General features: G+C 37.7%; 2 protein-coding genes and 1 long non-coding RNA gene across 6 annotated transcripts in view; all 3 read left to right on the top strand.

The window, feature by feature from the left end:
* Nucleotides 1-19534, top strand: part of smc3 (structural maintenance of chromosomes 3) — a 106133-nt gene extending 86599 nt beyond the window's left edge. The window contains 8 exon segments of the mRNA XM_028795841.2: nucleotides 1197-1304; nucleotides 1383-1491; nucleotides 8141-8388; nucleotides 10943-11155; nucleotides 11463-11654; nucleotides 13552-13729; nucleotides 16663-16769; nucleotides 18922-19534. Of these exon segments, the coding sequence (XP_028651674.1) occupies nucleotides 1197-1304; nucleotides 1383-1491; nucleotides 8141-8388; nucleotides 10943-11155; nucleotides 11463-11654; nucleotides 13552-13729; nucleotides 16663-16769; nucleotides 18922-18993 (1227 nt within the window). The 3' untranslated portion in view covers nucleotides 18994-19534.
* Nucleotides 19535-30025: 10491 nt separating this feature from the next.
* Nucleotides 30026-31657, top strand: LOC127526536 (uncharacterized). The gene is made up of 2 exons (XR_007934029.1): nucleotides 30026-30202; nucleotides 31151-31657. It is a non-coding gene; the product is annotated as an uncharacterized LOC127526536 (long non-coding RNA).
* A 29152-nt stretch (nucleotides 31658-60809) lies between these two features.
* Nucleotides 60810-259590, top strand: rbm20 (RNA binding motif protein 20). 4 transcript variants are annotated; one of them, XR_007934025.1, is made up of 15 exons: nucleotides 60810-61386; nucleotides 165780-166989; nucleotides 178294-178355; nucleotides 179353-179450; nucleotides 186762-186847; nucleotides 215785-215919; nucleotides 216785-216916; nucleotides 217816-217895; nucleotides 219140-219788; nucleotides 224410-224469; nucleotides 230713-231343; nucleotides 234937-235047; nucleotides 235426-235547; nucleotides 248854-249240; nucleotides 249304-249818. XR_007934025.1 is itself a non-coding variant. In XM_051922162.1 (15 exons), exons 1-14 carry the CDS (start codon nucleotides 61283-61285, stop codon nucleotides 248965-248967), a joined length of 3594 nt encoding a protein of 1197 aa, XP_051778122.1. In that variant the 5' UTR covers nucleotides 60810-61282; the 3' UTR covers nucleotides 248968-249006; nucleotides 259468-259590. The 4 variants fall into 4 exon arrangements, 2 of the variants coding, with proteins under 2 accessions (XP_051778122.1, XP_051778123.1); XM_051922162.1 differs by lacking the exon at nucleotides 249304-249818 and adding an exon at nucleotides 259468-259590 and having other exon boundaries at nucleotides 248854-249006; XM_051922163.1 differs by lacking the exon at nucleotides 249304-249818 and adding an exon at nucleotides 255298-255436 and having other exon boundaries at nucleotides 248854-249006.
* Nucleotides 259591-288358: the final 28768 nt, after the last annotated feature.

The following is a 288358-nucleotide window of genomic DNA, read 5'->3' as shown; positions in this document are numbered from 1 at the left end:
AATAACGTTCCTGTCTCTCTACAACCTCCTGTGTTTCTGCGCAAATCTGTGACCCAAGCATGACAATATAAAAATAACCATATAAACATATGGTTTCTACTTCGCGGATTTTCTTATTTCGCGGGTGGCTCTGGAACGCAACCCCCGCGATGGAGGAGGGATTACTGTACTGAAAAATGTCTCATTCCCAGAGTGTCTTCCAACACTTTCTGAAATGAGCCACTTTTAGGGATTTGGAGGACAAATACCACTTTCATATTAGTTTGTAATAGGAGGGCGACCTATTTGCTTTTCTTCGCATTCAGAATAATCAACATTCATACATTTATTTTAAATGAAGCACACTATAGTAAAGCAGTTGACAAAAACACAGAAACCTGCTGTTTTTAATGGGCATTTCTGTATTGGTCTTTGCCCAGATTTTCTTTCCTTTTATAACTGCAGTATAGTACTGTCCCTTTTCTAGTTTGGCATTCACTCTTACTGTGTTTCTCACAAGGTTTTTACCTCTCCCTGCCAATTAGCCCTTTGCTCGGGTTACCACCTGATTTTAAGTTTAGTTTCTCCTGCCAAAAAACAATCGTTAAACCCCATTGCAGGGTTATTTATTGTATAGACCTAGCCCAAAATCACTTCTGGGAACAGGAATGTCTTTCTATATCAAGAAGGCCACTAGTCTAAAGCAATCTAATGTAGTCCTTACACCATAAATGTCCAAGCTGGTTTCTTGGATATCTACTTTTGATTTGGGATGGAAAAGCCCCATCTGGCCCACATGTCATGGTTTGTTGCCACCTGCAGACTTGGAGAAGTTGTGGCTATTCCTCAGTGGTGTCACTTTCTTTTTGGGGCCTCGGGAAGTTTTTCTTCCAGTGCGACACAGTAGCAGAGCATTTTGTACCCTAGTCTGAATGTCCACACTGAGAATGAGAACTCATTTCATATTGCAAAATGCAGTTTGATCTTTTAGTAATCTTCTTCCTCTTAAATCTTTATTTTCTTAGTCAAAATTATCCATCAATTTTCCTAACCCACTTATGTAGGGCAAGGTCATGGTAAAGGAGACCATCCCAGCAAGCACAGTGCACAAGTCAGGAACAATTCTTGGTACAGGTTCCTGTAAACAAAATACTGTTAATGTTTATTGGTTCATTATTTAGTGTCAAACATGATTTTATATCTTTTTCTTGGTATAGGACAATCGGCAGTTATTAAATGAGAGAATTAAATTGGAAGGTATAATGACCAGAGTGGAAACGTACCTGAATGAAAATCTACGAAAGCGTCTGGACCAAGTTGAACAGGTAAGACTGTAAACAATGATAATGATTAGATTTATTTATTTTTGGAATTACTGACAAGTTTTTGTCTTTCCTTGATAGGAACTGAATGAATTAAGAGAAACTGAAGGAGGCACAGTCCTCACTGCTACTACTTCAGAACTGGAGGCTATAAACAAACGTGTGAAGGAGACTATGGCACGATCAGATGGTCAGATAATTAAATACAATTTTAAAAAATGCTATAACTTAAAATATAAGCTTATGTTATGTTGCATATCAAGAACTGAATATAAAATTTATTATTCATTTCACTCACCTTCCTTGTATTGGTAGTACTGTCAACTACCAGAGAGGACTAGACTAGACCATTCTATCCTTAGAAACAGATTATAGCTCCTCCTATGGAATTCTGGGCATTCTGAAAGCAGGAAGAATTTTTCATCACCTCAGGGTGTCCTGGGTTTTTGGTACAGTTCCTGTCATTCTGCTGAGGAGACAGCTTAAATATAGTACCTATCCATCCATTCTGTATTGACACCTCCCGATCAAACGAAGCAGTGTTTATACTTTGAGTCTCTTCCCCCCCCCCCCCCCCCCTTTCGCCCCCACATTTTCCTTAGCTACTGACACTTTAGTGAGTTTCAGCAAGTTTATATAGCAACATATATAAACCTTATTTTGGCTCTTTGAACTTGCATTTCCCCCCCCCCCCACTTTTTTTTTTTATTATGGTCACTAGAGTTCATGACCGTAAGTAGGGATGTCACAGCACCAGAATTTGAATTAAAGTGAGGAATATTGTGCCTTTCATACAGTGGCATGTCATCATATTTTTCTGTGTGACAGATTTGTACTCATATTTTTCCAATCAGTATTTTTAATATGAACTCTTATGCTGTAACAACACATTTCCAAATTGAACCATTTTCTGTGTCAAAATTTCATTTTCTGTAGATATTTAAACGAAGAAGAAATGAAAAAAACTGAAGAAAAATTCAAACATTATTATATATGTTCTATTCAATTACTGAATTCCAATACAATTCTAGATATTTCCATTTAAACCAGATGTTTAAAGCTGTTTTGTCACAATGTATTTTTAAAGTCTGGTTTGTCAGTGAATCAATCGTTTAAGTTTGTAATATTTATATCTATATGTATCTATATATTAGCTTGTGACAAACATTACTAAAGAGTAATATTTAACAGATTAGTCAAATTAATTCAGATTTCAAATGTCAGGAAATCATTGTATTTTAATTTTACAAATCTGTCCTTCATTTTGCACAACTTTAAAGCTTCCTGTGTGAAATCAAGCTTGTCAGTTTTACATTAATCCATTATTTCAGAACTCCTGTTTAATGACCTTTCTTTTGTTATTTTTCAAGGTTTCTTGCATAAGTTATCTTTGTTATTTCTTATGCCTGTGTACAAATCTAGAATTTGAAAATTACTTGGGCTGTCATTTCCTGTACACGTATCTTCTTCAGTGTACTATTCAAATACAGTACATAACATGTGCTCTCATTTAATGAGTTATTCTAATGAACAGTACTTTGTCTTCAAAAACCAAACAAATGGCATAAATGTATTGTTTGCAGATTGTTTTAGCAATGAATTATACTATTTTATTTGTCCTGCAATTACACATCTCTGTTAACTCAGTACATGTCATATTACAACAACAACATTTATTTATATAGCACATTTTCATACAAATAATGTAGCTCAAAGTGCTTTACATGATGAAGAAAGAGAAAAAAGACAAAAAAGAATTAAAATAAGAGAACACTAATTAGCATAAAATAAAAGTCAGGTCCGATGGCCAGGGAGGACAAAAAAAACTCCAGATGGCTGGAGAAAAAATAAAATCTGCAGGGGTTCCAGGCCATGAGACCGCCCAGCCCCCTCTAGGCATTCTACCTGACATAAATGACCTCAATCAGTCCTCATTTTATTCAGGGTTCTCATGGAAGGACTTGATGATGACGGTCACGTGGACTTCTGGTCTTTAATCCATCAATGTAGGGACATCACGGTGCTTTGATTAGGTGGTAGTGGCGCAGATCGCCACCACAGAAAACCGGAGAAAGAACAGAAGAGAGAGTAGGGGTTAGTACGGATTTTGGAGCCACCATGAATAATAATGATAATTAATTGAATATACAGAGCATCAGGAATTAACCAAGATGAAGCTATGAGAAAGCCGTGTTAAAGTAATGTGTTTTCAGCAGTGTTTTAAAGTGCTTCTCTGTATTAGCCTGGCGAATTCCTATTGGCAAGCTATTCCAGATTTTAGGCACATAACAGCAGAAGGCCACCTCACCACTTCTTTTAAGTTTAGCTCTTGGAATTCTAAGCAGACACTCATTTGAAGATCTAAGGTTACGATTTGGAGTGTAAGGTGTCAGACATTCCGAAATATAAGATGGAGCGAGATTATTTAAGGCTTTATAAACCATAAGCAGTATTTTAAAGTCAATTCTGAATGACACAGGTAACCAATGTAGTGACATCAAAACTGGAGAAATGTGCTCGGATTTTCTTTTCCTAGTTAAGATTCTAGCAGCTGCATTCTGCACTAGTTGCAATTGATTTATGTCTTTTTTGGGTAGTCCTGAAAGGAGTGAGTTACAGTAATCTAGTCGACTGAAAACAAACGCGTGAACTAATTTCTCAGCATCTTTCAATGATATAAGAGGTCTAACTTTTGCTATATTTCTTAAGTTAAAAAATGCTGTCCTAGTGATCTGATTAATATGTGATGTCAACAGTTACTCCTAAATTCTTTTCCGCCTTCTTGACTTTTAATCCAAATGCATCAAGTTTATTTCTAATAACCTCATTATATCCATTATTGCTAATCACTAAAATTTCAGTTTTCTCTTTATTTAGTTTGAGAAAATTACTACTCATCCATTCAGAAACACAATTAAGACATTGTGTCAGTGAATCAAGAGTGTTGGGGTCATCAGACGCTATTAATAAATACAGCTGTGTGTCATCAGCATAGCTGTGGTAGCTCACGTTATGCCTTGAGATAATCTGACCTAATGGAGGCATGTAAATCAAAAAGAGCAGCGGACCCAGGATAGAGCCTTGTGGAACACCATATAGAATATCATGTGTCATAGAAGTATAATTACCACAACTAACAAAGAATTTTCTACCTGCCAGGTAGGATTCAAACCAATTTAAGACACTGCCAGAGAGGCCCACCCACTGACTAAGGCAATTTCTAAGAATATTGTGATCAATGGTATCAAATGCGGCACTCAGATCTTAAGAGGATGAGAACAGATAAACGGCCTCTGTCTGCATTTACCTGCAAGTCATTTACTACTTTAATGAGTGCAGTTTCTGTACTGTGATTTGTTCTAAAACCCGACTGAAACTTATCAAGAATAGCATGTTTATTGAAGTGGTCATTAAGCTGCATAATGACTGTCTTCTCTAGAATTTTACTTAAAACTAGGGGGCTTCGCCCAAGCTCGCTTCGCTCGCCAACCCCCGTATTTGGTTTTCCAGATACACACTTTTAAGATTTTTTTTCTTTGAATTGTTGCTATTTCATTAGTTTAACTTTTATTTCAGAACTTCTGTAAAAACAATATTTGTAATCGTGCGAGTCCCAATATGCTGAATCTTTTTAATGAGGTCAGGATAGGTTTCTCTATTTGGAATTTCTGCATAGACAAAACAATCTACATCATCAGCAGTTAATAATTTTTTGTTTACAAAGTAAAAAAGTAAGTAGAGTTCTGCATTGGACTCCTGTCTGTAAAGTCGTGCTATTTTCCTCTCACAGTTCCTAAAGTACATGGGGTTACCAAGGTGAAACCCCAGCTTTTGTCTAGGTTTTTGTACAAGGGCTAGACAGAACGTTTTTGACTCCTGGGGTAAATTTAGCTTTTTAAATAAGCAGACAGATATATATATATACGTTAACAAAGTAACCAATAAATTACTCCGTTTTTGAAATTCTCAAGATTCTTTATTTGTCACATGCATAGTTATACAGGACAACACGCAGTGAAATGCATCCTGGTTCGCTTATCAAAAACTGTGCAAAGTTAGAAGAATATCAGTTAGATTAACCAAAAGTCATAGATTGAAAAAGAACAGTATAGTAGAACATAATAAATAAGTAAAATTATGTGAATAAAGTAGAATTAAATGTTAAGGTGCAATAGTGTAGTATTTATTATGCAAAACCAAAGTTAGACTGGTGCATAGTTAAATGAGGCAGTTTGTTTGTTTGCACTACTGCGATCTTTACTTTTTTATATTTTCTAATTTTCCTGCTTTCATATCCTTTAACTTTCTCCACATGTGTATAGCGCCAAGGTTTTGTTTTTTTTTTTTGGAGCCTTTCTAATTTCCCTGGTTTCATGGTCTCTAACCTGCTTTGTATGTGGTTAGTGCCAACGTTTGTAAACGTCTTTATGAAGTTCTGCTTTGTCTTTTACTGACTGTCATTTAATTCTGAGCCGGATTGGACGTGCTTTTTTTTTTTTTTCAATTCCACTTGTTCCGGGCTGATAATTTCTTTCCTTATTTTCTGAATTTGCACCTCGATTATTCTTTTTTGCTCTTTTTTTCTGTCCAACGTATTTGAGTCTCTTTTCTCTGCGCTGCTTTCTTCTTCACTTATATGTCGACATTTAATTTATAACGAACTGTCCTTATACGCTTTATATGCGCTGAGAGCCCTGGATCTGTGTGTGCTCAAATCCTTCACAAGACTGAATGTTTTGCTGCCTATTGTCCTATTTGATAGATTGTAAGTAGACGTACTGTTCTTATACGCTTTACTGTATATGCGCTGAGAGCCCTGGATCTGTGTGTGCTCAAATCCTTCACAAGACTGAATGTTTTGCTGCCTATTGTCCTATTTGATAGATTGTAAGTAGGGTGTGTCTTTGGTCTCGCGAGTCTTTAAAATGTCTCCAGAGAAGATCACGTATCGTAGACTTGCTTTTTGCTTTCCAGGACAGGATTTCTTTTTATAATAGATAGAAAGGCAAGTTAGAGAGAGGTCTAAAATTTTCAAAAGCAGAGGAGTCAAGATTATTTTTCTTGAGTAGGGGTTTAACTACAGCAGTCTTAAGACAGTCTGGGAAGAGTGCCATATCTAATGACAAGTTTACTATGTCAAGAATACTGTCAATTAGCACGCCGGATACTTCTTTGAAAAAACTTGTTGGTATTGGGTCAAGGACGCAGGTGGAGGGTCTCAGCTGAGAAATTATTTTATATAAATCAGGTAAATCTATCATGGTGAAAGAATTTAATTTGTTTATAATGGAGTACTGGGGCTTAAGAGGATCAGTTTTGGGGAGATGTACTATATTGTTTCTAATATCATTCATTTTTTGATTAAAAAATACAGCAATAACCTCACAAGTTTCACTGGAAGTACAGTATTTTGGAGGCATTCCATTGAGTGACCTGGGTTTAGCAGATGATAAATCGTACAGAATAAGATTACTAGCATTGTTATTTATAATTCTAGAGAAATAGCAGCGCCTCTCAAGACGGACTATGTTGTTGTATTCTGTTATTTTAACCTTCAATATCTCATAGTGGATAGTTAGTTTAGTTTTTCTTAATTTACGCTCAGCTCTCCAGCATGTTCTCTTTAAATCAGACACTCTTTGGGTCTTCCATGGTATAACAATGCTAGAAGATTTTTTAACTGTCTTTTCAGGTACGACTATGTTAGCAGCAGCTCTCACCTTGGTATTAAAATTTTCCACCTTACTGTACTATTTACATTATCCTCGCTTTTTGTAGTTAGCACTACAAACAGACTGGTTGCTTAGAATGTTTGTAAATTTTGAAGCTGCTGATGAATCAAAGAAGCGTTTTTTAAGCGTATTACTAGGGAGATGTGCCTTGTCCTTTGAAGCATTGAAGCACTAAATAAATTTTATTTTGGTATTAACACGTGGAGCAGCTCATGTCATTGTGGTGCAGACTGGCCAAATAGCCATATCGTTTGAGTCTTGTTTCTTGGCTACAATTGTTGTTAGCACTGGTAGCCTCCACATCCCACATTCCTATACACATAACTGTGGATACATGCAAGTCGCATTCCAGCACCGAACTGTATACACTGGTTAGAAAATGGACAGATGCTTGATCTGATAAGACATCTGTATATGGGCCCATTACAGTCAGAGAATTAATGGATATCCTTTGTTCGTTAATTTGGGCTGTATAGGAGACTATTTAAAAGCAGTTAATGTTGTTTTTCATCTCCTTTTACAAATGCGGGACAGTACAAGTTAAATGATTGCACTTCATTTGATCAGTGATGTTATTCCACTTTCAAAGCTCACATAAATCTGTTTCTCAATTAATTCCAAAAGTGGAAAAACTCGACCTTTATATGTCTTTTTTTATATATTTTTTTAAAATAATAAACTGTGATTCCCGTTCTCACACGTTGAAATTTTCATGCACAAACTTAAAAGCATACCTCTATATTTTCAAATTATGTTGATGCTGTGCTGTATCATTACCACAGGGAGACATTTTTATATGTAGTTGCTAGCCTAATTTGCAGATATTAGGTATAATTTTGGAGAAATGTCTATACAAACATTGTTGAAAAAGAACAAACTCCAAACAGAGAGTACCTTGCTCCGAGATTTGAACTAAAATCTCTGGAAGATGGCACAACTAACCGCAGATCAAAATCGTGAGTAAAATTATGCAGCCCCAAATGAATTAAAGTTCTAACAGGGTTATAAAATATGAGGTGTTTTGGATTATAGTGCTTTTGGAAATTTTTGCAAAAAAATTATTTTTTATGAAAAATGTATTTTAATAGTTATATGTATTTTTTTCAGATCTTGATGGACTGATTGACAAGACAGAAATTGAGATTAAAGAACTTCAGAAGAGTGTGGAACGGTGGAAAACTATAGAGAAAGAACAGAATGACGCTATTAATCATGATACTAAAGAGCTGGAGAAAATGACAAACCGACAAGGAATGCTGTTGAAGAAAAAAGAAGAGTGCATGAAGAAAATAAGAGAACTTGGTTCCCTTCCTCAGGAGGCCTTCGAAAAATACCAGACTCTTACATTGAAACAAGTATGTTTAAAGATGTTAAGTCTTCTTACTGCTTTAAGCGCAGTTCATTTGTGAACAAACTTGTGCAGTGTTACATACATTTTTCAATTAACAGTTAACCTCTACAAAGCAGAGCAGGTCAAATGGTGCTTTCTCTTAATATATCTACCTTCATATCATTTTTTTAAAGAACATTTGCAAGCTTAGGGTATATACTGGACAGCATCATCAGTTTGTTCCCAACTCTGGTTTATATTACATTTCTCTAATCCAGCCAGTCTTAGATTTATTCATTTATCTTCTTTGATATTAGGACTTAACTAGTAGGTGGAAGCCTCTTTTCTGCACATCCATAATCACAACTTGAAGATCGTTTCTAAGTACACCAGAGTTTGCCAAGCAGTATAGATTTTTTTATTATTATTATTGTGGTTGTTGTTATAAGCCATAAAGCAAATATTTAAAAAAACAAGCAATGGAAATGATACATCTTACCCACCTCAAGTTATTGCCATCTTTAGTGTTTGGCAAGATTTAAAAAATTATTATTTCTTCCTTTGAAGTATGATGTCAAAGCGCTGTGAACTGTTTTATAAATATTGTCTTGTTTTGCATACTCGATGCAGTGAATGGAGTCCTACTTCTGCATATGGGCAGACTAAATATGGAATGAACCATAGAATATTAGAAGAATGCAAATATTTTATCCACTCCTTATTAAGTTTTATGCGTTTAGGAATTAATGGAAAAACTGACCACAAAGCAATAAAGCTAAATGCCTTCCCCAGAAAAAAAAATGTGTGTGGTAAAATTACTAGGATGTTGAATTTTAAACTACAAGGTTACTAATTGAATTCTGTCTTCTGATTTACTCTCTTAATCCGAGCAGCTTGTTTCATAAATGCCTACTGCTAAAACATCTTAATGTACAGCTTTGTATATTGCCATTGCTGGAGGCAATAATTCTTAAAAGTGCGAGTGTTTATTTATTTATCTACTTATTTATTTATTATCTCATAGTGTTTGTGCATTGCCCTGCCCACAACACATAGTTGATTGGAAATCCTTTATTTTTTGTAAAAAAAATTGTCTAGTTAGTGCAGCTTTTAAATTATGTATTGGCTTGTGCACACCTGAAAAAAGACAATCCCATTTAAAGAAACAGTCAGTACACAAGATTCACAATTTCATGTGTTTTTATGCTTTGAAAAATTTTGAAGTGCAAGAGTGGTCCAGGAGTTTTAGACCGTTTATTAGTAGACAAGAATTCTTTAAAGTGATTGATCTGGAATAGGGCACCACAAATAGAATGATAAAATCAGTGTACAGTATCTTCAAGGGGATACCTGTATTCTTGTAGGAACCCCACTTAATTTTATCATGGCAATGATTAGTGCTGCAGATGGGAAAGTTCGATCAAGGAATAAAATTTGGAACTAAAATAGTTTGAATATTTAAAACCTTTTTTTTTGTTATAATAAATAATAAATCAGCGATTTTAAAAGTTCATAAATTTACTACCATTCTCTAGCTGTGATGTATGTTTAGATAATAAGCTTGGGATCCTGATATAGGATCATCACTAGTAACATTGCTAGTGGAAAAACAAATTTGACAGTCACAATAAACAATCAAGTGTCCTAAAAACCAAAGGATTCTATTTGTCAGAATATTCAACCATATTACATGATCTGCGGCATCATATCTTTTTTTGAATATATGCAGTGTGTGATTTGTATCTAAAGGCATGCCTTCTAGGAGGAGTCCTTTGGGACATGTAGAACCAAATTTAAAACTTTGCCGTGCGGGATGTTATTTTAGTTCTGTGGGCTGGCCTCATGTTTTTTTTTTTTTTTGCTAATGTTTAAACAGACAGGGGAGGGAGTGAGAGCTTTGGAATACAGATGCGTGTTGGATTTAAAATTAGTTCTGTGAAGCCTGCCACCTTCAATGCAAATTTACAGAGAATAGTATGCTTACACAAAGTTATGTATGTCCATGTTGACCATGCAGGTGGTATCATTTCACTTAATTTTCTGTTTGTGTGTGTGTTTTTTTTTCTTGTGTGACTGGAGCTGTTAACACTTCAGTTCTGTTTATGTAGACCATAGGATGCAAGCATTCAAGGTGGCAACTGAATTCAGTGCTAATGTTTATTACATGAGTTTTTTTTGATAAACAGGCCTAATACAATATAGTAATGAATGTCTTACTCACATAGTCTTTAAAAATCACAGTCAAGACATCTGCATCAACTCAATAACTTGCTTATTTTGGTGGGTAATATTACATTAAGCTATTGGCACTGACTCCCAGATTGGTCCCTGCTAGGATTGTTTCCTTTTGTTTGAAAGTCTTCAATGGTTCAAGCAGATATTGAAAATGAAGAAATTAATATATATTATATTAACCCTGATAGTATAGCTGAAAGTTTTTGTTTTTTTTACAAAGCCATGTCTTTTATTAATAATTTTGTATTAAACTAAATAAAACATAATCTTAATGAATTGTTGTTTTTTTTACTTTAGTGTATTCTCTATCTTCTACAGTATCTTGTTACTTTCTTCCACTTTAGTTATTCCGAAAATTGGAACAGTGCAACACAGAACTGAAGAAATACAGCCATGTTAATAAGAAAGCTTTGGACCAGTTTGTGAACTTCTCTGAACAAAAGGAAAAACTGATAAAAAGACAAGAGGAGTTAGACCGTGGTTACAAATCTATTATGGAATTAATGAATGTTCTTGAACTTAGAAAATATGAAGCTATTCAACTAACATTCAAGCAGGTAATGTATCAACTCTGAAAATCACAGCAGTATACATGAACTTGATGAGTACAGAGAACAGAATTCTAAAAAAAATTGTATTTTTTTCTATATATGTCTTTCTTATAAATTTGTTCACAGTTCTCTCAGTCTAGAATTTTATAATCTAATGACTTTAAAATAAGGTTGTCAGTTTTACATACTTTTTGAAGCAAGTCTTACAAGTAGAAACCTCTAATAATCTTTTGTAGTTATCTTAACATTTGTATTGAATGTGCATACTTGTCAGAGCACCATGAACATTTTAATTATTTGCTTTAAAATGCAGGTGTCCAAAAATTTCAGTGAGGTTTTCCAAAAGTTGGTTCCTGGAGGAAAGGCCACACTTGTAATGAAGAAGGGGGATACTGAAGGAGGACAATCTCAGGATGAAGGAGAAGGTGGAGGTGATGGTGAAAGAGGATCAGGGTCACAAAGCAGTGTTCCCTCTGTAGATCAGTTCACTGGAGTTGGGATTAGGGTAAGTTGTTTTGTGATGTTTTTTCTTTTTTTTTATTACTTCAGATAAAGCCTTAGGACTCCCATAGATGATAATTTGAGGGCTTTGTATTCAGAAATTTTGGGTGAAAGGATAGCAATCAGTACTTTTTCACTGTGTATCTTGTTTATCTCAAGTTTGGGTTTATTGCTAACTTGAATTTTTTCTTGATTGTCTCCTCAGAAAAGTGCTAATAATAAATGCCAATAGAAACACACACTTGAGTATACATAGCATACAACACATATTATATATTTTTTATTATACAGTAATCCCTCGCTATATCGCGCTTCGCCTTTCGCGGCTTCACTCCATCGCGGATTTTATATGTAAGCATATTTAAATATATATCGCGGATTTTTGCTGCTTCGCGGGTTTCTGCGGACAATGGGTCTTTTAATTTCTGGTACATGCTTCCTCAGTTGGTTTGCCCAGTTGATTTCATACAAGGGACGCTATTGGCAGATGGCTATGAAGCTACCCAGCTTACATTTCTCTTTCTCTTGCGCTGACTTTCTGTGATCCTGACGTAGGGGGATTGAGCAGGGGGGCTGTTCCCACACCTAGACGATACGGACGCTAGTCTAAAAATGCTGAAAGATTATGTTCACGTTGCTATCTTTTGTTCAGCTGCTTCCTGAAATGACATGCTGCACCGTGCTTTCGCATACTTAAAAGCTGGAAGGGCACGTATTGATTTTTGCTTGCTTGTTTCTCTCTCTCTCTCTCTCTCTCTCTCTCTCTCTCTCTCTCTCTCTCTCTCTCTCCCTCTCTCTCTCTCTCTCTCTCTCTCTCTCTCTCTCTCTCTCTCTCTCTCTCTCTCTCTCTCTCTCTCTCTCTCTCTCTCTCTCTCTCTCTCTCCTCCCCCCCCTCTCTCTCTCCCTCTCTCCCTCTCTCTCTCTCTCTCTCTCTCTGTGTTCTTGACAGAGGGGGTGTGAGCTGCCGCCTTCAACAGCTTTGTGCCGCGGTGCTTCGCATACTTAAAAAGCCAAACAGCCCTATTGATTTTCCTCTGCCTTTATGACAGTCTCTGCTCCTGACTTCTTTGAAGAGGAAGATATGTTTGCATTCTTTTAATTGTGAGACGGAACTGTCATCTCTGTCTTGTCATGGAGCACAGTTTAAACTTTTGAAAAAGAGACAAATGTTTGTTTGCAGTGTTTGAATAACGTTCCTGTCTCTCTACAACCTCCTGTGTTTCTGCGCAAATCTGTGACCCAAGCATGACAATATAAAAATAACCATATAAACATATGGTTTCTACTTCGCAGATTTTCTTATTTCGCGGGTGGCTCTGGAACGCAACCCCCGCGATGGAGGAGGGATTACTGTATATATATATATATATATATAGCAGGTTTTTAAATGATTGCCTGCTTTCAGGATGACAGTTAATTGTATAGTCAGTGGAACAGAAGAGGTGGAATATGCGTTGCTGAAACGCAAGTGATGTTAGGTGTCCTCTGAGTATTTCAACTTCGTTTTAAAGGCACAAATGGAAACTGCATTTGACCTCCCTTGTTTACTTTCTCCAAGCCCTATAAAACACTCCTGTGGCTCACATATATAACAAAAAATAAAGCATTTGTTTTTATACACTAAAGTTCATAAGTTTGGAATCACCCAGAAATTTTCATGTTTTGATAAGAATTGATACTTCTTTTTTATCACAGAACCATTCACTTGGTTTGAAAATATAACCAAGGCATTCCTAATGTTATAAATGGCTATACAACTTAAGTTGTATGTAGTAATGTTAAATGCAAAACAAGAAACTGATAAAATGCATATCAGTGATTATTTATTTTCATTATAATTGTATGTACTTTTCATGAGATGTGCTAAATATAAAAGAAAAATGCATTTTCTTTGGGCTAAGGTTTCATTTACTGGAAAACAAGGAGAAATGAGAGAAATGCAACAACTCTCTGGTGGACAGAAGTCTCTGGTGGCCCTTGCACTTATATTCGCCATTCAGAAATGTGACCCTGCTCCTTTTTACCTGTTTGATGAAATTGACCAGGCTTTGGATGCTCAGCATAGAAAGGCTGTATCAGGTAAGCATTCATTCGATTACTCTCTATTTGATCTACTAGAAGTAGCTCATTCAGGCAGCATGGTTGGTTAAGTTTTAATGCCACTGCCTCACAGCTTCAGAAGCATGTATTCAGATATAAGACAAGGTGTTTCTGGTGCATGGATTGCACGTTAGGTTGAGTGGCAGTTCATATTTGGCCCAGTGCAAGTGAATGTATGTGCGTAAATGTGCCCTACAATGTACTGGAATTTCTTCCAGAACAGGCTGTTGATGATACTGCTGAGATGGAGACAGACTTGCTATGAGCTTAAGTAAACTAAACAGGATAAGTAAGTGTATTAATAGATTTACTTTACTGAATTTAGTTTTACCCCAATAATTAATTTTCATTTGATCAATAGTGTTGTAAATGTGCCACTGCATAATATGTCAGCTTCATTACGAAATATTGAATCTGAAATGGAACCGGGAACCTTTAGTATGTTGTGTGTTTTCATAAGGTTTCATAATCAATTACATACACTTTAAAAATAAAGAATACAATGTTTTTAAATATAATGCAGGAAATATTTGATCATGTTAACATCTTTTGGTAAAACAGCTTTATATTTTGACTAAAACAGCAGTACAAGCAGAAGAGCATACATTATGATTTGATGCTAATCAATTTATCTGGTCAAAGAATAGAAAACTAGGAGCCAGTATGTTTTTTAAAATTACTATAGTATTATTCTAGCATATGCCAATACCACTCCACTGATCCTGTTTTATCTGTGTGGCAATGCAATCTCAGTTAACTAAATCATAGTTTAGAGCTGTAATTCAATAAAATAATAGATAGATAGATACTTTATTAAAATCCCAAGGGGAAATTCACAAATTAAAGAAAAAAAAAAGTTTGAGGATGAATACTGTAATGTGCTCTGTGTCCCAAAACTATTTTGAAGAAAAAAAATCTAACATTGTAAACAGATACTTGTAAATCCTAAATAATAAGATTATGGTTGAATTTAGGAAGCTCAGCATACTGCCATTTTTTGCATTACATTACATTTTTGGTCCTGGCACTTGCAGTGTAGCAACATTTATTTTTATATTTACATGGGAAATAAAAAGGCTCCTAGAGAATTTGCATAAGAGCAAGCATGCTTGCTGCAAAGTTGAAAAAGACTAACACTTCAACCTTGGAATACTCAGGTGTAAGGCACTTTCAAGAGGATCGAATTGGCCGTACTTAAAGGGGTTTATAAATTTATTCATATGATTGCATTAGAATATTACAGTGGAGCGAGTAATAGCCAAGTTAATCCTTACAAATCTGCAAAGTTCAGATAATCACAGTTGGTAATGTAATCTTCATGTTTTAAGTTTTGGAAAGGGTAATAAACAATCCTGGTAAACATTGTTTATGATTGACTTGATATATCAGTTTACTTTAAAGTTGAATGTAACCTCATATCTATGAGTTGTGAAACTTAAACTCCTAGATAAGATCAGTGCACAAATGGGGAGACCACACACATACTTAACTGCTGTGGGATTTGAGCACAGCTTCCTGGAGCTGTAAAACCTCAATGATGGTCACAAACATTTCACACTCTGCACATGATATGTGTGTGCCCCAGCAAACATAAACACTTTCATCTACTAATATACTGTATATTACGTGAAGAAAATGAATTGTAACAAGAATGTTAATTGTGCAGTAAAACTAAACTATTGTCATTTCCACTGGGTACAACTGTCTTTTAGTTGTTCTATTTGATCATTTGTGTAGTCTTTTGGGGAGGGGTGAATGGGGATGATGGAGTTTACCCTGTTAGTCAGCAGACCTTACAATCAGTACTAGTAATCTCAATCATTGAAATATGTGCATTTGTACAATAAAATAAAGTCCCATTGTGCCTTGCTCTCTATTGGCAAGCCATTTATGTGAGCTTTCCAGTTTTCTTATCAGGCATCTTCTTATCAGTTTATCAGAAAGTGATCTAATATAGCATTACCAACCAAGTGGCATGTTAAGAATATATGATACTTTGGTAAGACTATTTGTGAATATTAGAGTTTTATTTGGTCTTATTAAGCACTAATTAAGGGTTCACACACCTTATACTGAGCTGCAATTTTGACATGTGTATTATGCCCCACTTAAGCCCACAAAGTGAAGTTATTTAAATATGCCATATTGCACAGAGATAAATAAAAACCACATTGTCATTGCTTTGTAAGTATTAAGATGAAAAGAAGCATTTGTTAATGTCTTTATTCGTAAAAATATGTGATTAATACATGCCTTATAGGTAGAACCCTATTTATGTCTCATTCATGTTTTTCTTTTTTGGCATAAGTTTCAATAACTATTTTATCAAAAGAAAAGAAAAACTTGTTTATGAAAAGTCCAAAATAAATTAAATATTTCTGCCTAGTTCTTTCCTGGGTACTCCGGCAGTGTTTTTGCATGTTTCATTTAAATTTTATTGTCTTGCTATCCTTATGATTAGAAAGAAATAATTGCTTGAGAGTTGAAGATCAGACCCTCTGCTACCCTGCATCAGTATCTCAAATGGAACTTTTGAGATACTACTTAATGCATAATTTGACAAATAAGATTAAGAACTTGTTATCCCAGGATATTTATACTTTAATCTGATACAAGATTAATCTGCAAATGTATGTCTTCTGACAGTATATTATGCACAACTCATATGATATCATGCGTATAATGAGTTAGTTATCTTTCTCCTGTGGTTTTCTTCATGTACTTTGAAAGATCCATGGACACAAAAGTCAAATAACATTTTTAAGGAACACTTTATATTTTATGTTTTGATGACTAACTGAATATTTTTCTTGGTTGTTGTTGCATTACTAGATATATTTAGTAAGTGCAGTTTGCATTTACTGTAAATTTCGATACAGATTAAAGTTTATCTTTTGTGTTTTGTTTTATAGATATGATTGTTGAATTGGCAGAGCATGCCCAGTTTATTACAACAACATTCAGACCTGAGCTTTTGGAGTCTGCTGATAAATTTTATGGGGTGAAGTTCAGAAACAAGGTGAACAGTTAAAAATTATTATCATACATCTAGGAAAACAAAAATTAAATATTTTGGATTAAAAGGCCAATAGATTTTTCTTTCTTTGATTTGTTATAAACTCAAACCTGTGTATAACTCTTTGAAACTTTGTGTCTGTTTTGTAGAGAAATAATAAAAATAAGCCTTAAACAAATGATATAATAATGCTACCAAGCAACCAACACTTAGAATACTGCTATCCATCCATCCATCCATTTTCCAACCCGCTGAATCCGAACACCGGGTCACGGGGGTCTGCTGGAGCCAATCCCAGCCAACACAGGGCACAAGGCAGGAACCAGTCCTGGGCAGGGTGCCAACACACCGCAGGACACACACAAACACACCCACACACCAAGCACACACTAGGGCCAATTTAGAATCGCCAATCCACCTAACCTGCATGTCTTTGGACTGTGGGAGGAAACCGGAGTGCCAGGAGGAAACCCACGCAGACACGGGGAGAACATGCAAACTCCAAGCAGGGAGGACCCGGGAAGCGAACCCAGGTCCCCAGGTGTCCCAACTGCGAGGCAGCAGCGCTACCCACTGCGCCACCATGCCGCCCTACTGCTAGTGTTTATGCATATATGTGGGTTGCCTTTTATAGGTGGACGACATGCAGTATGCATCTTTCACACACAAGACAGAATTTGCAAAACAAAAAAAATCTAAATACTTTCTCCATATGTAATGAAGCTTCACTTTTGTCATTCTGTTTTTATCACAAAAAAAAAAACCTACTACTTTAATTGGTTTGTGCATGTTGTCTGGTTTACTCCCTAAGAATTAGACTCACTCTTACAATGAATTCCATCTCATCTTCAACCTTACTCTTTGATTATTTTGTTCCTCTCCCATCACAAAGTACCTCTTCACCCATCGTTCTCTACTATGTTCTTCGCATGTTTTAATTACCTTAGCCTACGTCTGCTGTCTGCACTGCATGGAATGTCTATAGGCTACTGATTCTTTTCTTTAACTTTGTTCTTTTGTTTCTCTCTTTTACTTAACTCTTAGTTGCCATTTTTATTTCCATCATCTGTCATGTTCTGAATTTATTAACACTGCCTTTCTCATGTAAAATCTACAACCTCTTACATAATTTAACTTTTTACACTAGGCAGCAGTCGTCAGAATAGGGGACATTATCTTGAAATTTTTCCATACATATTTCACCCTTGTTAACATGGCTTAATCCACTTTTAAGATGTCACTTATGTATTCAGAATAATCTGCTTTCTCAAAAAAAAAAATCCAGTATAGAAGGTTACACTTGCTACATTAACATCTGGCACTTCCCCACTTTTTACAACAAAGTCTGCATTAATTACATGCACCAAAGAGAGCTTCTCCCAACATATTTTCAACACATGGCCATGCACCCACCACTTTCACACTGCTACTCTTTCAGCATTTTATCATTTTGATCTTTGGGGGCATGGGGACTTCCTTTGAGTAACTGCATCGAGCCATTGGATTGTAAACTGCTGCCAACTACCATTTGTTTAATTTTAACCAGCATCCAAATATGTTTTGGCAACACATTTGCTTCTGTTATTCACATACTTTTATGTAACAAGACAATAATGAAGGCTTCTTTTGGTATAAAATGTAACATGTTTTTCTTTAAGTATTCAGTTTACCTATGACCACATACCTTTAGGTGATGGACAGTTGAAGACAGTTGAATACAGAAGTATCCAGAATGCTCATCCTTAATATAAAAGAATTTCCGTTTGAATAAATTAGAAGAGCAATAACATAAAATTCATAGAATATATTGTCTGTTGATGCAAATAGGGTTATGATGGAATTTTGACAGAATTGCATATTAAATTATATAGTTTAATTTTATTTGAGATTTCATAACTTTTTCCACCCTTTCAAATCAATATTTTGGTCTAAATTGTAATAAATATATTATTATTTTCAAAAATTTTGTAATGGAAAAAGACCATGCAGAAACGTGTACTCAATTGAAACCTTGGCTACAAGTTTTATTTATTTATTTATTTACTTATTTGCTTGTTTTTTAAGAAAGCAGTGTTTAAATTAGTCAACAGGTATCCAGTACAATATTTGAAAAGCTTTTTTTGTATATTTATTTTTTGTGTTCTTTTTTGTATAGGTAAGTCACATCGATGTCATATCAGCAGAACAAGCAAAGGATTTTGTAGAGGATGACACCACCCATGGATAAGAAGTAATTAAAATGTGCCAAATCACATGAATAGTCTGCGCCATGCGTCAGTTTTGTGTATGTGTTTATCTGTTTTCAGGCATTCAGAAAATATAAACTGTCGAGCAATCTTTGCTCAGCCTGTTTGATGTACATTTTTCCATAATCTTTGTTTTAAATACTATGACCGCTACTGAGAAAAATGTTTATCTTGGTCATAATCTTATCAAGAAAAGATTTGTACTGAGTTTCATAGCTAATGACCACGTACGAAAAACTTGTTAAATTTACAATATTTTAAAATTTTTAAGTAAGCAGATCTGTCATTCAGAGGTTTTTGTTTCCCTTTGTAATGTGCATTTACTGTTTGCATCTATTTTACCCAGTGTTTTGGCTGTTGTAGACATTCAAATTGTAACATACATTTATCTGTTCTGTAGTTTGCACTTGCTAAATTTTTATATAATTTGCTTTTTTCTCGTTTGTAATGTTAATATTTCTACTGTATTTGCTTTTCCAAGTGTAAACAATTTCAATAAAATATATCTGCTTGAGTGATAAATGTGCTTTGATTTGTTACTCCTTTTTTATATCTTATTTTTTTCCATAAACAAACTTATATGCTACTTAATATATGAAATGTGTTTTATTACTTTTTTTTCATGCTACAATATTTGAGCGGAAGTGTAACTACATTTTAACACATATGATGTGTTTATTTGTGGGTAATCACTGTTTAGGTCAGTGTCGTGGAACAGCTTGTAGCACTGACTTTTCATTACTTGTGCCCTTGTTCAATTCCTGACCATTTTGCCTCCTACATGAATGTAGTATTTACTCCCCCTGTTGCCATAGAATTCTTCTGTGAGTTCTAAATTCTTGCAAGAACTCAGATATTTTGTTAGATTTACATGCTATGCCCTGTGATAGACAGGAGTCTCATCTAGGTTTGGTATGTGACTCACACATGTGGCTGCTAGCTGTCAGTTCTGGCTCCTCACAAAAAGGAGTTCGCAAAACTGATGTATTCAGTTTTTGGACCACTTAAGATATCATGTTTTCTTCACCAACTACATGTAACATTCTCAAATACTTAATCTTTCTGCTGCTCCCACTAGGGGTCGCCACATCAGATCATCTTCTTCTATATCTTTCTGTCCTCTACATCTTGTTTTGATACACCCATCACCTGCATGTCCTCTCTCATCACATCCATAAACCTTCGCTTAGGCCTTCCTCTTTTTCTCTTGCCTGGCAGCTTTATCCTTAACATCCTTCTCGAAATATACTCAGCATCTCTGCTCTGCACTTGTCCAAACCAGCGCAATCTCGCCTCTCTGACTTTGTCTCCCAACCGTCCAACTTGAGCTGGCCCTCTAATGTACTCGTTTTTAATCCTATCCATCCTCATCTCACCCAATACAAATCTTAGCATCTTTAACTCTGCTACCTCCAGCTCTGTCTCCTGCTTTCTGGTTAGTGCCACCGCCTCCAACCCTTATAACATAGCTGGTCTCACTACCGTCCTGCAGACCTTCACTTTTGCTGATATCCATTTGTCACAAATTACTCCTGACACTCTTCTCCACCCATTCCACCCTGCCTGCACTCTCTTTTTCACCTCTCTTCCACAATCCCCATTACTCATTACTATTAATAATTTAATAGTTAATATATTATTAATATTATTAATTAATAATTAATAATAATTTGAGTAATTGCCCATTACTGTTGATCCCTAGTATTTAAACTCATCTACCTTCGCCAGCTCTACTCCTTGCATCCTCACCATTCCACTGATCTCCCACTCATTTACACACGTGTTCTGTAACCCTACTGACCTTAATTTCTCTTCTCTCTAGAGCATATCTCTACCTCCCCAGGGTCTCCTCAGCCTGCTCCCTGCTATCGTTACAGATCACAATGTCATCAACAAACATCATAGTCCACAGGGATTCCTGTCTAATCTCATCTGTCAACCTGTCCATCACCACTGCAAATAAGAAAGAGCTCAGAGCCAATCCCCGATGTAATCCCACCTCCACCTTGAGTGCATCCGTCACTCCTACCGCAGACCTCACCACTGTCACACTTCCCTTGTACATACCCTGTATAACTCTTACATACTTCTCTGCCACTCCTGACTTCTTCATACAATACCACAGCTCCGCTTGAGGCACCCTGTCATATGCTTTCACCAGGTCCACAAAGACGCAATGCAACTCCTTCTGGCCTTCTCTAAACTTCTCCATCAACATCCTCAGAGCAAACAGTGCATCTGTGGTGCTCTTTCTTGGCATGAAGCCATATTGCTGCTCACTAATCATCACCTCACTTCTTAACCTAGCTTCCACTACTCTTTCCCATAACTTCATGCTGTGGCTCATCAATTTTATCCCCCTGTAGTTACTACAGTCCTGCACATTGCCCTTATTCTTAAATATTGGCACCAGTACACTTCTCCACTTCTCAGGCATCCTCTCACTTTCCAAGATTCCATTAAACAATCTGGTTAAAAACTCCACTGCCATCTTGCCTAAACACCTCCATGCTTCCACAGGTATGTCATCTGGACCAACGGGTTTTCCATTCTTCATCCTCTTCATAGCTGTCCTTGCTTCCTCCTTGCTAATCCATTGCACTTCCTGATTCACTATCTCCACATCATCCAACCTCTTCTCTCTCTCGTTCTCTTCATTCATCAGCCTCTCAAAGTACTCTTTCCATCTGCTCAACACACTCTCCTCACTTGTGAGTATGTTTCCATCTTTATCCATTATCACCCTAACCTGCTGCACATCTTTCCCAGCTCGGCCCCTCTATCTAGCCAATCGGTACAGGTCCTTTTCTCCCTCCTTAGTGTCCATCCTCTCATACAACTCATCATACGCCTTTTCTTTAGCCTTCGCCACCTCTCTCTTCACCTTGCACCTTATCACCTTGTACTCTTGTCTAATTTCTGAATCTCTCTGACTATCCCACTTCTTCCTCTGTATACTATCCTGTACTTCCTCATTCCACCACCAGGTTTTCTTTTCCTCTTTCCTCTGTCCAGATGTCACGCCAAGCACCCTTCTTGCTGTCACCCTTACTACATCTGCTGTAGTTTCCCAGCTGTCTGGTAACTCTTCACTACCATCCAGTGCCTGTCTCACCTTCTCCCTAAACTCAACCTTGCAGTCTTCCTTTTTCAAATTTCACCATTTGATCCTTGGCTCTGCCCTCCCTCTGTTCCTCTTCTTGATCTCCAACATCATCCTACAGACCACCAACCTATGCTGCTTAACTACACTTTCCCCTGCCACCACTTTGCAGTCTTCAATTTCCTTCAGATTCACTCTTCTGCATAGGATGTAATCTACCTGTGTGCATCTTCCTCCACTCTTGTATGTAACCCTATGTTCCTCCCTCTTCTTAAGACATATTAACCATAGCCATGTCCATCCTTTTGGTAAAATCCACTGACCTTCATTCCCCTTCTTGACACCATACCTCCCCATCACCTTCTCGTCAGCTCTGTTCCCTTCAACATGTACATTGAAATCTGCTCCAATCACCAGTTTCTGTCCCTTGGATACACTGTTCATCACTTCATCCAACTCACTCCAAAAATCTTCTTTCTCATCCATTGCACACCCAACTTGTGCATATGCACTAACAACATTCATCATCAAACCTGCAATTTCATAATCATTACTCTGTCTGACACTCTTTTCACCTCCAAAACACTCTTGACATACTGTTCCTTCAGAATAACTCCTACCCCATTTCTCCTCCCATCCACACCATGATGAATTTGAATCCACCTCTGATCCACCTGGTCTTACTCCCCTTACATTTAGTCTCTTCCACGCACAATATATCAACCTTCCTTCTCTCCATCATATCTGCTAACTCTCTCCCCTTACTAGTCATACTGCCAACATTCAAAGTTCCCATCCTCGGTGCCACTCTCTTTACCTTCCTCCTCTCCTCCTGCGTCCAGACACGTCTCCCCTCTCTTCTTCTTCTTCGGCCAACAGTAGCCCATTTTCCGCCAGCACCCTGTTGGTCAGCAGTACTGGTGGCGGTCGTTGTTAACCCGGGGATCGACCGATCCGGTATGGAAATTCGTATTGTCCGCATATTGATTTGGCAAACTTTTTACACCTGATGCCCTTCCTGACGTAACCCTCCCCATTTATCCGGGCTTGGGACCGGAATGAAGAAACAAACTTGTTTGTGCATCCCTTGTGGGATTCTCATTCTCAAATACATTTAATATAATTCAGGGTCACCCAGAATCTCTGCTGGCAGTACTGGGCACAAGGCAGTGAACAGCCCTGCACAGAACAATTCTTCATAAAATTCTTCAGGTTTTGTATAAGTGCATTGTTACATTGGTGAGTAGTAATGAGTGAACTCCATGGTGTTCGCTTCTCCTCAAGTTTGGAGAAATTAGGGAAGTGTTTGTGAATTTCACTGAATTTGGTAAATTGCATATGGGCGGCACGGTGGCGCAGTGGGTAGCACTGCTGCCTCGCAGTTGGGAGATCTGGGGACCTGGGTTCGATTCCCGGGTCCTCCCTGCGTGGAGTTTGCATGTTCTCCCCGTGTCTGCGTGGGTTTCCTCCGGGCGCTCCGGTTTCCTCCCACATTCCAAAGACATGCAGGTTAGGTGGATTGGCGATTCTAAATTGGCCCTAGTGTGTGCTTGGTGTGTTTGTGTGTGTCCTGCAGTGGGTTGGCACCCTGCCCAGGATTGGTTCCTGCCTTGTGCCCTGTGTTGGCTGGGATTGGCTCCAGCAGACCCCCGTGACCCTGTGTTCGGATTCAGCGGGTTGGAAAATGGATGGATGGATGGATTGAAGTCAATGGGGAAGGACTACCTAAACTAGATTTGACTGGATTATAATGGTGCAATCATCTTTAAATTGTCCTTGAAGGCTAGGGAAATGTCTTCCATCTATGCTGGAACAATTATTATGGCCAAAAAGGTGACCTAAGTTGTGCAGTAACAGTGCAAACCTCTACACCACCATGCCTCCGTGATATCAAAGAAAAAAAAAATGCAGACAGAGACACACAATTAAATATTTAGTCAAAACCAAGCAGACATGCTGAAATCGTAGTCAAAAGTAAAAAAAAAAATATGTAGATCTTTTAAAGGCTGAAAATTCAAAGTGGTATGTCATGATTGAAACTGCAGTCTGGCTCGTTCTATTCTGTGCTGATGCTTTGAACTTTTTCTTGTATCAAACAGTTAAAAATGTCTTGTAAATGGTAATACATCTTTTCTGTTATTATTTCATAGAATTTCCTGTATTTGGATAGGGGTGTCAGGATCCTTCAAGGGTTGTGTTTTATCTCCATGTGGCTATTTTTGCATGCATAGGGCACGTGCCTCATTCTCTTATACTGACATGGAACTCGAAGATCGACAAGCAGAGATAATTTATTATTTATGCTGGATATTTTTCATATAAATAAAATTTTGACAACCTGCATCACTTACTTATCTTTTCTACCATTACATTTTTCCAACAGAGTCTAATGCAAATGATTAGCATTATATTTCCCTGGGGGGGTGGGGGGTTTTTGGTCCTATCCAATGTTGGCTGTTATAGCTCCAAGGGAAGTCATGCTGGCTTCTCAAAGCATTATGGGGCACTGGGATAAAAAGTTCTCTTAAACCAGCTGTATAATCAGTAAATAATTCTACAAACAAGGGCAAATGTGAACGCAGCCAATTCAATGTGAATAACGCTTTGGCAAAATTCACTGATCAACACTATTGGTGAGTAGTGCTGTCTTCTTTTGAATCGCTGTCTGTGTTGAGTTTACCTGTTCACCTCAGTGTCTGACTGGGTTTTCTCTGGATAATCCAGTTTACTACTACATCTCAAAAATGTGCAACTTTAAGTGGACTGTGTATGTTGGTGTGAATAAGTGTGCCCACTGCTGATCTGGTATTATGCCTAGTGTGGAGTTCTACTTTGCACCCAGTGGTTCCTTATAGCTCTGGACTTCTGGTTTGAATCTTGGCATCCGTGGAGTTTGCATGCTTTCCATGTGCTCACACGGGATTTTTTCTGAACACTCTAGCTTTTCTTTCACACCCCAAAGAGGTTTATGTAATGCTAAATATTGAGTACAAATTGTCTCCAGCATGAGAGAGTGCATCATGTGCCCCTGAGGTAAACTGGGCTGCTTCTTGATTTTTGCCCAGTTCTACCAAGATAGATACTATGGAAGGTAAAAAATTTTATACATTAGGCATTAATAGCATATTAGCATAAATGGCCATAAAAGTAATTAAAAGCTTCTGAAACATTAGATTAAGCATAAAGTAGAATGTTAAGCAAATAAGATAGGTCAAGCAAATGGTTAACTAAAAAATCAGTCATATTGCATTATTTTTAAAGTTTGAAGCAGAATTGCTAGTGTGGGAAAGGAAGAACAGGATAGGAAGAGAATGACGCACAGAAACTATCGAGGACAGAAGAAGGGGGAGCATTTGCACCTGTGTTCGAAAGTCAGAAAGCTGAGAAACGATATCAGTAAAAAATAGGCCCTAGTAGGCATGCAAGAAGCCAGCTAGAATAGTGAATCAGCAGAGATGGCAAAAAGGCATTGCTGCCAAGGTCAGAGATGATGTAATGTATGGAAAATAACAAAATATATTCTAGCATAAATAAGTTTAGAAAATTATACTAGCATTTAATCTTAGTGCAGAAATTAAATGTAAATCAAGCATGCCAAGCAAATAATTAAATAAAGGCACATGCTTAGCTTTGACCACCAAATAGGCTAGGAAGGGATAATGACAAGAGGAAGCCCATATATGGAAGAAAGGCCTTGGCCAGTGAAAGAAATAAGCAAAAACAGAAACTAGAGATGAATAATAGACAGTAGAAATACCGGGGGGCCAGCTGCAGGGAAGTCAGGAGATAATAATGGTTCCCATGGGAACTCGAGGTATCGGCTGGGCAGGTGCAGAGGGGAGTCAGAGAAAAAGAGCAAATGAGCTAATATGAGCGAGGTCGGAATGATAAGAAATTATTATAAAAGTTTTGAGTCCGGAACTGTTCAGGGCTCAGCTCAATTTGGCCGTATAGGGTTGAGTCCTTGTTATTATTATGGTTATTTTATTGCAATAAAACTATAGACTCTGTTTGCCTATCCCGAGACTCCTAATAGCCTTCATTTCAGGTGAAAAGCCTTCTGGTGACAACTTTTCGCAATGACAGTACCACCTTCTCCTGTCCCAGAATTGGATAAGTGGGTTACAAAGCTGATGGCTGGGTCAATAACATCATACAGTGTAGCACAGAATAAGTGAGTGCGAGCAAATTAAGGTGGTAAGGGCCTCTGCACATGCAGTGTGATCTATGACTGTGACATTTTGGGTTCAGTTTCAACCACAATGGGCCAAAGTGTCTCCCAAAATAAATTATGTAAAATCCTGGGCATCTCTGATTTTGAGACAGAATTTTAGGTGTTGCAAGATGCTGTATTTAAAATACTCTATCACTCTAGGTCTGACTAACATTCAAATATAGCTTGACAAACCTACTTCTCTCCACCACTTCCTAGGTTTCACTCTCTTATAAATAACTGCACCTGTACAAGCGATATGAGATCTGCTGCAAGATTAGTTCCTACTGTCAATCAGCTTTGCTCACCCTTTCCTTTGGGCACAAAGGCACCTGTCAGTCCCAGCTAGGAGACATTTCCTGCCAACCTGAGGGATTTGTGCTGGCTGCCCCTCCAATACCTGTGTAGCCTGTGTCTCTTTGTTAGTGGATCACAAACTGAGTATACCCAGCTGTCCCAGTCTTAGCACATTTTCTATTTGCCCATGCCCAGGAGACCACTGTGCTGGCTGGGTCTGTGTCCGGTGCCAGAGCCAGTCAATCCATTAGGCTGCCTCTAAAGGTGCTGTCACTTGTGGAGTACCATTTATGTAACTTAAATGATGTGTGATCTGTACCTTTTGGTTTCATTAGTGCCATGGTCAGCAAGGGGTGCTGTTTTGGTAACTCAAGGACACTAACGAGGACCCCCCCCCCCCCCCCCCCCCCCCCTTCCGATCCTTAATGTCCAATAATGCTTAAAGTGTACTATAAACACAATGGGGTGTTGTTTGGTAACTGAAGGGTCACATGTTGCCAAAAACACAACTAGGGCTCCATATGGACTTTGACCCTGTGGCAATGTCTAGTGCTATCCAGTTGTCCTCACCTTTGTACCTGGTTACCCCGATACCAAAGGAATACTCATGGGTATGGAAAAATATCAGTAAATTCAGGGGATGCAGTGTACTTAATTTCTTACTATTGAAGTGAATGTTGAATCTAATTTTGATTTATATAAAATTTATATTTTTACTAGTTAGCTAAATAAACTGCTCAAAAAATTAAAGGAACACTTTGAAATCACATCAGCTCTCAATAGGAAAAAAATCCTGCTGGCTATCTATACTGATATGGACTGGTTAATGTGTTAGGAACGAAAGGATGCCACATTGTTTAATGGAAATGAAAATTATCAACCTACAGAGGGCTGAATTCAAAGACACCCGAAAATCAAAGTGAAAAAACGATACGGTAGGCTAGTCCATTTTGCCGAAATTTCATTGCAGCAACTCCAAATCGTACTCAGTAGTTTGTATGGCCCTCATGTGCTTGTATGAATGCCAGACAACATTGGGTTTGCTCCTAATGAGAAGATGGATGGTGTCCTAGGGGATCTCCTCCAAAATCTATTAGATTTAGGTCAGGCGAGCGTGGGGTCCAGTCAATGGTATCAGTTCCTTCAACCTCCAGGAACTGCCTGCATACTCTTGCCACATGAGGCCGGGCATTGTCGTGCACCAGGAGGAACCCATGACCCACTGCACCAGCATAGGGTCTGACAGTGGGTCCAAGGATTTCAGCCCAATACCTAATGGCAGTCAAGGTGCCGTTGTCTAGCCTGTAGTGATCTGTGTGTCCCTCCATGGATTTGCCTCCCCAGACCATCACTGACCGACCACCAAACTGGTTATGCTGAACTATGTTACAGGCAGCATAACGCTCTCCACAGCTCCAACAGACTCTTTCACATTTGTCACATGTGCTCAGGGTGAACCCCCTCTCATCTGTGAAAAATACAGGGCACCAGTGGTGGACCTGCCAATTCTGCTGTTTTATGCCAAATACAAATCAAGCTCCACGGCGCTGGGCAGTGAGCACAGGGCCCACTAGAGGACATCGGGCCCTCAGGCCACCATAATGAAGTCTGTTTGTGATTGTTTGATCAGAGACATTCACACCAGTGGCCTGCTGGAGGTCATTTTGTAGGGCTCTGGCAGTGCTCATCCTGTTCCTCCTTGCCCAAAGGAGCAGATACCAGTCCTGCTGATGGATTAAGGACCTTCTACGGCCCTGTCCAGCTCTTCTAAAGTAACTGCCTGTCTGCTGGAATCTCCTCCATGCTCTTGAGACTGTGCTGGGAGACACAGCAAACCTTCTGGCAATGGCATGTATTGATGTGCCATCCTGGAGAAGATGGACTACCTGTGTCGCCTCTGTAAGGTCCAGGTATCGCATCATGCTACCAGTAGAGACACTGACCGTAGCCAAATGCAAAATGAGAGAAAAAGCAGATGAGGAAGGAAAAATGTTAGTGGCCTCCACCTGTTAAACCATTCCTGTTTTGGGGGTCTTTTCATTGTTGCCCCTCTAGTGCACCTGTTGTTAATTTCATTAACACCAAAGCAGCTGAAACTGATTAAAAAAAACCCTGCGCTTCTTAACTGACCAGATCAATAGCCCAGAAGTTTCATTGACTTGATGCTATACTCTGATTAAAAAGAATTCCTTTATTTTTTAAAAAGTTTAGAAAGGTTGAAAATATGTTAAAGAACATTTTCACTGTAGTAGTAATGTACGGATTACAGTGAAATTTTTATTTGCATGTCTGATCAAAATGCAACACATCATCACTTTCTGTCACTATGAAAACCAAGAATGAAATAAAATATAGAACTTTTTTTAAATATAAAACTATAAAGCATACATCAACATTTCTGATGTACTTCTTACTTCATTAGTTGCTCACTTATGCTCCATTTCCTGAAACAAGTTTACTGAAAGGCTTGGGAAACATGCTGCACTCCATGGGGCTTACCAAATTGATATTAGTGGGCAGCTGTTATAAATAGAACAATTGATGCCTGAATATGTATTAAATTTTAAATTGTAAATAAAACTTTAAGCCTGACCGCAGAAATTAAGGATAAGGAAAAAGAAAACGAAAACATCCAATATCCGCAGAGGCAGCCGAAAGAAGGGTTATTAATGTCAGTGTTTTGGCGACCTCTGCTGACCATTTGTTGTATCGCCGGCCGCCGGTTTCTGCAGACGCCGCTGCTTTCAGGATTAGTTTAGGCGGGAAGTTCAGTTTGGGAGCTGCATGCGACCTTCCCAGTGCGGAGGAGAAACTCTTCGGCCTAATATGAATTAAAGTTCGGTTGTTACATCTTTATAAGGCGTTACCTGTAAGTGATCATTTTATGAAGGGCTGTACCCTTTCTATTAATGTGATTTTTAACCTAAATAAATGTTTAGGTAACGAATTAAATGGCGTGTACCATGCCCCGTCGGCTGTTAAGGTCAAAGTAATGTATGACAGCAGGATGTGTACCTCTTATGACTTGTATACTCTTATATATGTGTTCATTTAGCACATATGTGTCAAACTCAAGGCCCGCGGGCCACATCCGGCCGGGCGTGTAATTATATCCGGCCCGCGAGATCATTTTATATATTATTGTTATTAATGGCCCGGCGATAAGAAACGCTGGTAACACAATAAACTACAGGTCCCATAATGCAGCGCTTCAGCGGCCTTGCCGAACACTTCCCGCGTTAATCAAGTCTAGCTTATGATGCTGCAAGTTATTGCGAAGCTAGCCCTCACGATGCCGAAGAGAAAAGTTGATTCTGAAAACAGAGCCTTTAAATACCGATGGGAGGCTGAGTATATGTTTACTGACATTGCCGGTAAACCCGTGTGTCTCGTTTGTGGAGCTAATGTGGCTGTAATTAAAGAATTTAATCTAAGACGGCACTATGAGACAAAACATCAGGATAACCTGAAAGACCTGAATGCAAAGCAGAAGATACAGAAAGCAGAAGAGTTAAAGAAGAATCTGACACTTCAGCAGATGTTTTTTACCCGTGCAAAATCACAAAGTGAAGCTGCTGTGAAAGCAAGTTTTATCGTGGCAGAGGAGATCGCCAAATCAGCCAGGCCATTTACCGAGGGAGAATTTCTGAAGAGCTGCATGATCAAGGTGTTTGACGTCTTATGTCCAGACAAAAAGCAGATGCTGGCAAATGTAAGCCTGAGTAGAAATACGATTGCTGATCGAGTTTGTGAGATGGCCACTGATTTAAGAACACAGTTGAGTGAAAGAAGCAAAGACTTTATTGCATACTCTCTTGCTGTGGATGAAAGTACTGACATGACTGATACTGCACAGCTGGCCATCTTCATCCGTGGAGTGGACTCCAATTTGCGCGTTACAGAGGAAATAATAGACATTAACTCGATGCATGGGACAACGACTGGAAAAGACATTTTTGAAAATGTATGTCAAAGCATAACCGACATGAAACTGCCCTGGGACAGACTTATTGCACTTATAACTGATGGATGTGTAGTGAAAAAAGTGGACTAGTGGGAAGGATGCGAGTAAAGATGCACTAGGAGAACTGTACTGGTGAGTTAACGGCATATCACTGCATCATACACCAGGAAACACTATGTGGCAAAGTCCTGAAGATGGACAATGTAATGAGCACTGTAACACAAACCGTAAACTTTATCCGAGCTAAAGGTTTAAATCACCGGCAATTTCAGTCCTTTATGCGGGAGATAGATTCAGAGTTTGCTGACATTCCTTATCATACAGAGGTGCGTTGGCTAAGTCAAGGAAAAGTTCTCAACAGAGTTTTTGAGCTCGGCAACGAAATCTGTCAGTTCATGGACAGTAAAGTAAAAGACTCCACCAATTTTAGGGATGAAAAGTGGAAATGCGAGTTGGCATTTCTGGCTGACATAACAGCTCATCTCAACGCCTTAAACCTCCAGCTCCAGGAACGTGACCGCATGATCACTGACATGTATGACGCAGTGAAGGCATTTCAAGTGAAGCTGCTTTTATGGGAGACACAAATGCACCAGTGCAACTTGCCCCACTTTCCCTGTTGCCAAGTAATGTTGAAGCAAGTCGGCACAACGGTGTTCCCAAATACGCACTTTGCTGATAAACTGAGCGCACTGTGCACTGAGTTTGCACGGCGCTTTGGTGACTTTGAAGAACAAAAAAAAGAACCCATTTGCCGTCGATGTGGAAACTGCACCTGTGCAGATTCAGATGGAGCTGATTGAGCTGCAGTGTAATGGCACACTGAAGGCAAAGTACGATACTGCAGGGCCCGCACAGTTTATTCACTCCATTCTCGCAGAAATGCTCCAGCTCTGTCTACATGCGGCTCGAACCTTGTGCATGTTTGGTAGCACATATCTGTGTGAGTAGCTCTTCTCAGTGATGAAGACTAACAAAACAGCACACAGGAGTCGTCTCACTGATGAGCACCTGCAGTCCATCCTGAGAATCTCCACAACACAGAACCTCACACCAAACATAAACGAACTAATTGCCAAAAAAAGATGCCAGGCGTCCAGCTCTGATAAAATGACATAAGAGCAAAGACAACTGAATGATTTGATTTGTTAATGCTGAAAAGCACAAATTTTATTTATATTTACAGGTTTTGTTATGCAGCATGTTCATATTTTGAATTTGTATAATTTTGACAGGATATATTTTTATGGCGGCACGGTGGCGCAGTGGGTAGCGCTGCTGCCTCGCAGTTGGCAGACCTGGGGACCCGGGTTCGCTTCCCGGGTCCTCCCTGCGTGGAGTTTGCATGTTCTCCCCGTGTCTGCGTGGGTTCCTCCGGGCGCTCCGGTTTCCTCCCACAGTCCAAAGACATGCAGGTTAGGTGGATTGGCGATTCTAAATTGGCCCTAGTGTGTGCTTGGTGTGTGGGTGTGTTTGTGTGTGTCCTGCGGTGGGTTGGCACCCTGCCCGGGATTGTTTCCTGCCTTGTGCCCTGTGTTGGCTGGGATTGGCTCCAGCAGACCCCCGTGACCCTGTGTTCGGATTCAGCGGGTTGGAAAATGGATGGATGGATATATTTTTATGGAGAGCAAAATCTAAGTTTATTTTTTTAATAAAATGATAGAAGAGTAAAGAAATTTGAATGTTTGTTCTTTTAACGTTTACTTTATTTCTAACTTGTATAATTTAGACAGGATATATTATTATGGAGAGCAAAATATTATAAGTTATTTAAGGTTTGAGTTGATTTATTCCGGAATAATATTCCTGTCTGTTTTTATTCATATTTATGTTCAAAAAAGTTAAGTTTTAAAAGTTTTAAAGTTTTAAAAGTTTAGTTTTAGTGTGTTCAATAAATGTTTATCCTGTTCGACCCGCGACCTAAAGTGTGTTTTGGATTTTGGCCCCCTGTGCAATTGAGTTTGACACCCCTGATTTAGCATATACCCATACTTAGTAATTTAAAATTTTAGAATCTTTATTCTATTTGTGTCCGACTGCTCGTTCAAAATAAAAAATGCAACCTAGCCTTTGTATACAGTACACTACTTTACTATGCAATTGTGTTGGTTGGTATCCTGATGCATTCCTGATATTCATGAAAACTGCATTGCAATTATGCCTTCGGGGGAATATTTTGGGCAAAATTAAATAATTTTTACTGAAGAAGGGGCCTGAAAGCTTGCATATTGTAATGTTTTTAGTTAATAAAAGGCGTCATTTCGCTTCACTTCACATTACGTAAATAAATAGGGTAAGTACCGTGAGAGTTACGATGAATAAATACATAAATAATAACATGAAATGTAAATATAAATAATGACATATATCACCAAATAATTATTTGTGATGCTTATTTCTTTAAGTGTGTAGCCTAATGATTTCTTCACGTCGTGTAACTTTCACTGGCACCGCAATAAGCCTTGAAAAGAGAACTGTCACTTTCACTCGTCAAAGTTAAGAGGATGGGCTCTAGCGAGTTCTGTTTTTTGATTGGTGAACCGTCTGCAGAGTGGATGTAAGCGCTTTGTTTGACTATACGTACAGTACTTGCTCAGAGTTGTGACTGTGCGCGTTGGAAAAAAGAAGCCCGGAATTAGTGTGCAGAGAAGCTACTTTAGTATGCCAGACCCCGATGACTATTTACCAATCAAAAAGCCCACCCTTTCAACTTTGACGAGTGAAAGTGACAGTTCTCATTTCAAGGCTTATTGTGTTGCCACTGAAAGAAATACATGAAGAAATGACGAGTGAGCATGAGTTTTCATTTCAGGGCTTATTTCATGTTGTGTGTAAGTCTCTGAAATAAACAGATACTTTACATTAAGAAATAAGCAACAAATATATATATATATTGTGTCTCATTTAACGACGAGGGGGAGTCAAACTAAAGTTAGAAAATAGTATTTATTAAAAAATGGAACGAACCTTCACAAAAGTGATAATGTCATTTCTCAATGGAGTCTCCATCCTTCTCAATGCACTTGCGCCACCTGCCTGGAAGTGCCTGATTTCTAGCAGAATAAAAGATTTTCTCTTGTCCTCGTAATTGCTAGTGCAACCGAGTTATTGTCAAACACTACATGCCGAGGGGTACTACAGTCACTAGTGCAAGTTACTGATAGATAGATAGATAGATAGATAGATACTTTATTAATCCCCAAGGGGAAATTCACATACTCCAGCAGCAGCAGCATACTGATAAAAAACAATATTAAATTAAAGAGTGATAAAAATGCAGGTATAACAGACAACAACTTTATATAATGTTAACGTTTACCAAAACCCCACCACACCATCCCCCCAGGTGAAACTGAAGAGTCGCAATTGATTTGAATTAAATGAATTGACTTGCTGGAGATCAATGTGAAGCCTGCCGTTTGATCCAAGAAGCAGGGACTGTTCTCTCAAGAAGTCCTTTTACCACACACTGCTAACAATTCTCGACATACACTTTTTTTTTTTACTATGTCCATATTTTTTTTTTCTTCTCCATGGCCCCTAATATGCTTCCGTAAAGAAGACCAAGGCTTGTCCGGAGAAACTGAAGTTTGAGGTATTGCCACATCCTCCTTATTTGCCAGATTTGGCACCTCATGATTTCAATCTGGGTTTGATTCAAGATAGATGACAACGTGAAGAAAGCGGTGCACAAATAGTTGTGAGGACAAGATAAAACTTTTTATTCCGCTGGAATCCAGGCATTTCCAGGCAGGTGGCATTGAGTATGGTGGAGACTACATTGAGAGATGACATTATCAGTTTTGTTAAGGTTCGTTCCATTCTCTGATAAATCCCATTTTCTAACTTTAGCTTGACTCCCACTCTTATTTACACTCACATTTCCTGTTGTTATTGTTGATATATTGTCACATTTCACATTATTTTTTTATTTGTGTGTTTATTTTCAAAAGGGGTGTAAACTGAGTGTTAAACTGAGTTTGTAGTCTGTGAGACCAACACAACTGTAAATCAATCCGAAAGTTGGAGGAAGCTCATCTGGCGTATGGCCTATAGTGCAGTTGGAAAGCAAGTGCCCACCTGGTATTCCTCCAATACCTCACCCCCTATTATAAAAAAAAGGAAACTCAGTTGTGTCAAGAATGAGAGGGAATAAACAAAGGGAGAACATAAACTCTCACAGATGACTGCATGGTCATTTAGCAAGGTTTTATTAGTAACATGCTTGCCTACTTAATATCAGAATGAAAATGTTAAAGGTACTATCATTTCCACATCTCCATAAAGCTTAATTATAACTATTGACCTTTTAAGTAGCTTACATGCATGGCTGCTGAAGGTCAGGCTGGTAACATTTGCCCTGGGCTGGTGGGGACCCTAGGATGGTCCATGCACAAATTCAATGGTTTTGTAACAGTGCCATCAGTAACAATATTTGGTGCTTTGACCACAGACAGCGAGTGTCAAATAAACCATCTGAAAAAGAAATACTGTTCTACTTTTAAAGATGATCTGACACCTCTGGAATTGCTTAATGCCATACATGGAAAGAAGCTTCAGAGTTTTTACAAAGCTGCACGTATTGCACTGTTTATTTCTTGCACTGTGGCTGGGAACGCCATTGTTTTACTTAACTAAAATTGATTAATAATGACTTGCATGTAACCAAGATAGACTGGATAGTCTTACAATCTTGTCAATGGAATGGAAGGTTGAGTAAAGGTCTAATGAATTTTAACTTCATAAACAGAAAAACTCTTACAAGTAGGTGGTTGGTTGGTTGGGATCATGCACTGATACAGTGTGTTGCCACATCCACCACACAACAAACCACCCCCAGGATCCCAAAGTAGGACCCTAGTGCAGCTGTGCAACAGAAGACACCTTAGCACCACACTAGTTAGAATGGAGTGGAACAGTGTGGGTTTCTTTTTTTTTTACGGTGGCTACAGTGCCAATCCTGCCATCAACCCCCTAGTTTTCCCTGCAAGCTGGAGGATGTCATACCCTGGACAGAGCAATTGCAGGTTAAAGGCCACTTGGAGTATCTAGAAATGAGAGTAGCAAGATAGGACCTGTTATTTATTATATTTGTTTTACATGATGTTAAAAGGATATTTTGTTGCATCTGGTTTTCAATATTACAAAATACACTCTGATAATCTTTTGCATTTGGCTTGAAATATTTTAAAAAAATTAATTAATAATTTTTTGTTAATAACACTTATTAAATGCCACTACATTGTGAGGCTGAGGGAGGGCCCATTAAGACATTTCTGTCCCTGGCCCTGTTATATGTAACAGCTCCACTGTTTATATTCAGATGTACTGTGTCTGATGGTGATCATTTTGTAGGTGGTCATTTTGAAATTGGCTTTGATTTCCTTTTACATAAGGGGAGTGCTAATTTATTTTCTTTGCACTAGAGCTCATCAGATTCTAGTGGCGCCATTACCTCTATGGTCATTGAGTCTTCCTTTAGTAAGGTGGCGCGCTTATCTGGCCAGTGGCTTGACTGCCAACCTTCCAACTTCAGTGATACTAAACCAAGCACTCCCTTCTCATTCTTCATTGGTCTTAATGCTTGTTTCTCCTCCTCTTATGATATAAATTTGTCCCAACTCCTTTCTGAGTCTAGACTCCTTGAGCCAGCCCAGATTAATGCTGCATTCATGTGCTGAACAGTCTTCAAAGTGGGAGCTCCCAGCCAGTCAATTTGGAGAAATTAGTGCTTTTCATATACTCCAAGCTGGGGTGTAACAGTCACTTTTTGTTTCAGTCAATGTTATAAAAAAGCACAATAACCTGGTCAGCCAGAAATGGTTCTTTTTATGGCAGAATTGTATTTAAAGCAATGCAATACATTTTTATGTATATTGTGTAGTTTATATGTTTCTTCCATAATTCTGAGCAGAAATTCATGTGAAAACATTGAAGTTGGAAGGAAAAATGAAGCATCACAAAAACTACAAAAACTCATATACCACATGAATACAGCATCGCTTCCAGGGTTAGGGGTACCTCAAATTGGTCACAGACTTCATGGGTTAGACACCTTTTCATTCTGCCTTGGTATCCTTTGCCTTTGCTTCTTATAGAGCTTGGTGTCTTCTGCAGCTTTTGGGCAAAATGATATAAGTGGGAAGGTAATAAAAAGACCATGTGCTGCCAACTAGGTTGCTGAAGGGTAATAATTGGCCTTATATTGACCCTTCTTTGTTTTTATCCTTTAAACGTCAATGGGGTCTCAACACTCAGGATTTAGCTGCCATTAACCAGGATGTTTTCTGACTTCTTTGACCTCCTCATGTCTAGGCCACTCTCTAAACCTAGAGGATCTACAGTCCTCTTATGGTGCCATATTTCCTGCACTATCAAACATGTAGAGTTTCCCATTGGTTGTGTGTTTTTTTTTCCTCACTATTTTTGCCCTGTACCCTTTTCTTCTCTGGCAGCTGTTTTGTCAATTGGGCAACCCATCTGCCAGCACTAGATACAGTATCTAAATGATCAGCAGCTCTGAATTTGACAGTAGCACTCAGTCCACTGGAAAATACAGTACTGATTTTGTTTTACTTTGTTTCAATTATTGACTGCGTCACAAAATAGCATGTACTGTATTTTAGTAAAACATACAGAATTTGGTAACTGTAACAGATGAATTCCAGCCACATTATTTCAAGCATCATGATGTCTTGTATTCATTATAACTGTTGAGAAGATAACATGATATTAAAGTGGTTGGAAAAAGACAGGGTATTGGGCCATGTTAAAAATGTGTTTGAGCTACAACAAGGTAGCTTTTTGCTCACAATAGAGATCACTAGCATTTGTGAAATAACAAGTAAAAGTTTGTTTTTAACTATTGCAATGCACATGAAAATTACTTTTATTGCCATTTCCTGGCATGGTCTGTGAAGTCTGCACGTTCTCTTAATGTCCAAGTGGGTTCTTCTCCATGTACTACTAAGGGTGTGTAACTGTGGATACTGTATTAGGATAAATAGTGGCAGTATACTGGCTGTGTGTAAGTGAGTGTACCCTTTGATGGACACACCTTCTTGTGATGGTTCCGCTATTGTGCCCCAATGCTTCCAGGACAGGCTCAAACTTCACGGGCAGAGAGGTGTATTCATACATTTTTCATTTCTATTAATAATTCCATTTACATATAAACATTAAAAATTTCTATAAACAAAAAAGGAAAAGACTAAATTCTGTTACTGCTGGCGGCGAAAATTTAATGCTTTGGAGAAGCCTAAACGTTCTGTCTTTAGTGCCTTTTCTACTAAGTCTGAGATTACACTGTAATTGATCTTTTCCAAACTATGATTTTTAAAGTCAGTTTAAGGCAAATGAATGGCCACAATCTAAAGTTTGTTGGTTTTGAAACAATGTCAGAAGTTGTTAGAACTTTATGAAAACAAAATAAGACATAGCATTTCATTTCAAGGGTTCTGAATTGCAGATAAACTGATTTGTGAATAAATTGCAACCTTGGGGCTTTAATGATTCACTGTCAAGTGTAAACTAATCCGTTTTAGTGGACTAGAAAAATCATTAAAAAGCAAATGGCCCGGAAAGGCAGGAATAGCCACTGTTGAACATCTGTTGCAAACTTGACGGCAACTCAGACATTTAAACTGATTTAAGACATTGCCTTAAAAAAAAAAAAAACTTGAACTGTGCAATTTATATAAAGTAAATGTGATAAATAAAAATGATGCATATAAACAAATAATATGTTTAAAGATATGCATTTGATTATATTTTAAACTAGAAAAGTGATATTTTTAAAAAAGCAAATAAAATAAAGTGCTACTTCATTTTCTGACATACAGCCACAAAAGTAGCAGATTTAGTATAGAATACAAGGTGCTATATAAAATACTGATAAATTAATGACAAGTAGAACATGATTAGTAAAATTATGACATTGCTTATATTTATTTCAGCAGGATTGTTTTTTTAATGTGTTTATATTTATGTAAAACAACCCATATTGGAGATTGGGCTTTTGACATTGTAGCATAGCTGGGATTGAAGAGAGGCTCTACTTGCAACTGAAATAAGTAACAGAAATCTATACAAGTACAGGAGAAGAAAACCAAAGTATCAGTATTTTATATAAAAAAAACACAAGATTTGACAAAGTTATTAAAAATGACATTAGAGAGGATATTTTCAACAGTTTTACTTCTGTTTTATTTTCTATGTAGAAAATATGAACTCAGCTGTTTCAGCTTTCCTAACAGCACTGGTACTGTATGCACAGTTTTGTAAAATTAGGAAATCCACTTAGAAATTAACAAAACCGTTGAATGAATTGTTTATATATTTTGTGGACCTGGAAGGTAAGGTTGAGATTTGCCATAGGAAGTTTAGTTGAGTTTTAAAATAGACAGTAATTGATTTAGGAGGGCTTTTTCTTTCTTTTGCTTTTCTTGGTTTCACTTACTTCAGCTGCTGGATTCATGAGGCCTAAAGATCATGTTTCTTCTCTACAGACGTTTTTTGGTTCAACACTGTCGTTAGGCTATGGATATACTGTATGGTTAGAAGATGATGTTGAATGTCAAGAGCTGTTGTAGCTAAAATGTTATGTGCACAACAAAATATTTAAATTTAGATTGGTTTATAAATATCTTATAAATATTATTAAAAAGTATAAATTTTTCTTTACATTCTTTCCTTAGCTTAGTAACTTGTTATCCATTTCTGGACATGTCTCAAATCCACACTTTATAGTGGTAAGGCAGTTTGTAGCAAATAAACCTCTTATAAATCTGTCAAGATCCACAGTCACCTTGGTACAAGTTAATTTGTGGATCAACAGGTGGTGTGCACTGATTAGCGCTGCTGTTTGTGTCCCAAAGTGGTGGTCCCTTTCTCCAGCTGTCTAGAAGCAATGTAAGTGGCAAAATGCACAGGCTGAAAACATTTCAAGTTTACTGCTGTAATTTACAATGTGGAGGGACTTTTAGCACGCATACCATAGTATCAATAAACTCATCAGCATTTCTGTCTCCCACTAAGGAGACAGATGTGCTGCACATCTTACCATAAACGTCCTCTTCTTATGAGCACTGATTTATTTTTTGTTACTTCGTTATGCTCTGGTACAGTATTTCATCTATATGAGAAGAGTAAAAATGGTTCCTAACTTAGCAAAGTCTTTGAGAATTCTCAGCAATATCCAGTCTAATATTTAGTTATAACGTAAATAATAAGGTTCACTTTTATATGTAGCAGTGCATCTGCCATTAAAGTGACTTCTAAATAATAATAAGTATACTCATAAGTAGATAATAAGTTTCATTAGGCATCTTATAATTCTTGGAATGAACTCACAATAATGATAATAATGCAATAACAAGTCTCATTAGAAATTGTATTTTTTACAGCTTTAATGAATTTACTTTTTATTAATGTTAAAGGTATTGCTCACTATGTACAGTGACTATGTATGTCACTGTATTAAAAATACTGAAGTTACAGATAATATATGTCATAAATAAGGCTATTGTAAGTATATCATTAACACTGACATATTGACGTATTATTATCAACAGCAATTAAATGGCATCTTACTGATCTTAATATCGGATAAGAAACCTCATTACCTATGTTATTTTTAATAATAAATAAAATATAACTGATGTCATAATTCAAGTGACAGGGTTTATAATACAATACACGACATTAACGATGATGTTTTTACAATACTGCTAATAGTATTAATCATAACACACTGCACTTCTGTACAACAATAGTAATATATATAACAGCAATAGTAATAATATTTTGGAATGTTAAATTAAAAATGTTTCCATAATGAAAAATCATTAGTTCTGAATTATATTAAAAGATACATCATTTTAGACATTTATTGTTAAAAATAACCATGGACTGAAAGTGGTCTGATTCCCTAATGATAGTGAAACTTTTCTTAATTGGACAATAGATATTAGAGTTTTATTTCATAATACAGCTACTAATTATAACGAATGCATTATCTGTTTAATAATTGTAATAAGTATGTTGACTCAATAATAATAATAAACATTATTTTTTATAACATCAGTAATACTACAATTAAGTCACATTATCAATGCTGTTATGTCTATCAACAATAATTGACTAACTTATGAATCACAGCAAAATAGTATTAATAAAGGATCATTTTCACTATACTATTATTTTAACAATGATAAGATGAATTATACTTTCAGTCTCATTGTCCTTTTTATTTTTTTGAATTTCTCTAACATTGGCAAGCAACAACAACAATAATAATACAATTATTATTATTATTATAAATTGATCATTATGTAACATATAATTAGAAATATTTAATTATTAATTATAAAATTATTACAATAATATTGATAAGTATATCTAATTTCCAATATTTTCACTTTTATAGCAATAATAATAGTAGCAGTAATGATGCTGATGTTTTAAATTACTTATACAAAGTCTCACTGCAAATGTTATAATCTGTACGATAATAATAAAAAGTATCCGTACATTAATTTATTTATAACCAGTTTACCTAGGCCAGAGTGGGGAACTGGTGCCAATCCCAATAGCCCTGGCGCCAGCCCACATACCGAGCCAAATTGACGCCGGCAAACAACACGAATTACGGATGCTTAAACAAAACCAAAATACTTAAAATAATAAGTATCAATGAATTTATTAATACCAGGAATAATACTGATAATGTATTCGAAACTCAAAATTGCAATATTATTATTATTATTATTATTATAGTGTTTCGTCAAATTTTTTGAAGTCCTGTTTCAAGGAGTATGGAACTCTTATCTTGCTTACTGTTAAATACAAAAATAACTTTTTCTTCTGCCAGTTTATTGAACGACAGAGAGCACATTAACTTTTTGTCCCCAACACTAATTATTCATGTCACAGGATCATCATTATCTGTCTCACTTCTTACTCTTTTTTTGATCGGGTTATTTCGGAATAACTTTATCAATCAGTTGACCGTTTTGTGTTTAATTTTCTTTTGGTAATGTAGGTCTAAATAATTAAAACGGAAGGACATCTGAGTGTCACTAACATAGTATGGGTTGCTCACACGAATTTCAAAACGCATGATAACTAAAGTAGTCGTCGAAATTGTAAGAAAACCTGAAGAAAACCTGGGACTAAATGGTGTCATTGTCGGCAAAACAATCAAAAACAGTTAACAGATTGGCGAGGTCAGCAATGGTGTGTTCCATTGCCTTATGCAAAATTTCATGTAATACTATTTCTTTTAGAGTGTAATGCGACTTTAGAAGTCGGTATATTTTGCTAAGCATCCTTAACCCATTTTAAGATTATTTTTTAACTCTTTTTAGGAACGTGTCTAAATTGTTAATCCAGTACCTCGAATAATGAAACATTTTCAATTACTATGTGATTTAAAAAGAAGCTTTCTGTGTTCCGAGAATCGTTTTGTGGTAGATTATAACGTTAAACAAACAGATCGGACGTAGTTAAACGGTTTTCAATGAAATTTTAGGTAGGCTATCTTTAGTTATGAATAAAGGCATTACACCAGAAGAAATACATTACAGTATTTGCCAACTGCCTGAACAGTTTAAATACGCCAATACCAGTGATAAGTGCCACGACCAACAATATACTGTATTAACTGTTCTGTACTTGTAGAAAGCTGACGGTTTGCTAAAAAAGTGAAACTTTCTTAAAAAAAACAAACAAAAAAAAAAAAAAAACATGCGGTCCTGTCCGTTAGCCTACATTCTTTAACTCGCCCTCGTTGTCATCTGATATTAAAACTGAATAGAAATATTTACTGGTAGTTAAAATCTGCAGAATATATTAGCCTCAAACTCGCATTGCGGGAAGAATGTAACATGCCTCAGAATTTTAACGAAGGATTTATACATAACTTGCATAGAAGTGGTGCAACATTATAATTTGCAATGGTTAATTAAACCTTACAGGAAAAGCTGCTTAACCACATCATGCAAATGTCCATGAAACAAAAGATAATACGAGGAGACAATAAATAACACATGGGGGTTACATTAAAAAACTGTGTGCGAATAAATTGCATTTAATTCGAAAATATCACATTTTGTTGCCGATACTTTAATCTTCAGTTAAAAGCGTAAATGCATGACGCTAAAATGAAAACCATACAACTTTCGTTGTCATTGAATTGGAATACACAAGTGTTCCAAGCTTCAAATTAACAAAAATTCATCAGAAATCCATATTGCTGAGGCCTTGTCCGACCTGTCAGTTCTACAGCCATTTTATTAATCACGAGGCCCAGTTGAAAAGCCGAAGGACAATGAGTAGTCTTCTTCCTCCAATTTTAGCAAAAGATGGGGCGCATTATTGAAATGTTTGTGGCGTACCATTTTAACAGAATAACTCGTCAAACATAAAATGGTAAGAAACTGATCTATTTAATGTCTATGCATGTCCATTTAATTTCTGCATTCAAATATGTATTTAATTACAACGGAGTAATGGCGAAGAGGTCTAGTGTATACATCACATCACGTATTTACTTGAACTGTATGATAGGTGTTTTGTTTGGCGTTTTTTAGCCTCGCCCCATTGGGGCAATCATATCACCTATTTCGTAATTCGTTCCCCACAAAGGTCTTATAAGTGGGTTTTCTACTTTCGAATTTAGTGCATATCATCAAAACTGGTATTGTAGAACAGTTGTTAACCACTCAATCAGCTTTAAACTCAGCAATCATTTAAGTATTTGATTTATATATAATATAGTGTATATTGCTGCTTTTCTGTATTCTGCGTTTCACAAATAGAAGTGGTCTGCAGTCTTTTTCCAAAGAACACGTTATTCCAAAGTTACAGAAACAGACGAGAGCACAAAAGAAAATGCAAATCATCACTGACAAATTGACTGTGTGTGTCATCTGATGCAGTACAAATCAAACATATCTTTTTGAACAAGGTTGAAGGTGGCTGCTTTTTCGCCAGCTACTTATTGGGATTTTCCGTTCCACCTTAAAATCTGCTATACGGCCTCTGCCCTCTGTGCGAATCTGAAAAGCGGCCGACGCCAGGCGGGATAGGCAGCTTACATTTCAGAAACAAGCACTTTCGAACTAGTTTTATTATCGTCAATTTGAGACTGTAATTAAGGCACCATACATTCAGCTGACCCCACAACTTTCTGACCCATGATAGTAAGAAAGTGTTTTCTTTGTAACTAAACGACCTAGAAAGCGAAAGCACATCTATATATATATCAGTCAGTCAGTCAGTCATTTTCCAACCAGCTATATCCTAACACAGGGTCACGGGGATATATCCATCCATCCATTTTCCAACCCGCATCCGAACACAGGGTCACGGGGGTCTGCTGGAGCCAATCCCAGCGAACACAGGGCACAAGGCAGGAACCAATCCCGGGCCAACCCACCGCAGACGGGGATATATACTGTATATATATATATATATATATATATATATATATATATACTGTACATATATATATATATATATTGTATATATATGTTATAAATATAATAAGTATATATTGAACCTTGGGCAGCATGGTGGCGCAGTGGTAGCGCTGCTGCCTCACCGTTAGGAGACCCGGGTTCGCTTCCCTGGTCCTCCCCGCGTGTAGTTTGCATGTTCTCCCTGTGTCTGCGTGGGTTTCCTCCCACAGTCCAAAGACATGCAGGTTAGGTGCATTGGCGATTCTATGTTGTCCCTAGTGTGTATGTGTGTACCCTGCGGTGGGCTGGTGCCCTGCCCAGGTTTTGTTTCCTGCCTTGTGCCCTGTGTTGCAGACCCCCATGACCCTGTAGTTAGGATATCGCGGGTTGGATAATGGATGGATGGATATTGAACCTTGATAGAGCACTAAATGAGCTCATACCGTTTTAGTTTGAGCAGATGCCAGCACTTGGCTACAGTATGCCTTGTTTTGTAGCGTCAGTATTCCTTTGTAGCTCCTAATCTTCCTGTCTTTTACACAGTTCTTTCTGTGTATTTTTCCAAGAACTACCCAGTGTTCTGCTTGACTGCCTTTTATGGACCTCTGACTTTGTTGCTCTGTGCCTCTTTATCAGCCCATACATCTTATCCATGTGGGTTCCACTTATCTGGGAGTTTCTCAGTTGAATCTCCAGATATTACACTGTTCCTTCTGTATGCCCTTGACACCTACAGCAACATAAAATGTTTGAATTGGGCCTAAGGGGAACTGCATCTATAGTATCTTTGATATGTATTGTTGGATGGTTCTTCCAGTGCTCACAGTGTGGTAAATTATTTGTGGCAGGTAAACTTGGGTGGTATAACGGTTTACTCACTGCTGTATCTGGGTCCCTCATCAGTGTACTTTATCTGGTCTTGATGCACAAAATTTTCCCTTCCTCAGGGAGGAAGCTGTATTCTACATACACATTTTCTTACTTTCTCCAACACCTGACTGAAACCTGCCCAGGTACTCTCCAGTTTTGGGAATCATCCTTTCTTTCTGTTGATACTGTTTATATAAACACACACAGTCCGCAGTAGAAAATGGGTGCCTTATTTCTCACAAATCATAATGTGTTTTCAGGCTGTGTCCAGCTCGCAGCAGCTTGGTATGAACAACCTCAATTCAGTCGTGGAGTTGTTGGGCAGTTGGGACCAGTCCAAATGTCCAGATTAGTTGGTTCTCAGTTATTGACCCAGTATCAGGAAGTCAGGTGTGCAGTTTCTTGATTTCCTTTGAATAAGCAATTTAATCTGTCTGTGTTCTACTTGGAAAACTAAGTATAATAAAGGATTGATAGCACAGCACTGGTAAAGTACCTTCGGATAATGCTTACAACAGAAAGGTGCTACATAGAATAAAAGTTGTAGAATAAAAATTTGTAAACATGGCACGAAGAGCAAAATTTGAAGACTACATTTAATAGTGCTTTCAATGGCATGGTAAGGCAATTATTAGAGTTGCTGCCTAATAGCTATAGAGTTTTGGGTCTGGTCTGGTCTGCCTGTTCTTCTCATACCAATGTAGGGTTTTCTCCAGGTACTTGTTTTCCCTGGCCTGTCCTAAAGATGTGCATCTTAGGTGAATTTTATACTCTAAATCAGTTCTTTATGAGTGAGTGAGTGAGTATGTGTGAGTGAGTGTATTGTTCTGGGATGGGCTCTGACCTCCAAGCACCTGAACTGAATAAAAAGGATTTGAGAATGTTATGTTGTGTGTTATGTGTCTGCTCCAGAGACTACTAATAAGGATGCAGTGCAGTGTCTTAACATGTCTCTCTGTTCTCCCTCCCTTGCAATTATGAAGACACACTGTCTTAAAGACAGTGAATCTTGTCATATTAAATCTGCTTGTCCCCCTCTGTTTATATGTTTGATGACCCAGAACTGGATTAGAGGGTTAGAAAAAGGATGGATGAATAAAGTGTAAAGTGTTTGTTCCACATTTCCCTTAAGTGTCCATCTCTAGTACATCATCAAGCAAGTCACTTAATTGGAACATGCTCTAACTGTATAAATGTGGATCTCTGCACATGTGCTGTAATATGATTTAGGCTGGTCATGATCATGAAAGTGCTATTTAAAATAAAGATTGTAAAGCTTTTATAAATTTTCGTGTAGGCATCAGACGGCAACAAATCAAGTCTCAGTTCCTCAGTGTGATGTTCATTAGCAGACTGTAATAGAGACCTGCTCTCACTTGTGCCAAGTGGAAGGTCTTTTAAGTACAGTCCGTTTAAATAGTTGTAGTGCACGAGAGCTCACATTGCCGGTGATAGCGTTAATCCTTAAACAAGAAAGGGCTTGAGGGTCTTCGTCTATCTGCAGTAGCAGCATTCTGTAAAGGTTGGATCTAGTCTAAGCCTCTCAACTTAACCAATAAGAATTTTAGCTCTCAGATACTGTCCAATTATATTGTGAAGTGTGGGTGCAGTGCTTTAAAATGGAAATATTAGAGCTATAACAGTTCCATCCAGTTGCTTAAATCATACACTAAAGCTTTGTCAGTTAAAGACAGCTGGTTCTGCAACACTTGTATGGCTTAAAAGGCAAACTGTATTGCTAATAAATAGTATTATTTTAATTTTTACTGGGAGATTCTCAGTATTTATGTTCTCATAATCAAAAAGATAATTTCTTTTAGAGTCACCAGCTTTAGTTTATCACTTGCCTTCACTCAGCCTAAACTTTGATCCAAATTCATATTTTTTTACAATTTGAATACAATCAGTAACTTACTTGTGGCTCATTAAGTAAATCAATTATTTTCAACTTAAAAACATACATAGATCAATATTATTAAACTAGAAATGGCAACTGTTCTTGCAAAGGTCAGTCTAATGTAACTGGGGAAAGGTGTCCTTGTGCCTTCTGTCTGCACACAGAATGATGGCAAGGAAGTTTTAAGTATAAAAAATGTACATTTATTAGACAAAAAACTGAAAAGGGACAGCCCAAAGTAAAAACAGAATCAAAACAAAATTGTGCTTCCCTCATTGGGTTAATCCACACCTCCACACTATCACCAGCAATCTCATTCTTAGTTCACCTCTTTATTTTTCTGTTTGACATGACCCTTTCTTCCCATCAGTTAATCAGATATACTGTCAGTCCTAAAGGAGCAACACTTCTCTTGAGTCAGGAGCAAATGCTCTTTCTTAGCTACAGGGTGGAAGAGTACTGAATTCTTACCAAACGTACCATTACGCCCTGGCGCTTCCTGTTGTCAAACACCAGCATATTAAGTTACTTTATCCAGATAGTGTGATTCTCTCACTCATATATAAAAGTTTCCTTGGGGTATGCCCTCTGACCTTTGGCACCACTTTCACAATGACATAAAAATTTTGACCTTCTATAATGTAATATTACTTTAAAAGTATAACACCATCCATCCATCCATCCATTTTCCAACCCGCTGAATCCGAACACAGGGTCACGGGGGTCTGCTGGAGCCAAGCCCAGCCAACACAGGGCACAAGGCAGGGAACCAATCCTGGGCAGGTGCCAACCCACCGCAGAAGTATAACACCTCCATATAAAATTTAGTTTTCTTGAAAAGGGAATGGTTCATATGGTGTGACATGGCTCAACTGTATGAAGACAACTTTTCTGGAACTGCAAAGCTGCGAGCACAGCTGTGAACAGCCACTGAAGAGACTTTTGCACTCTTTCTTAACCAACTCACATAGACAATATATAATATACCAATACAATTCAAGAGCTGGTTTCTCACAGGACAGAGGTAGGGAGTGATCCCTTTAAGTTACTTCATAGAAGGATTGCAGTTTGATTTGGGCACTAGGAAATCAGACCTTCATTGTTATCAAGTATAGGACTTTGTTTAATCCTCACTTAGTTAACACTTTAAACCTCATTAATAAATTTGTATTGGGATACACATGCAGGGTATCATTTTGGAACAGATTTAAAATCCTATAAACTACAACATTTATAAGGAAGAATACCTCTGACATACAGTATTCCAGAAATAGCAGTTCTACAATTACTACAAATCCAGAATATGCAAAAAAAAAATGATGTAGTAATGTAAGTTATTGTTAGGAATGATTACCTTAAGTAACACAAATATGTCAGATAAAATTAAACAAATCCAGGCTACTCCACAGGGAAAACTATGACAACATCCTGAGCCCTTACTAACCATTTTTGATGGCTTGACTGCTTCAAAAAAGTGCACAAGTGATACTCCCACTGACCACCTCTTCTCTGCTTTATAGCACTGGTAAAATGTAAGACTTCATTGTGAATCGGCTACCAATTCTAGCAGTATGTCCTCTAGCAGGTAGGGTAACGTCTGGGATAATTTCAAAAATTGTTACTTGATCAGGAGATGCACAGGATACCTTAGCATACTGCCTCCTGGAAGTACTGCTGCCATGAAGGTTAAAGGCAGAGTGTCTTGTTCCTGGGACTGCTTGCTGCCAAAGCCATTTGCAAAATTGGCAAAATATACACAATTTCTCCACAACTGTTTCAGGGTTTGAGTGTATTTGAGTATGATTTTGTCTATTTTGTTGTATTATTTTGTTTTAGACAGTTTTTGTTACTCTTAGGTCAGAGAGAACTTTTAATCAAAGGGTGTGATAGTCACCGACTTGCCATTTGTTGAGGCCATGGTAAGCTTGGAGTTCATTGACAGACATTAATGAAACTAGAATGTTTGCCTAATTTTTGCAGATGAGAAACAGTGTATTCAAAATGCATCATATTGGCTCAAAGGAATTGCTGGATTTACCTCCTATTGACTGTGGTGGGCTGGCGCCCTGCCTGGGATTTGTTCCTATCTTGCGCCCTATGCTGGCTGGGATTGGCTCCAGCAGACCCCCGTGATCCTGTGTTAGGATATAGCGGGTTGGATAATGACTGACTGACTGACTGACCTCCTACTGAGATAGAGGCAAGAAGGATTTCTGAGCCTGTCAACACCACCCCCTATAGACCACCGTAAAGTCATAATATACAGGCATTAAGAGATTTTTCTTTTAATTTTTTTTTAAACTATTGAATCTGGTTCCACACAGAACAATAATAGCTACCATATATCCTGTTCCATATAGAGAACAATTAGAGTCAGGTAGTCATCATGAGTACTTTATGAGGTAGAATCTAAAATTACAGAAAAGTACTCTGCACTTTTAATTTAATCCAAAATAAAAATCTAACCTTTGTCAACATGCTATGAATAAAATTGTCACACATCTTGGAGAACATGTAATTCATCCTTCTGCAAGTTTTTATATCTGTATGTGGTGAGATGCTCAAACACAAGGGGATCAAATTCACTGATCAGCCATAGGGACTTCAAAAATACACTATTGTTTGGAGAAGAAAGTTGTTTATTCTCACCACAAAAAGGGAGGCTAGGCATTTAACAGTGGCAATTATGCATTTCAATTTTTTACACCAGGATGTTAATGTGTTCAGCTGATGCTTCATATTCAGTTAAGCAATTACAAAGGTTTTACTAGTCACTATATCCTGAGCAAAGAGAAAAAGTTCACAGCAATGGCAATACCCAGACCCAGGGAGTGCACTAACTATTCTGTCAGATGTCTGTTTTTTATTGGTCAGTAAAAGTGATCGGTAACTAAGCTTCTGCTTACAGACATTCTGTTTGATCTGAGAAATAATATACCAGACCAGCATCTTCCCTTGATCTTGATGGCGTACTGCTAGTTTGCTCTTGGTCTTGTGTCATTTTAGTCAGATTAGATGCTTCAGATGAACAAATGACAGGTAATGAATGAGGGCGCTCAGGCACCTTGTCATTGTTATTACAGTTTACTTTCCTTAAGTGGAAATACTTGTAAACCGCCATAAGAACACTCTTTGTTACTTCATCTAATTTTGTTTTACCTTTCATTTTTTTTCTTTTAGCAGCTCCAGAATTTGCAGACCTTTAATTTTACACAGGTAATATAAATGACCAATTAACTGAACTCTCTGACTCGGATATAGTACAAGTATAAAATATTAATGGACACAGACTATTTAACAAAAAATATGTAGCATAGACAATACCAAGAAGCATTTGCCTTGCAATATTGTTTTTTAAATGTCATTGATATGACCAGGTCATGCATGCATAGACATGTGCCTAGTTTGCCCATGCATAAATACAGCCTAGCATAAATCTGTCTGCTCTGCCATTTGTAAACAAAAAGCTACACAAAAACAAACAAGGCATTAAGATGGTAATCAGGTTCCTATTTACTTTAGGTAGACGGCAAAGGTTTATGGTTGTTTTTATCCATGCAATGCCCAAAACCACTCCACCGGGGTGGCTCTGAGGCTAAGGATCTGCGCTGGTATCCAGAAGGTTGCCGGTTCGAATCCCCATCACTGCGAAAAGAGATCCTACTCTGCTGGGCCCTTGAGCAAGACCCTTAACCTGTAATTGCTCCAGGGGCGCTGTACAATGGCTGACCCTGCGCGATGACCCCAAGGGGTATGCGAAAACTAACAAATTCCTAATACAAGAAATTGTATAAGGCGAAATAAAGAACAAAAAAAAAAAAAAAAAAAAAAAAACATGTGTGGGAAGGTTCCTGTCAAAACTGTGTCTCCAGTCATCAGGCTGTCAATGTAGCAGTATACAAAAATTTTATAGCAGAGGAGAGTATCAACAAAATGATTTTGTGAATATTCAGGGTGAATATTCATCTTCACTGTGGAGAGGAGTGACAGACGTTTTAAAATTTGGGTGTTAAGATTCTAGCCCTTCCTGTTTCTCCCTATTTCTACTTCTAGTCCCAATTGAAGCAGACCAGTTGCCTTACATGCTGCAATACACACACACAGCATAGAGAACATTGTGTTGTGTTATTTTTATTTTAAGCTTTTTTTACACCGTGAGGAATATGAGGACTTACTGTATAGTATTCCTTAAATATGGTAATTATTCTTTTGTGCCTCTTAATTTTATTTTTAGTTTAGTATTATTAATCTATTTTATTACATTGCAAACTTCCTGTTTATGTATTTGTTGAGCAAATAACTTATTTTCCTTTTCTCCATTTTCAAGATATTGATAACATGACTTAAACATAAAGTGTTCTGTTTCTGTTGTAGTCAAATGATTAAATTCCAATTGAATAGCGATATAGCATATTCTTGATCAATTCTAGATATTTCCATAATCAGTTCCTAATCCTTTCTTGTCAGCAGTTTATTTTTATGTGAGACATACAAGATAATTTGACCAGTTAAAACTACCTTCAGTGTTTCCCAGAGTGTTTCTGCAAATACCTCTGGGAATCATTGGTCTCTAATAACAATTTGTGTAGATACACATTTTATAAAGTCATCATTTGGCAAGCAATAATGGATTAAGATACCAGTTATAAATTGAGTTTGTAGAGGATTATACTTTGAACTCTAAAATAAGAGGAACATGGTCAGTGGTAAGAATGGCATCATATTTGCAAGATTAATAGATGGCTGTAAACTATTATCAATATAAAAGTAGTTGAATTTTGGTTAATTATTATTGATAAAAAAAGAATTGATTCTTGAGTAACTATGGTGTACAGTATTGATAAGAAAAAAGAATATGCTCTCTAAAAACTGGTCTTTACTTTTTAGGAGAGTTTCCTGTAAAAATGCTACGATATCTTAGCCTTTAAGAATGTGAGATATGAGAACACTTTTTTCTCTTAAGGTTTCAGAATCAGAATATCTTTATTGTCATTGTAACAAATACAACGAAATTAGGTGCAGTCCTTGTGGTGTCAAAATCTCTTATATTTATTTCTCTTCTGGTTTGTCCTGCTTCCACTTCAAAAACGGTCCCGCCCTCACGCAGCCGACACGGCATTTCTCGATTCCTATTCGTCCTCTTCCAGACCCTTCTCCACGCTTCCTGAGGCCTCCCATACACCCCCATGCCGCTTTTCTCGATTCCTATTCCTCCTGCAACAAAACTTTTCAAATGCGAACCTCACTTGCTAAACACAAGAAAAAGCATTCTTCTCAACAACTATATGAGTACCAGAAATGCAATAAGAAGTTCACTACACAGGATTGTCTGACTAAACACAACAAAACTCATTCACAACTCTTGCAATGTGACATCTGCAAAGCAACATTTCCAAACCAACGCAGTCTCAGCAGACATACACACAATCCTCTTCCGGTTACCACAGATACTTCTTCACCTAATTCCTGTCTTCCTGTCCAAGAGTACAACATTGGGACTCCAGACCAGCAGTGCAAACACTATCATGCACTATACTGGCCTGCTGAGCGTAATACATCCAAGAAGTACTCGAAGTGCTGCCACAACGGTAAAGTAGCTTTACCACCTTTGCAGGAGCCACCTTTGTCTTTACAACAGCTTCTTACACAGCAAACATCAGAAGCTAAAAATTATCGTGAACACATTCGAGAATACAACTCTTCTCCAGCGTTTGCTTCTATGGGTGCACAGATAACTCAACCTCCTGGCCACGGACCATACTGTTTTAAAATACACGGGCAAATTTATCACCAAATCTCTCCACTATACGCTAACACTTCTACCTCTCCAGGATATGGACAGTTGTATGTTTTTGACACAGCGCAAGCTACTAAAGTACGCTTACAAAATAAAGCAAACTCTGCATGCAGCGAAAATTTACTTCTCCAGCTAGATTCCATGCTCAGAACCATCAACCCCTTTGCTAAATCATACAAAAACATGCATGAAATTGCTCAGTCCAGTCCAACAACGTCTGTACGATTGGTTTTCAAGGAAAACCCTAGGCAGGATTTACGACGATACAATACCCCAACATGTCACACCGATGTTGCAGCGATTTTTGTCGGAGAAGATGGCGAACCGCTGAGAGGGACATTTGCATCTATCCCATAGGCAACTCCTGTAAACCGATTTCCACGCTCAATATGAATTGCGATCCTATGGTTTACCCACTTTTAGTCCCTTATGGAGACATTGGCTGGCACAAAGATTTACAACATGTTCCCGATAAAAGAACCGCCAAGCGAATAAGGCTTACTCAATGGCAATTTTATGCGTACAGATTAGCAATGAGAAATACATTTAGTATTTTGCACTCCAGTGGCAAACTATTCCAACAGTATGCCGTAGATGTGTATGTTAAAACAGAGGGCGCGCATCTCAACTATCTCAGATTACATCAACAAGATCTGCGCATAGAACGATACAAAGGACTATCAGACGCACTGCAAGCAAGCGCTGATTATCTGTCGTCTCCATCAAAACACCTACTCACAACTGTGTCTTTCAAGAAGTATTTATTTCTTCTTGATTTCTGAATTCCTTTCTCACCGTTTTCCATTCCTATTCTTACACCGCCATATGCTACGGCGGGCGTCGGCTAGTATAAATGAATATAATTAAAAAAGGATAAGAAAGGATAAGAAGAAATAAGGTAGAACACAAACATTCAACATAAGACCTTAATTGCACATGAACACTATTGCACAAGATGTCATCTATTGCACTGCTGCATTGGAGGTGATTAGGTTGCATTCAGTGCCCTAATAGCAACAGGGTAGAAACTGTTATTCAGTCTATTAGTCTTTGTTTTGATGCTCCTATATCTTTTCCTGATGGCAACAGTTGGAACATGTCATGAGCAGGGTGTGAGGAGTCTTTTAAGATAATTTCTGCTTTCCTGAGGCAGCGAGAGCTGTGCAGTTCATCCAGAGAGGGTAAAGAGCAGCCGATGATGTGGAGGGTTTTTAACATTCCAGCTTACAAAATGTATTGATACAATATTACTAATTCTGCAATCTAGGAAATATTTTTTGATATTACTTCAAAGGAGAAAGGAGAAATCTTAAATTTCAGCTTTATTACTGCATCTTAATTGCTGGGTCTCGGTCTCAATGAACTAGCCCATAAATTACAAAGTAAGGAAGTGAGCGGATAAAGACAAAGAAAAAATGACTTACTGTCTTTCCCCTCTTTTTCCACCCTCCCTTGCAAACCTCTCCTTATCCCCATCAGAGGGCATGCCTAAATACTAGCACAACCTTTTGGAGTGAGTTGGATGAAGTGATGACCAGTGTACCCAAGGGACAGAAAGTGGTGATTGGAGTGGATTTCAATGGACATGTTGGTGAAGGGAACAGAGGAGATGAGGAGGTAATGGGTAGGTATGGTGTCAAGGAGAGGAATAAAGAAGGTCAGATGATAGTGGAGTTTGCCAAAAAGAAGGACATGGCTGTGGTGAATACATATTTTAGGAAGAGGGAGGAACATAGAGTTATGTGCAAGAGTGGAGGAAGATGCACACAGGTGGATTACATCCTATGCAGAAGGGTCAATCTGAAGGAGAATGAAGACTGCAAAGTGGTGGCAGGGGAATTGTAGTTAAGCAGCATAGGCTGGTGGTCTGTATGATGACGCTGGAGATCAAGAAGAGGCAGAGAGTGAGAGCAGAGCCAAGGATCAAATGGTGGAAGTTGAAAAAGGAAGACTGCAAGGTTGAGTTTAGGGAGAAGGTGAGACAGGCACTGTGTGGTAGTGAAGAGTTACTAGACAGTTGAGAAACTACAGCAGATGTAGTAAGGATGACAGCAAGAATAGTGCTTGGTGTGACATCTGGACAGAGGAAGGAGGAAAAGGAAACCTGGTGGTGAAATGGGGAAGTACAGGAGATAAGATGCAAGGTGAAGAGAGAGATGGTGAAGGCTAAAGAAAAGGCATATGATGAGTTGTATGAGAGGTTGGACACTAAGGAGGGAGAAAAGGACCTGTACCGATTGGCTAGACAGAGGGACTGAGCTGGGAAAGATGTGCAGCAGGTTAGGGTGATAAAGGATAAAGATGGAAACATACTCACAAGCAAGGAGGGTGTGTTGAGAGGATGGAAAGAGTACTTTGAGAAGCTGATGAATGAAGAGAATGAGAGAGAGAAGAGGTTGGATGATGTGGAGATAGTGAATCAGGAAGTGCAACGGATTAGCAAGGAGAAAGTAAGGACAGCTATGAAGAGGATGAAGAATGGAAAACCCGCTGGTCCAGATGACATACCTGTGGAAGCATGGAGGTGTTTAGGAGAGATGGCAGTGGAATTTTTAACCAGATTGTTTAATGGAATCTTGGAAAGTGAGAGGATGCCTGAGGAGTGGAGACGAAGTGTACTGGTGCCAATATTTAAGAATAAGGGGGATGTGCAGGACTGTAATAATTACAGGGGGATAAAATTGATGAGCCACAGCATGAAGTTATGGGAAAGAGTAGTGAAAGCTCAGTTAAGAAGTGAGGTGATGATTAGTGAGCAGTAATGTTTTCTGAGGATGGTGATGGAGAAGTATAGAGAAGACCAGAAGGAGTTGCATTGCGTCTTTGTGGACCTGGAGAAAGCATATGACAGGGTGCTTCGAGAGGAGCTGTGGTATTGTATGAAGAAGTCAGGAGTGGCAGAGAAGTACGTAAGAGTTGTACAGGATATGTACGAGGGAAGTGCGACAGTGGTAAGGTCTGCGGTAGGAGTGACGGATGCATTCAAGGTGGAGGAGGAATTACATCAGGGATTGGCTCTGAGCCCTTTCTTATTTGCAATGGTGATGGACAGAGTAACAGACGAGATGAGACAGGAATCCCCATGGACTATGATGTTCGCTGATGACATTGAGATCTCCAGCGAGAGTAGGGAGCAGGTTGAGGAGACCCTGGAGAGGTGGAGATATGCTCTAGAGAGGAGAGGAATGAAGGTCAGTAGGAATAGGACAGAATACATGTGTGTAAATGAGAGGGAAGTCAGTGGAATGGTGAGGATGTAAGGAGTAGTGCTGGCGAAGATACTTGGGATCAACAGTACAGAGTAATGGAAGAAAGGTGAAAAAGAGAGTGCAGGCAGGGTGGAATGGGTGGAGAAGAGTGTCAGGAGTAATTTGTGACAGACGGGTATCAGCAAGAGTGAAAAGGAAGATCTACAGGACGGTAGTGAGACCAGTTATGTGATATGGGTTGGAGACGGTGGCACTGACCAGAAAGCAGGAGACAGAGCTGGAGGTAGCAGAGTTAAAGATGCTAAGATTTGCATTGGGTGTGACGAGGATGGATAGGATTAGAAATTAGTACATTAGAGGGTCAGCTCAAGTTGGATGGATGGGAGACAAAGTCAGAGAGGTGAGATTGCGTTGATTTGTACATGTGCAGAGGAAAGATGCTAAGTATATTGGGAGGAGGATGCTAAGGATAGAACTGCCAGGGAAGAGGAAAAGAGGAAGGCCTAAGAGAAGGTTAATGGATGTGGTGAGAGAGGACATGCAGGTGATGGGTGTAACAGAGCAAGATGCAGAGGACAGAAAGATATGGAAGAAGATGATCTGCTGTGGCGACGCCCAATGGGAGTAGCTGAAAGAAGAAGAGGAAGAATTAATGTATTTACTTAATTTCCAGGACTAAATACTGTAGTTCTAGTAATGGTTATTAATGTATGTTATGTTCTTTATTAAACTACAGTATATCCTACTCTGCATATAGTTTACAGTATTCTGTATATTCTACTCAAACTGACAAGCCATGCAGACAACTACTTAAATTGCAGTGGCCCTTTATAGGTCTTTTCCTTCTCATTAAGGTCTTTCTTTTCCCTTTGTTTTCTTGATATGGTTCTCTATACATTCCCACCATGGCTACTGAAATTCAGGATAGCTTGAATAAATTAAATAATACAAAAAAATCCAAGACACTCCAACCAGTCATGCACTGTCTTAGGCATCCATCTCCAATAGCAGACTAGATAATTGTTTTGCTATTATTAATAACTAGATAATTAGTTTTGTTGTTGACTTGTTTGATGTGCTGTGTAGTGGTCTTTAAAACAAGAGCAAAAGTAATGTTTTACGAAGTGTTGAAAGAAAGCTGTAATTTCATAACACTGGTCTGCCTGTATACAATATTCTTTATTGAATCTGCATTTGCACGATAACAGAACATGAATAACCAGCAATTCATGCATTCCATGTAGATATGTCATGGTAAAATAATACAATAGAAAACCATCTTACAAACTAAGGACTAAGAAATGTGAAAGACTGGCTGATTTTTGAAGTTTAAAGGAAACTGAGTTATTATGTCAAGACACATTATTGGAATTAAACTTCTACCAATAATGGGTATGTGCTGATAAAATACCACATAAACAGATTCAGCATGCATAAAATGGCACTGATGTTGATACTGTTTTCCAGCATTAAAAGTAACAAATTAAGTATAATCTTTGTTGTTCAGTGCTCAAGTCTTCTTTCTTCAATAATTTTGAAGGTAGGTGAAGACATGTGACATGTGAAAATATCATGAATAAAAAGCCTATATCACTGTGTACAAGAATATAGCACATTTTTCCCACAAAGATGAAAAGACCAGGGTAGTCTGATGATATATTGCCCTGTCTGATTTCCTTATAGAACAATCTGTCTATTGCCAGGGAAGAAGATGGACCTTCCACATTCATTGGTATGTAGTAATATGCTTATTTCACCTGTATATTAATTTTTTTTCCACTAATGGAACATGAAGATATTGTGCTTTAGCCTGTAGGCTATTTATGCGGTGAAGAGTCATCTCTTTCACCATGTAGTAATGAAGTCAGTTCTGTTGAACAAGCTTATCTTTAATTTTTAAATGGGGAATGGTTTTTGCAACCAGTATCACAGTTTTTAAATTAGGTAACCATAAGCTTATATGAAATGTAGGAGTTAGTATTGTTTTTATAAATGGCAATTATAGACTATGTTTAAATATGACTAAATATTGTTAGCTCTCATAATATGACTCTGCTTTAATATAATTTGTTTGTATGCAATTAGTAATACTCCAGTTATGAATTAATTAATGCACCTGTTTAATCCAATTCACGGCCACAAGGCCCAGAGAAAATACATTTGAACAATGCACCCTGAAGCTATATGACAGCTGTGCTAAAAAAAAAAGAATGTTATCATTACATTGCCAAAAAACTGCAATTTTTTTAGAATGTCTATATATATTTATGCTATATATACTGTATTGTACATAATACCATGTGTTTTTTATTTTATTTTAAATATATATTAGTTTTTGCACTCAATGCTGCCGAGATTGGCTATGGATCACTGTAACTCTGAAATGGATAAGTCTGAAAAATGGATGGATGTCCAACTGGATTATTTTGTATTTGGCCAACTGGATTATTTTGTATTAGCAAATATGAAAGTTAGCTAAATAAGAATACTTTGATTTGATTTTGTAGTGCTGACCCTAATTTGTTATGAGGTAGGAAATAAACATCTTGATATGATATGGATATGTACACCTTTATATTTCAAAATGTATGGGTTAATAAAAGGAATAATAGTTAATAAAAAAATGTAGAAATTCAAAACTAGTTTAGCTATTTTATTTTTTAGTTTGTACTATAGTAAAATTACACATTGTTCTTTTATATCAGGGTACAAAACAAGCAAAAAAAGAGTCCTGCTGCCACATGAAATACAGAAAAGGTTCATGCTAAAATTAATTGTTGTTTTGTTTTTCTGTCCCTCCTGCTCTATTCTTGTTTACTGAGGTCATCATTGTCTGCACCACATGTATTCAGCACTGCCTCAAGGGACTAGGGGTATGTGCTAGCTAAACCCCTTGCCCTCTTACATTAATAATGGCAAACTGCTATATTAAGTAGATCATTAACTGATTTACTTCACATTACTTACTTTAGTGGTGGTTTGCACAATTGTTATATTATCAATTACTGTATTATCAAAATCAGACTTAAAGCCAAAAGCATCTCTTTCAGAATTTTTTGCAACAATATCAGAGACATTCTGCAGTTCCTTTAGTACACAGCAAAGTTTCTTTTAAAATTAAATTTTTAGTGGATTATGATTATATGTTAATTATAAAAGCATCATATTAGTAGGACATAAACAGAACCACTTATCACAATATGGCATTCTGTTTTAAAACATCTGAAACTATATTTTTCAATAAGCTACATTATGACAATTTTTTTTTTCAATTTAATTTCTTTCTGCAGGACTCTAAAACGTTAAAAACCATATTTATCCATATTCCAGTTAAGGGCAGGAGTTAATTACTAATTAACCATATCATGTATGGAGTAGAGTATGGAATGTGTGTTCTTACTTCATGACAGTCACTTGTATAAAAAGGTTTTGCATCCCTCCATCCATTTTTCAAACACATGTATGTGAAACACTTTTTCACCATTACAGATAGCTAAAATCAATCCTGGCAACTTGAAGTGCCTATTAAAGGGCACAATCTCCCACATTGACTCATACACGTTCAATTTAGGGTTTCCAGATAATCTAATCTGCACATATTTGGAATATGGGAGGAATTCAGAGTCTCTGGAAAAAAATGTACAGGTCCATGGAGAGAGTGCAAATTTCATACAGGTTGTGAATGTACCAAGAATAGAATCCAGACCTCACAGTGCATCATTTAGTTATTCCCTTTTATAACGTATTTATATAAGATATATAAACAATATAATATTTTTATACTTGAAAATCCATTTCAGGTTTGTGGTAGTGGCGGGGATGTTTTTCTATTCCAGCAGCACTAGGTACAAGGTTGGAAACAGCACTGGACAGGACACTGGTTCATTGAGTGTGCTTTCATACACATGCCACACTAAATCAGAGCCAATTTGAAATCACCAGTCACCAATCCAGCACATGTTGAAACTGGGCAAAATGTGTGACTGCAAATTCCACATGCAGAAAGACCAGGCATGTGATTCAAACTCAGATAGTTGGGCCTCAGAGGTTGCAGTGCTGTCATATCATTTCCAATTCATGTAATGAATGTTTGAATTTCAGCATATAACTTTGCCATAGTAAAAGAAAATATATTGTTAAGGATTTACCACAGAACCTTGATGCCAACAGGCCCACCGATGGCTTCAGGAGAAACCACATCCTTGAGCTGTCATTTATTCAAAGGTGCATATAATAGCTTTGGTGCTGTTTCCCTTTCTTGGTTTTCATGCTGCTGTCTGTTAACTTTTGGCAATAATGCTGACCGTATTCCTTTCTCTATCTCTAGTATCCTAGACAATTGCCTTCTTGGATAATGTGGAATTCTATTTCTGTATGGCATTTGGTAGACTTTTGCTCGGTCCTGTGCAGTCTTCTTTCATTTCTGATTATGGCAACCCTTTGTAACACCACTTCTTTTCCAAACGAATAAAAATTTTGCCTTTAAAATCTATGTGAGAACACCATCAAGTAAGGAAGAGTATTATTGAAAGTGCTGTTATAAAGTTAAGAATAAATAATTGATTTTATATTTTTCTTTTGTGACAGTTTTGTTAAGCATCTATTTTGGTTTTATTGCTCCCTATTTAGTTCCAATATTTTTAGAAACCTTAATTTATATTTTTTTATTTTTTTAGTAAAGCAAAATAATAGAAATAGCAGGATTTGAAAGATACTTCAGGATATCGCTCACATTTAATTGCAAACAGAGCCCAAGAGCATATAAACAAGAAAAATGTAAAACTAGAAATTTGTACTTCAGAGTGGATTGAAAAATAGCAATGGAGCAACAGATTGGGTCAGCCTCAGATTTCAATCATAAATCCTTCCAAAAGAGGGTCACGTTCAAAGTTTGTCAATAGTCTTCCTCCTTCCACATTTAAGGGAGTACTGTATCTCTGACTGATGCAGCTGCTAAAATGATCCAGCACCTAATGAGTGACTAATGGCATTTTTCACGCCGAAGCTCCAGTTGGAGTCTCACTCAGTGGAGTAGGCTGAAGGAGGCCGATAGTAGTAATGAGCTTTTAGTGGTCACTGCAAGGCTCCAGGAAACCGATTGGCTAAGTAGCTTTCAGCTCTCTTCCTGATATTTTCCTGAAGTGTTTTTTTTCTTCTTTTATCTTTGGTTGTGCTACTTTCTTTGAAGATTTGTGTGGGGGTTGGCTTTTTTTTCCTTATTTTATTTTGCCAGTGAGAGGGAGACACAACAGACTGCATAGTTAGCGAGGCTGGGGGGTGGTTTCCTCAAACGTATTGGAGTGCTGAGAAGCTTTCACTGCTGCTGTCTTTTCATTCTTACTAAGAGCAAACCTGGCATTGGGAGCCTGAAACTGGACTAATTTACATTAGTAAAACCAAAAGCTCTAGAGAAGAACAAAATAACAGAAAGGAAAAAGTGGAAATATTACAAACTGAACCATGGAGAAAACCCAGGAGATATGCAAGCTTGTTAGCAAGAAACCGGGAAACTCTGGCCCGAATGAAACTGGATCAACGCTTATCCGTCCCTCGCTTTCACAGAGGTAGGCACAGTGTCGTGGTCTGATTAGGCCAGCAGTGCCATGTACAGTCAAAGTTGCACTCAATGTTTGCTTTAAAAATGAAAAAAATAACTCTGCATAAACATAAAATACTTGATTTCTGGTATTGTTTCAGTGGCATAGATGAAAGGAATGAAGTAGGGACACATAGTTACACTTGAGACCAAATTTCTTTGAAACTTTTTTAGAACTTACAGCCCAGTACATTTTTCTTTAAGATTTTTTAATTATTTGAATATCTTCTGTATGTGAACATTGTATTTATAATAATTTATGGAAATTGTATCAAATGTGGCTTGTTTTTTTGGGGGGCATCCAGACATACCTTTCAAATGTCATTCAAATGTATTGAACAATGAATTGTCACATAAGAGAAAAATGCACTAAATTAGGTCAGTAAGTTTAGGTGGCATGGATGTGAAACTTGCAGCTTGTCAAAATTCTAATCTTAGAAAACCATTTTATAATTGTTGTGATTTCCCAGATTAATCCTACTGATTAGTGATATACAGGGTCTCATTTTAAATTGACCCCAAGGGTTATAAGCTGACCAGCAATAAAGTAGCAGCTCCTAGGTTAACAACTAAATGACTAAATGAGTAATTAACATTTGATGAATTGTACTACAGGAAAAGATATTTCATGTTTTTTTTGCAACAGAATATTAGGCATGTGCTAATTGCCATTAGCAACAAATTCAATAATGAATTAATATAATTGCTTTTTTTATAAATAAAAAGAAATGCCAAAATACCTAATAGGTTGTCCTTTGTCTGCTGGTTAGAACATTTTTACTCACTTTACTTATTTGACTGATGCCTTTATCCAAGGTGATAATTTCAAAATCAAGTTTTTCAATGAGCTGAAAATTTAGTGAGAAAGTGATTCAAATCAAATGGCTTATGCATCTGTTTTCCCTGCTGCAACAAAAGCCATCACAGGCTTTGTGAGATTGTTGAGTGATCCCTAGAAGATTCTGAGCATAAAGATTGATTTTGGTCCATTGGAATTGATTTCACACCAGGATGGACGCTTAAGTATGAAGTTGCTTACTCATCACTGTTCTGTAGATTACATTTTTGACTCTTTTATGTTTGCAATGAACAAAGACAACCAGAATATTTTATTTTCATGGTGAGCAAATTTGGAAACTTCACAAAATTTAAGAAAGGCAAGTACAGTACCATTTCTAAAAATATGCAATGTAGAATTTCATATTTTATCATGCCTTTTTATTTATTCAAAGAGCTGAATAAGGTGAAGGAAATAGAATTTTAACTAATTAACTCTGAATTTCTATTTAACATCCTTCATTTAATTTAGTATTATGGGGAACTGGAGTAATCATTTAAAAATTCCATGCAAATAAAGTCTAGTATAAAACATAATAAATGAATTAGTCATATACTTTATTTCTTAACTAGGTGAAATCTATATAGTAATAATGCAAAAATACATAAATAATCATAAACAATACCCCAAACCATTGTTAACTTCTAATGCACAACTCAATTACATTGGTTATTTTTGTAAAAAATCTGTTTTCTCTGTTTAACAAACACCTTAAAATTCCTGGGTAAAATATTTTATGTTTAAAAACTAACACTGGGCTAGGCACACAAGGACAGTTAATGATCAATACAATTATTGTTTTGCTAGATGTGAAGAATATATTTTAAATAACATTTTTTTAATGGAACCTATTTTTGTTTTATTTATTTTAAGGGATAATGTCTAACATTAAAATATAATGCTGTATTTGCTAAGTTGTGTTCTATACCTCCCCGTGATCCTGTGTTCGGATTCAGCGGGTTGGAAAATGGATGGATGGATGGATGTTCAATATCTTGAAAGAGAACAGTAAACTCTAATGCATATTTTATGAATATTGTTTCCTTTTAAAACAGAAATAAAACCTTTTATTGAAAAGCTATGACTTATTGAATTATGATAGTAATTACTGTAAATAAATAAATTGTTAAGTTATACATGTATCAGAGTATTTAGCATGTAAAGTAGTAATACTAGTTTAATATGTGTTTTGGCACTCTTCAAGGAACACACATTACAAATATATTTCACATAAAGAAAATAGTATAGGAATACTTAACACTTTCATTTTTAAAACTTACTTCAAACAAAATATATGTGTAATTTATTACTGTTATCGATTCAAAGATTTGTCTAGATTTTTTATGCTTGTAACAAAAAATTCTTTTTCATTGATTTTTGTTATAAATTGTAGTCTAACACCAATAACAATATACAAATGTATTGATTCAGGTTTTTGCACAGTTATTACATTAGTAGTAGATATTAGAAAATCACATAAATATTTAAATGATCTTTAAAATTCCACAGTAAATACGTAAATTGACTGTTAATCTATGGATCTGATTCCTGCAGTGAACTGCTTGTCAATAACACGTCTGATGTTACAAATAAAATTAATGACAGAATATGGATATATTCCCATTTTTATTTTTATTAATAAGAAATAAACTTGTTCACCAAGTTTCTACTAAATTTAGAAAAAGATTGCTACTTTATTTTTTAATTAGACATAAACCCCCCTAAAATCCTGAGTTAGTTTCAGTGGGGTTATAATTAATGTGTGCCATAAAAGTAAAAAGTAAATTGCAAATATGTCCAGTTTTATGGCTGAATTTATTGCTTTAACTGTAACTACTGATGATATCCTGACGTTACATTGAATATTTGTACCTGTGACTGTTCATTCCAGAGTTTAAAGGTGTTTCAGCAGAATACTGGATATTTCTGTCTTAAAAATGCAATTTCTATACTTCATGAAATAAGTACAAAAATACTTAAAGTGTTTTCATGTTGTAAATACTGTAAAATTTAGATTTATAATGAATCCCAATGAACAATCTGAATTCTCACAGTATGGTTTTTAATATAAGGTAGGATTAAAAGTTCTAGTTTACACAAGTCCTGCTTACTTCTTTCTAAAAAAGAAACCCCAGAAACAATGTTTTAATGATGAAATTGAACGTTTATATAACATTAATATAACTGAGTCTTGTGTGTTTCTGTCTGAACAAAAAAAAAAAGAAGTGCAGAAGACACATGAGATGGCATATTACACTGAACAAATTTTCACATTTTCTCTTTAAGTACTTTTATCAATGCCATGAATGTGACACACAAAGGGAGAGAGAGAGAGAGAGACAGATTTGTATTTAGGATATGCTTTTGTTCAAAGCAACTTGCAGATGAGGTCAACATAAATGAATAGACATCAGTTAATGTTCTGTTTTGAAACAATTGTTATAAGAGAATGCAAAAAAATAAAAGTGAAAAATGTTCTAGACCTTATAGGTAAGCAACCATTAAGCCAAATTCAAGCATAAGAGTAGTTAACCTTACCTTAGCTGCAAAAGAATCTGGCATCAAGACCATCAGCTTTATATGTTTTACTTTATATTTTGCAATTGCAAAAGGCAAAATTAACATCCTTCCATCCATGATAAACTATTTTCATATTGTTGGTGATTTCATTAGCAACAGTCTGCATTAAAGTGACAACTGATGGCATTATGTTGTCATTAAACTTTTTTATTATCTGGTGATTCCTTTTTCTATCTCTTTTGTGCTGCTGTTTAATTTGGACTTTTTCCTTTATTGTGATGCTTTTTGACACTTTCATATGTATTAATATTAAATTTTACTGTCAGCTTAAGGATAGCTCGTCCTGGTCAGTTCAACTCAATATTCCATACTCAATATGGAATATATTGGGCTCTTAAATTACTAAGAACTTTAGATGTACAAGTTACACAAGGATGACATTGTAGTTTAGATGTGAACTATGCAATATACTAAATCTTTTATTCCTTAAGTAAAAAAAATCAAACAGACTAAAATAAGATTAGGATAGAAACAGTTGAGTTATTTTACTGAACATCAAAAAGGGCTGAAAAACAGGTCAATGCAAATTGTCATTCTAAAGTACACGGCATTTTTTCAGTAATGCTTCTTCAGTTTCTGGCAAGCATAAATTGAGCGTTAAGAAAAATGAAGTAGTATTAATGTCCAATAATATGGAGCATACCTTTTTTCTGGAAAAATGATAAGTATGGTACATTCAATAAGTTTTCCATATATTGTTGTGCCTGTGTATTCAGATTAAAATAACTAAAGCATCAGATTTAATAAGAGAAGACACCACTGTATTCCACATTAATAACTTCAGGATATGGAATTGTAATCCAGAAAAAGAAACCTTAAGAACATTTAAACATGAATGTATAACTATGCACACCAATAAATAAATAAAAACTAACACCCATATAAATAGATAGATATAACATTTTTGTAAATGTATTTAAAAGGTACAACAATTATTTTAATGTTATAGTTATATAACAGTGCTCTAGCACATGATAAGAAATATGTTGTTTAAACATACAATGTTTGGTTGTATGATAAAGTGTATAGTATTTCTACAGGTCAAAGGGCAACTATCCATTTTCTAAAACCTGGTTATTCCATCACAGTGTCGGAGGGTAGGGGGTGGGCAAAGCCTTACTTGTCTGCTTCTGGTACAAAAGATGGCTGCCAGTCCGTCAGAGAATACACACTCACTTATCTTGGGCCATATTGAATTTGCCACTCAAACTAATGCTTATGTCTTTTGACACTGGCAGAAAACTAACAATTTTTACAGAAATCCTGTGTTAACATAGAGAGAATGTGTAAAATTTACACAAACTGCTACTTTGTTCAAGGGATTATAAGAGACTAAGAGATTGGAGTGTTTTATTGATAAAACAATATCTGTTGTTTGACTTGTATTTCACTGCTTTCTAATATTACAATAAAATTCAAATTGTGTATTTTTTAAATTTAGAAATTGACATCAGTTAATGGACCTTGGTCAGAGTAACAAATGTTTCAAGTTGCATTCTTTTTTGGATTATTCCCTTGATTAATAACATCAAAAAACACAAAGTTTACCGATGAATCGTGTACTAAATATTTTTGTAACTGTGGATGAGAATACTGTACATTTCTGTAAGTGCATGTCTTTCTACTGTATCTAATTTGAATTAGCTGTGGTTTTCCAATATTTTAAGAGGTTATCACCTCACTCAGTTTTATTAAGCATGTAATAAGTTATAATTCGTTAAAGATGAGCAGAAATAGAATATTCTGTAGATTACCGATACATGTTATATATTTCCTGTGAAAGTCAAAGGCTATGAGGACCAAGCCAGACCTAAACAAAATTCCTCCATTTTCATGCTGATTAGATTTCCTGTCCTCTATACAGCAGGATTTCTAAAATTAAGGTCTCTGGTTATGTTCACTCTAAGGATCATAAATGAATTAATAAAGCAAAACCAATTTAAAATAAATTTCAATTATTTATCCCTTGAATACTATGCACCAAACGTTTCTAAGATGGTTGGTTCTAAATTAGTTGATATTCTCACATCACATTCTCAAACTTCTATTTATGCCCATGTTGGGCCATTGCCTATCCTGGTACAACTGCATGCAAGGCAGAAATGAACAATGAGTGGGGTGCTAGCAGATTACTTACTACAGCTAGAACTTCTAATATAGTGAACTATAATTTAAACTAAACATGTCAATTACAGCTAAAATAGTTTTTAAGTATCAGTGCAATCTTTAAATGTAATCACTAGAGTAAATATTAATTTTTACACAGTATATTTGAACTTGGTTTTTAAAAACTACTGTATAATCCATTTTTATGCTGTATCTTTTATATACTGTATCAGCTGCTGTGTGATGTGTTGTATAATTACTGAAGCATTTTATATTATTTAAATAATACAAATGGACATGTACATATCCATCCTTTTATTATTTGAAGCTGCTTTAGTTTAGCACATTGAGCAAGAGGTGTTCATTAAATATTTGCTTTACAAAAATGATGAATAATAAGAAAGAGGCTTTCCTGTTTTCATTTACTTCTAAATACCAGGACAGCAATTCCTGTGTTTAAAGTAAACAAAGATTATAGTGAAGAGTTAATAGAAACTATAATTTATTGTCAGTTACACCTCCTAATATTTCTTAATAAGCTTTGTTTCTCAAATACCCAAGGAGTAGTAGAAATTATTATTTAAACCTTGTGCATTTATTTAGTCAACACCAACACCAATTTACAAAGTCGTACAGCTGTTTCCATATTTGTACAAAAGGGACGCAGCTGATTTCACTAATTATCACTAGATATTTATTACTCATCACTTAGTTCAAGGTCTGCAAACTTAAATCATTTATTCTCTAAAACCTGCCACCTAGTTCAGTCAAATAGTTTGGTAAATCCTTGCCACTGAGACAGTTTCATAACAATTCTACTAAACTTAAGCCTTTGCTTTATGAATTGAGTGACGTATGCTGCTAAACTGTGACACAGCAACATTTCTGAAATACCTCATGAGAACTGTACATTTTAACAAAAATGCCTTTCCTAGTACATTGCAAATGTTGTTGATATACATGTTCAACACCACAGAGTTACCCATATTCAGAAAGCTATTCACAGAAGAAATAGTTTGGGCCAATAAACTTTCACAAGTTAGAAGTAGGTTGCATTTGGTTTTCAAAATGTGAATATTCAGTCTTAATTGAAATATTTATTCATTGCCTCCATAGTGAACTGGCCTTAACATAATATCATTTATATTATTCATTCATTCATTTTCTACACTACACTACAGCAATAATGTTTTAAACAGAGGCTTGTTGTATGCATAACAACACATAAAGTAAACCAGACAGGGACAGCAGTGCCTCCAAGACCTCATGGTGTCACTACCAGGATGGCACAGAGCAAAAACTAAGTGCAGAAATTTAAGATCTGGTTTCCTAAACATTTGGCAAAAATTTTATGCCAGTAAAAAAGGGAAAAATGCTTATTCTGATTTCTGTTGTTAGAGAAAGAAAACATTACACTGAAATGCTAGGTGGTGCATTGTATTGATACTGTAAAATAACACTTCATTTTAAATTTGAATAATACTGCCTGGTGTGTAGAATGAACAATCAACACTCAAAAGTCACTTCTACACTCCAGAAGTTGGACTTTAACTGAGTTTGCAGTGTAGAGTTGTAAATATGACAGTACTGCACCACTCTCAGCCAAGATATATCCAACACATGACATACTCACATACACACCAATGTTCACTTATTTTTGGTCTGCATAGAGTTGCCAGTGAAGCACATTTGGTTGTTGGACTAAAACTGGGAGAAAACCATATGCAAACAAATCATATGCAAATACTTAATCTGGGAATTCAGACCCAGAACTCTGGAATTGTGAGACAACAACACTGATCCTGTCCCATTAACAGATTAACAGATAATCAAGAGACCCAAAACATTATAGACAGTTTTCAGTAATACCTAAATAACCCATGTTAACATGAGATTGCAATCTTAAGAACAAAACCATTCAGTGACACCTATTGTGTATTTGTTCAGCTCATAGACATCAGATGATTAATGAAGTGTGTCCAATCATAGCACCTTACACATATGGTGCAGTCATGTTGATACTGATGCAGAGAAATGTTTTTATAATTAATTATTTGCAGTTCTGAATATGACCCACATAATTCTTGTTGAATTAATATTGTAGGTATATCTAATTTGTTGATCATTTTCAGTGTTTAGTGTTAGTAGATAATGTGATGTAGTACTTAAAGTCAGGTGTTCTTTACATCTTCAGGATTTGGTCTCAGGCACACTTTGCCATCTTGAACAAGTCACCTATTCTTTCTTTGCTCCAATTTGTAGCCCTATGGCTTTGAACTTTTAAAGCACCTTAAGATGTTGTTTGATATAGAAAACAGAGTTATAAAAAGGTTTTATTTTAGCTATTTACACTTTATTCATGATCTGATTTATTTAATTTAGCGTGTGGTGCTTATCTTAGTCATTACGTTTTATTCCCTTGGAAGAACACGTGTTTAGTAGGCGAACTACTGCTAGCAACTGTTTCTGTGGCAGCATTCCGGAAAGTGAATCAGTTAGTGCGCAGGATTCTTGCGGGCAGCCACACTAGCCTGACTGATACTGAGGTACTGGAGAAAAGTACATTTATCAGTATAAGTAGTAAAGGTTTCTCTGCATGTATCCTAGATCTAGATAAGCCTTTTTCTTAAAATAATATTCTGTAAGTAAAAAAAAGTCTTAACTATAGGTTGTTTATCTTCTCCAGTATGAAAACAAAATGAATAATATTATATTAATAATATTATTAAAAATAAGAAGAAAATAGTTCACTTTGAGTTTATTTATTTTTGCTGAAGTGTTGCATAAATACTAATTCTTTAATATAAATATTTGTTAAATTACCCATCTTTGCAACAGAAATTAACTAAAAATAAATTTTTATGTCTTAAGTTTTATAAGTTAATATTTTTAATTATGCTTTCTAATGCTTTATTTTATTGGTCTCTAGTGATCATTTTGAAGTGGTGGCACAGAGGCTAGCATTGCAGTCTTAAACTCTTGGTACCTAGGCTCAGTTCAGTATGTCACTATCCATACATGTTTTCTCCACAACGATGCTTTTATTTCAGGTTTGTCCATGCAAACTAAACAATGCTTGCTGTGTGAATTGGAGATTCTAAATCAGTTGAGTGTCTCCTGCAATGGTCTGGTGTCTGCCTTACCCCTATACTCCCAGGATAGGTCCTTGCTTTCTGCGAAAATGGAAAGAAAAGAATATAATTAACAAATGGACAGAGAATACTAATAACATTAAAAAATGTTAATGCTGGCCGTTAACAGTTCCCATTTTCAAAATATGTTTGTTTGTTTTGGTGACATGATGGCACAATGGTTGACACTTTTGACTATTAGCTTTATGAAACTTAGTTTAAGTCTTATGCACATATGGAGTTGTCTCCTAGTAATCCAACTTTATTTTCTAATCCACTTAGATATACATATTAGATTCCTTGAAGATAGTAGATTGACCCAGTAAGAATTATTTTTCTGTGAGTGAAAATGCCCTGTTATGGACTGGCACCTTGTCCAGGTTTTGTTCCTGGCTTTTGTCAAATGATGCCAGGATACCTTTTGTTTGACTATACCCCAAAAATGTATTGTTCAGTAAGTGAATAAATAGGTGAAGCTAAATGGTTCATGTTAACTTTATGGATAAATTAATGAATGACATTTGGTTAGCACCATCACTTCACAGTTGTTGGCAGATATTTCACAGTGTTCATACAGGCTGCCTCTCACATGCATGTAGAACAGTTTTACTTTAAACACTGCGTCTGTTTGAGTTTTGTCCTTGTCCTCTTGTGCTTTTCCACACCTACTCTAGCTGGCCTGCATGATTGACTAGGGTCAGTGTGTGAGTCCAACTTTTAATGCAGCGGTATCCTATACTGGGGATCCTTCTAAGGTTGTACCTGTTGCTGCTAAGATTCAGTTGTCTCACCCTGCAACACTGTGATTTGAAAAAACAACTTTCATGAACCTGAATATATGTAGTATTGTGCTTTTAACATGACATGCTAACAACACCAATTAAAGCTGTTTGCAGTATTGTTTTAGTGAAAATAGACAATTATTGCAAACATACTTGTGACAAAAGGTTTAAAAATGCCCAAGACTAGCAGTGGACACTTTACCCACTTTTCTAACACTGAAAGTATATACATCTTCCAATGCCAATCCTGAGAGAGATCCTGCCTAACATATAACAGAAGATATGCTACACCAGGGCAGATAATGAAAAGCTATTTCAGTGGCTGATATTTTCTTAATGTTCAGGTTTCTTTATCATACCTTGTTTTATATCTTTCATCACTATTTGTGTGTTTAAATTAGCCTAGCCTTCCCCTGTCTAATCCTGGAGCCAAGCGTACAAATGACATAAGGCAAATGGCCACCAGGGACAGTCTAACTATAACCATCTGTTTTGACCCTAATTAATCAAGCAAGGACTGTTTCATAGAATGAGACACTGATATGTACATTCATTTAACCAGTGGCAGTTTGTAATGTGGGGCGCTGGGGCACCGCCCACGCTCCAAATATTTAAAAACCTCCACTTAAATTAATTAGGTAATGCAAAATAATCATGAAATAAATTTGTTTATTTGCACAAAGTGCCTGGTGTCAGCGCATGTCAACATCCATTAAAAATTTGGTTCTGACTTGTATTTGTTTAAATTCTGTGTGAATACCTATATTTCCAGAGTGAAGGGCACCGGCCAAATTAGAGCCTATGTAAATCCTTAAATTTTTGAAAAGCAGGTGAACTGAGGCTCCCCTTTAATTTGTTGCTTTCAGATTTTTCCTGGGACACAGCTCTCTGCGCTCCGAACACTCACACATTTACTGGCATAGAATTAGTGTTGTTTTATGCTTTTTTTAATATAATGTGATTGGACAATTGTTGACACATTATTTCAGGTTCATGTCAGTGGTTCACAGTTCACAACCGCCATTAACGTAGCTACAGATGAACAAGTGTGACATTACGGCAATGGCAATTTTAAGTGGAAATTCAGAAATCAAAGAAAATGCAGTTATTTCTTTAATGAAACACCTCATGATCAAGGATAAGCTTACACCCAGACTTTTTCCTGCTCTGGTTATGACACATGGAGCTGGCTAACTGGATATGGCATAATTAATGCCTCTTTTTTGTGCTTTCCTTGTTTGCAATTCCAAAGTGGTGTTATTGAAGTGAAGACCTAAAACATCTTTCTGAAAAATGCAAGCGGCACGAAAGTAGCTGTAGTCATCTAGATTAAATTTAAACAAATTTTTTTGACAGACTTATTGGTGAACAGCTACATGAAGACTACATGATTTGCATTAGAAGTCAAATGAAGAGGTGACTAAAAATGAACACATTATGTGAAGAATAACAGACTGTGTGAAATTCTGTAGAGCAATTGAATTGGCTTTGCATGGCCACGAGAGCTCTGACAAGCCTGGGATTTTGGGTGGGTTAGTGGATTTTGTTGCCTCTCTCGATGGAGCATTGAAAGACCACCTTGAGAATGCCACTATATTTAAGGGAACTTCAAAAAATGTACAGAACAAGCTTTTGGACTCCCCAGAACGCTCTGTGCTATGCATACATTTTCTAACTTAATTAAAATAAATTCAGTCTGTTTGAGCTGACATTTGAGTAGCGTTGTCATCTGCGGGTGTTTTTTATATAGTCATTGCTTTGTATTTTGTTTAAATATTTCATTTTATTCAATGTTTTATTGTTCAACACTTTTCTGTCTTTTGTCTGTGATAGGCACTTTATAAATAAATTTTTACTTATTTACTTAAAAAAACAAGGTGTTTATTTTGCCACAAGTACAAAAGATAGAACAAAAAAGTGTAATTTCAATATTGTTAATGGAACTTGTGTAACTTCAGAATTTCTGTTTTAAATGTTTTTTTTAAGTGAAATTTGGGTTACATTAACTTTATATTATGAACAATTTATGACACATGACATGTGATATGAACTATATCAAGTTCTGTTGTGATTCTGAAAATATGCATTTTTAATGTGTTCATCTGCCACCTGTTAAGAAGCCTAAATTTCAAACTCGTAATTTGTTGGAGTCCTGCAGCCTATCAAACATTAAGAGTTTTATGTGTTTTTCTACATATTAGGAATTTATTTATTATTTATTTATATTTATTTATTTATTATTTAAATATTAAATGTTAATGATATTAAGTATTATTTAAAATATGTATGCATGCTGAACATCTGGCACAACGTCCACAGTAGGCTGCTAAACTGAAGTGACTGTTTGAAGTTCAGTATATGTGTAGCAGTTGCAATAGGCATAGGGTATCTTGCTGGTTAAATTCTTTTATGTTTTGAATCTCATTGTGTAGATAAGAATATAAGTGCATGGTTGGTTTCTATTCTAAGCTTGCCTAGCATTCTCAGGTGCCCATTGTTATCAGAACAATTGAGTTGCCCTTTTAAGACCTGGCTAGTGTCATACCCAAAATACAGGCAGCTTCTGATAGTATAACATGGAAAATACAGACAGAAATGTAGCCATTCAAAAGGGTGAGATCAACACTGGTAAAGGCACAAACCACAGGTTAGTTATTCTGGTGTTCAAATGAAATAGGAGTGACTAGCAAGCTATGTCCTGTAGCTCCAGAGTTTCTGTATTTAGCACCAAAACTCACAGGTGGCAGGAATGTGCAGCAATGAACCAAACTAAGTTGCTTCAACAAACATCACGTAGTAATTTGTAGGTAAGCTAAAAAATAACTTTTGGTCTTTTGTCTCAAATATTTTCTCTAGTTGTTTGTGCTTTGTTCTTGTTAATTCTTGTTTGTCACATTAATATCAAACACAAGAAAATGCATGTTAAAGCCAGTTGGTCTTTTTCTTGTCTTCTTTTCCCAGCTCCCCAAAGGTGCTGGCTATTTACTTATTTTTTTCAGTTAATGTGTTTTTATTGCTCTTCTAACTTTATTTCCATATAAAGCTATTCATATAATTAAATGATCACCCAAAGATCACATACATATATAGAGAGGCAATCAGATATTATTTTTCTATTTTTATATAAGTCTGTAAGTAGAAGAAAAACATTGTATTATATTGTAGTACAGTAAATATGGAATTACAATCATTATAGCAGGGAAAATTAAAAAAACATTGGTAAAAGAAAGTTTAATAAAATGTATATTAGCAGTAAATTAAAGATGCCAAAGTGTGTTACAAGCGCAATCAGGAGAGGGATATAATCATAGCAGGAATCAGACCGATGCATTAATTCTTCATTAAATATTACTTCCATGCTTAGAATGAATAATATTTTCAAATAAAAACAGTATATAGTTAATAAATGGTAAATTATTTAAATATTTTAATGTCATTAACAACATTAAACATTCATGTAGTCATTCTTTTACAAAACCTGCTTAGTCTAAAAAACAGAGCCTAGCCCTGTAATATTGGTCAGTCACGGACACTCACTTTTTCATATAGATTAATTTAGATAAACTTTATTAAGGCTAAAGATAAATTTAGAATACAGCTATAATTGATCAAAACCTGTGCCTAAGGGACTATAAAAGGGACACAAGGAGATTGTGAATAATTAGTGGTAACTGAGATTTCCATCAGAGTCACAGGAAGGTGGAGCCTGCCGCAGTCACAGTGGATACAAGGCAGAAATCAACTCTGGACAGAACATGATTTCTTTGCAAGGCACCCTCTCACACACACTTAAAGTCACTCACATTGGGCCAGTTTATAGTGGGAAATCAACCTAACCTGTAGTACCTAACTGAAAAACACCCTGACATGGTGGAGAGTATGTAAATGCCATACAAACAGGGGTCAGGAATTAAACTTAGAACAAAAACTAGTAATTTTATATCAACCATCGTGAAACAAAATGGCAGCTATGATTAGTGAGTCAGGTTTTTAAATATTAAAAAATACTGTATATGTATACTGCATGTACTGTATGCATATGTATGTGTACATGTGTATATTTATAAAATAACATACAATTCATAAGCCCATTCAACTTACTTCATGATTGGACAAGGCAAGAGCATACCCAAGTGCCCCTGGCCATCCATCTATCTATCTATCTATCTATCTATCTATCTATCTATCTATCTATCTATCTATCTATCTATCTATCTATCTATCTATCTATCTATCTATCTATCTATCTATCTATCTATCTATCTGATGAATTAAACTAATGTAAATACACTACACTACACTCTGGTACACTAAATGCAAAATATTTAAACAATGCAACAAACTGCCAGAAACTTTAATGTGATATAATTTAATACAAGTAATTTAACAGATGGCTGTAATATAGAGTGCACCTTGTCCAGGGTTGTTTCATGTATTGCAATTGCTTCTGCCAGGATAGGCCGTCCCTCACAAAAAAAAAAAAAATCAGGATTAAGTGAAATAATGTTTCCTTTTCTAGTTACATAATTAGAAAGCATCAAAAAAGAAACAAGAAGAAGATAGAAGAGTTTTAGTTTCAAGGCTGTATTTTATTATCATGTATTCGATTGTTTCCCTGCGTGGAGTTTGCATGTTCTCCCTGTGTCTGTGTGGGTTTCCTCCGGGCGCTCCGGTTTCCTCCCACAGTCCAAAGACATGCTGGTTAGGTGGATTGGCGATTCTAAATTGGCCCTAGTGTGTGCTTGGTGTGTGGGTGTGTTTGTGTGTGTCCTGAGGTGGGTTGGCACCCTGCCCGGGATTGGTTCCTACCTTGTGCCCTGTGTTGGCTGGGATTGGCTCCAGCAGACCCTCATGACCCTGTGTTCGGATTCAGCGGGTTGCAAAATGGATGGATGGATTCGATTGTTTGTTTTACCACTGAACTGAAAAGTCATAGTTTACGTGCATGCAGAAAGGTTTGCCTTAAAAATTAGCATTCAACTCACAGCCTGGTGAGTCGTATCTCTTTATAAACTGCAGTAAATTGAGTATTTTTTTAGCATGAAACTAAAAGTATAGTTGTATTGTGTGGACATCTTCCTGTAAAAAGAGTGTTATGTCCTTCTACCCATGCAATAGAACATTTTGTGGTATTAAAGGATATGTGCATGGAGAGGATTTAATTAGATCAGAATGAAAGAAAGAATGGGGAAAGAGAAACATAAAATTGGCTTTAATTGGTGTTAAGTATGTCAGTTGAAAGTGACTTCTCCAAAAGCATGGGATTAATAAGCAATATTTCAATGATGGTTAGGTGCTATGACAGAAAGCCTTAGGAAATTAAACATGTTCTCATTGGAAGGATCAGGAGGAGGTCCCCTGCTATAGAAAACTAGTGAAATTTGATAACCATGCCTGACAAAACTATCTCCCTTTCAGCAAACTAATCTGCCTGTCATTAACTGTCACAGAGAAAGACATAGCTTAAATTCTTGACTGCCTGTGTCTATGTTGTTCTTTTGAAAATTATGCCTATTTAAAAACTTCAGAGAAAAGCCATACTGAGCAAAAAGTAAGTTATCGTGGAATCTTTGCAATAAGGAATTTTTTTGGAATTCCCTTAAAACAATTTTTTTATTTTTTTCCCTTTGCTGATTTTTCACTATTGGTTTAAAAATAATCTTAGTGCTGAAAATAACAAAGGATTAAAAATGATGTTCTTACTTACTTATAGACTTATAATGAGCCACATTACTTTTTGAAAATAAAAATAAATAAAATCAGTGCTGAAAGGCCATTTGCCATATGGAATCCATCCATCCATCCATCCATTTTCCAACCCGCTGAATCCGAACACAGGGGTCTGCTGGAGCCAATCCCAGCCAACACAGGGCACAAGGCAGGAACCAATCCTGGGCAGGGTGCCAACCCACCGCAGAACACACACACACAAACACACCCACACACCAAGCACACACTAGGGCCAATTTAGAATCGCCAATCCACCTAACCTGCATGTCTTTGGACTGTGGGAGGAAACCGGAGCGCCCGGAGGAAACCCACGCAGACACGGGTAGAACATGCAAACTCCACGCAGGGAGGACCCGGGAATCGAACCCAGGTCCCCCAACTGCGAGGCAGCAGCGCTACCCACTGCGCCACCGTGCCGCCCCCATATGGAATCACCAATTCATTTATTGCTTTGTTAATTAAGTAACTTCATGTAGTCTAAGAACTTAATAAAGCTAGGATGATGATAACAGGAAGTATGAAAGCTTCCAAAGGTATCTGAGGATTTCAATTTGGGCATTTGTAGTGCAGGAACATTTGAAGTTGCCAGCAGTGACTTAGGTTGTGCACTTTCTGATTCCTGTAGTAACCAGTGGGTTTAGTTTAAAGGTCTCTCCATGTCAAAAGCTCAGTCTGAAGATGAACAGGGTAAGAGAGAAAGAGTGTGTGTGTGTGTGTGTGTGGGTGTGTGTGTATGAGAGAGAGAAAGAGAGAGAGAGACTTAATTGCAGTATAGCCTTCTGCCCACTGTTCCTAATTAAATTGTTCGAGTACCCATCTTTCAAAATAATCTATCGACTTGTCCATGCTGCAGCTAGTGCAATTCAGGAATTACAGTACATTTTGTATTAATTGTCAGTCGAATCCAGAAAACATCCAAAACCAGGTCATATTAGTGTTACCAATATAATCTGTGAATATCTGGAAAGTGGTGAACAAGCAGAATATTTACTTTAGCTTTAAATATTAAAAACATCAGTCAATGTAATCAATTGATCCTGAAAAAGATTCTTAATGTTGTGGCACACAGACCAAGGTCCTGCTGAAAGTGGGAACATTGACTCAACAGTCAACATTAAGTATTACAAACTACTTCAGGAAGTGTAAGGCACTATATAACCCAATATTCTGTTCTGTGGCTAGGGGTCTAGTGTACACATTACATTTGCATTGTTTCTTTATATTTTTAAATACAGTAGTCTTCAGTAAAACTCTTTGTTTTGTTAAACTAATGTCATGATCTCTCAGTGTAGTTTTGCTTAGATGTAAGGATACTATTATAACTTAGGTAACTGTGACCGTGCCTGTGTTGCAATTGTTATTTCTGGATTGTGTATTTATGTATATGTAAAACATCTATGACGTTGCATCTTCTTTATGTTTTGCTTTTTGATAAGTGAGTGGCTTGCATCATCCTGGCTGACACCAGGTGCTCTGCCTATAAATTATATGATATGCCAGCATGACTGGGTAAGGATCACTGCACACACACATGTTGTGAACTGGTACTCTGTACTTCTTGGCCATTTGTAATTATATATCGTGACTTGGATGATGTTAATGGAGAGTAATGCATGATATTTGGTGTGAGGTATCCAAATGAGTTTCCCATCCTGAATACATGATCTAATTCAGCCAATGAGAACTACTTTCAGCTGAAGATCTACAGACTTTTTGCTGAAGTGTTGACAGTTAACCTCCAGCTCATGTCAGTCAAGCTGGAACACTAAAGCGTGTGATGCATTTTTATGATTAAAAATATGTCTGCTTGGACTGCTTACTGTTACCAGTCTTGATTTAAAAAAAATCCAAACATACACAATGCATAGAATATGAATCCATTAAGTAATAAATGCAAGGAACCCTCATGGTGGATCATATTGCAAGTAACACTCAGAATAGAATGACGACCTTTGGAATAAGTAAAATTATGGCAGCGTAAACACCATTAACCAAACAGTACAATAAAAAGCAATACATATAAAGGCTAAGATTGGTTTTCTTCTAATCCCACCTTGGCAACATTTATAAAATTAGCACCTGGTTCAGTGATCGTCAAAACCAAGATAAAAAAAATAAACGCATTGGGAATCATTCCAGGTTGTGTTAGTGTGCTATTAATGGGTACTAGGTAATGGAGCAGCTTTGACTGCCAAAAGTAACACCTACTAAGCTATTAAGGACTTTCTTCCCACTGATTTACCTGCTGAGATTATTAATCTGACCACATGAGAGTGAATGTATATATTTATGTAAGATCCACCTATCCAATATAGAGTTACACAGAGGAAGTATTTTTTCCAACAACACTGGGCTTAAAGCAAGATATAACCATAAAATTGGATCAAGTGCATCAGTGAACTCTGCACTCACTTATACCAGAATAATACACACAGACAACATGTATTTTACTAGGACTGGATTGGCTAGAAAAAAATCAATTACAGGGACACAATCTGTTATGATGTTTTCAAATGGGATGACAAACCAGCAAAAACCTTGCCCAACAAATTTATTCAGCAAAAATTTATAAATGAGGCAGTATACAAATTATGCAATATTCCAGCTTCAAACAGGAATAAATTAAAACAGAAGAAATACTAAAACTGATCCTTTTTATAAATAGCAAACTAGAAAATATAAACAAAACAATTTCACAAAAATTAAACAATAAGATATGGAACTTTCAAGAAGAACTTCAAAAGAAAAAGAAAGAACAAAATAATTGAAATTAATTAACAAAAAAGCAAACAATCAACTTCTAAACCAATAGCTCAGGAGTTTTGCAGTCTGTGGTTTTCTAGCATAGTCTATAAACTCTGCTCATTTTCCATTGTTAGATCCCATTCCTATCCATTCCTATTTTCAAACCATCTTCAAACCCAATGTGGAAATAAATATTGTAAATTTCCCCATCCACACAACCTGCTAGTATCATTTCTTTTGTATCAGTTACACAGACTTCAGAGACTTCAGTGTTTCCAAGTCTTGTTATGCTATTCACTTAACAAAGGCTTGTTCAGCTTTGTGATTTTGACTCCCTGGAACTTTTCCTAGGCATGTTCAAAAGACTTCCTAATTGCTGATTGTTTTCAACCCTGAAAAATCTATCTTTTCTTCCACCTTTTATATATCCACTTTTGAATTTAAATTTTGCAGTCTGCACCTCCTAACCAAACAGTACTCAGAGTCTATAGTATGGTTATTTTTTTGGATGATTGTTCAGCATACCTCATACTTAAGCTTTTCATTACACCATAGGAAGAAGAGTAAGGAATACTGATTACACTGGAATTTTATTTATTTATTTATTACAGAGAGTTTAGGAGACAAATAAGGAACCTTATATTTTATCAGCATATGTAAGCAAGATTTTATTTAAATGTTACCTGTACAAAGAGACAATGTTTAAAATTAAAGTTCAGATAATGGTTACATATATAAATAGATAATAACACAAATATTGCAATGAAAAACTTAAAGTAGAGACAGATCTCTTTTATTTCATGTATGCTTCAATAGATTTCTTAGTCATGGCACAGGTATTATAAATTCAAACAATATTTAAACATGGCTAGAATTATAAACTTTTGTGAATCGGGAAAAAAATATTCTTTTGTTTTCATTTTTTATTCTTGTTTCCTTTATTTCTTTACTATTTTTTAGCTATTTCTTTGTGCCATTATCACCTGTTGCAATTCTGGAAACTCTTTGTTATGATGCCATAGTTCACTAGGGGGTGTAACATACATATGTCAGTGCTTGTGACATCATGGATCTCAGTCACAGGTGTCTTTAAAAGTGAAAGTTGTGTGCTCAGAAAGCGTATATACTTACATTAATATATAGTATATTTATACAGTTGAAAATCAAATAGGAAAAAAGGTATTTGTGTTAAAAAACCTCCTCTCTACTACTTTGGCCTTATTAAAATTTAAAAATTCACATTTGTTTAATGTTTTTTTTTTCAAAGGTACACCAAATGATTACCACCCATTAACATTGCCATATTTGTGTCTTATATGGAATTTGCATGTTATGCCTGCATTCCTGTAAGTTTTCTCTGTTAACACCATTTCTCTCTCACTACCCAAACATGTCATCAGCACTGTTAGAAAAGTGGAACATGTACAAAAGCAATGTAACTATAAAATGTACACTAATAATAGGCTACTGGTAAGACGTATCTAGTCTCCACTAAGTGTTGTAGGTATAATCACGCTAGGAATGTGGTCTGACATGAACACATACATTGCCTTTTAATTTTCATGTACTCTTATAGATTTATATTAATATACATATACTACCTTACTCTAATGTTTAAAATGTTAAAGGATTCTTGAGGTTAGTTGGCAATGGTGATCTGAATGCTATGCAAGGAAATGTACATACCATTAGCTGTGATCGTTATAGAAGAGCTACTTCAGTTTGCATTTGCTAATTTAGTTCAGCAGCAGAATCAGCAAATCATTCTCACTAAAGCTTTGGTACAGCTTACTGTTTCAATAAGAACAGCTAATAATAGTTCTCTGCCTGAAATACATTCTTATGAGAATATTTCCCAAGCAGTTACCGCTTCTGTAAGTTAGTAAGCTGTAGTAAATGATTTTAAGGAAAATGTTACTTGTGCATGCTTACAAAAAAACAACACACTATTGCTATTAAGTCTAATGTATTTCTCTTTCGGTTTTACTCCAGCAATAATCACTTGTATTATGCACCTTAATAAAAGAATAAGTGTCGGTGTATCTGTCTGTGTGTTTGTCTGGCTCATCACATACATTTTTAATAATAAAATGCATTGTATTTGTCAATCCAATAGATGGCGCATCACAAACATTAACAGTGATGTTATGAATCCCATACCAAATGGCATATAACACAGACATATGCAATGCATGGTGCACTGCAAACATTAACTCTGAGATCTACATTCAATACTTAGTATTCAAACCATCTTAGATAGGCAGCACAACTAGTTTTATTTATAGATTTGGTATGGGCTGTAGGAACCATACCTGCCTTCTCCGTGTATATGTGTAACATTTTATTTATTTTTTAAATAATTTAATATATTTATTTCTTGTTTCTTAGAGGGAAGGTTCAAATAATTTGTGGTTTGTCATATATTGTTAAGTTAACATAAGATGGTGAAAGCAAACATAATAACTTTGTTGTATATATTTAGGTACAAACTTCATAAAAAGAAACTTGCTTCTTATTTCATGAACTGTCCGCTAATTATCTGAATAGACTAGTTAGAAGTGATGGTATAATATGATAAAATATTTAGAAAAAGAGTTGACTTATATTACTTGCTCCCTATTTTTAGTAGGTCAAATGTATTAAGCTCATAAAAGTCTGAATGTTTTGAATGACTAACCAATAACAGCAGTTAAGAATGTCCTTTGGGCTTTGTTTACATTGCAGAAAAACAAGTAAATCTTTAGTGTTACTTTACAATTTTTTGCAGATAAAGAAAAGCACTTGTTAAGCAGCACATGGTCACTTTTACAATATAATTACAATAATCTGATCTGGTACTGTGATTGGAAAAAAAATCTGTGACTTTAATTATTGGAGCATTACACCAGCAAGTAACCTAATCTTGTTTTGTCCCCATTTCCTCCCAGTACTTTAACATTCTTATACTTAAAAATGTTTTAGCTTGAGTTTAATTGAAATATTCCGTAACCAAAAACTTCAACATATCTCACTAGAGTTTATGCCTCATGAGATTTGTTTTCTGTGACTTGCTTTGTTTGTTCTGTTTCAGTTCTCTAGCGAATGATCCTATTGGATCTTGTAGAATACTTTTTTATGAAAAAAAGATGGCTTCCTAAGACAGAAACATTCAATACAAGGAATCACACAAAATACCTTCTTTTTGATGATTTCAGTGCTGGAGCCATTGAGGAGGTCAACAAGTTTTACTAAATTCAATATTTGAAGTGCTGATATTCTGTGCTCTATTTGGGAAAGGTAGAAGTTACCAAAGATATAGAATTTTGTGAATATTTAGTCATGTCTTCCGGGTTATTTTTGGATATCTTTTGAAGGTGATGTATTGGTTTATTTTATTGACAGTCTAAAAACACAATTGCTTTGAAGGTTTTCAAACTTTACAGATAGCTCAGCTGAATTAGAGAAATGTGAATCTGTACAAACAACCTTAATTTTGTATAGTTCCTTTCTGTAATGAACAACAGCCCAATGGGCTTTATTAGTAAAGATACATGATACAATCATTTACATATGCATAGTCAGAAACGTCTAGTTACAAAGCCACTATTAACACTGCCTACTGAAGTAAACTTATCTTACATAGCTCAATGATAGTTCTGTTGCCTTGCAGTAAAGAGATTATGGGTTTGCATCCCTTGTCCTCCCTGTGTGGTAGTGCTTTGAGTAGTGAGAATAGTACTATATAAATGTAATGCATTATGATTATTTCATTATGAAGAAGAGTTGCAGATTGTTTTTGATATAGCCTAATACAATAAATAACAAGCATTTTTTCATATCAATGAAAACAATGGACTTTCAATCAATATATTTTTAAACCTTCTTATTCAAGTACTAGGTTGTGGGGAACCAGAGGCTATTCCAACAGCATTTGCCTAAATTAATGAATAAGATAATGGTTTTCTGGTAGTATATTGCAGGTAAATATTAATTCACATGTCTCCAGTAATTCACACAGACCCGGCCTGCTTAGAACTAGCATCAATCTACTGTATCATAAATACATGCAGGTAGTGTGGTGTAGTGGTTGAGGCTTTGAACTTCAAGCCCTGAGGCTGTGGTTTCAAATCCCACTACTGACACTGTGTCACCCCAAGCAGGTAACTTTACTTGTCTGTGCTCCAACTGGAAAAACAAAAGAAGTGAAACCAGTTGTATCTTAAATGGTGTAGGTTGTCCTTATATATAATTTGATAGTATTCGTATGTATGGTGTTCACGTCAATACCACGACTCAATACAGGTTAGAAGCATGAGTAATGACGGCTGGGTATTAACAACGGTCATTGTTTAAATTTTAGCCGATCTCAGATCTAAAATGAGTGACGATTGCAATGCAGCCACAACAGCAGCGGCCGCGGAAAAGGATGCGTAGGAAACGAAATCACATGACTGACGAGGAACGTAAACTTGCTAATGTGACCAAACGTACACAACGTGCACAACAAACGGATGAGCAGCGTGCGGCTACAAATGCTGAAAGAAATCGTGCAAATCGGACACAAAGGACAGAAGAAGAACGTGCGCTGCAGAATGCTACTAACGCTGAAAGAAATCGTGGCAGCCGTGCACAAGCGACTGAAGAAGCTCGAGCAGCTGCAAATGCAGCACGGGTTGAAAGACATCGAGCAGCCCGTGCCTTGCGGCGTGAAAATGCTCAGCGGCACAGCATTGCCATGTGCAATCACACAGATATTATTGAGGACGAAGTTCCGGAGCACCACCCTGGCTCATTTGACAGCCTGTGCAAACATTGCAACTCATTCAACTTTACCTGTGAGAACAAGCAAGGTGGAGAATACAATTGCTGCCATAAAGGTCGAGTTCGAATTAACCCTTACAGATATCCTGACAGGTTTAAGAAACTGTTGACATATTTAGACCCAAACTCCAAGCACTTCTTGGAAAATATAAGAAAGTACAACAGTGCATTAGCCTGTGCATTCATGGGCGCACAAATATCCCAGCCTCCAGGCCATGGTCCATATTGTTACAGAATACATGGCCAAATATACCATCAATCTGGACCCTTACAGCCCGGAGAGGGTGAAACACCAAAATTTGCTCAAATCTATATATTAGAACAAAATCGTTTCAGGGACTTAAAAAAACAAATAATTCTTTGCAGATAAAGTAATAATAATTCTTTGCATTTATATAGCGCTTTTCTCACTACTCAAAGTGCTCAGCAATTGCAGGTTAAGGGCCTTTGCTCAAGGGCCCAACAGAGCAGAGTCCCTTTTGGCATTTACAGGATTCAAGCCAGCAACCTTCCGATTGCCAGTCCAGATCCCTAGCCTCAGAGCCACCACAAATGTAGAATTTGTAGCCCAATTCGATCGGGCTCCCAGTCGCTAGTCTTGGATTAAGGTGTCAACCAAATAAGTAAACGCATTTACATTTGAGAAGAAACTGGAACAGCCAAACAGACAATACACAGACAGAACATAGGGCAAGAATCAATATCTGCTGCTGTAGGGCAGCTGTGCTATCTACCATATCACCCTCAAAAATGTATTTGCAAGTTATAATGCTGAAGTTTTCAAAATTTGCTTCAGCAATAACTCTTACAAAGAAATCATTTAATCTCTTTATTTGGACAATCAAAGCGCAAGGAGAACTTGTAATTTGAACAGAAAACATTAAACTGATATTTTCATTCACAGAAATAGGCATTAGAGATATTTTATCACAATAATCTGTAAGCACTCTCTAATCTCCAAATTTAACTCGGTGCTTCTTAATTCTGCAGAAGCCTGAATCCAAATGGCAAATTTTTATTGGACTGCAGTTGTGTTCTTCCTGAATGTTTTTGATCTTCTAGCACCATCTAACTATGATCTTTTTCATGTACTAGGGTGATATGCAGAAGTCAGGATGAAAACCAAATCTATAGATGTGTTTTTCTTTTTAATATTTAGTAATTACTTTTCCTAGTATGCAGAGAAAATATGCAGGATATTCTCAGGAATACAAAATAATTATTATACTTACCAGAATATCGTTGCCATTAACTTTTTTTTAATGCTTATGATTTTCTATACCTAAAAACATGTCCTATATTGGCTAGAACTGTCATAGTATGTATGACTGTTTCTTTTTCACTACTTTGTGGAGGTCTTGCTTGCAGTTTTAGTAAAACAATGCAAGAAAAAGAGTTTGCAATGATCCAATAGTGAGCGTTGAGCAAACAACGTTTACTAATGATTACATTTGAAAATATCTTCCTTTGAAAACAAGTAACATGGTTTAAACTGAGCTGTAGTCTCATATGCTTTTCTTAAGCTTTATGTTATGACAAAACATAACAGCTGCCTATTTTTTGGCTTCCCGATTAGACTCTGACTGGCACTTGAATCCTTCCTGATGATCCCTTGCTGATAATTTGAAAATCCCTCTGGCACTGGAATGTCCAGCAGATTGTACACCTCATTTTTCAGTTGAAGCAGGCCCTTGTTCCCAAGAGAAATTTTGCTGCTACTGCTGTAACTGATAAGTGTTACCTCTTAAGGCCGGGGAACAAATTGGAAGACCTGCATTTGATGAGGCATTTTCAGAATATTCAGTCAACTGAGAGGTAATGTGAGGTCAGGATTCAAAGGCAATATCCACTTTTGATTACACTATTTTTAAACCTCATGAATGCTTACAAACATGGCTGCATTTCCAATTCTAGAGTAAAAACCATTTACTGTACTTATTATATATTGTATTTTTGAAGGTAAAATTTGTAAAATATTTACTTTCATATTTACAAGGTTTGCTCTACTGGCTGTGGCATATGAGATGCAATGATAAATAATATGGCAAGTCCCTAACTTAAATTAACTGCATCATCCTGACCAATTTGATTAAACTGCCTCTGTTTCAACTTTAAACATATACAGGTGCTGGTCATAAAATTAGAATATCATGACACAGTTGATTTATTTCAGTAATTCCATTCAAAAAGTGAGACTTGTATATTAGATTCATTCATTACACACAGACTGATGTATTTCAAATGTTTATTTCTTTTAATGTTGATGATTATAACTGACAACTAATGATAGTCCCAAATTCAGTATCTCAGAAAATTAGAATATTGTGAAAAGGTTCAATATTGAAGACACCTGGTGCCACACTCTAATCAGCTAATTAACTCAAAACACCTGCAAAAGCCTTAAATGGTCTCTCAGTCGAGTTCTGTAGGCTACACAATCATGGGGAAGACTGCTGACTTGACAGTTGTCCAAAAGATGACCATTGACACCTTGCACAAAGAGGGCAAGACACAAAAGGTCATTGCTAAAGAGGCTGGCTGTTCACAGAGCTCTGTGTCCAAGCACATTAATAGAGAGGCGAAGGGAAGGACAAGATGTGGTAGAAAAAAGTGTACAAGCAATAGGGATAACCACACCCTGGAGAGGATTGTGAAACAAAACCCATTCAAAAATGTGGGGGAGATTCACAAAGAGTGGACTGCAGCTGGAGTCAGTGCTTTAAGAACCACCACGCACAGACGTATGCAAGACATGGGTTTCAGATGTCGCATTCCTTGTGTCAAGCCACTCTTGAACAAGAGACAACGTCAGAAGCGTCTCACTTGGGCTAAAGACAAAAAGGACTGGACTGCTGCTGAGTGGTCCAAAGTTATGTTCTCTGATGAAAATAAATTTTGCATTTCCTTTGGAAATCAAGGTCCCAGAGTCTGGAGGAAGAGAGGAGAGGCACAGAATCCATGTTGCATCAGGTCCAGTGTAAAGTTTCCACAGTCAGTGATGGTTTGGGGTGACATGTCATCTGCTGGCATTGGTCCATTGTGTTTTCTGAGGTCCAAGGTCAACGCAGCCGTCTACCAGGAAGTTTTAGAGCACTTCATGCTTCCTGCTGCTGACGAACTTTATGGAGATGCAGATTTCATTTTCCAACAGGACCTGGCACCTGCACACAGTGCCAAAGCTACCAGTACCTGGTTTAAGGACCATGGTATCCCTGTTCTTGATTGGCCAGCAAATTCGCCTGACCTTAACCCCATAGAAAATCTATGGGGTATTGTGAAGAGGAAGACGCAATACGCCAGACCCAACAATTCAGAAGAGCTGAAGGCCACTATCAGAGCAACATGGGCTCTCATAACACCTGAGCAGTGCCACAGACTGATCGACTCCATGCCATGCTGCATTGCTGCAGTAATCCAGGCCAAAGGAGCCCCAACTAAATATTGAGTGCTGTACATGCTCATACTTTTCATGTTCATACCTTTCAGTTGGCCAACATTTCTAAAAATCTTTTTTTTGCATTGGTCTTAATTGATATTCTAATTTTCCGAGATACTGAATTTGGGACTTTCATTAGTTGTCAGTTATAATCATCAACATTAAAAGAAATAAACATTTGAAATACATCAGTCTGTGTGTAATGAATGAATCTAATATACAAGTTTCACTTTTTGAATGGAATTACTGAAATAAATCAACTTTGTCATGATATTCTAATTTTATGACAAGCACCTGTATAATTAAACAATACTGTGCAGTGGACTGTCACTCGGCCCATTCCTATTCCAGTGCAATTTATAAGCTTCATATCAAGCTGACCAACTTATTTCTTGTATATTATTGAATCTGAATTCATGCTGAAAACAATGATATGAAATATTTTGTTATCACTGTGTGTAAAGTTGATTAAATTTGCACAAATGTCAGCATATGTCACAATCACAAAAGTGCGTGCCTTTCAGTGGACCTTTCCTTTCAACTTGTCCATAATTAGCTCCCACCTTATTTTCAAAGTTGCTGGGAGAAGCACTAACATCCTTTGACCATGGACTGGATAAGTGAGTTAGATTAGATATACTGTATCGAGGGAATGATGTTCAACAAAATTAGAGATTTTTAATAAATTGCGGTCTTCATGTACACATGTGATCTCTCTTTAAATTTCATCTTATTGTTAGACCCAAAATTTGACTAAAGGTTGAATAGATCATCAATAGTAACATACCATAACATATAAAAGTTACTATTTAGAGTTGCAGAAGACCAGAGCTTTCCCCAGCCATGCTGGGAGCAAGAGAGATGCCTGGCATGGAGAAGACCACTTGCGTTCATGCCCATAGTTTTACAATTTAAAGCAACCACTTAGTTAAACAAATTGAGAAAGACTGAAAACAAAAGACATTTTATTAGGAGGGTAGAGACTGGAGCAAACATCTTACTTATATTACACTGTATAAGTGCAAACTATTTTGTGAATTATGAAGTCACTAAATGAGATAACTGGCTAATTTAGCCACCAGAAAACCAAATAAGGCTTGCAAACTTTTTTTTTCTGTTTTGTGATTAAAATGTAATCTTCCTATTTCAGTTTATATTTTACTTATTCTATTAATGGATATTGAAATATTTATATTCTGCTGCACAATTCTTTTAGGAACTTACTGACAAAATTTAACAATATACAAATCTTACTATTGAATGTACTGTAATTTATTGCACTAGTTTAGGTTAGGCATTGATTTAGTGAGTTTACACTATGAAATACAATGAAATGTGCAATAAACTTATTTTAGATTTAGTGCTACATTTGTTTGATATAGGAGTTCCCCATGAACATTTTAGTAAAAAAGAGTACATGTTTTACAATTAATATTATTTGAAGCTAAAAAACAGAAATCATTATTAAGGGGGTGGGGTGGGATCTTCAGCATTATTTTCTGATACTTGATTTTTTCGTTTCTATAAATCTGTATATACTGTAATGGAGATTTACGTTTTTCCAGCAGTTCGCTCTCTCTCTCTCTCTCTCTCTCTCTCTCACACACACACATACTTAATTTTTGGTGCTGAGATCATTCTGTCCTATTAGTATTATACTAATATTAGTAGTTTGTGGAGGACATATAAATACAACAACAACATTTATTTATATAGCACATTTTCATACAATTGATGTCGCTCAAAGTGCTTTACAGGATGAAGAAAGAGAAAAAGACAAAATATAAAAATAAAATTAGGCAATACTAATTAACATAGAATAAAAGTAAGGTCCAATGGCCAGGGAGGACAGAAAAAAAAAAAAAACTCCAGATGGCTGGAGAAAAAAAAAACAAAATTTACAGGGGTTTCAGGCCACGAGACCGCCTGCCTCCCTCTAGGCATTCTACCTAGCTTAAATGATCTCAATCAGTCCTCATGGTTTTCAGGCTTCACATGGAAGAATTTGATGATGATGGTCATATGGACCTCTGGCCTTCAATCCATCAATGTAGGGACTGCATGGTGCTTTGATCGGAAGGTGGTGATGCAGATTGCCACCACAGAAAACTGGAAAAAGAATGGCAGAGAAAATAGGGGTTAGTACGGATTTTGGAGTCACCATGAATGATAAGGATAATCAAATGCATTATACAGAATATCAGGGTTAAACTAAAATGAAACTATGAGAAAGCCATGTTAAAATAATGAGTTTTTAGCAGTTTTTTAAAGTGCTCCACCGTATTGACCTGGCGAATTTCTATTGGTAAGCTATTCCAGATTGTAGGTGCATAACAGCAGAAGGCTGCCTCACCACTTCTTTTAAGTTTAGCTGTTGGAATTATAAGCAGACACTCATTTGAAGATGTAATGGTTACGATTTGGAGATTAAGGTGGGGGGCATTCTGAAATATAGGATGGAGCGAGATTATTTACGGCTTTGTAAACCATAAGCAGCATTTTAAAGTCAATTCTAAATGGCACAGATAACCAGTGTAGTGACATCAAAACTGGAAAGATGTGCTTGGATTTTCTTTTCCTAGTTAAGATTCTGGCAGCTGCATTCTGCACTAGTTGCAATCGATTGATGTCTTTTTTGGATAATCCTAAAAGGAGTGTTTTACAGTAATAAAGCCGACTGAAAACAAAAGCGTGAACTAATTTCTCAGCATCTTGCAAAGTTATAAGAGATCTAACTTCTGCTATATTTCTTAAGTGAAAAAATGCTCTCCTAGTAATCTGATTAATATGTGATTTAAAATTCAGGTCAGAGTCGATAATTACTCCTAAATTCTTTACCACTGTCTTGACTTTTAATCCTAATGCATCAAGTTTATTTCTAATACCTTAATTATATCCATTTTTGCCGATCACTAAAATTTATGTTTTCTCCTTATTTAGTTTGAGAAAATTACTACTCATCCATTCAGAAACACACGTAAGACATTGTGTCAGTGAACCAAGATAGTCAGGGTCACCATGTGCTATTGATAAATACAGCTGTGTGTTGTCAGAATAGTTGTGGTAGCTCACATTATGCCTTGAGGTAATCTGACCTACTGGAAGCATGGAGATGGAAGGAGCAGTGGACCCAGGATAGAAATCTTATTGTGCTGAGTACACAGTATAATAAACAGGAAATTTAATTGTTACATTAATAAAGAGTGTATTATACAACTGTCTTCGCCTATTTTTGAAATGCATCATTAGACCAGTTTTAAGACTCATGGTCTGGAACCCCTGCAGATTTTGTTTTTCTCCAGCCATCTGGAATTTTTTTTTTCTGTCCTCCCTGGCCATCGGACCTTACTCTTATTCTATGTTAATTAGTGTTGTTTTATTTTAATTCTTACTTTGTCTTTTTTTCTCTTTTCTTCATCATATAAAGCACTTTGAGCTACATTATTTGTATGAAAATGCACTATATAAATAAATGTTGTTGTTGTTGATTGTGTCCATTTCAGAGTTCTAAAATAAATCACATTGTGTGTGTGTAAAGAAGAGATAACTCTGCTGGTATTAAATAAGTACACATGTATGTAAAATCTCGTGTGGTGGCATGGTTGTTGGTACTTCTGTCCCATAACTTTGGGGATGTGGGTTCACTTCCAGTAGCTGTAAACTCTTTTTATATTTTACAGGTTTTCTTTGAGTACTCTGGTTTTCTCTTATATTCTAAAAAGCACTGTGTTAGTCTAAATGGCGAAACAAAATTTACCAAATACATGTAGATTGCTATCTCTTCTACTAGCTCTGCATGGTGTCCTAGTAATTGTTTTGGAAAATGATGAATGACAATTTGATTACATTTTACTATTTTACTATTACAAACTTAATATACACAACAACATTTCTAGTTGAGTATACATAACAAAAGGGCAGTATGGGGAGCAAAGAATTCTGCTCTGCTGCATCAAATGTTCAGTAAGTTGTGTTCACATTCCAGTCTGGTCAGTACCTTTATTAAGTTTGCATATTTTCTACATATAGTTTCTCTGTGTGTTCACTTTCATTTCACATTCCAGACTTGTATATTTGTATAGTCTTAATCTGTGACTTCAAATTGTGTTGATATAAATGAATGTGGGTGTGTAAGTGAGTGTCCTCTATAATAGATGGCCAACCCTTGCGGGGATGGTTTCTGTCATAAGGTGACAGCCTAGATTTTGTTTTATCATGACATTATAATGAAACAAATTACTTGTGTACTCATGCCATAATCCCGACTGTCACGACAATAATCAATACATCCCTCAACACTGGGTTTGTGCCAGCCACTTTTAAAATTGCTTCTGTAACCCCCATGTTAAAAAAAGTCTGGTCTTGATGGTGACGATCTTAACAATTTCTGGCCTATTTCCCACTTACCTTTTCTGTCAAAAGTCCTTGAGCGTGTTGTAGCCTCCCAGCTCACCAATTACTTAACCTCAAATAATTTGGTGGAACCCTTTCAGTCTGGTTTCAGGGCGCAGCACAGCTCTGAAACTGCTCTTCTTCAGGTAACCAATGATTTGCTTATGCCAGCAGACTTTGGACAAACCAGCATATTAATTTTGTTAGACCTCAGTGCAGCATTTGACACTGTCAGACATGACATTCTACTGTCCAGAATGGAGAACATGCTGGGTATCTCTGGCACTGCCCTCCAGTGGTTCATGTCCTATCTGACTGAGAGGCAAGAGTTTGTTAGCCTTGGCAACAGCAGATCCAGGTCAGCGCCAGTCACACAAGGAGTTCCTCAGGGCTCTGTCCTCGGTCCTCTTCTCTTCTGTATTTATATGCTTCCCCTTGGCCATATTATTCGTAGCTATGGACTGGGTTATCATTTTTATGCAGATGACACTCAGCTGTATTTCAATGTCAAAAGTGCAACTTCATCAGAGTTTTCTCAGCTCACAACTTGCCTCAGTGAAATTAAATCCTGGATGGAGCAGAACTCTTTAAAATTAAATTGCAACAAAACTGAACTCCTGCAAATTGGCACTAAAGCGCTACTTAAGAAAATGAGCTCCTTTTCAGTAACTCTTGATGATGATCTCATTAGACCTTCTTCTGATGCAAGGAATCTTGGTGTCATTTTTGATTCCTCCCTTTCTTATTCCTCCCACATAAACCACATTAAGAAACTTTCTTACTTTCACCTCTGTAAAATATCCCATGTTCACTCATTCCTGTCCTTTTCTAATGCTGAGAAACTTGTCCATGCTTTTATCACATCCCGCATCAATTATTGTAACTCGCTGCTGGCAGGTGCCCCTTCTAATATTATATCACAGCTCCAGCTGATTCAGAACTCTGCTGAGTCCTTACTTGAACCAGCAACAGTGAGCACATCACACTCATCCTGCTTCGCCTTCACTGGCTCCCTGTGTCTTACAGGACTGAATATAAAATTCTATTAATAACGTACAAAGCTTTAAATCGCCTTGCACCGGACTACATCAGTGACCTTCTAAATCACTAGGTCCCTTTTCGCCTACTAAGGTCCTCTGATTCTGGTAATCTTGTTGTGTCTTACACTAACCTGCACTCTATGGGTGACAGGGCCTTCAGCTCCATAGCACCCAGACTTTGGAATGACATCCCGAAATTAATTAGATCAGCTGACTCCATTCATTCTTTTAAAAAACAACTTAAAACTCATCTATTTAGGAAGGCTTTTAACTTAACGTAACATTCTGCCCTTTCTTTCAGTTTACCTCTCTGTCCAGGTGCTCAGGATAATTTGTGTGTCTGTTATATCACAAATTAGGTTATTTGTTAAGTTTTTGTTTAAGTATTGAATTTATCATTTTACTCTGGTTTATTGTCCTTTATTCTATTTAATGCTTTGTTATCTGTTTTATTGTTCTATTCAGGAAAACATTTGTATCCAATGTTACATATTCCCTACTGTTTTTTTCTAAGACTCTGTGAAGAGCCTTGAGCATGGGAAAGGCGCTATATAAATAAAATGTATTATTATTATTAAAGGGTAATTCAGAGAATGGATGGTGTGATGGATGGCTGGGGATTGTGCCCTGTCGGGAAGCCTGGAAGAGCAGGGGACCGAGAAAAGGGCAAGCCGCTCTCTGGGACATGAAAGGACAGTCACCCTCAGTTGCATTGGGGCCACAGGCATGGGGCTTTGAAGCTCAAACCTATTGGGGTCTGTGGCCACCACCAGAGGGTGCCTGGACAATTCTGGAGCCGTGGTCTGCAGTACTTTCGCCACACCCTGAAGTGCTACCGGAACTTGATTGAGGAACACCTGGAGTACTTCTGGGTGTGGTATAAAAGAGGCCGCCTCACTCCACTCAGGGAGCCGGAGTCGGGTGGAAGAGGACGGAGCTTTCAGGAGAGGAGTGGAGGCGGTGAAGAGAGAGAAAAGAAAGACAAAAAGATAAGGACTGGGTTATTGAGGTGATTTGTATTGGTGTTGTGTGCACAGTAAAGAAAAACTGTGTGTGTTTTTGGGACATTCTGAGTCTGTCTGTCTGTGTCTGGAGACATCCTTCCACAATGGATACATAACAAGAAGGGTTTTTTTACAAATACACTAGTATTTGCTTTGTCTTTACCAGTATTAATGAATAAAATATTATTAAGGGCCAAATTCCCCTGAAACTTAATAACCTCTGACCCTAAATATCCTGTAGATGCCAGGCATTCTGTCAGCCTGCCAGCTTTACAGGATGAACTCCAGATGTTGGTTTTCTGGCCTCTTTTGCCTACAGTTGCAGCTGTTTTCCACTAATGGTCTAGGATATTATCCTTACTGTTTATGCTCTTTTTCCTTGGAAAGCAGGAAATGTCTCTCCTGGTATGTATTTCAGTTCAATTTTAAATTATTTATTTTGTAAAGAAGACAACTCTACATGAAAATTAAAAAGAGGCAAAATTACAGACCTAGAAGAATATGCAGAAACTGCACAGCATCAAAAAGCATTTGGAGGGCTACAAGAGAAACCAAATAGACTTACTGTTGAAGCTAAGACAAACAGCAAACAAATTGTGCTACTATAGTACAAAAAAGCAGCAAAAGTGAAAGATAATGTAAAAGATCTCAAACATCAGAAGGAGGAATCATTGAAAATGAGTGTCACATAACAAATACTGTATGCCAAATAAGTATTGTACTACACCCAAGTTTTTATAAAAGAAGAAATAAATAAAATCCCTCAGGGGAAAGATAAAACAAGCTCTGAATTTACAGATTTCAAATTGGAAATTGGATTCTTAGGTGTTTCATGTGTTGAAGACCAACAAACCCTCCCACACCAATTTGAATTTTACCAGTGATACTAAAAGAATTGTAAAACCTTATTTATAAACAATTACTAAGTATATTGATTCAATCAGTAAAGGTGGGAGAACTGCTTGATGACAGGAAAGCTGCCAACAGGACTCCAATCCACAAGGTAGAGAAAATGGTTCTCAACAATTATAATCCAGTTGTTCTGCCAGAACTGAAATAAGGCAGTGGATAGACAGATTTGACCAGGAGATGAAATGTAGGCAGAATAACAAGCCAGGATCAAAACCAAGAAGACTAACATGTTCACCAAAACTCTAATTACTAAACAAAATTTGTTGTCAAGAGACATTCTTAAGTTGTGCTTTTTAATTTACAAACAATATTGAGAGCCAAACCCTAAAAACTAGACAGAAGTTAAAAAGAAAAGATGCTGCCAAAAGCTCTATAACTAAATGCATCTACACACTTTTGAGTATTACCCACAGCCTAAGATAAATGGGAAGTGCACAATGCTAACTTTACACAATTATGATGATAAAGTTATGTTACACTCCATGCAGTTTTGGCTGTCCAGTGTTAACAACAAAGATAGCAGCCATAAGCATCTACCAAAATAGCAACACCCACTGTAAACCGCACAGTAGTACATTGCAATAAAACCTGCAGCAATTTCAACAATACTCAAATTAAATAAGTTCAACTATACCCGTAAATAAAATAACTTTGTGAAATCAAAAACAACAAAAAACCTTACTTCTGTCCCCATGCAAAATTAAGGAAACTATAATCAGTAAATTGGACAAATGATTATATGAAAGTAATAACACTGAATAACAGCTAGCATGGGTTTATTAGTGGAAGATTCTGCCAAACCAATCTGCTAAACCTCATATGATCAATGCACTGGCCTACTTTTTGTTTGTTGTTGTGTTTTTGTTATTTTTAAAACTCATGGATTAATTCCGAATTATTTTTGTACATTTCTATTGTATTTGTTTGCTAATTAAACATGTTTAAAGTTATGCTTCTGATATTAGCTTTTGTACACCTGGGAATTTATTGCTGTTATTATTATGTCAATTTATATTATTCCAAGTGATGTTTATATCTTTTATTGTTAGGTTTGTGATGTCACCATGCTGCCCTTTTGAGGTTTGCTTTGGATAGCCTCTTTCTCCATTTTAGGATTTCTTGTTTATAGCAGTGGTGCCGATTGCCAGTCACATGACTTATTATGTCCTCATGTCTACCTTATTGTTTCACCAGAATGGAAGAAACACTACAGGCCACAAGGGCAGTGAAAGAAGGGACTGGGGGATAAAGTGTAGGTCAAAAATCAGGCCAAAAGTCAAAATCACAACAGCAGAATACAAAATGCCAAAACCTAAAACACTAGAGAAGAATCACAATTAAAATAGTAGAAGCAACAGTGCTATAGGTGATGATGTCACAAGCTGCAACTTCTGGGAAACACCCATAGCAATCTGTTATCACATCAGTAGCCACAAAAACAAAACGGTGCCATGGTATATCACAAAAAAAAACTTTGTTGAAAAGAAATTGTGAAGGAAAAGTAACAGAATTAGAATCTCCTTATCACAAAAGCCTTAAATAATCCAAAAAAATAAAAAAATAAACAAGGGGAAGTTTAAAACAGAATAAATTCATATTATTTATATAAGGTGGTGGCTTGCTATCAGCATTCTTTAGGGTTTTGGATAAAATACAAATGTTTTGTGTTTTGTGCAGTCTGTAAAAGACAAGCATAGGAATAGCAGCAACCAGGAAATGAAACATGAGCCAAAAAACAGGAGTAGGTTTAGTAACTGAATATCCACAAGATCTGTCATCTAAGGCAAGACACTAACCAAAAATCAAACTCTACAAAATGAGAGCTAGAATTCTAGCTATTTACATCATGTATCACACATGAATTGGTTGGTGAATTATGAAAATTTATTGTAGCAACCATCAATAAAATATGTCACAACATGGCAACGCCTATAATAAACAAAAATGTATCATAATGCAGAAATTTTGCTGAATTGAATAACAGAATTGAAGTCTGTATGTATAAAAACAACCAAAACTGATTTAAAAAACTGCAGTAGGCACAGGACGAAGTGAAAATTAAATTAAAATGAAGCACGACATTGTTTAGTGTTTACAGTATTCAGTTTACATCTTAATAGGAAGTTATTATAATTTTTGACTGTGATTTTTGGTTTATGCATTGGGCTTAGTTTTTGGTGTTATTTTTATTTTTTGGTACTTCTTGACCTTTGCAGATTTTGGACCTCTGTTTTCTCTCAAGACATTATTTTGTTTATCAATGAAAAGAAGAAGTCTTTGAGGAGTAGTATTATTTGCTTGATTTTGATGGACAGATTATTAGATTAAGTCTCAAAATATAGTTTTACGTCAAATTATATTCCTCTAGAAAAACAATGGATACAACTGATAAGTTTTTTTAGTAACATGGACAAGTTTTCTTTAGAAGTCTGTCTTTGGATAGGATTATCAGTGATCAAGACATTGAGAGATTAAGGTTCAATGCTAGGGCCCAATGGTTTGACTGTCGAATTTTATAAGTTCTTTAAAGTTGACCTGGCATTATGCTTGTGCAGAATTGTCAATAATTGATGCAGAATAATTTCCTGTCTGCTACTTTGAGACAAGGAGTGATTCATCTAATCCCAAAACAAACAAGAATACTGGATTGCTGGATAATTGGTGCCAATTGAAACTGTTAAACTGTGTGACTATAAGATGATAGCTTTTATTTTGGCTAAAAGATCAAAGACCACACTATCACACTTGAAATGAAGTGCAGTCTGGCTTTAAAACAGAAAGGCGTATTACTGTTAATAACAATCTTGTCTTGGGGCCCTGTCCACACTGTCACGTAAAATGAATAAAGTTTATGTCTTTTGTTTTCAGTAATATGCATGCAGGCAGAAGTAATTAAAAAATAAAGACAGTAAGATCTTCTGTTACTGATGTTAGGTGGTGAATTCTATGCGTTTCATATAAAGAGGACACATTTGCATTGTTAACAAGCACTCAGCCTTCTATAATGTTGGTTTTTAGATTTTATTTTGGTTTTGACTATCATTCTATTCCTGTTTGTTTGGGCTTTTGACCCTTGAAAACTTCTAAGAATGTTCTTTGTGTAGTTTCTTTAAGAGCCTTTAACATTTCCTTGTCACTGTCTTTCTAATTTTTGTCATTTGGATCTTTTCTCAAAGATCATAACAAAATTTAAAAAAATACACACTTTATTAAAAATGTGGTATAAACCAAAATGTTTTTACAAAGCAGTAAAAAGCATGACCAGGGGCCTCATGTATAAATGGTGTATATGCACAAAAACGTTGCATATGTATGTTTCCACTCTCCCTTCAAGATGTATAAAAATTAAACTTGGTGTAAAGCCGCACACATTTTCATTGCAGCCTCACACCATGCGTATGCACTTTTCTACTCGGTTTTGCAAACTGGGGCACCCAGTGTAAAAGCAGTGCTACAGTTTCTGTGTCATTTCCCTTCCTTTTCATATTCGCATCCATGCTGTGGGCTTTATCAAATACACCAAAAATTAAATGCATATCATTTACAAATTTAATGAAATAGATTATAATAATTCTGCAACAATATAATTGTGCACGGAATGGACAAACTATTCCAACTACCATGGCTGCTTTAGCATTGTTAGAAGACATCGCAAATGAAAGAATTAGAAGTGAGTACTATATAAATAAAATGTATTATTATTATTATTAATACATATTTATAGATGATGATGACTGGCTTCTAAGTCGATTTCCAAGAGCTATCCTCTTGGAGCTGTGTGTTGAACTGGCACCTGATTTACAAAGGCAGGCTTTAAGGAATTTAGCTCTACCTGTTCCATTGCAAGTTCTGTCCATTCTCGGGTTTTCAGCCACAGGAGCTTTTCAGTGTGGACTTGCTGACCAATCGTTTATTTCACAATTATCACTGAGTCGTGCCATTCCAGCTGTATAGGATGGTATTATCCACTTGTCATCACAGTGGTTGAACCGGGAAAAATCAAAGGGCAATTCGCAACAACTTCTGATTTCCCAAATGTAATCGAAGTGGTCAACTGCACACACATTGTTATGGCAATGGCACTGGACAAGTTATATCAGCCAGGGATGAATCACCAAAATAATGAGCTGGCATTACATCATCTATAGTAGGAGAGCCTATAAAAAAGGAAACTCCGCACAGTCACAGGTGCTTTTTCAAACTAGTGCAGCAAAAGGCAAACAGCCCTTTTAAGCATAGTGAGTGACCTCAAAAAGTCATTTAAAGAGCAGAGAATCTACCCATTATGGCATTCAGCACCTACACTACACTATAAAGGCACCTTCAGAGAAAGAATTTGCATATGTAAATAGTGAGAAGTCAAGTAAAATGACACCTTTTATTGGCTAACTAAAAAGATTACAATATGTAAGTTTTTGAGGCAACTCAGGCCCCTTCTTCAGGCAAGATGTAATACAGAAACTGGAGTGCCCTGTGTTTATATAGACACTACATTCATAATGGCTAACATGGTACAACACCCTAATACTTATACAAATAGAAAGCATTTCCTCTCTATTATTGTCCATCCATCCATCCATTTTCCAACCCGCTGAATCCGAACACAGGGTCACGGGGGTCTGCCGGAGCCAATCCCAGCCAACACAGGGCACAAGGCAGGAAACAATCCTGGGCAGGGTGCCAACCCACCGCAGTCTCTATTATTGTGCTACTCCATAGTCCACTGACAGTGTGTCGCATTGTGCAAACATGTATCATCACATAGTACAGCCCTTTATTCCTTAGTTCATTGGCCACATCTCTTACAGCATCCACTATTGCATTTTGTTACTCCAGAACAGCATCTGTCAGCACACAGCCAGATGGTCACCCAGCAGTTTCTGAGGTAGAGGTGTGTGTCCACCTGGTGCCTGAATATGTGCTGGGCACAGCAGCATCATTGGCACGTGGCTTAGCTTTTCTAATATTGTCTGAAACAGAATTAACACAATGGGCTGAGACTCACTCTTCTTGTCAACTTTGATATCTGACCACTTTTTTTTTTATTTCGGGCAATCAACTTCCTTTGTGGCTTATATTACTGCTTAATAATAATAATAATACATTTTATTTATATAGCGCCTTTTCCATGCTCAAGGCACTTACAGAATAAATAAAGAATGGCAGAATATACAGTATATAGCATGGTACAAACCAAATAAATAAATAAAGAAGATTAAGACAGTAAATTCTTAAGCCAACAAATAGTATGTTTCTCCTTGCCTCCACTTCACATTCGCTGAAATTCTTATTTTTACCATGTGCTTTTGACATTGTCTTTTAACAAAACACTTAACGAAGGGCTATTTATATTAATTTGCATTTTCAAATATGCAAAATTCTGTGAGAAGTTAGGGGGTGCTATAGATGTGTGCATGTGCGTTAAATTTCGCGTTGATTTGGATTTATAAAGGGAAAGTGCATGGAACTTGGAGTATGCCCAGTTTTATGTATATGAATTTTTTTGTGCATACACACATTTCCAGTTTTGTCTGTACGCCGTGTTTTAGTGTCAATTCTACAAAGGGGGTTTAACATGAGACTCCAGAACCTGACAAACCTAATAAAATAGACATAAATGTAGAACAGACAGACAAAAGACATCATATATCCAAACATGAGTAAGGATTACGGTTAGGAAATGCTGCAGAAACAGTTGGAAAACTTTAATGGAGGTTGCAAAAATGAATTATCATCTCAGCCTGGCAGAGATGATATTGCACCCAAAGCCATGAAATCTGGTCCATGTTTTTAGGATTTTCCAATTAATGTTTCGTTTTTGCTTAATTATTTTATTTATTATTTTTACTGTTATCTTGATGACATTATATCATTAGCATTTTGTGTGTTAATTTTTTGCACTGCCTTTTAATGTGTTTTCCTCTTTGGGTGCAGCTGTTTTACAGTTTTTGGATCCTATGATTTATGTTCCATATGACCTTGTAACAATATTAAGGAAAGACTTCCGCAGAAAAACTTTTTTTGAGCTCTTTGTTTCTGGTTTCAAATTTAATTTTGTTTTTGACTTTGAAAGTAATGCTATCCTTTAATCTGGACAATCGGTCTCTTTTCTTTTTACATTTTGACTGCCTTTTTGTAACAACTCTGAAATCTCTCACTATTAATTTAAAGTATCAATCAGGAGTTATATGGAAAACTAATGACAGTCGTGACACAAGTCATCTGTTGAGCCCAATATTTCTACAGCAGAGGGCTTTTTGGAATACTTAACTTCCTGATATAGATTCCTAGAAGAGAAACCTTGACAACCTTTAAAAGTGAATCTGAAGAGCTTAGCTATTAGCTGAACAAACAAGCTTGATAGACTGAATGGTCTCCTTTCATTTGTCAAATTTGTCATTTGTCAAATTTGTTATGTTCTTATGTTCCTTACATAGTGCTCAATTTTGCTGCACTTGCAGCATGCATATTTTGTTAATTACACATTGTAAAACCAAATTTTTTAAGTCAACTTAAAAATTTTAAGGAAACAGAATACCTCAAAATAATTAACCGAAATATGTTGTGCAAATATTAATTAAAATTTTGCAGTGTCACTAATAAATTTTTTTGAATTGTGTTGACTGTTTATAATTGAGTACACAAACTATTTTGTTTTTATTACACATTAATGAAATTATATTTAAGGATGCTTAAAATTTTTACTTTCCAGATTGTGATGTTTTGAGTTACTTCTGCTTAATTTTAGTATATAAATTTGTATTATATTTACATTAAGTAATGATATTATGAATTAAAGAAATAACCATAATTTGTTACCACAGGGCCACATTTTATTGTCCAATTATTAAAGTACAAATGGAAAAAAGTATAAGTTATAATAAAGTCTTCATATTCATGATACATTCCCATCCCATTATTAAGTGTATTATACAAAGTATTTATCAAGTGCCCATGAGAATTGCAGTACATTGTCAGCTCTAAATAACCCACAAGGGTCATTACCATAAGCACTGAACACAAAATAGTATACGAAATATAAAACTGCTAAACTGTAAATCATGAGAGACATAGGAGCTCATCCAGCTTGCTTTCTATAAGTAAGAAATTAAAGCAAAACTTCTAACTTTCACACTGGTGTAGAACAAATAAAGAATTTCACATAACTATTTATGTGTTACAGACACACAGAAAAATGCAGACCAACAGAAACACACACTGGCTTGCTGACAAAAACATGGCAACAGACATAAACATACGTTGCTAGGTGGGATTACTCCCTAATAGCCAGGTAAATTTTCAAACAAAGCAGACAAAGTTTTAAAGGTTTCCCATTATCCAGACCCATTATAAATCTTTGGATGAAAGTGAAGGTGTAGGGGAGTTTTTTTTTTTTTGGAAACTCCAAATGTAGTGCATATATCAGACCACATATTTTCACGAAAGCACCATGAAAGCTGGAAAAATCTTCTATAATAATTTTGGCTTCCACCAACTTCCATCCCACTGGCGTTCCAGCTGGGTAATGGCCGAGGCCGTCCCTCACACAGTCCTGGAGAGTATTTTCAAAAGTCTTCATTTTCTGTTTCAAAAACACCGGAGTACGTAGTGTGAATGAAAGGTGAAAACATAGACTAATGTTTGTATTTTTTAAATGAAAACGTAGTTTGGATATAGACTTCTTCACTATGACGCTGTCTAAAGTTTTATTAATGGAGTTAATGTTAAAATGTGTGCCTAAATAATAAAGATTAAATTATGATTTAACCAAATGAATAACACTTCAGCAATGAGCTGTGAAATGTCTAAAACATTTTCAGGATGTTTAAAATAATTTTAAGGAAAAAATGTTTCCATGATGTTATAAAGAATGCTTAAGAAAAAGTATGTCTTAACTAGTGTTCAAATAGTCCCTGAAGCTTTTAAGCAAGCTTTTCGATTGAATTTAACTGATGTATTTAAATAATAGCAGAGGAGTCTTTTGCATCACCATTTAAACTAAAAACTGTTATTCTGTTGATTTATTACCAACTGAACTGCTCATACTCTGTCCATACCAAAGAATAACATACCTCTGGAAATTAAGAGAGTGATTTTGGGGTTGGCTAGTGGATAATGAGGATTTTATTGGTGCAGAAAAAAGTGTGGGCATTTAAGAGAATAAATTAATTACAGAGCAAGGTGATAATTAAGAACAATTAGCCCCTCCATGAAACCACTCCACACATCAAATTGAGAAAGAGAGAGAGAGTGTGAGAGAGAGCCTGGCAGTGCTAATCTCAGTGTTTTCCATACAGAGGCAATTGAGGTTTTGGGATAGTGATAAGGCTAGCTTTACAAGATCTCAGCTGTTGCATATGTTTATACTGGGTATGCAGCGTAGACAGGAACTCAGGATGGTTTGTTTTCAGCACTGTGTATGTGAGTTATGATTTTGAAATTGATCCTGAAGCAGACAGAGGGAACATGCAGTCATTCTCTTGTGTGACATAAAAAAATCAATTGACTAAGATTATTATATTTCCACTAAATTATAATGTATGCACTCAGATCAATTAAAATGATATATATTTTTCAATAATGTGGTATAGCGGGTCCGCGGCTTCCGAAAAAAAAGGCCGGGTTTTTAAATCCGTTTAGCCGTGCAGTTCTCCGTGGGCGCGGGAGTTAATGAGGTAATTGGAGCGAGTCGCACCTGCACGTGTGGGTGCGGTCGTTCTAAATTGCCTCATTGGCTTCCTGCTTTGCTTAGACTGATTAAGGCGCTGCGCCCACGGAGGGAGGTGCGTATATATATACGGATTGACAACAGGGGGGTATTTTTTGTACGTGGATTAGTCGTTTAGCTGGATGTAATTGTTGACGATTTGGCCTGATCCTGGATCTGTCGATTTTTCGAAAATCTTGCTAGAAATGTTGTCATAGCAACACATCCTAATCCTCAAACCTGCTCGGAACAGGTTTGTTCTATGTAAACAAGGATTAGTTTACACACGTAATCGGTGAGCCGTTCATGAATGAGCGACCAATTGATATTGGTGCGCAAATTATACGAAGAGAATTTCATACAGAGAGGGTTTTGCGCGATCGGCAAGATCCTTTATTGCTCCTTTTCGAAAGATGCCGCTTTAGCCGAGGGGGAATATTGTACCTCAAAGATTTATTAGCACCTTATATTCGAAGTCAAACTAGGTGAAGTCGGGCTCTCACAACCACACAAGACAGTATGCATTGCTTTGAGGTTTTTTACAAGCGGCACTTTTTTTATATACTGTAGGCGATGCGGAAAATCTAATTAAAAGTGCAGTTTGCCAGGCAATTCGACACCTTTTATTGGCTAACTAAAAAGATTACAATATGCAAGCTTTCGAGGCAACTCGGGCCCCTTCTTTGTAATCAATAAAAGGTGTCATTTTGCTTGGCTTTTCTCTACATTCATAATGGCTAACGCGTACAACACCCAAGTACTCCAGGCAATTCGTAAAGTCTGTTTGGCTCTGAAATATTTCCTTCGGGTTTTCATTGTGTTTCCTGGACACCTGTGTGTGCAGGCAATAAAAGAGGCGTTTCATGCCATTGCAGGTAGGTAATACACAGGCTAAAACACCCACAGTTCCATAAAGAATCTCAATCAGCCTAACATTCTCATTACCAGGATTTCCAAATGTGATTGGGGCACATGGGACTGATCAGAGTGGAGTTTGATCAAACATTATTTGGAAAATGTACCTTTCCTCCTGATGAATAATCAGACACAGTGTCTTCATCAAATATTTGACCTTCATCAATATCTCGTTGGTCAGACACAGGTTCAAGGGATATGATATTCCCTGCAACTGACCCAACAAAAAAGAGGGCTGTATGGAACATACCTATGGCACACATGGAGGACAAATATATGCAATGACCATCCTTTACCTGAAATGAAGTGACCACTGCATCCTGCCACTGGTTCTGAGGAGGAGCTTCCCCCTGGAATGCCCCCAGAAACAGGCTATGGGCATTTTGCTGGAGAGCCAACTCTTCTGCAGGGGTTAGGTGTGGACTGCGTGGACCTCCACCTGTTTTTTGCTTGTCTACCTTCTTATTAGCTTTAAAATTAATGTTTTTTATATTATATATGATTATTTATGTCAACAATTCTTTAGTTATATACCAATATTTACCAGTTTGAAGTATATTTTTGTACTTCACTTTAACCTGTTCCCATGTTCTTCCTTGTGCTCACGTTTGATCTGGAATTATGACATATTAAATAATAATTAATCTGACACATAGGAAATGAAACGCTGCTTTCAGTAAGTACAATGCACATTACTTAGCGTTTAATTTGTTGGCCACTTTTTGCCAGCCATCTTTTCTGGTCTGGGCTGCTTTTGCAGTGTTACCCCTTGTGCATATTAAATTTTGAAATTCTTCATGTCCTTCGAATAAAAGCTGCGTGTGTGAAAAAAAAAAAATGCGCCCGTTCTTTCGTCATTTTGTTACAGCCTATCAAAGACTTGCTGATCATGTTTTCTAGACTCAATATATATGGGGGGTGGCGCAGTGGGTAGCGCTGCTGCCTCGCAGTTGGGAGACCTGAGGACCTGGGTTCGCTTCCCGGGTCCTCCCTGCGTGGAGTTTGCATGTTCTCCCCGTGTCTGCGTGGGTTTCCTCCGGGCGCTCCGGTTTCCTCCCACAGTCCAAAGACATGCAGGTTAGGTGGATTGGCGATTCTAAATTGGCCCTAGTGTGTGCATGGTGTGTGGGTGTGTTTGTGTGTGTCCTGCGGTGGGTTGGCACCCTGCCCGGGATTGGTTCCTGCCTTGTGCCCTGTGTTGGCTGGGATTGGCTCCAGCAGACCCCCGTGACCCTGTGTTCGGATTCAGCGGGTTGGAAAATGGATGGATGGAATATATATGGGCATTTCACTCAGCGCGGGCGCGCGCATTCATCTCATATGATTAGATCCAGCTAAAGTAATTCACGGTTGCATTTGAAAAACCGACCTATCCCGGATGAGTGTCACCGGCATTAACTTATCCAAGATGAGGCACTTGATCTCGGATGATTTAAGCGACGTATGAAAAATACCCCCCAGAGAAAGGAAATAAATCAATCAATCAATCAATGTTTAAGTAAATGAATGACAGCTTAGCAGGACGATCTGGCCACCTTGGATGAGGAGACAGCACAAGCTGGGGCCCCGCGTAGGAGCATTTGGCCGATGCGCTCTAGGGGCTAGTTCGCCCCACTGAAAACTAACGAGTGGGGTGAGCAGAGAGGTGTCCTCCCGTTGGATCTGAGGAGCGACTGCGGGTGCGCGAAAGATCGCGAGAGGATAGCTGACCTCGACGGTCTGGCAGTGACGTCCGAATGGAGGCCAAGACGGAGGTTAGCTGCAGGAGCTCGTGGCTGTTGGGTCTCCGCCAGCTGCGAGCAATGGGTGAGCCGGGGAGAGAGTGACGGAGGTGGGTCGGAGAAGAACGAGAGAGACTGCTTTTTAACTTCTACTGCATTTAACTTCGGATTTTCAAGGATTTATTTATAGATGACTGTTTTTATCCCCACTAGACACTGGTTTTAAGGATTTATTTATTGATCTTTGGACACGGCACTTTTACACTTTTTGATTATTGTTTTAAAATAAAGTACTTTATCACTTTTTGAATATATTCCCTGGCTTCATGTATGATTTGTCCCCATTTGTCAGCTCATCTCGGTGACATTACTGACAATGTTGGGTTCAGGGCTTCCATAAGGACGATGGGAGCGTGAAGAGAACCTGCGTTGTCACAAATAAATGCAGGAAAATGTAATATAGATATGTGTGTGCATATACATATATACATACAAAGAGAGCACTATTTATGTATGTTAATAAAATGCCCAACCTGCAAGAAGTATCACCAATATAGTGTAATGCAACGCTAAAATGGTAGCATCAAATATGGTAGACTTATGAGAGGTACCTTGAAAGTGCAACTTCTAGGAAGCAGCTGTTAAAGAAAAAGAGAGAGACAGAGATCTTGTGAGGAATTAGAGGAGACTCTCTTTGAATTGTCTGTAGAGCCTTCAGCCTTGTACATGCCAATTGTCTCTGATAATCCACTTGTTGCAAGTGAGAAAAGGTTGTGGAAGGCTGAAAAAAGGAAAGGAAACAATCTGGCCAATTAGTAGAAGCAGAGAAACAGTGATCATGTCACCCCTTTAAGAGTAAAAGCCTGGGAAGGCAACTAGGAGGTCAGTACTTCCCTTGCTGTGTCACAAGCAGGCAGCACACAACTTCGACAGGGAGGGGGGAGACTTTGTTTCACCCTTAAGAAACCAGGAATAATGAAGGCTTCTTTTGAATTGCTGTAAATAGGGAAATGCCCCCTCACACAGACTAAAATACAAAACACTGTGGCCAGGTGCAGGAGTAATAGCTCCACAAAAGTGAAAATCTGGGGAGTCAACAGGGTCATCCCATTTAATGCCCAAAATTATAACAAAATTAAATGCTTTTTAGTATACATGTCCCCCAAATATCAGTGCTGAAAAATCAAACTGAAGCAACAATGTTAGCGATTGCACCTCATCTCATTCTGGCAGGTTATTACTTACCCCAACAGAGCCTGTTAGAAGATCCTCCAAAACACTTGTGTGTCACACATGATTATTTTCACAGTTCAGATTAAAGTTAGATTCAAAGAAGAAGTCACTTTGCCATAATAATATAGGAAAGTCTATATGAAAATCACTCCAACCCAATTGTCAGTTTACATAGTTAAGTGTTCCACATTACTAAATTATCCTTTGCTTAGACTCTTTCCTGATTATTTGTAGTTTTGTGTAATGTTAAAAATAAATTGTACTTACTCACATGGATCTGCAATTGATGTCAAATTTGCATGTGCTAATGCAAGTAACGTTCTTTGAGCATGGAAAAGGTGCTATATAAATAAAATGCATTGTTATTAAGATTAATAATTTTACCTGCATGTCTTTGGTATATCAAGGAAAAGCTGGAGTATCTTTAGGAAAAAAACGCCTACACAGGTAGAACTTACAAATGACTGAGCTGGGATCTCTACTGAAGCCCCCTTTTGGTATGCGTGTTGACAGTTCAATATTGTTCAAGCAGGTTCACTCTTGGCAATTTTTAAATCAGTTGAGGCATTTTAATTTTGGTAATTCACAATACTGTTATTTCTAAATTGCGAGCTTTGCTTTTCAGTGTGAGTGATCTGTTTGGTGACATTGACTCACTTCATTGCATGTTCTTCATTTTACCTGCAATCAAGGGCAATGCTGCATGATAGCACTTCAGTAATAAAAAAAATTACTTTATTGATGGGCAGTGCCAGTGCTAGGTTATTTCTCACCCTAGTACAAGCTTATTAGTGCACCAACTGACTGTTGGTAGCTAACCTGTGCGGATGGTATCACCGCCCCCCCCACCCCTTATATCCTGTGCCCTAGCTCAGTGGTTCCCAAAGTGGGGGTCGCGACCCTCTGGGGGGTCGCGAGATGATTTCCAAGAAATCAAATACTTTTTAAAAACTTTTTAGAAATTAATTAATTCAATTTTTTAGAAATAACATTTTATCCATAACTAACAAAAGATAAAAACTAGTAGTTAATAGTTACATTTAAAAAAAACATGCAAATTAAAAAGCCATCAGACTGTCTTGGAGCGAGTGCGTCGGTGTGTGTACAGACGGTGCTGGAGCGATGCTGGGGAAAAAGAAAGGTCTTAAAGCAAGAGTCTTGCAAGTGGCGCCTCACGTAAAATTCACGCATTGTATTATACACAGAGAAGCTCTTGCGAGCAAAACACTTGACCCAGAACTTAAACGTGTTCTTGAGACTTCGATAAAAATGGTAAACAATATAAAAGCGCATCCACTCAATATCAGACTGTTTGCCACTCTCTGTAACGAACTGCGATCGGAGCATGAGTGCTTGCTTTTCCATACAGAAGTCAGGTGGCTTTCGCGAGGGAATGTGCTCTGCCGCCTGTTTGAGCTGCGGGACGAAGTGCGCTTATTTCTGATGGAGCATGGGTCCCAGCTCGCTGATCACCTCACTGATCCTGACTGGTTAACAAGGCTAGCGTATTTGGCTTGCATATTTGAAAAACTGAATGGACTTAATATGTCATTTCAAGGTGAGAACACACACATAATTTCGCTAAATGATAAAATCCACGCATTCAAGAGAAAACTTGAGCGCTGGACTGAGCGAGTTGAAATAGGAAGGATTGATATGTTTTCTGAGCTGGATGAAAAAAGTTATATGGTTGTTAGAGCGTTATGTTCTTTTTTGTTGTCATGCTCTTGTTTGGATAAGATATTTTGTCGAAATTAAACAAATGAGTAAATTACTATTAAAAAAAATTATATGGTTGTTAGACCATTGTGTTCTTTCCTGTTGTCATTCTCATGTTTGGATAGGCCTATTGGCGCATGTGCACCGTTGCGCGCAACATTTGTATATTTTAACCACTTCCGAGGATAGTGGGGGTCACGAGTCACTGGCACGGTTATTTTGGGGGTCGTGAGCTGAAGTTTGGGAACCCCTGCCCTAGCTGAATGCTTAATTTGCCTTAATGGTGGCACTGGCCCTGCTGATGGGATTAATAGAACAGTGAAACTGTAAATCTAATTTGTCATCTTTTCTGTCAGTCTGGGAAGATTCCCAGATACTATGCTAACCACTTTTTCTCCTTTCAGCACCCATCTGTTGCACTGAAATAGCCTAGACATACTGATGGAGTCACCAAGGTGGGCATGCCAAAATGTGTTTGGTGGAAAGGGAAGAAAAAGCATAGTCACATAATAAATGGTTAGGAATTGGGCAGAAAAACTTATTCTACACATCCTAAGAATTAATTTAATCTGTTAAATAGAAAAATGAAGAGGAAGAAGGAATTATAAATGTGTCTTGAAGAAACTGAAAAGTGGCAAGCCCAGTTCTATCAAACATACTGTGCTGATAAGTCATGAATCCCAAGTTGGGTAGAAGAATGCTTATCCACCAATGTTTAGAGAGGTAATGTGAAATGGTAGCATAAGTGAATGCCAATGTAGAATAGAGCTAAGGTACTTTTCTGCCATGTGCTGGATAGAAAATGTATCATTTATAAGAGAATTTAATTCATCTACTCTTTCTTTTTTGTTTAAAACCCAATAAATGATCATTTCTGCAAAGTATGAGGAGAGACAAGGTTTTTCTCTATGAGTAGCCAGGACAGAGGGGAAAGTGGAGAATTTAACCATAGGCAGATTGGATGTGGGACATACACCAATCACCCATAACATTATAATCATTGACAATTGAAGTGTGTAACGTTGGTTATCTCATTACAATGGCATCTGAAAAAAGGGGAGGTATATTAGGCTGCAGGTGAAAAGTCCACAGTAAGTGATGTCTTGGTGAGGGAGACATTTCATTCGCATCTTCAGTTAGTGTTTGATGCGTACCCACAAGGTGACACTCCTCTGGTAATGGGTGACTTCAGTGCAACCATTGGCACTGACAGGTCTGGCTATGAGGATTGTGTTAGTCCCCATGGGTTTTGCAACTGTGGTGAAAGTGGCTCCTTGTTCCTTGACTTTGCAGAAGGTCAGGGGTTGCGAGATTACTGGATTCTAGTTTACCACCCTGAGCCACATCTTTGGACTTGGTACTCCAGTACTGGTGGTGCAGTGAAGGAGATTGATCACATCGTCGTGGGAAAATGCTGGAGGTTCCTACACAACTGCAGCGTCTACAGAAGTGTCCAGTTTGTGAATTCTGACCACAAAAATATTGTTTCTACTTTGAAGATCCAGCTTAGGTCCAGTAGGCTGCCACCTGCTAGGAGAATGAGGCTGGACCTGGCCAGACTCTAAGATCAGGCTGTTCGATTGATCGATTTTCATAAAGCGTTCAACTCAGTTGATTGAGCTGCCCTGTGGGACATTGTGAGACTTCTCGGAATACCCCTGAAGTTGCTGAATATCATGGCCAGCCTGTATACTGGTATTGTGAATGCTGTGTAGAGTGGAGGCAGAACCTCTACGTTTTTCCCAGTTGATACTGGGGTTCATCAGGGGTGTGTTATTGCTCCTACTTTGTTCAGTGCTTGCATGGACTGGGTGTTGGGCAGGATTGTGGGGTGAGGGCAGCTGTGGGGCATCTGTTAGTGAAGAAAGATTCACTGATGCTGTGATCTTCGTGGAGTCAATGTAGGTTGTGATCGGGTTCTTGAAAGACTGAGCAATGAGTCTGAGTGTCTGGGCTTGCAAGTGTCCTGGATGAAAGCCAAGATCCAGGCCTTTAATGACCTCTTGGGCACAGCCATTGGCTGTGTGTCTGTCTGCAGAGCCAAAGTCGACCTCATCGAGAGGTTTACTTACTTCGGGAGCAACATTCATGTCTCTGGTGACTCTTCCTATGAAGTCAGTAGACGGATAGGGAGAGCATGGGGGGTCATGAGGTCATTGGAAAAGGGTATGTGGGTATGTGGTATCTCTGCAAAAGGACGAAGGTCCAAGTCCTTAGAGTCCTGGTGCTTCCTGTTTTGCTATATGGTTGCAAGACATGGACACTATCCAGTGACTTGAGACAAAGACTGGACCCTTCGGTATTGTGTTTCTTTGGAGAATTCTTGGATTGACTTTGTGTCGAATGAGCGTTTGCTCATGGACTCCTGAAATGAGGCAAATTACCTGCATTGTGAGGGAGCATCAGTTACGGCACTAAGGCCCAGAGGGTTATCCGGCTTGCAGGATCCTCATTCTTGAGCACCTGTGCAGCTGTATAAGGCCAAGGGGACGCCCATATAATACCTGACTGAAGCAGATCAATGGTCATTTACAGTGGTTGGGATTGGGCCACGTGTCTGCCTGGGGGGTTGACAACTGGGATCCTGAGCTGTTTCATTGTGTGATGGTGTGGCAATGCGTAGTACCAGTGCATGCTCCCCACCCTGACCTGACCTGAATAATTGTTCCTGAAGGTGATGTGTTTGAAACAAGCATAAGGATCTGAATGACTTTGTCAAGGACCAAATTGTTATGGCTGAGTCAGGGCAACCCAGACACCAACAATGGGCAAGTGTGCACGAGTGTCAGAACTGGACCATGGAGCAATGTTCTTTTCTTCCACTATCTCCAAATTAGAAATGCTGCTAAACAAAATCTGCCTAATTTTCCTCACCTCCCACCTACTTCTATGTTGGAAGAAATACTGATCAGTCTTGTGGACTAAGACAGCATTTCTGTAACATATAAAACATTTTAAAGTCCCTTCCTTTCAAAGATCCCAGAGTATAGTGGGAAAAGGATCTCTTTCTCAACATTTCAGAAAGGGAGTGTAAGGCAGCCATGCACAGAATTCACTTAAGCTCCACATGCGCAAAGCATACAATTATTCAACTTAAAATCTTTTATCAAGCACATCTGTCTCATTTAAAATTGTCCAAAATGTTTCCAGGGCAAGATCCAACCTGTGAACATTGCAATTGAGCTCCAGCCTCATTGGGGCATATGTTTTGGGCATGCACCAGATTAACATAATTTTGGACCAAACTCTTTAAAAGCCTTTCAGACAGCCTTGGTGTCACAATCACTCCTAATCCATTAACATCTGTGTTTGGTGTACTCCCAGATGGGCTTAAATTGGAAAAGGACAAACAAATTGCAATTGCCTTTACTTCACTATTGGCACGTAGACTTACTGTGCTCAACTGAAAGAATCCTAACCCACCTCTTTTAAGTCATTGGGCAACTGATGTTATATACTACTTGAAACTGGAAAAAATCAAATTCTCACGAGGGTCTGTTCAAAACGTTTTTAAAACCTGGCAGGATGTAATCAATAACATTTTGGAATAAGCACTTAAAATGAGGTAAAGGATTTTCTCCCCCCTTTTTTTCTACTCTTAAAGTTTTACTCTGGCTGTTGGCCTTGCTCTCTTTCTCACGGGTGGGTGTTGATTTGAATTTCGTTTTGTCAAGTTTGACTGGCTTGCATGGAATGTTACTTGCTTTTAATAAATTCAATAATATGTAAAATTAAAGAATCATGTTCTTTTTTAGATCATGTGGACAGACATGTGTATGTACATTGTTTTGCCTGGGGAAGACATGGTAGCAGGATGCACTATGGGAAGAAGGCAAACCAGTGGCGGCAGTATGATGCTCTAGGCAATGTTCTGCTGGGAAACCTTGGGAATCCTGCCATTCATGTGGAAGCTACTTTGACACATACTAAAGACAATCTAAAGATTTTTGCAGACCACGTACACACCTTCATGGCCATGGTACTCCTTGATGGCAGTGGCCTCTTTCAGCAGGATAACATACACTGCCAGAAACAGCAAAAATTCAGGAACAGGACAATTTGATTTATTGACTTGGGCCCCAAATTCTTCAGATCTGAATCCAATCTAACATTGGTGACATGTGCTGGAAAAACAAATCATATTCATGTAGGTCCAGCTTAGCAACTTACACGACTTGAAAGATCTGCTGCTATGTACCAAATACCACAATACACTTTTAGAGGTCTTGTGGAGTTCATACCTCAATGGGTCAGAGCTGTTTTGGTGGCACAAGAGGGACCCTCATAGTATTAGGCAGGTGGTTTTAATGGTTTGGATAATCGGTGCATGCCTAATGTTATAATTCAAAATAGGGAAGAGAAATGCCTCCGCCCAATCAGAATCAAATCAAAATGGATTTTTTTGATGGCAGGATTTGTAGCACTCCACAGAAAAGAACTAATAGCAGACTTGGCATGATACCAAAAGGAAAGAGGTGGGCCAAGGAGAGCATTAAGCGTAGAAAATTCCCACGATGGGTAGTATTTAATTTAATGATTGCCAAATGATATTGAAAGGAATGAGAAAGGTTATTCCAGGACATCATTGAATGTTTTACCTCTTCAAACAATGGGTGGAAAATTGACAGTGCAATATCGATAAGGTTGATTGTAATGGTAATCTCTAAATATATAAGAGAGTTAACAACAGAAAGGAAGGAAAACAGAGTGATTGAAAAGAACAGCTGGGCAGCAGTGTAGATTTGCTCTAATAATGTTATAGCCTAATAAGGATTGAAATGTCTGAGTAGTACTAATATATGGGGAATGTCAGAAGGAGTGTTTCCTAAAAACAGAAGAATGTTATCAGCATATAAGAATACCTTACCTTTGGCTATATTATGAACCCAGATAGGTGTGAAGATGTCTAGTGCATGTACAGTGACGGCACAAAGGCTTGAACAAAATAGCAAAAAGCAGTAGAGATAATGGATATACATGCTTAGCTCCCCTGAATACAAGACAGGAATGTGAATAATAAGTTTGTTAAGGTTGAAGCAGAAGGACAAGCATATAGCAATTTAATCATATTGTTAAGTACAGTATATTGCTAAAACCAATTTCTCTTCTACTACTCCACAAAACTTCTAATCAAAATATTCTCCTGCATTGTGTGAGAATAGCCAAGAGAAAAATAACCGTATTTAAAATGTGCAAAAGCCAGGACATGCTGTCATCTGCTTAACGTGATGCCACAAAAAGCCTAGTAGAAGTGAATCAGTGTCAAAATTATAGATTTGAGCTGGAATCATACACTGTCAAAAGTAAATGTATTTTTACAGTGTTTTTTCATGTTATTCTGAATAACATATTCTTGTACAAAAACAGTATTCATCTGCAAATTAATATCTTCTTTGTTATTTAACAGATTTTGTCTGTCAGTATAATATACAAATATATCCCTTTTTCTTAAGTGAAATTATATCATATCAATTTTACATGTGTAAATCTATTTTTTTTGGCAATTCAAGTAGTATTACAGAAAAACACCATTCAATTATAAACACAAAAACCATACACTGTGAAAAATAGTAAAAATATGGGAAAGGTATGGCAGAAATGGATGCCAATCAAAAACTTCAAAATGATAATTATTTGCTGCATTTAAAGTAAAACAAAATACCCCTAAAATCACAATAATTTCTGTTACATCATTTATTGGCAAAGGTCTGTTAATTCACATACTGTATAATCCCTGTATTCTCTATGTAAATGTTTGTCACATATTCAAATCAATAATGAAACCTGAAGTATGCCACTTAACTCATTATCACCCAATTGAACACTTTTGCCATACCATAGAAAGTATAAAAGTCTCTTTTTAACTAGTGAGTTTACATTTACAGAATTTTCATATTAAGTTTCAAGTTTGCTTTCACCTGAGTTGATTCTCGACCAGTTCCAAAAAATTCTAAATCAATGATTAGAATGCATTTCAAATTTCAAAAGCTCCAGCAGTGGGAAACATAAGACTGGTACATCTTATAAAGTTGTGCATCACTATGATTGAAAATTAAGCTTTTTAGTGAACATGTATCAATTTCAGTGACCTGTATCTTAACTTTTTTAAATAAGAATGTTCAGCATTTGGCTTGGAAAGGTAATAAAAAATAATATGTAACACATTAAAAAATTTTGTCTACTTTAACATGAATGAAAAGTATTTCAAATGTGAAAAAATAAGGTGGTACAGTGGTGCTTCTGCTGCCTTACAATGTGGAGACTAGGGTTTGTGTCCCGGCTGTTCACTGCATGGAGTTGGCATGTCCATGTGGATTTTCTCTGGGCATTCTACTAATGCTTGGTCGGAGAGGTGCCAGGTTTCCTGCTCAGTATAAGTAGGTTTGTAAAATAGATGGGGAGAAAAAATGAGCATTCTAGAATATTTTTACAATTTGGTAGTAATGTTACATGTTTAAAACTTATTTTAATCTAAGTAAAATTGTAGAACTAGGAATGGTCTCTGTAAATATAAATGTATTTTTAATATTTTCAAGTAGATTTATATTAATAGATTGATATTTTTACAAACGATCTGCATTCTTTTAGGATTTCAAATAGTGATTTGAAATATTTAAAACTCTTTAATATATGAAAAACATGTTTTTAACATTTATCTCGTGAATACAAGGAGTATCTGTGAATTAACATGTCTTTTGTCACTTAATGATGTAACAGAAATACCATGATTTTAGGGATATTTTGTTTTCTTAAATATATTAAATAATTTTCATTTTAAGATTTTGTGCTGGTACTTATTGCTGCTGTACATTTAATTTTTTTTTCTTCAGTATAGCTAAAGAAAATTAATTCCTTTAAATTAATTAATAATAAGAAAAGGTATCTGAAGCACACTGTCCAATATTTACCCTGCTTGAGAAGGAGTGATCGAAGGGAAGAGTTTATATTAAGGTGTACATTAGAGGAGGAGAGAGCAGTGTTCATAATCTGGAACAGCAAGCCATATACAGTAAATGTGACTAAAATGCTAAATACACTTTCAGCTGTATGCAGTCTGGACTACGGGGTTTCCTTTTTGCAAATTAATTTAAGTCAGGATTTCATTTGCAGATTTAAGTTCCTTCAGCAGGGCAGCATCATTTTGCAAGAGTTTTGGTATATCAAAACTGTTGAAGATAGCATCAAGTAGCTTCTAAAGATTAGGGTTAATTGGAGGTGAAAAGTTCAGAATAAAAGTTAAAAAAAAAGTGCTTCTTAAATTTCCAAGGGCAATTAGTGACCTACTGTAGTTGGAGCATGCAAGGCTCATATCCCAATCCCTCCCACCTCGCCCTCAACTCTCTAAACATGACAAATGAGCATTAAACTCTCAATAAAACTAGCCGTATCACATATTTATATATGCACACATATAAAAACAATACACACGTAACAAAAATAGCCTTTAAGAATTAAAGTTCAGAAATACATTTAAACAGCAGTGAAGGAGCATACATTAAACAATCAAAGCGGCCAAGCACCAGTAGACACAAAGAAGTCAAGGGTATTGTGTGCTTTTTTAGAGTTGGTGAACAACAGCTGAACACCCGAATAAATCAGGAAAGTAGAAAGACCAATTTGCCAAGCTTTTTTGATTACCAGAAACATGATATTCTGTGCTTGTGTGATGTGGGCCAAATAGGTTTTCTAACATTCATAGGTTATATTTGGATTTTTATATGCCTCTTTCAACTCTGTCACAGTAGGAAATCAGCTTGACAATAATGTGGACGTGACCTGTCATTGTCTGTGGTGCACAGTATGTTCGTTGAGTCCACATGATTTCAGGCATGAAGTTAGGGATGGCTTGGAACCAATCAAGCAATTGTTTTTCTATAAGCTCACGCATATCTGAGCTCTCAACATTATCTGTAGCCCCAATAATTCTGATGTTGTCTCTCCTTGCTCTATCTTTGTTTTCATATAATTTTTTCTCACTGAGAGTTTGGGTCTCTTGAGGACAGACCTGAGTAAAAGCTGATGAGAGCCTCTGTCGTTTGTTTCTAATTGTGACAGTATCAGCCTGGAGGTCAAATAAACCTCTTTGTATTGAAGCATTGAAGGTTGTTTTTCACTTACAACTACATTTTGCTCAAACTGACATCCTCTGGTATTTCTTAACTGGGCTTAAACGCAAAGAACCAGGGTTAGTCTTTTGGCCAAAATGACCAATATATAATGCTAATAAGCAAAAAAGGGTATACTGAGGCTTTTATAAGAAAACTTTTCAAGGTTAGTTTGTGTTAAAAAAAAGCAGTAATTCTGTGGTAAGTTTGTGAAGCACCATCAGAACACAGGCATATACCACCGAGAGCCACTTGTTGTAGATGAACTTTTGTTGCAGAACTTATTTATCACAGCTGACATTGTACCATCTTTCTTAATATACAGTATGTATATATTTGTGAATTTCCCCTTGGGATTAATAAAGTATCTATCTATCTATCTATCTATCTATCTATCTATCTATCTATCTATCTATCTATCTATCTATCTATCTATCTATCTATATGTACAGTGTCTTCTATTATGGCTACTTTTCATCTTGATTTTCTTAAATTATACAGATTCAAGTCTTTATCTTCTTTCTTCATAGCTCATGCACCAGAAAAAACACAATACCTCAAACGTGATCACAAGTGTTTTTTGCAGATTAAACATAATTGAACAATTTTAAGATTTATGTAAACCACCATATTATCTTTCTTCTTTTTAAAACTCTTGAATTAAATTTTCAATTAATGGTGTTATATGGCAAATTCTCTTCTCTTCTAATCTCTATTTCATTATAAGGGCTACTATGCCAATATGCCTACCAGGATGGACCTGTCTATCTTTTGCTCTGCAAAAGGTTCCAGCTTCTACTAAGGAACTCCTGGGTTACCCAAGAGCTATACACTCTCTAGTGTGTGCTAGATCTGCCTCAATTCTGGAATTTCGAATTCATCTTAATGAAGTGGTCAAACAATTTTTATTGGCACCTGTCAATCCAAAGAAGCAATCAAGCAGTGGTTATAATCTGAGTTCCTCTCATAATCATGAACGCCTCAAACTATAAGGGAAAACAAGCCCAATGTGAACTCTGTCCTTCTATCACTAGGGTTGGTTCCTGCATTGATCCTGATGCTGTTAGGATATGGTCAAGTTCTAAGTTATCATAAAACTGGAAAATGCTGTGTCATGGAAAAGATGGGAATGTAGATCAACTATTGAAGACCTAAACATTTCACTCAGGTCAAGAAGAAATACACGCTACTACCATTGCTCCAATGTGAGCATTGTCCAATATCTTTATGAGCGCATCACTTACTTTATTAGGTATTCTTTATGTTACCTTTCCAAATTCATCTCAGACCCCCTGCCAGACATTGTATTAGCTGTGTAGCTGCTAAGTGTCATATTACCATCCCTCATAATCATTTCAACAATTAACTGTTTAATTTATATCTCTAAGTAGGAGCATTTGACTACCATACCATGCAGTCTGTATTGAAATGACACTGGAATTTTGTGATGACCATATGCAGATGTTCAGTCTTTGTTAGGTGGATGAATGGAAGGTCTTCTTGTAATTCTAGTACATGTATAAATGAACATGAGATGGGAAGCAAAGCCTATTTAAATAAAAACTGAGGAGAATAAAACTGCCATAGAGACTGCCAGTCAAAAATTCTTACTGTAGTGGCCAGACAGGCAACATTATATATTTTTAATTTAGCTGCCATTTTGGTAATTTAATCAGTGAAAAATAAATTGATAAGTAATGCTTCTTCAATTAAACACTCAAAGAAATAATTAGTTGGCTATTTTTTCAACGACTCTGTCAGTTTAATAACTAGTTCATTACATACGCATTAATTTCTCCTGGTAAATAAAGTATTAATTTTTCAGTCCATTAAGTGGTTCATAATAAATTATTTCCATGTTCAGCCATTTACTCACATTTCATCTGGTTTTGATATTAAGAGCTGTAGTATGAAAAGTGTGAAAAGCCAAATTTACCTATACCTTAAAGCAATGTCATGACCCGAGACTATCTAAAAAACAGAATCATTACAGCATGTCCAGAAACCACTACTGAATTTCCTCCCAATGAAACTTGGCTGTACCTGTATACCAACAACAAGAAGCATTCTTACTACATTTACAAACCCTCTCAACTGGCTAGTTGTTGATCATCTACACTGCACATTTAATATTAAAGACTCAAAACTGGGTCCTTTTCACGGTAGCTGGCTATGTAAATTAACTTTATAAGTTTCAGCACAGGGTGGCATGATCTGTCAGTTGGTAGCATTACTTCCATACAACTCCAGAGCTCTGGTTTTGATATTATGGCAAAGTCACTATCTATGTGGTGCTTGTAGATTTTCCTTGTCTTTTCCCCAATACAATCATGTTATTCTATACCTTAATGTTTTACCTGTACCATTAACTGGTAACATTAAACTGGTCTAGTATCAGTGCACCTGGTTATAAAACTTTGTGTTAATGCTTATGGGGGCTGATAAGTCCTTGATCTTTTAAAGAAAACAATGAGCTATGGTTTTGATTCATTTTATTTACTCAATATGTTCTCCCCTGAACACACTTATCAATTTGTTGCTCCATTGTCTTGGGCTACAAACCCCTCATCAGCAGCTGATGTGGCTTCCTCAATACTTGAATTGTTTTCCTTTCAGGTGTTTTTCTTTTGAGGTCAGGTAACAGGTAATAGTCAGAAGTAGCCAGATCAGGTGAGTAGGCTTTGTTTTTCAGCACTTCAAAGCATATATTGCATGATTTCTACTGTGTGATGGTGGTCATGGAAGGAAAAGCATTCAAATGCATTCAAAAGCTTTCGTTGACTTTTATAGAGCAACTCCTGTTTCAATATGTCCAAAAAGGTTGTGTAGTCCTGTGCAGTATTGGTTGCACCCCTTTCCAGGCAATCAATCAATTTTATCTATATTCCAGATGAACTTGAACTTTTGTGGATGCGAGGAACCTCTGTGTCTCTATTCTTTGGATTGTTCTTTGGTTTCTGGATCATACATAACAAGCTGATTCAAAAATCCTGCACTATCCCTACTAAAACAGTTCAAAATGAGCTGTGAAACAACTGTCTTGATCACATTTCTAGACATCATTGAGGCATTTGGGAATCCATATGGCTGAGTGCTTATTCTTGTCTATGATCTCACGAATGATGTAGCCTACATGTGCCAGAGATATGTGCAGGGTCTCTGCTGTCTTTTTAGCAGATATACTTTGATCATGATCATGGAAAGATGTAAGATCATGGAATGAATGGCATTCACATTTTCTGGGATTGTCACTTCAGTTACTCTCCCAGGATGTTCTTTGCCTTCTGTGCCATAATGTTCTAACCTAAATCAAGCAACCCAGTTTTTGACGATGGAGTAGGAACTGCATATATCGCTTAAAGTACCTAACATATCATCATAAATTTGTTTGGCCAAGTTCCCTTTTAAGAACAAATACTTCACCACCACTCAACACTCTTTTGATGTGAACTCTGCATTGTTTTGTGACATCTTCACTTTAACCATACACAGAAAAATATATTTTTTAAGGTTACAATGATGACATTTTCTCCAGAGACATTTAAAACAATGAGCATTGATGTGATATAGGGTATATTATTCAAAGAATTAGTCAAATAGGGAAACCCAAAGTCTTATCAGCACCCTCTCATAGGGATTGGTTTTACTTTATAGATTTTTTAGGTTGCAAAATCCATTTGTCAAGTTTACTTTTAGCTTTGAACTCATTTTAAAGGGTTTCAAAATATTTAGTGTCTTTTCCAACACCATTTTGTATGTCATTTAGTACTATTGCTTGTGTGCTTGCCAACATGAGATGACCAGCAGTTGTGACCTGTAACATCTTTAGGTCAACAGTACAATACTCCAAGCTTATGGATAAAAACTTACTTGTTGGTTAAATGTGTTTCTTCATTTTTGACTCTAAATAACAGATCTCTCAGCTTTGTTTTTCAGACCATGATTTTTGTATGATGCTTGGGTTTTGGTGAAAGACAGGAATGAATTTAAGTTTAGACTTTAGCTTGACATAACAACACTGCCACTTCTCCTGATTCTTTAATATAAATCCACTTGCCTGTTACATCAGACATAAAACAAGACAGATTGCCAAGAAAAGATAATTAAACAGAAAAAATAAATAAATTATAGAATTACTTAAAGCACAGAGTCATGCTCAGCTGGTTGTAGAATGTGATATATTACTGTTCTGAATATTATGTGGGAACCCAGGTCAGATGTTTTGATAAAAATGAATCTAGTAGAATTTTCCAGATTTTTAAAAAAATTATCTTCAGCTTTACTGTTAAATAGCCCCAATAGCATTTATTCTACTGCAAAAGAATTAAAAAGAGTGATAGAGGTTGATGGGCTTAAAGGAATGGTCAGTTAGTTCAGCAACCAAAACCAATGTATTTCAACTCATTCTAAGAGCTAGTAATAATAAAAATATATATGATATGTGTTTCTTAAAAGCAGGGTAAGGAGTGAAATTGAATATGAGACAAAACATCACCGGAATTCTGCTAATGTTTGTGTAATTATGGCCACTTCAATGTTGATATCATCTTTGGGACTGCCTATTGTGTTATCCTTTCCCTGGTTTATGGTTTTAATGTTTTTTTACAGAAATACAGGAAAATTGATTTGTAGAAAATGCTCAACATATCTTCCCCCAGACAAGGCAGACGTTTCAGTCAAAATAGGGTGTGTTAATTGATTATGCCTTATTTCAGAATATTCATAGTGTGCCTGTGCTTTCATGGAGCACTATTTGCTAGAAAAAAGGTCTTTCCACACTGCAAAAATTTAAACAAAAATATGTTGACACACTTAATGAAGGCCAATCTTGCTGAAACATATCTCACTCTTTTTCATTTTCATCATTAAAATAACTTTTAACCAATAAAAGCTAATCATCCAAAAACATCATATCTTAAACTGTCTTTTTAATTTTCAGTTTGGAAATAATTTTTACCATTTTTTCCATTTGGAGATACTCAACTAGGAATCTTCCCATTTGCAACATATGAAATTTAATGCGATAAAAAAGCATGACATTAACTTTAATGCAATTACATTCAATTAATGTGTAGGAAATCCCATCACTACCATTTATAGCACAAATTATGCAAATTTTTCAAAACATTACTGCTGCCATATCCTCCTTTAAGATTACTGTTACACCTTTGTCTATGCCACTTGCCAGTTACTGTATGTTCCTGACCAGCTTTCTACCTTTCAGTGACAACATTTTGACTCGGTACCAATGATGTATGTTGAAGAGGGTTCTTATCAGTTATTTTTCAACATCATTTTGACCTGGTGCCCCATTCCTTTGATAACAATGGAACTTAACCTCAATGTACTAGCAAAATGACTGCTTACATACAGGCTGCAATAGTAATAAAAAGATTTATCATCGACAATGATAACTTATTTTTGAAGTGGCATGTTGATACAGTAGTTAGCTGCCGTTTTATAAGAAAGGGTTTGAATCCTAGCCTGGTTACCATCTATGTGGGGTTTGTACATTTTTCCCCACGTCTGAATATGGTCTTATTTAGGTTGTGTACTTTCACTACCTCTTCTAAAAAATGTATGTGGAGAAAACTTGGTAGGTCCAAACAGCTGGTTCTTGCCTTGTATCTGATGCTGCTGAGACCAGCTCTGGGTCCTATAAGCCTTCAAAAGTACAAGGTAGGTTCTTTACATGGATGAATAGATGACAGTTTGTTGAATATAGACAATACTAAAATATAATACTGATAAATTCAGAATGGTAAAAGATAATTGAGATAAACTTACCAAGCAGTGAAAAACCTGCATGCCTAAATAAATTGGGACATGTGTTGTAGTACATCTTCGATGTTAGTTTTTTGTGTTACTTTCCTGGTTTCCTTCTTTGTAATTGGCAGAATCTGCAGTTTTAAACTTAACTTGATATTAAGGTTTTTTTGTCACAACAATAATAAAATAATTTTCCATCATTCACTTTTTTGAATCACAAGCTGGTTAGAAATATAAAGGAATAGCAATAAACATGTTTTTCAATTGATCAATGATGTATATAGCACTTTTCACATTGAGCACTCCAACTGTTTTGTGCATATTACACTGATGATTATTGCATTTACAGGGTTTAAAGCTAGATGCTAAAATTCACCAAAATGCTTTTAGCATTTACAGGCAACAGCAGAGAATTCCACTGTTAATTTTTAATTTAGATATTTTGTGTGTGTGTGTGTGTACTGACCGATATTATTTCATTTGTTCCATTCAAATGAAAATGGCTTTAGAAAGTCATAGAGTTACTAGATCATTATAAAATTTTACAACTGTACTAAACAATGGCATAGCAAATTTGGTTCTAATTCAACCTTTTATCATGATTCTTAATGTGCAGAAGTTTGTTTTGAGGTTCTTGGGCCGGCTGCTGCAAGAAAGTGATAGTGCTTGACGTAAATCAATAGTCTTCTATTTATATCTGCTCTTGATGACATCTCCTGGCTAGATGCAGGAGCTGAAGCCACACTGAATAGCCTGCACATGTGATTCCAGTCACATATGGGTGTAATCTACCTCTTCGTTTCACAGCTATGCATGACAATCACTGTCAACAACCACGTGTTAGTTTTTCTTCTATTCAAAGGGAGACTCAACACTCTCTTCCCAATGATTTGATTAATTTCACTAGGGCTTTCCTACATGCTGTGGAGAATATGCTTGAATGACAACATAATTAAGGGAATTAAATTTCATTTCAAAGACACATAGCTCTTGACATCATGAAAGTATTACTTTACAGGATTAATGATACAGTGTCAAAAGGTGGCATGCCCTAAGGACAGGGATTTTAACCTGGTAAGGGGATGTATGTTGAATCTCAGCCTTGACACCTTGATAAAGCACATACCATGGAGCTCCTCTAAATTAAGGATATCCACTAGGGGCACACCTCATAATACAACTAGGGCTAGGAGAGCTGCTTTCAGAGAAGACTCTGGACTTATTGAGCCACAGTGAATCCTTGTGTCTGACTGGTTTCCATTCCTAGTTTTATTGCTGGTTTTAATTAAAATGCTACAGTAACTTTATAAATGTATGCAATTATTTTTGCTGTGGGTTTGCATGACTGGCACGTGTAGCAACATCATTCAGTTTAATGGGATAAATACTGTACATACACACTTGAGTATGAACAACAACAACAGCCATAATATAATCTTGTATGCTGTTTTGAACTCTATATTATGTGCTCCACAAGTTGTTATATTTTTGTCCACTATTGAATGACCCTTTTCCTCTTATCAATAATAAAAGCCATCTTTTATTTTGAGAGTTGCAAATAGAATAAAATACCTTCACAGATCTCCCAGTAAAAAGACCTAAACTTAGATTATAGCAGTATGTCATTCTGATAAAAAATATCTGTAAAATCCACCTCCAGTGAGCCCTGGGATTTAAAGCACTTCTTAATTCTTTGGAAAACACTTTTGTCCTGGATTCAGATGGTGTGGCACTCTGTGTAAATTCATACTCCTGCAGGACCAAAGCTATCAAAACCTCATCAATCTTTCAAAGCATTGAGTACACTGTTTATTGCTTTGCGAACAGAGAATCATGGACAGAACACTGGCACCACAAAAAGAGAGGAAAATGGATAGTACACTACTACCACAAAAAACTTCCATTATGACTGTCATTAATTCTGGTGTGTGCGCTCATTCTGTGGAAAGATTGTTATCAGAACGATACCAAATCTAGTGTGTTTTGATTTCTATATTGTATAGAAATGTTTTAATCTAGAAGCTGCTGTGAGGCTCTGACCTCTTTCAAACATAAAAAGTTTAAGCAGCTTTGAACATGGATGAATTGCTGTTAGTGTTGTTTTTTTGTGGTGCTGTTTAATTGAAGAGTTTGATTATGATGCATGTGTGATGGATTGTAAAGTGGGGCCCTGCTAACTTTAATTACAAAAGTGATACTATAAGAAGTAATTTAGAGTATGTTTTAGGCTGTTTCAGTAACTTAAAGTAATATATATTATAGTCTGGTAGGATCTTAAGACATTGTGGCATTCATTACTAGTCCATTAGTGCCATCTGATGGCTGCTAGCCTAATATTAATAAATCAAAAGAGACCACAGCAGTGGGGCACTTTCCCTGATCCAAAAGAAAGTCCAATATGAAAAGCTCACTGAATATGTTTAATGGCATTAAAATGTCATTTACTTTGGCTTTATTGTTTCTCTTATATCCTTGCATATATAGAGAACCCTTACTGTTCATTTACAATGGAGTATTATATACAGTGTTTCATTGATGCTTTTACACAAGGTGATTTTTAAAAAACATAAGAGAAAAATAGAAAATATCATGGGGGGAATTTGTTGACTCTCAATGTTATTTATTAATATTATTGCTTTTTGTTATTAAATTGTATATTATATAATACAAGAAATGCATAGTGTATATAGTCCATTCACATTTACCAGTAATTTTGAAAGGTTGTCTACACTGAGAAAAAATGCATTAATAGTCATACTTGTAAAGTTTAGTTAAATAGTATTATACACTATGGATTTAAAAATAATTGCTTTAATATTACAATTATTATTTTTGTTTTATCATGACTTAAATATTTTGAACCTAAATTTAATTCATTCATTCATTTTCTTAAACAACTTTAATCCAAAACTGGGTTGTGCTGTGCTGAAATATTAAGCACAAGTATTAAGCTAAAATATTAAGCTGAAGACCACAATCAGTCCTGGAAGAGACTCCAGGCAACACAGGTTTTTGACGTTTATAATATTTTTATTTAATATTTTTAATAATTTTTAAAATCCATTTTTCCATCAAAGTATTGTAGTGGCCAAATTCTTTCCTGACAACTTTGCATATAATGCAGAAATCAAATTTGTTTGGGATTCTAGTCCATCATAGATTTCTTTACAGAAAATATTTTGTATATTTCTATTTAAAATATCAGGATACCCATAAATGCATTTTCTGAACCCCTTTATGGCACAGGAGGGTCACACAGACAAAGAAAGTATCTTTGCAAACTTGCATAACAGGCAGGAAACAATCAGTTATTTTTGTTTATTGCTTTTGTGTCATGGCTATGATAACTTAGCAGTATGGTGGTTAACTTTTTGACTTAAATCTATTTTATGAGGATTTTGCATGTTTTACATACATTTGTTTTCATTGCTCTTAAGGACAGTGGTTTATTGTATTGTATAAAAATATGCTCTTAGATTGACTTGCAACTTTCAAAATGGTCCTAGTATAATTTAGCAGAATATGTGTCTGTATGCATGTGTATGAGTTTTCCCTGTGATGAATTGGAGTTGCTTCTTCTTTGTGCTTGCTGGGAGAGTTGTCAGCTCCCCTCAGGCATTTAGTAGGTTCAAAAAAGGTTCTATGATCTATAAGGGAACCAGATTGGTTGGGACAGCAGCTTATTTCTAGTCATACTAATGCATGCACCTGCACTCAGGGTCACACAGGGCCAATTCATAATCACCATCTGACTTATGATGTTCATTTTTTTCAGAGAACCTATGTAGACATTAGTAACACATACAAACTCCACCTTGACAGTAGGGTGTCAAGGAACTGAACAAAGCAAACACCATATTAAGTCCTGAAAAAATGAACAGCATCCAAAAGCACTGTCTTTCTACTTGGTATTAAACATCTTAGGTTATTATTCAAAACAAACAAGAAAGAATAATTTCTTACTATAGGTCCGAGTTTATATATATCTTGACTTTTCACTTTGTAAGTATTCAGTTGTTATGTGTAACATGCATGTTTATTAATTCTTGTGCAGGCAGATTAAGGGTCACAAAGAACCAGTGGAAAATGTTCAACTTCTTTTAAGTTTCTCTCTCTGTTGACTTTTACTCTCTCAAGCACTTTGTCTGCTCTTTCAGAAACAAGAAATCAAATAGTTAGGAGTAAGCAAGATCATAAAAATGAAAACTGCTTTGAACTTAGACCACTAGAGGGACACACTTGCCTTTATTATTGCTACTACTACTTGAGTGGTTTTCAAAGCGAAAAGTACCTAAAGTTTACCAACATGTCATACAGTTAAAAATACTTTCATGTTAATGTCTTTCCCAGGTGATTTTTTTAAGCTTGTGCAATATTTGTAACATAATGTTCTCAATGGTCTAATGTCTGGTTTGACTTGATCCTCTTTGTAGCTAAGCACTAGATACTATATTCATTTTATTCTTGTAATGTCTGCTTCTACTTACAAGCCCAGTCTATACATAACTACTTCAAATAAAATTAAAACACATTGCTTGCATCACAAATGCAATACTGAAAACTAAAACATTAAATGTATGTTCAATTACTAATGTATTTAATTTTCTCAGTTGTGATAATTATGTTCTCCGTAATAAAATAAAGAAAATAAGTAACAAGAATGACTAGTATTACTAAGCATATTTGCTTCTCTGTCTTTTGGCTGAAAATCTTTTAATTCAATTGCAAGATGCTCTGACCTTTGAGACACTAAACTAGATAAAGCAGGTTTGACAATGGTGGATGGAAACTTAACCTTTACATTTAAATAAAATTTCACAAAAGCTTAGAAAACCATATAGTACTTGGTGACAGAAAGTAGACGATCATGCTAGTAATACTGGGTACAAAGCAAGAACAAACTCAAGACAGAATTCCATACACTTACAAGGTATGTTTCAATTATTAGACTTGCTAATTAATCAGATATTATATGGATGTCTTTTAACATCCCAGAAGAAGTCTGTATGGACAAAGGAAATGAATCACAGTCCAAGTCCTTTAAGGCATTAATGTAAAATTTGCATCACTGAAATAGATATGCTTCAATTTAAAATAGGATACAAAGGGAAAAATTGCAAGTCTTTGGTGAAAGAAAGCCTTATGTTATCAGGGAAAACTTTTTAACCATTGTTACGATTATTTCTTCCAATGCATGCCAGCCTCCTATCATTAAAAAGTGATACATTAATGCCTCAATACATCAGTAAGGTCAAAATTTTTAAGGCTAATCATGAGTAAAGGCTTTTCACCATACAACAGCTAAAACAATATCAAATGCAGCTTTAGCACAAAGTTAAACTCTGACAAGCAGAGACAATTTAAGGTATGGTACACCAACTGGCAAGAAATCCCTCTAATATCCATCCATCCATCCATTGTCTCCCGCTTATCCGAGGTCGGGTCACGGGGGCAGCAGCTTGAGCTGAGATGCCCAGACTTCCCTCTCCCCGGCCACTTCTTCTAGCTCTTCCGGGAGAATCCCAAGGCGTTCCCAGGCCAGTCGAGAGACATAGTCCCTCCAGCGTGTCCTGGGTCTTCCCCGGGGCCTCCTCCCGGTTGGACGTGCCTGGAACACCTCACCAGGGAGGCGTCCAGGAGGCATCCTGATCAGATGTCCGAGCCACCTCATCTGACTCCTCTCGATGCGGAGGAGCAGCGGCTCTACTCTGAGCCCCTCCCGGATGACTGAGCTTCTCACCCTATCTTTAAGGGAAAGCCCAGACACCCTGCGGAGGAAACTCATTTCAGCCGCTTGTATTCGCGATCTCGTTCTTTCGGTCACTACCCATAGCTCATGACCATAGGTGAGGGTAGGAACATAGATCGACTGGTAAATTGAGAGCTTCGCCTTGCGGCTCAGCTCCTTTTTCACCACGACAGACCGATGCAACGCCCGCATTACTGCGGATGCCGCACCGATCCGCTTGTCGATCTCACGCTCCATTCTTCCCTCACTCGTGAACAAGACCCCGAGATACTTGAACTCCTCCACTTGGGGCAGGATCTCGCTACCAACCCTGAGAGGGCACTCCACCCTTTTCCGGTTGAGGACCATGGTCTCGGATTTGGAGGTGCTGATTCTCATCCCAGCCGCTTCACACTCGGCTGCGAACCGATCCAGAGAGAGCTGAAGATCACGGCCTGATGAAGCAAACAGGACAACATCATCTGCAAAAAGCAGTGACCCAATCCTGAGCCCACCAAACGGACCCCCTCAACACCCTGGCTGCGCCTAGAAATTCTGTCCATAAAAGTTATGAACAGAATCGGTGACAAAGGGCAGCCCTGGCGGAGTCCAACTCTCACTGGAAACGGGTTCGACTTACTGCCGGCAATGCGGACCAAGCTCTGGCACTGATCGTACAGGGACTGAACAGCCCTTATCAGGGGGGCCGGTACCCCATACTCTCGGAGTACCCCCCACAGGATTCCCCGAGGGACACGGTCGAATGCCTTTTCTAAGTCCACAAAACACATGTAGACTGGTTGGGCAAACTCCTATGCACCCTCCAGGACCCTGCTAAGGGTATAGAGCTGGTCCACTGTTCCGCGACCAGGACGAAAACCACACTGTTCCTCCTGAATCCGAGGCTCGACTATCCGACGGACCCTCCTCTCCAGGACCCCTGAATAGACTTTTCCAGGGAGGCTGAGGAGTGTGATCCCTCTGTAGTTGGAACACACCCTCCGATCCCCCTTCTTAAAGAGGGGGACCACCACCCCGGTCTGCCAATCCAGAGGCACTGTCCCTGATGTCCATGCGATGTTGCAGAGGCGTGTCAGCCAAGACAGTCCTACAACATCCAGAGCCTTGAGGAACTCCGGGCGAATCTCATCCACCCCCGGGGCCCTGCCACCAAGGAGTTTTTTGACCACCTCGGTGACCTCAGTCCCAGAGATGGGGGAGCCCACCTCTGAGTCCCCAGGCTCTGCTTCCTCATTGGAAGGCATGTTAATGGGATTGAGGAGGTCTTCAAAGTATTCCCCCCACCGACCCACAACGTCCCGAGTCGAGGTCAGCAGCGCACCATCCCCACCATATACAGTGTTGACACTGCACTGCTTCCCCTTCCTGAGACGCCGGATGGTGGACCAGAATCTCCTCGAAGCCGTCCGAAAGTCATTCTCCATGGCCTCCCCAAACTCCTCCCACGCCCGAGTTTTTGCCTCAGCAACCACCAAAGCCGCATTCCGCTTGGCCTGCCGGTACCTATCAGCTGCCTCCGGGGTCCCACAGGACAAAAGGGTCCTGTAGGACTCCTTCTTCAGCTTGACGGCATCCTTCACCGCCGGTGTCCACCAGCGGGTTCGGGGATTGCCGCCACGACAGGCACCGACCACCTTACGGCCACAGCTCCGGTCAGCTGCCTCAACAATAGAGGCACGGAACATGGCCCATTCGGACTCAATATCCCCCACCTCCCTCGGGATGTGGTCGAAGTTCTGCCGGAGGTGGGAGTTGAAGCTACTTCTGACAGGGGGCTCTGCCAGACGTTCCCAGCAGACCCTCACAACACGTTTGGGCCTACCACGCCTGACCGGCATCCTCCCCCACCATCGAAGCCAACTCACCACCAGGTGGTGATCAGTTGACAGCTCCGCCCCTCTCTTCACCCGAGTGTCCAAGACATGTGGCCGCAAGTCCGACGACACGACCACAAAGTCGATCATCGAACTGAGGCCTAGGGTGTCCTGGTGCCAAGTGCACATATGAACACCCCTATGCTTGAACATGGTGTTCGTTATGGACAATCCGTGACGAGCACAGAAGTCCAATAACAAAACACCGCTCGGGTTCAGATCAGGGGGGCCATTCCTCCCAATCACGCCCTTCCAGGTCTCACTGTCATTGCCCACGTGAGCATTGAAGTCTCCCAGCAGAACGAGGGAGTCCCCAGAAGGTATGCCCTCTAGCACCCCCTCCAGGGACTCCAAAAAGGGTGGGTACTCCGAACTGCTGTTCGGTGCATACGCACAAACAACAGTTAGGACCCGTCCCCCCACCTGAAGGCGAAGGGAGGCTACCCTCTCGTCCACCGGGGTAAACCCCAATGTACAGGCTCCAAGTTGGGGGGCAATAAGTATACCCACACCTGCTCGGCGCCTCTCACCGGGGGCAACTCCAGAGTGGTAGAGAGTCCAGCCCCTCTCAAGGAGATTGGTTCCAGAGTCCAAGCTGTGCGTCGAGGTGAGCCCGACTATATCTAGCCGGAACCTCTCAACTTCGCGCACTAGCTCAGGCTCCTTCCCCTTCAGAGAGGTGACATTCCACGTCCCAAGAGCCAGTTTCTGTAGCCGAGGATCGGACCGCCAAGGTCCCCGCCTTCGGCCACCACCCAACTCACACTGCACCCGACCTCCTTGGCCCCTCCCATAGGTGGTGAGCCCATGGGAAGGGGGACCCACGTTGCCTCTTCGGGCTGTGCCCGGCCGAGCCCCATGGGTGCAGGCCCGGCCACCAGGCGCTCGCCATCGAGCCCCACCTCCAGGCCTGGCTCCAGAGTGGGGCCCCGGTGACCCGCGTCCGGGCAAGGGAAAACGCCGTCCAAAATGGTTTTTCTTCATAGGAGGTTTGTTTAACCGCTCTTTGTCTCATCCCTCACCTAGGACCAGTTTGCCTTGGGTGGCCCTACCAGGGGCATAAAGCCCCGGACAACAGAGCTCCTAGGATCATTGGGACACGCAAACCCCTCCACCACGATAAGGTGACGGTTAAAGGAGGGGTCCCTCTAATATCCAAACCTAAAATCAAAATCAATACATTTTACAAGATTCAGTTATATGCAAGCAAAGGAATGTACAGTATACCACAAAATTATTTGGACATGAAATAACTAATGTTTTCTTTTCACATAAATATTTGTTTGAATTTGCAATGACCGTTTGGAATTATCTGGTGATGTCTGTTTACTCACAAGCTTAAACTGGGTAACAGTCACAATCAGATATCATGACTTTCAGTGATTTTATGCCCAAAGTCATTTAAATATATCTCTTCCTAGCCCTCCTTGTCCATGTCTTGTCATTGTTTTATGTTTTTTTTTTTTGCAGATCACTTTGTTTTCAATTACTTAACTTACTTTTATGTTTTCCTTTTAGTAATTTCCCCATGAATGCATTTCTTTTCAAATATTATCTTCTTAAAATATGTAAAAATCAATTATCTTTTAGTCTAGAATGGCATTAAAGGAATTCTGTCCTTTCTATCTTAATTTAACAGAATGCTGGCTCTGATTGGAAGGTTGCCATTTCAAATCCCGTAAATGCCAGAAGTGATTCCGGGGGGCCCTTGAGCAAGGTCCTCAACTTGCATTTGCTCCACCTTACGTATGACATTAACCTGCATCCAGCCCTGAAAGTAGGTCCTCCATCTTGCAGGGAAAACTAGGGGATTAGTGGCAGGATTGGCTCTCCCGCCACTGTAAAAAAAAACTCATGCTGTTCCATTCCATTCGAACTAGTGTGTTGCTGATGTGTGACCTGTTGCACTGCTGCCATGTCTTTTTTATAGTCCAGAGATAGTAATGCCCAGGCGTTCCATAATCCCTTTTTATACTGTGAGTCAAATTAATGGGACAGCAGAACTTGACACTACAGTTGCCGTGGTGACAAATACCAATAGCTCATAAAATAGAGATCAGAAAGGATATAACTTGACTGTTGAACTGTTTTTGCTCAAGAACTTGATCGCTTCACTGTTTTTAATAGGAATTCTGAGAAATTAAATTACCTTACCTGTTGACTTTTTCTCATATTGTTCCACTATATTTATATTTTTACTGGTGCTTAACTGGGTGGCATAATGTTGCAGTATTAGTCCTCCTGTCTCCATTCCAGGAACTTGCAGTCAAATCTTAGCTTCATCACAGTCTTTGAAGAGTGTTCACATTTTCACCTTGTCAGCATGCATTGTCATTGGGTACTCCTAGGTTTGTGTGAAAGACCTCCCTTTCTCAGTAATTGGTGACTTTGAACTGGTCTGAAGTGTTCATGTGTGTTATACAATATGTACAGGACATTGGTTTCTGTCTTGAACTACATACTGCTATGTTTTGCTGTGTTGTGAACCATGACCCTGTGAAGAAATAACTGGTTTCAGAAGTCATTCTCCCAATATATGATTGAAGCGTCCAGACTGAAGTCCCACATAGCTATGGAATGGAATGCTATTTTTGGTTTACAAATTTTGTTGTCATTCTAATTTATTCACATTCCAATTAAAATGCCATGCCAGTTTATTTTGCAGGAAGGTTTTGGATAATAGTCTAAACTCCACCGATTTAACCGATTCCACTGATTCAACTCAACATTCTTGAGCATTACTTTACAGCATTTACATGAGTGACTAGAGAATGTGTCCTGTTTACTTAGTCTAAGGACTTAATTAAGCAATGACTGATGGGCTAGATTGTGCCAAGTCATTAGTTAGTTCACTATTACCTATATACTGTACCTGTTTAATATTCAGTTCTGCTGTCAAAGATTTTTATTATTAAATATGATTATCACAATGTGACTATGCAGTATACTGATTATTATATCCTTTTTAGAAGAAAGGAGTCAACAAATAAGAGAAACAAACATATTTTTAGGAGCTTGCAATTCCAATCCATCAGGTCTGCATGTCAGCTGTGCTCCCAGCTTACAAAGTAAATCATATCTTAACAAATTCAAGGGTGTTCCTTCCGAGATAAGAACAGAATGTTCATGACAGAGTTTACCAAGAGAAGCTATATATATATATATATATATATATATATATATATATATATATATAATGTGGCCTTGTACAGGATGACAGGCAGGCAATCTGTGATACCAGCTGTGTATTCCTGTTTATCATTAATATATTGTGTATGAATTGCACTTCCTGAAAAATGCAAAAAATATCTGCGACCTAATTGTAATGAAATCTCCATGTCAATAAGGTTAAAGTGCACTGTTTAAAATAGAGAAAATACGATCATAGGTTGCACCCCTCTGAATGCCAACAGATGGGCAGCTGTAAATTTGTCATTGTGACACCCCACTAGGAAACCCATTTCTTATGTACCTCATTGTTGAGCACTTGGCCCTGATTCCAAGATGTTCTTTTGAAGCATCAGTTACGGCTGTTAATCTTATTTTGATTGTTGTTTCAAGCATCTCCCATGTACTCTGTACTCTGTACATGTTTATGTGTAAATCATTCTTTGGCTGCAAACTTACAAAAACAATACTTTAAAATGCAGTTGTAAAGTGTCATGGCCGTTTTAGTAAGAAATGTAGCAAGTACACTGCAGCAAGAAAATTAACTATCTGTTAGTTTGTTGTTTTCAAAGTCCATAGTTCCAATCTCCACTCAGGTTCTATACATGGAATTTGCCAATGGTTCTGAAATTCATTCCTAGGGTCTGCACTTTGGTTGCAGGTTTTGGTCTCAGCAAGTTGCTCAATCATTATGCCTCTTACTGATGTCATTCTTTAACTAGCTAGCCATTTTTTCCGTTACTTTTTGCTCAAGTACAATAGTATGTGATTTATAATAACAAGAAATTTAGTAATATTTGTAATTTTAACATTACTTTAAATGCTTAGATCTGTTTTCTCATTCTCCTATATATTTCCTAATGTTAACAATTAACAATGAGCACAGCAGGCACAAGAGCAGACAACACAGAATAGAGAAGAGCTTCGGATACTTCAGTGTCAAATATATAAATATATTAGCAAGCTCAATAATAAATAAGGGATTAAATAACCAGAACTAGCCATAACAGCACATTCTGCCATCTGTGAAAAGAAGGTTGTAGTACTGGATGGGTGCACATCGCTTGTGAATAGAAGCGCAAAAAAAAAAGATAATATCGATATACAGCATGTACTTGTAGTAGTAGGGTGTTGTACTGTGTTAGAACATTATGGATGTAGTGAGGACTCAAGAAAAATGACACCTTTTATTGGCTAACTAAAAAGATTACAATATGCAGCTTTCGAGGCAACTCAGGCCCCTTCTTCAGGCAAGATGAAATGATATAAGATGTAACAGTTTGCTTGAAGAAGGGGCCTGAGTTGCCTTGAAAGCTGCATATTGTAATCTTTTTAGTTAGCCAATAAAAGGTGTCATTTTGCTTGACTTCACACTACAGTATATACTTGTAAATTGAAAAAAAAATCTGTCAAATTTACTTAGCATTTACAGTGCCCTATAGCTCTGCATTGCTTCAACGCATAAATGTTAAGCTACTTCAGTGTAATTTATGTAATGTATTCATCTAAATTGTGTACATATTGATAAAGTTACTTCTATATGTATTTGTTAGGTTATTATAGGAATTTGCTATATCGGATAGCATTACGGTACTGTTTTCCACTATGTGATTGGATTTTACTTATGATTATGTTGCATGACTGTTCATTCAGTTTTCATGACACACTCTTAAAAATATCAGTCCTCATTGGCACTTTACTGGGTTGTATGGTTCTTCATAGGACTCATTCTTCACAAAGAACTATTTCGTTCTGGGAATAGTTCTTTGCATATGAAATTGGGTCTTTGAGCTTTGAAATGGTTCCTAAAATTTGAAAATGTTTAATGTATAGTAAGCTTCCTAAGAAGAAATTAACAGATTATGAAAATATGAACTTATATTATGTTATTGAGGGCACTGAGAGTCCTTTCAAAATTAAGAAGCTACTGGTATTTCAGCATCATCTATTCATAGTCATTTATGGAGCCTGTTACAGATCTAAATAAATAAAGGTTCTTTCTGGATCCTTCATATGGATGGTTCTTTTGTGGATCCTAAAATGGTTCTCAATGGCATTGCTCTGAAGACCTACTTTGGCACATGTATTTTTAATAGTGTGTGTATTATTGGCAAATAGTGTTGATACTTACAACAGCATTGTTAGACTTCAAATTTTTAGTTATATGTAGCAAAATTACAGTCAGTAGATAGTTACTTTTATATAAGTCAAACCCATGATATTGCAACAATGCTGTCTTGAGATAAAGGAAAGTTTGCTTTTGTGATTTAGGGTATGCAATGGTTTTGCCATTTTATTGAACACAAGCAACCATATACAGTAACTCAACTTCCACAACCATACGAAATCTGCAGCACTTGGAGAAAAGATAAGTTTGCTAACTACAGTATCTCTTAACTTAACTTTATCACTGACCAAAGGTGTACAGATCCCCAGGAGCAATTTACATCATGCCCAAAGGGTCATTCCCATATACAAATATGCAATTTTTTGCAAATGTATAATTCTCTACTAATAAAAAAATCTGAAAAATTGCTTAATGCTGTATATAGCAACCCAGGAAAATGTATTTTTCCTCAGGTTCATATTACTCAAGTAAGATCATTTTGAAGTAATTTCTTTATACAGCTACCATACTTTAAAACATCTTCTTGAGCTCATTTTTGAGTGAGAAAGACTTCACTAAGTCAGTTGTATGTTTTAATTTAGCCTCATTCCACAGTATTTTGGCTAAGATCAAGTGTAGTACTTATTAACTAATAACACTGCACAACAAAGTTTTTGCTTCTTGAACACTGTTGGGTGTTTCTTATAGATTTTTGGGTGCTGATCACAGCAAAATTTACCCATCACGTACCGTTTCAGAGAAATCTTCAGTTTTGTCATGATTTTTTCTTATATTTGTATCCAAACATTTTTACTCCTGTAAGTGACGTATCAACAACGGTCTGTGCAGCCTGGGCATGTCCAGGCATGGAATCAGGCCAGGTTGGAGGCTGTTCTGTGGAAGTTGACATCCTGGGCAGGTCTGAACAAGCTTGATGCTGTCTCAGCATGCTATAAAGGTGGCTTGCATACACCGATCCTGCTTATTTGGTTAATATAGATAGTCAGTGTGTATGTATAGTATCAGTATAGTAAAGTATACTATCTGTAGCAATATAACAGTAAGTAAGCTTGATGCTATAGATGTTTTGGTGTTGGGCGATATGTCTTGTCAATGTCGTAACAGCCGCGATACATTTGGCTACATTTGTGGCAAATATACACTTGCGCCTCAGAGACGTTGGATGACTGCTCTTGTGAAGAAAGCTTATCATCTGTATTTCGGCTGCAAAATTGGTGATCAAGACAAGGAATGGGCGCCTCACATTTGCTGTGTGAATTGTGCTGTCAGTCTGAGATCCTGGCTCAGAGGCACTCAAAAGACGATGCCGTTTGCTTTTCCGATAATATGGCGAGAACAGAAAGACCATGTGACGGACTGTACTTCTGTTTGACTATTGTGTCTGGTTTCTCTGATAAAAACAAGAAGTCAATAGAATATCCTAATCTGCCTTCAGCAATGAGACCCGTGCCACATGACGACAGTCTTCTAGTTCCAAAACCACCAGAAGATTGGACCTTAGACAAACTAGATGAAGAAACTGCAATGCAGGGTACTGACAGTGACATTTACCCGGATTTTGAACCATGCTCATCAGGCGATCCACATCTGATAACACAGTCCGAATTGAACAATTTGGTCAGAGATTTGGGTCTGTCAAAAGCAAAAGCCGAGCTGCTGGGTTTGAGACTGCAAGAATGGTGTTTGCTGTCACCAGGTGCGAAAATTTCTGCGTTTCGAGGCCGACATCATGATATAACCAAATTTTTTGCACAAGTCGACAGTCTTTGTTTCTGTTGTGACATTGAAGGATTGTTCTCGGCCTTGGGTTGTGATCACAACCTGGAAGAGTGCCGTCTCTTCATTGATAATGTTTCAATGTTAAGCCTGAAAGCTGTTCTGCTACACAATGGCAACGTTTATCCTTCAGTACCTGTTGGCTATGCAGCACTCATGAAAGAAACGTATGAGAATATGGAACTGTTGCTGAAGCACGTCCAGTATAGCAGGTACAACTGGAATATCTGTGGAGATCTTAAAGTCGTTGCTCTGTTACTAGGACTGCAGCTCGGCTATACAAAACTCTGTTGTTTCATCTGTGAATGGGACAGCCGTGCCAAAGAGTCGCACTGTTCTTGACAGATCTGTCCACTCCGTAAAAAGTTCGTTCCAGGACAGAAAAATGTGGCACACGAATCGCTTGTCGACCCGTTAAAGATATTTTTGCCTCCTCTTCACATAAAACAGGGACTCATGAAGAATTTCGTGAAAGCACTGAACAAGGAAGACGAAAGTTTTCGTTATTTAATACAGATGTTCCCAAGAATAACTGACACCAAGATCAAAGAGGGCATTTTTGTTGGTCCCCAAATCAGACATGTTTTGAGTGACAAGCGGTTTGAAGATCTGTTAGTTGGACTGGAAATAATTGCCTGGAATGCCTTTTAAGATGTTGTTGACAATTTTCTGGGCAATTACAGAGCCCCAAACTACATTCAGCTGGTAGACAAACTTCTCAAAGCATACATTACAATGAAGTGCAACATGTCACTCAAGATTCATTTCCTCCACTCACACTTGGACTTCTACCCCGCAAATCTTGGTGCTGTCAGTGACGAACACGGTGAAAGGTTTTACCAGGACATTGCTACGATGGAGAAACGATACCAGGGCAACTGGAATCTGTCAATGCTTGCTGACTACTGTTGAACACAATTTGAACACCCGGAGGACTTCACAGGGGTATGGCTATGGAAGCCCACAGGATGCACCTGGAGTCCTTCCGGGGTGAATAAAAGGGGCCGTCTCCCTCCAGTCATGGGCAAGAGTCGAGAGGAGTAGGACGGAGCTTGGAGGAGAGGAGTGGAGGAGGACCTGAGAGACTGAAGGCATTGTGCTGTGTGGCCAAGGACCAAGGGGTGATTCGTGCTGTGGCACCGGGTTGTGCTCACTATAATTGTACATATTAGTGTAAATAAACATGTGGTGGACTTTAAAATGCTCTCCGTCTGTCTGTGTCTGGGTCATCTTCCACAATAGATATAAGGACACCTGGAAAATTAGAATTAAAATGCTGATGATGAAAATCTTCAAAACCAAGGTTTAAAAAAAATGAAGTAAATTTTATCTTTGCAACACACATAAATGTTTCCTACATTTCAATAGATAGTAGGGTGATATGCCATGTTAGCCATTATGAGTTGTAGTACTTGCAACTATAAATTGCCTAAAGGAGGGAACTGAGCTGCCTCAAAAGCTTACACATTGTAATCTGTTCATTTAGTCAATAAAAGGTGTCATTTTGCTTCACTTCTCACTACATTTCAATAAAAATTTAACAATCCTAGTTTTGTAATTTTTTAAATGAAACCAAAAAATAGAAACTGGAAGATAACAGCATGCATAATTAAGATAAGAATTAAATTAAAGACTAAACTTTGTTGAGAGGAAAATCTGCAGTTATGGTCTGTCTCCAGAGCTGAACCTGAGGACCACAGTGCCTAAAGTGGGCAGGTTGTCACTGCCATGCAGTATCAGCACCTCTTTCTATTTCTACTTAGAGTAGAAATACTGCTTAGAGTAGTTTAAGGCTCACCCTATTCCAAATATGTGTTTGATTGATTATTAGTTTGTCATTGAGGCAAACCACAACAGTGGAACACCCCAGGTGGGGAACTCCCATGCTCAGCTATGTTATGTAAAAGTAATAATAAAAGGTGAGGAGGAGCAAAACATCGACTACAGTATATAGAGTACCATGAGCGATTTGGGTCCACTTCAACCACTGACTATACATGACTGATCTTATACTGAAATTTCACTGGTGACACTACGTCGTTTCTGCCCTTGTGATTGGCACTGTCACTGTCTGCCACTGGTTCTTGGCGTCTTCTGCTCTGTTTCCAGGGTGATCTCGGATTCCTGCTCACTGAGTATTTTTATAGGCTTTATAAGTTCATATCTGCAGCAAAGTACAATGAAATCTTTACTTGCAAGTGCTGTTCAACATATAAAACATCACCACTCTTGTGCCATGATTACTGAGTATAATTACCTTACCTGAAAAACATATTTTTTATTATTAATGTAAGGTAAATCCAACAAGAAATCAAAACAACTAACAGTGTAAAAGCATTGGATAACATTTTGTATCTCAGGGTGAAGATAAACACATTTTCTGACATTTTTGTCACATTGTGGGCTTCGTAATGCCAGATGTGTATATATTAAAATGATTTTGTTAACATGAGAGGCCAGGGCTATTGTACTACATTACGCGTTTTGATTTTAACAGGGAGACAATGATATATGGAACACTGGCAGAAAACAGCCCTAGACAGAGCTCAGACTCTCATACACATAAAAAACTGAGACAATTTAGAGTCTCCTCTTCATTACACATACCAGTTTAGGATGTGTCAAGAGGAAAAAAAGCAGTACTCAAAGGAAAACCCTAGCCATGCCAAAGAAAAAACCTAGCCATGCCAGCACACACACAAACTATGTGCCACAAGATGGCACAGCTGGTAACATTTCCACACCACCGTTAAGGGTTCAGTTTACTAAAGGTGTTTCTGTTGGAATGGCTGCCAGGATGACTGATAATGGTGTATGTGAATGTATCACAGACTAGTCTTGCAGTCAAGAAATATAATAGCACGAAATCAAAAATAAATTTAGAGAATGTAATAATGGATTACAATACATAATTAGATTAATGAATAATAATAATAAAACTACACACTATTGTAGCAGTCAATTACATATTTATTATGCAATGGTTAATTGTTGTCTTACAGTTCAGAAACTGTTATAATTTACAGCCAGGTAAAAGTATGGAGTTTGTACATCATGAATATCTCAGGTTCTTTCCTAAAGATGAAAATATTATAGTAAGAAACTGTACATGAAAATAACACTAGTTTACTGTAGTCACTGTACAGTCCACTGCTGAATAGATTACACTAAAGTACTGTAAACACCAGTACAGTTCCAGTGCAAAGAATTTCAAAGAATTTAGCGTTTTCATTTAGGAAAATATTTTTTTTAAATTAGATGCCTTTTGTTTATTACAAGCATGGTTAATATAGAACAAAAGCAAAATGCAATTTTTTTAGCCTCTAACTCTTAAAAATAAAGGTCCTTTAATGACTGGTTAATGGTTCCTTATTGTGTGTGTGGTTCCTTGCAGAATTATTGCTTCCATTCTGCCATTCTACTAAGGGTGCTCTGCATATGAAGTCGGTTGTGCTTTTGAAAAACTTTGTAACACTTAGGGGGAATAAACCCTGAAAACTTTTACCGTATGGTAGGCCACCTAGCAGGACACTAACAGATTAAGAAAACCTGGAATTAGTCTATGTTATTGTATGCAGCAAGAATCCTTTACAAATTTTGATTTATTGATATTTCATAAATCACTTACCATCTAATTATGGTTATTCACAGATCTATATAAATAAAGGTTCTTTCTAGAACCTTCATGTGGATGGATCTTTTGGGAACCACAAAATGGTTCCCCTATGGCATAGTTATGAAGAACCAGCCAGGCATCTTTATTTTTAAGAGTCAGTCAGCCATCATCCAACCCGCTATATCCTAACACAGGGTCACAGGGGTCTGCTGGAGCCAATCCCAGCCAGCACAGGGCGCAAGGCAGGAACAAATCCCCAGACAGGGTGCCAGCCCTCCGTAGTTTTTAAGAGTTCACTCTCCAATAAAAAAACAAAGTAAAAAAAAAAAATTTCGCATGTTGTTGTGAGGAGGTTACTAGTTTACTGAAAACAACTCATTACAAATCATCTTCCACAACCACACAAAACCTGCAACACTCAAGAGAAATATATTTGCTGACTATTTTTAACTTTCTTTCACACTTACCAAAGTTGTGGAGGTCACTGGGAACCGTTTGCAGATTTACCCCAAAGGGGGCGTTTCCATATGCAAATCAATCATCTTTGTCCAAATATAGAATTTTTTTCTAAGGAAAATGCCCCAGAAAAATGTAGAAAAAAACCTGACAGGCTATGGCATCCCACGCATACTTATTCTTGTTCCCCATGGGTATATTACTCAATAATCAGTCTGGGTTGAAAAACTATTCATTTTAAATATTATCAATTTCATACAACTGTGTTTTTGAAAAATAGTCAAACTAAATTCAATGTTGATAATTAAAAACATTTTAAAAATTAAATTATGTTGTCCCGTGGAGGAGGAAAGTTTACATTTGTAATGTCGGGTGTACGTCGGGTTTCGTTTTTCAAACTCATTTGTTTTCAGCTAAACTTTAAGCCTCCCAGGAGGCATTATAAGTAGTACAGTGTGAACATGTTTAATACTTGTAAGTTACTCGTAAGTTATTTTCTAGAATGCATTGCATTTAACAGTAAAGTACCGTAAACCAATAAACTATACATTTACTGTAATAGATAGATAGATAGATAGATAGATAGATAGATAGATAGATAGATAGATAGATAGATAATTATCATACACACCTTCATCTATCTATCTATCTAAGAGGTAGCAAAAGTGAATGAAGTAAACTAATCAAAAATGTTACAGATGATACTGTAAAATAAGTGAATAGATGTTTACCATGTTACCACACTGAATTGTTTAGAAATCTAAAACCGTTACACTGTATACATTTTATCTATGTAAGACATTTCTGAATTCTTCGTTATAAACGACGTATCACTATCAAGTCCTTCACATCTTTCTCAGTCCTCGCACTAGTAGAGCTACGTGTTTAACATACAGCAGCTGCACGCTCACAGCTATCTTTAGTGTCTTGCTAATTCTGCTCTTTTACAAAAAATGTCGAAACTACACTTGTGGAACGTGACGTAAACGTCTGATATATAATTACAATTGTCAAACAACGGCTAGTTGCATCTTATTAATGAGATTATTATATTGTATAATCTAGCTGAAGATAACATTCTTTCAAATGCCTTCACAGTATAAACACGGCTGTGGTTGTTTTTGAATAATAAGTACTGTATGTCGGATGATTATATTTAAATTGTATAATGATGGAGTATTGTATACTACTAAATTAGTAATGCTTAATATACAGTACTATTTGTACTTTACACAAACATATACTGTATACTCGTCTTCCCAGTGTAATAAATTAATAATATTTATGTAATACCGATATACGCATACTGAATGCGTATAAAATCCGTACAATTACAAACGGAGCGCCATTCGACCATACGGGAGAACGTGTTAAAGTACCTTTTATGTATCTCTACCTGCCCTTCAGTGACCCTTCACAAATATACAAACTTGGCGCTCCGTCTGTCTCCTGGTAATCAGCACCGCATATGTCACAGACACCTCCTGCTGTCTACAGCCTACACTCTGCCGTGCCTGTAGTACTTCAAGAATTGCTGCTTCATGCCATGTGACATCTTCAGACCTCACTCCTCGATTCGTTTGTTTGAGAAAGTGGCACGTTTGACAAGGACCTCTGATTAGAATCTCCGACAGCTTTTCATCACAATGTAACCAAAGTTCTTGAGACGCAATAACACTGCGCAGTACTGAATGATCGGACCGTTACAACGTAGTATATAAAACAGCAAAGAAAGGTGAGCGTTTGTTTTGTTGAAAACTTTTTTTTTATATGGACTTGTTGTTTATTTTATTTGAGTTTATTTGTTTAACTCTGAGTAATTTTTCAGTCATCCTGCAGAATATAGATTTTCTTGTCTTTTTAAAAGTACTCTGAACTATAGTCTAAAGCAGTCACCGTGTTCTGTGCCACACAGATGTCTTATCTCTTAGTGTTATTTCACCCAAAAGATCTCCAGCTGCAAAAAAACTAAGGAAATTATATTAAGCAAATGAAATTCAGAAACTGCTTTGTATTTCTTCCCTTTGCAGCTTTGAAGATAAAAATACAGAATCTTTCATATCCGCTTTTTTGAAAAACAAAAAAAAACTTGCACTCAAAAAAAAACGGGATCGCTTTGTGCAAATGAAAAATAATACTTTATACGGCAGTCTAAGCTGAAAAGATTATTAAAGTCTTTTAGTTTAAAGTGGACGTAAGGTAGGAGTTACATATATTTTGATTTCAGATTTAAAACAGTTTATATTTCACACTTAATTGGCAGTAGACCTTTTGTTTTTGTTATTCAGACCAATAAACTTTACAATATAAGATGATTATGTTAACTGTAAAACATTTTTATTTCTCCTGTATTTTCTTTAGATGGGGCATTGTTCTAAAGTTTACATACGCAGACTCGTGCAACTACTTGTAATAAAAGTTTTTATTTGTTAATTCCTATGTTTTTGACTTCGCTATTTAGAATATTTAAAAAGGCATATTGTCTATCAAAAATCAAATCTGCATGAAATAAACACTTAAACATTAATAAATCTAAACGGATTTATTTTTGTTCTTTAGTTGAAAGTCTTCTGATGACAATTTCCTCAAAAATCTTAGTCTTTAGAACGACGATAACCGCTGCGAGATGTGGACATAACCTTTTACTTATATTTATTTTCCATGAAATTGCGGGCATGTCAATTGAAAATACACATTACAGCACACGAAAGATCTTAAAGTGTTTAATGTCATTTTGCACCTTACTATTATAGTTTGTGTTTCTAAAGAAAACCTTCTTATATCGACTTACTGTTCACAATTTTCAATAATTCTATGTCTATATAAAAAGCCTTATTCATTAATTATTAATTATATTTTAAATGGTTTGTATGGAACATAGAAAAAATCAAATTATTCATGTTAAAGTTCTAGTCAATTAATTTATTTTACTTAAACCAATTTAAGAAGGAATTGTAATATATATTCCATATGTTATTGATTGAATAGCTGAATATTGGTCTTCATAAATTTTAAATAAATTTTGATATTGTATTTTTTTCCATTCAGGTATTCTTTTCCTTTGCACTCCAAAAAGAAAAGAGAAAAATACAACTTCTGTATTCTGTATTTTACAAAACTTAGCAAAGTTTTTTCATATTTTTTATAATGCCATCATAACTATGGAGTATAATAAAATATGACATTTTAAATGGGACCATCATACGCATAAACTAACATGCAGTAACTGATATACACATTTTGTTTTTTTAATATTTTATTTTCAAAAACCATAACATTGAAGTAGCATTCTAATTATCAAAGATATAATATAACATACCAGAAAAAAAATTCTTCAAATTAAATCCAATTAAAGCAAAAAAAAAAAAAAGAAAGTAAAGCAAAACGCGATACAAATGTATTTTAACATATTATATCTGTTTCTTGTACTTAAATCTGTAATTTTAAGTACCATAAATTGAATTACCAACATAGCATTTTTCTTTCTATTGACTTTAATGAATATATTTATGTTAAAAATATATTTTAGAAGTCTGGAAGAGGCTTATACATATGTATATATATTGAAGTGTATGTTTGTATATTTGAATAGTATAGTACTACATGTATAAATATGTACATCCAAGGAATTTGTTTTGAACTTTGGTGCAGAAGCTTCATATTGAAAACTTATATGACGACTTTTAGCACAACTGCCACATGCTTACTTATGCTTTCTCTTTTATACTAGTATATAATAATAATAATAACATAGTAAATATGTGTTGTTTTTTAAGAGTGAGAGTATTGTAGAATTTCTAAAAATTACCTAGTAAATGTATTTGTTGAACAGCTTGTATAAACCCAGAACCTACAAAAAAAATAGATTTTGTCAAAAAAAAACACTGTACCAACCAGTGTGATCCATGGCTTTAAATTTTGCATGGACATTATGAACATTAAAAATAAAATTTAGTTTCAATAAAGGATTTACTATATATATTTTTTATATTTTATAGGTAACAGTTAATTTGATTCTTGTGTGATAACACATTCTGACTATAAGCAACAATATAATAATAATAATACATTTTATTTATGTAAATTGAGTAAATTATGTCTATTGTATTTATTTTTCAAAAACTTAATTGAATTCTTTATTATTGTTATTTTATTAAATTGATTACTTAACAAGTACTTACAATTAATAAGTTAGTGAACACAGTTTAAACATTTCTCTGTACATGTGAATTCATGAAAAACCCTTAAAATGTCACACAATGTTTTCAGTAGTTTCAGAAGTATAGCTGGAAGATGTGTAATTAAAAAATATCATTACATAGAGGATACAGCTAGTTATATACTGAAACAAGGCCCCATTCCTAATTTCTGTATAGTTTACAAAAACCAGCCACAGACTTGTGTAATACATTTACCAGCTTTAGTCAGTATCAAAATTTTTTATGTAAGCAATGTAAATGCATGTGGCATTTTTATTGTTTTTAAATTACAACTAAATATGATTCAGAATATTATAATTTATAATTCAATAATAGTTTTATCATTTTACCTTTTTAAATAGCATTTTCTTTAGAAGAAAGCAAGTCTCCATTTGTTTTGTAAGTTTTATATTAAACAATATGTATATGGTGTAAAAGTACTTTGTTTTTATGGTTTCTCAAGATGCTAAAATTGGATTAAGAAGGTGTGGTAAAGATGGATGGCTGGATGTATTCCACATCACTTACTGCGCTGGTAAAATTTAAAAAGAGCGGTACAATAGAGCACTGTGTATGAGAGAAGTGAGGACAAGAAAGAACTATAAAAATGTCCTTCAAAAAGTAAAGTGCATGACTCTTATAGATTTTTTTTCATTTTAGAATGTAAATCCATTAAAAGCATTTCAGACAGAGTTCCTATATCAGTATTAATTTGGTTTCCAGTTCACATTGTTGTTAACCTCTGAGGACACTTCATTGTCCATATCGAATGTGCTTCAGAAGATAGGCCATGAGGCAAGAGAAGGAGCTATTCCAGCTTCTGGAGAAGATTATTGAGAGCTACATTTACACTGGGAGATCAAATTCTTCTGGTAGTAAAATGGGTGTCAGTTTAAATTTGATGAAAAAACATTTACACATTTTTATTGAGTTATTCCATACTGGCAATTCAAGTAGTATGTTGGCCAGGAGTGCTAATATAATATTGCTGAGCCTTGTTCATACCACATGGCACACGTCTTATTGAGTGCATTTAAAATAATGCACCACAACTAATGGCCAGTTGTGGGTAACCCCGCATAAGAAAAACTGTCTTACCCTTTGATACTGTATTTATCTGAATAGTTAAGAACAATTACCAGTACCAGTTATCTAGCATGATTTAGGGATGAACTAAAAGTAGGCAGTGTTATTGAAACATTAGGACAATGTGCCCCTTTGTCTTGGAATAAATAAAGTAATAATGATTATAGTTACTACAGAGGCAATTATCACATATCGTTTTCTATTTTGGTGGTCTTAAATTTTGCAGTGTCATTGTCACAAGGTCTCTTGGCTTTAAACAGCAAAGTCAACAATTCAGTCCCATCTTCTGATTCAGTATGCTTAATCTGAACCACACGATGGCAGTACTAATAAACTGTCTCCAGATTTTTACTTAAGGCCCTGAAACAGAATAGCATAACATAAAATTCATAAAATATATGATTTTTTAATTTGGTATTTTACTATTTTAAGTTGGTAAGAAACAATAATTTTTCACCTGATTAACCAAGCCACTCCCCCAAAAAACCTTCCTTTTTTTAGGTGGTCATCTAAAATTTTGATGAAAGTAGCAGTTTAAAGCAGGAACCTCACTTGAAGTAATGCTAATTAAATTTGAGGGCATTCAAAGTATTAACGTTGGAAAAATAGTAATAAATGAAATACTCATGAAATGCAGAAAACAAAATAAAGACCACTCTCTAGAAGTCTGAAAGACATCAAAAAAGGAAAAAGAGGAAAAACAAAAACACTTCAATGACTAAATTGTTGCCATTTGCAATGAGTATACGTAAATGCTAGTGAGATGGCCGTAGTGCGTAAAAATGACAAGTTATTCATTATAGCAGACAGATTTGTTTGTCTTAGACCAAAAATTAAATAAATATATTGAGCCTAACTAATTCAATGCTCTGAGGAATCTTGTATAGCTCCTGGCCACTTTCTAAAAATGTTCCTTGTAATGAGCTTGCTGTTACAGATGATTTGCACATTCAGGGATGTAAATTCTTTTCTGGAAACTTAAATTTGAGGGTCGTTGATGGGGGATTTATTCTTAATCTGTGTATTGTCAATAAGACTAATCATACTAGACTAGGCAACCTACAGAAACCGTCTTTTGACTGTCTCAGAGACATGTTATGTTGTACTGTAAAGGGTTGGTCTTGTTAGATACTGGTTTAGAGGAACAGGAAATCTATGTGAGGTGAAAGTCCCCTCAGCAGTTTACTATTGCAGCTGCATAAGTCCCCAAAAAGTTATTTTTCACATTTTCCATCTCCTGTAAATCCCCCCTAACCCACATCCTTCATACAGCTAATCAAAATACAGAAAGCTCATCTGTTAAGGTAAGTCTAGATACAAACTTGAAACACAACTTGTATGAAACAATCCAATATTAAACCTAGAAATGTGTATAAATTATTTAAATTAGCAGTTTACCTGTAAAATATAATTCTATACCTTGCTGGACTGGCTGCCAGTACACTGCACAAACTAATAACTGAACAACTTATTATGAAAGAAAGGTGCGTTAGAGTAACTAGTATTAAGACTTTTAAGGCCAGGGCGCACTAGCCTCTTATTGGCTTTCAAGTGGAAGTTTGGAGTAAAAAATGTTGTGTTTTTTTTGGATACTTTTTACTTTCCTACTTTCTTACTGTGTAAATATATCATAGTCACTGCAATGTTCACCAACGCTAAGTGCCAATCAATCTATGATCTGCATTTTCATTTTCTTGTAAATTTTAATCACTGCTTACCTGAGGTCACTGGTGACTCCGTCTGCCACACTTTTCCCTGCTCTTTGAGCCTGTACCTCCATCAGCATCTGTGCACACAGGCCAATTGCCATTAGCAGAAGTAATAGTGAAGCTGCAGAGGTAGCTGTCTCTCATTTGTCTTTCCTTTTGCACTGATACTGCAAATAGCATTCCAGATCCCATATCTCAGCCATCAAGAATCTCCAACAACTCCTCAGAAGAGCTAGACTGTTGGTCTTTTATTTTTTTCCACTTCTGATGCCAATGAAGTGCCATGTTGTTGTGGTACACACTGGCACCAAATGCCAGTGAAGTCTTGTTCTTTACATTGCTCTTTTAGTTACCTCTCTATCCTTAGAAGTACTGCTTAACTGTTTCTGCACTAGTTGGAATTAATTTGTGACTTTGACATTCTTGCCATTTTAATACGGTCTCCTATAGATGGCTCTAAAGCTGCTTACTGTATTTGCATGTTGGAATACCAGCTCCTACTGTTGGTAGCTATTCCCCAGGCTGATGCATTTGTCAGCTTCATTTAAAGCATCTTCAATATTTCTTCATATTTCAAACGTGTCTGTTGTATGTTTGTCTCTTTTGATGAATATTTCAGTTTTGTAAGAACATGCATGGCATCTGCTGACACAATGAGATCTATATAGATTCGACCATTCAAAAGCTTCTCACCACCCCCTGAGGTTTTGAGAAGATACATTGATTCTCACACATGACTGTGTGTGTCACTCAAAAAATCTAACGAGAGTCTCACAAGCTTTTCTCACCAGAGCAAGTCACTTTTCACCAGTATACGGATTTCAAGAAACCTACCCTGAGTCTGAATCCCTTCTCTGTACCGTTTTATATGTTCTCCACTTATTTGCATACTGTGTGAGTTTTCTTTTTGTGTTGTATTTTTAATTTGTGAGTTTTATGTATTCTAGATGAAAAAAAGTCCAACTGAAGCTAACCAATTCATTTTAAGTATATAATTTCTCCCTAATAAATAGCTGAAGAGAAGTAAAAATCTTTAAATAGATTTTAAAAATTTATCACTGTAAATTCTAGTTATGTTATTAATGTTAGTAACTACATAAACTCAATCTTAAGATCAATGGTTTATTTTTGAGGGTTTCCAAAAATACTTCTTAACTAAAGTAGCACTTTAATCAAGGTGCTCCCTGGCCCACTCGTTAATCACCATGTACTTCTTTAACTTGCTAACTCTAACAGTAACACAATTCGTATTATGACAGTTCTCTGAACATTTGCGTTGCCAAAATACATGAGATGATGTAATATTCATGATAAAATGCCTTAATGCATGTTCATAATTATATTTTACATATTGCCTAGGAAATTTCCTAAGACAGTGGGCCTCAACTATAGCCAACTGTAGTGACAGATCACTCACAATTCACATAACAGTTCTCTGGACATTTGCTATGCCAAAATGCATGAGATAATATTATATTCATAATAAAATGCCTTAGTGTATTTGATACCTGGGATTGCCTAGAAAATTTCCTAAGACAGTGAGCCTCAATTATATTGCCATCAGTTAATTGTATATATCAGATTTATTATGCTACTTTTCTGAACACAATATTTGTTTTTTACCCTCGGGCTAAAGTTATTAGTTCACTGGAGCTTCTTACTCATGAACAAGCTACATACAATTTTCTTATGAGACTGTGTCCTTTTAATGTACGTGATGACATCCTTCACATTATCTACAACTCTATGCTGGTCAGCGCAAGTTTCTATGCTATGGTGGTAGCATCACAATCCAATCCAGCTTAAATTTGTATGTATTTTATTCTGCATGATGAATAGTAAGAAGAGGCCAACAGAATAGGGAGTACTGCATGTACCGAAGGAGGCCACTTGATAGCCAAGTCTTCTTTATGTCTTGCCAAACTTTCCTTTGTCTACTTCGCATCTCATTTTCCATGCAGTCTGCCACCATGTCTCTTTTTCATGTGTAGGACAGCTGCCATTTTTCATTTGCCGTCTGCCTAATTTCTTTGCACAGTTACAGCCTCAGCTTGGTCAGTGATGCACTCCTGCTTGCAGCATTCATTTGCATGAACTAATACCCCCGTTTCTGTGTGCAATTACTTGTCAACACTGAGGTGAGAAAAGTACCTGCTGCTTAAGAATAGCCCACTCACTCCAGCATTATTACTGATAAATATCAACAAATAAAAAAATATAGGTCAGCTAATTTTCTTTTCTCTATAATGTCACTAAATTTCTATCAAATCAATCAAAGCATTTTTCAGATTTTGGGGTATGTATTTTTTCAATTGGGCAGGGTTACCCCTAAATATTGATAACCATTCCACAAGATTTAAGCTTTAAACTAAGCAGAAAATAGTATTTTTAGTGAGTGAGTCAACTTTGTATTATATCTATATATAGGTTAAGTTTATTTCAGTTATTCATACTGTTAATAATTTATACTATATTCTGATAATATTTCTGTATTCTTTAAAGATTTTGAGGAATTTGTGTTCTATGGTTGCAATTGACTTTAACTGAGACTTTTTCTGTCTTCAATTGATAATGGAGAGATACAGAAGGAAAGAAAGGTGGTGCAGTGGTAGCGCTGCTGTCTCATAGTAAGGCGACCTGGGTTTGCTTCCCGGGTCCCTCCTTGCATGGAGTTTGTATGTTCTCCCCGTGTCTGTGTGGGTTTCCTCCGGGTGCTCTGGTTTCCTCCCACAGTCCAAAGACATGCAGGTTAGGTGCATTGGCAATCCTAAATTGTCCCTAGTGTGTGCTTGGTGTGTTTGTGTATGTGTACCCTGCAGTGGGCTGGTGCTCTGCCCAGGATTTATTCCTGCCTTCCGCCCTGTGCTGGCTGGGATTGGCTCCAGCAGACCCCCATGACCCAGTGTTAGGATATAGCGGGTTGGAAAATGACTGACTGACTGATGACAGAAGGAAAGAAAAGGGGAGGACAGAGCTGGAAAATAGTCTTCTTTTACCTTTGTAAATTGGCTGGTGAAAGGCATCATGCATTCACCACAGCCTTGTTGCACTGTGATATCTGTATGTGCTTAAGGAGCTTTTGGGGTTGGAGATGTCAAACTTCTTTATCTTAACACAGAGGATTTATACCAGGATTGTGTGGATGCTAGACAAGACATAATCATTGCTCTTTTTACATAGTTTTTACTCACCAGTTTCTAAGTAAAGTGTGTTGTACTTGAGTTACTTCCAGTATATGTGAGAAATAAATACACTGTGCACTGTCCAAAGAGGTGAGGAATTTTTAATCCATAGTGAAATTTATTTACATTATCTAAGGAGGAGGAAGAGGAGGATAGGAGCATGCACTGATACAGTGAGTTGCCGCACCCACCACACATCAGTATCCGAAATTAAGACCTGAGTGCAGCCGTGCAACAGGTGACACCTCAGCACCACACTAGTTCAAATGGAATGGAACGGTGTGAAGTTTTTTACAGTGGCTGGAGTGCTAATCCTGCCACTAACCCCTGAGTCATTTAAGGATTGTGAAAAATTATACATGGTTTAAATGAAATACTGTACACATATAAACAGTTCACAGACAAAATTTACAAATTGCCATTAGGCTGTCCAGTTGATGTCTTTTTGTGTGAAAGAGAGTACTCTTCAGTTGTGATATGCATACTGTTAATCCCACTTTTGGTTTTTGTCACTTTTGAGAAGGCAATTTTCTTCTCAACATGTCTGTCATTTCTTTTGCATTCTTAGAAACAATAAATGTGATATTTTGTGCTATTGTTTGGTTTTTAAATTATGATGTCATGTTTGCATCATATTACATTTTACCAGTTTATTTTATCTCACCAGAGGATCTTAAATGATACCACATAATGAAAGTATTGTCAATCGATTGTTTTTTAGTTGACTTGGATGTTTTTCTATAGGCATTTCTGCTAAGGACAATATTAACAAAGTAGTATGTTCTACAACCTTGCAAATTATGCGATTAAGAGGGGGTTTGCGAAACCAACAGAAAAGTAGCTTGTTTGTATGGTATACCCTCATGAAGTTGCTCATTAACCCTCAAAAGGCATCAATTTTGGGAAATATAACCCTGAACTGTTCGATTAAAATTACTGAAAAGTGATTTTAGTAAGTGACTTAGCTAGAATGATGTGCAGAACGGTTTATTACAAAAGTATGTTCTTTGAAATTCATGCAGTACTGTACATTCAGCACAAGTACCAATGATGAATCTGTATATGTCATGAAGAGTACCATATCATAAGCATAGAGAAATACATTTTGTTTCATTCCCTCTCTTTTGATTCAATTTATTTCTATCTGTTTAAGGATAGGAGATCGAAGACAAACGCACAAACACTGGCAATAATGGGCATCTCTGGTTCCCTGTTATAAGTTAGTCAGAATTTATGTATGTTATTTATATGAAAGATGCTTTTATGATAAAATATAATAATTTGATCCAATAATACAGTTTATATTGGGTCTGAAACAAAATTTCTGCACTACTGAAAAGATACATCCACATAGCGCTCTATCAAAGGCTTTTTTTTATCTATGTCCAAATTTGGCAGAACTTTTGAGATGTTGGATACTACAGTGGTATACATCCATCCATCCATCCATTTTCCAACCCGCTGAATCCGAACACAGGGTCACGGGGGTCTGCTGGAGCCAATCCCAGCCAACACAGGGCATAAGGCAGGAACCAATCCCGGGCAGGGTGCCAACCCACCGCAGGACACACACAAACACACCCACACACCAAGCACACACTAGGGCCAATTTAGAATCGCCAATCCACCTAACCTGCATGTCTTTGGACTGTGGGAGGATACCAGAGCACCCGGAGGAAACCCACGCAGACACGGGGAGAACATGCAAACTCCACGCAGGGAGGACCCGGGTCCCTAGGTCTCCCAACTACGAGGCCTGCAGCGCTACCCACTGCGCCACCGTGCCGCCTGTACAGTGGTATACACTACATCAAAAAGTCATTGACATTTTGACAGTAAATGTCCACCTTTAACAAATCCAGTTTGATCCTCTGATATTATAAAAGCAAGTATGTTCTCTGTTCTTTCACCTAAAAGTTTGGCCAGGATTTTAACATCATTATTTTGCAGTAAAATTAGTCTGTATGATGCACACTCAATAAGGTCTTTACTCTTACTTAGAAATGCAGAGACTGAAGCCTGCATGTGTTTGTTAAAATGTTATCTTCTCTAGGTTCCTTAAAGGTAACATTAATGAAGCTAATTTACTAGACCAGTGTTTCTTAAACTATGAGTTGTGTCCCAAATTGAGTTGCAGGCATGGTTGTGATGGGTCACCACGTGATTGTGTAGCAAAATTAACACAGTTCATGCAAGTGCAAACTTGGCTGTCTATACCATACAATTTATTGTGGTTGCTCTGGGTTCCAGTATTTACCTATAAATAACACTGTTGACACATCTCAAAAAGCTTCTATTTCTATGGAATGAAAATATAATTAATATTCCCCATAATACCAACCTGTGAAACACTCGAGCTGAAATGAGTGACAGCAAAGACACACATTAGAAAGGGAGAGAGATAAGGGAATGACACAGACATGCTTGTATGGTAAAGATTGAAATGAAAATCATGGTTGAGGCATTAACACTATCAGTGGTATACCTCAGAAATCTATTCCCTGTTTTGAATGATAATTAATCATTTATTAAACATAAGTTTGCTTTCCACTGTTCTGTTTTAGTAATATTCAGGTGAGGAACAAAGAGGTTTACTGTTTTTTTTTAAATTACATGGCCATTATTATTTGTCTATTAATGGTTCTGTTGCCATTATAGTGATAATCTTTTTGAGTTCCCAGTATGGTATGGATTTTCTTATCTGTGTCCTCAGATTTAAAAAGTTAAAGAACTGTGTTTTCTAAAATTCCACTGGATAGGGATCTAAACCTGAAGCTTACTCACTCCAACTCCACAATTTTGTAGCAGTTTGTTCTTGTGCAAGCAGTATATTGACCAGAGGAAATTCTATTTTGTTTCCTGCAGCCTTGTATTGGAATAATTGGATTAATCAAGTGGATGTTAAATGCAGTAGCCACTTCTTAATAAAAACTACTGTGAAAACAGCTATAAACCCAGAAGTAATAACACAGAAATACTACTTCATAAATATTCTTAACTTATCATGATTGTGCTTTAATTTTAGAGATGTTTGGCTATATGTACCTGGAAGACAAATAATCTTTGCTTTAAGATTGCACATTTGCGGGCAAGCATTGCAAAGCACATTGCAATAATCACTGAAACCACTTTCCTTCCTGTGATAAATATATTATGACAGTCAAGTTAATAATAAAAATTAAATAATTTTTTGGTAAAAAGGTCAACTATTATACCCCTTCAGGTGTTTCAATGATACAATACTGGTTATTGCATTTTTATACTACGTGGCACATAACAGTATTTCCCATATCAGAATGCCTATATGAATTTGACAACATAATATTTTAATCCATCCTTCCATCTTCCAAACCCACTTATCTACAGCAGAGTTGCAGGCAAGCTTGAGCCTATCCCAGCCAGCATCAGGCACAAGGCAGAATTAGACAGTACACCAGACCATTGCATGGTGTACAGACACACACGCGTCAGGGACCAATTTAGCATTGCCAGACCACCTAACCTGCATGTCGTTGGAGTGTGGGAGAAAACCAGAGCCCATGGACAAAACTAATGTGGAGATCATGCAGACTCCACTCAGGGAGCACCCAGGACTTGAAACCCCTGTCCACTGCATATTGGGAAATTTGGAAACATGTTTTACATTCATGCATAGTTCTTTAAGAAGGTTATTCAAAATGTTAATGGTGGTTTATACAAGGTTTGTTTTTTTATATGGATGACAAATTTGTGGGAAGGTTGCTTAGACCACAGCAAAAATTGTTAAGCTCTATTTTTTTGCCTTTTTTTCTGACGATATTTCAGTCTGTTGGTTCATTAAATTCACTACGTGATCAGAAGTAACAATTCAACACGAAGCTGCCCCGGCATTGTATCACAGCGGGCCTCATGGTGTGGGTTGTTCTCACCTTTTCAGTCGTTGGCTTGGGTTCACGATCATGTGGTGAGACTTCCTTAAGTGTTAATATATTGCTGTTCCCAGAATAAAAGGTGATGATATTCATGTCTGCAGTATTTCTTTTTCTTTTGTTAAATTTTTGAAACTGAAGCAAATAGCATAATACAATTTATTGAAAAACAGGAATAGGTTATTCAGGCACTGGAAAAAAAAGATTAGAGACACGATGTTTTGGCTAACATATATAATGAAGGGTATCGACGTGGTTCTCCTTCGCTATTTTAGCATATGATTAAGTTACACATTGTTTCATTTTACAGATACAAGGTGACGGTGTATTTAACTTATCTTATTCATATGTGTTATTTGTATTAGTTAATAAAGACAAGACAAATAAATAAGTCACACTGTCAAAAATGGTTAATTTATGCTGACTAGGCTAGTCATCTGTAAAGCAACGTTCCTCCATTTAGATTATATTAAATAAACTGTTTACTTTGCACATTAAATATATTGTTGGCGGGTTTGGATTTAGGCTTTCGTTGATCCGTTGAGTTCTAAACTTTGGCTGCGTTTAACAGTGAAAGGCGTAAATTACACTTTGGCAAGGAAACTCGTTTATGGGCATAAGCTTTCATGAAAGGTTTGAAGAGACGGCTAGCTTTTTTGTGTTACCTAGTGTTACCTTACGTTTTAAAATTTAAAAATAAATAAACACGTATATATCACAGTATCAGTTGGAGTACACAAAATACATCATATTGCTTTAAAAATAGCTAGTTTAAAAAATAATGTTTTTTGGGAATTCTAAACAAAATTCTTCACCTTTTCCTGTAAAAAAAGACGTTATTTGTTCATATTTTATACACCTTGTTTAATTCATTATTATTATTATTATTATTATTATTATTTATGGGTTTTTTACGTAAACTGGTTGGTATCTAGCATACGCATGCAGCTGCATAGGATTATTCAGACATGTTCAACCAATTAAGCCCGCAGGCATGGTCACCTGGATCTCCTAAATCTCATTGCATATCTGCCGATCCTTGCATCTGTCCCTTCTTGAGTAATTAGTTTTAGTATCCGTATTTAACTTTATTTCATTAAAGTATGTTTTTGGACTTGGACGTCATGTAACTGGCTCCGTTTGATGTACTCGTATACGTCTTGTCAACGGTTTAGCCCTGCTGTCACCAATTCATTCTAAATATTATCACTGTCATTCCTGTGTTACAGTCCAGTGAGTTTTTTTGTTTTTTAAATATGTAATAAATAATGACATCAATTCATCCGTTTTCGAACTCATTTTCATAATAATATTTCGGAACAAGACTCTGTTAAAAATCCAACTTACAATATAGTAAATTGAACAAATTACGGAACCTCAAATAAACTAGCAATTTGTCATAATGCTGATCTCCAAAAATAATAGATTCAGTATTTCTGTGGTCGTGTTTTTTTAAGTAAAAGATGGTGGAGCTTCTCAGGTCGAGGTTAGGCTACTTCTGGGGAGTTACACTGTGTACTACTGTGCAGCGGCAGCACGTACGGAGATAGCGATTTTGGACAAGGATAACTTCCCGCTTGTTTCACGGATCAAAGCCTTTATATATACCACCGTTTTGTTCAGTTGGACGGAGGAAGATATTACTTCATTAGAACAAGCAAATAAAGATTTAAAGCATTGACAAGTGGATTCCGAAGGACATTAACCAGGAAATTGCTTTTTTAGGTATTAATCGAAGATAACTTAACAAAACGTGTAAGTATGCTAAATATCGTTGTGTTTGTTGATTTACTATCCCTGACTTGAATTAATATATTGAGAAAAGTTAGAAAAATATGTAAATTGGCTACAAATGCAAAACAAATTTTCATCTAAAGTTGTTGATTTCTATCCATAATGCAGAACTTCTATTAAACCAATTACATAATCTCTAAACTTAATAAGAGTTTCCACTAAAGAAAAAGTTTTAATTAACTGTGTTTTTATTCACCAAATGCTAAGGTTTGCTTTATTCAATTTTCACAATTGTTAATATATATTAATGGTATTTTGAGCAACAAAAACATTAAAATATATTTTAACAATTACATTCTTTGCTGTTTTACTAAACATTATTTTGAACTTTATTTTATCGCTTTTGTAATATTCATTTACTGTAACGTTGATGTTGAAAACTAACTAGCGTAACTAATCAGTTTTGCCTGTTGCAGGAATTTTTTTAATTTAATTAATTTAAATCTGTAAGGATTTTATATGTCCGCGGAAACAGCAGCACTGTAAAAATGTTAACTCGGAAAACATAACATAATACCGTGCTTGGTATAATAATAATAATAATAATACGCACCGCAGCAACATTTACAGAATTATATTTATTTATTAATTTATAAGCAATGTCTTGCTGCATATTTTTTCTACGTTACTGACATTGTTAAACTATGAAAACCTAGAAATTGTGCTTGGCCAAATTACAGAATGTAAATAAGTTTTCTATGAGATTGTACATTTGACAAGTAAAGAAGAGATTACTTAACTGTAAATTTCACTTTAAGTTACTTTATAGCTTGTAAAATAACGTTTATGTGACTAATATGACTCCAAACTGAGCAAACTCAAAAGTGCTGTGCAGCTGGATGCTTTATCATTTAAGGTTTACTGAAATTAATATTTTTCACTGTGTTGCAGTTTGATCTCCTTTTCATATTTTTTCTGAGTTTGTATTGTACATTGCCATGATTAGTTACTGTATCTATTCAGACAACATCCCGTGCAAGGCAGGGACCTCTGAACGGACATAATAGAATGCAATAATTCCGCCCTTTTTTCTAATCCTTATCTTCAGATATGAGACAATATTTTGCGGCCTGCGCTATTGTTTTCAAGTCACTAAATGGACGTTATTTACGCTTAAATCCCCCGTAAGAAAGTAGCTTGGGAATCCACAATTATACTATTTAGGTTTATCTTTAGAAATTAAACAAAGGATAAGTATGCCTTTTTGAATTAGGAGGGTTGCACTTTTACGACATCGGAATATAAACCTCAGCAATGTTAGTTATTAATCTGACAGTGAAAAGAGAAAGAGTGAGGTGAAATAAGCATTTATGAACAAACTAAAACCCAATCCTAAACGTAACTTTTTTTGTTTTTCTTTCCGCAAAATGCAACACGAACTTCTGTGAAAACAAAAACAAAAAAAAAAACGTGTTCAATTTTTGCTGGTTTGATAGAAATTAAGTTCAGCCTAGCTGTCTTACTGGACTAAAAACAACAAGCTTCTTCACTGTGTAGTCATGTGAAAATCACTTCATTGTCCGTCCTGTGTTACCAAAGGTTAATGTAACCACGTGATTGTACAGCTGAAAGGATGTATGTTAAATCACTGGATTTCACAGATGTGTTAAATTACATTGTATTAAATGTGATAAGTACTTAAACATTTAACAGCATGGATTAATCATAACCCAAGGCAAATTTTAATCACGTTATAAAACACACCAGATTTGAAAAAGTGTTTATATATTATTATTATTATTATTATTGTATATATAATTTTTTTTTAGCTAACTAGTTTTTGCTGAAATTGTCATTCATTTCTGCACTGAATAAGACGCCCTTCAGCGTATGCATATCGCGGGAATCTCTGTTAAATCTCTGATTATTAACCTCTTGCACCTTCTGAATGACTAGGTGTGAGTCTAAAATTCGGCGAAAGAAAAAAGAAAGTAAAAGAAAGAAAAAAGGACCCAACTGTCAATCTATATTTGATATTGTTTCACGTGGAAACTATCATAGTTACAAAAAGACAGCAGTGAGCTAACGAAACAGATAATTCGAGAAAATTGTCCTGGTTTTCAAAAGGTTTTTCTTTCTTAACTCTCAGTTAAGAGAGCAGCTTAAAGTCACTTTTCTATTGAGAGCAACGTGGCCGGATGAGACATTTAAAAGGCGAATGTCTATTTGTATTCTTCGCGCTTTTTCATCAAAACTAAAATAAAGCATTAACTTATTTTAATATGTAAAACAAGGAAACTGGCAATGGCAAGAAAAATATACTTCAGAGTACTAAAACACTAAAACCATTGCAGTTATTGATCAAGAGACTTTTTAATGTTATTTTTTTTTTGTCTGATGGGTGGCATACAGTCTGATACAGTGTCCAGGATTCAGCTTAGCCACTAATATTTGCATGTTCTTCTCGTGTCTGCATTGATTCTGTCTAGTTATTCCATGTGATGGAAAGCAGGGTGTCAAAGGCCCAAACATCCCAACAAGAACACACAAAGAGTCCAGGGTTCAAATAAAGGATGGTTAATTCAACCTTATTCCTTCTACTGTACCACAAAGTAGCCCAAAAGCACAGGTTTCTCTCTTCACAGTACATAACTCTTACCACCGCACTGCCCTCCTCCAGTGGAGTGTTGCCTTTCTTCCTCCCAGCTCTGACTCAACTGGACAAGGGAGTACAGTCCGGTGCCACGGGTATTGCCCGAAGGATGCACTTCCAGATAAGTACAGAATTCCCATTTTAGGGAGCTCACCTACGGACCCCAGCAGGGCTGTGTTGCTAGACTACATTTCCCTGCATGCCCTACTGGTTCCGTACAGGGTACCAATATCCAGGGCTGCTGCCATCTAGGGTACTAAAAGTCCCCAGCAACATCATCCCTTTCCGGTGGGCTGTCCATCCATCCTTTCTGGCCGTCTCTTCCGGGTCTGATTCTCTTCTCCTCCCTGGCCGGGAGACCTGTCTGCCTGCTAGGAGCCTCCCGTCCGGTAAGGAACCATCCCCTCTTCTGGCCGGGATGCCCGTCCAGTCCGTGTGGCATTTACATCCATTATGGGTCACATCCCAAGAATGTTCATATATAGGTGATTAGTAACTTTGAATTGGCACAGTATGAGTGAGCATGAGGGTGTGCTGATTCTCCATTGCCCTCTATAATAATGAGCAGGGTCAGACACAGCATACATGGAAACTGATCATATTCGGTCTTTTCTTCATTTTCCAATACTTTTAATCCTTTTATTCTATTTTAAGTTTGCTGAACAAAGGACAAGACTATAATATTTACTCAAAAATAATTTATATGAAATTCCAGTTAAGAATACATTAGGAAATGACATTTATATTTTTTAGATTGTCTAAAGCAACTTTACCTAGTAATGTAACCATAAAGACATTTTCATATTTTACTGCGTTGTAACATCAAATCCCAATATATTTCATTTACATATTTTGACATTTTTCAATACAAAAAGCTCTATTTTATTTAAATATAATGAACTTTTTTAAAAGCCATTTTTAATTAATTATCTATAAAAAAATAAATAAATATCTGATATCATAAGCATACATCTGCGGTGGGTTGGCACCCTGCCCAGGTTTGTTTCCTGCCTTGTGCCCTGTGTTGGCTGGGATTGGCTCCAGCAGACCCCCGTGACCCTGTGTTCGGATTCAGCGGGTTGGAAAATGGATGGATGGATAAGCATACATCTTTGGTAGAAACTACAGCAGTTAGTCTTTTAGGATAAACTCTTACCAATTTTGTACATTATTAGTTTTATACTATTGTTTTTCAAAATCATTTAAGGTCTGTAAAGTTCCATGGAATACCAGTGATGAAGTGGTTGTTTTTGGAGCTTACAAATTCTCAGACTGATGCTCAAGTTTAACTTTTGTGTTCTAGCTCACTTTTAATGTGTCTTTAGTTTTATGTTCTGGGTTATAGTGCTTCAGAGAGATCAATCATCTCCCGAGTCCCAGGTCATCTTCAGAATGCCACATATTTCTCCTTTAGGATTTCTGTTTGAGATAATACATCCATTTTGTCTTTTACCTTTATACAGTACATTCACCAGGTCCAGAAGCAGAGAAGCATATCAATAGAATGATGACTGCTAACACCATTTTGCTTTTTATGAATTGTGTTCTCAGAAGGTGTACACCAAGAGTAAATTTTGTTGAGGCCTTTAAATGATCTGTTTTGGTGTGGTCAAACCAATGGAAACTCTACAGCTAATATCAGAGTTTCCAGCAAACTGTAGTCAAAGAATACTTAGAGTTTCTTTCCAACAGTGATTTCTGTTTTTCCACATTCCCAGAAGGCCCTAACATGTTAAGCATCATATAATTGCTTTTTATGCACAAATTCTTGTATCTCCACTCTAAAATATTTCATTCCATTCAAGCTGCCAAACCTGTTGGTGGTCTCCCAAACAAATGCCTTTTTTTGCTCAGATTTGTTTCTAAGAATGATTTGCTCTGAGAGCCACAGTTGTTCCATTCTGCCCATATTCTTTGTAGTGGTATTGACCGTAGTTTTCCAGGTATATCTAAATACTTTTGAAATTCCGTACACCTCTAATTAGGGCTTTTTATTAACTTTTTTGTTGCACTAATTAAAATATGAGACCTTTGAAAAGTTAGTGCATTTAATCTGAACCTGTGTGAAACACTCCATTAAACTAATTGTGAAAATTCAAAAGATAATTTGTGGCACAGTGGGCTATTCATATGTATCACACCAAACAAAGACAATATTCAGATAGTTATTCAGCATTTATTTTCATTTAGTCACTAACTTAGAATAATTAATTTACATTTTATACTGTCATCCTATCCCATTTTTGCCTTTCTTCCCAATGCTACAGGGACAGACTCTGTGACCCTGAACTGGATTAAGCAAGTTGGATAATAGATAGATGGATTTCATTTTGTAATATAATAAAATGTAAAAAATTAAAAGAAAATAATGTGTTTTCAGCAAATACATATTGATTGAATGCATATAAAATACTTTTTTCCATATAAATGAGCTTTATTATCAATAACTCTTTTTCATTTTCCATATGCTATTTTATTCATTCATTTTATTTTATTTAGTCTTTATAATGCTTTGAAAACATTCAGTATTGGGTCTTAGTAAGCAATCACCCAGTTTGCTTAAGTATAGCTCCATGAATATCAACTGACATCTCTGAAAAGGGGTTAAAAAGAGGTGTTTAAAGACATAATAACATTTCGACACATGGCAAAACAACTATTTTGGTCTTTTTATGGTTCTTTCTAAGTATTTAGTGCATCTGTCTCTATAATAACTTCAAAAACACACATCAGAGTTAGAATAGAACTTAAAGCATGTATGTGCTTCCTTGTGAAATTTATAGAGGAAAATAAACTAAGCCCTAGCCGTCCGTAGCTTTTTGAAAGCAGTTGCAACTTCCTGTACCATTTGCTCAAATTGGCTTAAAGGGATTACTTGGCAGTTTTAGAAATCTCCCATCCTTATGTTACTGGACTTCAGTGTTTTAAGTGTTTATGGTTTGTGCTCCACCTGGCTTATTAGCTACACACTGTAAAACAAACTTCTGAAGAAATGCTAGAATTCTGGGTTCACACCTGCTAGCAGAAGTGCGATGTCAAGCAGCTGCAGAGTACCCCGCTGCTAGAACCTTCTTACTCACTTGGTGCTCATTCTCCAGACAAATGTTTGCATATCACATCTGTCTTTGCTGTACCACTTAGCCTTTATCATTGCACAAATTCCCCATGTTACCATGTTAATGTTTAAAACAATTTATTATTCTTTTACCCCTCATTAGAATTAACAGAGTATGTGAGGACTGCATGGAAAGAATTCCATGCCTATACTCTATTTCAGTGAGAGATCATTTAGACATTTCTTTAATATTCATTTTTTTGCTTGGTATAATTGTTTCTAGACTTTTGTGTGTAATAGTAGGTAAATCTTTATTAGAAAATTTTAGAATATAAAAAAACTGCATAAAATAGGATCTTGGAGTTGCTTTTTTTAACTTAAAACATAAAACATTTTTCAAATAGCCCATGTAGCTTCACTGAAATGAGTCTAGGCTATCTGAAGAATTTGCTTTCCTGTCTAGATAGCTTGGCTCCGTGGAAAAAGCCTGGGTCAAATACATTGTAATATACAGTACTTACATGTAACAAGTATATGGTTACAGTAATATAAACATGTCTATGTTTGTTCTTTTATGTTTAATACTTTAATGGGCTGCGGTGGGTTGGCACCCTGCCCAGGATTGGTTCCTGCCTTGTGCCCTGTGTTGGCTGGGATTGGCTCCAACAGACCCCCATGACCCTGTGTTCGGATTCAGCGGGTTGGAAAATGGATGGATGGATACTTTCATGGGTGATTCTGTTATCTCTCAATTAATTTTACTTACTTCACTTTTATATGCTTAAAACATTCAGATACTTTCATTTTTTAATATTGGTTATAATTGCTGTGTAATGCATTTTTGTATCACTGATCATAAAATGTGCTCCATCAATCTTCCAACCTTCCAGATTCACTTAACCAGAGCAGGGTCGCACAGCAGTGGGAGTAAATCCCAGTAAAATCCGGACCCAAGGCAGGAACAATACCTGGACAGGGTGCCAGCCCATCACAATATGTGTTCCATATACTACATTATGAGTATTTTTTGTTAATTGATAAATAAAATATATTGCTTCAGGGCTTTTGTAGTAATGGATGATGCAGGTGGACGAACAGGATGGTCCTTTTCTCATTGTCATTGCTTTTTTTAAAAAGCTTTTCCTTTGTTGACAATTTGAACATTGTTATTTAAATTTTTGGTTCTGTGAATTCTGCATTTGTTCTTGCTAAACTGCAATAAAACTGGTCACTGAAAAAAACTAAGAAGTGATTGAAACATTTTATCTCATAAAAGAAAGAAATAGTATCCATATACATTCAGACCTTATTATTTTTATTATTTTTAACAGACTGTTGTGATGAATGTTCCCCTTTCAAGCATTTGCTTAAGGTATAGTTAAAGATGCACATTTTTCTCCTGCCTGGTTTCTGAGTTGAAGAGGTTTTATCAAACTTGTTCTATAAGAGGATATGTTTCTTTCTTTAATTAATTATTTAATTTCTACCACACTTTCTATCTGTTTTAGCTTGGGAAAGCCACAGATATAAACCACCCAACATGTTTTTTTTCTAATTAGGTAAAATCAGTCATTCATTCATTATTTTATGTAGTGGCTTTCAAGTTAATACTCTTAGAGGACCTGCACAAAGCAAGTAACAAAAATCAATCAATTGGTCCAGTGTCATTAAAGTATCTACCATTCCAAGATGCAGGCACAGAACACAATTTTAAAATGAATACAGGAAAGGAGAAACCAGAAAACAATGGAGTCAGATATTTAAATGAAAAATGTAATTTCAAAACAATTTACCTTGTAAACAGAGTACTAGGGTGTTGTACCGTGTTAGCCATTATGAATGTAGAGAAAAGCCAAGCAAAATGACACCTTTTATTGGCTAACTAAAAAGATTACAATATGCAAGCTTTCGAGGCAACTCAGGCCGAAGGGGCCTGAGTTGCCTCGAAAGCTTGCATATTGTAATCTTTTTAGTTAGCCAATAAAAGGTGTCATTTTGCTTGGCTTTTCTCTACCTTGTAAACAGAGAATTCATTTGAAACATTATAGATGTACAGTAACTGTTGCTATATAGGATTCTATGTGATACTTATATGAAAAGTTTAATATATAAAATATTGTGATTTGTTCAGGTTTTTGGGTGAACACTGTGTTGGCTGTTGATCAATAATTGTAAACTGCTAATAGCTTTTACAGCTTTCTTTCCTCTTTGAAAGTGGGCCAGTGCTGAAGGTTTTGATTAATAAATGTCGGCTCTAAATTTAGCTACCACGTGAAAAAGTCTGACAGAAGGGTAAAGAGGGCATTCTCATTGTACTAAAATACACAGTTGGCTCCTGAAATGTGACCTCATTGAATGGCCTTGTCTTTTTCACTATAATGACCTCTTGTGTTTCTTTTTCAGTGTCCCTGCTCCAAAGTACCCGGAGAAGAAAGCTTTTCCACTTGGCACTCCAGTGCCCGGAGGAGGCCAAAATCCTTTGCTTCTAACCCCTGCAAGTCTTCAACTTGCTCAGCTCCAAGCCCAGCTCACTCTCCACAGACTAAAATTGGCACAGACAGCCGTCAACAGCAACACAGCAGCAGCTGCCACAGTCCTGAATCAGGTCCTCTCCAAGGTGGCGATGTCTCAGCCCATATTTAATCAGCTGAGAACTCCGACAATGGTCAGCACTCCTCATGGCCATGCTGGCGGAGTTCAGCTGGGTGCAGGGATGTCTGTGGCTGCCAGGTTATCTTCAGCTGGATTACATTTCACACCTCCAAACACTGGCATAGGACCTATAGTGGGAAGAATTGGATGTCCAAGCAGCCTACACGCCTCAAATGCAAGCGCCCTGGGGCTCAATCATTTTGGAGGCATGGTGTCTCAAGCTCCCAATCAGCATACATCAGCACCAACCAAACCAGAAGTATCTCTCACAAACAGTGGATATTCTGATCACCGGAATAAAGTGAGTCTGTCTACTCCTCTCGAATATATAGCAGACACCAGCCGATGCAGCCAGTATAATTTTTTAACTGCAGTTCCCAGTGCCTCTCCAGGGAAATCAGCTGAGGGGCAGTACATGCCTTCTAATCAGGCACTGCTTGGAAATCCATCCGGCCTGCAGCAGGATTTCTACAGTTCAAGTAGTCAGGGTCAACAAGTACTGAATATGCAGACAGCAAATTACTCTGGTGAACAGATTGTCCGAAACCTTCAGCAAGGCAGCCACAAAGACCTAATCATCCAGGGAAAATGTCCAGCCAGCCAGTGGCAAGGCCAGGTCAGCTTTTCCACTTCTTGCAAACCAGAGGTGGCATCCACCTCTGCTGGAGTATGGACACCATTAAGTCAGCCTTTCCACGTGAGGAGTGAGCTCTATGATCCTGAGGAACCTACTACAGACTCAAAGTTCAATCCGTCAACTGCTCCATTGTCCCTGAGCCAAAGTGCAACCAACAACCAAGGATACATGGGATTTCAGCGTGTGGTGCAAACAGAAGACAAAAATCCTCAGGGCCTTGTGCTACCTTTGCAGCCTCATCAGATCAATGACTTCCATGCTGTAACACCTTCTCATCTACCTCATGTCTGCAGCATTTGTGATAAAAAGGTCTTCAATCTCAAAGTAAGACACTCCTGGAAATTTCACTTTTCATTTTTTTAATTATTTTTGTGAAATAACAAGCATAATAACACCAGATAGTTTTTGTAATTTATTATTTAGTGCTTCAGACATCACAGAGCTAGGTCCACCTTTCATCAGACATTTTTATTTGCCTTACTTAGCTTTTGATGAACTAGAAGAAAACACAAAGATGTTAAACATGATAAATTTACATAATTCATTTTACATTACACTGATTTATAATCAATAAATAGAAATTCACTATGTATGAGAAACATGATAGATATTAATAGGTACTGTATTGGTCATAGAGCAGACTTATTAAAATATATGCGTAAATAATGAAAAGTAGTTTAACTTTGGCTGATTAAAATTGAAGGTATACATTTTCTTGTTAATGAGCAATCATGCAAGCTACAGATTAACTATATTTAAGTAGTACAAGATAGTGATCTTTAATAAAAGTTTTACATAAAACAGTTTGAACAATATTAAATCAACTCCTGTTATTTATTTTACTTTTATTAGTAGCATAATTACACCTTTTCATTGTGTGTGCTGCCACATAGGGCTAACCTCAGTTCAGTGATATAAATGAAAACTGTATCAGTACACCAGAGGACTGAAATGTGCACAACAGAAATAGTGAGTATGCATCAGTAATTGTTAATAAACATGTATGTCTTAGTTGCTCTTATTTATTTGAAGAATAAAGAACACATTCATTCCTAACCTACCTGCTCTTTATAATTACATAATATGCACCAACCTGCTGGTGGAACAGTGTTTAACATTGCTGCTGAATGGCTGTAGAATCCTGGCTTTGAATCTCAGCCTGGTCACTTGGTATTTGCACATTTTCCTGTCTGTAGAGGCATACTTTTGGGTACTCTGGCTTCCCTTTTATATCCTAAAGTCTTGCGTTAGGTTTATTAGAGACTCTGAACTGGGTGCCATATAAGTATGAGTAACTGTGTGGTCTGTGATGAACTGGTGTCTGTGAAGGTATTGAGTACTATAATTTCCCTCTTATTTCCTAAGACTTGTATTTGGTGTATTAGAACCTCAAATTATATTTGGTCCCATATAAGTGAGAGGTGTGTGTGTACATTTTGTGTGGTCAGTAATGAAATGTTGGCCTGTCCTGAGTCAATTCTGGCCACATAGTGTTGTTTGTTGTCTTTTGTGATATGTATATAGCAACTGATAAACTGCTAGTATATAGTGTATTTATTTTTTTATTTTACCAATTTGGTGTCGGTTTCCAAGGAATACTCCACCCAAAAATTATAACTATTTTATATTACTTACCCCATGTACTTTGTAGTAGTGGCTTAAAAAAGTGTTTAATCTCACGTTTTTATGCAGAGGTCAAAAACGCCTATGGAAATAAGCAAAAAAAAAAGAAATCTCAGGTTACTCATGATACATAATCCACAAGATGGTTAACCAGTTGTATGCTCAAAACATGCAAAATAGATGCTTTTTTTGCTAACATATTATTACTTGATCAGCACACATCATAAACAATAAACCAAAGCCTTATAGAAGTCACTTTTTCAGTAGAAGAGAGGGCTCTTGACCAATGAATGAGGGGGCTTGCCAGTCAAAACCTGAATGATCAATAAACTACATGTCAAATATAGGAGCGCAAATCAAAAAGTGAAAAAAATTTGAAAATTACATTATAATTACAATGGATTGACACTGATGCAGTACAATACACTTCTGATGGCCTATGGGTAGTTCGAACATAAGCAGTGCAGCGCTCTGCCATTAGTCTAGCTGAAGCCAATGTCAAATGAACATGGATGTTGCATTGTGAGATTGCACCATTGCTGATCAACACACCATAGTGAGATTCCATTGGGCAGGAATGAAACCTGCTGAAATTCACCACATTTTAAAATTGGCTTTATTTTTTGATTTACCCTTGTATATTTTCACTATGAAGATCTAAAAATAAAGAAAGAAGGGCTTGAAGCTAGAGATAGAATAACTTCAGGTTAAATGAAAAGAGCTTTTGCTTTGTAAGAGGCACCTTCAGAAGGTAGTTCTGCCAAAAAAGGTAAAACTTGGTATCCTGAGTAAACAGCTCACACTGACAGAGGCACAGGTCAATACAGACCCTCTGTTTCAGTATCAATAAATAATATTTCACTCAAAGCAACGTTATTGTATCAAGTCAAATAAACAAACGATATGTGCCTAACTCAAGTCAAATAAACAAACGATATGCGTTTACACTGACTTCTTTGTGACACCTATGAAAAAAACAACAGTGTGATATTATGTGGCTGACATAGCCATTTATATTCTCTCTTTTCAGACACACAGACAGAAGGCCAAATGAAGCCAGTATCACAAATATTGTTCCACAACCCAGCTGATTTAAATAAATACATTTTGAACTAGAAAAAACAAGTCAGAAGAATGTGGAGTGCAATTATTTATTTGACAGTTAAAAGAGAACTAACATGTTTAATAACAAATACAATGCAGATATTGTAAACATAACTTGTGCACAGATCAAGTGAATATTTTTGTAATAATTTTCATTGATGCATCAAAATCTGGCTGATAAAGTTCCTGTTTCATTTGCACTGATAACTCAGTTGCAAGGTTTTCTTTGTCTCCTAGTCATCATCTATCACTTCATCATGGAGAAGGTGTGCACCAACCTGCACTGCAATATTGTGCAGTATGGGACACAATAAATTACAGTGGCATTCAGGTGAAAATCTAAGTCCACTTTGATGATTTGTGTAGGTATTGAAAGAGTTTCTATCAATTTCTTAGACTATGCTCTGGAACACTACACGTTCAGTGATGTTTACTGTTATACTGTACCTTCCATCAGCCATGATTTGGGGATTCAGCACTAGCATTAGCAACATGGAAAGGATACCTGTTGTCATCTAATAGCTGCCCACCAGAAAACACACAAAGATTGAATTGTGGGATTATAATATAAATGAAAATAATAATTTCAAAATAGTAATAGCACTTGTAATCTCTACTTAATTTTTATTCTTTCGTACGTAATGAATCTTACTTACCCACAGTTGGACTTGAACCTCTGTCCTTGGGTTAAGAGGCAAATACTAATAGGACAAATATCACAGACTACAAAGTTTGTGGCTAGTGTGTAATTCAAATATTTGAGAGTGAGATTTACCACAGCACTGCCATGACCAGGTGTCAGTAAATTTTCTTGTACTGGATTCTATGGACAGAATTGCAGACAAGATCCAAATTAAGATTCCAAACAAACCGGCAAAGGTCTTGAACCCAGAACTCTGAGGCATTGAGTCAACATCATTCAGCCCACTACCACAAAATTATTCAATAATATTTTAAAAGAGCTATTGCATTATATAGCATTGAACGTGTACTTTAATTTGATAATTGCCATTTAAGTTATTATGTGTCTGTAACATTCCATTAAAAACTCACATGTATTTATTTCACTGACTCAAATCACTCTAAAGTGACTTATGATCACAAATAACATTATATCTGTACCCCAATGTCTACAGCACTAGATTTTTTTCAAGGACCACCTACAGTGAGGATTAAATAGGTAAAGCATTGACATCACTGCCATTTTCTTCATCCTGTCCTTCCTGGTTTTGAAAGAAGACCAGGACCTTAGAGTGGATATGTCATTAGCAACATTTATTCCTAACATTAGAACTTCATTGTCATTTTCACTGAGTCATTTATGTTTGTCTGCACCATCAAACATTGTTGAAATGCTCAGAGAGGTATTGGATGGCCAGTTGGCCAAAGGTTGATGGCTGGAGTCCAAATTGTTGACTGGAGTTTTGTCATTGTCTAAGCTAGTCTTAGCCTAAAACATTCTGACCTTTCAATTTAATTATTGACATTTAGGAGAATTAAGAACCTAATTTATTTATTTTAAAAGATAAAGATATACATATATAAAGTATTTGTATGTTGATATGAACATAATCCATGGAATTTAGTCTAATGATATACCAGTATATTTATATACCCATTTTCTGAACATACAGTGTCTCATGGAGCTGGAGTCCCACGTGACAAGGACAGGTGCATAGCAGAGACCAACCTGGAAACACGCCAGTCCTTTGATCAACACACAATGAAACTCTCACTTTTTAGGCCAACTTAGAGTTGCAAATTAACCTAATAGCACATGGTTGGTTTTGTAAATCTGTGTTTTGTGCTACAGAGATTATTGTTGTATAGTTATTTAAGTAATTCATTTTCATGTTTATGTTTTTAGTGCTTTGATGAAATGTCACTGTGGTGACATTTTGAGCTTTTCTGTGTTATCCACAATTTTTCTATTAGCAGTAACACTGTTGTCAGTCACGTGCCTTGATAAAGCATTGGTGTTAACATGAAGAGAGCCCAGGTGATGCAGAACTTTCAACCAGAAATGTTAAATGTTCAAGAACCATCTAGTGACCCATGAGTTCAACTCCTTGTGCACCAATATCAATTGGAGTGGTGCACGATCAGAGTTAACTCTCGGCCCAGAAAGTAGTACGCCAGCTGGTTAATAGCCCATTTAATCACCAAGTCTTCCCCTCCATGGCTGTTTACCTGGTCTCCTGTCCAACAGTTTATGTCTCAGGAACATGATGGAGTGTTCAACACCATTGACACTTTGGCTCAACACGGCACCAAAACCTGTATCAAAAGCATTGGTCTACAGAATGAAAGGCAACAAAAGATAGAAGCCCTCAAGACCTGTGCTGACATAAGGGCCTGTTTCAAGTTTCAAAATGCAATATCTGCTTTTGCATCCCATTAAACCATATTTGGGGGCCTGCTTTTTTGTTGAGTCTGTCAAGGGTGATACCTTCTCAGAGAAATGGGACACAAACAGGCATTAATACCCAGATAACCCCAAGAAAGTCTGGACATGTTGTTTGGTTTTAGGATGGGGCCATTTCAGGATGGCATCAACCCTGGAACACTGGCTGGACAATACGACTAGATGGCCTAAATACTTGGCCTCTGTGAACCCAAAGAAGCATTTCTTGGGGTTTAACCATAGTCTGGCTTTATTCAAAGTCAGGAGCATGGTACTGCCATGTTGTACGTGTTTCTTCTATGTGTCAGAGTAGATGGCAATATCATCTAAGTAAGCAACTCTAAAGGAGTTGTGGAGCTGCAGCACTGTGTTCACCAGATGCTGGAAAGTTGCTGGTGCTCCGTGCAGTCTAAATGGGAGGACACAATACGGCCATTGTGCACAAGGGGTACTAAATGCAGTCTTTTCCTTGAAAGAGTCTGTTAAAGGAACTTTACAGTACCCTTTCATCATGTCAGACATGGTCAAATATTGGTCTTTACCCAGTTGCTCAAGCTCATCCACTGAAGGAATGGGACAAGCATCAAATCTGGAAATTTGATTAATTTGGCAGAAGTCTTTGTAAAAGCACCAACTTCCATCCAGCATAGGGAACAAAACAATGGTGCTAGACCAGTGACTAAAGCTTTTCCTCAATTACACCTAGATCCAGCATCCATTTAATCTCGAAGTCATGCATGATCAGAGAGGTCCTGCCTGGTTGCTCATTTACCAACTCAGAGACAAAATAGCTGTTTCGAGCTCTTGTTGTCGTTTGGCAGTCAAATTTGAGCCAAAATCAAGGGCCATTCCTCTAGAAAACAACTAACAAGGCTGACCGCAGTGGGGGTCGGGTTTCCTTTGCTTCCTCAGTTTCAGCAGGTTAATGTGGTATAATGTTGAGCTGGACGACAGTTTGGGTGTTTCACCAAATAGTTGACCAACCCTTTCCTTTCCTTAACTTTATGAGGGCCACAAGTTTGGAGTATGAGGTAGGTATGAGGACCATGGCACTATCTCCAGGATGGAACTAATGGAGGCTCGTTCCATGGCCGTAACAGCATGCCTGTGCTGATCCATATTTTCCTTTAGGATTGGCCAAATTTTGTTGAGTCTATCGCATAACTGCATGATATACTGTAATAATAATAATTCTTTGCATTTATATAGCGCTTTTCTCACTACTCAAAGCGCTCAGCAATTGCAGGTTAAGGGCCTTGCTTAAGGGCCCAACAGAGCAGAGTCTCTATTGGCATTTACGGGATTCGAACCGGCAACCTTCCGATTGCCAGTGCAGATCCTTAGCCTCAGAGCCACCACTCCACCTAATATATCTGTGAAGAGATGTGCCTCATCCTTCCAACCTTTTCTTAGGTGTCCAATAGTCCCCAGGGCTGCCATGTAGGCAAATAACACAAGGGGGAATAACTAATCCAAGTTCCTCCCATCCTCACTGACTACCTTGTATAGCATTTGCTTGAGCATCTGATTGAACTGCTCTACTAAATCATTAGTTTGAGAATAGTATACTAAGGTTTTTAGATACCTAATCCTGAGTAAGTCAACAACCTCCTTGAACATCTCCGAGATGAAGGGCATCCCTTGGTCTGTTAAGACTTTCTTAGGGATGCAGACAAGCGCAAAGACCCCTATCAATTCTTGTTCGATGTTCTTTGAATTGGCTACTCTTAAGGGATAGCCTCAGGGTATCATGTACCGTGGTCAATGAGCACTAAAATATATTTGTGTCCTCTGGCTGAGGGTTCAAAGGGGCTAACAATATGAGTCCCTTTGAGCTCAAATGGTATTTCAATGAGTGGTACTGGGACAAGAGGAGTGCAATCCTTCCAAGGAATCTGCCATAATTGCCACTCCGGACATGAAGTGCAAAAGTGACAGACCTCCTCATCAATCTTTGGCCAAAAAAACTGAAGTTTGATCCTCTCCAACATCTTCTCAGTACTCAAGTGAGCACCTAGGCAGTGGGCACGTGATAACCCACAAACATGCCATCGGTAGGGTTTTGGAACTAGCAACAGCATCCTTACCTCTCCCTCATGGTCCACCACACAATGCAATAAGTCATTATTAAGAACAAAATATGGCCCAGGTGGCATGGGATATTTGGTGCATTGTCTATTAATCAGTACTACTGCACTTTTGGCAAACTGGGAATCGTCATTCCACTGTCCTGTTATAAATTAATCTGGAATTTGCCTTAAATTAAAATGTTAGATAGATAGATAGATAGATAGATAGATAGATAGATAGATAGATAGATAGATAGATAGATAGATAGATAGATAGATAGATAGATAGATAGATAGATAGATAGATAGATAGATAGATACTTTATTAATCCCAATGGGAAATTCACATTCTTCAGCAGCAGCATACTGATACAATAAATAATATTAAATTAAAGAATGATAATAATACAGGTGAAAAAAAAAAAAAAACAGACAATAACTATGTATAATGTTAAATATTAACGTTTACCCCCCCTGGTGGAATTAAAGAGTCGCATAGTTTGGGGGAGGAACGATCTCCTCAATCTGTCTGTGGAGCAGGACAGTGACAGCAGTCTGTCGCTGAAGCTGCTCTTCTGTCTGGAGATGACATTATTTAGTGGATGCAGTGGATTCTCCATAATTGATAGGAGCCTGCTGAGCGCCCTTCGCTCTGCCACAGATGTTAAACTGTCCAGCTCCATGCCAACAATAGAGCCTGCCTTCCTCACCAGTTTGTCCAGGCGTGAGGCGTCTTTCCTCTTAATGCTGCCTCCCCAGCACACCACTGCGTAGAAGAGGGCGCTCGCCACAACTGTTTGATAGAACATCTGCAGCATCTTATTGCAGATGTTGAAGGAAGCCAGCCTTCTAAGGAAGTATAACCGGCTTTGTCCTTTCTTGCACAGCGCATCAGTATTGGCAGTCCAGTCTAATTTATCATCCAGCTGCACTCCCAGATATTTATAGGTCTGCACCATCTGCACACAGTCACCTTTGATGATCACTGGGTCTATGAGGGGTCTGGGCCTCCTAAAATCCACCACCAGCTCCTTGGTTTTGCTGGTGTTCAGGTGTAGGTGGTTTGAGTCGGACCATTTAACAAAGTCATTGATTAGGTCCCTATACTCCTCCTCCAGCCCATTCCTGATACAGCCCACGATAGCAGTGTCATCAGCGAACTTTTGCACATGGCAGGACTCCGAGTTGTATTGGAAGTCAGATGTATATAGGCTGAACAGGACCGGAGAAAGTACAGTCCCTTGTGGCGCTCCTGTGTTGCTGACCACAATGTCAGACGTGCAGTTCCCAAGACGCACATACTGAGGTCTGTCTTTAAGATAGTCCACGATCCATGCCACTAGGTATGAATCTAATCCCATCTCTGTCAGCTTGTCCCTAAGGAGCAGAGGTTGGATTGTGTTGAAGGCGCTAGAGAAGTCTAGAAACATAATTCTTACAGCACCACTGCCTCTGTCCAAGTGAGAGAGGGATCGGTGTAGCATATAGATGATGGCATCTTCCGCTCCCACCTTCTCCTGATATGCAAACTGCAGAGGGTCAAGGGCGTGTTGAACCTGTGGCCTAAGGTGGTGAAGCAGCAGCCTCTCCATTAGGTGGAGAGCTGATCCAAAGCAACCTCAGGGAGCATGCTTTAAGATGACCATGCGAACCAATGCAAAGTCTTCACATCATTCTGGGTGGCCACACGATCATGTTCGCCAGCTGGCTGAGAGCACAATTTGGAAAGAGCTTGAAAAGTATTTTCTTCACCTATCACAAGGCCCACTGTTTTCACCGAAGTGACCTTGTGTAACTGAAAGAAAATTGCAGAGAAAAAGGTTGCAACAAGTTGCAGATAATGACTTTTCAGAAAGGAGCCCAGAATTTACCTGCATCAAAACGGGCAAACATCTGGTCATATGGTTTCCAGGCAGGAAGTGGCAAGGCAAGGAGGGCAGATAGTGACTTCAGTGGAAAAACGGCCATCAATATTCTGTACTGCAGAGAAAAGAAGAGAGAAGATATTAGAACACAATGCCAACCTCTGGTTTGGCAGGTAATTAATATCACCAGATCCCTTAAGCTGTCTCTCATGTGAATGTGAGTGACAGCAGATAGCAACATTAAAAAATAGAACAAATTTGGATCAGTTTTGTACTGATTTTTGTATTTGTTTTGTTTTTGACACCTTTGCAAATCTTTTAACTATATTCTCATCTTTCCCCTATTTGTACCTTCATTTCCTTGTTAATTTCATTTTAATCCTTCCAGCGAGTGTGATAACTTCTTAAAACATTTGAGAGGAAATTTTACCCAGAAAAGAAACCACAGTAACTGGACAGAACCATCAATGGTCAAGGTTGCTGTCCATCATAAGGCACACACATGCTCACATTATTATGTTATTTGTTATATAAGTTCCATTTTTTCCTCTTATGACAATTGGAGGTAGTTAATGTGGTGGGTTTACTTTTAAATGATTGCTCAATTTTAAAATGTATTATAAAAATATACAAACATATTTAAAGTATTTCATTACAATAGTGTAAAAGATAAATACCCAATCTAAAGTTATATTTTATGAAAGCATACACATTAAAGAACAATAGCTAACAGACCTAATCTCCCCAGCTATTCTAAAGAATTGCATAATTAAAATATTGATCATTTTTAAAGACCACAGTGATATTTAGCATTTGTTTCAGATATTGAAAGAAATGCTTATATGTTTAAACTACATTTCTATTTAGTATTTAATAATTAACCAATCTATTAATCGGCTAATTTGGAAATTGTAACTGAGAAACTAGCACAATTGCTTTTTTGTAGTTTGCTTTTTTAATAACATTTGCATAAAAGTACTGTATTTTAATATTGTTTTTAAATTTTCACATTATTTTGAAGATGTCATTGTGGCACCATTTTGTGAATGGTTTGCATCATGACAGGCACTCTTTTGAGATATTTTCATTCTGTATGTTCCCATATTATTGCTGTTGCTAGTCATGTGATTGAACGCCAGCATTTTTGTGATTTTATCATCGTCCCACTGTTTGAAAGGCCCATAGTGCATAAGATTTTGGATTTTCTAAACTCCAGTTTGCTAGTATGTGAATTAAATATTAGATAATGAAAGGCTTCTTAGTAAAGGTTAGGACCTTTTCGTAATATGTTTTTGGTTTTGTTTGCCAGCTCATTTTGTTCCTTTGGCCCAGACCCTAGCCAGATGCTAGCTAGTTTTTAATTCTTTTGCTTTATCTAGTTGGTATTCTATTTCCTGGTCCATTTATCTTTTAGTCCAGTTTGGACTGACCTACTGTTAACATTTTTGGCCACAATAACTGAAAAAAAATATATTTAAAAAGTAAGGTTGTTTAGTATTTCTGGCTTAAAGTTTCTGGGACCTGGGCTCTACTTCTGACCTGGTTACTACATATGTTGAGTTTGTGTGTTTTCCCTATATTCAAGTGGGTTTTTCTCTCAGTATTCCAGTTTCCACACTGAGTCCTACATACAACCTGTTAGATGAATGCCATTGTAAGTATGTGAGCTGATATGTACTGACTTCAGAGTTGCTTTATGGCTTCAGGGTCATTGATGCCAGGATAGACTATCTCTATTCACCCCAATACGCAAAAACAGGTTCATTATGACTAGGTGTTTTTTTCTTTATGACTTCCTTTAGATACATTTTGTAGTGAACCCTCCAAATATTAACATTTCAAACAAGTATAATGCAACTACACTGTTAGTATATTTCCTCACTCTGTGGTAATTGACATTACAAATAAAGACCCATTCAGAGAATTTTAATAAATATTGAAATACTAGAAATTTGTTGATTAATATGAATTTAGTTCACCATGAAACACTAGTTAATTGTAAAGTTCAGAGATGGTTAACTAAGCAAGCATAAAAGTCTGTCGTCTTCCACCCCCACATATGCTGCATTAGGCACACATATCAATTCTTCAGCTTTGAGTGACAAACAGGATGATAAATTTAAAGTGATGTAAACGAAGACTTCTTCTGACCTTTGAAGACTGAAATTTATTAACCTTTTTAATAAGTCTGCTCTGCTGCCACAATACATTAGAATGTGCACTTTTGGAAGATCCTGATAAATGAATGAGATTTACATGAAGAACATTCTTCTACAACAAAACCCACACTAAATTACAGAAGTTTACAAAGTGAAGAGGAATGAAGTGTAGAGAAAATAAAAGTAATAAGTCAAAAATAAGAATATTGTATTTTTAATATCTGCACCAGTGAATTTCTAATTAAATATATGTAATCTTGAGATACTGCCTTAGGCCTTATTTTCCAGTTTACTTTATTCAAAATACTTTTGTAATATTTGTGTAGTATTTTGATTCTGTATTAATCCATACTTTGGGAAAATTTGGGAGTATTTTTCATGTGTTGTGCCTTTTCCCCTGATAGGACTGGGACCAGCATGTCAATGGGAAGCTTCATTTACAGAAGCGTATGCTTTTCTCTGAGAGGTAGGTGTCATAGACTCTTTCTTCCATAAACTTACTAATATCTCTTTTAACTTAAACTTTGATACAGGAGAATAAACACTAAATGTAGAAAAATGAAAACATTAATTGTGAGAGGCCCCAACAATGTTACTGTTACATAGTCACCAGTTTGTCTGTCTATTATTAGCCAATCCTTCTCAATCTGTTACCATCAATAACTCTGTCTCTGTCACTATGTTTCTATATTTTTTCAAATGAATTACATTTTTTTCAAGCACATTCTTAAATATTACTTTTGTGCATACATTATATCTTCTTTTCAGTTTCTAGATATCAATTGTTCTGCCAATATTTGTTGTAACTAAAACTTTCTGAAACCAGTGCAGTATAGCTGTGCAGACTTCAGACTGTTCAAACATCATGTTTCTCAGTGATGACACTTCTAATTTTGACCTTTGTAAAATTTTCTAGCTTCTTTTTAAAGTTTGACTTTAAACTTTATTCAACAATTCATTTAGACATTGTAATTATTTTGAAACCTAACTAATAGAATGAGCTGTTTAATCATATTAATTTTGCATTTATGGACATACAGTATATACTGCATAATATCCATGTAACATTGTTTCCTAAACTGTTTTCCAGGGGCTTGAGTTGTGTTTCATAGACATGACTTTCAAGTGCTGCCCTCTAGTGGCTGATAATATATGGCTCTGTTTCTTTGAAAGTTTTCCCAGGTCTCATTAACTATGAAGTGTAACCTTGCTGATTCTGAATGAGTAATAAGTTTCTCAGTATTTGTTCCTCTTGCTGATGCCTTTTGATTATTATGTTTTGCTTTTCTTCCTGTATTTGTGTGCCAAATTTATGTTGAATATTTCACAGTAAATCTCATTTCTCTATTTTTTAAATACAAAGTTTTTGCACACACATCTTTTATTCAGGATTAAACCTATGTACCATACAGATTACAGCAAACAGGCACAGTAAGTGTTTTTTTTTCATCTCTGATATTTAGCTCAGCATCTGGACCTGCTAATTTCCCAGCGTTTTCAGATGGAAGCCTAAGTATTTCTACAGCCAGCTCCATGGATTATACTTCAACAGGCCCCCAAGGTATTGACAGTTCTTTGAGACTTTTTTGAAGATTAATATTTAAAACTGCATACTATTTTTATGGCACCCTCAGTTAAATAGCCTACACATTTTATATGATGAGCTGTAAAACATCAGAATGAAAAATTTGTGAGTTAAATTCAGGTGACTGGGATTGTATGGCTTTCAGTTTTGCTTAAATTTGTATAGCATACTTCACTAAATACAGACTGAGTGCATGCTATAATGTTTTATCAGTAATTTGCTAAATTTGCATAGGTCACAACAATACTAAAGTACATGAGCATTGCACATTTTAAACTTGGTAAACTGCTATGGCCAATTGACAATGATGGATTAGAAAACAATTAAATCTTAAATCCTCAAGCTAAATCTTAAATCCTCAAACTGGTTTAGCATCTATTACACAAGCAGCAGATCATGCCACAGCTTCTGAATGAGCACCAAAAAGCTAGAAACTCCTGGCAGTCTATGTAAAATACAGAGCTCAGGTAGAAGTGGGTAAGTAGGCATGGTTAAGTGAGGTAAAGAAATAGATGTAACAACCACCATTGTAAAGTTTGCTCCTCAGTAATTTCTATTAAATGTTCTGCTTGTTAAAAAATTTAGCAAACAAAACAAGAATGATATATATTTAATTTGACATTTTACATATTTATTGACATTTATGGATATTGCAAATTAGAGATTTGTTTCTGATGAAGTTTGTTGTTGTACAATTTCCTGTATTGTGCAACAGAATTTTTGATGTTTTTGCACCAGTAAGAATACATTTTACTGCACTGTATGCGCAGGATGAATCAACAAAAAGAGAGACATGGTGCATTACAAAAAACAAATGTTTATTCAACCAAAGAATAGTCACGTTAACTGGCAGGTAGCTCAAAGCAGATTCGGTAAAACAGGAGCAAGCAAATGTACCAAATTAATGTTCAAGTTCATAAACAGAAAGTGCTAGACAGAATCTGAAGAAGAAAAGCAGTGGAGACAGCAGCATTTAAATGACTTCCAAGCTTTTGTTTTCACACAAATGACTAATAAACAGAGTTTTAATATAAATAGCCTTACCAACATGTCTGAATCAAAGACAGAAAAAAGTTAAAAAAAAATAGTATCAAACACAACAATAATCCAAAGACAAAAGGCAGATGAGTGCAATGCTATTGCGAAGTGCCTCTGTTTAGCTTCCCCCTTTATTTCTCTTGCCCTTCCAATCATGAGACAATCACCTGAGAAACACTGCACAACCACAGACATGCATAGGGGGGTCTAATGCAATTTACTGGTATAAGAAGTGGTGGGATGAACACCTGCCAACTTCTAAGATGAAGATTCTGGAGTTCTGAGTCAGCAGTGCTAGCCTCTGCATTACTGCACTGGCCACATTATTTTGTAGCCTTCCATATTTCCTAGAACTTCAACTTCAATAAACTGGAAATCACATGGGAGTACATCAACATCATGTGCCTCAAGAGACAGGTAAATCTTACTAATCCAACACAGTATTAAAGAAATCTGAGCTGTGAAAGAGGTAAGTCTGTCTCCTGTGACCAGTGAATCAGGGAGCAAACAAGCCATAAATGTTCCATTTTTGGCATTAATATGTTGCTTGTTTATACAGTTGGCTTTTGTACATTTGTTATCAGTTTGTTTGATAAACAGTAAACAGCTGAGACATCCTGTTTCTAAAGTTTTTAGTGGAGGTTTCTTTTGCCTACTGTTTTTTTCTTTACAATATGTATACAATATAGTTATATACAATATAATTATTTTATTGTTTCACATTATATTATTTAATTAGCTATATTAACAGGCAGGTGCATATCATTAGTTCTTAGTTATATATAACTAGCTGTCCACTGTAGCTCTGCCTGTGTAGTAGTGAAACAGGACAAACTTTAAAAATCAATTTAAAAAAAATGTGATAATTTGTATTGAGAAGAATTTATATTGATCGCTTTCGTATTCAAGGAACTCTTGATATACAATTTTTTTGGTTTTGCTATCGGGGCGAGAATGTAGCTGTGATCTCTTTGCCAAAAATGTAAAAAGTTGGCAAGGTATCTATGGCCAAGCAGAAGGCAGGTACACTTCAACATCAGACATTGCCACTACATCTGATCATGTTCAGCTCTGATGGGAGAGCATCCCCCGTGTCGGGAGAAGAACACATGGCCATGATATCACTGCCAATGAGCAGGTACCATCTAAAACACACATAGCTGTGATCTTTCTCTCAAAAACATCAAACATTACTCTTTAACGTTAATTTCTGCTGAACACACAGGTATCGCTAGCTAAGTGGAGGCAAGGTATGCTCCCACATGTGGTGAGAGGTACAGCAACTCAAAAGTAGGCTAGTGAGTGAGTGAGGATGGCACCGCCCAGCACCCTAATCCTGAGGTCCTGTCTCTCCCTACGTCCACAGCCACTCTATCAGATTCGCACAAATAAATTGGTGCCACAACCAAACTATAATACTTAGCACGATGGGAGGAGTTGCAAAATCAACTGGAGTGTTCAAGCAAATTATAGAAAAAAACCCAATCTAAATCCATTAAGTAGTTCTCTCATGAAAAACAGACAGACAGACAGACAGACAGACAGACATTGGATTTTATATATATAGAGAGAGATTAATTTGTGAATATTTTATGTGTGTTAGGTTTCCATATCAATTAGAGTGGTTTGTTTGCCATATAATACTGGTTTACTTACATTTGGCATACAACTGCAGCAGTACCCCTTCATCATTTGATTTTGAAAAATAACATACAGGACAAACCTTTCAAATTCCTTACCAGTTTAGTTGTTGTTACAAATCAGGAATTTTTTATACTTTTTGGAGCTTAATCATTTTATCTGTGATGTAACCAAGGGTTTTTGGCAATTTTGAATATCTGGTATTTTGACTGTGGACTAGGCTGGTGTGACATCCAAGATTGTGGAATCCTACAAAGAAAAACTTAATGTTAGCTTTATTAGGGTTCTGATCTCTTGTATTTCACATTTTGATCTAGTTCATTATAGGTTTTGATTGATGTTTATTAATACAAAATCGCCATGGTCTTGTTTTTACAGAATTTTGGATCATTTTTAAAAAATGGTAGACATGAAGGTAAAATGAGTACAAACAGACATTAATTATTTGATTTCCTACTGTCAAGTTCAATGTTTATACACAGAACCACCCTGCATTCCTTACTATACCATTGACTTATTATCTATTTGTTATGGGGATCATCAACATGTGTTTAACAAACAAAAATCTTTTGAACTTCCCTCTCACTGCTATATGGTTGCTCAATCACGTTACTACCTGGGATTCCTTTGCCAAATCAGAAAAATGTATCCTTTATTTCGGCCATACAATCTGGCTTTGGAGGGGTATATAACAAAGAATCTGGCAAATGAGGTACTTCAGTCATCTAATACTCCTTTTTTGCAAAGAAGAAAGACTCTGTATTGATTATTATTAAGAGTAGATATGCCCTGCCACTCATTTCCTCCTTACTCAATTAAGTTATTGGTTCTACAATATTTACTAAGCTTAACCTCCAGAGTGTGTATAGTTTAATTTGAATCAGGGAGGGAGGAGAGTGGAAAATGACATTTAATGCATCAACAGATCATTACGTGTGAAAAATTGATTAGCCAAGAAACTGTCAGTTTTTAAATATTTCCTAAAGAGTATATTTTAAGAATTTTTGGGAAGTTCAGAGTTATTGTATATTGATGATATGCAAATATTCTCTAATGATATTTGTTAGATATATTTGCCATGTAGAGAGGTAGTGGAAAGACTAAGGCAAATAATTTTGTCAAATTTGAGAACTGTGACTTTCATAAAGACACTGTTCTTCTTTTGGGTATGAAATCTCTAATTTAGACTTATGTATGGACAAAACATAGGTATCCACAATTTTTGACTGGAAAATCCCTGAAAGTGTAAAAAAATAATAATTTCACAGGCATATTTATAGCCAGAATCTATAGATTACATAAATTTCCTTCTTCAGTAATATGTGATACTGGACCTCAAATTATTCCACATTTTTGACAGTTTATCTGTTAAAAAAATCAGCTTTATTTTGAAAATGCCATTAGGTTACCACCCTCAAGCAGACTGGCAGAACAAAGGAGTAAATAGGGATTTAGAGAAGTTTCTCCATTGCACAGGAGATAGAAGGATGGACAGAGTACAGTCCTTCCATTGGCAGAATTTTCCTGTGTACTGTACAAGAATATTAGCGTATAGTTTAATATTTTTTAATTAATTTCTAATAATGTCTTACTTTTAAAAAATGCAAGGAAGCTTTATGGCCTATTCCTTGCTTGGGGGCATTTACAACTTCAAAGATCATGTGAGGCCTTTTCTTAGGGAGGATTGGTCACAGTTTTATTAATAAGAAGAGAACCATAATGGCCAGTTTTATTATGTAATTGTATCCTTACTTATTAAAGAGGGATCACCAAAAAACATTTGGTATAGTCGCCAGGACTTTGGATTTTCAGTGTTTTGCACTCTGTTAGTGAATACTATTCTGAAGAAACACTTGGAATCTTGATCAGGAGAATCTGCAGAAAGAAGCAGATTCTGCCAAGCATTTTTGTCTATCTGTTCCTTTCTCCATTCCTTGGATTACCTCTGCAAGCCAGTATAGATAATGACAGGTTTGAAACCAATAATTACAGCAAATGTAGTAAGGGTGACAGCAAGAAGTTTGCTTGGCATGTCATCTGGAAAGAGGAAGGAGGAAAAGGAAACCTGGTGGTGGAATGAGGAAATACAGGAGAGTATACAGAGGAAGAGGATGGCAAAGAAGAAGTGGGATAGTCAGAAAGATGCAGAAAGTAGACAAGAGTACAAGGAGATAAGGTGCAAGGTGAAGAGAGAGGTGTATGATGAGTTGTATGAGAGGTTAGACACTAAGGAGGGAGAAAAGGACCTGTACTGATTGACTAGACAGAGGGACCGAGTTGGGAAAGATGTGCAGCAGGTTAGGGTGATAAAGGATAAAGATGGAAACGTACTCACAAGCGAAAAGAGTGTGTTGAGCAGATGGAAAGAGTACTTTGAGAAGCTGATGAATGAAGAGAACGAGAGAGAGAAGAAGTTGGACGATGTGGAGATGGTGAATCAGGAAGTGTAACGGATTAGCAAGGAGGAAGTAAGGACAGATATGAACAGGATGAAAAATGGAAAGGCCATTGGTCCAGATGACATACCTATGGAAGCATGGAGGTGTTTAGGAGAGATGGCAGTGGAGTTTTTAACCAGATTGTTTAATGGAATCTTGGAAATTGAGAGGATGCCTGAGGACTGGAGAAGAAGTGTACTGGTGCCGATATTTAAGAATAAGGGGGATGTGCAGGACTGCAGTAACTACAGGGGAATAAAATTGATGAGCCACAGCATGAAGTTATGGGAAAGAGTAGTGGAAGCTAGGTTAAGAAGTGAAGTGATGATTAGTGAGCAGCAGTATGGTTTCATGCCAAGAAAGAGCACCTCAGATGCAATGTTTGCTCCGAGGATGTTGATGGAGAAGTTTAGAGAAGGCCAGAAGGAGTTGCATTGCGTCTTTGTGGACCTGGAGAAAGCATATGACAGGGTGCCTTGAGAGGAGCTGTGGTATTGTATGAGGAAGTCGGGAGTGGCAGAGAAGTACGTAAGAGTTGTACAGGATATGTACGAGGGAAGTGTGACAGTGGTGAGGTCTGTGGTAGGAGTGACGGATGCATTCAAGTTGGAGGTGTGATTACATCGGGGATCGGCTCTGAGCTCTTTCTTATTTGCAATGGTAATGGACAGGTTGACGGACGAGATTAAACAGGAGTCCCCATGGACTATGATGTTCGCTGATGACATTGTGATCTGTAGCGATAGTAGGGAGCAGGATGAGGAGATCCTGGAGAGGTGGAGATATGCTCTAGAGAGGAGAGGAATGAAGATCAGTAGGAACAAGACAGAATAATGTGTGTAAATGAGAGGGAGGTCAGTGGAATGGTGAGGATGCAGGGAGTAGAGTTGGCGAAGGTGGATGAGTTTAAATACTTGGGATCAACAGTACAGAGTAATGAGGATTGTGGAAGAGAGGTGAAAAAGAGAGTGCGGGCAGGGTGGAATGGGTGGAGAAGAGTGTCAGGAGTAATTTGTGACAGATGGGTATCAGCAAGAGTGAAAGGGAAGTTCTACATAGCAGTAGAGAGACCAGCTATGTTATATGGGTTGAAGACGGTGGCACTGACCAGAACGCAGGAGACAGAGCTGGAGGTAGCAGAGTTAAAGATGCTAAGATGTGCACTGGGTGTGATGAGGATGGATAGGATTAGAAATGAGGACATTAGAGGGTCAGCTCAAGTTGGACGGTTGGGAGACAAAGTCAGAGAGGCGAGATTGCGTTGGTTTGGATATGTGCAGAGGAGAGATGCTGGGTATATTCGGTGAAGGATGCTAAGGATAGAGCTGCCAGGGAAGAGGAAAAGAGGAAGGCCTAAGTGAAGGTTTATGGATGTGGTGAGAGAGATCATGCAGGTGATGGGTGTAACAGAGCAAGATGCAGAGGACAGAAAAATATGGAAGAAGATGATCCGCTGTGGCAACCCCTAACGGGAGCAGCCGAAAGATGAAGAAGTATATATTTAGAAACCAATATTGTATGCATGCAAACTGATAGTGAATACATGTAAAACATTAGTATTAATAGCAATTCATTCATATACTGTATTTTCTAATCTGTTTATCCAGTTAAATAGCCTATCCCTGCAGCATTGTGTGTGAGGCTGGAACCAACAATAGGTGTAGCTCTAGTACATCACAGGGCACATTTGCAACATCATAGGTGACATTTGCACACATGTATCCACACACACTCACACTGGTCCATTTTATAGTGTCTGTTTGGCGTAATTCAAACAAATAAATCAATACATCATAAGCAAAAATATAATCTTTTTGAATTGGCTATTTGGTGGGACACCTAAGAATCAAACCTGAAAAGTTTAAAAGAGTTGGGGAAAAGGCTGAAGAAAAGATTTTGCAAGTGGAGGAGAGAATAGACAAATCTTAAAAGAATTAAACATTTTTGAAAAAAGAGAACTATAAAGAGAAGTTGAAATTATTATAAAAATTATTAAAAAATTATAGAAAACAATATAACTATATAATTCATAAAGTAGCTTAGCCTAAGATAGAAAGCAATCCATGGGCCCTTCACCTTGCTATTACTTTTTTATACCAGTTTACAAGTATGATTGTGATAATGACATTGTCTAATGGGTTTAATTTTTTGTTTCTTTATTTGGCCTTAGGCTCCATCTCTTCTTTTAAATCTTCTGCTGCAATAAGATCAAAGTCTCACTCCATTGCTGGATATTCATCCCAGTCAGGGTCAAAGGTTAGTGACCTCTTTATATATGTAAAAAAGTGCAGTTTTGGAGAACTCTTAGGGAATAATAGCTGCCAGTACTTGAGGGAGAAACACATGTCTGCAAAGTTAGGTTTACTAATTCTTAATTATATTCATTTTTTCATATAATATTACAAAATATTTCTTAAATTTAAATTTAATTTTTAGGTGACGATTTACACTATTCACTCAGTCTTTGATTACCAGAGTAGCTTATATTTGGCATTCATACTGTACCTTGCAGTGGGTGCATATGGGTGTTCTTTTACTTGTAACCTTTAACAAAGCCATCCTCTTTCTTCACCTCCCACCATTGGAGTGAAAGAATAGTCAAACCGTATGTAAACACACTTAATGTATAACTGTAAAACTGGTTTATGTACCCAAATGTACATAGCTGGAGAATTCCTGAGAATCCACATTACATTTATTGCAACAGCATCTTTGTGGATCTCCTCTGTGCTGTCTTTGCAAGCTGCTTTCCAAATGAGTTCAAGCTGACATCTTCTGCCCTCTTTTTAGGGAGTAGTGGGTATTTTATAGCTTTGTTGATTTGGTTTTTTTTTTTGTTTTTTGTTTTTCTCAAGATGTTCATTCAATCACATACTACTATATTTTACTGGACATATATGTTTCCTTTCCCTTTCCATTGTCATTAGTTACTAACAGACGAATAAAACTTGATCAGTCTTGCATATGGTTAGTTTTTCTTGCAAGTTTCTAGCTGAAGAAGATTTTTGCAAAATTGTCTTTGACATCTTATATTTATGTCCTTGTGATTATTCTTATTAATGTCTTTTAGCTCATAGAATATTTCAATTGAAGGGTTTTGCTTATGACAAGCCAAGTATTTTTTATAAATTTATAAGTAGGTAAGTATGCAGTATCTATATCAGTTTAGATATTATATGTATACATATTCAGAGACGTAGGGACAGTGGTTTCTGCTTGTGCCCTGCAATAGATTGGCACACCATCCAAGGATGTTTCCTGCCTTATACCAGATACTGCTGGGATAATCTCCTGCTCCAGTTCTAAATTGGGCAAAGAGGATAAAAAATGGATGAATGAATAAATAAAATATTAACACATAGTGTCCTTTAAAAAGGCAAAAGTCATGTAAATGAAAATAAACTAGAACTATAAAGTGATTCATCTTTGGTGTTACAATATGTATATGATTTTGTAACAAACAAAATACTTATGACATGTATTCTTTTTTAGAATATACTTATGTCACTTTAGAAGTAACATCACCAACAACCAATTCTAGACATTTGCCAAAAGATAGCCTTTTTCCTCCATTTTTATGTCTATTTCTTTACCTCCCAAAGACATTCCTTGGCTTTGCTTCTTAAGTCCAAAAAGTAAACTGTCAGTTGCAAAATAAATCATTGGTGCACACCATGTATTCCTTCATTTTACATCCATACGTGTCACTTTTGGTTATTCTTTTTTTAACCATGATAGTTGCTATACAAAAATTATTATATATTTACATTTTGTAAAGATACAGGAAATTAGAAGCTACATAATCGCTTGTAGCATATGTATCATGCTATCCATTGCTGAATTTGCAATTTTGTGCTTTCACTGCATCTGTGCATAATTCAGAAACTACAGGAATGCAAGCCAGGATAATTATCTTGGACAACCATGAAGACAAGGCGGAGGTGAAAGATCTCGCTCGAGGACTGGTAGTGTGTGCGTGTATATGTATGTGTGTTATCTATATATTTGTTAAAAGAATTATGCTGCTTAAGTGAAAGAGAGAGACAACAATTGTGTGTGAACATACAGTTTAATTTTCATATACAAACTGGAAGCTTCAGTACAGATACAATTTTAGGCAAACTATGTACAGCAGCAGCCAGTTTAACAGTAGCAGCTGGGGCATTTAGCATTTCATCTTCAAAATATGTATAGTTTTGTACACACTCTATAATGTGAGCTAGTACTCCTTTTATATACCCTTCCCAGTAAGCACATTATATTTAGCTGCATAAATCATCTATGCCTAAATAAAGTATGTACCAGTCTATGCATGTGTGAATTTGCCTACAATGGATACCAAAAGTCTAAACACCTTATACTCTGTATACATTATAATACTAGTGCTACTATCTTTATTGAACTTTCAGCTGTTGTTGATGTAAAGGCTCAAAGTAAGACAAATATCATCAGATCATGTATTACCTTTATTAGGATTGTGTAACCAGGAACAATGAAGTGGAATACAAAAGTATAACTTTTGTGAAAATAATTCTTTTTTTTTTTTTTTATATTTTTATTTTATTAATTTTCATTGTAATCATTCCATACAAACAGATCAATTTATAACCCAACAAATTTGAAAACGAATCAAACCCCACCCCTGAGAAGAAGAGCTTAGCTAAAGGAAAATTTCTTTAAGCTTTTTAATAAGGCAACATAAGACAAAAGAAGGGGAGAAGTAAATATCTATATAAATAAGAGATGGAGAAGGGATGAAAATAATTCTTAAAAAGCCTTTCACTACTTGGTTTAATAAGTGTGCACATCCTTTAATTAATAGTTGGTGGAAACAACTTGATTTTGCCTCTAACAACAAGCACATGTGGATTTTGAAATTTTACCATACTCTTCTTTGTAGAAGAGGTGTTCAAGCTTAGTCATATTGTGAGGGGATCTCCTGTGAACAGCCATCTTTAGATAAATTAGTTCATTTTGTATAAGGTTATGCCTGTAATACAGCCATTCCAGAACTTATTTATAAGCTATTTCTTGGCTGAGTTGGCTGTGTGCTTTGAATCGTAGCTGTGTTGAAAGGTGAAATTGTTGTTTAAACTGAGCATTCGAGCAGAAGGCAGCAAGTTTGTTTCTAAATATCATTTTTGTGGTCACATTTTTACTAATAAACTAAAAAGTTAATTTTAGTATATACAGTAACAAAAAGATCATGACCCCAACCCCTGAATGGCAGAGAGGGATTTGGCCACATAATGAAAGATAGCAGGAACTGGAAATTCCCAAAACATGAGAAACAAGGAGCCAGGGAATTTAAGGAAGTAAATTTGATATCAGGGATAATGTTCTAATCCCATGAGATTCTACCTCAAGGGGGTAGGGTGTAACCAATGGATAAACTTGTGTGTGCTGGTATTAAGTATTTTGAAAAAAAAAAATGATGCTTTGAAAGATGGTATATCAGTAGACCACAAGGGCTGGGGAAAGGTCTGTAAACCATTTAGATATGATAGGGGGGTAGTTCTAAGGGAATCTTTGTGGAGGTGGGGGCAAAGATGTAGGAAAAACAGTTAAAACAAATGAGTACAAGGAATGAATTGATAGAGGGAAAGAAAGGGAGGTCCCCCATGCCGTGAGCACTGAGCTTTAAAAAGGAAAAAGTAGGAAGTGGAAGGGATAGGATGCGTAGATCATAGAGAAATTAACATTTCAAACTCTGACTCACTGTATATTCCAATATAGACCTGCCCGACTGAAACAAGGGAAGGAGTAGATAGGGTGGCCTCCATTACTGAGGTTAGAGTTGCAAAATAAAGAAGTGTGAAGGTGCCATCTCAGCAGCAGAAACTTCCATTTTTTAACACATGTTTACATCTGAAGAGCATAAAATAATATGGGGTGTTCTCAAATATCATGATGTTTGGAACCATTGATCCCTCTTTCTGTTCAGATCAAAACCCCTGTCCTCAGTAAAGAGAATTAGCCCCATAGCTCAATTTTTTTATTTTTAATAAATTTGCAAAAATCTCAAGTAAACTTTTTTCATGGTGTCATTATGGGGTGTTGTGTGTAGAATTCTGAGGAAAAAAATGAATTTAATCCATTTTGGAATAAGGCTGTAACATAACAAAATGTGGAAAAAGTGCTGCGCTGTGAATGCTTTCCGAATGCACTGTATATGATGTAATGTGAGCTCATTCTTTTGGTGAATCATCCCTGGCTGATATATCTTGTCCAGCATCATTGCAATAGCAATGTGTGTGCAGTTGACCGCTCCAATTACATTTGGAAAACCGGACATTGCTGTGAATTGTACTTTTATGTTTGCCAGTTCAACCACAGTGTAAGGAAATCTTATATATCTGGATGATAAGTGGATAATACCATCCTATACAGCTGGCATGGTGCGACTCAGTGATGATTGTAAAATACCTTATCGGTCAGCTACTTCAAGTTGAAAGCTCCTGTGGCTGAAAACCCGAGAGTGGACAGAACTTGCAAAGTAGCAGGTAGAGCACACTTCCTTAAAGTCTGCCTTTGTAATGCTGGTGCTAGTTCAGCACTCAGCTACAAGAGGGTAGCTCTTTGAAATCACAATCGACTTAGAAGGCAGTTGTCATCATCTGTAAATGCACACTCTCTTCTAATTCTTCCATTTGAGACATCTACTAACAACACTAAAGCAGCCATGGTAGTTGGAATAGTTTGTCCATTCCATGCACCATTATATTGTTACAGAATGATTACAATCAAGTGAAATAAATTTGTAAACGATGTGCAATTAATTTTGGAGTATTTTATAAAACCCGCATCATAGATGTGAATCTAAAAATGAAAATTAGACCACAGAAACAGTAGCACTGATTTGACACTGGGCGCCACCAGTTTGTAAAACTGAGCAGAAAAAGGGCATATGAAAGGTGGGACTCTGCCATGAAAATGTGTGTGGCTTTACGCCAAGTTTAGTTTTTATACATCTCAAAGTGACAAACAGGTGTACGCAACATTTTTGTGCATACACACCATTTATACCTGAGGCCCCTGGTGTTATATTTGTAGTCTGAGGTGTACAGAGTGAAGAGAAAAAGAGACAGGACTGTTTTATGTGGTGCTCCAGTGTTGCTCACATCTACATCAGAAATATAGTCCTTGAGTCTCACAAACTTCTGAATCCTGACAGATAATCCATTATCCAGAACACCATAGCCTCATCCACCTGTGTATCTCTGAGCTTACCCATTAGCAGAGATGGCTGGGTAGTATTGAAGACCCTGGTTAATAAATGTTGATACTGAATAAACCACTTGTGGCAAGGAGTATTGTTCAACCATCCCATCAAAAAAAGATTAGAGGTGTCAGCTACAAGATCAGCTACAGTATTTGTGCAGATACTGTCCAAGGTTTTACTGTTCAGAATTATCTCCACCCCTATAAGGACAGTACAGAATAGCTCTTTTGTGACAAATAGAAATCCAACAGTGTTGTGGAGGGCAGACATTATTTTCCTTAGTTCCCTTTCCCATACACTACTGAAATGTGGCATACCCACAGGGTTGAATCTAAATGTAAGTTTGTGCTTAGCCAACTACACTTTAAGCTCATGGCTTAGGGCAGCAAAGGCACTACACAAATCCCTTTCTTCCACTCAGAAAGTTGTGTAGTTAATTCTGAAGGTGTTCTTCAGAGTGCAATACATTTTCTTAGGGCCATCAGGAATGAATCATTGTCAATGCTTGTTTGAATATTTATGTGTATACTGAGTATGCTGCGGTGGGTTGACACCCTGCCCGGGATTGGTTCCTGCCATGTGCCCTGTGTTGGCTGGGATTGGCTCCAGCAGACCCCCGTGACCCTGTGTTCGGATTCAGCGGGTTGGAAAATGGATGGATGGATGGATACTGAGTATGGTCTAGTAGTAAAAATTATTCCCCATTATTACTATCTGTAGCATTCAATTTTACTTGGGTAAAATATTAAATTAAAAGTGTTAAAGAATGTAGATTTGGGGGAAGAGTTTATCTTAGGATCAGCAGGTTTGATTTGCCAATATAAAACTTTATGTACAGGAATGCTGATGTTTGCAAATGGCTTTAGGGTCTCTCACAGCAAATATTACACATTTGGCCTGGATGATATTGTTTTTCATCATAGTCAATTAATTAAATTTAATTAACAACTTTGTCACTGGATGGCAAGGACATAAAACAATAGAGTGGGCAGAAGGTAGGCTAAGAGATTCAGCTCTTTCTAAGCAACCACCTACTCTAATGAGTTGGCAGGATGCAAGCACTGGTGGCAGTTCCATCCCTCTGTTTTCAGCTGCAGGCGCACAAGTACCCATCTGTCTGCTTCAGCAATGCAGTTTAATGACTTCTTTCTCACAGCCTCAGTTGTGTTAACACATGTCTACATTCTGATAATATTCCATGTTTTCCCAGTGTTTTAATGGTGTTTTTCTGGTAGTGCTAATGAAAAGTGTTTTTCCTAGTGCTCCTAAGCACAAATGCGCTGTGATGAGCTTAGTTGATTTTGGCACTTGAAATTATGTTTTTATGGTAATGAGTACTGTACCTAAAATATATAGTGAATAGGGTCCGCCGGAACCTAACCCCATTTTTCACGTAGGTCAGTGCCTCAGTATCTGTCATTTCCGTTTCCACAGGATTTTTCAGGAATGTAACCTCTGTGGATGACGACAGTTGATTATACCTGTATGAAAATAGTATACTAAACAGTATACTAAAAAAGTCTTCATGAGTGTTATGATATGGAATTCTTTTGAATTTTCTTTTGTGGCACCCGGCTGGGTTTGTCGCCTGGCCAGGATGCCCAGGAGGACCAGAGGAGGGTTTGTGCCTCCTCCAGAACACGAGGGGGCGTCCGCCCTGATTGCTTTGGGGGCCACGGGTACAGAGCATGGAAGCTCAACCCTGTAGGGGCCCGTGGTCACCGCCAGGGGGCACCCCGATGCCTTGGGAGCCCTGGACCTCAGTACTTCCGCCACACCCGGAAGTACTTGGGGGAAGAGGATTGGGGACACCCGGAGGACTTCCAGATATACTGGCAGAGCTTCTGCCACACAGGGGTGTGTCTACAGAAACCCTCAGGAAGCACCTGGAGTCATTCCGGGGTGTATAAAAGGGGCCGCCTCCCTCCAGTCAGGGGCAAGAGTCGGGTGGAAGTGGACGAAGCTTGGTGGAGAGGAGAGGAGGTGGACCAGAGACTGAGAGAAGGCATTGTGCGTGTGGCCAAGGACTTGAGGGGTGATTGGTGCTGCGGCACTGGGTTTGTGCTCACGATAAGTGTAAATAGTAGTTGTGAATAAACGTGTGTGGTTTAAACATTATGTCTACCTGTCTGTGTCCGGGCTGTTCCCCACACTTTCTAGCTTCCCTTGCACTCTACATATAATGCTCTTTATTTAGAGATTTTGTTATATGAGGAACTTGTTTTTATCCAAAGTATTTAAAAATGGTAAAAATATCAACTGCTTTACCATGATGACTATAAAATGCACTAGTGTGAACACATAATGGAGTCTTGTGTGCAGTTCTGGTCATCATGCTTAAAAAAAGACATATCTGCACTTGAAGCTGCGCACTAGAGAGCAAACAAGTGTTATTCTAGAACATAAGAACATGTTCTACTCTTGACAGGCTCAGAGAATTAAACCTGTCTGTATGTAAACCTAATCCAGGTCTTCAAAATTCTCAAAGACTTTTCAACATTTCCAGCATGGTTGTTATGGTTATCTGCCAATCCCCACTTTCAAAACTTATTAGACATATAGAAAATAACTATTTTTCACAGTGCATAGCATTTCTGTCTATCAAGTCCAGCACATCTCCACCAAGTAAAGCTTCATAAAACCACTGATGTCTGTGAGAATGCGTCTCTGTATCTGCATGTGTGTCTGCTTGCTATAGTAAGATAAAACAGGAACTAATTTTGGCAGTACCATTTCAGCTGTGTCAGATCAGGCGTATTTAACAGGCAGTCCAGTTGAAACTGATAAATCTGTGTGGACAAGAACAGCTCTAAGCTCTTCTGATTGTACTGCAAAAGGTAGCATTATTAACATTAATGAAGTGATTGAAGTTTATTAGAACATGGGATCCAAAAGGAACATTTTGCTCTAAAATCCAAAAGCTGACAACATCTAGAAAGCAAAATTGTATTATTATTTTTCGTTTTTTTTTTGTTACTGTATCTTAGTATATGTAGTGTAATCTTAGTACATGGTGTATATTGAATAAAAAATTTTTCATTGTACTTTTGGATTCTGGAATATAATAATTTTACTTTTCCTTGCTGAAGGTCTAATGCACAAAAAAGAATGGTGATCTATCATACCGGAGGATTTCTAAATATCTGACCCACAATAGAGATAAAAAAAATCATAGATTTGACATACTATGATGAGAAATCTTATAGTTTGGGTCCATTTGGTATTGTGTGCATTTAAATGGGAATTGTTTTATTTTCCCTTTTGTCTTGTTAAGGCAGGGGTCTCCAACATGTCGCTCGGGAGCTACCGGTAGCTCACAGCCCCTTTCCAAGTAGCTCACCAAAGGGTTCATGAATCCTACATAAATTTGGAAACTTGATTAGTCAAATTAGGATTGGGCGATCTTTCCAAAAAATCATATCACAATCCTTTTAACACAAAATCACGATCCACAATCTGAATTGCAATCTATCTTTTCAATGTGGCATACACTTAAGAGAATATCCGGACTCAAACTCGTCAAGACCTAAGTAACATCCATCCATCCATCCAGTTTCCAACCCGCTGAATCCGAATACAGGGTCACGGGGGTCTGCTGGAGCCAATCCCAGCCAACACAGGGCACAAGGCAGGAACCAATCCCGGGCAGGGTGCCAACCCACCGCAGGACACACACAAACAAACCCACACACCAAGCACACACTAGGGCCAATTTAGAATCGCCAATCCACCTAAACTGCATGTCTTTGGACTGTGGGAGGAAACCGGAGCGCCTGAAGGAAACCCACGCAGACACGGGGAGAACATGCAAACTCCACGCAGGGAGGACCCGGGAAGCGAACCCGGGTCTCCTAACTGCGAGGCAGCAGCGCTACCACTGCGCCACCGTGCCGCCCTACCTAAGTAACACTTTATTTTAAATATCAACAAAGTTGAATTCAATTCTTCTCCTGTTCGCTAGCTAAGCAGAGTTAAGGAACACTCCCCGATGCTGGCGAGCGAGTGAGGAGGGTCCTTCCCCCCTCCCTTCGCCTGCTGCGTGTTTCTTGGATTCGCGCAATAAATCGGTACCACAAGCGAACCATGATACATTGCGAAATGAGAGATGTCGCAAAATCAACCGGAATGTTCATGCAAATTATAGAAAAAACCCCGATCTAAATCTGTTAAGTAGTTCTCTCGTGAAAAGCGGACAGACATTGTATTTTATATATTATACTGTATATTAGTAAACCTTCAAAATAATGTGCAGTTAAAGTCTCAACAGCATTCTCAGCATTTGTGGAGCTTAGTAGAGCCAGATAACTATAAGAATCTTCACCAAGCAGCTCTGAAAATGTCTGCTTTGTTTGGGTCTCCATACCTCTGTGAGTCGGCCTTTTCTGACATGAATGTCATGAAATCAAAGTTCAGAACAAGACTGACAGATGAACATTTAAATGACTCCATACGAGTGAACCTAAATGGCTACACTCCACCATACACCTCTGTTGTTGACTCCATGCAGTGTCAGTCATCTCACTAACTAAAACTACTAAACTAACTAACTAAAAAACACGTCACACATGCAACTGGACATGTGAATACTCTTGTGAAGTGAAACGGTGACATGTAACAAAATGACAAATGAATAAGTAATATCTGTCATTTGTAATTGCATTGTTTTGTTTTGACATCATTCATGTTTTAATTCAATCATGTGAGATACACTAGAAAATGCATACAGACATACAAAATGCACTTGCAGGTGAAGTAAATATTTTTTGTGATGTTTTAATGCAAAATGTGAGTTGTGGACACCAACATTTTGTAAATGTTCAGGCAAAACAATCTTATTCAGTTTGTTTGGGTTGAAATAAGCTATGAGAATAAACGTTAGACAACATGAGTAGCTCTTGACCATTTTCATTTTGTAAAATTAGCTCTCAGGGGAAAATAGGTTGGAGACCCCTGTGTTCAGGTGTGTCATATTACAAAAATAAAGTATATTCTGTGATGGAACCAGGGTCCCCAAACACAATCACACTGAGTCCCGGGTTCAAATAATGGAAGATTTATTTATCAAAATCCTCCAAAAGTAACACATGCAAAAATACACACATTCTCTCTCTCCACAATACCCCTCTTCTCACCACTGCACTGCCCTCCTTCAGTGGAGTGTTACTCTACGTTCTCCCAGTTCCAAATCGCCTGGATAAGGGAGTGCTGTCCCTTTTATTACAGACCCAGGAATACTTCCAGTGCTAGGGCGATTGCCAGATGGAAGTTCTTCCAGATAACATATAAGTCTCATAAATTGGGTAGTGCATCTCCCTACAGCGCCCCCTTGCGGCACCCATAGTCACCAGCCAGGCTGTATTGCTGAACTACATCTCCCAGCATTCCCTGCTGGTTCCCAAATGGGCGCCTTCATGGAGGGCTGCTGCCATCTACTGTCTGGGGAGAATAGAAAGTCCTCAGTGACCTCTTCCACTTCCAGTGGGCCGTCCGTCCCTCTGTTCTGGCCATCTCTTCCAGGTCTGGTTCCTCTCTCTTCCCTGGTCAGGATTCCTGTCTGCCTTCTAGGAGCCTCCTTTCTGGGTAAGGAACCATCCCCTCTTCTGGCTGCAATGGTGGTCTAGCCCATGTGGTATCTACAATGCACAGTGTCCTTTCTGATAATCTAACATAATCAGCAATGTTCTAAGTTTGTGTTATTTATTTAGCAAGTGAATTGGGCTTTTTATTTACAATAGTTGTGTATATTATATACTGTACTGTATACTGTATATAGTGTTCATTTTGCATTAACATTTATAAATATGTTGTTCTAGAAATCTTTAAATTTGTTGAGTTATAGTAAGTTGGAGTAAGTCAGGTATACAACTGTATTTTGATCAGATGTTACTAACAGGATAATGAAAATCAGGTTATAATTTTACACTGCCACATTTTAATAGTAACTTGTCACTTCACTGTTTATTGGGATTAAAAGAGAAAGTGAAGTTTTGTTGGGTAGTTGCAATGGCTTAGTTTCCACCCAAATATCATTGCTCCTTACAGATTGTTCCCTGGTGCCAGCCATGAAAAAAGTATGTATCTAAATTGTAGAGGAAGAAGGATTCAAGATTTTGTTAAGAACAAGGGATGCAAAAGTACAAGTTGCCCAGTCACAAATGCAGTACAGTAATTTTTATACTGGTGAATGTTATAAAATATTAACAGACTGTTACAGACATGACAAATCACATATTCTGTATGGCAATACATAATTTAGAACCATTGCATACTGTATTACATACGTCATAAAACATATGTACAGTATTATATAATGTATTATAATCTGTGATTGGTGCAGTAGTGAATCAACAGTTTTATCTTTCCATATATAAAAACATCAGAGAGAGCGTGAGCTAGCAGTGTTTACTTTGCGGATAGGGACCGGCAGACACAGATGTCAACAAAGCAGATAAGGTGTGGAATAGAATACATACAATGGAAACTTGAAAATAAGTAGAGGACATATCCAACAAAAATAGCTGGAAAAATGTTTTTGAGCCAAGTGTTTCTTTAAGGTACATCTGTTTGTGAAAATCTGTTTGTGAAACTGTTAAATTCTGAAAAAATAAACCTGTTTCTTTCTCAAATATTTCACTGTATTATTATGAGAAAATATAGCAGGTTTTGAAATGGTTTTGAAAAACATACTTGTCTGAATAATGTTATCTTTAACCTTTAAGGTGTTTTGAGAACATATTGGGATACATCGAAAACCTAATTTTAGGTCAAGATTATTACAATATCAATTGAAGTCCATATTACCTGGCCCTAGCAGCCTATAGATGTGATAGCTTAAATAAAGTCACGCACGTTAAAAATATTGACTAATAGTCCAATGGGTTGCTGAAACGATGTGCAGCTGAGCAGAACAAATCTTATATTGTTCTTAATGGAAAAGTGACATGGACAATTTCAACTTCAAAACTTCAATCCTGTAATTGCTTTGTTGCAAAAATATTGTTCTTCAGAGCACTGCACAAAATAATGAGATGTACATTCATCATTGTCTAATTGCTCTATTCATATTTCCAGTACATTTTATGAATCTTTATACTTTTTGTTACTCAAAAACTTAATACATTACCCTTTCTTATTTACAATGGGCACATTCTCTGGCTAGAGTGTCATTGTTGTGCATTTCTTGTATCCATGTGGGTTTTTTATCTAGATTATAGAAATGCTGTTAATCCTGATTGGTGCTTCTGCACTGGACCAGTGTAAATGAGTGAACCCTCCAGAGGACTAGCATATTTTTCAGGGATTATCCCTGAGTATTTTTTGCAGTAGGGATGGGCTTTGATTTCTCATGACATTGACTTAAGCAACATGGCTGTAGAAAGTGAACAGAGGAATATTTGCATGTATTTGTTGTATCTCAAACCAATTCCCTTTGTTTTTTCAGTACAATTTTCAAGTTCAAATTTATAGAGAAAATGCATTCAATACTAAGAAAATTACATACTAAGTAAGATCAGTGGTTTATGCCACTAGCTAATTATAGCTTACAGCTACAGTACTGATTTCAAATTGGGTCCAGTTCAAAAACATAATTACTCTAAATGCAACAGATATAGTTTATATTCCAGCATTTCCTAATACATTTCATTCTTTTATCAAGTTGTAAAAGGTCTGATCTGGTGTCTCAAAATGTTGGTATTTTGTACTGCAGAGATGTTCAGTAAGGAATATAACATTTAGCCAATATTAAGAAATTAGATTGATGTAGTAATAATTAATTTTTAAATTAACATAGTGCAGATGCTAGTAATATATCTGTTGAGTGGTGTTATACACTTCATGTAAATACTTTTAGTACTGTATTCACTATTTAAGTCACAGAATGAAGAGTAAATAACTCACTTTTGTTCAGTGTATAACACTTTTATATTATTATATTATATTTATATTATTATATTTATAGGAAATTAATGAACATTTTGAAAAATAAAATATTCTAGTATTGTATTAACTCCACCATACGTGATGTAAGTTTTAAAGGGGTTTACAAAAGGACAAGGACTTTTGAAAAATGATGGCGTTAAGCATCCGACTCTAGACTGTAACTTGATATTTGGAGGACCAGCTCTTCTGAGAGCAAAGTGGAAGACAAATTAGAGATCTTGGGATTAGCACTGGCGGGTATGACTGACTGTGAATCCCTCAGTCAGCACCTTCCTGGCCAACTGGGACCCAGTATTAAGTAAACAGAAAAGAATTCATCTGGAAGGCAGAAAAGGAATGTAGCATTGCTGAAGAGAGAGCCAGAAGCCTGCTGCTCAGTGCCTGTGTTAACATCCTAACAAGTACTTTTACTTACTACTGGCCTTGGATTGAATCATGCCACCTTCTTGTCAGTTTTAGCTTAACTAACTCCAATGGAAATTAGCCTCTTATTATAAATATTTGAAGCCATTAAAATGACGTTTGACAAATGGACTTTTTATAATAGTAATAAAGCCCTAATCCATAAACAAACCAGTTTTTGTATATATTATGTAATATACACTTTTACTAAGCTTAAGATCACCTTATTACATATCTTAACACATTTTACTTAACTTATAAACTTACCCCACTCTTTTCTATGGCAGCGAGAGTCCTTTTAGAATATATATGTGATTTTGTCTCATTATTTTAACTGTTATTTTCCATTTAAATATTGAAAAGTATGATAAAGCAAAACATAAGTGTCCAATTTCATTATGAGAAAGGTATCTAGGAGTGACAAACCCCTGAATTTGCTTCTTTGTCCCTCCACCTTTAAGTGTGAAAAACAATGACTAAAGAAATGTTAGATTTGCATTTTTAAAACGTAATATTTAAAAAGGCTATATTGTTTCAGGAAATTTGACTTTCTATACATTATTAGTACTGCAGTATTTTATGAATTTTAGGTTACTTTGAAATTTATTATTTTTTTATAGGATATATGCAATGTATCAAAAATATGATATTGTCATGATTCATTTATGATAATCATTAAGATAACCTTGGAGATTAATAAAGTATGTCAAAAATGATTACTTCTTTCTAATGTATATTTAACAATAGTTATGTGTTTATGTATGATTTTGTAATTTATTGTTAATGCATTATAAATATGAATATTCTTTTGTTCTTTTTTATTTGTGAAGCACATTTAAAAACAACCAGAAGCTGGCCAAAGTGCTATACAGAATAAAACTCAATATAATAAAAACTGAAATGCACTAAAAACATCACAGTACGTCAACAACTAGACTTTATATTACGAGAAGCCACACCAAAGGACTCTCCCCCTACAGGCATCATAAACAAATGCTTTATGCAGCATCCCCATAAGCCAAAGTAAAACAGTGTGAATTTAAGCATGATTTAAATGTCAGAACAGTGGGTGTGGTTCTGATATCAAAAGGTATGGCATTGCAAAGTTTTGAAGCAGCCACTGAAAAAGCTTGATCACCACTCAGTATTCAGTGAGCACATGATACCACCAGAATAGATTGAGAAAAGGATCTGAGCAGCCCAGCAGTGGAATACTTGAAAAGAAGGTCTAAAATATATGGAGGAGCCAAGAAAAGCCAAGCAAAATGACACCTTTTATTGGCTAACTAAAAAGATTACAATATGCAAGCTTTCGAGGCAACTCAGGCCCCTTCTTCAGGCGAAGAAGGGGCCTGAGTTGCCTCGAAAGCTTGCATATTGTAATCTTTTTAGTTAGCCAATAAAAGGTGTCATTTTGCTTGGCTTTTCTCTACATTCATAATGGCTAACACGGTACAACACCCTAGTACTGGAGGAGCCAAGTTATTTAGGGCTTTAAACACAAACAAAAACACCTTAAACTCAATCCTATACTTGATAGGCAGCCAGCAAAGAGAGGCCAAGACAGAAATGATGTGTTTCCCCTTACAAGTGCCCGTTATTGTCATGGCCGCCTCATTTTGCACCAGCAGCAGACAAGCAGATTGACAGGTGCCAAAATATAGTGAATTACAGTATGTACTTAAATCAATTACCCTAACATACTACATGCTAGTACTGTCTCTCCCCTCCAGTTGACAGGAGTGCTACAAGGCTAAGTTCTCTGCTTTGTGTTATAGACTTCCTTCTTCCTGGTCACTCACAGATGTGCATGATTGTTTAATGTATAACATGACAATCTATTATAAGATTAAATGAAGCTAAAAAGTTAATGAAAATATTTCAAGATGTTTATCTTTGAAAGTTATGAAATAATTTATTGTGAAAATAGCATGTTAATGTCAACATACAACTCTCAAGATTTAAAGCACATATTTTTATATATTCAAAAGATTTTTATTGTTAAATTGTCTGATTGTGTAAAACATCAACACATTTCCTGAGTACAAGAGCATGATTTACCTTTAACTTTAGTCAAACTAAAAGAGAATAAATTGCAATACACCACATTGTCAAATTATTACAATACTTTAAAATATTATGGTATACTGATCCTAATATTGTACCCTGTCTCCACACTATCAGTGGATATCTAGCTACATGTCTATATAAAATTAATCATTTGTTTGAATGTCATGTTATAATCTGAGAACCGTGTCATTGATTTACTTTAATTTTTATACTAAACACAGGCAAACCACTCCAGTACCTGTACCCTCTTCTTCCGCAGCCATGAGAGTTTGTAATGCATGCAGAAGGTGGTTGTGCATTGTCATGTTGAAAAATGCATGGACATCCCTGGAAAAGATCTTGAAGGCAGCATATGTTGCTCTAACATCTCAATGTTCATTTCTGCATTAATGTACAAATTATCTTTGCCAAGGACAATGACACAACCCCATACCATGTGTAGCAGATAAGGTCTTTGTCCACCTCTCGGACCCTCAGGTACCACTCTAAACACCAGGTATAAGCACAATAACTATTTATTTTACTGTTATCACGTGCACAAAGCACCCTCCACTCCACGCTATTCATAAACAACAATTCTCTCTCTCTCAAACAATCCTCCTCGCCCAGACACTTCGCCCTCCTACCTCCCAGCTCAGCTCAGTGTCTGGGCTTTCCCACAGTCCTTTTATACACCCTGACCCGGAGGTGTTCCTGTCCAACAGTCCACAGTTCCTTATTCCTTCCGGGTCAGGGTAAACAGTCCTGTTCTTCAACCTGGGAGCACGTCGTTTCTTCCTGTCACGTGACCATGACGTACCCCCAGGTTATAGGACACATAAGAGCCCATGAGCCCTCCTATAGCGACTCCTGGTGGCCCCCAAGGTATCCAGCAGGGCTGCGTATAAAAACGACATAGTCCATGAGGCCCTGCTGGAACTCGGGGCACGTCCACGCTGTCCAGAGAGCTCCTCCTGGCAGCCTGGGGGTGAGGGCCGAAGTAAGAAGCCGGCAATTCACCACACATGACAAACCATGGTTTTTGTAATTGTTGCTGGTAACAGTCTGGATGGTCCTTTTTGTCTTTGGTCTGGAGCACACAGTGTCCATTTCTTCCAAAAAAATGATCTGGAATACTGATTTGTCTGACCACATTACACATGTTTCCACTGTGTGATGATCCATCACAAATGCTTCTAAGCACAGAAAAGCACAAAAAAACACTAAACATGGTTGAGATAAGGCTTCTTTTTTTACAGTAAAGTTTTAAGAGGCATTTGTGAATTTAACTTCATATTGTAGTGCTTGACAAAGGTTTGCCAAAGTAACATGTGTCCATGTCCATATCTGCTATTAATGAGTGATGGTTCTTGATGCAGTGCCATTTGAGGGATCAGAGATCACAGGTGTTCAGGGTAGGCTTCTACCCTTGACCTTTATGCACTGAAATTCTTTGAATTGTTTATGTACTGTAGAGGGAGAACTATTCAAATCCCTTCCAATCTGTCTTTGAGGAACATTGTTGTTAAATATATCAATAATTTTCTCATGCATTTGTTGACAAATTGGAGACCCTCTGCCCATCTTTGCTCCTCAAAGACTCAGCCTTTTATGGATACAGCTTTTGTGCCAAATCATGATTACAATCACCTGCTGACATCACCTTTTTTGAAATCACATTATTATTTAATTATTTTACCTCATTAGTGGCCATAATTTGCCCCTTCCTAACTTTTATTGAAATGATTTGCAGGCCTGAAGTGCAGGAATGGATGCATATTAATAAATGACATGAAGCTGACCAGACAAAACATGAAATATCTTGGGTTAATACTGTCTTCAATGAATGAATGTTCCATACTGTCCCAACTTTTTTTGAATTGGGGTGGTAAATCAAATAGTGCATAATTCACAACAAAGAAGGCATCTGTGATAACATGGATGGTAGAATGTTGGTAAAGATGTGCAGAATCGTTTAATATGCCTGCTACAAATAACGTGTTTAACATCATTTACTGTAGTTAGAGATATTATGCTCAAAACCTAAAATATAAAAAATAATACCATCTGTCCATTTTCAAGCCTAGTATGCTGCTGCTGAAGAATGTGAATTTCCCATTGGGATTAATAAAGTATCTATCTATCTATCTATCTATCTATCTATCTATCTATCTATCTATCTATCTATCTATCTATCTATCTATCTATCTATCTATCTATCTATCTATCTATCTATCTATCTATCTATCTATCTATCTAATTAATCCATACTGAAAAAAGTTCACAATTTTCAGTGACTGAATGTTCAAAGGGCCTTCATTGGATCAAAATTCAATAAGCCAAAATGTTTTATGTCTGCAGTGTTTTTTTCAGGACAGTATTAATCTTTACCTTAATCATAATTTTGTCTATGATCATTCATTTGGAATTGTCATAAAATATATTTCAGGGAGGGTTCAAATCTGAAATTCCCTCACACTGGCTATGCTTATGCTTGTAGCCATGTACCTTTTTTAAATAAATCACTACAACTCTGATATTCTCTTGAGTTTCAAGGACACAACTTCTTTCTGCATTCTGATTGTCATATTATTAGACAGATTATGACCTTTACAATATCGCTCAGCACAACTCTGTTCCGATAGGCCTTTAATAGAATCATCACATCTATATCTCAAAGTGTTACATTTTCATCTGCGGCCAAAAGCAATAAAATGAAGAAATGAAGATCCCTCCACTCCTTGCTCACCATGCTCAAGTAATTAACTTTTAAAGGTTTAATATTTCCTTGATGAGCTCCACCATGCTTTTGACTGTGTCTGCCGCCACAGTTTATTATCTGAGAATGGCTTTAATAACCAAGTTGTGTAATTTGTTTTTCTGCTACTGTTGGATAAATTTAGTGTCAGTTGTTCTGTATCTCTGAGTAAGAGTATGTAAACAAGAGACATAAAAAATAAAGGTTATTATATTTGATACAATTAATTACTACCTTTTCAGAGTCATAGAATTTAAAGCCTATCCTGGTAGTATAATACGCTTGGAAGAAAACAACCGTAAAAAGGGCATCAGGCCACTGTTGGACATATCCATTCACCCACATGCTTGCCAAATAACATAATATGAACATACAGTAGTGAGAAAGAAGAGGAAATGTACACATAGGCTGGCATCCCACTCCAGGCTGACTCCTAACTTGTAACCAATTTCTGCCTGATTAGGCATTGGCTCCCCATGAGATGAAATTGAAATAAATTATTTCAAAAATGCTTTTGTGGGCTGGCGCCCTGCCTGGGGTTTGCTTCATGCCTTGCGCCCTGTGTTGGCTGGGATTGGCTCCAGCAGACCCCCATGACCCTGCAGTTAGGATATGGCGGGTTGGATGATGGATGGATGGATGGATTTCAAAAATGGTTCAATAGATTGGCTAGGAAATTCTAATTCATATTCTAATCTTCAGCATAGCACTCTAGAACCAAATCAAACATTTGTTCCTCCATTAAGAAGTGGTGAATGAGGTCTGCCACAGATATGTGCAGCTTTTCCTAGCATATCGAATTTGATGTTGATGTCCTTAGTTCAGATGTCAAATGGCATGCTTGTTCAATTATACTGCACCCCAATTTTTTTATTACACAAGAATGCACATGGGATTATTGGATTGAGCAGCTTATGTGAAATGGAAAGCCATACTGCTAGTATACTGGTCTTTGATTTATTAGTTTGCTGAATTGTTAATTCTACTTCTTAGTTCTGCTGTTCAAGACTGAGCAGATGTCTGGCCAAAGAAGAATGGATGGTGACATGAAGAGGATGCTATCAGTGCATTCTATCCAGCCTTAGTTAATTTTAGTGGCAGTTTATGCATTATCTTTTGCATACTCTTTATGTCCGTCGATAAATTTAAACGCAATCTGATACTTTGCTGTTTTGCTAATACATGGTTTTGAAAATTCTGCCACTTAATGACTTTAAATTACTGTATTCCAGTCTGTTTAATGAGAGAGTGCATTACCTTCATTATAAAGAAACATGCTCAAACTTTTATGACATTTTATGATTCAAAATACAACAACAAGTTCTTTAAAAATAAACATATGGTGATTTATTAGTTTCAAAAGAGTACTCTTACTATATATATATAGACAGAGAAGAAACAATTCTTGCTCATGCTGGAGTGACAGTTGATCTGTTTCATCCATAAATATTAAATGTCCAGGGAAGCATAACTGCACTAATAAAGGAATGTTGGTAAACCTCTTGTTGCAGCTTCACATTTCAATGTCTACAATTTGCTAATTTGTGCCATCTGCTGGGTACAAAACTGAGTGCATAAACTTTGGTATTTTAACAATAATAATAATAATAATAATCTTCTTCTTCTTTCGGCTGCTCCTACAATTTAAAAATTTTTGCCTTTTCAATAAAATGTTCTGTTGGCAGTTGATATTAGACTGATTTGGTTGCAATAAAACACTTTACATATATACAGTACTCCTGCATTGAGCAGTTAAACAAGGTTGGATAATATGCACATACTTCATGATAGTGTTGGACACTAACAATGAGAGGTTAAATACATCAAGTAGTCTGTTGTTATTACCAGTATTTACACATACAGTACAAATAACCAAACAGTTAGCAAAGAGAAACTTATAACTAATGGGAAGTATAGCACCTATAGCATTTTCCCCAATCCATTTCAGCCTTGCTGATCGTTTCCTTTGCACCATTGTTGATGTTCTGTCCTTTTCTGTTTAACTAATAAATGGTATGACTGTCCATGAATGTTTACCTTTATTTGTGGTTCATTTAGGCACCACTCATATTTTTAACATCGATGCAGAATAACCCTTTTCTACCTGTACTATTCCCATTTTACCACCTTCTGGATTGAAATTCTATTTGCAGTGGGCGTGCACTTAAAAATAATATGTATACAGATAGAATACATAGTATGCTATTTATGGAATTTACACAACAGCTAAAAATGGAATATCTAAGTCCATCAGCTTGTCCCATCTCTTCCAATATACAGTTGCATGAGGCATGAGCGTATATGGATAGCATCCTTAGGTAGGTAAAAATAAAATAAATTGTGGAAGTAATAATATGTCAGCGCTGTGCCTTTGCATGCGTATACCTACACTTGTTCATACCAGTCAATTTAATTTGCAGTCCACTTAACCTGCATGTCTTTAAGATGTAGAATTAAATCTATATGTAAACAGAAAGAGTACGTAGTCTCTAGACAGACAGTGACTGGGCCATTAACTGTACCATGGTCCCTGGACAGTGCAACAGAAATATTAATTATGGTAACCACCATTGCATGAAACTTTAATAAATCAGTACCTCCATTTTCTTAAACTAGTTACTATGATACAGACTTGCAGGAGGTATAGACTATCCTAGCATTAATGCAAGACAGAAAGCAACCATGGATAAGACATGTGTCTATCACAGCGGCACACACTCACTGCCACATATTAGACCAATTTGCAGGGGTTAATTAAGCTCACAAGCACCTCATTTGAATGTGAAATATGAATAAACTTTAGTAGACATGGGAAAACATCCTGCACACAAAAACCTAAATCTATTAAGCTATGTGATAACCATAACACCATCACACAGTCATTAATAAATGTACTCTCTATATATCAAATCCTAAGCCTAAAAGTGCAACGGTTTTGTGCAACGATTTTATGTGATGTTTTTATGTCATGTTTTTTGTCACACTTTAAATCAGGCTTATTTTAAAACCTACATATATATTTATGGTATCATTCTTTTCAGAATTTATGAAACTTTAATGTGATGCTGATAGATTTTCATATTCTTATTCCATTTTTAAATTATAAACTAAAAAATATCAAGAACTCATGTCTCGCAAGACGAGACTTTGTGCCAACAGATTTAACCATGCCCGGGGCCAGAAATAAAAGACAAAGAGTAGATGATAAAGACAGCTGCTGTATAGGCTTTTAAATGTTCGAAGCACTGCGTGAGATGCAGATCACACAGCACAGCAGCAGCAAGCCAGCAGCTGATCAAGTAAAGAGGAGGTAAAAAAAACTGTATTTGTTTCCAATTATATCAACATTTAAGAGGGGGTTTCGGAGGAGCAACCACGTCTCCTTGGGGTGCGTTCAGCCCCCCTCTTCACAACACAAGTGGCAAAGACGCGAAGTGGCTGGCACGTTGTGCAAACAAGTGGGGTTGGCGAACGAAACGAGCAGGGGGTAAGCCCTCTAGTGAATATATAAATTTCTAATAGTGAAATATCTAAACCCTATACATTTGTCCATCCTTTTGTAGATTGCTTAGTCCTTGTCTATGTTCTGGAAACAAGACATTGAACAGAAGAGACCATATTTGCTATGCCTGAAACATGTTCTTGTTGTTCCTGATGTAGTCTTGAGGTATTTTAAATCCTTTACAAGGCAGGGTGAATGCTCAGAATATATCATTAGATTACAAAGAAACTGACTTTTTTATAGGGTGTTATGAGGTTTGTAAACAGGCTAAAACTGGAATATACGGTGCATAGCCTAGTATAGTCACTTGCCTCCTACCTTCAACTTTTGCTTACATTTTCTGTCTTTAACAGTGCTCTTTAAACCTCAAAAGAAATTAAGAGTAATTTGGTTTTCTTTGGCAGCATGTAAATTTAAATAATTTCCTTTTCATCCAGCCATCTATACATATACTGCTCAGTGCAGGTTAGGATTACAGGGAACAGGGACCTCTCCTGTTAATATCTTTGCATGGTGTGAAACAACCCTGGATAAGCTCCAGTGTGTCACAAGGTACAGTCAAATACACTTACTCATACTATATCAAATAATAGTCACTAATCAACCTAACAGCATGTTTCTGGGCTGTGGTAGGAAATCAAAGCCCGCAGAGGAAGCCCACATGGACAAGAGAAGAATGTAAAAACTTTCCATTGAGAGTGGATGTACCAGGTATTGAAGCCAGATTTCTAGAACTATGAACCAGCAGTGCTAAACAAAGTGTGATATGAGCGCTTACAATAATAATATTTAATTAGTGTCATTAATGCACAGTGTTTAATTTTTTTGCACCTCTTTTGTTAAAAATCATATCAAAGCTGTGACTCAGGGCTCCTAATCAGAAGACTCCCATATTTGGAAATGCCTTGTAATGTAAGACACTCATCGAAAATTAGCTCAGAATTATTACGTGATGATTACTCCATTCCCCCACATTGCCAGCTGTCTGTAAAGCTAGGCATTTCTGACTTACCCGAGCAAAACAGTGTTAGCTTTCAGTTGGAGCTGATACACTGCGCAGTAGAGCAGCTATATTTAGTAATCCAAAAGGATTAGCAACAAAAAGGGCTGGATGTCAGCAAGAGTCGGGTGACACTTTTTCAAATCCAAAGGGGATGACCCTTATTATCCCTGTCATTTACCAAGGCCACCAGGACACTTCATAAATATATGTTTAAGAATTAGTAACAAATAATGTTTAGTCCAGAACAATTCATAGTTGACAATTAAGATGAAATGCACATCTTTGGGAAGCTAAAGAAAAACTGTAATATTCAGACAAAAATTACAAAGAGATTCAGAGAAAACACGCAAATTCCATTTAGACAATGTCCAGGCCAGGACTTAAACCTATGAATCACTGTAGAGCTACTGTATAAGCCAGGAGCGCTAACCTCGGTGCTACCTTGCTGTCATTATCAAATAAAACTGTGTGGCTTTGCAGCTATGGCACTGAACTTTATACCATAAGGCTGTTGACACAACCCCAGCTACTGATTTACAATGATAGCATAAGCAAGTCATTTAACTGGCCAGTGGCCCAAATATTAAAAAATATGATACATCGAAATTTTCTTTATTTGCTGGTTTTATTGCTTCACTGTACTCTGTTGCTTTTTATCTTTTCTTTTTTTACTGCTAGGCAATATAATTCCTTTGGTGTTATAATACTGTTTTCTGTAAAGCTTTATTTTCCATCGGATAAGCCTTTAGTGACAGTCTCTACTCAAAAGTATAAACCACAGTTTTTATAAAGACTGAAAAATAATAGGGTGGCACGGTGGCGCAGTGGTAGTGCTGCTGCCTCGCAGTTAGGAGACCCGGGTGGAGTTTGCATGTTCTCCCCGTGTCTGCGTGGGTTTCCTCCGGGTGCTCCGGATTCCTCCCATAGTCCAAAGACATGCAGGTTAGGTGGATTGGCGATTCTAAATTGGCCCTAGTGTGTGCTTGGTGTGTGGGTGTGTTTGTGTGTGTCCTGCGGTGGGTTGGCACCCTGCCCAGGATTGGTTCCTGCCTTGTTCCCTGTGTTGGCTGGGATTGGCTCCAGCAGACCCCCGTGACCCTGTGTTCGGATTCATCGGGTTGGAAAATGGATGGATGGATTCCACAGTCATTACAATGAACAGATTGCAGTTTTTATTTTCTAATAATAGAATCTATTGAATGATTTATACTGAAAATTGTTGGCCTCTCAAGTGTTAAAATTTATTTACTTTCAAAAATACTGACAATGATACTAATTTAATATGATGGTATCCTCAGCAGTTGCTTTTACGTCTGCTAGCATTACTGGAATCCAATGATATTTGGACTGCATGACTGAAGAGGATGTAGATATTTAGTAATTTGTTTTCACAATGCTGACAGCTTTGGAAAATTATCAACCCAAACAATCTGGCTCAATTCATTTCTTGTTGTCATCACTACATGAAGTACAGCTGTGGTGGCCTTCCCTGCATTCTTCTCTATTTTATTGCAGTGTGTTGATCTGTGAAAACAACCTATAGAATGGAAATATGGCGTACTGTATGTGAAATTCATTTAATTTTTACTCAATTCTGGAATTTAATGTGTAATCAAAGCTCATTTAGTTTATAATTTGAATTTAAATAACAGAAATGTTATAGCAATCAAGTAATGTGCTGTGAGAGCTACAAGTGGAAAGATGGTGCTATTTATTTCAGACTTGTTTTTTTAAGCCTTGAACTTTAGCATCTACTGCATCATTGGACCTCACAAATAATTGCTACACCATCAAATTTGTAATATGCACATAAGAACATTTGTTCCTAAAAGCAGGCTTCATCTTCTTTTTGCTCTTATTTTTTCTAAACTATGAACACTTTTTGTTGCATCTGATCATTTGCTAAAACAAAACCTAAATTAAGTGTCAATTCTTTCTCTTGTATAGGGGCCAAACTAAAACTACAATGTTGCAAGGAACTATCACATAACTTAAGAAAACAGAATGGACTATTATTACAATATAATTATCAAACATATGAAACTGACAATATGTGTATGTGTATAGTTCCCATGCATCTCAAAGAAAGGTTTCTTAGGTTTATTGGTGTCTGTGAATTAGGCTGGTGTGAGTGAGTGATGGTCCATGGACAGATTAGCACCCCATTCAGGTTTGTTCTTACCTGGAGCTTGAGACTGCACAGACAGGGCTTGTCTTCTCGCACCCCTAAAACTGGATTAAGTAGATTAAGAAAATAATCGAATGAGAAGAAAATTTATGCTAGAGACTAGACAATATGTCATTCTTGTTTTCTTGATAGTTCATGTGCTTTCTCTTTTTTGGCTAAGGTTGTGATTTACACACGTTTACCTAATAGAGCTGCTTGTGAGCATACCTCTATACACCAAATAACAGGAAGGATAAATATGGGAGATACAAAAGAAACACAAGAAAAACAAAATTCTAGAATAAGGTAACCCGTCTAGTTCCAAGGTCTCACATGTCTTGCACACTCCTTTCTCTCTAATGCTCTTTCTCCTTTTCCACTCTGCCAGGTGATTTCTTATTATTGTTCAGCTCTCAATTCTAAAATCCCCTAGGAGAGGCTACAAAAGCCTTCTTAAAGCTACTGACTACCCCCAGCTCCGTGTCTGAATTAAGTAGAAGCACTTCTGAATCCCGTAGAACCAGTTAACATATACGAAGTCGGCCTTGCTAGAACTCCATCCAGGTGCCCCTGTTTTCTCTTCCAGCAGCATTGCCTGTGAAAACTACAACTCCTAGACAGACCTGTAAGAATCTGAATCTTGGTATTGTTGCTCTGCTGCCTGCTTGTCTGGGGCATAAGCAACTATTTTACCCACATGCTCCGTCCTTTTATTATTATGGCATCATGTTCTGAGAGTGCTTGGAACCATATCCCAGATGGAAGGTCTAGCTCATTGCAGTGTGCCTCATCTCCCTGTTGTCCTATAAAATATCTTTTTCTTAATACATTATATAGTTATTTTTTTGCTGTTTTCATAAATAGCATTTTATTTATTTTTGTGGTTTATTTAGTTCTCATTTGTCTTGACATGTTTTAAATAATAATAATGTTACATTGTATTTATAAAGCTCCATCTCCAAGATTGTAAAGGGAGCCCGTGAATAATAATTTTAGTCTCACTTTCACAGTGATCTAAAATTATATCAATGCAAATCTGATCTGTTTTCAATCAACAGACATTAGAACTATGATTTACTTCTTTTTCAATTGGTAACACATGCTTTTATTAATCCATTGTGAAAACTGGGCAAAAACTGCATGTTGAATGAAACTTCAGATTTCTGGCAAACTGCCCTTAGTGGTTATGTGCCTCTTCATTAAAAACCATACTAGTGACTCTAAATTGGTCCCCTATGGTAAATGTGTGTGTGTACTGTACATGTGTGTGCCCTGCCATGGACCGGTATTTAATGTAGGACTCAACTCTGTCCTTGGATTCATTGTTGATGATACAAGCTCTGTAGATAGATAGATAGATAGATAGATAGATAGATAGATAGATAGATAGATAGATAGATAGATAGATAGATAGATAGATAGATAGATAGATAGATAGATAGATAGATAGATAGATAGATAGATAGATAGATACTTTATTAATCCCAAGGGGAAATTCACATACTCCAGCAGCAGCATACTGATACAAAAAACAACATAAAATTAAAGATTGATAACAATGCAGGTAAAAACAGACAATAACTTTCTATAATGTTAACGTTTATCCCCCCCTCCCACCCACCCCCGGGTGGAACTGAAGAGTTGCATAGTTTGGGGGAGGAATGATCTTCTCAGTCTGTCAGTGGAGCAGGACAGTGACAGCAGTCTGTCGCTGAAGCTGCTCTTTTGTCTGGAGATGACACTGTTTAGTGGATGCAGTGGATTCTCCATAATTGATAGGAGCCTGCTGAGCACCCGTCGCTCTGCCACAGATGTCAAACTGTCCAGCTCCATGCCAACAATAGAGCCTGCCTTTCTCACCAGTTTGTCCAGGCGTGAGGCATCCTTCTTCTTAATGCTGCCTCCCCAGCACACCACCGCGTATAAGAGGGCGCTCGCCACAACCGTCTGATAGAACATCTGCAGCATCTTATTGCAGATGTTGAAGGACGCCAGCCTTCTAAGGAAGTATAACCAGCTCTGTCCTTTCTTACACAGAGCATCAGTATTGGCAGTCCAGTCTAATTTATCATCCAGCTGCACTCCCAGGTATTTATAGGTCTGCACCATCTGCACACAGTCACCTCTGATGATCACGGGGTCCATGAGGGGTCTGGGCCTCCTAAAATCCACCACCAGCTCGGTTGGTTTTGCTAGTGTTCAGGTGTAGGTGGTTTGAGTCGCACCATTTAACTAAGTCCTTGATTAGGTCCCTATACTCCTCCTCCTGCCCACTCCTGATGCAGCCCACGATAGCAGTTGTATTGGATGTCCGATGTATATAGGCTGAACAGGACCGGAGAAAGTACAGTCCCCTGTGGCACTCCTGTGTTGCTGACCACAATGTCAGACGTGCAGTTCCCAAGACGCATATACTGAGGTCTGTCTTTAAGATAGTCCACGATCCATGCCACCAGGTATGAATCTACTCCCATCTCTGTCAGCTTGTCCCTACGGAGCAGAGGTTGGATTGTGTTGAAGGCGCTAGAGAAGTCTAGAAAACATAATTCTTACAGCACCACTGCCTCTGTCCAAGTGGGAGAGAGATCGGTGTAGCATATAGATGATGGCATCCTCCGCTCCCACCTTCTCCTGATATGCAAACTGCAAAGGGTCGAGGGCGTGTTGAACCTGTGGCCTCAGGTGGTGAAGCAGCAGCCTCTCCATGGTCTTCATCACATGTGATGTCAGAGCAACAGGCCGGAAGTCATTCAGCTCACTAGGACGTGATACCTTTGGGACTGGGGTGATGCAAGATGTTTTCCAAAGCCTCGGGACTCTCCCCTGTTCCAGGCTCAGGTGGAAGATGCGTTGTAGAGGACCCCCCAGCTCCGATGCACAGACCTTCAACAGTCGTGGCGATACTCCATCTGGACCCGCTGCTTTGCTGGCACAAAGTCTCCTCAGCTCTCTGCTCACCTGCGCTGTTGTAAATGTGGGTGGGGATGTCTCTCCTATGCTGGTATCAGCAGAAGGATGTGTGGAGGGTGCAGTACTCCGAGGTGAGAGTGAGAGTGGGTTACTGTGGTCAAACCTGTTAAAGAAGTTGTTCATTTGGTTTGCTCTCTTCACATCTCTCTCGATGGTGGCACCCCGCTTCAAGCTGCAGCCCGTGATGATCTTCATCCCATCCCACACTTCCTTCATGCTGTTATTCTGCAAATTCTGCTCCAGCTTTCTCCTGTACTGCTCCTTTGCCGCCCTGAGCTGGACTCTAAGTTCCTTCTGCACGCTGCATGCTGATCACCACCTTTAAAAGCCCTTTCTTCTGGTTCAAAAGGCCCTTGATGTCACTTGTAATCCATGGCTTGTTGTTAGCATAGCAGCATACAGTTCTTACTGGAACTACAATGTCCATACAGAAGTTGATATTACATACCACTGAAATTGAAAATCAGGTTTAGAAAGCAATAAAAATCAGAATAATAAGAGTAAAAAATCAAAAGAGTGAGAAACTATCCTGAGAGGGCGGAGATTGGTCATAAAAAAATCAAACAATTCTGAAATGAAAGTGCTATCCGATTTCCTAGGATAATTATCATGCATTGGTATAGAATTGTTTTTTTAAAGTGTGAAAAATTAAAACATAATATTTTTTTTAAAAATTCAAAAACTGTGTGTGAGTAAATTCACTTTTTTGCAAAAATAAAAAATATACTATTCACTGAAATTTTTAGTACTTTTTTGATACCTTCAAGATTTCAGTACTATTGATTCTTTAACACTGTTCTTCTGTTTCATATTTAATAGTTTTCAGCTGTTTATTTCACTCTCATTGTCATTGTAGATGTTCCCAAAGACTTGTGTTTTGATATTTCCTTTAACTTTCTGATTAAAATAATTTCCAACCACAAGTTTGTATTTCTCTGAGTTTCCATTTTTCTACATTTGCAGTCACACTAATCAATCCCACTGGTGGTTTTCATCGTTCCTGATGATTATAGTAAATCCAGCCAACTGAAATTAAAGGGTATTTGTTGAAAATCATTAATGAGAGGCAAAGTACTGAGCTAGTTTTGTGGTGACACCATATTTTTTTTGCAATTACCATACAACTGCAAGTAACTGCAGTGGATTCTTATGCAGAATTTTTCTACTCATGTTTTACAGAGAAGTTCAGTACCTGGAAGAGTTGTGCATATATGCAATCTTCCTGAAGGTAGCTGTACAGAAAATGATGTCATCAACCTTGGACTCCCCTTTGGGAAAGTTACTAACTATATCCTTATGAGATCAACTAACCAGGTATGTACTGCTGTTCTTCACAAAAAAAAAAAAATATCAGGGTGGGGGGTCCAGTCAACCTCATAATTTGAATCAAGTTCTTGCTGTTAATTAAACTTTTTATTTAGTGGTTTGTCTTGTCTATCTGTCTACAATTTAGCAATTATAAATAATATGGATTTTATTCCTATGAAATTCACAAAGATGTTTACTGTTGTCATACAATTTGTCAGTGTTGGTTCCTCATTCTTTTTTGTAATTTGTTCTTCACTGAGTTTTTAAGATTCTGGTAAAGTAAACTGCTTATCAGCTAAAGTGGTGCGAATTTCTTGGTGGGTGTTCATTATGAAGCAGATTTTATAATAAATAATATTTTGAAAAAAAGGGTACTAATCCACATATGAGGTGCAACAAGTCCTCTAAATCAATTACATTTTCATTAAGATCAAGAATTGGCTTCTAGTTAAGAAACTGGCTGCAATAAAATAAATGTTTAGGACTTTTCTGCTTGTTTATTTGTTTAACTTGCTTAGCTGTATTCAGCATCACAGGATATCATATGTATCTTTGAAAATACATAGTATACATAATTCAAACCCCAAAATGTCATATTTTGACAAGTAAACAAAAAAACTCTTAAAATTAAGCTAGAAATAAAATTCATTTGAAAAATAAAATGGTTACAGCAAATGACATTTAGTTCACAAGAATGATAACCCCGTGCACTCTAATTGAAGATAGAATGTTATTTATGTGGAAAATGTAAAATAATAATAATCACTGATAGGAAACAGATGTTTCAGAACTACTTTTAAATTGAACTCTGGAACAATTATATATGATTTTCTTAGTTACCTACTATGTGTAGCTTTCCTTTTCTTAACAGGCATTTTTAGAAATGGCGTATGTAGAAGCTGCACAGGCAATGGTGCAATATTACCAACAGAAACCAGCCATGATTAATAAAGAAAAGCTGCTTATCCGTATGTCAAAACGATATAAGGAGCTGCAACTTAAGGTGAGGAGTGTTGACTTTCTGACTGTAGTAAGTTTAAGGTGACCAGATTGAGTTTGCTTTGAGTTCCTTCTCTCAGTTTGCTGACAAATTACTGCAGAATATGTATAGGTTTCCACTTTTTAAAATCCCCAGTGTTTTAATTGTACAAAAGTGTCACAGCTATTAATCAAGACTGAGTACAAGTGTTTTGCCATGTGCACAATTTGCGCTGCCCAAATAGGAAGTGTAGATTCTGATTCTGTAAATATCTGTGCTGTATCAATTCTTCCAATGCAAGTTCCACGGACTGACAGCAATCCACAGCTGGAATGTTCAAGCACTTCAGTATATTAATGCAATAACCTACATTCTTTTAAAAGTTCTGTTAAAATGCTGTATGCTACTGTATGTCGCTCAGCTAACAACCTGAATCCAGCATGTAGCTGATTCAGCATCATATGTACATAAATGCACTTTTCTAATTCCACATGCCCTTAACAGTGAAGTAACTACAAACAAGGTACACAGCATCCTATCTAGTGTATATGCATGTAAGCCCACAGGTTTTCAAGTGTACAAGGAGCAGCTGTCAATTGTAATTTAGAGGGCCAATCATCAATGAAGGGTGCAAAACAACATGCATATGAAGAAATCACAGGCTTAAATTCCTTTCCCACTCCAATGTCTCCTTAGTCAAGACTGGGAGCCTTAAAACTAATTACAGTATACTTGAAGAGGATGTTGAAATTTTGTACATTTTGTATTCAGTGTCTAGGTTCTAGTAATTTCCTGTTTGTATATTATACTAATTTCACCAGTTTGTGAGAGACTTCCAAAAGAGAGATTCATTGTATTCTGTACAAATAACAATAAACTTGAACTTGAATATTTAAGCATTTATTTCACTTTTTTCTTGCTAGAAACCAGGAAAGGATGTCCAGTCTATTATCCATGACATTAACTCACAGAGAGAAAGAGATGTTCTGCATGACACTGAAAGGTAAATTCATTTCTCTTATCTTATTCCTTGTTTTGAGAAACACCCAAGTCACTTTTCTTGTACTAGCTCCGGGCTTTACTGCATTTGAGTGAAAGTAAGAGACACACAGGGCATCAAGTTTGTGCTCCTTTCCTTTTACCAAATGCCAGTAAGTCCTCTCTTTATGCACCTTATTATCACTATTAAGCTAGGTGCAACATTAACATGTCAGCAAAATATTGCCATTATTTATTAGTAAGTCACATACCCATCTCAGACTTTGTACTTTTCTCACTGTCTCACAGCTTATGAACTTCATCATTCTTAAACACCATTTTTAACTTTTCTTATCTTTTTTTTATCTATGCTAAACTTTACATTTTTCTGCTATTAAACCATTAACTCTTTGCAATCACTAAACAAAACCTAAAATCAGGTTCTTGTCGTGGTGAATATTACTTATGCTGGTTTCTAAATGACCTTTAATAATATACATTTGTAAGCTGTTGGTACATTATTAGTGCTGTTCTTGGCAATATTCTTTTTACTGATAAAAGCTGGTGCAATATTTCACTCAGTAATATTGTCAGCTTAAAGCCACTGAGCCACAGACTTAACACAACACCAGAGTACCTTTGGTAAAGGAGTTTCTCCCTTATTTTCCATTGGGACTCCAATGGTATTTATCTGCAGTCCTTGAACTTGCTGCCAGATCATTTGATAGTTAGCTTTGTCGGTGTGTTGCTGTTGGAAAAGAAAAGGTTATTTCATTTTTGAAAACTTAGGAATCTTTGTAACACAAACACAACTAGGAAGCTCAGCTGAGAAAGCTACACACAGCTATTGAACTCAACCTGCTTTTTACTTTGCAGTGTCTTCTTGGTGTGGCAGGACAGTATAGTGTAGTCTATATCAGCATCAGGTGTAAATTAAGAAGAAACCTTGGATTGGATGATGCAAATATTCACATTAAATCACATTTGGTCATTTTTAAATCTCTAAATAATCCAACATACATGGCTGAGATGCAGGAAGACCCTGTAATGACTTCTGAAACCCCCACAAACATGTGGAGAACTTGCAAACTTTATACAAGTCCCTACACCTGTGAGACAGCAGAAATAGGAGTTGTGCCACCTTAGCGAAACGCTAAAAACACCAAGCATTCAAATACAAAATAGAGATGTGCCATGTAATTCTAGTGAGCATGTCTTAATCACACTGTACAATTTTAGCTTTTGTTGAATTTTCTCCTTTATACATAGATACCCCATGGAAAGGACCCGTTCTCGTAGCCCTGTTAGTAGATCATTAAGTCCCAGATCTCACAGTCCCAGCTTTACATCTTGTAGCTCTTCTCACAGTCCACTGATTCTGTCCCGAGGAGACTGGAGCAATGGGTATGGAGAGAAAAGGCCATCATGGAACCCATCACCACATGCTGGTAGAGAGGAGGAAGAAGACGGAGGTGAACTGAGCTGGAGAAATCAAGAAGATGACCCTGCAGATCCATGGATGCAGGAAAGAAAGAGGTCTTACCTTAGACAAAAAGACAAATCAAGTCCCAGAACAGTGGAAGAGAGACAAGAAGGAATGAGAGGAAACCGTGATAGATATGTTAAAAACGCTTCTCATAGTTCTTACCAAGACCAAGATGATGACAACTGCAAGAAGGAAGTCAAAAACAAGTCTGAGAAATCCCAGAAGCAGCAGCAATATGATGCAAAGACAAGAAAGAAAAAAACTGAAGGCCATCAAAAACAAAACGAAGGAAGTCTGTGTGGAAGTGAAATCTTAGAAGACTCAAGTGCAGAAGGAAAAGCCAGAAGGATATCGGAGGAAAGGAGCCAAACAGACACAAAGAAGATGAGGGAGACTATAGAAAAACGAGCAAAAAGCATGTCAGAAAGCGAAGTAAGTAATGGGCCCTGCCAGTCACTGCTGCATTTATAGCAAGTGTGACATAGGGAAATTCTAAAATAATTTATTGTGCCTTGTCCCCCATCTTTCGTTAAATATTTTAACCTGTTCTTTATAAAGATTAGGGGTATTCTAACTGTTAATCATATTTTTGTCTTGTTCATTACTTCTTCAACTAGCTCTTTCAAAGGAAGCATACCAATGTTTTTTTTTATGGTGAAGCTCTTTTATGAACTACCTCATTATTGCAATCTACCTTGTGTTATGCTGAATTATATATTTCTTTGTTTTTTAGAGAATTTTATGGTGGTCTACTCTTCTGTTGTGCATGGTTATAAGTTCCAGCCAGGGTACTGTTTGTGTGGTATTTACATATTCTCCCTGTGAGTGCTTGGGTTTTCTCCCACTTCCCAAATGCCTATTGAGTTAACAGATGATTCTAAATAAGTCAAGAATGTGTGAGGTTTGCTGCAGCTTGTGATACCGAACTGAGTTAAACTTGTCCAATAATGATTTAATAAATGTAAGTTAATTATCTTTGGATACAATTCAGCTTGCTATGGCTCTAACCAGAAATAATAGCATAACATATTAATGAATACATTTTGTTTAAAATAACTGAATATGCAAGTATTTATTAGCAGGCTCTCTTCATTTGCATTAACACTTAAACCTATTTACTCTCTGCAGAATGTAATTAGAGTAGTCATTATATGAGGTATATGATTGTCTGAACTTCTTTTTAATGTTGTTATGCTCTCTTTTTTAGCCTGCATCACCCATTTTTTTAGGCAACACCTCTCACAGTGCTGTGTGTAATCCTGCAGCTTAATTAAATTTTACATCTTACACTGTTGTAGTTGAGGTTTTCAGACTTGTGCTTGCAAGAGTCTGCTTCGTTACCTGAACTGCCCAAAACAAAAACAGGCAATACCTGCAGCTATATTTAATATTTCATTTATATTAATATTAAATTCTCAACAGGGAAAACCTTATCTATGATTTGTCCAAAATAATACTTTAACATTCTGTCTATACCCATGTAATTTTTTGAGGAACTCATTTTAAATTGACATCAACCCTATTTACTCTTTTCATAATTTGAAATAGTCCCATCTTATTTTCTTCCATTAAACTGTATTTGCTAATGCTGGATACATTCATCTTCTTTAGTCTTTCCTCATGTCTCATTTATGACTAGAATTTAGGGGCTGCAATGGGATTAATTAAAATGTATAAAATTAATTGCTGATATTTTAAAACAGTTATTTGGTGATTGTACACTTAATTTAAAAAATTGACACTTTAAATTTACATTTACATGTATTTGCTTAGCAGACGGTTTTAATCAAGAGCGATTTACAATTTTTTTTTAAATTGCCGTTTTAGTTTATTAATGCTTGGATTGGCTTAATTCTCTCCCTGACTATGAAATTAAACAAAACAGATTTAGTAAATGAATTGCATTTTAAGATAGTCATCCATTTATTTATAATTTCCAAGTAAGAATCATTGGAACTTACTGCCTGTCCCAGCAACACTGACCACAAGGCAGGAACCAATCCTGGATGGTTTGCCAGTACATCCCAGGTCACACTCATGCACATACTGTACCTACAGTCACTGTGGCCATTTACAGTTGCCAATTAAGCTAATATAATAATAATAATAATAATAATACATTTTATTTATACAAGGCGCCTTTCACAGAACTCAAGGACACCGAACAAACAATAAATAAATAAATAATAGACACAATTATAAACAACTTAAAACATCTGAAAATCTAAAAATGAAAACCAAACAAAACCACTGTAATCATAAAGAAAAGAAAAACCATTTGAAACAGATGCGTTTTAAGTTTACATTTGAAGAATGTAGAGAAAAGCCAAGCAAAATGACACCTTTTATTGGCTAACTAGAAAGATTACAATATGCAAGCTTTCGAGGCAACTCAGGCCCCTTCTTCAGGCAAGATGTAATACAGAAACTAATATAATTGTTTTCACCCCAACATAAAGCTGAAGCTGAATTACTCAAAAACAGAAGTCAGCTTCCTTGACACCACCATTCAACTGAAAGACAACACCCTTGTAACTTCTATTTTTCACAAACCAACAGACAGACGGACCTACCTGAAAAATGATAGCTTCCACCCCAAGCATATAAGGCGCTCCATTATTTTCAGCCAAGCAATACGGTACAATCGTATTTGCTCAGACCCAACAGACCGGGATCAACAACTGCAGGAGCTCAGACAAGATTTCATCAAACAAGGTTACACCCCGAAAACAACAGACACTCAAATAAGAAGAGCTACTGCCATACCCAGAGACAACCTTCTGGAATATAAAAACAAAGACAACAAGGATCGCATCCCCCTTGTTGTCACCTACAACCCACATCTTGAAACACTTCGAAAAATTATAAAAGAACTTCAGCCAATACTAAACAATGACCAAACACTGAAAAATGTATTTCCTGAACCTCCCCTCCTGGCATACAGACAACCACCAAACCTTCTACAATTAATTGTCCGAGGCTCCCTAAGTGAACCAACAGAAAATGGCACATCTCCATGCCTACAGAAAAGATGCAAAACATGTGCCCACATCTATGATACAGACCGTATAGTTATACCACACTGCCGACTCGAACATCACATCAAGGGATCATTTTCCTGCAGATCATCTAATGTAGTCTACCTAATTTTCTGCATGAAATGTCCTGACACTGCACTCTATGTGGGAGAAACTGGACAAACACTCCGCCAGAGAATGAACTTACACAGGTTCCACATTAAACATGGCAACACAGATGTTCCTGTGGCGGCCCACTTCAACAGCCATGGACACTGTGAGAAGGACTTTAAGGTCACAGTGCTTATGGGCAACTTCAAAACACAGCAAGAGAGAAAAGAATGGGAAGTTAAACTCATGCTAAAATTTAATACTTTATAACATGGATTGAAGAAAGACAAGAGTTTTATGGCCAGATATGAGGATTGTTTACATCTCTCAGAATGACAGACAACCTGTCTACAGACCCACATTGTTTTGAAAAACTCATTACAAACTTCAAAAGACTTTGTTGGACAGTTATCTTATCCAGAGATCTTGACAATACATTGTTCTTTTCTCTCTTGCTAAATTAACCCTTGCCTGAATGAATCTATTAATTTTTTACATTCATAATCTCTCATTTAAAGATTTACCAATGTTGTTTCTTGTCCTAGAGCGTGTATATAAACATAGGAAACTTCAGTTTCTGTATTACATCTTGCCTGAAGAAGGGGCCTGAGTTGCCTCGAAAGCTTGCATATTGTAATCTTTCTAGTTAGCCAATAAAAGGTGTCATTTTGCTTGGCTTTTCTCTACATTCATAATGGCTAACACGGTACAACACCCTAGTACTACATTTGAAGAATGAATGTGATTTGATGTTTTGGAGCTCCGCAGGTAATGAATTCCAGAGCTTGGGAGCAGAACGGCTGAATGCTCTGCTCCCCATGGTGGTTAGACGGGCGAGAGGGACAGTCAGATGGATGGAGGAAGAGGATCTAAGGTTACGGGAGGGAATGGCAACATGAAGAAGGTCAGACAGATATGGAGGGGCGAGGTTATGAATGGCCTAAAATGTTAATAGCAGAATCTTAAAATCAGTTCGAAACTTAATCGGGAGCCAATGAAGCTGCTGCAAGACCGGAGTAATATGGTGAATAGATGAGGTTCGAGTAATGATGCATTCTGCAGAATTCTGGTCTAACTGAAGCTTATAAAGAGATTTATTAGGGAGACCAAAGAGGAGTGAATTGCAGTAGTCCAGCCGAGAAGTAACAAGACTATGAACAAGAATGGAAGTGGTATGAGGAGTGAGGAAGGGGCGAATGCGATTAATATTACGTAGGTGGAAGTAAGCAGACCGGGTGATGTTGTTAATGTGAGAGTGGAAGGATAGAGTATTATCGAGGATGACACCCAGACTCTTGACCTGAGGAGATGGGGAAACAACATATTAATATGCACATTTTTTTGAAGCCAGGGAAAAACTAAGAGAAAAGGCCACGTCCACTAGTAATGATTTTGATAATGACAGTAAATTGGCTAATCTGATTAGTTTAGTGTCAACTGAAAAATTAAACTAACATGTTTATTATTTATTTACCTCCCTCTAAAAACAGGTAATTTAACAAAGGTACCTTGTATTGCAAATTGTTGTTTTCTGTGTTCAGGTTCTGCACCAATCTGCATACCATGGTTTGAATCACTGCTGCTTATTGTTAAATGATTAGCCTTTCACGGTGTAGTGCATAAACAATATCTAAAAATCAAAGCAGAAAATTTTGTACATTTATTTTTTAACACAACTTTAGGGTTATGGAGAGCCTCTGTCAATCCCAGCCCCAGTGAGTGCAAGGGTAGAATCAACCCTGGACACTTTCACATTAACCCATACTGGGCCAATTTAGAACGAGGAAAATCAAAAATGCAGTATACTTTCAAAGAATACAAGTCCTGATATACTTTGTGTCAGTTGATTTTTGATTTTATCATGTTGTTTTTTATATGTAATGTACATTCTGTGAATATTGCTAATGCAGTATATACATTGACAGGAGAAAGATGATGATGAATATATCAAGAACAAAAAGGAATCACTGAATCCAGATCATAAGGTAAACCACAAGGCACAGGTGTAACAAAAGTAGAAAAATGCTTGATTATTTTTAGTTTTACATGTCTTCTGTTTTTGTACTATTTATAATTCATCTCTAAGACTATCTATGCTTTATTTCTACTGGATGACAGGATGTACCTGGGTTGTCCCCAAACCTAAGTAATTCTGAGGAGACCAAAAAATAAATTAAAAAGAGTATGCTTAATAACAAAATAACAATAAACACAAAGGAGCAAAATAAACAACAGAAATAAGTAAATTAAAACCATACATTCCTTTCTGCTTCCCCATATGCATACCTATCAGTATCTTTTTAGGTTGAGCTCACTCTGCTTACTCCTTCTTTCTTCCTCCTATCTTGATCTCTCTTTCTACTACCAGTTGGGTGCATGACACTACTTTCTTCCTAGCTCAAAGCTTAATTGGAAAATGTGGCTTTTAAGCCACAGTGATGGTCCACGTCCAGGGTAAATCCCAAATTCACTTCCAGGGTCAGGAATGCCCTCCAGAATGCATGTGTACATCTCTGGCTTTGGATTAATTACCTCCAGGTCACTCTATAGAAATATAAGAGCTACTGGTCCCAGGTGGCCCCACTAAACTCTTTGGAATCTTAACCTGATGTCATTGCAAAGCTAACTTTGTTATTTTTTTCCTTTTCATTTCTATCAATATTATATAGCATCCTCTGTCATCTACAATAATATTCCCTACCTGGTAAAGATCTACAGTGTATACTTGGTTGTTACTGTGTTTCAATAATTATAATTCAGAAAATTATCATTGCTTTCATCAATACACTTCAAGTTACCAGTGGCAGTGTTTCAATTTTTTTGTGCTGTAACTAGAACAAAATATAAAACATGTACAGTACATATATTTCACAAACTTCATGTGAATGTGTAAAAGTGTGTTTCTGGATCTCAGAAATGTGTTTGTTAGAATGTTTCCTGAAAATGTTTTTGTATATATTATTCACATATTCACAATCAGATCAGATGTTGCACTATGGCATTAACTGGTGTATTTTTGTAACTGCATCTTTTAATATCTTCATGAAATGGGAAATTTTGTTAATATTATTTTCATAAAGAAATCCTTCAAACACTTTTGCTCTACCTTCATTATATAATAGGTTTTTGAAATCAACAGAGACCAATTTTATGTATTCTTGAAAAATAAATTACATTTTAAGAAAAACTTGCTAATTCTGGCATAATTTTTGATGAGAAATTAGTAATATATAATTGTCACACTTTCTTTCAGCTCTTCCTTGTTAAGGGTTGTGTTAGTAACACACTGGTCTTCCTATCCCCAGCAGGTTTCTCTAGTCCTTCTTGGGGGAATATGTAGTTGCTTCACAACAATTAAAAAAATATAATCCCTCCAGTGCATTGTATATGTCCTTGGACTTCTACCAGTGGACCAATCCCTGTACCCCTAGAGGCATCCTAACTATATCCACAAGCCACCTCGACTGACTCCTTTCAATATGGAGAATCATCAGTTCAGATCTGAGGTACTCCCATATTGCTTGCCCTTCTTATATAGCCCAGCACCCCTTCAGTAAAACTCACAATCCCATTAGTTCAGACACTGCTCAGAGCTTGTGACCATAGCTGAGAGTAAAGACATAGACAGATCTGTAAATCAACAACTTTGTCCATGAGATTAGCTTCCAATTCTGTACCATGGTCTGGTATAATGCTCATAAAACTGCTGCCACTGCACTAATTTATAGGTCAATTTAACTAGCACATCTGCCCTCACTCATGATTAAGACCCCAGCTGCTCACCCTGTACCTGCAGGGAACATTCCACTCTTTCCTGAGTGAAGACCATGTCCTTACATTTCAATTCTCAGATTAACAACAAGTATGCAAACACAGCTGTTGCTTCACAATTACAGGGACTGAATGACAAGCAGTAGTGACCCTGGGACCTCATTCACTTGTAGCACTTTCCAAAAGATATAATGGGATATCGATTCATAACATTTTCCATATCCACAAATCATATAGCAGATTTAACTGCTATATTTTTTGAATAACCACAGTAAAATACAGATGGTTTGATGTGATTTGACCCTTTAAGATCTAAGGACCATAATTTTCATACTTGAAATTTAGAGCAAATGCAGAAAAATCAAAAAAGATAAACCAGGATAGCATTTTTATGCATGGAGACATTTGAGAAAATGTGGAAAAGGTTTAAAGCGTTTTATACACAATGCAGGACAATTGCTGGGTTTATGAAAACATAAGAATAATAGTTAAAAAAGATATTAAGAAAGAAGGCAATTAGAGAGAAATATTGAAGAAAAGATGAATGATGACCCAAAGAGATTCTTTTGGTATTTTACTAGTAAATGAATGTTAAGAAAGGATGTGAAGTGCATTAGAAACAGCAAAAGTGAACTAAAACATATAGAATGTAATATAGTGAATGGTTTAAACTAACATTTTCTGGAGTATACACTTGTAAAGAAATCAATAACCTCTCAAAGATAACACAGACTTGTAAGGCACTAATTATCGAGGATGATAAGTGGTGTTTAGACTAAGCAGACTGAAATCAAATCCCTGGGACCAGACATCATTTATCCTAGAGTGATTAAGGGGTTTAGTGACTACATATATAAACCCTTGATAAATATTTAAACTCACAGAATACTGGGGTAAATTTTGGGTCTGAAAACTAGTAAATATTATTCCATTTTATAAAAGGGGTGATCAGGCTAACCCAACCATAGACAAGTAAGCTTAATAAATCATGGCTCAATTAATGGAAATAATTATCAAGACAAACAGCATGAATGAGAACTGAAAACAAAGATTGTAAACAGTTTATACAATCACATCTTTGCAGATTAATGGTTATCAGCTGAAACAAGGCATGCCTTTCTTCCTCTGGGGAATGTGCAGCTGATGTAATAAACTCAACTTTGATGTGAGAAAACGTTAAAAAGAGGATCAACAGGTGTGTTGTGAAACCAAACAGTTCTACTCCCCCGAGAAGGCCAAAGCCTAAACTGAACTTTGGTATATCTTCTGAGAAAGAGTTGGCTTGCTTCATTGATGTTTTCAGAGTGTTTTCAGAGAACGGTTATTTAATAGGCTGTAAAGGCCTAGGCTCCCATGCTGGCTTACTTGAACCAGGCCACAGTTGTTTTTCCATCATTTGAAACCAGTTCTCTCTCTTTTTGATGTGTAGATAAGGTTATTATTAATGCAGTGCTTAGCACAGGCATCTGCATACTGGACATTTATAGTGGGTTAATAAAGAAAATACTATTCTTCCCACAATTGCTCTAATATCCTTCTGCAAAAATCTAGTAATAATTCACTGTTCTGATTCAGATTAGGCAGACCATTCCTATCATTTCTCCATGTAAGTCAATCATTCTCCATGTGAGCACTGAAGTGTCCCAGTAGGATTTCAGGTCTACATATTCAGTAGATATGCACCTTCTGAGTACCACATCCAACGTCTTTGACAAAGCTGAATATTCTAAATAGTTATTTAGTGCATAATTGAAAACAGCAGTTAAAGGTTAACTCCCTGCATCTTGCTTTTATGCACAACATTGGCTTTGGTACTAAACTTTTAAATCAAGTGTAGTTGATCTCCAGCTTTAGAAATGCCCTATAGTAGAGGGCCCAGGCAGTTGGGGGGAAACCAAAACCCTCTGGCAGGGCATCATACATTTTGAATTTGCTCTGGTGGACAAGATGGTTGAATCAATTTTGACTTTAAGTTGCAGAGAACGTTGACTGTTGTTGAGGTATATCTGTTTATGTAAATTTTAAATTGCACTGTTTAAATGGAAATGCAATTTGTTAAAATGAATGGGAAGATGGCGCAGTGGTAGTATTGCTGCCTCGAAGTATGGGGTCCTGAGATTGCATCCCAGGTTCTTCCTGCGTGGAGTTTGCATGTTCATGAGCAAATTCAAATTGACACAAATCATTTTGCTCATCACTACTGATGAGTAACCCACTCCCACCACTTCTCCCTTTTCCTACTTAGCAATTATTGTATCTTCTAAATAGCATTGATTTATGTGGAGATGAGCTTGGTTAGAGCCATGGCTGGACATATGAAAACTGAGTGGCTTAAGATGCTATTGTTTCTAGGAGTATAGGTTAATTTTCATTAATAATACATCTACAAAATATGAAAGTGTATGGTATACATACCAAACCATATTCCAAGTAAAAAATGGAATCTGGATGAGTAAAATTAGGATTTGTACTAGACATGTTGTGTCTTGTACAGAAATTAAACACTTTGCCCCAGATAGAGTACAATGGTCACAATTTATCAAGGGCTGCCTATGAGGTGCTAAAGTATGGGGCAATCTTGAAATTTCTTTGGTGCAAAAGATTTAAAGACCATAAATAAATATTTACTCTATATAAGTTCAAAAAAAGTGTCTGGTTGTCAAGAAATTATTTCTGCCTGTGGTTTTCTTCAAAACGTTGGCTCCAATTCTTAAATAATTCTCTGTTGAGAAACTTCTGTGACTTACGGATTTGCCTAGACTGAGTCTTTCCAGATTTTCTTTAAACTTTCTTTCTTAAACCTTCTTTTCAAAATATAGCTACCAGGTCTTTTCCATATACTTTCCAGGATCAGTCTGCCAAACTGTGTATAAATGAAGTGAATGAGCCTAATTTTTCAGGGACCTTTTTTCTCTTGTTGAAAATATAATCCAGAACTCCTAATGTGGTCAACGACCAGCTGTCCTACAATGCATAGAACTAATTCCTGTATATAATCTTGAAACTCAGAGAGGTGTCATCTGCAACCATGAAAATAAAAGGCTAAAATGGATAAAATAACACAGACAACACAGGGATTAGATAGTGGATTTCTGGGTGAATCCAAACTTTTGGACATTATAATTTTTCCCTTTTTATGGCTAGTTTCAGATATGGATTTTTCCTTTTTCTTTTCCCACTGTTGCTGATGACACTGGCATTAGGCATGTACTATTGAAGGAGGCATCCAACTGAGAACCTATAAAATGCCTGTTTCTTAAACTACAGACTCTGCTGTACTTATCCTCTTGTGTAATTGTGCATTTGGACAATGGACTTCTTTTTCTATTCTGGTTAGATCCAGATGCCTTCTTGACAGTATTGGACAGCTTTGCATGAAATTGTCAGTTTCTTGGCACTCTGTCAAACTTCCATTTTGCAAAGCAACAATAGACTGGCATATTTCTTGAGAAACCTCTCTTGTTCAGATCACTTTTAACACCAAAATGAATTTTAAGAATGTTAGTACCTTGCTACCCAAAGAAAGACAATTTACTAGCTTTATTAATGAGAACAACAAGATGCAGCTATACTAACACAATTATAAAGGTGTATCTAATAAACAATTAGCATTTAAACACAATTAATTAAAGATGAGTTGAGAGAGTTTGTCTTTAGGACACTGGAGTAATGGTAGCTGAAAATGCGATTTGGCAGTCAGATGTAAATAATTAATTATTAATCAGTCAATTCAAGCAGTAATAGCCATTTACAACATTAGTAATGTCTTCACTATATTTTTAAATAACTTTAATGGTATTTTGATTTCCAAAAAGGAATCAATTTGTTATCAAAAACATGATTTTTTTGGGTGACTTCAGACTTAGTTTACGGTTAGTTAGTGTATAGGAGTACAATGTTAAACAGCAACAGACTCTGAAGTAGTAATTTTAAGAAAATATATTTCATGAATTGGTCTAAATTTTGTTTGTAGCAATTAGTTTTACACACTGATTTTCAAAGTAATTAAAAAAAGCAGTTAACAACAACTATTTCATGTCTAAGTGACATATAATTGTTTTGGGGAATGTATGCCTGGCAACAGGTTGCCAGTAGTAAAGGGCTTCATGAAGATGGTAAAAGGCAGGTCTATGTTCCACCAAAACTTTGTGGAGAGACAGAGCCACACTGGGAGCTGGAGAGGTCCTATATATAATACTGAGGAGTACATGGGCCACTAGTGGAGAGAGGGAGTTATTAAGAAGGGGTGACAGACATACTGTGACATACCTCAGTAGAAGTCTGCCTCTGTCTGTATAATATAAAGTGTTTACATTATTGTTTAGCTTTTTGGAAGAGTTTACCTGCACTCTTCAAATGCATATACCTTTACTGTAAACCGAATTGTCATTGTATATATTGTATATTGCTGTGATTTGGCTAGTAAAGATGACTGTCATTGCTTTTGATTCCTTTAGTACAGTGACTCAGAGAGTGGAAATGACACAGAAGAGGATACCTGGTACCCTCATAATATGGAAGAGTTGGTCACAGTAGACGAAATAGGAGACGACGAGGAAAATATCATTGAACCTGACATACCTGAACTGGATGAAGAAATCCAAAATTGTACACCTCCTGCTGAACATTCTGAATATTGTAATTTGTCACTTGATGTGGCAGAAATACAGAAACAGATTATTCAGGACAACTGTGACTTGGTTGAAGGCAATCGGGTTGGTGATAATTCAGCTGAAAGTGAAGAGATCGTTTTATCTGACCTTGGTGACAAAAGTCTGAAAGAAGCAGAACAAACCATGGATAGCCAAAATGAATGCTGTGAAATAAGCCAGGATGCAGAACTCTTGAACTGTCCAGCACAGGGTTTGTCAACTGGCCATAAAATAACAAATCTTTTAGAACATGTTCGTCCAGTAAGTCCTACTATTCTCATCCACCAGCAAAATGCAGAAGAGCAGAAAGTGTCTTCAGAATGTCAAAAAAATGTGAAAGGTAAAGAAATCTGTGAAACAGAAGAAACAAAAATGGACCCTAAAGTTCTTTCAGAAGATGCATTACATATACTTTGCCAACCATTACAAAGAACAGGTACAGTACACCTTTTATTGCAAAAACACATTCGAATGTGCCTGTAAATAAAGTTTGTGTAACTCTGTTAAAATTTTCTCGATTTAATAAAAAAGAAGCTTTCAGTATTTTTAATGCCAAACCAATTTTACCATTTTTTTTGTGTCCCACCATCTGTTGTGTGACATCCCTTTGCCACTTCTGCTTCTGGTAATCACCTACTTCTGTGTGTGCATATACAGAATACACACACATATGTAGGTAGGTTTCAGGTTATTAATGAGGTCCATTAGCGCAGATTTTCGTATCCTGATGATGTCAGAATGTGCACTGAAAAATGTTCGTTAATGGGAAATTTGCAGAAATATATAATGTTTTAGTAATTATTTTACAGAAAAGACTTTTCAAGCCGAATATGACAAATAAATTGACAGTGAAGCAATTTAAACTGCATCATGGGTAGATATACTATGTTGACCTTTTGCTTAAAAATCCTATGGTTTTTGATATTGATGCTGTCCATCATGGAGATGAAAAAAAGCATAATGATGGCATAAATTAAGGATTCTGTAAAAGAAGAGATTAAGGGCAACCACTTGGACACAATTTTTACTTAACAGAACATCCTGGGATTTGACAACACATTTTCTAAGTGCACTATTCAATCAAATTAAAATTCCCTTTTCCAAAAAGAGAGTACTGTATATATATCACACTCCTGAAGCCATGAGAGAGACTTGCATAGATAAACAAGTTGCTAAACAATGACACAGCCTAACAGATGGTTTCCTTACCTATGTTTGTTTCTTAAAGAGTTACATTATATTGTTGTCTTATGGGACCTGAAGCTGCTTTTTTTCCTTTACAATTTCATCATCATTGAAGGAGCTTATTACTGAGCTGTAAGCACTGCCAGTTACATTCAGTGATATGTATACACAAAAGCTCAAAATGAAACATACCAACATATTCATCTGTGTCAGAGATAGATTGCTTCATTTGTAAGTAAAAATGTACATTGATAGATGAAAATTAATTGAAATTCAGTTGAAAAGAAAAAGTTTGGGATTTTATGTGCTCATTCGCATATCTGGATCTCTGCAAGGCAAGACAGCTATAACCCGAGACTTACCTACTGTACATATCCATATATATAGACTATATAACTTAATAGGCAGTTCTGTCTTTTCTATGCAATCCACTGTTCAAACAGTAATAGCTCTACAGTAAAAAATTACAGAAACAATGCCTGGTTGCATGAATCCCTATAACTGCTGATTCAGAATTTTTGGAATACTAAACTATGGCTCAGTTCCAGTGAATGCAAGGACAGACGTGAAGAGTGTAGGCTAACTGTGTCATTGTAATGACCGGAAGTCTAGTTGTGTGGCATGCATTGGATCGTCTTATATTAGCAATGTTTTCCACACCACGGGATATCTAAGAATAAATTATAAATCAGGTATATGCTTTTTATGGTGGTTAGCCTAGATTGCCCAGAAGACAGATTAGGACGAGAAGATGAAATTTTATAATAAAGTTATAATAATGAGCCATATCAAAAACCAGAAAGTTAGATACACCTAATAATCAACCTAAAAACTAAACCAAAAATTATAGTATAAAAAAAGCACAATAATTTTTACCAGAAAGCTAACACATAAAGACACACACACAAAGTTTTAAGAAGAATCTATATCTCAGACAACCAGGTAGTACACGGAAGGACCGGGAAGGCGCTACATCACTTACCCAAGCAATCCCTACGTAGTAATATATTGATAACAATAAACAAAACTGTTCCACAATAGTAGCATGTGTAGAAAAACAGTCATGGTGTCATGGTGTAAGTTGCAATTTATTTTTATTTAATTCAAAACTTAGTAGTTGTGATCATGTTTTTAATTTTTTTGTACTTTTCTCTGCCATTAATTTTATTACATTCTGATCTGTTTATGGGTTTGTTGATATGTTCCATGTGCAACAGTTTAATATCCAAAATATTACCACATCTAATGAAATGACATTTTTGCTTAGGTTATGGATGTCACCATTTTGTTTCCATTGCTACAACATTACTATGTTTGGGTAGCTGGAAGTGCATGGCATGTGAGAGGTCTTCAGAAGTGTAACTCTTTAAATTGACAGCAATTCAAACCTGAAACCATCAGAGATTATGGATAGATAAAACAAAATCTTTCTTCCTTGATGTGTGAATTATTTTTTCATATTTGACTCCTGCATAGTATTTTTTGAGTTCTATTTTTAATTAGCATTTCAAACCTAGGTGAAAGTAGGACCGACTCCCTGGTATTGACCATTTGCTTTGATTTATCTCTATCCCTTGGTTGCAAAGAATAATTTACTTCTTGCCTCCCTGCAGTGGCAAACCAGCATTTTAATCCTGTCACAAATCCGGGGAACAAATTCAGCAGCCCAAAAAAAAACTATCAAAGGAAATAAAGTGCCTTAAAACAAACTAAGAAGTTTAAGAATAGAAAAAAAGCAAAAGAAAATAAAATTATATTGCAGGGCATCAGTATATCCCTCTGTGAATAGATGCTAAAGTAATGCAGTATATAATGCAGTATATAAGTTAGAAAGGTTGTAGAACTATAAAACAGATTTAGAAACATGATGATGAATTTGGATAAATGAATTAATGCATTGGCCTTTTCAGTCACACGATCTTAGTTCAACTAAGCATGAGGGTAATATTTTTTGATTTCCATCCATCCATTATCCAACCTGCTGTATCCTAACACAGGTTCATGGGGGTCGGAGTCTGGAAAATAATGAGAAAGAGATGTGAGGCCTCCAGAAGGCTTCACTGGCCAGGGAAGGCCTCCTTTGCCTACCTGGAAAAGGTATCACCCAATGGACTTATTGCCAACTGCATTAATCTGCCTCAGACTTTGGAGGCCCAAAAGGGATTTATGCTTGAAAATAACCTTAAATGTCCCAATATATCAAAAGGTATCCTTCAAGAAAAAGAAGCTGTAAGAACATTTGGCTGAATATTCATTCAAAAAAAAAATATATATATAATGGGTGACTCCCAAAATATAATGCTTAATCAGAAACCAAAATCCAGAAAAGAAAATAATTAGAAAATCCACAGCAAAAACAAGATACTCACTGTAACTCCAAGCATCTTCACTGCACAGCAACGGAGCTCTCTCAGCTGTGACCAAAGTAGTTAGAGTGAGACTCTGGAGTGATGATGTCAGGGTGGTTCTGCCTTTTGGGGAACCATCCACAAAATACAAGAGACAAAGGAGAAATTACTTTTACACACAGAAACTTCAAATTTAACAATTAAATAACTAAAGAAAGTAAGGTCAAAGAAGTTACAAAATTCTACATGAAAGAAAACTGATCAGTTCAAAGCTGTTTTGATGGCAGTGGGTAGGATATGCACCCAGTTTGTATGGTTTGAAACAGGCTCTCAAATATCCTGTTTGATATTAGCAATTGTTTCATAAGCAAAAAGGTAACAAACAACCTAGCAAATACACAAATAAGCCTAAATATATGTATTGTTGTGTATGTATAATATAGTTTATATATATTTTTCATGACATACTCTTTATTTTTGATGTTCAAATTTTCAGCACTTCAAAGCCACTCACCTGCAAAACCAGAAATGGAGGGAAAGAAAGCACATTCATCATTACCATCATGGGATCATGAGAATGTATTTAGTGAACTTGGCATCCCATTAGGTAATTTAAATAATTGAAGTGTAAATGCCACAGATGCATACTTGGATTTGGCTTTATCACAGATCAAATAATTGGAATATTTCAAGACAGAATTGAAAGAATAAAGTGTTTATACTAAATAAATGCTATATTATGGCCATCCAAACCTGATCGACTAATTTTTGTTTGTACAGATTTCTTTTATTAGAGTGCTATCATTGTATTAATGAACAATCATGCTTCAGGTTTGGGTGTATTTTTGTTATTTTACCAAATTAGTGCCTCTGGTCTGGGAACACTATTTTTAGAAAAACAAAAGTGTGTTATGGATGAAGTGATTCTTCAAGGTTTTATTGTATTTCAACTTTTAAACATTTGTTTTCTGTGTTATTCACTGAGGTGTGGAATTTGTGGTGCCAAGAACCGGATTTTACTGTAAGCTTTGTGGTCTGTTCTACACCAGTGAAGAGACAGCTAAAATCTCCCATTGTAGGAGTACGGTGCACTACAGGAACCTGCAGGTGAGTAGTATGCTGCTGTTGAATGGTAATAGCTGACTGCTATCAGTACTGATGTCAAGGAAGTTACATTTATGGAAGCATGACTGTAAATCTGTACCCATTCATACTTTAAAACTGAAACAGATTATTCTCCTTCTCTGTTCCTCTGTTGTGAGTTAGAGTTCCAGACATAGCAAAAACGTGTAAGGGCAGCAAAATAAGCTAAAAAAGTATGCCAAGACATTCACTGGCCAGCCAGAAGAGGCTCACCCCAAAGCAGCAAATCCCCAGGTTGTCTACACAGACCTAATAATGTGGAATTTGCTTTAATAGTTCAAAAATGCAATGAAGTCCTAGTTTACAAAAAAGCCTTACCTTGGAGAGAGACTGTAAAACACTCCCTTGAGAAGACAATCTAAACTGTAATCTTTATAAACTGAGAGTGTATATAACAAGAATAGATAAGCAAGGATGAAATGCTCAAAAATCAAACAAGGATTTGCTCAGAACAAGTACCAAAATATAGTACAAGAGCAGAATCCAATAAACATGCACAAATAATCCAAGAAACCAAGAAATAACAACCCTCAGAGTAAATTTAAATACAACTTCAATGCTCCACTTCAGGGTTTCTCTTTCTGGGTGACTTATAAAAACAAAAGGATGCCATAGTAGCTGTGATGTCAGGGTAACCCCACTTCTTGGGACTCTACCAACAAAAGCACAACAAATTTAACATAAAAACATGCCAAATAATCAAACACAACAATATAACAGAAAATAAATGCAAGTAACCAGAAAAATCCCTGGCTGTAACACAACATCCTTTCACTGATTAATGATGAATTGTTTGTTTTGTCTTTCTCCTGTAATTGATGGAGGCTACCCAGCTACCTTTCTGGTGCTCTTAGACATGTGTCTATTTCTTCATTTGCTCAATTACATATTTTGTAACATATTACAGAGTTAACTGGTGTCAGATATGAAGCTCTGGGGTGTTGGGTCATCATCATCAGAGAATTTAAAGTTAGAAATATATCCAATAGGATAAAATTTGATGAATTTGGTCTTATTCCTATGGATAGGTTGTATTACTACTAGTTTTGGAAGGGTTTCAAGTTTAGGCATACAGTATTCTTGATAAAATAATTTCTTCATTATCGTCTCTTTTTGGTCCAGTCTTTTCCAAAATGATGTGAACTGAAATTTGGTTTTGTGGCATTGCCAAAACTAGCAGCTGTCCAAACCAGAACCTGTAGGTTCCATCAAGAATTGAGCACAGATTAATAAAACACAATTTTAATAGTGGGTATTACAGAAATAATTGTTTTATTTACTATTTCACATGTTTAGGTTAATAATAGATAACATGTTTAAAGGAGTCAATATAATTATATCTGCCTTTCTGTAACAAGTTTTACTAAGTGCAACCTGTTGTTTTATTTTGCTTTTCTAGAATGCATTACAGTGACAAAATCTCCAGCCGTTCTGGGAGGTTAAAATGACAGAAACATGCAGCTGGTGCTACAATTTCCCTATGTGCCAGCCACTCCTAAAACTTGTTGTCAAAGAGGGAAACAGTTCCACAGTTTGTGAGACATATTAAGTTGCTCATTAGTCAGTAGACTGCAATACTGTTCTTACTAAATCCTTAGCACAGCTGAAACCCACTCAGGGATGGCCTGTCTGACATTTGTTTGGTTGCATTCCACAGAGGAAAGTGCAAAAAACAGATGTTGTGTCTGTCAAACTAGGTTACCCCCTTGTCGGTTGATGTTGTTTAATATTTTACTCACATCAGAGGTGAGTCTGAGGGTGGCAAAGTGACAGGTTTTTTAATAGTGCTGTGTAAAGCAGAAGCTATAGGCTGTTGATGACATTCCCTACAACTCCACTGGGAAGCAAAAACAAGAACTGGCTTAAAGCAGCCATCATTTCAGTAGTATTATTCCCATGGCTATCATGAAATAATAATAGGTAGTAGTAGTAATAAAACAAGACAGGGTACTCTTTGTGATTCATGTGCACTGAGCACTTTAGGTTTATGCATAGTGAGTGTTGCCTAGTGGCTATGGCGTTGGACTGTAAGCATTAAAGTTTTGATTTAGCCACTGACATGTTCTGTGATTTGAGAAAATCACATGACCTGTTTATGCTGAATACAAATTTACATTAGGTATAAAACAATAAAAAAAATCTATGTAAAGTGAATTTTGATTGTCCCTTATAATTACGGACATTATTGTTGCATAATAAATACTGATGTTGCTTTACAGATTAAGAACACCATGTTCAAATTCCACCTTAGACATGGATTCTGCACATTCTCTTTGTGTCTGCACAGGATTTTCACTGGGTATTCTGTTATTCTACCCATATCCTAAAAACATGTATGCTAAGTTATTTGGAGGCTTTAAATTTGTTTCTTGTGTGACTAAATTTGTTTCTTGTTAGTTTGAGTTTATTTTGGTGGTGCTCCATTCATGGTTGCCTTTTACCTATTCCTGCAAGATTAAGCTCTGACCACCATATAACCATGCATTGGATTATTAAGGTTTGAAAATAGATGGACGTTTAGATATTGTAAGCTGTCAGTGTTTACTGGATTCTTTATATTGTTACTCATGGTATATTTCTGATGCTTGCCTGCTGCCTTTTGTATTTGCTGAAAAGTTACCGCATTGATTGTTCAGATCACACCTGTTGAGTGTCTGGCTTGTACACTCTATGAGCATGTACATGGTAGTGCTCGACTATACTAAGTATGTCGAAGCATGTCCAATATAATCAAAAAACTATAAATGTCAAAAATTTTATTTAGTTACAGTACATGATGAGTGTGATATATTTTGTCCATTTTTTTCATAAGCTATTTGTTAGAGTACTTTTTATCTTAAGGCTAAATCTTTAAAAATGGTATTCAATTAAACGTCAGAGAGAACAAATGGGTTTTAAATCTGGACCTGAATACTGAACCACTTAAAGCCTAATATAAACTTTCAAGAGAAGTGTTCCAAAAGGTAGGAACCAAGAAGCTGAATGATAGATAGGCTACTGAGACGTGACTGGAAAATGGCAAATATTATTCCATTATATAAAAAGGGTGACCGGAGATATCCAAGTAACTATAGGCCAGTAAGCTTAATGTACATCAAAGGTAAATTAATGGAAGGAACTATTAAGGATAAGAGTGAGCAACACACAGCAAGAACAGGAATTTTACTGAACAGTCAGCATGGGTTCAGAAAAGGGAGGTCATGTTTTACCAACATGCTGGAATTCTATGAGGAACCAACAAAATGTTATGATCAAAGTGGAACATATCATATTATTTATCTTGACTTTCAGAAAGCATTTGATAAACTGCCACATGAGAGGTTGGGCATCAAACTAAAATAAGTGGGAGTTGAGGGAGATATTTGTAGACGGATGTAAAATTGGCTCAGACACAGGAAACAGAGGGTTACGGTGCAAGGAATCTTATCAGAATTGGCTGATGTTAAGAGTGGTGTTCCACAGGGGTCTGTGTTAAGGCCGTTACTGTTTTTAATATACAGTATGTGCTATATCAGCTGCCAGAGAGTGTCCTGAAGCCATTAAGAAGGCTAACAAGAATGTTAGGTTATAAAGCACAATGTATAGAGTACAAGTCCAAGAAGATTATGCTCAAGCTTTATAACGCACTGGTGAGGTTTCATCTGGAGTACTGTGTGCAGTTTTGGTCTCCATGCTACAAAAAGGACATAGCAACACTAGAAAAAGTCCAGAGAAGAGCGACTAGGCTGATTCCAGGGCTACATGGAATGAATTATGAGTAAATATTTAAAAGAGCTGACCCTTTTTAGTTTAAGCAAAACAAAATTAAGAGGTGACATGATTAAAATGCTTAAGATTATGAAGGGAATTAGTACACTGGATCAATACTGTTACTTTAAAATGAGTTGAACAAGAACATGGGGACACTGTTGGAAATTTGTTAAGGGTAAATTTCACACAAACATTAGTAAGTTTTCTTTACAGAGAATCATAGACACATGGAATAATTTTCTAAGTAGTGTGGTAGACAGTAGGACTTTAGGGACTATCTAAACTTGACTTGATATTATTCTAGAAGAATTAAGTGGATAGGAATGGCAAGCTTTATTGGTCTGATTGACCTGTTCTTCTCTAGATTGATCTAATGTCCAGATCTGTGTAACTGAATTTTGGAAAAGTGAGAAGTACTGCATTTATAAATCATACTTACAGGCTTATATGATATAAGCAACATAGACAGAAACTCTGAAGTGTTAGAGCCAATGGATTCATGAAAAAGTAGCAGAATTTCTAAGATTCCATTCATTAGGTTTTTCTATAGCACTCTTCACTGAGTGCAGGCACAGATTGCTGTGACAAGTTCATAGGTAGATGCAAACACAGACTTCCAGATTACTAGTTAAATAAGGAATACATAAAAAGACAGATTTGTTTTAACAGATAGGAAAACAATGTTGTCTGAAAATGATTAACATAAATAGAGCCCAGCAATATTTGTCAATTAATTGTTGAACTCTGGCCAGTAAATAATAGAGAAGGGGCAAACAAAAACTCCAGTCAGCAGCATCCCTGGAGAAAATAAACTTCTGAGGGGTAAACTGTCACTTCTAATAGTAAAAGACACAAGGGCACAAAAGCAATCCAGAGCCCTGGAGACCTAGGCCAACTGGCCAAATACCCCTTCCTGGGGATTCTACAGTAGAGTCTGTGGTGAGCCGCCTAATCAGATGACATAATCTTTACAACAATTGATTTCAATGCACACAGTATCTCAGGTGTCTTTTTATAATCAGGAGAACAGCTTGGACATAGAGTGCAGCATGCCAAGAAGACAAACAGAAAAGAGGAGTATTAGTAATGGTTCATAATTATTGCTTATATTTTTGTACAAACGACTAACAAAAACAGATGCAATGAGGGTATTGCTAGTCTAAAGTAGTGAGTCTTTTCCTTGGATTTCAAATCTGAAACTGAAGAGCAACTCTTATATAAGCAGGCAGATCGTTCCACAGCTTTGGGGTCCTATAGCTAAAAGCTTGACCTCCCACAGTTATTTTATTAAACCTAGGAATCTTTAGTAGGCCCACATCTTGAAATTTTAATGCACATTCAGATAGGTAAGAAATGGTAAGTTCAGATAAGTAAGCAAGACCTTGGTCATTTAATAATAATAATAATCATAATAATACATTGTATTTATTAAACACCTTCCCCATTTAAATCTTTATATGAAGGAGGAATTTGAAAAGATGACTTGATACCTCATGCAGAGTAAATGAAGATGAGCCAAGTGAGGGGTCACATGTACAGAGTATTGGTTTGAATCAATTGTACTGTGCTTTCCGTCTGAATGGTAAACTTATTCCATTTTGTCTGCTGAGGTAACCTGTGTGTGTGATATCACTCTTGTTTTAGTCGTTTCATTTTTTTACATTATCATCAAACTCTCCCCCTATACCTACATGATTAGAAGATCAAGATAAAATGTATTTACATCTTTTGAGACACAGTGTATTTATGTGTACTGTATATACCTTACATAAAAACAGTTTTATTTTCTGTGCTTAAGCTGTTTATACACCATTCAACATTTTATATTTTGGACTAGTTTTACATATATACTTAAATATTTTGATATAATAACAAGGCATAGTTTTCTTGTATTCCAAGATATTCCTTTAATTTTGATTAATGCAATGTGTTGATCTCATTGCATCACTTTTGTAACAGGCTCGCTCTTTAACTCTATCTATAGTGTAAAACAGTGGTTTTTAACTTGTGGTACCACCAGTGATATGCAAAGAGTTATGAGCTGGTATGCGAGGGAACACAAAAAAAGGCAGGAGCAGCAAGCATGAGTAACAGAGTGGCGAGAGAGAGAAGTTGCAATGACATATCAAGGAGGCATAAAAAAACTTTTATCTGTTTATGGAATTGGTTAAGAAATCAAAAAATAGCTGATTTGTGCTTGCTTTGAGAGTACGATCATGATATGGCCTATCAGCTGTCAATTCAGCCATTTTAACTTGTAGTGTTATGAATTTGAATGACAGAGTTGAAGTAATGACCACATTAACCACCTTTCAATACAGAACCATATATAACTGTAGCTATGATAAAGGAACAGAGGCTTTGCATTCATTCTCTGACTTTAATGAACATGGCTACAGTTGTGCTTCCAATCACCATCCATCATTCAATCGTCATCCATTTCGTAAACAACTTATCCAGTTCAGAGCAATATCTAATGCATTAATTGAAGTACATAATCGTGAGACACACTGCTAGTCAGACACAATACTTAAACACTGAAATCAAATCAGCAAACACTATGTTTATGTTGTTTGTTGTGTTTTTGAAGTTTAACTAATGTTTATTTCTGTAAAATGTGCTAAATGTGGAGTGACAGCACAAGCAACACATATTTGGATGGTACGGCAGCAAATTGAATTCAGCCTGCAGTTATGACTAATTATTAGTTTCCAGTTCAGTGACACGTTCTGAATTAGTACAAAGGCATAAGTAATAGTACAGTCTGATCAGTTATGTGAGGCAGCCTGAAACCAACAGAACAAAGGCTGTTTTGCAAGATTGTGAAGTAATAATTTTAAATTGATAGGCTTGATTTAATAATAATACTTTCATTTAAAAGGACTAGATATTACAATCCTTGACGATTCAGCATAGCACTTGACTTGAGTGGGGCTGGAGATGTCTTCTTTGTCGGGATGACATTGATAATGACCACTTAGTGATGTTTCCACCAATACGACATATCATCAGTTGTGTACCCCAGCCTCATAGGATATTTCAGCCTTTTGCCACAACACAACTTCAGCAGAGGCAGGCCCACCACAGGCTGATCAGGCCTGGGTGTGTGTCGAATGATTACTAAGTGGTTATTTGGCAGCCCATACTGTCTTCTTTCGCTTCAGCCACAACCAGTGACTGCTTCTTTCAGTGACAATGCCAAGTTCCTTAATTGCCTTCTGCTGTGCCTGCCCTCTGATGCCCACTTCCTTCAGCAACCTTGTAGTGAAACTGGCTACAAAGACCCTGCAGCCCACCTATACTGGATGCACCTTCACCTTCCAGCCTTGCTCCTCTGTCTCAGCTGCAAGATTGGAATACCGCAGCTTTTTTCTTTCATATGCCTCATTGATGGCATCCTGCCAAGGGACTATCATTTCAATGATGAAGACACATCGACAAGAGTTAGACCACAGAACAAAGTCTGGACACAGATTGGTGGTTGCGACGTCAGATGGGAAGGTGAGTCTCTGGTTTAGGTCGACACGCATTTCCCAATTCCAGGCTGTTCTCAGCGGGCACGAGTCAGAAGATGAGGGCTTGGTCCACTCTTTCTCCCCATCCCAGATGAAGGATGTTAGTTGTGGGAATGCAGCCTGGGCTGACACTCTGTTGTCCTGTAGTGCTGAGGCCAAGCACCTCAGTACTTGGTTATGACACCACGTACATGTTCCTTGTGTTAAGCTATTCTTACAACCCACTATGATATGTTTGTGGGTTGCTAGGGCCACACACTGTTGACAGGCTGGGCCCTCTCCACGTCAAAGATATAGGTTTGTTGGTGAGGGCTCTAATGATGAAACAGCCTGTTAGTTTCCATGATTTTACGTTGCTCTATGCCATCCCACCTCATCCAGCAGCCTTGCTGGCCTTGGGAGACTGTTCTGGGACATCTGGCTGCTTCCTCCTAGCGGCACATCTCCTCCACCACCAGATGCCGGCATTCATTTGGTGTAGCCTTTTGCCATATGGGTGTTGTTGGTCCCAAACCAAGTCCTACAATGTCCCGGAGTCTAAGGGCGGCCTTTGTTTCTGCCACTGCCGAAGCTACGTCCCATTTCCTCCGTGTTACTAGGATTGGTGCAGCTTTTCTTATGAAGGGGTCACAGGACTCTTTGATTGTCATATCCAGTCTTGCTTTGGCACATTTATATTCCTCAACAATGCTTGATATAGGCAGAAAGAGGGCTCTGTTCCCGTATAGGCCTATGCTGAGGCATCTTGGTAGTCCAAGCCACTTCCTCACTTGTGCGCTCACCATTCTCTCCAGCCGTTTCATATGGGTTAGTGTGACCCTCATAGATGGTAGTTGGCCACATGAGATGGGGCAGCAAACGAAATTGGAAGCACCACAGCTTCAGTTTTCCAGGGAGAACAGTGTTGTTAATTTTCTTAAGGCCACTAATTGTGCCCTGCCTGAGTTGTTCCACCTGTTCGAGGTCTTTGTAGTCTGTGGTGTCCAAGGATTTTGATGGGCTTCTCCAGGATCGTTGGCTCATCATTTATGCAGAACCTCTTGTTGGTATGCCAGCCTTTGACAATGGAGATGTTACAGAATTTGCTGGGTTTTATCTCCATTTGTGCTCATTTGATGATTTCTTGGAGTTTATCCAGCAAGCGTTTGGTGCATGCTTTTATTGTTGTTATTGTTGTCATGTCTTCCATGTATACCCTGATTGGAGGAAGACGTAGCCCATTTTTCAGAAGTTCCCCTCCAACCACCCACTGTGTTGCTCGAATAATGATCTTCATCTCCATTGTGAAGGCCAGAGGAGAGATAGTGCAGCCTGCCACTATGCCAATCTCAGGCTGCTGCTAGGAGATGATACTGTCCCGTGTTGTGATGTAGAACTGGAGGTCCTGGAAGCAGGCTTTGACCAGTTTTGCTATGCCCTCTGGGACATAAAATAACCTGAATATTACCCACAAAATCTCATGCAGAACTTACCCAAAGACATTGGCAAGGTCTAGAAACACCACATACACATCTTTCTTTTCCTTTTTGGCTGTCTGCAACTGGTGCCAAATGATGTTAGCGTGTTCCAAAAAGCCTAAATAGCCACCTATCCCTGCCTTCTGCACTGAGATTGTTACTAATGAAGTTGTTATTCTGCAAGAAAGCTGAGAGACTTTGGGTCTTAACACTGAAGAAGGTTTTTCCTTCCACGTTCAGGAGACTAATCTGGTGGAACTGGTTGATGGTTGAGGAGTTTTCTCCTTGGGAATCAGGATCCCTCCGGCCCTTCACCATGCATTTGGTATGATTCACCTCTTCCATGCCAGCTTCATTAATTTCCATAGGTACTTCAGAACACCAGGGGTATTCTTATAAAGCCTATGTGGAACAACATTGGGCCCTGGGGCTCATGCTGATCTAGCCCGCTTTACTGTGCTCTCAGCTTTTATTTTCACATGTAGCCATAAATTTGCAACACATCTAAAAAATAAGGAAACAATTTGGAAAATGAAAGTATTAGGAGTTTGTGGCATTTGACATTTTAGTTAATTTGACATTAAATATTACTCCTCTGAAAATGTTATTATCTAGTTAATGTCTCCTCCATACAATGATATAGTCTCAAAGCAGCAGATGTCACATACCTAACAAAGTGGTTCTGAAAAACCTGATTTGAAAAGGCTGCTGTTATAAAAGCAGCTTTAAAGAGCTTGTGTAAATGAAAACATCCTGAATTATTTTGTTATTCCATAATTCATATGACAGTGACATAGTATTGTTTGAGTTTTTTAGTACTGGTTTTAAGCAGCTTTTATTTTTCAGTTAATAGACAGAAACTACGTGGTGAGACATGCCTATCTATCTATCTATCTATCTATCTATCTATCTAATCTATCTATCTATCTATCTATCTAACTATCTATCTATCTATCTATCTATCTATCTATCTTATCTATCTATCTATCTATCTATCTATCTATCTATCTATCTATTTCAAATAAAAGGCACAAAGGAAAAATACTGTAAATAGGGAAAGCACAAAGGAACAGAGAAAAGAAAAACAAAATCATGCTGACATTCTAGGCCCAATACTACAGTATTATAGGTTTTGGCCTTACAATTCTGGTAGGATGACAGATCCACTGTGCATTTTCATATCCCATTCTCTTTCTCTGTTTCATGACCCTTGATTTTTCATCTTGACAACTTTCATCTAAAACTCTCCTGTGACTCTTGTTGTTGCTGTAGTTTGAGGTAGCTTTAAACGTCTTCATGGGGTCACTTCCAAGCCAAACACCAGAATCACCTGTAGGATTTTGGAGGCCAAATTTAATTAAGATGGACAAGAGGCTATAGAACCCACCTGTGACCCCTTGTTTCCCTGCCACTCACTCCCTTATCTGTTCCTTAAAAGGTTACATCTTTTAGACTACATATAATCATAATACTTCCATTCAACAAAACAAGTGAAGCCATTAAAAAGCCATAGCAAAAACTCTCAGCCACTACTACTATGCTACTGTCAGTTTTGTCCATCTTTGACTTTGAGGCTGGAGGTCTCCTGGCCTTTTGGCAGCCCTCCATGGCCCGCTCTCCCTGTCTTTCTGACACCGAGCAGAAGGTCAAGCAATCTTGGCAAAAACTGGGCTGCTTGCCATCTAACATGCTGGGGGAGCATTACATAGATAGAGTCTTAGATCAATATTTATTTTTATTTAGCATCACATATTTATTTTCTAAATGCCATGAATAACTGTAGATGTTATTCAGTTTCCTAACTTCATAAACAAAATTATCTATACCAAAAACACCAAAAGGAGAAACATTTCAAATGAGAGTAAGTGCCTACATTCTAATTCTTTTTGAAGTTTTGCTTTTCCTAAGCTGTAATAAAGCATAGACAAGCAAATATTGTAACTTATATATATGCATACACGAAATTGTGTAATGACAGGGCCTGTCTCCTCCTGTTAGCTCCCATCTTTCCACACCAGCATGAGAAAAAACCTCCCCTTTTACCAATGTGTCTAGTATTCTTGCCCTTTAATGGTTTTGTCATGCTCATACCCTCTGCCAGTGCCTTCTCAGCAAGGCACCAAATCATGAAATGTGTAATTCTCCCTGTGCTCATCTGGTATTTCTCTTAATATTCTGGTTTCCTCTTACATTGCAAATATATGAAGGGTAGGCATATTCCTATTTCTCTACATACCTGGAATTATGTAGCTGAAAAGCAGAATTGTGCGACTGAGATGGGGGCCTGACCACTACAACTGAAACCTCATACTTGAGGCAAATTTATCCAATTTTCTTAGTGAAGGTATTACGGGAGGACAGGAATTAACCAAAATAAAATAATAAGAAAAGAGAAAAATGTGTAAAATCTTAAAAGTTAAAAAGAAACAATAAAAGAGGAAGTTAAGACACAAAGCTTTAAGGAGCCAAAAAATAGGTAATTTGTCTTAGCCTGTTAGCCTATCCACATTATAAATTATTTGGTACAGTGCAATGAGAGAAAAGAACAGACACAGTGGCAATCATTAAATAGCAATATAAGTAGCTGAATAAAACATTAGGATAACTTAATAATTAGCTAATACAATTTAGTGAACTGAATAATGTCAGCAACACAGGAGCGCCACAAGGGACTGTACTTTCTCCGGTCCTGTTCAGCCTATATACATCGGACTTCCAATACAACTCGGAGTCCTGCCATGTGCAAAAGTTCGCTGATGACACTGCTATCGTGGGCTGTCTCAGGAATGGGCTGGAGGAGGAGTATAGGGACCTAATCAATGACTTTGTTAAATGGTCCGACTCAAACCACCTACACCTGAACACCACCAAACCAAGGAGCTGGTGGTGGATTTTAGGAGGCCCAGACCCCTCATAGACCCAGTGATCATCAAAGGTGACTGTGTGCAGATGGTGCAGACCTATAAATATCTGGGAGTGCAGCTGGATGATAAATTAGACTGGACTGCTAATACTGATGCGCTGTGCAAGAAAGGACAAAGCCGGTTATACTTCCTTAGAAGGCTGGCTTCCTTCAACATCTGCAATAAGATGCTGCAGATGTTCTATCAAACAGTTGTGGCGAGCGCCCTCTTCTACGCATTGGTGTGCTGGGGAGGCAGCATTAAGAGGAAAGACGCCTCACGCCTGGACAAACTGGTGAGGAAGGCAGGCTCTATTGTTGGCATGGAGCTGGACAGTTTAACATCTGTGGCAGAGCGAAGGGCGCTCAGCAGGCTCCTATCAATTATGGAGAATCCACTGCATCCACTAAATAATGTCATCTCCAGACAGAAGAGCAGCTTCAGCGACAGACTGCTGTCACTGTCCTGCTCCACAGACAGATTGAGGAGATCGTTCCTCCCCCAAACTATGCGACTCTTTAATTCCACCAGGGGGGGGTAAACGTTAACATTTAACATTATACATAGTTATTGTCTGTTTTTTTCACCTGTATTATTATCATTCTTTAATTTAATATTATTTATTGTATCAGTATGCTGCTGCTGAAGAATGTGAATTTCCCATTGGGATTAATAAAGTACCTATCTATCTATCTATCTATCTATCTATCTATCTATCTATCTATCTATCTATCTATCTATCTATCTATCTATCTATCTATCTATCTATCTATCTAATCTCCTCTTGTTTGTCAAACATATTCTATTATTATGTTCTTAAGTAGTTGATATAGTAGCTGCCCAGAAGTAATTTAATCAAAGGCACCTTAGAAAAAGCAAGACCACATACATTTGGCAAGAAAATAATACAGACTAGTAGTCACAAGAGTTGGGTCTGTGCTTTCTTTGTATGTATTGTTTTCAGAAGAACTGGCAGGAAAGCAGTCATTGACCTCCTGTCCATGATGTGGTAGCACATACTGTGGGTCTGATAGGAGTGAGACCATGTTGTCCTTTTAAAGCAGTTAGCACAGAAACTTCCTGAGAGTATGGAACCTTATAGGCTATTGTAGGCTCTAGCATGCAATGATAACATGAGACTATGAATGGGCAGGTTAGGGTGAGAACTACTTTAGCATAATTTCAGCACTTGTCTGGAACAGATCTGCGTCTGGAAATTGGATTAGCATTTTGAAAGGAGCTTCAGCAGCAGTAAGAAGACAATAGGTCTGTGTGTGCGTGTGTGTGTGTGCATGTGTGTGTTTGTGTGTGTATTAATGGGAGGGGAGGTGAGAAGTGAGAGTGCTTTGGCAGTACTGCAGAGGTGGACAAGCTAGTGAGCCATCACACTTTTGAGGTTAGAAATTGTTTCATTTGGCTTCTTCTCTGTTGGCATTATGAATTCTGTCTTGTTATTCTTTCCTTTGTATGCTTATTTATATAATAAATGTACTTACTTTGAAAATTCTTGGTTTTCTTTAGGTTAAAGAGAAAGATCACAAGAGTCCCTGCTCATATTACTTTATTTATGTGTATAAATATGTATGTGTATAATTATACTTAATACATTTGTTTTTTTTACATATGCCTTTTTTCTTTCTTACAGAAATATTTATCACAGTTGGCTAAAGAGAACTTGAATAGTATGCATGAGAATGATGTAAACACAGAAGAGATTGGTATTGTCCCGCAGTTTGAAGAAATAACCAAACCTTGTTGAGCTGAATGGGAGGATTAAACTGAATTGCATGAACTGCAGGTAAAAGGTGCTACAAGTTACCACTTCCTAACAAAAAGTTTTGTAAAAAAAAGGAAACAATGGTCTGTCTTTATTGAAGTGAGCCGATTAGTTTAATTGATGGCAGAACCATGTTTTGCTTCAGACTCAAGAGTAGATGTACAAATATTGAACAGTAAAGCTCAGCAAAGGACCTCTGTGCATCTGTTGGGAAATTCCAGGAAATATATGCCATGGCTGCATGTAAGTGGTTGTGTAACATGTACTGTACATCAAACAAATTTAATCTCCTGCAACATTTATAGTAACTGAAAATAGTAAGCTAGAAAAAAGATAATTTTTCAAAGATGGACAACAGTAACAAATGGGACTTCAACATTTTTGTCTGTTTACACATACTGTTCATGGTGTGGGCAACACATTGACAATTCCATTTACCAAACTTTCTTACAGTAAAAACACCCACATACAGCCTAACATGTTTGACTGAGAATTCTGTTTGAAATGTCATTGAACATGGGTGTGAGCAGGGCCATCATACGTTTCCTTTTTTTTTTTGTGACCTGAAAACAATAAAATGAGGCCATGAATCTGAATAGTAATTATTAGGTGGTCATAAACAGGAGTAATTTGACCCTTCTGCTGTTGTATTAAATTTTTTCACCCCTTTGATACCATTTCAATTAAACTTACATACAGCAAACTTCCATCTATTTTAATCAGTTGCATCAATTAAGATTTCTTTAATGAAAATCTACATGGTATACAGTATATGATTTTTTTCCATTGCTCATATAGCACACGTGGCTGTGTCTTTTGGCCAAAAATTAATTCCTCCTAGACTATCCAGCCTCCTGTCGCAAAATATATGCCAAATTGATTGTAACATATTAAAACAAAAAGTTCTAAACAAAATGCGTATGATGCTTCTCAGTGACTGCAGGCATCACAAATGTATGCTTTGTTCCAATCTGTTTCATCAATATATCTCAGTATATCTTTGGATTATATTTGAAAAACATTTCCAAAGAACACTGGTGTGTATCATAAGGTGCTCATTATGGGCATGCAGAAAATAAATGATTTGTGTTAAATATTACACCTCAAGTTTTTTTTTTCCATATTGTGTAGTATACTACCATTAAATCTACATTTATATCTGAATAGTAGGCTGATAACGGTATGAAATAACTATCTATATATTAAAATACTGTTCACATCCAAAAAAATGACTGCTTTATCCTCGGTGTTATGTCCCAGGCCTTCAATTGTATTGTCATGAAACACTTTCACCACAGACTGCTCTTTGAATTTATTTCTCCATAATTTATCAAAAAATACCTGGTGTTGAATTTATGAGCAATTGAAATTAACATTGAGCTTTATTTATCTGAAATCCTGTACTTCAATAATCATGCACTCAACAAACTGCAGAACTTTAGTAATTCTGTTCTACAAAAATAATGGAATACTTTCACTGCAAACCATCACACTGATTGTACATTTTTGAAAAATTCTTAATGCGGTTTAATTACATGTTAAGCGAAAAGGTAAAAACATTTCAAAATATGTGGATGTGACAAGTAGTGGGTATCTTGCACTCTAGACACAACTGAGAAGACTATTTTGTGTACAAAACAGCCAACTTTTATTTTGTCTCAATTATATTATATTTTATCAATATTCTATATAGCAAAACCATGTGATTTTGCTCTCCTCCTCCTAGTTTGCCCAGGTGAGCCCTTGTTCTCTCTTCTCTTACAAATGCAAGGTCCACTGACTAAAAGTTTGGCCCAAGGAGTAATTTTTGGATGTCATACATCAGAAGCACATCCTGGTCAGACAGGTGAGGGCAGGGCTTATGGGAACAGAGTAATGGTGAGGCAGTGAAGGCTACTGCTGGGTCAGTATGATCCCCCACCATGCCAGCTGGCAACATAACTCCAGCATTGCTACTGGCAGGAATCCTATGTGTCTGCATGGGAGTTGTAGTTTCAGTGGGCAGTCCTGCTGGAGACCTCCTGAGCCACTGGCCCTGCCCTGTCTTCCTTTGTTAATTGCCTTTTGCTCATCATCATGATAGTAATATTGTCCAAATAATGCTCCAGATGATGTAGCAACACTCTTTATTTCAACACTGCTTTTATACAGACAGATGATTTGTAAGTATTCAAGAAAAATAGCGAAGTAGGGAATTGTTTGTTTCAGCTTTCAAGGGCTTGTTATTTCTGTTGCTGCAGAAAAGTTGTAAGTTATTATCCCATTACTTATTCCCTGAAAAAGGCCTTTTTGTATATCTCTGAAATTACATTATTTTTCAACTTTTAGAAAAATGGAGGTATTCTAAAACATTTTATCGATATATATGCATGATTTACCATAAAATATAAATCAGAATTTGCAATTTTAACAAAGCAAATGATTCCAGAATGTTGGGAGAGGTTCCTAGAACTGTTTACCCAATAACAATATGTTGCAGATGTCACAAATAAAGTGTAAAAGGTTTGAAAAAAGATCTGCAACCCCTGCTGATGGATCAATGAGAGGAAAAAAGATGTGCAATAGACAAGAAGAACTGCGTAATCAGAGCAGAAAACAGAATGCCTTGATTGCCAGCAACAAATAGTTTGTTTTACGCAACACTTGTTGAAATATTTACTTCAAATCTAATTTTATTCCTTCCTGTACTTAAAAATACCCCCTGATAATTTTTCACTGCAGTAGGTCTGTCGTTCATGTCATTATTCCACACATTCATGCGTTCACAAAATGCCTTCATTATCAATTGCGTCTCAAAATATTTACAAAATTCAGTGAGGGTTTCCTTGATTCAGATGCAAAGTTATAATTTAAATGCAAAGAGATTCTTTCTGTTGACTGTTGTATATTTACATATGTGCATCACTGCTTAGTGCTTTCTCCAGATTGTTCCCACACAGCATGAGAAGTATCATAGAATAGACTGGAAAGAAATTAGAACATGAAATATGTCCCTGTTCTTCTAGAAATGTCACTAATTGTCAAAGAATGGGTACACTGTTAGCAAGGTAAAAAGGTCCTGTGGTATACTGTGTTGACAATATATTGGTTATAAACTGTGATTTCTTTGTAAATAATGTATATTTCAACTGTCCACATTATTAAATTAAAAGAAAAAAAAATGCCTTTGGATTAATTATAAATATGATTGATGCACTTAAAATATTTAGAATATACCACACTTTTGAAACTTTTGTATATAAAACTTTTGTATGCTGAGGATATTATGAAATAAAATATGCTAAATGAAAAATCACTGAAACTTGAAAGAGCTCATAAGTTCGAGCATACCTCATATAAGTGCAGAATATGAATTCACAAATGTGTAACTTTCATAATTTTTGTAATTAGGTTCAATAAAGTCAGTTTTAAATTGTAAAGTAGACACCGAATGCCTATATGAACTATTTTATTGGCATGGCTTCTTAAATCTCTCAGATTTTCCAGTTTTATAGTTAATTAAGCAGTGCCTTATGTAGTTTGTATGTTTTTACTAGGACAAGTTATTATATTAACTTTTTATAGAGATCAGCATATAAAAAGAATAATTATGCAGGTTAAAGTACATTCAGGGAATTTTTTAAACAAAATGATATAATTATAATGTAATAATAATAATTACTAAACTGGACCATTCATGTTATTTATTAATAAGAGCAGAATACACTTCTTTTTTCTTGCTTAAGTTTGTATAATTTATTGCTCTAAAATGAAGATGTTTAGCAGATGAATGCTGCTTATTTAATTATGTGATTTCCTTAATGTGAAAGTTTATGCAGATGATTTCACTAAAGATTCAATAAAGACTTTTTTGTTTTTCAAACCCCTCTGTGCAAGCAGCTTCTTGTAGTATTCACTTTGAAAAGAAATGATAAAGGCCTCCCAGTATGTAGCCAGGGGAGTTCTGTGAGTGCAGAGAAGAAAAGAAAAGGACCAGAAGAAGGTGTGAGGACAGGTTCTGCCTACACTGGGGGCTTTTGTCATGTCAGACTTGAGGCTGGAGTACCACTAGGGAGCAGTACTTGGTATTATTTGATTATTTACTACATGGAAACAACTGCTTATTAATAAGAGGAGACAAAGGACAGACAGTCAAAACCAATGTGTTAAATGAAATTAGAAAATTAGTTTGCCACACTCTCAATGAATCAACTAACATAATAGTTTCAAAAATTAAAATTTTATGTCTTAAGTTTAGGAATGAAAACAAATCCATTCGTAAAACAATGCTTGCTGGCTGACATAATAAAATTAACAGCATGTGACAGTTGATGCATTCTTCGGGATATTCAACAGTTTTATATAGAAAGCAACTTCAGTTTAAACCGGGTGGCAATGTTTACCTCGGACGGCGCATCAGTCATTCAGGGCAGATGAAAAAGTCTTCACCAGACCATTCAACACTTAATGGAGCGACACTGTGTGGCACATCGTGAGGACCTGCATACAGATGATGCTTGGAAAGCCATTCCCCTGATGAGTGACATTTTGTTTGAAGGACTTGTCAAAGCTACAGAGGCAGATGTGATTGTGTTTGAACCACTAGACAAGATTCAAGATGCTGATTAAGGAAAACCTAGAAACTGAAACTGTAAAGATATTTACTAAACAACAGGATCGCTTCAAGGAGTTTTCCCTTTTAGAAATGTATGGCATATTCCAGGCCTCAGGTGTTGATTTTGAAAGAGGAATGAGTCTAATAAACAAAATAAAAGCAAAGTCTCGAAATCATTTAGATAATGAGCATTTGCAAAACTTGTTCAGGATTACTGTAATTCTCTTTTTTAAATTCTGAACTGACTGTTAATGTTTATACAGTTAACAATTAATGTCAAAAGAGAAACTATATGAATATTCAGTGAAATTTTTAGTTTAAATACATTAAAAAAACTATATATCTGTTAAGTTTTCAATATTTAACATTAAATATGCAATACAGTAAATAATCACATATGTGAATGTTTTTGTGCTAAATTATATACAGAAATGCATTCCTAATACTGATGCTCAGAATTTGTTGGTTTTATAACTTGTTGCTCAAATAAAAATAAAAATTGCACACGCCAGGCAACTCCTTAGTGGGAACATTGCCTGATCCTGGTAGAGACAATTCTAGAAGGATTGTCCAAGGGCTTCCAGAGCATAATTGTAACTCTTAGAAATATTTAAGGGGATCTGTGGTATGTATGTGGGATCTCATCTTCACCTTCCAACCAGGACAACAGAACTTTGAAGAGATCTACAGAACTGATGAACATAAACCTGGTAAAGTCCATAGTAAATAACTTTCACTTTCTCTGTTTGTTGTTCTGACCTGGTGATAGAGGTTTATTTTTCAATAAATAATTCAAACATGGTGGAAAGCTCACAGCGTGGAAAGACAGGGAGAGACAACTTGCACAGGGCATTATCTCCCCCGGAGCGCTAGATCGTAGTCCCACAGGGCATCATGGGACTTTTAGTTTGTCAGCTAAGCCCTGTTGGGTTCAGTGGGTGCCCCCAGGGGGTGCTGCGGGGACTGTGAATCCCAATTTCCTGGGGCTCCAGACTTACCAGGAAGTGCTTCTGGGCCTAGCCTTGTGAACACTGGATGTACTTCTGGTTATAAATTAAAAAGCAGCTGCCTGCCATAGCTTAGAGAGCCAGAGTTGGGAGGAAGAGGGCAAAGCTTACTGGGAGTAGTGGAGGGGGCAGAAACAGAGAAAGAGAAAGAAACAAAACGTATTGCTGTGTGCTGCTTTCGACTCTTACTGTGGTGTGGGAAATGATTGGGAAAGAGTTTCTCACGAGTTAAACTGTTTTGTTCATTTTATACTTGTGTCCGAGCCTTTGTGTCAGGTGTTTGGGGAGATGGAATGCTCTCTGGTAGCCACAATGGTTACTGCAATAAACCAAGTAATAACACTTATTCATAGCATAAGGATAACTGAAGATGGATATATGAAAGTATGTTCAAACGATAAATACGCACACAACCTAAATACATGATAGCTTAGGTTGATCTTTTTTCTCTCTTATAGAAAAAGACACATAAATTATAAACTCTGCTTCCTTAATTCTTACTTAAAGGCACATCATTCTTTCCAGACTTTTATTTAACTTTAAAATATTCTCTAAGAATCCTGATCTTTCAGCCGGTCAGGGTGTACTTATGGATTGGTTCTTGCTGACTGTAGGACTGTAGGTGATGCTTTATCCTGCTTCCTTTAATTGTTCGCCTTCTCTGGCACATGTGGAAGGATGCTCAGTGCCCTTTTTCTTTATGTTTTAAAGAAGATCTTCTCCTTCTCTTGCACTTTGATGTTATGAGCAGTGCTGAAGTCTTCTCCAAGGTGTGGCAGACGAGCAGGGACCTTGCCCCACCGGAACGCCTGGATCAGGGAAGGACCGGGAGAAGTGCGATATCTCCTCTGGGCGCAAGAGGGCAGCCCCCATGGATTCCATCAGGGACCACGGATACGGAGCTAGGACGCTCAACCCTGTAGGGGTCCGTGGCCACCACCAGGGGGCGCCTGGATAGTTCCTGAGCCCTGGAGGACAGCAGTTCCACCACATCAGGAAGTGCTGCTGGAAAACCATCACAGAACACCTGGAGCACATCTGGGGTGTGATAAAAGGGGCCGCCTCACTCCATTAGGGGAGCCGGAGTCGGGAGGGAGAAGACGGAGCTTGTGAGGGAGGAGTGGAGGCGGCTGACGAGGAGTGCAAAGGACTGAGCTTTGTGGATTGTGCACGGTATTGTGTGTAGCTGAGAAATGACAATTAAAGAGTGCGTGTTTTGGACATCGTGAGCCTCAGTGTCTGTCTGTGTCCGGGCTATCTTTCACAAAGGCTTCATAAACAGTGGTTCTCACTTGCTAGCATAAATTTTACATCTGTTGACTCTGGAACAGACTGGGAGAAAACAAGTGAAACACAAGGCGATGTGAAGTTAGTCAGACAGAAGGGAAAACTGAATGGAGGAGAGAAGCGAGCAACAAAGTAAACCTTTACTATATACACAGTTCAGTGATTGCAGACTGAGCCTCTCTACGTGAGTTTGGAAGCTAAATTGTTTAGAATCGCAGTGACAGTGTGCCACTTGAACAGGGCGACACTGGAATGAGAGCATGAATTGAGGAGCTAAGACACAGACGGAGCACAATTCAAGCAGAAGCTGTAAGCAGGAAGAGAAAATGTAAATAAACAAAAAACAAAATCGAGACATGTAGCCAGAATCGTAGTCAAAAAAATAGAGTAGTAAGTCGTAAGCCAAAAAAGGAACCAGCAGGGGCAAATAAAAAAATGCAAGATGCAATTTGTAGTCAGAAAGCAGAAAAATTGTTGCAACCAATATGTCAGAAACTAACAATATGAAAGACACTAAATGTTATTCATTCAGGAATCCAAATCTTGGATGATGAGGAAGTGGAAGACACTGACATTAATGTTGTTGCTCTCAGTCAGCAAGCCTAACAGTGACATAGCAACTGTTAACAAAACCATCCCAGAATGGTGGCACCCGAGAAACAAATATTATCACAGGAGAACATGAATCCTAGTTTACACCTGGGAACAACAACTAAACGCTGCCAACAGCAGACTCCCTGATCTTCGAAACACCAGGCACCTCATTTGTAAAGCTTGTGTGCTAACAAAAAGAATCTCCAAATATCCTAACGCAATTTTATAAAAGAAAATGACACAAAAGCTTCATACGGCAACTCTGACCCATGCAAAACCAACATTTCGGAGTAACTGGGAAATGAGGACACCCTTGATCGAGTAGGGAAATACAGCCAATCCAGCCAAATGACAACTCACTCATACAATAACTGAGATCACTGAGCCATTATTATTATGATATGCATTGATATGACAAACATATTAAACCTCAGAAATGATGAATATAATGTACAGACTGTATTTTAGTTCCCTTTTATAAGGGCCAACGTATTTGCACTGAAAAACTTTTTTCATTTTTCCTCAGTTTTGTCACTTCTCTGGGAACTGGCCAACAGGTCAGGGATATCTTAGCTGGGTTACACTCCATCATGTCTGCCGTGTTGGAAGTAATTAACTGACCAGTTTTTGTATGGTGTGAGTGCACATACATAAAACATAACATGTTATTGCCAACAGAAAAGGGCAATTTTTAGCCATGCCTGTTTCTCCTAACGTAAACGGAGCACTTTACTGCACTCATATGTCAATAAGGGCACCTAGCAAGAATGAAGCTGCTTTTGTTAACCATAAGCCGTGACTTTTCTTTAGCACACAAGTCATCCAAGATGAGACTTCATGTCTCCAGGCCTGGGTCATCTGTCATTCATTTATTTTGACATAAAGTAACTTTGACAGATGTGAAGTTGCTGCATATGGTGACTGACTTGTTGTTGAGGTAACTGGCTGAACCCTCAGTGTCTGAGATGGTCTGTGCTATTCATTGTAACAGCCATCATGTCATCAAGTGTGGCCGGTGACAGTGGCTACCCGCTCAGATGTTGGTTTCTTAACCTTTTCCTGGACGCCCGGAGCACAGAGGACTATAATATGAGCACTATAATCCTGCGCATGACCTTACGCTCTCAGTTGTGGACTGCAGCCTGATACTCTCGATGGTGGAGGTGCTGCATATGTATGAGGTTGATTAGCATACTCCATATATGGGTGTTTCTGGGCGGCCTGTATGCATATTTACAAGGTGACTGAGATTTAAAAAGGGGAAATTGCGAAGAGATGTGCTTACATCAGGCTCTATAAATTTGATTTTGATTTTTTGGTATACACATTTTGATGTTTCTGCCCATGTGCAGAATTTTTATGCTCAAATCCACAAACTTTTATAAATGAGGCCCCAGGTACGATACATAAATAATTTTTAAAGGCCATGGACCAATTGCAAAAAATAAATACAAATCATAAGACTGATTATCCACCAAAGGATATCTCCATTTGTGGCCTCCTCCATATTTATACCATAATTGCCATTACATCATCAACGCTATAATGGAGAGCACCATTTATTCATTTTTAGTGCATCTCCTGCCCATGATGAAATTCATTTTGAATTTGTTTTTTCTTTAAGGGGCTCTCAGAAACAAGAAATTCAATGATGCATCTTATTTTTCAATCAGAAGATTCTCTGAAAAGATTGTAATTATTTTCTGACGTTTTTTTGTCCACGATATTTGCCATGGCAAGCTTCCCCATGATGCACCAGGAGTGCTCAACGGGTCAAGTCATCAGTGCAGCCTTATAACGGTCACCGTTTGCATTCCCAGATCACCTGAGGTTGGCAATTTTACAATTCTTGTTTTTGTGACTCCTCACAATAGTAACTGCCGCCGATTAGCTTTGTAGACTTTCTTCCTGACTCCTGGTATCAACCCCTGCCTGTTTTTTGACCATGTCAGTTGATTACTGATGAGATGTGGTGAGCGTAGTCATGGAATGGCTCAAGAAGACATCATGTATAAAGAGAAGCATTAAGAATATATTTATTCTTATTGCAGCATGGCACGGAAACAAAAACAATGCCAGAAACATTAATAATAAACGAGTAAAGAAACGCCACATACTAGAGACAACGCCACCATAAAATAATTACAAATGTAGCCAAAGTCATAACACGAGTGCCATGTGCTAGGAATATTTTGCTTCCTTCTTTGATCCTCTGAAGAAGATATGGTGATAACATTTTCCTTCACTTTTCTTGTTAAATGGATGAGAAAAGATGATCTTCTCACGCCACTTGAATTGTCACACCGTCTTGGACCCGCTGCTTCGGCATGGCAACTGTTGCTCTCGTCTTCTAAGAGTCGTTCTTACTCAGTAAATGACCCTGTCAGTAAACACAATGAGCTGCTCTTCATGCTAAAGGCAGACACAAACAAGTGAGCCCTTGAGTTCTCCTACCAAAGTGCCACCTTCACCTCGTATTTGCATGTGAGTGTTTCACTGCACACCCACTGGCCGCTTAATTGAGTCCACCTACTTGTTAATTCCAATTCTACAACAGCCAATCGTGTGGCTGCAACTCCGTATTTACAGCAGGCAGTTATGGTCAAGAGGTGAAGCTGTTGTTCAACAAAACTTTAAACCAGGCAAGATGTGTGATCTAAGTGACCGTTCCATGATTGCTGGTGCCAGATGTGGTAGTTCACTTATCTCAAAAACAGCCGCCCTTCCATGTTTCCAAAGAGGATGGTGTAATGAGCTGAAAAAACATCCAGTGAGCAGAAACTTTGTGAGGTAAGAAGAGAAGGGCTAGACTCATCCAAGGTAAGAGAATAACAACAGCAATGGGCAGAAAGTCGAAGACCACGCTGGGTCCAAATCCTGTCACCAATCACAAATGCCCATCAGAGGGTCACCTTCCAAGTTCATCAAAGGTAAGAAGTACGATCCCGGGACACCAGGGGGAACAATCACTAACCACCTTGTCTCCTTTTCCACCCACAGCTCTGACAAGATGCCCAATGAGGACAACTGACGTGATCTCTTCTGGTCCAGGAGCTGTAAAAACAGGGCACTCCTGGGAGGTGCTGTCTCAACCCGAATGCCAGAGCTCCAAACCAAAAGCTTGACCACTGCATACAACATCCTCGCCTTAGCCAACGGCGGTTTACGCTTTGTTGGTCTACGCCCTCAGGCGCTTGTTACTTTTGTCACTTTTTTGTGTAAACAGCTAGGAGAACATTTTGTCTGAATTCCTGTCCTTACTGCGGGACACCTAAGAAAAGGAAGGTGAGGCCACAGTGTCATGTGATCATCTAAATTGGGTGACTGAAGATTGGAAAAATGTTTCTTGGGTGGACAAACCTCGATTCCTGCTGTCGGGTCAGAATTTGGGCAAACAACATGAATCCACGGAGCCATCCTGCCTTGTGTCATTGGTGTAGGATGATGGCGGTAGCATAATAGTGTGAGAAACGTGATGCACATGTTAGGCCTCTGAATACCCAATGAGTGTCATCTGAATGGCCCAGTGTGCTTCCCTATTGTTGCTGACCATGTGCATCCCTTTAGCGCCGTAATCTGCTGTTTTTGAGAATTGAACGACAGAAACATTTTGACAAAAACAGGCTATTCAGTCCAAAATGTTTCCAATCCTATCCACTTCTCCAAAATAACATCAACTCAAGACCTGAAGGTCCCAGAAGTCCGTCTCTCCACCACCTGTCTTGGTAACATGTTCTGTATGTCTGCATTTTTTTTGGGCAGGCAAAAAACTTTCCAGCATTTACACAAAACCTAGCGTTAAGTTTCCACCCGTGTCCCCGTGTTCTTGCTGAACTCATTTTAAAGTCACAGTCTCGATCCACTGGACTAATACTTGACTAAAACACTTCAATCATGTTTCCTCTTAATCTCTGCTTGTTTTGTCATCAACCGATGAAATACACAAGTCCACCACAGCAATGCTGGGGAGCCCAACTAAATAGTTCAACATAATAAACACGACATGATGGTGTAAACTCAGACAGGAGCAGGCTGTATTGCCCATTTAACATGAAGGAGAGTTCAACTCTGTCTCGATTTTATAGTTGTTGGACTGGAATGGGTGGGGTCAGTTACCCTCATTGGGTGGTTTCTCAGAGCTGTGGGTGGAAAAAACAGTCAATATCGTCAGAGACCACGCCCCCTTGTGTCCTGGAGTGGTGGTGCTTACCTCTGAAGAGCATGTGTGACAGCTTATACTGAAAACTATTTCAATCTCCCCAATCGCTCATACACCTCAGTCCTGGAATGAGCCTTCTCTGGACTTTCTCTAGTGCTGCTATGTCTTTTTGTAATATGATGACCAAAACTTCATATAGACATACTCTATATACAGGGTAAGTCAAAATTATGTTAACACTAATGGAAGTGCTATGTATATACTTGTATGCAATTTTTGTGGACATTTATGTGTCACATATGGTACATGTGTTGAACATAATGACATTCCTGTAAGTCATCTTGCACATATGAAGTATATTTTGTGAATAAATTGTTTCCGCCATTCAAATGTTAACATAATTTTGACTCACCCTGTATATTGTGGCAGACGGCCGGGGTCCATGCCTGGCCGGGACGCCCCTTCACTCTATATTCAGGGAAGCAGCCCTGGACGGTGCAATACCTCCCCCAGGACGCTAGATGGCCGCCCCCCTGGGTTGGAGCAGTGCCTCGGTTTGCCGCAGGACTCCATGGGAATTGAATTTGGGTGCAGCCCTGTTTGGGTTTTACAGGCGCCACCAGGGGGTGCTGTAGCTGGAACTCCTGAGCCCGTATGGGCAGTGTATTCGCCACACCCGGAAGTGCAGCCAGAACTCGGCAATCAAGCACCTGGAGCACTTCCAGGTGAACTAGAAAAGAGGCCAGCAGCCACCACTCCAGGAGCCAGAGTCGGGAGGAGGAGGACGAGGTTGCCTGAGAGGAGTGGTGGAGGAAGAAAAAAGAGTACTTTGCAGTGTGTTTAATTTGGTGTTTGTGCACTTGAGACTGTGTTGTGCCTGTGGGAATCACGGGGAAGACGTGCCCCACAGGTGAAGAAAATAAAAGTATCTTGGTTTTTATACGTGCCTCCGTGTCAGGCGCCTATATAGCACCTTGTTACAATATATATACATATATACTGTATATACAGTATCTCACAAAAGTGAGTACACCCCTCACATTTTTGTATATATTTTATTATATCTTTTCATGGGACAACACTGAAGATATGACACTTTGATACAATGTAAAGTAGTCCGTGTACAGCTTGTATAACAGTGTAAAACTGCTGTCCCCTCAAAATAACTCAACACACCGGCATTAATGTCTAAACCGCTGGCAACAAAAGTGAGTACACCCCTAAGTGAAAAATGTCCAAATTGTTCCCAAAGTGTCAATATTTTGTGTGGCCACCATTATTTTCCAGCACTGTCTTAACTCTCTTGGGCATGGAGTTCACAGGTTGCCACTGGAATCCTCTTCCACTCCTCCATGACGACATCACGGAGCTGGTGGATGTTAGAGACCTTGCGCTCCTCCACCTTCCGACTGAGGATGCACCACAGATGCTCAATAGGGTTTAGGTCTGGAGACATGATTGGCCAGTCCGGCACCTTTATCTTCAGTTTCTTTAGCAAGGCAGTGGTCATCTTGGAGGTGTGTTTGGGGTCATTACCATGTTGGAATACTGCCCTGCGTCCCAGGGAGGGGATCATGCATGTTGGCATTCATGGTTCCCTCAATGAACTGTAGCTGTAGAACTCATGCAGCCCCAAACCATGACACTCCCACCACCATGCTTGACTGTAGGCAAGACACACTTGTCTTTGTACTCCTCACCTGGTTGCCGCCACACACGCTTGACACCATCTGAACCAAATAAGTTTATCTTGGTCTCATCAGACCACAGGACATGGTTCCAGTAATCCATGTCCTTAGTCTGCTTGTCTTCAGCAAACTGTTTGTGGGCTTTCTTGTGCATATCTTTAGAAGAGGCTTCCTTCTGGGATGAGAGCCATGAGGACCAATTTGATGTAGTGTGTGGCGTATGGTCTGAGCACTGACAGGCTGACCCCCCACCCCTTCAAACTCTGCAGCAATACTGCCAGCATTCATACGTCTATTTTCAAAAGACAACCTCTGGATATGACGCTGAGCAGGAGCACTTAACTTCTTTGGTCGACCATGGCGAGACCTGTTCTGAGGGGAACCTGTCCTGTTAAACCGCTGTATGTTCTTGGCCACTGTGCTGCAGCTCAGTTTCAGGGTGTTGGCAATCTTCTTATAGCCGAGCCCATCTTTATGTAGAGCAACAATTCTTTTTCTGAGTTCCTCAGAGAGTTCTTTGCCATGAGGTGCCATGTTGAACTTCCAGTGACCAGTATGAGAGAGTGTGAGAGTGATAACACCAAATCTAACACACCTGCTCCCCATTCACACCTGAGACCTTTTGACACTAACGAGTCACATGACACCGGGGAGGGAAAATGGCTAATTGGGCACAATTTGGACATTTTTCACTTAGGGGTGTACTCACTTTTGTTGCCAGCAGTTTAGACATTAATGGCTGTGTGTTGAGTTATTTTGAGGGGACAGCAAATTTACACAGCTACTGTATACAAGCTGTACACGGACTACTTTACATTGTATCAAAGTGTCATATCTTCAGTGTTGTCCCATTAAAAGATATAAAATATTTACAAAAACGTGAGGAGTGTACTCACTTTTGTGAGATATTGTATGTATATATAAATACAGTATATAGTGGCGGACGGCAAAAGAAGAGAAGGATGGGGGAAGGCAATGACTGTGGGACACTGCCTCCCCCAAGACGTCAGATGGCAAGTTCCCTGCAGCTTAGCGGTGCCCCGGATTCCCACAGGGCATCATGGAATCAGTAGTTCGGGATCACAGTCATGCTGGGTACTGTGGGTGCCGCCAGGAAAGGCTGCAGGAAGATCTAGGGATTATTGTTTTCCATACGGCCCGGAAGTACTCACAAGTCACAGGGACGGAAAAACAGAAGCACTTCCGGGTCAAGGACTAAATGAAGGACTGGTGGAGACCCAGCAAGCGAGCCACAGTTAGGAGGTAGTAGAACAGAGCTTGCTGGGAGGAGTGGAGGAGATATTTGTGTGCTTTATTGTATTGTTTTTGTTGTTATTATTATTATTATTGTTACTTGCCTATTTATGGTGGTGGAGGTGCTTTTGGGCACGGAAAACAAGAAGAAAATAATTAAATACCTTCTTGGTGATTTTACCCTGTGTTCAGTGTATCTGTCTGTTGGGTTACAAATACAAATAGTGGAAATAACGGGGGTTGTACCGCTCCCCGAACACGGACACAGACGGGCACACGCTTTTATTTTCCTTGTGAGGCAGCTCTACTATCTATCTATCTATCTATCTATCTATCTATCTATCTATCTATCTATCTATCTATCTATCTATCTATCTATCTATTCCCCAGCTGCCCACGTCAGAGCACAGTACACAATAAACAATCGACAATGTTCAGTCCCTTCTCTTTCTCTCTCTCTTTTTCTCTTCTCTGCCACCTCCACGCCTCTCCATGCAAGCTTTGTCCTCCACCTCCCGACTCTGTCTCCCTGAACGGAGTGAGGCAGCGCCCTTCATTGTACACCTACAAGTGCTCCAGGCGCACTCTGATCCTCTTGCAGCAGCACTCCCGGGTGTAGTGGAAGTGCTGCAGTCCAGGGCTCCGGGATTGTCCAGGCGCCCCCTGGTGGAGGCCACCGTCCCCAGCAGGGTTGAGCTTCCAAGCTCCAAGCCCATGACCCTGATGCAATCCCGGGGGGTCGCCCTCTCGTGTTCTGGGGGAGGTATTGCTGTGGACATGTCCTTTCGCCCGGTCCTTCCATCAGAAGGGCATCCTGACTGGACAAGGCCCCTGGCCATATATATATATATATATATATATGTATATTTATTTATTTATTTAAAAGCAGAAATCATGAATTCTTATCAATCAACAATCTGGAGTTCCCTGCGAGTTTACTCTGTGAATATCCAGTTTGTATTTACTGGATTGATAGAAAGTGTAAACTGGTGCTTGCTCAGAAGCCCAGGGCTGAACGTGTGCCAGTTGCAGATCTTCTCTAATTTAATGGCTTGCTGGTGTGTTTTTTTTTGTTATTTCTTCCATGTCAGGCCATTCTTGCCTCGTAGATTTTTTTTCCTTTCCAAGGATGTCATTAAAATGATTTGTAGCCTGAAGTGGATGAGCGATTCTTTACTTTTTCCCCTTCCAAATTCTTTATTAAGCCAGGCAGTTCAGGAGGAGCACACACAGGTTTAATGGAAAGACAACAGATGGACAGCATGCTGGTTCCATTGCTATTTGCATCTTATTACTAAATAGCCAAAGTGTTGTCCGTTTATATTTGTAGAACGGGTTAAGGAAAGAAAGCAAAGGTTATTGTGTTTTTTAAATAGTGGCAGCTGTGTCATCTGTCATCCACACTATCAATGTCTGCTCTCATGAGGTGCGCTCACTCTGCTGCTGAGGTGTCACCCACCGTACTCGGGTCCCAGTCCAGCTGGTTTGTCATGTGGCGGGTGCAGCGACGCACTATCAGAGCATACTCCCAACCTCTGTCTTACTGGGTGGTCACCATAAACGCTGTCATATCTGACTCATCCTCTTGCTCAAATTATGATGAAAACCCAACAAAGCAGCCCTTTGATTCTCCTTCGTGTTGTGTTGCACTTGCACTCTTGATCAAGCCTCACCCAACACTCCCCTGCAAAATTGCCCACCACAGCCTGGCCCCCTAATCATCCTCATTTCTGACTGGCTAACTATCTCTCACCCCTCCACCACCTAACAGATAATGTGTGGTGAGCGTACTGGCGCAAAATGGCTGCCTTCACAACATTAAAATGGAGGCTGCACATTGGCGGAGGGGTGGATGAAGCGGCTCCCCACCCTCTAAGTGAAAAGCTTTGAGTTGTGAGGAAAGCACACTGTTAATGTAAAAACATTAAAAGCATCTATATTACTAAACCACAGTTTAATTTATGCACGGACGGCGGACGCACCGACGCGCATGCGCACTGTGCTGCAGCGCCCCAGAGTCAAACCCAGCGGCTTCCCAGAGTCGGTAGGTGGCGCCCGAACAACACAACCTGTGAGCTCAACGATTTGTAATACAAAACCGAGCCCGTAGTTCCCAGAGTCAGTGCGTGGCGCCCAAACACCACAACCTGTAAACTACACCTGCTCTAATCCACTGTGCCAGCAGTCAGTGTGTGTAAGTTGGAGTATGCTTCCTAACAGTAAACGACTTCTACCTAACGACACAGCCACAGAACAACAAAGACGAGACCGCATGGATAAAAACAATACACGGAGGCTCCTACAACGCGCTTCAGACACACCAGAAGCAAAGACGTCACGGCTCCACAATGAAAGAGTTCAACTAACGGAAATACAAAACAAGCCCGTATGGATAAACACAATGAACGAGCGCGCCCACAACGCGCTACTGACACAGCAGAGGCAAAGGAGTCACGGCTCCAAATGGAAGGAGCTCAACGATTAGTAATACAAACACGAATCCGTATGGCTATGACCTGTAAACGAGCCCGTATGGATAAAAACAATGAACGAAGGCGCACACACAAAGAAACCGCTTTAGTACAAATATGTTTATTTAATTAAATGACAAGTTTACCATGGCTACGACCTGTGAACTAATCCTGAGGTAAAGCGTACACGCCAGGTTGTACATCCGCCCGAACGTGACCGCCCACACCACCGCATATACCACGTTCGTTTAGTAATGTAGCCCTCCATGCCCAGATCGGCCGTCACTTCAGCATGCGAATCCGCCGCCGTCAGCAACCGACTTCTCGCTGACGACACAGCCATAGAAAAACAAAAAAGAGACTGCATGGATAAAAACAATAAACGAAGGCGCCTACAACTGAGTCACAGCTCCAAAAAGAAACCGCTTTAGTACAAATATGTTTATTTCATTACATGAACTTTCCCAGGATGAACCCACCCTCCATGATATTTCATCCCTCCAAGTATCGGAGAGAACAGAAAGTGATTGCCATTCTTGGATTTGAGATTCTTTCGAGAATTGCAGGCTTGCTGGTTAATTAATAAAACGCACTTCTTCCATTACAGTAGACAGAAGCAGCTTGCAGTGATGTCCAGGTAAGTAATGCTAAGCTCTGGCCATGTTGTCTGCAGGTCTGGCTTCAGTCTGTCCGGATGTTTCACTTGCTCAGAGCCAGCAGGTGGCACTGTTATGCAAAGTGTGACACTCAGACCAAACAAAAAGGTGGCTGACCTGGACTGAGGGGGCTTAAGAAATGGGCAGATGGATGGATAACGGCATTCCAACACAACAGGTTTCAAGAAACCATGAAAGCCCAGAACTCTTCTACATGTATTTTAAAGTTACAGTATTGAGGGGGAATGTCTGCCTCCTTTACAAAAACGAATCACTTTGGCTACACCAGGATCCACTGAGGACATTCACTGAGATAGCCTGTCTCCATCTTTGTTACTTGATGGGATCATGAAGTGATACTTGAACTGGCAGCTTTGTTTGGTGCAGTCCAGTGCCTTAGTCAGCCAACCTAGGAAGGGAAGAAGAAGAATGAAGAAGGGAAAAGGGAAGGGGGGACAGGGACCTATAGGGTCCAGATTTTGAGTTCCAAATTAGTCTATCTTGTCCGTATGATCCAAGAGAGCAACTGTGCCAAAACTGATCCAGATCAGCCAAAGGGAGTAGGCTTGTATAGAGAACAGAAAGGCAGACGGATGGAGAGATATGTGGATTAAGAGCACTTAAAAGCAGGGAGAGCGGCTGTTTATAATAACCAACCAGGGATGGAGAATCTGAACGAGCGAGACCACTAAAATAAAGCGCAAAAATAATAAGACCCTCAACAGCCAGAATTGACGTCTCATTGAGAAATTGGGTTGGAATAAAACCTGCAGTAAACTACAGCCCTCCAGGACCGACTTTGTAGACCCCTGCTCTAGGCAGTCCAGGCCGCAGTCAGCCATGGGGTGCCTAGCATTGTGCCCATGACGGACTGCTTCTCCTTTTCTTCTTTGTTCTCTTGCCAACTGTGAACCCTTGGAGGAATAGAAAATGGACGAATGCACACAAAGCCAAACAAAACAGCCTTCGCCTGCTTAGAGGGGACCCCGATATGTGTGGAGAGGGCTCGTCCAAACCCTCATAATAACTAAAAGGCCCCTTTTTGGGGGTTCAGCCATGTAGGCCATGCTGATCCATTGGCTATTTGTGCACCAATAGAGGAAGGAGCATTTCAGGATGGGGCAGGAGCGGGTAGGACAGAAAGCGTCAATGGAGAGCGTCACTGGGCCAGGGGTCTGGAGACAGCAGGGAGGAGGCCATCGGGTGTTCTAGTCATCAACATGAAGCTCTTTATTTGAATACTTTCTTATTTATGGTGGTGCCACAGAGTGGCCACATTTTGCATGTTGCTCGGACGTGCAGGTCAGAGTTTGGCTCCGCAGCACACATGTCAGCACTACTCCTGCCACTCTTACTAAACCTTCATGGGAGTGAAGTTGCATTTCAGTTTCTGCCTGCCGGGCTTTGAGACTCTGTGTGCAGACAACTGGCGACATCTGCTGTCTGCAGGCACATTCACACTTTGGTGTCATGTCCTTTATGGTGTGTTGGTTTCATTATGAAGAGCACAGAATTGTTTTTTATTCTGTAAAAGTATTGCAATCCATGCCCCCATTTTCAAATCCGCTACTCAAGGCAAAACCAACCCTGGATGGGGTGCCAGTCTATGACAGGGCACAAACCACACCCAGCCATGTGCAGCAACACCAACACAACCAACCAGTCAGACAAACACACCTGTCGTGGGCTTGTAGGAGAAGAACCCAAGAGCTAGAAGAAGAACAAGCAAAATCCACACAGGGCCCCTGCTGCTCTGAGGCTACAGCAGAATCCTGCATCACCACGATATGTGACAATGAAATGAAGTGAGACGTGGATGGTCCACAGCTCCTGGGCCTGTCTAAGTGGAGTTGGAGTGATCTGCAAGTGTACCTGTGCTACTCCAGGTTTCCTTCTACATCCCAAAGGTTTACGTCTGAGGTTAACTGGTGACTGATCTGGACTGACTGATGGATGGATAACAGCATTCCGACACAACGGCTTTTAAGAAACCGTAACCCCCAGAACTCCTCCACGCCAATTTGAAAGTTATTGAGGGGAAATGTCCACTTTCTTTACAAACATGAATAGCCTGGCTCTACCAGTGAGCACAATCATCTGTCTCCATCTTTGTCGTGTGGAAGCCATTTCTGGCTACCTGATGGGACCATGAAGTGATACTTGAACTGGCAGCTTTGTTTGGTTTGCCAGCCAATCAAAGTAGAAGAAGAAGAAGAAGAAACTGAACATCAAGAAAGGGTTAGGGTTATCTAACTTTGGGAATTTAGGGACGTATACTTCTCTGGGTCTGTAGCCTTTAACCCTAACCTTAACCCTGTCTGAAGGCGAGGTGACTGTCCTCTCCACTGGCATGTTTAGGGTTAGCTATGTCTGATTTGGGAATTTAGGGGGGTATACCTCTTTCGGGGTACATCTTTCAATCCCCCCACCTGTGATTGCCCTCTCCACTGGCATGTTTAGGGTTAGGTATGTCTGATTTGGGAATTTCGGGATGTATACCTGTTTGGGTGAGTTCCCAAAGGTTAGGTTTAGAGTTGATGAGATTCTGCCCCCTAGAGGGCAAGGCACTGGCACACTGACTGGATAGATGAAATCGTATCTAACGTATCTATGACCATCCACTTCCATCACTAAAATATAAAGGCCTATGGTAACCTTAAAAAACTGCAATATGTTGTTAATAAAACCTCCAACAAAATGATCTTATTTATTTTTATATTAAAGTTCTGTATGAAGTTTGCCTTTATTATTTACTAAAAGGTGCAAAACTATGACAGAAAAATAATTTCTAAAAATCCTTAAATAAGTTTAAGAACAACCAAGTACAGTTCAAAATGAAAAAAAAATCTAAGCGCCTATATCTCTATATTTAAGTGTGGCCCCGAGGATGACTAATTAACACCAGGGCCCCAATTCCATCTTTTAAGATTAGGGTTAGGAAAAAACATTTTTTAGGATTAGGGAAAATAGGGTTATTAAGATTAGGGAAGAGGAGGTCATTTTTAAGATTAGGCTAGAGCAAAAATAAATGCCCCCCCCCCCCCCCCCCCCCCCCCCCACACACACAAACACACTATTTTTAAGTGTAGGATCTTGGGGTAGGGGCAGGACAGTCTAAGATAAAGCCTGAATCTTTTTAACTCAGCAGTTCAATAACCGGTAGGCCGCCTCTTGAGTCAATATATTTATATATATTTTGTTATATCAACTAATCTGACTGAAACGGTCATCTTTTTAATTTGGGGCTCAATTTGAAAATTATTAGCCCAAGTAGTCAGATGTACAATTGAAAAATCGTGGACTACCTCCACCTACCACCCCTCGCATGTACAAGAAGTCAAGATTGACATCCCTCAAAAACAGACTTGACTGCACAAATACAGGATTCCACTGCAAAATTTTTGGACTTGTATTAAATTTAGTTTTAGATTTAAATTTTGTTTTTTGGGGTGTATCAGAACTGGCAAGTACCACCGAAACTCTTTGCATTACAGTGCCATTCATCACATTGTCACCTTTGGTTTTTGAGAAGAATTGGAATCTGTATCTGTATAAGTCCAGAATCTGCAGAATAAGAATTTTGTTGATTAATTATATTATTTGCAGTCACATCATGGGTGGATGAAACTAATAAATGAAGGATCTGTTGCCCAATAGCCTGTAAAGAAACAGGTAACCATTTGAAATTGGGGGTCTCTGCCTGGTGTTCACCAGGAGGATCGAACTTGGACTGCATAGTCATCCTCGGCTGTACAGTAGAGGTTACCTCATTCGACCCAAGGAAGGAACAGTCAAGAGATGAGTCCAAATCCTGGTCACAAACAAAACCCTTACATAAATAACATCTAAATACATTTAAAGAAGAAGAAGAGTTTCATTTCTGTGTGTATCTCTTCTTTGCATAGGTGATGGCTTTGTACATTGCAGTTTCATCAAATGGAGGCAAATCTGAAGTAATATCTGTAATAATAAGTCGGTAATGCTGTTTCAAACTGTCTATAATATCTAATAACCATTTGTGAGTTTTACTTTTAATCTCCTGTAATATTGAATCATTAGTTTTGATATAACTGACAGTTTGAGTCATGTACTTCTTCTTTCTGCTGCTCCCGTTAGGGATTGCCACAGCAGGTCATCTTCTTCCATATCTTTCTGTCCTCTGCATCTTGCTCTGTTACACCCATCACCTGCATGTCCTCTCTCACCACATCCATAAACCTTCTCTTAGGCCTTCCTCTTTTCCTCTTCCCTGGCAGCTCTATCCTTAGCATCCTTCTCCCAATATACCCAGCATCTCTCCTCTGCACATGTACAAACCAACGCAATCTCACCTCTCTGACTTTGTCTCCTAACTGTCTAACTTGAGCTGACCCTCTAATGTCCTCCTTTCTAATCCTATCCATCCTCGTCACACCCGGTGTGAATCTTAGCATTTTTAACTCTGCCACCTCCAGCTCTGTCTCCTGCTTTCTGGTCAGTGCCACCGTCTCCAACCCATATAACATAGCTGGTCTCACTACCGTCCTGTAGACCTTCCCTTTCACTCTTGCTGATTCCCGTCTGTCACAAATTACTCCTGACACTCTTCTCCACCCATTCCACCCTGCCTGCACTCTCTTTTTCACCTCTCTTCCACAATCCCCATTACTCTGTACTGTTGATCCCAAGTATTTAAACTCATCCACCTTCACCAACTCTACTCCCTGCATCTTCACCATTCCACTGACCTCCCTCTCATTTACACACATGTATTCTGTCTTGTTCCTACTGACCTTCATTCCTCTCCTCTCTAGAGCATATCTCCACCTCTCCAGGGTCTCCTCAACCTGCTCCCTATTATTGCTACAGATCACAATGTCATCAGCAAACATCATAGTCCACGGGGGCTCCTGTCTAATCTTGTCTCTCAACCTGTCCATCACCATTGCAAATAAGAATTAGCTCAGAGCTGATCCCCGATGTAATCCCACCTCCAACCTGAATGCATCCGTTACTCCTACCGCAGACCTCACCACTGTCACACTTCCCTCGTACATATCCTGTACAACTCTTACGTACTTCTCTGCCACTCCCGACTTTCTCATACAATACCAGGCACCCGGTCATATGCTTTCTCCAGGTCCACAAAGGCGCAAAGCAACTCCTTCTGGCCTTCTCTAAACTTCTCCATCAACATCCTCAGAGCAAACATTGTATCTGTGGTGCTCTTTCTTGGCATGAAACCATACTGCTGCTCACTAATCATCACCTCACTTCTTAACTGAGCTTCCACTACTCTTTCCCATAACTTCATACTGTGGCTCATCAATTTTATCCCCCTGTAGTTAAGCACACCTTTTGGTGGTTCAGATTTGTTCCTAATTTCTAAATGATGCACTGCCTGCAGCAATTTAAAATAGACCTCTTCTGTGGACTTAGATAAGAAATCCTAAAAAATATTAAAAAGGTAAAAAGGAACCAACCCCCAACCCACAATCCACAAACTGACAAAACTCCAAAAAATAAGCCATAGACCACCATATACAAGAAAAATATAAGACAGCAAAGACCAATGGTACAAGATGGATCAACGGCTCACAGAATCTAAGGTAAGGTAAGTATTTACTAATAATATAAAACTGAGGGAAGGGAAGATGTTCATAACAAATGTGAATTGAAAAAATAGTGAAAAATATAAATGCTGGGGGAAACAATATGTGCACTTACGAAGTAAGTAAGAATGAAAAAAATACAGTCCTCAGGATCCTGAATAAACTGTTAAAGTTATAATAGTTAAGGCAGTGAAATGGTCAATCTTTATTTCAATGAAATTAAAAACAAGGCTCAAAGTAAAAACAGGTAAGTATATAAAAAATCTTCACTTATCAGCTACTTTTTGTACAAAAAGATAAGAAAAGCGATTCGCAGATCATACCTGCTGACGTTTCGGCTCCACAGATAACATAAGATTCTGTTCTGTTGGTCCCTGCGGTGGGCTGGCGCCCTGCCCAGGGTTTGTTTCCTGCCTTGCGCCCCGTGTTGGCTGGGATTGGCTCCAGCAGACCCCTGTGACCCTGTAGTTAGGATATAGCGGGTTGGATAATGGATGGATGTTCTGTTGGTCCTGGAGGGCTGCAGTGGCTGCAGGTTTTTGTTCCAGCCCGGTTTCTTAATAAGAAGTCAATTATTGCTGATGAAGCTCTTATGGCTCAAGTGACCTTCTGATGCTTCATTTTAGTGGTCTCGCTTGTTAAGGTTCCCCACCCTTAATTGCTTATTTCAGTCTTAATCAACTGCATTCACTGTTTTAATGGCTTCACATTAGCAATAAGATGTAAATGACAAAGAAGCTAGCAGTTCTCCATCTAACTTGTTTCCATTTACATCCGTGTATGTTCATCATGCACTCTTTGGTTTAATAAAACACTGAAGAGTAAAATGTGACAGACTGATCTGTTTTAGGCTTCAAATCATAAATGATCCTTTGTCATTTATATCTTACTAGCCATGTGCGCGTGTTAAAGTTGTCTGTGAAGGGCTCCCTGTTTAAACGCGGCTGCCAGTCGTGAACTGGGCCCTTCGACGCACAGCATTATGATTTTTTATAAGGGAAACAAAATTTGAAAACAAAACCCTTTGACATTGATTCGATAGGAACGGCCTACTTGGAATCACTGTCCGAATAGTAATTATGTGGTGGTGGAGGAGCATTTCTGCTTCTCTCCGTTCACAGTCCGTCTCGTTTTCATGACGCTGTCGTTTCCTCTCACGATCTCTTCTCAACCTTTCTCCAATCTCGCAGGTTGCTCTGTGGCAATCCAAAGAGTAAGGAAGAAGCAATGCTTCATTCTTGAACTCCAAACGCCGACTGATGGAAAATCACAGAAGTGTGCCTGACTTATATACTCTGACTGCCGACTCCAAGAAGTGGGTGAACATTCGATTTGGACGAAGTGCTGCCAACGACGGTCGATAGAAACACAAAAAACCACAGTCTCGACAACGAAGCAGGTGTCGACGCCAGATCTAAACACGAAGAGTGCTATCGACAGTGTTTGTAAACAAAAGTAACAACCAAGGTGTTGTGTATTCAGCCAGTACAAACAGCACATAGTCTCCTTTAGTTCAATCCTCTTTAATCACCACACTCCAACCTCATCCAACGATCCTCCCCCTCACTTCCTCTCCTCCTCCATTACTACTGCCCTCTACTGAACACAGCAGGAACACCACACAAGGCAGTGAATTTGTGGACAAACAAAGATCAAGATCCAAATGAAGATTAAATATAAAGATTGCTAATATCGAATCAATGTCCAAGGGTTTTGTTTTGTAATTTTGTTTCCCTTATAAAAAATCATAATGCTGTGTGACAAAAGGGCCCAGTTGATCAGAAGGTTACTTGAGCCATAAGAGCTTCATCAGCAGTAATTGACTTCTTATTAAGAAAACTGCATTGGAACAAAAACCTGCAGCCACTGCGGCCCTCCAGGACCGACTTTGCCCACCTCTGTTCTAGCCTAACATCTTAATGAAATGTTCTTAACATCCTGCCATCTGTCTGTTACTTTTATTTTTCCCTGCCTCTCCACAAACAAACCTGGACCAACTTGTACATGGATTCTGGGGTTCTGAGCCTCAAGGAATCTCAACTTTACATTGATTTCGTAAAATTTGCAGTGGTTAATAAGTTGAATTTTTATAACACCTTTTTAGGGACACCACATTGTTTATTTACAGATCGCTATCTTTTTGATGACTTAGCATCAGTTGTTGCCACAGTGGTCAATGTCAATAGGACCTGGGAGTGCGCAGCATGTGAAATCATTCGAAGAGCAGCCGTAAAGTTCGCTCAAAGGTTTATTAAGCATTAGGATTGTCGGTTTGATTTCATTTAGTTATTTTATCTCACTAACTTACTGGTTTTTCATATAAAACATTTTTTATGGCTTTAACAACTGTGCCCCCTCCTGGCATGGAGTGGTACTGCTTACCTTTGCCTAGCCCTGAAAGTGTCCCCTAAGCACTCGTGTCTGACTGGGAGTTTCGTTATTTTTGGACTGAAAGTTAGAAATGGAGGAGAGGAGCACTGCCATGTTTTATACTCTTGAAATGATGACATTGCACCATTGACAAGAACAAAATGTCGGCACTCGTAGCCAGAAATGAGAAAACAAATAACAGCACAAACAAATGAGTAAATATCAACAATAAACACAAGCACGACTAACAACAGTGTAACACATTTGAAAAATTCACTGCTGAAATACGAATGACCACAGTTATGAATTTGGGACTTTTTTGTTACAGAATAACCCAAGAGGTGAGTAGACTTGTACTCTATGGAGGGCCTACAAGAAGGTTTACTGCTGCCCACCCTGGCAAACAACTTTTACTAAGGTGTAATTTACGTGTATAACAACTTGCTGGCCTAGTGAGCTGGAGCTCCCCCTAGAAGAGCACAGCCAATGCGACTTTTTACTGCGGTCATCTCGTAATCAGTGGCTAAGTCAGGGCTCTTTAACGACTTCTTGCTCTTATTCTTTATTTGGATGTTCTTTCCTCACACACTGTGTGAATTCCTACAGCGCGTAACTTAACAAAGTTATGTGTTAAAGCTGGCCCAAAAATTGAGTTCATACCAGACTCTCCTCACTGCGTATTATGTGATCCGATTGTTTTATCTTTGCTTAGTTAAACTCGCCAGCAGTAAATGAAGACTCCATGAACTAATACAAAGCATTGGCACTGCCATCAGGGGACCAGATACGAGCTCTGAGAGAGTGAGGAACATAAGCAGGCTTTCCCAAGGCACAATCGTAGAAGAAGTGGCTGTCCGTGAGCTTAAGCTGCATTCACCTGCCCTCACACAGACGAGTGAACACTGAATATGAGTTTCCAAGTCGAAGATTCCATGTGAACGCCCTACGAACTCAGAGCTCCAAGTCAAACAGCTCTTCATGTTGTGACCCCAAGAGGTGAGGCCACCATTATTTATGTATCAGTGGGAATGTAGGTGTTTATTTATTTATTTGTTTGTTTAAGTTATGTTTCATGTCTTTATGTTCATTTTGTTGATTTCATGCTGTAATTGCTGTAAACGTCCTAATGCTCTGTAAGCATTGTGGGTGGAGCCAGAGGAGGCGGGGCCACCTTGACATCACCACTCCTGAGCCCTCCCCCAGGCTATATACGTCTGTGAAGCAGGAGATCATTCATTGTGGAGTTCGTAAGTATTGTTTTATATTGGCATTTACTGTTCTTCTTTTCATTCTTTTTCTGTTCTGCTCTTCAAATATTCTACTGGATTGTGCACTGGGACTTGGCTGCTGTGGATTGCCTTCTAGGCCAATCCTTTTGACTATTTTTGCCCTTTTGAGGTTTTGTCAGTTTTTTTTTGTTGTTTTGGTTATAGCAATATTCCATTTATAAAGATCCCTTGTTTGCCCTGTTTATGCAATACAAAGGTGTTTACTGTCATCCCGCCTCTTGTGGGGCTTTTGTAATTATATATATAATTATATACAGTAAGACACGGGAAACATCAAAGGTTTGGGGCAGCCACCTGTTTAATATCCTTTGCTGCAAACTGGGTCATGTTGATGAGTTGTGAATGGTACAACGTCCAAAACAGAGCTGATTTGAGAGTGAGAATATAGCGGCTTTAAGGGCCAGTACAGGAAGTGACATCATCAGGACCAGAACTGGAAGTGATGTCATTGGGACCAAACGTGAAGTCCTCAGTAGCGCCAGACCTGGAGGTTACGTCTTTGGGGCCGCAAGTGATGTCATCAATGGCGCCGGAACCATACAGGATTTCCCATGGATGGTCTGCAGAGGATTGAGACGAGACAGGATTAGTGCAGCTCACCACCCCCCCGGTCTGGTGTGGTACTATTATTATTCAGGCCCTCCAGCTGCCTCCCAATCGCACATGTGTGACTATATACGTATATATATATATATGGCACCGTGGCGGATGTTAGCAGATTGCTGGCCAACCACAAGCGTTACCTGGTAGGTAACCACCCATACAATCAGATTGTGACACAGACTACGAATGCCGTGAATGTAATTACCCAGATCTACATGCTGTCAAATAAACGAACCACACGCCGTGGCGCAACGTTAGGGGTATCGCCTCTGGCGCTGAGGTTCGATTCCCGAGAGGGAGTGCAGTGGAGTGTGTACACCTGATGAGCCCAGAATGAGGGCGAAACACGTGTCGCGTACTCTTTGCATTTATTTGACAGTAAACTATTTCAACCATTCTATGATCTGCTCCTCACAAACTGAGGGCACCGTGGCGGATGTTAGCAGATTGCTGGCCAACCATAAGTGTTACCTAGTAGGTAACCACCCATACAATCAGATTGTGACACAGACTACGAATGCCGTGAATATATATATATATATATTATATAAAAAAATCTTGGGTCGAGACGTGATCATCTCGGAGAGACACTTTGACATCATGCGAGACTAGACATTACAACCTAAGGAAGCAAGATCCATGAGACGGTGACTTCTGTACGTCACGCCCTACTTACAAACAATTTAAAACAAGTTCATGAACATCTAACCTTGCAGTTGATGTTGGAATGCTTTTGGAAGACACACTTCATGTGCTCCCAGCTCTTAAAAATGTTATATGTTCTAGATGGCACGTGAACGACTAAGCGAAGAAGAAAGAGAAGCGCGTCGAAAAGAGACACAAAAGCATTGGAGAGAAAAGAAGGCAAAAAAGGATGCACAAGAGAACAATAATAATTTATGTGCAAATTCAGAAAATAAGGAAAGTAATAATCAGCCCGGACGTCCCATGAGAGACACTTTAATGTCCCGCAAGACAAAGCAGTGAGACAAAAGGAGAGCTGCTGTACAGGCTTTGAAATGATCGACACGTAGCGCAAGAAGCAGAACAAGCAGCATGGCAGGAGGAGCAGTAAGCCAGCAGGTGATCCGTCTGCATCTCCAAAGTGAGCAGGGGGCAAAGCCACCTAGTATCTATCTATCTATCTATCTATCTATCTATCTATCTATCTATCTATCTATCTATCTATCTATCTATCTATCATATAGTGCCTTTATTATCTATCTATCTATCTATCTATCTATCTATCTATCTATCTATCTATCTATCTATCTATCTATCTATCATATAGTGCCTTTATCTATCTATCTATCTATCTATCTATCTATCTATCTATCTATCTATCTATCTATCTATCTATCTATCTATCATATAGTGCCTTTATTATCTATCTATCTATCTATCTATCTATCTATCTATCTATCTATCTATCTATCTATCTATCTATCTATCATATAGTGCCTTTATCTATCTATCTATCTATCTATCTATCTATCTATCTATCTATCTATCTATCTATCTATCTATCTATCTATCTATCTATCATATAGTGCCTTTATTATCTATCTATCTATCTATCTATCTATCTATCTATCTATCTATCTATCTATCTATCTATCTATCTATCATTTAGTGCCTTTATTATCTATCTATCTATCTATCTATCTATCTATCTATCTATCTATCTATCTATCTATCTATCTATCTATCATATAGTGCCTTTATTATCTATCTATCTATCTATCTATCTATCTATCTATCTATCTATCATATAGTGCCTTTATTATCTATCTATCTATCTATCTATCTATCTATCTATCTATCTATCTATCTATCTATCTATCTATCATATAGTGCCTTTATTATCTATCTATCTATCTATCTATCTATCTATCTATCTATCTATCTATCTATCTATCTATCATATAGTGCCTTTATTATCTATCTATCTATCTATCTATCTATCTATCTATCTATCTATCTATCTATCTATCTATCTATCATATAGTGCCTTTATTATCTATCTATCTATCTATCTATCTATCTATCTATCTATCTATCTATCTATCTATCTATCTATCATATAGTGCCTTTATTATCTATCTATCTATCTATCTATCTATCTATCTATCTATCTATCATATAGTGCCTTTATTATCTATCTATCTATCTATCTATCTATCTATCTATCTATCTATCTATCTATCTATCATATAGTGCCTTTATTATCTATCTATCTATCTATCTATCTATCTATCTATCTATCTATCTATCTATCTATCTATCATATAGTGCCTTTACTATCTATCTATCTATCTATCTATCTATCTATCTATCTATCTATCTATCTATCTTATAGTGCCTTTATTATCTATCTATCTATCTATCTATCTATCTATCTATCTATCTTACTTTATCATATAGTGCCTTTATTATCTATCTATCTATCTATCTATCTCCTTCCTGTTTTGCTGTCGCTGTGCATGCTGGGTGGTTGTTTCGCGTGTTTGCGAGTGTGCCTCTTGGTGGACGCGGTGCGGTGAGTGTGGTTTTTCTTTTTTCTTCTGATATTCTACATTCTTATTTCTATCTTTCTTTGGTGTAAACAGATAAAACTTGTTTTGTACTGAGTGGCTTAGGCCACGGCAGCCGCAATGGCTGCGAATCTTGAGCGTCTAAGCCGCCGCCATGGGATTAAACTTTTATCGGAGGAGTTTGTCCCTTTGGAGGCGGGGGTGTTGGCGGTAGGCGAAGTGATAGGATGTGAGAATATCAAGTCGGCTTCACGAATGAGCGGGTCTATCGTTGTTTTTTTGAGCTCTGTGGATTTAGTTCCCATTGTGGTTGAGAAGGGGGTTGTTATAAATGGCTCCTTTGTACAGGTTTCCCCTTTAGCCGTCCCGTCACGCAGAGTGACAATTTCGAATGCGCCGCCATTTCTCAAGAACGAAACTTTAGCAAAAGAGTTGGAGCGGCATGGACGTTTAGTTTCAAAAATTCGACATATTCCTTTAGGCTGTAAATCGCCAGATTTAAAACATGTCTTGTCTTTTAGGAGACAAGTTTATATGGTTTTAAACAGAATGGATGATGACTTAAATGTGGCTATGAAGTTTAGAGTGGAAGGTTTCGATTATGTGATTTTCGTCACTTCGAACGAAATGAAATGTTTTGGGTGCGGGAGTGAAGCCCATTTAATTAAACAGTGTCCTGAGAGACAACATGGGCACAAGAAAACTGACCATGCAGACAAAGAAAAAGAAGGGCAGGAAGTGGAAGGTCATCAGGTAGTGGCTGATGGCGCGGAGGCGCAGGGTATTAAGAACATAACTACCCTTAGATCTGAAGGGCTGGAGGATCAGGTGCCTCCCAGGGATGAGCCGAATGAAGGCGGTAACGAGACGGAAGGTCAAACAACAGCTGTAGCAGAAAGTGTGTGGGGAGACATAGACATGGATGAGGGAGGCAGCAATCAGCCTGAGGAAAAAAGTGAATTTAAACGTCCTGCTCAGAAGAGGCAAGGTGAAAGGGATGAGCGGGCACGTAAGAAACTTGTTTTAAGTCAGGGCTCGGGGGTCATTGGAGAGGATCCCGCCTATGGTCCTTGTCAGGAGGATGTTCCCGTCTTCGCGGAGACGGCCGATGACGGTTCAATTGCGGGGAATGTCGGGGAAGAGACCGATGACAGTAATATCTCTGATGTGTCTGCTGCCTCGGAGCCCCCAGAATTAAAAGCCAGGGGGGGTTACAGCGCTCAGAGTGTAAAAGATTTTTTGGTGAACACCGCCGGTAAAAAGGGGGTGGACGTGGCTGAGTTTTTCCCTGACATTGAGCTCTTTATATCGTCTGTCCGCGGGTTGCGGCGGGACAAAGCAGTCTCCGCGATGTTTGACATTAAAGAGCTCGTGAGGCTCAAGAACTTAACCAGCAAACTGAGGAAACAGTCTAATTTAAACACCCCCTAATGGCTAAGCCCCCTGTTAAATCCACTCCACAGTATTTGTGGTGGTCTCTGTGTTTCATTGTGTGTTCATCTATATATTCAGATATCATGACAAGTGTACACATAGGAACCCTAAATATTAACGGGGGGAGAAGTGCAGATAAGAGGGTCGCACTTTTTGATTTTATAAGACAAAAAGATTTGAATGTCACCTTTCTACAAGAAACTCACATTGATGAACAAAATCAGTGGGAGTGGAGCAGGGATTGGAAAGGGGACATTTTCTTTAGCAATGGGACAAATGTTAGTGCTGGAGTGGCCATTTTATTTCTTGGTGGGCTGCAAGTAGAAGTTTGCAGGACTGATGAGTTGGTGAAAGGGAGACTCTTGAAAGTGACAGTAAAACTTCAAGGCAGTGTTGTCACTTTTATTAACGTGTACGCCCCGAATGAGGGTGAGGAGAGGCTCCAGTTCTTTACCAAGTTAAGAGATCTTTTATCAAAGTGTGACCCTGAGGAAGTGGTGGTGTTAGGAGGGGATTTTAATTGTACACTTGACTCAAGGATGGATAGAAACAATGGACTGGAACCGCACCCTCGCTCAGCACGAGCTCTGGGAAAAATAATTAAGGACTTTGGGCTGGAAGATGTATGGAGGTCAAAAAATGGGGCCTGTCGGCAATACACGTGGGGGAGGACGAGTGGAAACACGATCTCAATGGCGAGACTCGATCATTTTTACAGTTTTAAGCACCTGTTAGGGTTATTTAAAGTGTGCTCTGTTGTGCCTACTGGCTTCTCCGATCACAGTCTGGTGTGTTGTTCACTTCTTTTTAATGTGTACAGACCCCGTAGTCCATACTGGCATTTTAACACACTCCTCCTTAAAGATCAGAACTTTAAAGAGTTGTTTGTTCATTTCTGGGGAGGTTGGAAGGCTATGAAGAAGGAGTTCACCAGCTTACAACAGTGGTGGGAGGTTGGGAAGAGTCACATCAGGGCTTTGTGTCAGGAGTATACCAGAAATGTCACCCAAGTATTGCGGTCAGAAATGGCAGCTTTGGAAAATCAAATAGCTGAGTTTCAACAACAACTAGAGGAGGGTCCAAATGAGCAGGTGCAGGCGAGCCTGACTACTGCTAAACTGGGGTTGGCCCACCTGCTTGAGACCAGGGCTCAGGGGGCTTTAGTGAGGGCCCGCTTTCAGCGGTTGACTGAGATGGATGCACCAACGCAGTACTTTTTTGGTTTGAAGAAGAAAAACTCGCAGAGTAAACTCTTACATTGCATAAGAACACCTGATGGCAGAGAGACACAAGAGCCCAGTGAGATAAGGCAGGTGGTCCGCGAATTTTATGAACGTTTGTTTGCTGCAGATGGAGATGGTGGCAGTGAAGACCAACAGGCCTTTTTGCAGGACTTACTGCAACTTCCCAACGCAGACGTGGCAGATCTAAATAGTGAAGTGACCTTTGCAGAACTCACCACAGCCCTGGGACAGCTGAACACAGGGAAGGTCCCGGGAATCGATGGCATTCCAGTGGAATTTTACAAAGAGTTCTGGGATGTCATTGGACTGGACTTGCTAGAAGTGTTTCGGTGGAGTTTCAAAAATGGTTTGTTACCTCAAAGCTGCCGTAGAGCTGTGATCACGCTGCTGCCGAAGAAGGGAGACTTGTGTCTCATTAAGAACTGGCGGCCAGTGTCTCTCTTATGCGCAGACTATAAAGTTCTCTCTAAAGCCTTAGCCAACAGGATGGTCCAAGTTTTAGGGAGACTGGTGCATCCTGATCAGAATTACTGCGTGGCTGGCAGGTCCATTTTTAATAACATTTTTTTAATTCGGGACATTTTAGCTGCTGCAAAACTGTTTGGTTTTCGGACTGGTCTTCTATTTCTTGACCAGGAAAAAGCTTTTGATAGGGTCAGTCACTCTTTTTTATGGAATGCCATGAAGGCTTTTGGGTTTGGGGAGTCTTTTATTAATTATATTCGATTACTTTACAGTGACATTTCTGGTATAATCAAGGTCAATGGTGGTTTGTGCGCACCTTTCAGCGTCAGAAGAGGAGTCAGACAGGGCTGCTCTTTGTCCGGTATGTTGTATGCTCTGGCGTTAGAACCTTTCCTGGTGCACCTGAGGAAGGTGCTGACTGGTCTCACCATCCCCAACTGCAACATGGACCCTGTGAAAGTCACGGCTTATGCTGATGATCTCGCAGTTGTCATCTCAGACCAAAAGGATTTGGACAAACTAACTGACTGTCTGCGGAATTACAGTAAAGCGTCATCGGCCAAAATTAACTGGAATAAAAGCAGTGCAGTGCTGGTTGGGAACTGGACAGGATGTAGTCCTCCTAGACTGGAAGGGGGTCTGCAGTGGACCACTGGGGGTTTCCTGTACTTCAGAGTCCATCTCGGAGATGACCACTACATCCAAAAGAACTGGGAGGGTCTGTTGGACAAGGTTACAGCTCGGCTCGCTAAGTGGAAGTGGATCCTCCCTCAGTTATCTTATAGAGGACGGATGCTGGTAATTAATAACCTGGTGACCTCCAGCCTGTGGCACAAATGTATTTGTCTGCAACCTCCACCTGTGCTTGTTCAGCAGATACAAGAAGCAATCATGGATTTCTTTTGGAATGGTACCCATTGGATACGGAAGGGCGTTGTATTCTTGCCGTTGGATGAAGGCGGACAAGGACTTATTGACATTACCAGCAGGATTGCTGCTTTCCGCCTTCAGACCATTCAGAAACTGCTGTACCCTGTTGAGCAGAGCCAGTGGATGAACTTGGCCGTACTTTTCTTTAAACAGGCCAGGCATATGGGACTTGGTAAAAGTTTACTGCTCTGCCATTTTGATAAGATCGGGACTTTACATGTGCCAGAGTTTTATAAAAGCCTTCTAGCAGCGTGGCAACTGCTGTCGATCAAAAAGGACTGTGATGACCTTTCCTCTTTTTGGGTCCTTGATGAACCGCTGCTCTACAATCCTGCTGTTGGCACTGCTACTGGACTTTCTGAAAACTTTATTCATCATTTCATAATACATAGAATAACCACAATAAAGGACATAATTGACTGGGAAAATTACACTTGGAAAAATGCACAAGTGGTAGCAGAGGAGACAGGAGTGCATTCAGTGCGCCTCATGGAGAAGTTTCTGTGTCGGATACAATCATCACTGGACAGGGAATCCATGACACTCCTGCACAGAATGTTCACCTCACGATTGAAACCAAATGATGAAACACCTTTTCCAACGCTTACTGTATCTCCAGCTGTTGAACTGAGGGACAGTGAGACTGAAGTTTTAGCCTTACGTTCTCTTGAGGCGTTATCTCTGCCTACGGTGTCAGGGAAGCAGCTCTACAGGATCTGCGTGAAGGTGAACAACCTGGAACAGCTGAGGACACGTAGACACGACACACCTTGTACAAGCCACCATTGGCCAGTAGGGTGGGAGACCTACAGTGGAGGTTGGTGCATGGGATACTAGCGGTGAACTCCTTCTTATCGATTATATGTCCGGGGGTTTCTGATTGCTGTCCTTTTTGTGGTCTGCGGGAAACTGTGTTTCATGCTTTTATGTACTGTGAGAGACTCAAGACCCTCTTTAGTGTAATAGAAAGAATAGTAGAAGGGCTGGGGGTCCCGTATAATAGCATGGTGTTTGTGTTTGGGGTGAAAATTACACGACAAACAAGAGAAAATATGATCTTAATTAATTTTATTATCGGGCAGGCAAAACTGTCAGTATGGAAGACACGTAAAAACAAAATTACTGGGAGTGGGATTGAAGATGTTGTTGTCTTGTTTAGAAAAGTGTGTGAAAGTAGGATATTAGTGGATTTTAATTTTTATAAGTCTACAAATAATTTAGCACAGTTTAAAGAAGTGTGGTGCATAAATAATGTACTTTGTAAATGTGATGAAGATTATGATTTACAATTTGTGCTCTGATTTTGGTGTTTTGTTTTTTAACTTATTTATAACTTTGGGATAATAAAAAATATGATGGATAAGTGGGATTGGAGGGTGGAAACAATGGGAGGGATTAGATAAATATATATATAGATTTTATTCTAAAGAACAATTTGAGTATGTAATGTTTAGAAACTGAATATTCATAAATAGGAATGTGTGTATATGTTTTCTGTATGACTTAAGATTGAGTTTGGTTTACTGTTATGATTTATTTTCTGTGTTTATTAAATAAAGTTTGTTTTTAAAAATAAAAAAAAATATCCTATCTATCTATCTATCTATCTATCTATCTATCTATCTATCTATCTATCTATCTATCTATCTATCTATCTATCTATCTATCTATCTATCTACAGAGCTTGTATCATCAACAATGAATCCAAGGACAGAGTTGAGTCCTACATTAAATACCGGTCCATGGCAGGGCACACACATGTACAGTACACACACACATTTACCATAGGGGACCAATTTAGAGTCACTAGTATGGTTTTTAATGAAGAGGCACATAACCACTAAGGGCAGTTTGCCAGAAATCTCAAGTTTCATTCAACATGCAGTTTTTGCCCAGTTTTCACAATGGATTAATAAAAGCATGTGTTACCAATTGAAAAAGAAGTAAATCATAGTTCTAATGTCTGTTGATTGAAAACAGATCAGATTTGCATTGATATAATTTTAGATCACTGTGAAAGTGAGACTAAAATTATTATTCACGGGCTCCCTTTACAATCTTGGAGATGGAGCTTTATAAATACAATGTAATATTATTATTATTTAAAACATGTCAAGACAAATGAGAACTAAATAAACCACAAAAATAAATAAAATGCTATTTATGAAAACAGCAAAAAAATAACTATATAATGTATTAAGAAAAAGATATTTTATAGGACAACAGGGAGATGAGGCACACTGCAATGAGCTAGACCTTCCATCTGGGATATGGTTCCAAGCACTCTCAGAACATGATGCCATAATAATAAAAGGACGGAGCACGTGGGTAAAATAGTTGCTTATGCCCCAGACAAGCAGGCAGCAGAGCAACAATACCAAGATTCAGATTCTTACAGGTCTGTCTAGGAGTTGTAGTTTTCACAGGCAATGCTGCTGGAAGAGAAAACAGGGGCACCTATCTATCTATCTATCTATCTATCTATCTATCTATCTATCTATCTATCTATCTATCTATCTATCTATCTATCTATCTATCTATCTATCTATCTATCTATCTATCTTATAGTGCCTTTATTATCTATCTATCTATCTATCTATCTATCTATCTATCTATCTATCTATCTATCTATCTATCTATCTATCTATCTATCTATCTTATAGTGCCTTTATTATCTATCTATCTATCTATCTATCTATCTATCTATCTATCTATCTATCTATCTATCTATCTATCTATCTATCTATCTATCTATCTATCTATCTTATAGTGCCTTTATTATCTATCTATCTATCTATCTATCTATCTATCTATCTATCTATCTATCTATCTATCTATCTATCTTATAGTGCCTTTATTATCTATCTATCCATCCATTCAGTTTCCATTCCAGTTCAGTGTAGAGAACAGCTGGTGCCCCAACCCAACATAACTGGACGTAAGGCAGGGAGCAGCTGTCCACCACAAGGCCCACTGACTCACATATGGCTACACAGATCGTGACCAGGTCAGGATTTCCGCACAAGACCCTGAAGCTGGCAGTGATGCCCAGAGCACCACTGTGTTGCCCATAAATGCATACATAACATTTCTAATAATAATAACAATGCTAATATTAATAATAATAACAACAATACCATGCCATTTTTAAGCTCTCTTTATCCTGAGCAGGGTAGTGGAAAGCTGGACCCTATCCTAGAAAGCAGAGGGCACAAGGCAGGATCAGTCCATGGAGAGGGTGCTGCTCCATTGCAGGGTGAACACACATTGCAGGCTAATTTAGCATCTCCAATCCACCTAACCTGCATGTCTGTAGATTGTGGGAGGAAACCAGAGCACCTGGAGGAAACCCATACAAATGCCACACAGGGATGACTTGGGACGTCATCCCTGGTCTCCTTACGGCAAAGCAATAGTGCTCTGCACCTCCATGCTGCCTCTAATAACAATATGTTTTATTTCCATTGTGCCTTCATTGACTATAGTGCTGCATTGTCAAACCCGCACAAATCCAACTCAGGACAGCGAGGGTCAGCGTGTATCCATAAATGAACTGTAACTGTAATGTTTTCTTTCTGGTATTTTTGCTGCTTCCATTTTTAATAATCGTACACGGCAGGGCATGTTTAACATACTACTCTGGTTGCTGAGCATTCTCAATTAAATGTGCTCTGCTCAGTTTCAGTGCCACTTCCTCCACTACCCCTAAGGCTACCCAATAAGCGGTGTTCTTTAATAATAATATCACTGGCTAGTGCCCAGACTGTCTTCAGCGTGACATCAATAGCAGGCATTGCCTGACTCCATTTGAGACAGTGGCCATTATTGTACACGTTCTCGACCCCAACTGGATTGTCTCACTAGACAAGGCATTGAGATCTGCCACCCAGAAATAAAAATAGGGCATGTTAGAGTCGTCCCAGCACGTGAGGGGGGGGGGGTGTATGGGTGGTATTGTTAGGACAGAGGCGCTCTGTTGAAAAGAATGTAACACGGTACAAATAAATCACTGCATTTTCTGTCAGGAACAATCCAGAAGCCATGCAGCTTTTTTTCTTCATTTTTCTCGCAGGAACAGCTTGCCACACTGCAGACAAAGAAGCAGAACAGTGTCAGGAAATTTTATTATTATGGTTACCCATGACTGCAACGGACTTCCAGAGCCCCTAGGAGAACGACTGTAACTCTGGTTTCTTGAGCACTTCCTTTGCCTCTGATGTTGCATTGGAGTTTCAAGGAGCTGCTTCAAAAAATGATGTTATGAGGTTTAAATGTATTTATTGTGAATAGATCAGACATGACACACTCATAAAGGTTCGGGGGAGCCACCCATGTATTGTCCCTGACTGCAATGGGTTGGAAAAGTTGACAGAAGTGTCTTTGATGGAGTCCAAAAGTGAACTGATTGAGGTGAGAACTGAAGATGGCAGTTTTAAATGGAAAGACCGGAAGTGACGTAGGGGAACTGGAAGTGACCTTCTTCTGACGTCGTCCTAGGCGCTGGAACGTCTTCAATGGTGAGTCAGACAGGTTTTCCCGTGGCTGGTCTGAAGAAATGACAGGAGAAGGTTTAGTGCACCCCACCACCCCCTGGCCCGGCATGGAATTACCGTTGCTTGGTCCATACAACATCCTCCTACTCGCACGTGCGTGACAATATAATGCAGATTATTAAATCACCTTATATTCAACTTGATGAAAGTGTCAACTAAATATTAATTGATATTGTTAAATATTAACGGTCTTCTTTATCCAAATTAAGTTAAAAAAGTGGAACTCATGTAGGATAAGGGATTGGGTCCTCGCTGCAGCCTGCAGAATGATGAGTAGCTGGATATTTGGGGGCGGGGCTGGATGTTTGGAGTGAGTATAGGTGTTCGGGTCAGGACATGGGTGTCATAATAGGGTAAAAAAGGGTAATGATTACCCAGGACCCACCAGGGCCTGAAGTCTGGAATGAAAACTTGAAGAGGCCAACAGAGATAGCATATATATAGGACCCAGAGTTCAGTGGGGTCTGGGCTTGATGTTCATTTATTTACTGTAGTACACAGAATTGATGCACTTCTTTTTGCTTCGCCCCAAACATTCAGTTCCTTCCCATTCCACAGGCTGCGGGTGGTGTACTTGGGCTGAAGTGGCAGCTTTGTGTTTTACCACACATTTTCTTTGCCACTAGGGTGCCACACTACCCGGTTGTGTT

The sequence above is a fragment of the Erpetoichthys calabaricus genome, chromosome 2 (assembly GCF_900747795.2).
Source record: "Erpetoichthys calabaricus chromosome 2, fErpCal1.3, whole genome shotgun sequence".
Taxonomy (NCBI): domain Eukaryota; kingdom Metazoa; phylum Chordata; class Cladistia; order Polypteriformes; family Polypteridae; genus Erpetoichthys; species Erpetoichthys calabaricus.
This window is presented reverse-complemented; position numbering and strand designations above follow the sequence as displayed.

Excerpts from the sequence above, each read along its gene's own strand:
- rbm20 (XM_051922162.1), top strand. The coding sequence starts at position 61,283 with ATGGAGAAAACCCAGGAGATATGCAAGCTTGTTAGCAAGAAACCGGGA. Across the intron at positions 179,451-186,761 it reads TACTTCAACAGGCCCCCAAG|GCTCCATCTCTTCTTTTAAA; the intron begins GTATTGACAGTT and ends ATTTGGCCTTAG. Across the intron at positions 217,896-219,139 it reads GTTCTGCATGACACTGAAAG|ATACCCCATGGAAAGGACCC; the intron begins GTAAATTCATTT and ends CTTTATACATAG.